Source organism: Triplophysa dalaica, chromosome 11, assembly GCF_015846415.1.
Source record: "Triplophysa dalaica isolate WHDGS20190420 chromosome 11, ASM1584641v1, whole genome shotgun sequence".
NCBI lineage: Eukaryota > Metazoa > Chordata > Actinopteri > Cypriniformes > Nemacheilidae > Triplophysa > Triplophysa dalaica.
Genome location: NC_079552.1, coordinates 10,498,746 through 10,742,538, shown reverse-complemented (window position 1 = coordinate 10,742,538; position 243,793 = coordinate 10,498,746). Strand labels below are relative to the sequence as shown.

Below are 243,793 nucleotides of genomic sequence, written 5' to 3'. Positions count from 1 at the left end.
TAAGGGATGTTTTGGAGCAATATGGGTGGGGCTCCACCTGCTGCCACCTGTTAATGCCCAAGCTCTATATAAGCATCAGTCATCCTTAGAGCAAAGCAGAAGCCTCAATATCTGAGTTCACGGAGTCACCCTATATCTGGATTTAGTTTGGTCACCACAAGGACGACACGAAGAACACTGGGTCTCTTTAAGTCACCGCTCTTGTGCCTGGAGATATATTTGCCACTGATAATCTTTCTGTGTTAGGTGGACCTTTGGAGTCATGAAGCCCCGCAGACCAAGCTGTGCAGATTCAGGTTCGGAGTCTGACTCCAGGGACCCTGAGAAGTTCGAGAGCGTGGTGCGGAGAAGGATGGCGGCCAACGCTCGTGAGAGGAAGAGGATGCAGGGCTTGAACACTGCATTCGACAGGCTACGTAAAGTGGTCCCACAATGGGGTCAGGACAACAAACTCTCTAAATATGAAACTCTGCAGATGGCCCTGAGCTACATTATGGCCCTAAATCGGATCCTGACTGACGCCAGCAGACACGCAGCTCCTCAGAAAGATTGGCTGAATGTACAGCTTGATAGCCTGCATCCAGAGGACTATTCTTGCTTTATGCAGTATAACTCATCCATTGAGAATGACTGCATGCATTCCACATTTCCCTACCACTATGAAAGCCTTTAAGTTCCTTTTTTTGCTATCTCCTTTCATGCAATGGTGTGTTAACTTGTTTCATTTATACAAGATTGAGTAAATACATTTGTATTATTATGTAAAATATCAAATTGATTGTTTTAAAGGACAAGAGCATGTATAGCGTAATACGATGAGTTGTTTTCATTTTTACAAAAATGTTTTTAAATGCATTTAGCAACTGATGACTTGATAAACTCGAATGTCTCTCGTGTGAATCTGTAGATCAGATGTGATTGTTTTTTAAATGCTTGCTGTCATTTCTTTGGAGAAAACTGTGTATTGGTCTGCAATAACAACAACATACTGACACTAAAATTGCTGTTTTTTTTTGTTGCAATAAAATGCAATGAAAAACAAGATGGAAGGCAAATATTAGTATTCCTAAGATTTTAAGAAGAATAATTGTCATAATATTGTCATTGATCAAAATAAACATACATTTTTTGTACTGTAGTTAATATATTTTAAACTTTTATTCGTCTGATTTAAATGGATTTTAAACCGTCTTATGTATTGTATTTTGCACATGTCGATAAGTAAAAAAATAAACATTGAATCCATAGACCTTGTGTCAATTCAACTTTTTTTAATGTAACTCAATAATTGTTGAAAGCCATTTAAGTTTTTGTTTTCTCCATATATCCCAAAAATGTAAAGAAACTTTGAATCTGAACTGCTAAATATTAATCTTCTAAATATTAAACGTATGCACAAACTAAAATCATCTACTTTTATTAGAATCCTACAGAATATAAATAAAATATCTTGTGTCATGTGACCTTTACAGAGATAAACACATTGCAGTGAAACCCTCTGTGTCCCAAGATAAGACACCTCAAAACAAACGTCTCTTTTGTAGCTCTATAAATAATGTTTAAAGGATTGATGTCACCATTCATTGTGCATCCAAAGTGCTGTTTACACCGTTACAAGTGGAAAGAGAATTACAAGTACACGAAATGACAATTACAATTTTATTTTTTATGAATCCATTTATTTTGACTCATATCTAAGTAAACAGATCACACTGTGTTCAAGGTCTGTCTGGACAGCAAACAAAAGAAGAGTTTGGTTCTAAACTGAGTAAACTCATAATTCAAAAATTATATTTATATTATATAATGTTTTTATTGTGTTTGTTAGCTGTATTTTTTATTATCATGGTTTAAATCAAAACAAACCAACTGCAGTTTGACTGATATTAATTGGAATAAACAATAAAGAAACATGATTTTGGAAAAAATCTAATTTAAGAACCAAACTCTTCAGTGTTAGTATGTAGTATGACTTTCCAGACAGTGTCACAAACTTGACAAGGACTCTCCTCCTAACCACTCCTAATCTAGAGGAGATTAAACTCTTTGCTGTCTAATGACTGTGTCTAATATGTGTATTCAGTGGCAATGAGGCGTGAACAGCCAGCGCTCATTTTAAAGCGTGTACATGAAGCTAGATACATCCATCTTAATCCATTTAGTTTAACTGTCATTGTGTCATGATCACTATATTAATCCAAGTGAAAACATCTTCCTGAATCTTGTTTTTTCAATCAAATTCAATGTGTTTAAAGGCATATGTTTTATCATCACTGAAAATGACTTTATTAAAGGTATTACTCGCTGATCTCTTAGCATGTTAAAAAAATGTGACGGAAAATAACATAAAGTCTGTATTGTCAATGACGCAATTCCTGAACATCTCAGTTACCTTAATGGAAGGATTGTGTTTTTAATGGATCGTTGAACAAAAGATTGCCCCCTCCTTCCACAAATCCGCTCCCTTGCTCTCTTTGAGTGAAAAGGTATAAATGCATGTGCTGTGTGTCCCGAGTCAAAAGCTTCACTAAAACGTTTCGTGTTGAAGTTCGCTAAATACTCCTCAGGATCATGCAGCATTTACACAACCGTAAAGAGAATCAACTAAGCAGCGGAATGGCATGTGAGCTGAGTAATTATGGAAAAGGAGCTTGGGTGAATCAGGCCTATAGTGGCTCTCCTCCACCTGTCAATCGTAACATCAGCACCGTCTACAACCCTCAACCCATGTTTCACAGCTCTTTGGAGAACATGAACCACATGAATATGCCTAACCCTTATTCGGCCGTTGATAAGGTCCAAACCTACCCCGCTAAGGAGAAGTCTGGATGCTGCTCAGCCTTCTTCAAAGGTGAGAGAAAATGATATGATTATAGTAGATGCTCCATTGACATACATGATGAAATGTTTAGGATCATTTGGGAATTCTTTACATATATCCACATTTTAAAATAACAATAAACTCATTAAAACCATGGAATATCACACCTGTTACTGTGAGAATTGTGACTTAAAGCATCCAGAATAAATTTATGTTATATTTCAGCATTTTCAGAGTAGTCACACTTTGACTAGAATTTGCAAAATCGTACTGTTGCCATTTTATCATCCTGCTTCTTGAGGTTTCAACCCTTAAATTGAATGAATTTCCATCCGCTGGACTCGTATTGGTTGCTTTTATTCATCACTTGGTCCAAGTAATTACTTTCTTTGTTATAAAAGTCTAGTTCTCTAATCAAACTAATTGAAATGTTGGCACAATTATATTTTTGTTAACAAAAGTAATTTCAAACACTGAAACATACACTCTCAGTTTAAAAGCGTTTTAACTCAATTCGTTTTTTTTATAAATGATTTTCATTGTTGCAAAGCAGCTATACATACATCATTATAAAAATAAAAAATAATACTAGGGGGAAGAGAATACGGTATTAAGATATATGGTATTATTGCAATTAATGGTATGATCTATGTAATATACACTGATGTCAGTGTCCGAAGTTATAAATTATTCAATCCAAGTATATTTAATTTAGGTATAATTATTTTTTTATCTAAAATTACAATATACCAGAACAATTTACAATAATTCCAAAACGTGCAGAAAGAATATATTTGTTAAAATATGTTAACGTGCATGTGTGTTGTTAAATGTAAGTTGTTTATGTTTATGGATAAACTAAATCAGCAGTCTCCCAGTGAGTAAGCCAGTGGTAAGGAACCAAAACGCCACTATAGATGTATATGTGTGTAAAAGTGGAGAAAAAAACCTTGGGAGAGGCCAAACTCAACAAGAAGAGCAATTTCTCATCTGGCATATTAAAAAGCACTGCTGCAACTAAAGAGAATAATCAATGAAAATTGTGAGATTCATTCGAAATGGTTCACAGGGCTGGTTAGCGAAAAGATGAAACAACTAGTGAGCATAGAAAAAAATATATATTTAGGTCTGTCCAATGTTATTCTGGGTCTGAATGGCTGTTTTTACTACATATTATTTGATTTCTATTTGCTAGGATTATGGGGAACAGCAGCTCTGACAAAAGACTCGAAGAACAATCCTGAGGTCATGGTCAAAGCAAATCTCAAAGAATTGTTGGTGTACATATTTTTCCTTTTGGATTTATGTCTGCGTAAGTATCACTTATATAAAATATTTTAAATACACATATTTAGCTATTTTCTCAGATTTCTTTTTTTGAAAAGTCTAAGGAAGAATTAAACACAGAACTCTATATGAAAAATTAGAGTGGTATAGATGCGGATAGCTAGATTTCATTTTGTGGTAATAATATATCTTCAAACATAAGCATGCGTGATCGTGAAATTGTTCAAATGTCTTTAACTTGTAGCTCTTTTGTTAGTGATTTGTACTGTCGACTATTGCCCTGCCCTCCCCTACATTGTGCTCTATAATAATGAGAGATGTGTATCAGACTTAGTGGTTATTATAAAATGTGTACTGTTCCGCTGTGTTAAAACCCAGCATTGTCCAGGGGAAAATTAGAGCTGAAAGAAAAACAGTCTGGACCCTGCTGTCTTTTACTGATAAGAGCTCAGGTCAGGCAATTGAGGCTTTGTCTCCTCTGAATTCTATTGTTTAAGGGGGGTATTTGTATATCTCAAACAAACCACCCTCCTCTCATCCATGCCTGTGGCTTTCATGACGTGAGCACTGCTAATGGATGAAACTTAAATGAATTAATGGCCTTTATGTGTGTTACTTATGGATGAATGGTAAAGCACGTCTGAGCAAAGATCAATAAGTGATGTTATTGTTAACCCATCACAACCGTTTTCTCACACAGTGACTTATGGGATGACCAGCAGCTCTGCTTTCTATTACACAAAAGCTATGACCGACCTGTTTGTGCAGAACCCGGGCAACAGCATCAGCTTTTCCTCTATCGGCAGCATGAATGATGTGTGGACGGTGAGTTTCCACAATTACATCTTTTCTAATACAAATAAATGTCAGATTCACCACGACATCCCTCTAATCCCCAATTTTATCTTTAATTTTGCAGTACATGGAATTCAACTTACTTGACAGCCTGTACTGGAATACATATTACAACAACGTGCCCTTTGTGAATGAAAATCAGTCCTTGATATACTATGAGAACATGCTGTTAGGAGTCCCGCGCATTCGCCAGATCAAAGTGAAAAAAAACTCATGTAAGGTGCACGAAGACTTTAGGAGGGAAATCACAGAGTGTTTTGATGTGTACAAAGAAGAAAAAGAGGATGATAGCTTGTTTGGATCGGTCAACCATACGGCGTAAGTGACATCATACAAAGCTATCAATTCATTCCTTCTGCTAGGCTACATCACAAGATTTTTTTTTATAAACAGATAAAAAAATTAAAATTAGACCTAAATGTCTTTTTAAATATTATGTATTTCTATTAAATAGAATAAAATATATATAAAGTTTATTTAAACAAATATGTTATATAATGTAATGTACTGTTCTTCAGTTGGCAGTACCACACTGAAAAGGAGCTCAAAGGGTCAAGTCACTGGGGATTGCTGAGCACATACAGCGGATCAGGATTTTATCAAGACCTGGCAAAAACCAAAATTGAGAGCATTGATATCATAGCAGAACTAAAAGAAAATCTGTGGCTTGATCGAGGAACTCGAGCTCTGTTCATTGACTTCTCTACATACAATGCCAATGTCAACCTCTTCAGCGTCATAAGGTACTTGTCCTAAACCAGCATCGTAAATATATATAATCTGCACACTTTATTTTTTTACCTTGAGCTGTTCATCATACGATTTGCCCTTTTTCCTCAGATTGGTGGTTGAGTTTCCAGCTACTGGTGGAGCGATAACATCCTATCAGATTCGTACAGTACGGCTGATCCGCTACGTTAACACCTGGGATTATTTTGTCATGGGTTGTGAGATAGTCTTCTGCGTCTTCATACTCTACTACATCATGGAGGAAATTCTGGAAATACGAGTTAACAAAGCATCCCATTTCAAAAATATCTGGAACATTGTAGATTGGGTGGTGATACTGGTAAGAGGAAAAACTAAAAATGAGTCATTGATCAAATATACAATCATAATATTTTTTCCTTTGCATATATTTTCTGATCGAAATAAATGCTGCTCTCACTGTTTAGTTTATGAACTGATGATGAATTAAAGGCATAGACTCATATCACTGTGTGTGTTTTACAGCTTTCACTAGTTGCCATAATTTTCAGTATATTCCGGACCATAAAAGTGGATAAATTACTTTCAAAGATCCTGGAACAGCCAAACATCTACGCTGATTTTGAATTTCTTGCATTTTGGCAAACCCAATACAACAACATGAATGCAGTCAATTTGTTCTTTGCCTGGGTTAAGGTATTTATTGAGGAGTATATCAGAAGAAAACATTAAAAGACGGAATCTCAAATCTTTAACTGAATAGATCAGTATTGATATTATGTTTTCATCTATGCAGATATTCAAATACATCAGCTTCAATAAGACAATGTCCCAGCTGACATCCACCCTGTCACGTTGTGCTTTAGACATCTTTGGGTTTGCCATCATGTTCTTCATTGTGTTCTTTGCCTACGCTCAGCTGGGATACCTGCTCTTTGGAATGGAAGTAGAAACCTTCAGTACATTTAACAAGTGCATGTAAGAATTATTTTTTGGGTATGCATATTTGGTATGTGATTCTTGTACTATTAGGACTATAAAAATCATAATGTTGAGGTCATTTTATTTCCTCTCTTTTAAGTTTCACTCAGTTTCGAATCATCCTGGGAGATTTTGATTATGATGCCATTGACAGGGCAAACAGAGTACTCGGACCAATATACTTTTTCTCCTATGTGTTCTTTGTGTTCTTTGTTTTAATGGTAAGTCAACAATTTGTGTACTAATTGATTTGTGTAAAGCTTAAGTGTTAATATATGAGTAAACACTCTGAATTGGATTTAACAGAACATGTTCCTGGCCATTATTAATGACACATACTCGGAGGTGAAGTCAGAGCTCAGTTCCCAAAAAGATGAATTCCAGATCTCTGATCTCATCAAGCAGGTATGTGATGGTTCTGCAGCCATCACAAAAATAATATTGATTCGATCATGAAAAAAAGGTGAAACTAATAACATGTAGGGTTTCATTTTAGAGCTACGAAAAGACAATCATGAAACTGAAACTTAAAAAGGAAAAGATCTCTGATGTTCAGAAAGCACTGGATTCTGGCTCCAGTGAGCTGACGTTTCAAGATTTCAGGGATGCTTTGAAAGGGTTAGTCAAAATACATATATTTTTCTTAGATCACATACATTAATTCTATGATGGTGCACAATGAGCTCATGTATTCTGGTTGTGTTTCCCACTCATCAGAATGGGCCATAGTGATCAAGAGATCACAGATGCTTTCTCCAAGTTCGACCAGGATGGGAACCAGACTTTGGACAAGCTGGAACAGGAGAAAATGAAACAAGAGCTGGATGAAAAAAGGGTGCGTTCCATTCTTCGAATTGGGATATGAATTTTGTTTGGCAAGGATATGTTTTCTAATGGATGTCCATTGTGAAATGAATACTAATAGGAACGTTTAAGATGGCAGACAAAGATTAAAATCTTGATTTAATGTTGTATTAGGACTCACTTAATGCGGAGCTTCGAAATCTTGGAAACGGTATGTCAGCAGATGACCATGGAGAGACTAAAGATTTTCAAAGGTTTGTGTACAAAAACGCATCTTTTTTTCGAAACAATCCCGAACTATAAAAACAATGATTATATCCCAGTTTAAGGGATAGTTCACCCAAAAGAATAATACCTCTGCCATGATTTACACACCTTTGGGTTTTTCCAAATCTGTATAAACTTATTTGGAAGAATGATTATAACCAAACAGTTCTTGGAGATATTTTGAGAAATGTTGGACAGCAAACAGTTCTGGGGCATTTTTGACTAGCATAATCATTTTCCCCACTATGGTAGTCAATGGTGCCCAAGAACTGTTTGGCATTCGTCCAAATATATTTCTCTGTGTTCATCAGAATAAAGGAATTTATACAGGTTCGGAATTACTAGAAGTGAGTTATTCATCACAGAATTTTAATTTTTGGGTGAACTGTCCCTTTAATGCCTATTGCTCAAACGGTAACTTTGGTTTTCCATACCAGGCTTGCCCAAAAGGTTACTCATCTTGAAAATGCTGTGGCTCTTATAATGTCTAAAGTCAATGGAATCACGGAGAAAATGGAAAGCAGGGACAAGATGGATAGGCACATGAACAGAGACGATGTAAATGTTTTTTTATATATATTTTATGTCAAAGGGATGGACAATACATGCTACACTTTCCAGAAATATATTTAATACATGATTCACATATTATATGACAGGAATCAAGACCAGCTTCAGGAGGGAATATTCAGGTAAGCCTGACAAGAACACAAGAACAAGCACCACCAACCTGGTCGCCAGCTGTTCCAATGGGCATGCCGAGAAACCACTTATATCCAGACGGAGGATGGCAAGCCACCAGCGAGAACAGCAGCTCCTCACGTCACTGATTCACCAAGACATGAGTTTTAAAACAGGTTAACACGGAAGGCTTAATCTAAGCCTGATCTGGGATAGACACAGAATGTGGGAGTTGAGAAAAGGTATTATTTTAGAATAGATGTAGTACCTCATGTTACCAGTGGACACAGAAATGTACTAATCTCTATTCTGTATCTAATTGCAGTTAAAGTTGCACTTGTTCTTTAAAACTTCACAGGGGGTCAAAGGGTGATGATGGTCTGATTATGTTCCACATTTTGTCTTTGCACAGTGTATATTGATGTATCGAGGCGTGTTAACATTCCCTTGAGATACTATTGACGGCTATTTTTCTCACCCTCCTCTCTGTTTAGAAGAAGCTTTTATAATGTCTGCTATTTATTGGGAAAATTGACTCCTAGCATAAATAAGCTTAAATCAATCTGAGGTCATTTATCTCTGTTGATATTTAATCATATGACAAACTTCCAGAGTTGGTACTAATATCCCCACCATTATTTATTCACAAGATAAAATTTAGTAAGGATAGTTTTGACGAATTGCTATGAAAATAACAGTAAAATAAGATTAAAATGTATATTTTTAGGTACGTCTTAAATGATTAAATGTGAATGTTGTATTTTATTGTGTAAAACATACCCATGTATATCCACACTGCAATAGGTTATACAATTATTAATCTTAGGACACCATGTGTATTTCAGAAGAATATTTCTTTTCCTGTTTAAGAATATAGTCCAATAAATCTTTAAAAGTGGCAAAACAAATGTTTTCCTTGGTCTCTTCATTATGTTAAATGTAGGTTTAAAAAGAAACTGCATCAAAATGTTTCTTGTTCAATGGTTCATTTATTGAGACTCATATAGACTAAAAAGAAAACTGTTGCTAAGTTGTATTCAAACATTTCAGCCTTTTACATTCAATACTTTGAGCAACCTCAATATTATGGTTTAAAACATGCAATTCCTTACTGTCCCCAGAAAACAAAAAAAACTTTTCTCTGGCTACTCTAAAATGGCACCCATATTAAAACAGCAAAGGGACAAAATTTACAGTAGGCTCTTAAATCGATGATGCACCTCTCTATAGGGTTTCTGAGTGTTGAACTGAAATTTGTGTGTGATCGAGCAACAATTAAGGCTTGCTTGTAAGTTCACTGAATCTGTTCGGCACGTCAGCCACACATCAAACTTTTGTCCAACATATGCTGCATTCCTTCTGCAACATTCTTTCAAGTAGAAAGCATGCTTGAAACCCTTATTATAGGCCAAATTATCAAAAGATATTTACAGGTTTGGCCATCTTGACCCTTTCTACATGGGGAACTGTGTCTGTAAATTGGAGTAAAAAGATACATATACACACAGTATCAAAGAGCTCTAGAATTTTGAGGAGAATGGCTCGCTAATGTGGATTAAATATACACCACGGTACATAGAAATTCATTTACACATCAACATGTACAAGACACAGGTCCAGTGAACCCCCAAAAAGTGCCTTTACTTACATGTGTTTGCCAACTCAGAATGTTAAGGTATTCGTTCTGTTTATTTGTACAAAATTTTAAGTCCTTACTGTTATGAACAGGCAAACGCAAGATCTATTCAGGAAGGGGAAATTAAAGAGATGACTTTGTTCAAAAAGAAACAAAACAATATATTTAGATCATTTACACCATGGGATTCTTGCAATGTAGATGTGAAGTTTGTGAATCTCAGATTATGGGGAAAATCTGCAGTTTTCTTCAAGATATGCAGTAAAAATGGATGGGATGCAATATATCTCTTCCAATTCCATTAGAACAGGAAAAACTTGTCAATGAAATTACATTTTCATCGAAGGTGGTCATCCCATTTTTCTCATTAATTTAAAGTGTCTTTACATTAAAGTGAATCCTGCTTTAGATCCAATGCTTGTCGGGAAAAAGACAATGTGCTCCTGTAAGTCTTTACAACCTGCTCTCATAGGTAGGGTAGATAAACAAGAGAATGAAGGGCACATCACTGTGTCTGGTAACCAGCCATGCCAAAATTAGCCTGGTTCATCACTGGGCCAGGTTGAGCCTGAGAAGGTTGTGTCCCAAATCCACCCATCCAGGCAGGGGACTGTGACTGACTGGTGTAGAAAAAGGAAGTGGTAAATACATTTTTAAGTTCATACTTGAGTCTCAAAACAAATCCTTATCATTTGACTTCTTTAAAAAACTAAAACTTACTCTACACCAAATGCTTGTTGATTCCACGTCTGTCCATAGTAGGATGGTACTTGCCAGCCATTTGTCATATACTGACCATATTGTTGAGGGTTACCATACATTTGATTCCAGTGCCCCCACTGTCCATATTCCATCTGAAAATACAGACAGTTATGCTTTACCTAATGAATAACGCATACTAGCCAGGCCACACAGCTAAAACAATCAGTTTGGATTCATTCAAATGCAAACAATGACATGTATGAATAGCTAATCCAATGTAACAGATGTAAATGACTGAAAAAAGCCTTTACCGGTTGGACAGTTTTGGCCATGTCAGGTGCCTCTTTGCCCCAATAGCACTTCACAACATGACCCTCAATGGTAGTCCCATTCACTGACACAATAGCATGGGCGGCACTTTCATGAGAGGAGAACCTGACAGATAACATGAACGGGAGGAAAATTTAAAAACACAGTAATCATGTGCCGGTAATTAAACCTAGATTTCGCTGTAATAATTTAACAACAAAAATAACAAGACTGTGAGGTCAACTGATTTTATAGCCTATGTTGCCCCCTGTTGGAAAATCAATGAAACAACATTATGTTTCTCAGTAGAAAATGTTGAACCCTTGTTGAATATTAGTTGACATCATATTTTAATGGTCATCCTGCCCAGCAACCAAAAGCAGACCGTTTTAAATATTACTAACAAAACATCCAATGAAACACTTGCCATTAAAATTCAAGAGCAGACCATTGGGAATGATACCTGATAAAAGAATATCCCTTCTCTGGGAAAACTCTAATCTCCATGATCTGTCCAAAAGGAGAAAACGTCTGTCGCATGAGGTGTTCTGTTTGGTGGAAAAATGGTGTAAGTAATAAAAAAATGACCAGACAGTCAGTGAGAAAAGGAGGTTCAAAGGGAAAGCAAAGACTTACCCGAAAGACCCATCTGAATCCCCCCACAGTACACAGTGCAGTTCTGAGGACTCGACTGGTTCACCACCTCATCAAATCTGAGCTGCTTGGAGTTGTCTGAAATGTCACCCAATAACAGTCATTTTAATTCAGCTCAAATCATCCATTAACCAGCTCATTCTTCACACAACAGCAAAAAGTTTCTTTAGGTATTCGTTTACATCTATATTTAGTGCTCTCTACTTCCACTCCAAAACTGTTGTCAATATCAGGTGCAAACATAATATAAACAACAAGAATAAAACATGCTTACTGTCTTGCACACTTTTGGGAGCAGGTGGTTTCCGTGTTGCCCAGTTAGTCCGGATTTGTCGTCCACCAAGCCACTGACCCCCCATGTGTACAATGGCATTCTCAGCATCCTAAAAAGAAAATAAATTATAGAAAACAAACTACTAACTTCTCATCTGTGTAATGAAGAACGTCCTACGTCATCTTTACCTATTTTTTTTAAACCTATTTAAATATTTCAATACCTATAATAGTTTATTTATATAAATAAATTACAACTAGAGTAATTTAAATCTTACGTTTAGAAAGTCTGACTCATTTCAGCATGTTCACTCTCTGTAACGCTAAAGCTATGATATTAATTGAAGTAAACAGAAATAGAATAACCTTCACTCTGTGTTCCTGTACTGGAGCCTTACCAGTTTGTTATAGAAGGACACAAATCCATACCCCTTTGATTTCCCTGTTGTCATATCCTTCACCACTCGTGCATCCCTGAAAGAGAAATGTAACAACAGTATTGTCAGTTCAACTGAAGGCTTGCTACAGGACCCATAACAGAAAGGAACCACACACACACACACACACTGTACTGTGAGACACTGTTACGATGCCCTAAGAAATGCTAGCTATTCATTACACTAACAACTTCGGCATATTTTATTTTTTATTTATATACTTTACAAACAAAAGAAAGTAAAAAATAACACAAAAGAATAAACAAATCAATAAAGTCATGCAACCTATATTAATTCATGTATATTAAAAGCTCCTGCAAAGATTTCAATCTCCTGTGAAACAACATACTAATCCAATGTTCATCCTATTTGCTAGGTCTTAGTCTCTCATGTCATCCATTTCATTACCATGCAATCCTAATGTGAGCTTTCGCCTCTAATTCTACTCATAAGCGTACACAGAAATATGAAAAGAGAAAAAAGGAATTAAACGGCATACATGGCCTGTTAACAGATTTCTTTATTTTTCCTGGTCAATTCTTTACCACCAATATGGAGTTTGGGAAGCTGCAAATTTCGAAAAATTGACATTTTCAGAATTTAAGGAGAATCAAACTATCAACACAACTAGGAAAACCATCATGAACATTTTTTACATGTAAATATTTATGCATCATTTGAGGATTGTTTAATGTCTACGCTACGTCAGTGTTATTAGGAAAATATTGCATTATACAAATATGAAAAGCAAAGAGTAAATAGAAAGAAAATCTACATCTGAGTTTCCAGAGTGCACAGTTCCTTGCTGTTAGCCTTCAAGCTCCTGTCCAATCCTATGAGCATTTCTGTAAAATAACCAGAGCTCTATTAACTGACACTCAGAGCCGAAGGAGAAGCTTCTCAGAGTAGCAGTGCATATATTTATGTTGTCAACTAAAAATGTAACTCCTTTAGTAAATCAAAACTACTTACCCATTTCTGAATAGCAGTGGTGGAATAATTTAAAAGACACTTTAACACAGATCGATCCGAGGAATCAATAGTGACTATGCTGCCCTGTGCTTGCCGAGGATACTGATCTTGTGACGTTGCGAATTTAATCAAATTGATTTGCTATGACAGCCTGTTCTCAAAGACAACTGCTGTAGTGAAAACCAACAACTTGGAAGGCTACAACTTCTTCAAAGAAGAGGTGAAGAGAAGGATATGAAGACTAATATCACATTTTGGTGGAATTTTCATTAGTCCCAGAAATGGAGTTTGGCACCATGTAAACACACACAATCATCCAACATTATTCAGACGAAAGGAAACAATAAAGGTGCTACTTCTAGAAACTTACGAGATTTTCCCAAAGGGTGCGAATGCAGCTCTGATGTCATCTGTCGTGATCTCTGGGCTCAGATCTCCCACAAAAACGTGAAAGTGATCTGCAAATACAATGGAGGAAACTTTTTTTAAGAAAACAATTAAAACTAGGGCTGTCAAAGGATTAATCGCGTTTAACCACATGCAGAATCAAAGTTTGTGTTCACATTATATATGTCTATGTACTGCACATACGAATTATGTGTTTATAAAAACATACACATACATGCATATATGAGAAAAAATATCTGTTTAACATGTTTATTTAAGTGCTGTCAATTGATAAAAAAAAATAACTAACTATTCATACACAACATTTATGTTTTTAAATATACTTTTACATTCTAATCATTTCTTTAACAACATTATTTTATGAATGAACGTCAACATCTAATAATGTTGGCTTTGCAGCTAATGTCTTTATTATTATTTATTTTTCTACTAATCAAACCCATAATAATAAGTGAGCCCTTCCTACCCATCTAACAGGAAGGAAATATACAGAAAATAAATTAAGTTCTCAAACACTTTACAGTCTTTACTGTGTAATACATGAAATACAAAAGAAACCTCAATAAAGCTACAAAATCCCATTGATTTCTTCTTTGCTTTGTTCTTTTATTAACATCACAGACAGGACTCACAGCAGCACGTTTAAGAATGCGGCCCCTTCAAGAGCTGCCTAAGCAGGTCTAATGCGCTTCCTATTTTTACAACTCTCTGCATTCATTAAAGACTTTATTTAACTCATTCAAGACTGTTCTTGTGAAAATACTACACAAAATGTGCTTTCTTGCGTAATCCTGTGTGTTTCTTTTTCATTCAAGCAGGAAAGAGAAGTTAATACTGGTGCGCCGTTTGACAGATTCTAAATCAGCCTTTAGCCAGTGTGTACACCTGACGGGACCGCTGTCGCCTTCGTTGAGCTGGGTTCCACGTCAATCTATACTGGAAGTGTCAATACAACCATTTAAAATCGAACCTATAAAGTTAAAAGCCATTATATGAATAAGAGCTTGATTATTTAACGTAACGCTGGAAAATGATTACAGAAAAAAACAGATGTTGCGCTAAATATTTTTATAAAATAATCTGAAAAAAAGTGTAATCACATGCGTGAATGATTTAACGTTGACAGCTCTAATATTAATATATATATAAATGAATAAGCATTTATATATTTTTTTAATTGGTATATATAAATAAATACATGTTAATATTTCCTAAATATGTGTGTTTATAAATACAAAATTCATATGCACAGTACGCAGACATATATTATGTAAACCCCAACTTTTATTTTGGATGTGATTAATCGCATCCCTAATTAAAACCAACACTAAGCCTAAAGTACTTACTGGATGTGTCTTTCTTCTGACTGCTAGGAGTGGTTGCCCAATTAACCTTGACCTCCTGTCAATCAAAATATATTTTATATTGCTATATGAGGCTGTGCAATTTGAAATGTAGGGAACCCAAATCTTGGTGTACTTGTCTAACCTTTCCCAAAATCTTCCGTCCGTTCATGGCGGCTAAAGCTGCTGCAGCATCTCTGTGCTCAAAGAATTCCACAAAGCAATATGGATCATTGCTTGTTTGCTGCAAAACAGAAAATCCAATAGAAGAGTTCACCTTCCTGCTGCTATCGGATTGCTGAGAAGAAAGCCCAGGAAAATATATTATTGCAAACACATGAGTTTTCAAGAAAATGAGTGTGTGTCCAAAATATTAATATTATTAGATCAATTGGCAGGTGTTTATACAAAACCCATTGAAACTCAGAACATGCTTTACATATTTCTGTGAAGAAAAATTGCACGTTTACCTCTGTAATCATCTTACAGCTTTTACATGGCCCGATCTGAGTGAATAACTGAAGAATTAAGTTCTCTGTTACATCTCTTGAAAGATTCCCCACGTAGCTGAAAATGCAGATAAACACATTTGAACACAATTCAAATATACAGTCCCTAAATTAGGTATCCTATTATAAGAATATAAACATTCCGACACGCAGATCCAAATCCCTATTAGTTTATATATGGACACCCATAGACCGACCATGCAGAAATCTGGAATGACAGTTCTGAGTGACCTCGAGACACGAACACAACAAACGCGTCCCATCACAACTAAACAAGCCTAACTAAAGTGTAGAGTAAATCCGGAATATGAATATTACATTTATGGAGAAGATACATATATCTGACAGGGTAGCACCAAACACAAACCTCCAACTTCTAGAAAAACATGCTCGTGCTGTAACGTTAGATAACAGGCCTTAACCAACAAGACTGACACCTTCGTTCATACAAGCGCTTGATCCTCATAATAATGCGAATTTAAGAATTAAGCATTAACACTCCTGCTCAGCTAAAACAATAACTTATTTATTATGATATTTTATTATACCTTGCATTTATCTGATTTCATGACTTAGCAGCTAACGTTAGCTTAGCAAAGGCATGCTAACAAAAAGTATTTTTCGCACGCTCCCCGGACAAATAATTCATGTTTATAACATACATGTTTTAACAAGGGCGATAAAATACCCCTAACAAAAATACACCGTGGTTACTAAATACAAACATTATTAATAACTTTGTTCGGACTTCGTTTTGAAGCTAGCTTGTAACGTTAGCTTGAAGTGTGCAAGTTGTGCTAAATAATAAGCGGCTAATTTATACATTGAGCACTGACAGGGTTTTGTTTTGAGCTACTTACAGGGTTTTTGGGTGGCTCTCGTCTTCCATTCTAGGATCCCAGAGGGGGTGTTAACAAAACTTGTTTTCGGTATATCTGATGTGGGTTTATTTTTGGGATGAACAATACAGGTCAGGACTGGTGTTACTTTCAGTCTTGTATAGAAAATGGCCGAACCCGGCTTGTGAGGAATACAGTCACTGCGCATGCGCGAAAGCGCGCCGCTTTGGAGGGCGAGGGATCAGATTTAGGCGCGTTGAGATGATATTGAGAATTGACATGGGTTAGGAGAGGTTAAAAAAACTCACCTCGCAGGTGTTGAGGGCAGGTGAATACATAATGTATTAACCTGATGAGGTAATCTTTCATTTCAAGGGTTATTGTTTTTCTTTTCATCAAAATGGCTTTTTAATTCTGCTTTTAGATTTTTGGGGATAAATGTTCCACAATCAATTTGGAAAGTTCCTTTGACTAAGCACAGACACGTGTAGTACATTGATTATTATATAAACTGTATTTATAATGTATACTAGTCGCAATTAAATGTAAATGAAATATACATGTATGGATCATAATTTAGGCCAAAATTGGGGAAATGTGAGACTGAGCCATACAAGGCTGGAATGCATCAATACTGTCTGTCTGTGAGATTTACAATAGAAGTGCAACAAGTGGGTTAGATCCATAAACCAGAGGGGGCGGGTCTCTGTCTGGACGGGTCAAGGGGTAATTTTTGGTCACTCACGTGGGCATAACAGTTAACCCCAACTAGAAGTTTCTCGTCAGTCTTCAGAGGGACCTTGCTGCTTCGAGAAACCCATCCCCATTCAAAGTACGTCATCAAACGGATCCTTTAAAGCGTCTGTAGGCGCTGTAATGGCTCAATATTCAGGACCGAAGCAATATCAGAGTATGAAAACACCGTCACCAGTCGAAATGATGGCAACAAACGACCCTCTACCACCCGGGTGGGAGATCAAAATCGACCCGCAGACAGGGTGGCCGTTTTTCGTGGATCACAACAATCGCACAACGACGTGGAACGATCCGAGGCATGACACGAAAAAGGTAAGACCGAATCGAGATCCTGATTTTGCTTTTGCTTTGGAAGTTGCGCTATCAAGTCTTGTCGTTTGCGCATTCCTGCGTTTCAGACGATTTTATAACGACGGTCTTTATGCGGCTCGCTTAATAGATGACTTTGTGTTGTGGCATTTACAAGGCTGTTTGATCAATTTGTAGGGTGCGTAGGCAACGAACCTACTCAAAATGTATAAATCCTACTTCTTCAGACGTTGACTGTCTATGGCAGTGCGACCACGCACTTGATTTTCGATTTAGCTCGTGCGTAAACCGCGGTCACCTCCGCTGAAACACCGCTTCGCGCTTATTCTAACGGGCTGACGGAATATGCATCCAGCCTAAACATATTTGTGTCATGATCTCAGCTCGGGCGATTAGTGCGTGACGCACTGCAGTCATACGTGATGCCATTGAGTGTTAGAAGGACTCCACAATGTTTATTTAAAGCCTCGGGAGCTACGCAGACTGCGCTTGTTCTTCACATCGATGGAAGTCCGCGTCCCTAAAAGTTTCCCTTACATGGGATTTGATCAAGATCCACCCACTCGCGGATTGTGTCATTCCCAATAAATGGGTTTGGATGTTGAAACAAAAATGTTACAAAGTCTGACTGCAATAAAAGTGTCAAAGGTTCTAGTAGAACGAATGTGGGGGGGGACACAAGGGTCTGCCAGTTGGCATCTTTCATTAGATAGATCAACACTTGTCCGAAGTTAGTGTCACCAAGAATTTGCTGGAAAGACACAGCTGCCAGGGAGATAAACTAGGCGCAACTATTGGCGTCCATGTCAAAAATGGCAAAGGGCGTAGGGTCATTTAGCTACACTAACCATTATACACTCCTTGAGAATATACATATTTTATTGCATTTGCTAAAACGCATAACGAATAACTGTATATATCTTGTGTCTAGTGAAATAAAATACATGTTTTATTGCATTTGTTAAAATGCATAACCTATAACTGTATCTCTTGTGTCCAATTAAAAAAATTACCAATATCTTTTTTGTTTAAATTCTTTTCAATGCGTCTGCCAAATTAATAAATGTTAATGTAAACTGTATACGTAGCACGTGATAACATTGTAATACCTACATCATAACATGGTGAAATTCTGACTAAAGCCTGTTTAACATCAATATAGGTGCTTCATATTGAAATATTGAGGAATTCATCTAGTTGGATGTTTATTTTGTCTGTGCACCTATGATTTTAGATTGATGAGTAAGGGAGATATCCCTCCCCCTCACCAGAATATTTTAAGACACCGTGTCAACAGCACATGGACCAATTGAAAAATGCTGGTGTGCCTGCCTGTGACACACACCTAGAGTGAGTCATAGCATTAGAATTGATAGCATATATAGGGTTTACCCTGTAAGACAATACAAACGTCTAACAGTTGCTACACGCACAGTTTTTGCCCACTCATGTTCCATGTTTGATGCCGTGTCACTGAGACGATGAACTGACCTCCACATTTCATACAGATGAGGAGCAATGTTATAGCTGAATTCTGTTTTATTATGTATTGTTATATAATATTACTGCCTACAATATGCTTTCATTTAAAAGTCATTTAATTGTTTGTTTACCCACATAATAAGTGAGATTGCTTTGCAAATAGATTTACAAGGGGTGGATTCACATGTGACTGAGGTGGTAAAAGTCTACAACTTGACAGTGATGTGAGGCTAATAGGAAGAATGTCACAAATGTAGTAAATCATATTACTCTTTGATGCATTTCAAAATATTATTTCATGCTATTTGTAATGACGTGATTTGGGAAGCCTATTCAGTCAACCAGATGCTTTCCTAAATGTGTTTCCTACTGCAAAGCCTTTTGGCACATAGCTTCTAAATACCTTAGCAGAACAGGACCTTTGAACTCACCACATCAACAAGAGGCCAATGTTTAACAGGGTGTATGTATGATATATCTGTATATCAATCCTTCTCAACCCTTTCCCGAAGCAGGACCTATACAATACACATTTAGGATCATTTAGGGGTTGGAATTTGCTTCTTTTACACCTGATTCAACTTAAAAGCTCATTTGTAGGGGCTGCAAAACCTGAATGGTTCTCCGGGTTATGAATTACTTCTAAATATGAAAGTCATATTTATGCAAAGTGTACAATTTGTATTGCCTTTTTAATTGCTTTTCGAATGTAGTTAAATATAGAATAACTGACGCATGCTGAAGCAACATGGTGCTTAATATTTTTCAGTGGATGATTATACAGCTTAATTATAGGAGTTATTTTATTTCAAGTTCAGATACAGTTAGATCTGGTATGTTTACTGATTTCATGTTTTTTTTCTCCAGATTTTTTCAAATGGCCCCTGCATGACCTCAGAGCCTCCTCATGACATGAACAAAGCCTTTATTCAAGATATGAGGCAGCCAACACTACGCCAGGGTTACATCTCCATACCAATCTCCCATGAAAGCATTGAACCCAGGCTGTACCAATATCCGAGTTTCTCTTACATCAATCCAGCAGTGCAGCAAACTTTGAGACAAGATGGACGCACACCTTCCCCAACTCCAGCGTCGCACTGTCGACCTAGATCTCCGGTGCATGCCCCATCAGAGACGTGTTTGTCCTGCTCACCAGCCTCACATGGACCTGAGGTAAGACCATTACAGTCTCTATAAGATGATGGATTTATTTCTTAAGGTTTACAATTATTATTGTGTTCAATGTTGCAATAAAGAATTGCTGATTCTCATAATAGTGTGTTTTACTATTGTGGTATTTCTAAAGTTTACGATCATTACTTTTTATTTCAGGTTACTCAACCACAGGAGACATACCAACGAAACAGTGGCCTTCATCAACAGCCCCGACCCAGCAATACAAGCCTGCGAGCAGGCTATATTACCATTCCGGTAATCCACGAAGGTTTCTCCCAATCCCCCATTTGCCAAAATTCTTATCCCACGAGAGAAAAAATCCCAATCTACCGCGAGCAAGTGCCAATTCAAATTCAGCAGAATCGCACAGTAAGCCCCAGCCCAGTGCCTAGAAGGGCTCTGTCTCCTGTCAGGTCTCAGATCATGGGAGAGAGACCACAGGTACGTGTGTTCGAGAACTCCAAAAACTTAATTTATTACTAATTTGTCTCTAATATTTTACCTCATTTTGTCATATTAAACTAAAATTAATATGTTTACCAGATCCAGCAACACATTGGACCTATAGGCATACCACCTAAAACTGAGGTTGAAGAAATAGTGAGAGAACCTACAGTTGAGATGCCTATTCAGAGAGAGGGCCATTTTCAGCAGCCCACACATCAGCCGGTACTAGAACAACAACAACAACCTACACAAACACCTCAGCCGAAAGCACAACACCCAGTACAGCAGCCACCGCAGGTATCAGAGACCTCCAATATTACCATACAAGTTCCTTCAACACCAGAACTCCACGAACCGTTCGGCCCTCAGACACCCGAAGAGGTTCCGCCTCTACCAGCACAACCCGAGCAGAATCTGGAACAAGATCTGAGCCACCCAGGACTAGTCAAAGTGCATCACATATTGGATCGTGTGGAGAAACTATCGCAGGAGGTGAAGTGTTTCGATGGAAAGAAGAATGATAAACGTTATATGATGCTGGAGGAGATGTTGACTAAAGAACTGCTGGCTCTGGACTCGGTAGACCCTGAAGGTCGCGTAGATGTGCGCCAGGGTCGGAGGGATGGCGTCCGCAGAGTTCAGACCATTCTTGAAGAACTGGAGATGGTTGGGGAGCACTCCGACGGGTTGGCTGGTGACATCTACCATGAGAATAATTACTCATTTCAGAAAGGAGAGCCAAGTATGAACGATCAGGAAAACACATAATTGCACATATAAGGAACAAATCTGATAAGGACACTCGTCAAATCCCATTTCTTGTTTTCACTTGGGCAATTATTATTAGTTGCATGCACAAATAATTGAAGTTTTTGTTGGCGGTTGTCTAACATGTGATTTGTTTACAGAGTGCAATCATGTGTGCTGTTATGTGATGCTGCTGTTATTGAATTTCACCATGCCAGTGTCTTGTAGCATAGACATAGTGGTAACACATTTTATTGAAAACATATTTGAGGCCTTGAAACAGACGGAAGTATTTTAACCTTCGAAAATGTATATTTTGTACCACATAGAATGAATAATGCTTTTGATTACTCCCAGAGAACACATGTTGTTTCTGAAGTAGAGAGCAATTTTTAAAAAGTAATCTGATTAGATTTTTCACATGTTGGTTAAGGTCAATTTTACATGAGTCTGAATAGTCTCATTTTGGTTTTGAAATATCAGAAGGCCTTTGTGTTTTATATAATATGAATGCCTTGTTTAGATACTATAAACATTTGAACATCAGGATAATAATATATTGTTAAGAGTGAGCTTTGCTGACAGAATTGCCTGTAACGGTTTGGACGCTTGTCAGTATTTGTTTAATGATGCAAATAATGCTATATTTTTATTCTATTTTTCTGTGCCAAATTCTTTCTAAATATCCAATATTAAGAAGTCATCTATAAAAGTGTAGAATTTTAAAGAAATTAACATTTAACTTAAAATGATCTCCGAATGTTTTCGCATTATGCGAGGTTCAGTCCAAAGTGGTGTTTTTTTAACTGAATAGTAACATTAACAATCCGGATCTATTTCTGTTGTTCCCTTGACCAAAGCAACTTTACAGCCAACTTGCTCCAGAGGGGCTAGCAATTTGTGTATTAAAAGTTACTTTGTACAATGCAGTTTAAAATATTTCAAACCGAGTGCTGTCTGCCTCACACGATTGTTGTGAGGCTTTATTGCGATAACCTGTTACAGGTTTTGATGTAGTACCAATACATCAAAACCAGTTGCAGAGTATGTTTTGTGAAATTGTATGCAATGTTCAGTGTTCACAGCTTGGTTATTTGCAGTTTAAATGTAGACACATGGTCTCCCATTACTGCAAATAAAATATAATAATAAATGCTGTTGAAATTAAGTTGCATGATTTATAATTTACAACCTTTGTTTGGAAAAAATGTAAACTAGGTGTGTATTCAGTGCTCAGGATGACTTTTGTTAGGAACATGGAGTGACACATTGATATGTAGGAACAAGTATGTTCATATTCTATGCATTACGTAATACTTACAATATAGTTATAGGATGTGGTTTTTATATCATGCTCCCTAAGAGTGGTCAGTGTAGATGATAAACATCAATTAATAAATCTATGTTGGTTTTAAATGGAAAAATTTGTATATACATTAAATATACACATAAAAATGGAGAGTTACATAGTTAGTTTCACTAAGAAGTTGAAGTCTATAGCAGCTTTAACCAATAAATGTGGCCAGTAGAGCACATTTCACCCAAAATTCTGTTATCTACTCACCATCGAGTTGTTCCAAATCTGTATACATTTCAATTTTATAATGAACACAGAGAGAGATATTTGGAAGCATGCCTGTAACCAAACAGTTCTTGGCCACCATTGACTACAATTGAAGTAAAAATGACATCCTCCTTTGTGTTCAACAGAATAAAGAAATGTATACAGATTTAAAACAACTTGAGCTTGAGGGATGACAGGATTTTTATTTTCGGATGAACTGTTCCTTAAGGGATGAGTCAAAGCTGCAAAGACATTTTAGATCATACCTACTGAACATTAAAAACAGAACCATGCAAGCACCTCATAATCATTTAATAGAGATTTTAACTACATTTTAGACATACAATTGTATTTTTTATATAATAGAAGAAAAAAAACATTTAGGAAGCCATTGGAAGGCTCATAATACAAATGTAATAAACTAGCATGACACAATACTTACAAAACAAGCAGTGCAGTTGGGGCATCTCAAACGCACATGAACTACTGTTGTATGTTGGTGGGTGTGTGACGTAGAAGGTCACGTGTTTGTGTATAACCGGAGGAAATTGTTACAGTCAGTGCTACTCCCCTCAGTTGAAAATATTAGAGCGACCCGGCACATTTCCTAACATTATCGCCCTCGTTGCCCTGACATCGCCGGCGTTTAAATGCGCCGAGAGCTCCTTTTCGATGGTCGGTCGGTGCTTGACACGATGCCGACCTTTATCAGATTATTATGAACCATTACACAGGTACAGAGCTAGCAGGTTAGCTGGTTGAAAGAACACCCAGGCTGGCGTTTATTGTGACTGCGAGTAAGACGCGCTGCTTCATCATTTCCTCGTTTCGCGGAGCGGGAACAAATCCAGACCTGCCGTGTCTGGACGCGCTTATGTTTCGGTATTTTAATGAAGATGGAGCTTTTTCAAGCTAAGGATCATTTTATTCTCCAGAGCGGAGATAACGCGCTGTGGTGCAGCAGGAAGGATGGATCTATGACCGTGAGACCGGGTAATGCTTTTATATTTCAATCCCATCACTTTGTTACGCTGTACATGTGTTACATTTGCACTGGCAACATTGTTGCCAGACGTGAAGTTCCTGGGCACGACGCAGGATCAAAAGAAGTGATATGTTCTCCTTCTCCCACAGGGGGAATGAGAGATGTCTGTAAATATTAGGAAGTTTTAAGATTTCATTTAAAATAGCTTTGTTTACAAGCATCTGTCTGGTGTTTTCCTTAACCTACTTTCAGTGTAGCGGTGCGTGGATGACATGCGTGTCAGTGAAAACCTCATAGGATGTTTGTGCAGGATGTCGTGACAAATCATTTTATGTACAATACTTGATATTGATATGCAGATGAGGGATCAAATATATTTTGTAACCAATGACGTTTAAATGTCATCTGAGAATGATCATTTTGCAACCCATTTTATCTGGTTTTAAGTGTTTCCACGTTATCCACTAGCTATACAAGAGAATAACAACAACAATAACAATAATAATTTGTATCATCTATCAGAAAGAATGTCATCTTACTAATAAATAAGCCTATTTCTAAATATGCTGCACAATGCTAATACTCTTAAACATCTCGCAAGAAAACACCCAAATAGCTAATGGTGATGGTTAAAAGTCAGGGTCAGTCATGTGACTGTGGATGTAGAGAAAGTGTATTTGGTCAAGACACAGCAGAGGTAAATAATGTGTTGTTCTCTGCCCAGCCACTAAATGCAATAAGGTACTTGGTACAGACACGCCTGTTTAACCTCAGGCAATGTTGACCCTTTTCTGTACCTTGAGTGAATCGTCTTTATTCTCATTACAGGAAACACTTTATTGTTTATTCTTGAGGGTTTAATATACCTTTGTTTTAAAGCTTACCATGATCCACAATCAACTGTCTCACAGCTTTGTTGACTTTCTCTCGATCACGTCACTCTTTTGTTCATCTTTTTTTCTAGTCGTACCACACCTTTCAATGTATACCCATCCAAAGCCCTGCCCCGAGACTTCCTCTTCAGTCAAATGAGGGCTTCTAAAACTAGATGGACAGTTACAGTACATTTGTTTCTGTTTGACTATAAAGAAGACTGCTGCCTTGTGAGCGAGTTCTAGTTTGTTAACCTGTGTGCAGCCACGCTGATCGGTTTAGGTTGCAGTGCTGTTCCATTATTTAACTGGAAAAGGGTTCCTTTCCGCTGTATGCATGATGCATACTGTAGATGCCGTCTCAGTCGTTTTTAAAGAAATACTAACAAAATGTTTAATACTCCATTTGGCAGCATGTCAGGGTCAGGTTGGACCACTGTAGTACTTAATATTTGACTTGCTATCTGCTGATTTTCTTTATCTAAAACACTATGCAATACCTTCATTGCAGGGACAGGCCCTTGGAGCTGTTTGGTTGAAGTGCATTAAGGTCATATTCTCCAGGATTGTGTGTGAGGAGGTGTAACTAACCCAACCTGAAATCAAACCTGCAACCCTAAGAAATGGATTTAAATTCATATGATGGACAGTTCTGTTACTTTCTATTAGGAACTGAAATGTGTTTTGACAACACCACATAATGTTGTGAATCTTAATTATCACTTCATAACACCTGATATCAGAACACATCTAGCTACCAAGACAACAAGGTAACTCCAGACTATAGAAAGTCACATAGAAACAGACCATATATAGAGTCTCTGGGATTATAGATGTTCAACTTTACAGTATGTGAGGTGTTGGGATATATCATTTTCCAAACCGGTTATGATATTAATATCCTGGAAACATTACAGGCAAATCACGCAGAAGTGATCAGTGCTAAGATAAAAAACTACAGTGCATTACTAAAACTGACCTTTTATGTGTGCCTTGGGTATAGATGTCAAGGCAATACATAACTGTTTATATGATAGAATGTTTGTATCTTTTGTTTATGAAAACATAAAGAGTGTAAAAATGTGTTGAATTTTATTTTATTTTATTTTCTCTTCTCTATTTGTAATTTCAGCAACTGACCTGCTACATGCCTGGAACCCTGTCTGTTTGGGCCTTGTGGAGGGAGTTATTGGAAAAATACAGCTTCATGCTGGTAGGTCTAGTAAATTGAATCAATAAAGGATGAGAATTTATAATAAATTACTTTATAATAAATTCATAAATTATGATAAATAAAATTTCTTCGCTGTAAATAAACATGTAAAGGGTGCAATCTAAGAATAGTTTGTTTTCAGTTCTTTTTTGCCAAAATTCAGCTTTTAGCTGAAGAAGCTCCCATAGGTTCATAATGATTAACATAATGAGCTCCAGCACCAGAAATATCAGCTTTGTTTTCTATTATTTTGGAATTGCTAAGTGAATTTCAGTGCTTCGTTTTCCATCTCCAGTTGTCGCCAGTCAACGCATTTGAACGTTATACAGTAGCATTTCAAAGAGTATATTGCATGAAATACACGGTGATACATGACATAGCCCAGTATTTTTGAACAGCTGGTGTAGTACCTGAAGTACCGATACAGTTTTAGCAGATTAAATTAGTCTTGATATGTACAGTGTTAAAGTATGTTCTCCGTTTCCAGTTTAATATACAGAGACAACTGTGTGTAGTCTATTCATAGGTTGACTTCCAGTCGCCTATTGCACAAAGCGAGATGAACAAACTCTGGGTTGCAGAGTAAGTTTTGGGGTTGACAAAACCAGAAAAACCCTACCTGGTTTAGATCAGGTTCAGCTGTTGCACAACACTTGGTATAAACATTCTCTGTCAACTCATGGTTGATCCGGCGTTGCGGGAAACAGCCAATCACACGGAACACAGAAAGCATCATCAGTTTAATTGACTTCTCACAAGATACAAGGGGAGTGACTTAACTGCATCACATATATGTCACTTTGCTCAGAGCTGATTGGTCCAGTTTTGGTTTGCGATCTCTAATAAAAAAACTCACTTTTGTCAATTGTCTGTTTTTTATTATTTACAATTGGTCATAAATGATCAAACGAAAAGGGATTGTTTGCATAGATGAGAAGTTATGGCGCACATCTAACTTTCATTTCATGGTTCAGTTTCTGATTTGAGAAGTGAGCCTCTGTGGTTTGTTAACAGATATACTTGATGGCATATAATGTATTATGGTGTAAGTCTCGTTTCCTTTTTCAATGTGAGATACATGTGACAGGCATCTTTTGATGTACAGTGATGTTCGACTTCGTGAAACTAACAACTAATATAAATGAGCCTTATCATGATTATTGTGAAATTCATACATGTATGTTATACTGCTAAACTTGATATTTCTGTACCATTTGTACAAGTTGTACAAGGCGGGTCTCATGATATCCTATTCACCCGAATGTTTTAGAGTTGCCTGCGGCAAGAAGCACTTTATCTGTTTATCTAATTTGAGAATGGCTGCATAGCGTCACGCTGTAAAAGTCTTTGAGGTCATTGTTATTTCAATATTTGTCATGAGACTGAACCATGCTGTTTAGAGCAGGAAAGTGTGAGATGTGCTTGGAACTTGAAACACATCTTTATCTTTTTGGGCAGATCTCCCCCTGGGCCTGATTCTGATTCGCCAGAAAGCGCTGGTGGGCCTGTTGCCAGGAGACCACAAAGTGTACAAGATCACGAAGATAGTAGTCATTCCACTCTCTGAGGACGAACCACAAGATCTGGAATTAGAGGTAAATATTGACTGGTGTAAATATATTTTATTCATTAGAAAATAATCCTGTGGAAGGTGGAATTGTAATACCTTCTTTAAATGTACTTCATTACTTTATTTTTGCAGTATAGAATGAAACGGGATAGTTTATGCATCACATTTCATGCAATAGAAATTTCTCTAACTTTGCAACAGTTATTTCTTGTCACTGTTTATGTTGGTAGAGATTGTTTAATGCATGATAGATTTTACTGGACTGTCTTCCCAAGTTCCCACTGCTTGTTAGTGTGCCCAGTTGACACCTAAGCCCATGGCAATACACTAGAAATATTTAAGCCCTCTTGTGTAAATGGTTGATGTGCAATTAGTGGAAGAGTAGTGGTGTGTTTCTAAGGGGTTCCAGAGGAAGCGTGATGTTTCTAAGGAATCAGACTCTCAGGAGAGCCTCTTGGATTGAAAGGAAAAGTTAAAGCATGTAAGTGAATCAGTCAGAGGTGTTTAAGAGCTACTGTACTCTATACTTCTGGCGTGATATCTCTAGTTGTAAATCTCCGAAGTTTTTCCCTGTATTGGATATAGCAGCTTTCCTGAGTATTGATTCTAGTTGTTATTTTTGTTTAATGGGCACATAAATCTGCACTGACATTAACAGGACGGTGTCTTAGTTTCTCTTTAATTGAAACCATTATTGGGCTGCATTTGTATGATGGGCTTACACAGGGAAGCATAGATGTTCATGTAAATGGATGTTAATTTGTCACCTTCGAGTCTGAGCAGATAGTAGCAGAATTTTTTTTTTTTCATTAAAACCACATTTTTAGATGTATTGTGGCCATACCAGATCAGTGTCTGTTAAATTTCAACCACATCAAACCTAAGAAGTGACATAAAGTCAGCCAACAGCAAATGTGAAAGACTGACAAAATGACAAGACACATGAAAACTGAAGTCAAAGTTCACCCAAAAAAATATTTTTGAACTTAAATACGTGTAATAATATTTTTTCCTTTTTTTTGTTATTTCTCCAGTTTTTATTTTCTGCAAACAGAATCAATATGTTTATTGTAAATATTCTTAATAGTTCACAGAATGAACCAAAAATAATAATTTTACCTAAATACAATGTCACTATCAAAAGCTGTATTTTTCCTTTGCTGTATTTTTCAGTTTTGCTCATAATGACAAGACTGTCAGCAACATTGTTGCTTAATTCAAGCAGAATTTTACTATAATTTTTTTTTTTTACATTTGTTTTATTTTCAATTCTCTTTATCTCATGATCTTTTAGCTCTGTAAAAAACACCATTTTGGAATCAACAAACCAGAGAAAATCACCCAGTCACCGGATGAGTCCAAGTTCCTGCTGAAGACACTGAATCAGATCAAATCAAATGTTGCCGTTCCCATCAAGAAAAAGGTTGGATTTGAAATACTGATTATTGATTATCATTTTAAAAGACACAGTTCTACCAAAATAACTATTCTGTCATCGATTACTCGTCATCATGTTATTTCAAACCTGTATGACCTTCTTCCTTGGAAATCAAAGATGTTAATCACAATGACAGCTACGGCCAATATTTAGTTTCATAGAATATTTTTTATACAATGAAAGTAAATGCTGACTGAGACTCATTCTGCTCTCCTTTTGTGTATAACAGGTGTGGGTCAACGTGGGGGTTAACATGAGTTATTTTGGGTTATCTTTTGGGTGAAATATCTTTACTGTCTTTAACTTTACTGTTGTTCTCCTGCCTTACAGGTCAAAGAGAATAAAGAGAAGGAACGCCTGGAGAAGAGGCTGCTTGATGAGCTCTATAAGATATTCATGGACTCGGATTCATTCTACTATAGTCTGACCTATGACCTTACCAATACAGTCCAGCGACAGGGAGCGTCGGGCAAGTCAGAGCAACCCCTCTGGAAAAGGGTGAGAGGTCTTCAGAGCTCTTTTTTGTTTGTTTAAGTGATTGTTTTGGTGTTTGGTTGACTTAACAGTCAGTTTATTTATATTTAAAGACTTTTTGAACGTCCGTTGAGTGATAGTCTTTTGTGAAGTTAATTGTCTTGTAGATCTAACTTCAGAACGACATTTTGTTGGTGACTATTTTGAATGCAAATAATTGTTTAGTTCCTGTCACATGGTATTGCCCTTCCTGTTGTAGGTATTATCACAATATCATGGTATTTTTATATTCACTTTAAATTCTTTCATTTGGATGACATTATGTGACCATTTTTAATTGTGGTTATCACACTCTCGCAGGAAACTGTAAGGTAAGAGGAGTGATGTGTTTTTTTACTCTCCTGCCCCCATCCCACACATACAGGATGCAAAGATACATTTATAACCATTTCTCCTTTCTGCATAAACCATACTGTTTTGACACATCAGGTCAGTGTATGGTTCCAAACAATAAGGTACTTACAAACATGAATTAGCTTAGACGTAGTTATTCCAACACAGTGAGCAGTTGTTTGAAGATAGAAGAGAAAGAGAGGCAGGCACAGAGCACTGAAACGGTTCTTAAGCTCTTTTACCAAATTGTTGTGCAAAGTTTGGTTTGTGACGTGCCTCATTGAATAAGTCTCATATCATCCGACAGACTCAGAATACTATTAATTTTTTGCATGATGGTTGTTAATTGTCTTTCAGGTAGATGATCGATTCTTCTGGAACAAGCACATGGTCAAAGATCTCATCGACTTGCAGGTTCAAAACTAGTCATGTGGATTTTAAGTAGTCAATGTCTGTAAATATATTTAAATGTTGATTGAATGTCTGTTATTTTACAGGTGCCTCAGGTGGACCTGTGGTTGATTCCGATCATCCAAGGCTTTGTGCAGGTAGAAGAGCTGGTGGTGAACTACAATGAAAGCTCTGATGAAGAGAAAAGCAGCCCAGATACGCCTCTGCATGAACCCACCTGTGTGGATGACATTCACCCGCGCTTTACCGTGGCCCTTATCTCCAGACGAAGCCGTCACCGTGCAGGTACAAAACACATTATAGACAATATGTGAGCCTGGACAACAAAACCAGTCTTAAGTAGCACAGGAACATTTTTGGTCATTTCCAAAAATACAAGGTAATTTTCTTTTATGCAAAAAATCATTAGGATATTAAGTAAAGATCATGTTCCATGAAGATATTTCTTACTGTAAATGTACAAAACTCTATTTTTGTAAGTGGATGGGCTACTGCAGTGCCCTTTAGATTATCAACTTAAAAGGCGATTTTCTCAATATTTCGCTTTTAATGCACCCTCGTATTCCAGCTTTGTAAACAGATGTTGTTCCGCCAGATAGTCTCCTATCCTAACAAACAATATATCAATACAAAGCCTATTTCTTCAGCTTTCAGATGATGTAAAATCTAAATTTTGAAAAATTGTACCTTAAAACTGGTTTTGTCGTCAATGTTCACCTATAGTAAATGCATTTAACATGCCTTTAGAAAGTGTTCAGCTTATACGGTAATGAGGTTTTGTGGTTTCCATCATAGGAATGCGATACAAGAGGAGGGGGGTGGACACAGACGGACATGTGGCCAATTATGTAGAGACAGAGCAGCTAATCCATGTGCACAGTCATACGCTGTCATTTGTACAGACACGAGGCTCTGTTCCTGTGTTCTGGAGCCAAGCAGGATATCGCTATAACCCCAGACCGCGGATAGAGAAAGGTAGGCCATATCTGTGTAATCGATTCTCTCAAGAGAGGTGAGAGGTGCTTCAGTTTATAGAAAAGCTGACAAGTGTGTTTAACCCTTTATTGTTACTGTAATTCTGTGATCCACCTGCAGCTGTGTCTGCTACATGAAAAAATCTCACAGCTTTGTTTGTCTTTGCAGGCGAGAAGGAAACCATGACTTATTTTGCCTCTCACTTTGACCGGCAACTGGAGATCTACAAAAAACTGGTACATTTGATTGAAATATAGTAATATTATTATTATTGTGAAATTGTGTAAACTATGTTAACTTCAACATTTCTTTTGACAGTGATTCAACGCTTATTTTGTCCCTTCAGGTCATCATTAACTTAGTCGACCAAAATGGACGTGAGAAGTTGATCGGTGATACGTTTCTTAAACAAGTGCTTCTGTACAACAACCCCAACCTAACATACGTTTCATTTGATTTCCATGAACACTGGTAAGAACAAAGGAGAACATCCGGCCTTTGTCATACCACACACAATTTACTATTCAATTTTGTCAAGGGATTGTAGACCCTATCAGAAGAAAAAAATAACACACACTTTCTCCTTTTGTTTTTTTTTCAGTCGAGGGATGAAGTTTGAGAATGTTCAGACTCTCACCGATGCTATCTCTGACATCATCACTGACATGAGATGGGGCTGGTGAGTCCCACAAAATAGTGGTTTCAAGATGTGAAACATGATTTTCTAAAGAACACTCAAATCAACAACTTTTGTTTTGATTTATGGCTGTGATGATGTATATCGATTCACACTCATTATACCATTCTAGGTCAATTCTGCGGTCTATGCAAAGCTCTTCCCTGAACAACAGCTCTTTGATCTATAGGAAGTACTGCTCGATCTAAAATATGAGATTGATTCGTTTAGAACGTGCATTTGAAAAAACAACACTCGTCAAACATCATCATTATAAATATACTTAATTATCATGCAAATACCTGAAAAGGTTTGATAAACAGCGATAGAAAATGACCATTGGCATTTCCTAGAACATTGGGTGCGTCCTAAATCGCGCACGTATGCACTATTCTACGTCATTTTGTAGTCCAAATAGTGTGAGTAGTGCGTTCACATTGAAAATTCTTTAAAAAGAAGTGCACCTTAAGTACCTGGATGATGCACTTTTTCAACCGAAAATATGAAGTGTGGAACTGTGGACACTTCATGCACTCAACGGTCACAGATTCGCTTATGTTGCCGAAGGGAGGCGTGGCTATTAGATGCTTCTCCTGCAAAACTCTCATGCAGAGTGATAACACTTCAATCTGATGATGACGAAAGTATTGCTGGGCAAAACAGATGAAAACTACATTAAATGTACAATGCTACACAAATTTATTTTTATTCACACGACATCGTGCGATTGACGTCATTTGCGCTCGTTTGGAAAACCGATACACTTCCGGTTTGTATAAGATGGTTTAGTATCCATTTATGAAGATTCTACTCCACTGAAATTCAGACAATAGATGGTTGAGTGCATAGTTTCAGTACATAGGATATATTATGTCATTTAGGAATCACATACTGTGACAGTGCATATTGAAAATGAATAAGTACATACCTTTAGGCTGTTAAAACAGTATGTTCTATATAGTATTTGGTGGAGTAGAAGGAATTCCTTTCGGACATACTGCATCCGCCATGTTTTATGGTAATGTGACCCATATGCTCTTTGACCTATGATGTTTTAACAACGACCTATACGTGAGCGTTGGTAAAAACATAATTTAGTCACTAGATATTAATTTAATGAAAACAGACATACGAAATTTGATCATTGCTCAGCTTCTGTGGCATCATGGGATAGACAAGTGTCCATCCGATCCACACTCACGAATCTCAGCGCAAGTAGTAACTTATCTGTATCTTATCTTACTGTTTTTTGCATACTGAGGTTTCGGACATACTATTCATAACTCATTTTCGCCTTCTATATTGTATGGAAGTAGCCGATTTCGGATGCAGCAACAGCTTAATTGTGTAAATTGTGTCCCAGCCCTAAAACTTTTACTGCAAGTTTTATCAAATTTTGTTAACGTAAACAATTTTAACTGTCAATCCCATAGCATGTTTTGCAAAAAAAGCAAAGCCATGGTGCCTATGCAAGTTTTATTGATCATACATGTATACACATGGAACACTTTTTTTTAAATGCGGAAAATTACAGGTTTCGGCAATGAGAATGAAAAACATGTGAGCCTAGACACTATGAAAATATAAAGTAATCTATTAGCCTGGTAGTCATTTGGAAGGTACTGGCAGGACTTTTTATTCACATAAAATCTAACTTAATGTAAATATCTTGGTGCGTGTGTGTAAACAGTCGGAGAATGAGAATATAAGTGATGGACACTTCTTTTTTCCACTATTTCTTTATTTTTTATTATACATGAATATTCTGTCAATGATTTTTTTGTCTTTTTTTTATTTTAATTTAATAACAAAATATAATGCACTCAATAATGTTTATTATAATATTTTTTCTTCTGTTAGCGAATTACATATTTTATAATTTCAAATCTTTACTGCCATGATGTTTTGATGGTTTCGTGAGAATGACCCATTTGCCCTTTAGACTTAAATCTGTGATAACCATCAGATCTATTGTGTTACTATTCTTCCCTTTTTCTTTTGTACTAGCAGACTTATTAAAATCCATCTTTTTTCTATAAAGGGTGGACCAAGCAGGAGTCATCTGCCAACAGGAGGGCATCTTCCGGGTTAACTGCATGGATTGCCTGGACAGAACTAACGTGGTACAGGCTGCAATCGCCCGTGCTGTCATGGAACAGCAGGTATGCATACTCACTTCTGAGCTTGGAACCGCACGGATAAACTTGTACATAATGAAAGCGTATCTGTGAGGATATACTCTGGATATACTCTGGAGTGTGGGCTAAGTGCTTTAAGAACAAAAATAAATAACAATGTAGTTTCTAGGAGCACACGTTCCCATAGCACAGACTTGCATTATGATCATTCATTAACATCCAGTCTTTTATCTCTTTGGTCCCAGCTCAAGAAACTGGGTGTAATGCCACCTGAGCAGCCGCTGCCCCTCAAGTGTTACAGGATCTATCAGATGATGTGGGCCAACAATGGAGACACCATTAGCCGTCAGTACGCTGGCACAGCTGCCCTGAAGGTAAACTGACAGGACGCCTGCCAAAGATCTTATGCTGTTCTTTCACTGCCTGCCAAGTGCATATAATATTTAGCCTGCGGTTAAATCAGACATCTCGTAACCTCTCCCCTTTATGGCAAAAAATTTAAAAGTCTGTATAATTTATTTTATTTGTTTATATAAACGCTGTCAATGGTTTGTGAATTTGTTAACATGTAATGTGCCGGTTTGACAGTTTGTGTGGGTTGTAGGTTTGTGTAGCTCTGTTGTTTTGCAAACACTAAACTTAGATCTACAGCAAAGAAATGATAATATTCCCTATATTATTCGGCGATGATCAAGTTCTCACATACAAATAAGTGTAAATGATTTTTGGTAAATATTCTGGGTTCGATTGATAAACACATGGTCTGCTTTTTAAAAATCCTTGTAATTTATATACTTGCGAACCAAGCCCTATGAAAAGTGAAGCCCAGTGAAAACAGTCACTGTTGATGTTTTCTGACCACCCGGTTTGCATGTGGGCTGAGCTCTAGAGTCGATCTAATGTGTGTTGATATGTCACGTAGGGAGATTTCACACGGACAGGAGAGCGAAAGTTAGCGGGTGTGATGAAGGATGGTGTGAACTCAGCTAATCGGTACTATTTGAACCGCTTCAGAGACGCCTACCGGCAGGCCGTCATCGGTGAGAGTGTCTTATCAGTCTGTATCATGTATTATATGTGACCCTGGAAAACAAAATGGAAATTTTTACATCATATGAAAGCTGAATAAATAAGCTTGCCATTGATTTGTGGTTTGTTAGGATAGGACTTTAGAATCTGAGGGTTCAAAAAATCTAAATATTGAGACAATCGCCTTGTGAGGTTGTTAATCGGAGGTAGGACATTTACAAAATATCTTCATGGAACAAAATCTAAATTTAGTATCCTAATGATTTTTATAAAAGAAAAATCTTGAATTTTGACACATACAATGTATTTTCGGCTATTACTTAAAATGTTCCATTGCTACTTAAGACTGGTTCTGTGGTCCAGGGTCACATATGTATATGCATATATAAGAAAATAATGCTATTGCCCCAGGTCAGTGCCTCATATTTCATGTGTTTCCAGACCTCATGATGGGCCTTCCAGTAACAGAAGACCTGTATTCCATCTTCAGCAAAGAGAAGGAACATGAGGAGAAAGAAAAGGAGAGTCAAAGAGGAGCTCAGGAGCAGGTCAGCTTCCTGCTGCAAACATACATGCAGCTGCTGTTGCCTGATGATGAGAAGTTTCATGGCGGTTGGGCCCTGATTGACTGCGATCCAAGGTTAGAGCAATATAATATAATACGTAATATATTATATTAATATTTCTATTAATGTTGTCATATGATTTTGATATTATAAATTATCTAAGTGAATAACATTATCAATATCATTTTTTAAAACATTTTAGGTGATGATAAAATTGGATATAAGATTTTTATACATTTTTGCATTTTATTTTATTTTATTTAAAAAAAGTCTGTGTATGAAATTAATTTTTAAGCTTAATTAAAAAAAGTAAATTCTTAGTGTACTCTTCCTTCTACAGTATTTTGTCATTGATTCAGAGGTACTTATGTTTTTTGTATGATTATGTTATAACTGTTTGGGTGAAGTCGTCATATTTCCTCAAATCTTAGAGCGTTTGTTGGTGGTAGGTTATGGTGTTGAGTTATGGATGTCTAAACCTTACTGGTTGGGCTGGATTTTTCTGAGGTTGATTTAAGCCTGAGGTTTACTGTGATCATAATATGAGAAGCTCACCTTAGCATTTCACACATGCTAAAACAGTCCGTATGTGTGAAATTCATCTTAGTGCGCCAATATTTTTTTTTTATAAGACCAGGGTTTTGGTGGTATTGTTTATGAGCAAAGCCTCTGTTTTTAGATAATGACCTTTCGCTTGGCTGTTTTTTTTCCAGTCTCATAGATGCCACGCATAAAGACGTTGACGTTCTTCTGCTGCTGTCCAACTGTGCTTATTATGTAGCTTAGTAAGTTTGTGTTCTCTCAGTGTTTATACAAAATGAGTAATCATGCCCTGGCAATGATTTAACACTACTCCACCTTCTGTTGCTGTTCAGCTACGATGAGGAAGCAGACAAAGTCAACCAGTACCAGAGACTCAACTTAGAAGGTCTTGAAAAGATTGAAATTGGTAAGACCTTATAGCGAGCTGAAATCGCATCCTTTTAAAAAAATACTGTTATACTTTGGATTGACACCATGATGGTTGTTTCCAATGCTTTTTTTGCTTTTTAGGTCCAGAACCAACACTGTTTGGTAAACCTAAATACTGCTGCATGCGTCTGCATTATATGAACGGTGAGATAAGCGGTTACTTCCACACACTGAGAGCTGTCACACGGAATCCAGAGGATGATGGGAAAGGTAGGATCCGTTGTTTATATAGCATGATTTCTAGTGGCACTATTTAAATTCATGGTTCACCCAAAAAAAAAAATTTGTCATCGTTTATTCACATTCTCTTCATTTTAAACCGGTATTACTTTTTTTCCCCGCTCAAAACACAGAAGAAGATATTTTAAGGAGATATATTAACCACACAACATTTACTTCTATTGTGTGTACACAAAACCAATGCAAGTCAATGGGTACCGCAGTCGTTAGGTTATCAACATTCTCCAAAATATCTTCTTTTGGGTTCCGAGGGGAGTAATTCTGTGATTGACATTTTAGGTTAAGCTGGTAAAAGATATAACTCGGCTCTGCGTATGCTCTTGCTTGAAGAGTTTTGTGATAAATAATGGTTTATTTCCTCCGCACACGTTGGATTGTTTGCATTTCAGACACACTCCAGTGCATAGCTGAAATGCTTCGTATTACAAAGCAAGCAATGGGACTCGATGTCCAGGTTGTTGAAAAAAAACTAGAGAGGTAAGAAGATTTGGGGGATTGTTATATAATTTCAAAGATCAAATTGTACTAGGTGCTTGGTTGGTAAAACCTGTGTTGTTTTATCTTAGGAGGCACAGCAAACCTCATGAGGATATTATGGGAATTCAAGGCAAAGCTGTGGATCAAGTCCTCGGATCTGGTTTGGCTCAGGGCAAAAGTTTCCTCATGAACAAGTTCTCAACACTAAACCAGAAAGTGAAGCAAACAAAGACTAACGTTAACATTGGAAACTTCAAGCCGTTGGGAAGACTAGGGACCTTTTCAAAGCCGGAGGTCAAGGTGAACTTCTTGAAGCCCACCTTGCATGTGAACCTTTGGAAATCTGACAGCAGTTTGGAGACCTCTGACGTCAAAGTGGGTTCTGGAGCCCGTATTGATGCGCATTCTGTAGAAATGTCCTCAGATTCGGATTCATACAACTCGGACGAGCAGCCATGCACAGGCTCTCGGGAGAACGTAGACTATGTGCTTCCTAGCTGTGGAATCGTAGCATCTGCTCCACGCCTTTCCAGTCGCTCGCAGTCTATCAGCAGTGTTGAGATCGCGGTACCCTCAATCATCCGAGTCACAGGCTGTGATAGCAAAACTGCAGATACCTTGTCGGTTGGCCTGTATGACTCTCCTGGTGCGGCCTCTGAAGCAGAGGAGGCCATTCTGATTGACTTTGGGACACCCATCGATGCCTACTGCCACCAGTTTGTCCAGGATGCCAAGACCAAACCAATAGAGGTGTTTGTGGACGTGGCCCAACCACCCAAACCACAGGAACCTCAAGGCACCAAAGCTCCAGCTCCAGCTGCAAAACTCGGTTCTTCGCTTTCCCAACAGCAGCTCCATCGTCCTTCTCAGCTTGAGGTGGATCCTTCAATATCCGGAGGAAATCTTCTGACAGTCCAGCCTTCAGGTTCTGCAACGTCATGCGGGTCACAAAAGAGTCTTGAAGGCAATACAGGAGCCTCCCCAGCAGATGCTAATGGGAGCCGTGTCGTGTCACCCTTCGCTAAGATCAGGAGCTCTATGGTTCAGGTGGCTAGTTTGACCCAGGCCGGACTTACCCAAGGCATTAATTTTGCTGTGGCGAAAGTACAGAAAAGCCCAGAGCCGGAAGCTGTCAACGAGACTCAAGAAAATGAATTGCGAGCGATGTTTACACAGTGCCAGACCAGGATCATTCAGATATAGCTATGTGCTTTCAACCTCATGTATTTTAGTGTTAATAGAACGTGACTTCCAGTAACAATGGGTAGCGTAAACTCACACAAATTCTCACCAACTAATGTCACATTCCCCCCATTTAACCAAACCAAAGTTTACAGCCAGTGTTGAGTAGAATGTAGTACATCTAAGATTAACCCGACTGAGTCATATCCTAAGCATCTATATAACGCTGGTTTGCATGTAAAGAAATAGATAACCGAGGTAGATAAAGGACAAAATTTTATTGCATGTCGAGACCCAGGATGTGTAACCCCCCACTTGTGCAGTACACTTCCTTAATTCACTGGCTGTTTTAGCTCAAACGTTTCTTAATAGTAACCAGGTTTGAATATCAGTGGGCAGCTTAATATCACGCATTAGAAAACTGGACACTAACATATTATATGGATATCTTCAATGTGGTGTTTGTCATAAAAATAGGTCCAGAGTAGTTGTGTAGATGGTCAGATTATATTATTCAAACTGTAAGTATTATATGTAAGTACTGTAGCAACTCTCTAAATGTTTATAGACAGAGAATTATATTTACATGCTCTTAGGGTTATAATCATGGCTAAAGATGTCACAGGCTTTTTTTTAGGTCTCTTGATGCAATCGTGCAATTTATAGGTGAACTGTCAAGTGAAACAGATATTTATTTCATTGAGATTATAAAGTTTATGTCTTAATTTTACCTTCCTTAATTTTTATTCGTATGCGGTGGAATAATGTAACAGTTGCTATCTTTAGATGCTCTGCTCTTTCCGAAGAGTAAAAACCGTATGAAAGGAGACAGGTTTCAAATACTGGTTCAAACCTAAATATATTTGGTGTTTAAAGATAAAGTAAATCTGGCAAAGCAGAAATCACAGTTTGTTAACAGTTTCTAATGTTCCCTTGTTTAGCAAACTTATTTTGCAGTCTTAAATGGCAAGAGCAAGCCTTACTAAATATATTAAACGCAGGTTTTTGACAAGTCTACCTTTAAAATAATTTTATTTTAAGTCAGGTTACTTATGTTTTGTCTGCAGCATAGATAATATGTTTCTATACTCTGTTTGGATAATGTTAAGTCTCTTTGGCCTGAATGCCATTCCGTTTAGATTTAGAAAAGTGATAAGGATCATCTTTAAAACTGCTTTAGTGTATTTTCTTGATGCAGAAAGAACATCAAGCGTTGCTGGAGGATGTCCGGGGAATCCTATTCTAAGCCTGAAGTAGATAGTTCACCCAAAAATGTATTATATACACATCCTCATGTCATTTCAAACCTACACTCGAAGATATTTTGAAGGATGTTGGTAAACAAACATGGGACCCCATTGACTTTCATCGTGTAGACACAAAATCACTGAGACCTTTTTCAAATCATTTGTGTTTCGGAGATAGAGAGTCGTACAGGTTTTAAACAACATAAGGGTGAATAAATGATGACCAAATTGAATATTTGGGTAAACTATTCCTTTAATGAGCAATTGAGGATTAGTTGTGTGGCCTGTGAGGCTCTTGGGTATGAAAAAATCATATTAGCCTTAATGGCTGGCAGATCAGTTCTGCGGACCACAGTTTTGCAAAGATTCATCTTTATTCTCTCACATTGCGCCACAGTGCTGTAGAAACGCATACATGTTCAGACATTCCTGGAGCTGGTACGTCATTTTAATAACCTGAGCTTTAATAAATGATTGCTGTTATTCAATAGCGATAACACGTGCAAGATTTGGTAGGAACTGGATTTGGTTTTATTTTTTTAACTGTAACATGGCATGCACTGAACTGTTCTTTGCTTTGAACTTGACATTTTTTGGGCAGAGGTTTATGCTAAGGTCATGGTTTATCAGTACGTTAAGACATTCCTCTTGTTTTGGTTGTGTATATTTTTATTTCTATGCGCCAAGAGTTGCACTGTTCCTGTTCTTTAAATGTCTAAGTGTAGTCATTTGTCACAAAGTGCTTTTGAATCCACCCTGTTTTTTTCCACATTTGTAAGTTAACTGACATGTCTCGTGTTATATCGTTTGTTCAACGGTCTTTAATTTTGAATGTGTCCGTGACATTCACATCATTGTTTCCAGCCTTGGAACCTAACCTTTATTTCAAAATAGAGTATTTATTAAAAAAATCCACAACCCTCTTCCCCAGTATTTTCCTGTTAAACATTAACAATTGTGTAAACTGCTGTATTTTAAAATGTTTTGGGATGTGTGGGAGGCTTTTTAATTAAATAAAACAATGTCATTTTAAATAACCCCTGAACATTAGTTATCATATGATGAGATTACACAATGTTATTTTGCGATTAGTTATTACAATATTACCAAATTTTCCAAGATACTACAGTAAGATATGAAGTTATTTATTTTCCAATGATAATCATGTCCTGGTTCCCTCTTCTTACAGTGACGATAGATTCCTTTCAGACAAGACCGCTTTAATACCCTACAAATATGTTGCGATACATTTTCAGCATTCAGACCCATTGTGAGAGATTTGTGGCTCATAAGCAGGCCATGGAATGCAAGACTGAGAGATGGTTTTGCACTTACAAGACATTCCACATTAGTACGAGAGTATGGGCCTGTGCCATCTTTAAACCTATTAAATGTGTTTGTTCAAAGATTTCAAAGTCATGAAAATGATTGGTAATGTATCTGGAAGAATGACAAAAGAAACTCCTGATGTTACAGACATATACAGGCTTACAACATGAAGATCTCTAGATTTTATTTTCTGTAATACCCTTGTGCCAGAAGTGCAAATATTTGCATTAAGGCAGTTATACTTTGTCATACATCTGCATGTGCTTATAAATGTTAATATACAATGACTCAAAAAAGTTATCAAAAATGAAATCAAACATCAAAAACAACTTACCCAAGGTTTTACAGCATATTTAAAATGAAGTAAAAAACTGTACAAACCCAATGCCATATGAAAACACGTTTAACGTTTTCCCAAAATATAAACAAGGAATTCTTGAAGTATTTGTAAATAGCAACATATCTTAAGGCTCATTTCCATTCACACGTTTCTGCTCTTGTTTTCTGGTTATTCTCAAGGCCTCTAGCTGCTTGGCTTTCATCCAGCCATCTCTGGAAAGAGTGTTCTGCCCATGACTCAGTGAAAGCAACCTGAAAGTGTAAATTAAAACTATTTCAGACCAAATTTGTTTGGTTATAAAATAAATTACACAACAGGATTATACAATTGGTTGTAAAATGGCAAGCTGAAACCTACCTTGCAACGACCAGCAATATATGCAGGTCTTCTGCAGACATACTCTGAGGGTTATCTTTACGCATTTCTACAAAGTCTTCTTCTACTGCCTACAGACAAAAAAATTATGACAATTTATTTCTATATCACACTTGTACACTGTTTACACATGGAAAGACAAACAGCAACAAATGTGTATCTGACCTTCGTGATCTCATCTGAGATGCTGTAATTGAGGGTGCGGGCCACGCTCAGGTAGATTCGGTACTTGTTGAACTGAGAAGGAAGCTGTGCTACATGTATTGCACTCAGATACTCTTCAAGGATCGGTGGATTCAGAGTGGGCTGCAGATGGACCAGACAGTCAGACTGAGAAAAAAAAGAGTGTTACAGGTCTCTTTAGGAAACAGCAATTGTGCTTTTGATCTTTTAGTTCTCGTTTATAGAAATGTCATGAAACTATTCCTCAATAAATCTACAGAGTTGCCTTTTCAAAGTTTATAACACTATAAAGTACAGTGCAGTCATTAAATAAATGGCCTGTCCGGGCCACTCCCTCTAATGTCCTTGTGGAGGAACTGCAGCCATGACAACAAAAGAGCTGAAGCACAGAAATAGCACAGGACATTCCACAGGCTGTTAGATTCACAGCAAAGCCACAATTAGAGTCCAGCCACGGCTGACGACAACCCTGTGGGACTGTGATGGAAATATTATGCCGTCTTCACAACTGCCCGATGGAAACAACTCCCATCCTCATGCCAGTCTCCTGAGAGTAGCATTTGACCCTAGTTGTTTTAAGTGGCTATGAAGGCCACTGCCTTGATTCTTAATATTTGCAATATTTAATTGAACAATACAACAAGTTACAGAGACTCAGGCCTAATGTCCATACCGGGAGAAGGGATCGGCCCTCGGATGTGATAAGCACGTTAATATTGCAGGGGAATTCCATCTGATGGTAGTTGAAGTCGTAATCAACCTTCTGCCAAGAGATAAGGTTTCCCAATGCAGTAATGTTCCGCACACCTACATCGAGAACAAAGAGACAAAGCTTTGAATACTACATTTAAGATACAAATGTAATGCATTGAATAAAACTTAGCAATGAATTCTCAATCAGTCTTCGCATTAAAAATGTCCATCCTCAAAAGATACTATACATAAAGTCCCAGGTTACAATCGACCACTTCCTGTCAGATGTTAAATTTACATTCACATGTGTGTCTCAGTCACTATACTCTTCTGCAATAAAATGAGTCCTCTCACCTGTGGTGTCCAGTTGGCCCTGTTCCAGCTGGGTCTCATCCAGAAACAGAGATGTGTTATTGGCCAGCTGAAGAATTCCACTCACCAGACGATTAGCTGTATAGTCTTTCTTGGGCACCATGCGTTGGTTGTTCATATTATGCAGGCTCATAGACAGACGGAATGACTAGCAAGAAACGGTATAGTAAATACTTACTTGGTATTTCATAACCACAATATTACAATATTTACTAGAAGACTTACAGATGGCACTAGATACTGGATGACCTTGTAGAGATGCTCTGTGTATGGAGAGTTCTGAGGACAGCCACTGAAATTAAGGGTAAATTTTCCTAGAGGAAGTACATCGCGTCTGCTATACCTACAACAAAGAAGAGATGCAAATCTTACGCTGTGTGATCTAAAGAGCTGCAGGGTGTAAAGGTTTAAGTTTCACGCTTTAACAGGACAACTAGGAAGAAACAACAAAGCACATTTACAAAGTGATACACAAGGCAAGTACACTAGAAAACATTGTTTTTGCACAGAAGCACTTCAGACATGAAACTGATTCAGAGGTGAAAAAAGCTACTTACACATTAGAGATGAGATGGAGAATGAGGTACTCTGCAGCGAGTGAATCTCCCAGAAGGAGATGAGTGAGGTAAGTCAGCAGCTCTGCTCTGACTGCGGGAAGTTCCCCGAGAAAACTGCTTATATCTGAGGACAGCATACATATACATGGTAAGAGCGTGTTGCGGCTGGGCACAAACTACAACAATTAAATGCATGAGCGCCGTCTTACAATCTGCCTTCTTCTCTGCGGCACCAGAGGGCAGTAATGGGTTGTTGTGAACTAGAGGTTGGGCATACAGCATGTGGAGTCGTGGTACAAGTGATGCTGGTGGGCTGTGGACTCTCTGCTCCTCTATAGTCTCCATGCTGTCTGTGGGGTCTATCAGTGAAGATGCCTCCCTGCGTGTACGACAGATATTACCTTATTACACTGAAAATAAAATAAATAAATAAAAACTCCAAAAATGATTGACGTCTACCTCTCATCTGCAATCACACTTAATGCAGGGTCCACAGAAAGGATGCCAAAAACTTCTAACATATCATTCAGTTTGAAATTATCCCAGTCTTCATACACCTGCCAATTACAGAGATTACACATGTGATATGGCTGTCTAAGTGTAGGAACCATTTAAAGCTGTAAACTACCATGTTATTGCAAGTAAATTACAGTTTAAACATGTCTTCAAGACGACTTAATTATACTCCAAAAAGCTTGTATTAAAAATTATATCGATGAAACACAGAAAAAGCTAACAAACTTTAAGAGTGAGCTTAGAAATATGTGTTTCAAGAGTTTTAGTGGAATTATTTGCGATTCATGCCTGTTAACTAAGCATTCATCTAGTGTACTACTAAATAAATGTAGCACACTACTGAATAAAAATGTTGATGACTCATCTTGATCTTTTTGTCCAATAGGAAAAAAGTAAACACAACTGCACTCATGAACTTCATTGGCTCTTTAAAATGAAGGAAGATTTAAGAGTTAAACCTTAACAAGGCAGGCTGGGCCCTTTTCCCCAGGCAAAGGGAAGTTCAGATCCAGACTGGAAGTATGGTGCGAAGGGGAAGAGTTCTGACTGGGTGCTTCTGTCTCCTGTCGCTTTGACTCTGAGTTGCGATGAGAACTTGCAGAGCCTTGTGCTCCTGCTCAAAGACAAATTGTAAATTGAACATGAGCCATAACAGACATAATATATGTCTATATACTCAGATTGCACAGAAAAAAACTGTTTACATTTGCCATTCATAACTAAAACTGCATTAGAAAATCAATTTCCCTGCCCAACCTTGACTGAGATGTTTCATCTGTTGTGGCTGTGTGTCCATATCATCGTCTTCCTCATAGCTGCGCTTATGCCGGTTGGGGGCATAAGAAGTGGAGGGCACGTCACGTGCTTGACTGGTGCCTGCATAACTGTTTCTGATCTGTTAAAGAACTTGAAGCATTCTGTTTAAGCAAAAAATGGAAATTGACAGTGATAAAATGAGCACAAGCTTAAAAACAAAAGATTCAAAGATTGCAAACATGATGAAGATCTATGTAAAGGATATTTCCTTGACCCACTGAGATTCTCCTGGGATTGGGACACAATAAAAAGTCTGTCTCTCTGATGTCAATGAGTTTTTCGAGTTAAAGTCCACCTGTTGATGTAAAAGTTCATTTGATGTTTATTCAGCCATGGCTTTCAACATCACTATTATGTCATCTCAACAAAAAAAGAATTTCATTCAGTTTGTAGTTTGTAAATGCATGTTGCAAATGATCGCTTACCCCACAATCTGTAACATCTTTGTACTTTCCACATTTCACCACCTGTAAGGGAAATAGAAATGATATAAACAGGCACTTGGTCTTAAATACAACTGCCAGTTCATTGTGTTGCAAACTGATAGAGAGAAAATAGATTTGTACCATACAGAAGTTGGAACAACTTACTTTGGTGTTTGACGTAGGATCATTTATCTCATACACTCCCATAAAATATTCTGGATCGAACATATCCTGGACCATGCATCGAAATTTCACTAAGCTATTAGGCTTCAGGTAATGCAGAGGAACATCATTCAAAGATGGAACCTAAATAACCAAACAGAAGAAAGTTGATATGAGCTGTAAACACCCAGTTTCATAATTTTTGACTTTTTATTACAATGAAGTTTGGCTTGTAATGTTTATAAAACAATATAAAGCTAGACGTTGCTCGGGACAGGTGTGTGTGCCAGAGCTACTGATTAACTGCCTGTATTATCTGTCAAAACAAACCTCTACCGTAAACATGCGCTAATTCATCTACTACTTCCGGGTATAGAGCATAAAATAAGTTGCTTGTGCATATGTCGATATCATAACAAGACTAATAAAAAGATTTGAGCAACTACCCAGGTGTGAGTGTCGTTTAATTTCAGTTTCTCTTTGAAATAGTCCACCACCTTCTTCTCCCAGTCTGGACTGGAGTTACTCTGGGCTGAAGAGACATTAAGCACATTGGAAACAGTAGTTTATACATCATACTAAGTAACATCGTTGACAAATGTCGTGGTTATAAACAGAAAGTTGTATGAAAATAATGTCCTTTAACTTGAAAACTGAGCTATAAGTTTCACGAACAAGCGTAAAAAGTCATGCTGGTCACATGCTCTGTTAACTAGTCCACATACTACATGAAAAAGAAGAATTTTTAACCATTGCGTCTTACCAAACAGTCCATCAACAACACCCAGCGGGTTATTAATCCAATCGTCAACTGTAGGCATCGCTGCAAGATTAATAAACAAACAAAAGTTAAAACTAATGTGCCTTTGACAAGCACGTTCCGTAGACAGAACCCCACAATACACCGTGGCGGGAAAATTGCGTCATGAAAAACTACCACGTGACCCCGGCGCCTTTGCGTAGGCTGGATAGCTGCTTACCGATGTATGCAGATTTTTAAATTAAAATAAAAGCAACGGCGACAATCCCTTATGCCAAATAGTTTGACTATATTTGTGTATTTTTACACGAAAAATCAATATATAACGCAGGAATACTGTAAACATATTACATTGTTTCAGACAGCAAACAATGTATTAATCGGTCGCATCTTTTCTCGAAACAACGTACAAACACTGAGGTCTCAACGACAAACAAATCAGTTAATGTTCTTATGAAGTAAGTGATTTTAAATCATAGCAGTCACTTGAAATGTCTTTCACGTATTTCTTTTTTACATTTAGGGTCACAATCGTTTCGATAAAGAACAAATCTATCGAATTACGCAATCGTTTAACTTTTCTCGATAGATTACTTTTGCCTGAGTACGTCAACATTGTGGTGACGCACGTCTCATAAACCTCTATATCATCTGCCTTGCTTTAGACTAGATCGCCGTACGGACAATTCAGACAGTCAATGAAGTGAAGATTTGTGAAATTCAGAGCATCCCGTTATCCGTACCGTGACGAACCCGGAAGCGGTGTAAAGCTGTTCCGACCGGGAGTACAAGCTACGTGTAATATCTAATCGAAAATGGCTGATAGGAAACCCAATAACAACCCCAATAGCAGCGCAAATCTGCTATTTTCAGACGCCCCGGAGTTTAACTTCAGCCTGCCTTTCATTCCTGTCAGTCAGGCCACTGGTCCTGCGGTTTTATCGGGAGGTGAGATTATAAATCTGTTTCAGTGGCTACTGCTGTTAGCCTGTCTCTGGTTCCAGAGATCTTTGTTTTTAAGCAGCTGTATTATACTCATCTTATTACTTTATTGTGAAATAATGTGAACGTAGATACAGTCGTGTTATCAATGTACGTTGTTCGACATGACAAACTGATAGTAACTGATTATTTGATAGCAACTCAAAAGAGAGAGAGGGACATTCTAATGGTTTTCATTTCAATTACCATTTAATTGGTTCCTAACACATTACCAGTAGAGACCCAAATAAGACCAGTATAGTTTACGTTAAAACAAGTACAATTCCCATTATAACTATTATTCTGTGCCGTTTTAAAGATGATGTCAGCGAAGTTGGAGAAGAAGACAGTTTCCTCGGTCAGACGTCATCTGCTGCTCTTCAGCCATCCACGTTCAATTACTTCTCTAGCCACACCGCCAGCAGTGACCCGTTTGCCTCCATCGGGCAACACCCATGCCCGCCTCCAGCGCCCACTGCCGTCCCGTCAACAACAGGGCCGTCTCCTGCGTCCGTTTCTGCTAGTTTGCCTATAAACCCACCTATATCTCACATGAACCCCGCTCAACAGTACGGCAGTGTTATTAGTCAAACCTCTATGGGCACATACACCCCCCCACATAGCACACCAACTCCTCCACCTCCACAGAGCACCCAGCTGCCCTACAATCCATACCGTCACACCCCTGCCAGTAGCAAAGCAAATCCCTACATCATGGCTCCTGAATTACAGCAGCAGACCCCTTGCCACACACCCCAGAATCTAAACCCCTACTCTCAGGCAACACATGCTCCTTCATTTCAGACTCCACCAACAGCGTTCTCGAAGGTTTGTTGTCTTTTTCCTCTCTTATGTGTTGGTTTCGCTGGAAATGTGTTTATATCTGATGTTGTAATGCTGTTTTCCAGGCTCCCCCAACACAGCTTCCACCTCCCCCTGCAGCTAACAGCTTAGCTGGACCTGTTGTCCCTGCCAACGCTATGATGCCATATACATATAATGTTTATGAACCTGTTCAACCTCACTGGTTTTACTGCAAACAAGTGGAATCGAAAATGGTCTGGCTTCCATTTAGTATTCTGGATTCCATTAAGCTGGAAGATACTTTCAACTCAGGTAAAGTTGGAAAGATTTTTAAAGACGATAACTGGAATAATTGTTTTTTGGTGCTGTCAATATTTTCATATTATAGTTTTTTTGGCTTTGATATATAAAACCTGTGGTTCACTTTAGGATACCTATGGGACTTCAGTCATTATAACCTAATTTGTTTACGAAGAACTGTGTAAATGTGTTTTTTATGTATGCTAACAATGACTGACATCCATTGTGTAATGTATTTCTTCAGTTCAACCAGATCCAGAGAATGTGATCTTGTGTACGGATGGAGGCCGATATGATGTGCAGCTTTACGATCGCACACGGACATCAGTGTACTGGGAGGAAGAGCCCACAGAGGTCCGTCGGTGTACTTGGTTCTATAAAGGAGACGCAGACAGTCGCTTCGTCCCCTATTCGGAAGAATTTAGTGACAAGCTGGAGGTTTGTGTTCTTCTACCACAATTCATCCACAACCACAAAATTGTATGTTGTGTCTTTTTTACACCGTTTTTCAGCTAAGCTTGATTGATCAAGTCATTATGGTTATTTATTAATTGGATAATAGATATTGATTTATTTGATTTGATACAGAAGTTCGGGTGTATTTTTGTTGCATTTAACAGGCAGAATATAAGAAAGCTGTTACTACTAATCAGTGGCATCGCAGACTGGAATTCCCATCTGGAGAAACCATCGTAATGCACAATCCGAAGGTACGACATCTTCAAATGAAGAGTTTGGTTTCAAAATGAGGACTCCATCATTAAACTTTTTCAAAAATCATGTTTTTTCTTATTGTGCATTCCAATTAATATCAATCAAACTGCAGTTGGCTTGTTTTGATTTAAGCCGCAATAACTCAAAAATACAGCTAACTAACACAATAAATTATAACATAATAAAAAACAAGATTTTTGAACAATTTAACAGAGTTCTCTGATTTTGGAAAAACTCTTCAAATGCTTTCAAGAAACCTATGGACTTAATGATGCTGCATGTGAATGGTACACACTTTGTTCCTTCTTGCCTAAATCGGATTGGTTCCTTCTCAGGTGATTGTTCAGTTTCAGCCTTCAGCGATGCCTGACGAGTGGGGTACAACACAAGACGGTCAGACTCGACCTCGAGTGGTCAAGAGGGGTGTGGACGATGATCACGATGAAGTTCCTGATGGTAAGAATTTAGACCTCGTACATCATTTGAATGATCTGTGGCTGTTTTATTTGAACATCTATTAATACAGCTATTTGTCATTTGCACGTTTTCTTTTGGGAGTGCTTACCGTGGCTAAAGAATATTGTCCTTTTCCTCCCTAGGGGAGATGCCTCCGGTGGATCATCTGGTGTTTATGGTGCATGGCATCGGGCCTGTCTGTGATCTGAGGTTTAGGAGCATAGTGGAGTGTGGTACGTTACTCAAGCTAATAAACGCACAACTTAAAGGTTCAGTGTATGAAGTTGAGTGGCATCTAGCGGTGAGATGGCAAATTGGAAACAGGGCTCAACCAATTCCCCCTCCCTTTTCGAAGCACTACGGTGGCTGACACAGGACTAGGGTGTTGTCACCTTTTCTCTTAACATATTAAACATATTTACGTAACATATTTACGAAACATATTTACGAAACGCGCTCTGTAGAGCAGTTTGTCCATTTAGGGCTACTGTAGAAACAACATGGGGAATTCCATGTAAGGGAAATCGCGGTGTATGTAGATAGAAATTGCTCATTCTTAGGTAATAAAAACATTACACTTCATGATGTTAGGTCTTTATACACCTCTGAAGACACAGTTATGTGTATTATGTTGCATTTGTGAAAATAGATCCTCCAAAAAATTAAATGCCTTAAAATATAAAAACGCTAATGCAGACAAAGCTTTCATTTGGAGCCGTTTTCTTTCTGTTAATAAAGCTTGGACACAATGTATATTGCTAATGAAATTGCTTGTTTGCGTTCACAGTGGATGACTTCCGCAGCGTGTCTTTGAGGTTGTTGCAGAGTCATTTTAAGCGGGCACGAGATGATCATGCCATTAGCCGTGTGGAGTTTCTGCCCGTGCACTGGCACACTGCTCTGCATGGTGACGCTACAGGAGTTGACAGGTAACATTCATAACACACAGACTCATTCCAGTGTTGGTGTCAATACGGTACAATACTTCACAAAAATGATAACACCTTGTTTTAAAAATGGTTAAATTCTTTCATTTAGGCGAATAAAGAAGATTACCCTGCCCAGCACCGGTCGCCTACGTCACTTCACTAACGAAACGCTATTAGATGTGCTCTTCTATAACAGCCCTACCTACTGCCAGACTATTATGGACACGGTGGCTTTTGAGATCAACCGCCTCCATGCACTATTCATGCAGAGAAACCCAGACTTTAAAGGGAAGGTGTCTTTGGGCGGACACAGTTTAGGTGAGAATCCTGTCTTTTTGTGTATTGTACTTTAGCACTGATAGATTAATACATGATTAAGATGTTTTAATTGATAACCGTCTAATCCATAGGCTCTTTGATACTTTTTGATTTGCTGTCAAATCAGAAGATTGGTTCATCTTTATCAGGTCCAATAACCAATGGGAACGCTCAGCCTAATGAGAAGCAGGTATCAGAACTTTGAGATGCTTCACATAACATGAACTACTAGGTTAAAAATGTAACCTGTTCTGACTGGGATCGTTAGATATTGACGTAAAAACATGTTTGTTTTTAATTGTCAGGTGAATCCTGTCATACAGATTAATGAAGTGACTCCTGTAGCAGCTGTTGAAGAGGAAGAAGAAGAAGAGATTGGTGACCTGTCATCTGTTTTGGAGACGTTGGGCTTGTCTGAATACCTGAGCATCTTTGAAAACGAAAAGATTGATGTTGAGTCTCTAGTAAGAGCATTTTTTTTTAATTTGCTTTATTTTACTTTCATTATAAAAGCATCCCAGCACTCTTATTTCTCCATTCGTCTTTGCAGCTCATGTGCACGATCGATGATCTGAAGGAAATGGGTATTCCTCTGGGACCGCGTAAAAAACTGGCCAAGTTTGTCAAGGAGAAGTCGGCCAAACAGGCAAATATTCCGTTCGCTTTATATTGCAGATGGTAGTAAGGCTTTTTATCCTCCAGTGTTTTTAAAGCATGTTTGTTACTCATCAGGCGCAACGGCAGGCTGCGAAGGAGAAAACTGTAGCGAAAGAAGAACCTAAAGAGACACCAGCTCCCCTTCAAACAGAGCCCACACCAGATCCTGCCAATAGCAAACTGCCAGTGGGAAGACGCATGTCCTCCATCCATGTCAATTACAATTATTTTGAAATAGGCACTGGACAGGTGAGTGTCACGTCAAACCCCATTTTACATTTTGTGTTGAGACTAATTGTTTGAATCTTGTCGAGTCCGGATGGGATGCAGTAGAATATATGGTTGTGCTCTGTGATGTTGAATAATATAATGTTCTCCTTAAGGTGTCGGTGATGTATCATGCTTTGGACTTTGAACCAGTGAGTTTCTTTGCTCTTGGCTCTCCCATCGGAATGTTTCTTACAGTACGTGGCGTGGAGAAAATCGAGGAATCCTACCAACTTCCAACCTGCAAAGGGTTCTTCAACATTTATCATCCAGTATGTGGTGTTTTAAGTTATCCACTGCTTTTGATCTGTTTACCAAAGATCGAATCTTGCAAGTTAAGAAAGAATAATAAATAATTTAGGCAATTTTTTAATACAGAGTATTTAGCTAAATATCGTCATGCATAGAAAGTTATTAATGTATGCTTTTTGATGCTATTCTAAGTTGGATCCAGTTGCGTACAGGATCGAGCCCATGATCTTACCAGACATTGAACTGGACCCAGTTCTGATCCCTCATCATAAAGGGAGAAAGAGACTTCATCTCGGTATGTATTTGAGAATATTGGTGTGTTTTATGCATGTGTCGCAGTGTCGGATGCACTAAACTAAGACCCTTTAAACTAAAGCATTAATGTGAATGAAATCCATAGTAATTTAAAACTGAGATGCAAGTATTCTTCTAAGAGACACTTTTTTTTTTTTTAGTTTCGTGGCTCAGATTTTTTAAGAATGCATGTCTTGTGTCCAGAATTGAAGGAGAGTTTGTCCAGGATGGGCTCTGACCTTAAGCATGGCTTCATCAGCTCCTTGAGGTCCGCTTGGCAGACACTGAATGAATTCGCTCGTGCGCACACATCTTCCACTCAGCTGCATGAGCAACTCGCCATGGTGGCCAGTCAAATCAAAGCCGAGGAGGAGAAAGAAGGGGAAGGTGAGTCTGAAGATTGAGCAATATCCACAATGCACATCCTATTTCAGTTTCATTCTCACTGTGCACACTACACATTAAACTATTAAACTAAGTCAAGATCTGAACTGAGATGATTGTTTGTTGTAGCATTTAAGATCATCGAGAGTCTTGAGCCTCTAAAGGAAGACGAGCCACAAGTCAAAGTGGGCCTGCTGAACGGAGGAAACCGCATTGACTACGTCCTGCAGGAGAAACCCATCGAGAGCTTCAACGAATACCTGTTTGCACTCCAGAGTCACCTGTGTTACTGGTATGTGGAATAAAGCTGATTTCCATAAGAATACTGTTAAAATTATACTGGTAACCTTCTTTTCTTAAACCCAGAATCTTTTTCTTTGTTTAGGGAATCTGAAGATACAGCTCTGCTCATTCTCAAGGAGATTTATAAGACCATGAACATACACCCTGATCAGCCGGTGAATTGATGACATAATGGATCATTAAATCAAAGTCATCAGAACTCATATTACTTTGGAAAATCTACATTTTAAACAGTTATGAAGGGGACTGTCCTGACAATTAAACTTTTCGTACTTTTGCTTTATTGGTTTCCTTTTCTCATAGTCTGTTGTAAAATACACTTGTATTATTCCATATGTCTTAAATTAAGAAATGAGAGTCAAATGGTGGATTTCAATGCCACCTCAACGGTTTGAAATGACATTTTTATAGTTTAAATTATAGAGCTGCAAAAGTTTGAGTGCACATGTGAACGGAATAAAATGTGAATCAACCTATTTACAGAAACTTTACGATTTAGTGTATGGAGTAGAAAACTATATATTACTTTTCATTTATAAAAATGTCATAATAAACTTGTTTATTTAGATGTTTTGATCGATTCAGTAGTCTTATAAGATCATAGTTATGTCACCTGCTTGTTTGACATTTAACAGGATACATTTTGTGCACATAGTAGAATCTTTGTATCCATTGCGGAGGATCAACTATGGTTCATCATGTGAAGTGTGCTTGAATTTTTCCGATCCATCATGAAGACAATCATGTATGTACATTTATAATGCAGAATGTTTGGATAAAGAGTACAACGTCCAAAATAGCTGATTGTGTTCATTTTATTTGTTAAAAATATTAGGATTAAACAACTGCAACATCCTGGTCAGTTTGGGGCTCTACAGCTGATAGCCACAGTTGTTTGTGTTTATCTACCAATGTTAACAGAACCTAACAGTATCCTCATTGGACTCTAAAGAGGCACATTCAGTCAGAAAAACGTGTTCTTTTGGGTTGCAAAGTGTTTTTCTTAAAATATTCAATCTCTGTATGCTGCAGATTTAAACATTCCAGAGGCTAAAGTATCTGTTGTTGAGTGCCTGCACTAATAACCCCTGAATCATATTGAATGAATACTATGGTACCAAGCAGCAAAAAAAAAAGAGACATGCAGAAAGATTTTTATCAGGCTCATGCCATCTCAAACTGCACAAAGGTTTTGGGAAAAAATAAACAAAAAAGGGTATGTACTGTTCCAACAGAGACACTTGCAAACAATCTGTATTCCTGAAGTTTGTAAGTTCAACCACATTCATCTGTGAATGATTGTCCCTTTAAACATCTTAAGCATTTGCATTAGATCCCTTTTTCACATGTCTTCTTACATTGTACCTGTAATATCAAATGTAATGTATGGCTTTATCAATTAATTGTAGTAAAAAGTGTAACTTTTATAATATTTTCTCTATGTTGCATCTATGATTAAAAAAACAACTCTGCCTTTTTAATCATTTTCAGCACTTTGTTTCCTAAAGAACATTATTTACATACACAATCAATGCAGAAGAACACCTAAACTGGCTTTAAACCAAAGTACATAAAAAGATGTAAACGGTTTACACAGTACCAATCAGTTTGCCGCAGTCCATTTGCCGCAGTCTTCTTTGGTGTTATAGGGTCATCTGTAATCCACAGATTTACCTCAGTCCAAAGAACAAAGCACAACCAAAATGTGGAAATGTGACTTTTTCTGCATCGTAGTTATCAAGCAAAACAAATTGTGCTCCTTGACTCATTCTGCTGGTCTGCTCTGAGTTTTATAAGCCTGCTTGCGAAGGTGATTCTCGATCTCCTCCCTAAACACGAGCATGCCCAGATGAGAGTGTGACGCCTCATTCATGGCTTTGGATTGGATGCACATGCGGTACTGTTCTGGGGTCAGCTCATCAGCACATAGCTTTTCATGCCAAAGGTGGAAAAGGCCGGACACAGGAGTGCGTATCACAATCAGCTCACTCCGTAGGTACTTCCTGTATAAGTGGACGTCTTCTACGCCCCATCCTTTCACTTCTAGATCAAACCCTCCTAGAATAAAGATATTTTCTTAATATAAAACCCTGGAGCACAGACAATTTAAATAAATAACATCATTGTCTGTCAGTATGAACAATAATACATTAGTACAGTGTATATTTTTATATAAATTGGTTGCCTTTAATCATTATTATTCCTCACCCTTCATGTATGTCAATGGGAATTTCAATATCTAACCAATAAAATGTATCATAAAGTGATTGTCAACTTTGGCAACACAGTATTTAATCATTTAAAAAGTAGAATATTTTCCTTTTCATAAAAAGGCAAATTTGGACATCCAAGGTTTTGGAAGGACGGCAATGATATATCACTTTCAACGTAAAACCTTGATAGCAATCTTTAACTTACCAATGCTTAGAAAGTCTGAGCGATATTGACACGTCATACCAAATCCAAAATCCCTCCAGAATCCAGCATCTTTTTTATGAATCTATAAAGAACAAGCAGTTGTATTATTTCCCATGTCCCTAAAGACTTGAATGAATCATAAAAACCTGACCTTACATACCAGCTGATGTTCAATGGGCGGCGGCAACTCAAGATTTCCATAAACTATCGCTGGATTATATAAACTGAACACCACCGGATAGAAAACTCTCTTTCCTTTAATGACGAAAACAAAAATGAAATTTACTAAGACAAGTCATGCATCATCAAGTAACAGTAGAACACATAAACAGTATTTACCAGAAGTATAAACAAATTAACAATATAGACATAAAATGTTTTTGACGCAACAGACCTGGAGCTGTATTGAGACGACAGGTACTAAGAAATTCCAGTGTGAAGTAAATGTCAACATCACAGAAAAACATCAAGACATCACCGCTCTTCTCCCACGCGTGAGCTCCGATGTCTAGACCACGCCCACGGGAAAACTCCTCATCCACAGGGATCAAAGTGTAGTTACTGAAGTTTTCCTCACTGAAATAGATTTAAAGGGAGAGTTCACTCAAAATTTAAATTCTGTCATGAATTACTCGGTCTACTCACTATTCTTATTTTAAATGAACTATCCCTTTAATCGCAATGAACACCAGAGTTTGCCAGAAAATTGTGCAATATACAGTTGGGCTCAAGTTTACACAACCCTTGCAGAATCTGGAAAAAGCTGAAACTTGAAAAAAACGATTTTTTAGGAATTTTATTTTTTATTTTTAGTCCTGCCCTGAGAAAGTTATTTCACAAAAAGAATAAAGAATTTCTATAAATAGCCCAGGGAAAAGTTCTTAAAACTGTCATTGTTTTTTTTAGGTAACAGTATATGTTTAGTCATTGTTGTTTAAGGGTAAAAAAAAACTTCATTTTGAAAAATCCTCTTTTTCCCCCAAAAAGTTTCAGCTTTATCCAGATTCTACAGGGGGTGTGTAAACTTTTGAGCAAAACTGTATATACAAAGCTAGGTATAGCCAGGATTTTGTTTAATACATCTATGACAAGGTTGGAATGAGGTTGAGTAATTGAGAATTTTACTTTCAGAGAATGATTAATTTAAAGCCACATTATATAATAAGTTAACAGCATTTTGCTTATCAAACCTGGACATTTTCCGTAAAGATTCCTTCACCTCCTGCAATCCCTCTCGCCCGAAGTACACCACTGTGAGATGTACCCGTCTGTCCTGCTGTATACAAACTTCCCTGCAGACAGAAAACAGAACTTGAGTGCCAAACAACATACCACATACAAATAACTTTTCACTTCTTAAATTGTACAAACCAAAACAATCCAAAAAATATGTGTTGCACACAAATGGAGAACTGTACTGAAAGTGTCCTTGTAAAACAGTCTGGCTATGCTGCCGTCTATACATAGAAGTTAAACTACGGGTTGTGCTGCATGCATGAGAACAAAGAAACATAGACATTCCAAGGCAGAATCCCAAAACATTGCCAGCACGCTCTGAAAACTTTACCCTGCATACTTTCTGATTTACCAGAGTGACCTTCTCACCTGAAGTTGAGCAAGAACTGAACAAAAGCCTCAGTCCGGCCTGACAGCGGCACTATGATGTTAATAACAGTGCTGGCGATATCTACAGCTGTGCTTCTCACTTTCATCAGGGGCCCAAACGGACGGAAAAGGGTGACGTGACGGTACTCGTGAGAATTCTCTTTAGCGAAGTAGAGCTCATACAGAGTGCCTTTGTCCCTCTCTGTTCTGTAGAGACCTGCCAAGAATAGCAAGTACACAAGAGAGCAGCTGGAGTCAATGTGCAAAGTTTACACCATCTTTTCTATCCTCACCTCATATACAAACCAGAAGTGTTGAGCGCACACAACGTTGACATTGCGCCACGTTCGTGTCAATGACCTATAGTGCACAAAGTAAAGGATGCAACTAACCCTCAAAAAAATGGCTTTCGGTGAATGTATGCCTGTGCATGGGGATGTTTTCCCCCTGGCCGTCTTCTTCCTCCGGGTTATTAATAATATCCAACCCCGCCTCTATCACCTCCACCAGCTCGTCCCGGCGGTCCTTCCGCACAGGCTTCTCCTCCGGATGACGCGTCAGGCCCATCTCAAGTTGGTAGACCTTAGTAGTCGTGAAGCCCTCAAAGGGTACGAGGGCATACTCGCTCGGCAACCTGGCACCCGTGTTCACCTCCGCCTTGTCGATCTGTGAATGCAGGTACTCCAAGAGGTCACCAGGCTCTTGGTCTCTGCCATCAATGAGACTCTGTGCCCCCACGCTCTCCTTTTTTTCTAGAAGCACTCTCAGTTTGTCGCTCATCTCTTGAAGTTCTTGCTTCAGCTGTGAAATTTGCCTTTTAAGGCTGGAAGCTCGACTGTGGTGGCGCTCTTCCTGCTCCTGCAAAAGGGCCTGGTAATATTCCTTTCCATAAGGCTCTCCTCCCAGGCCAGGCAGTACCGGACTCACATCCGCAGGTGGGGTGCACTCCAGCAGGTAGGCAAAAAGCAGCAATACCAAGAGCAGGAATATTCCTAGGAGTAGCCAGCGCGCCCGCCCCTGCAGAGGAAGCCCTCGTCTGGGCATATCTGAGAGGCAGGGGTGCTTTTAATGGCCACACATTTGCAATCCCAACCTGTCGAGGTGTAACTTTTAGGAGGGATGAGATCTTTCACACAAGTGATGCGCAAACTGAGAGAGCAGGAGCGTCACATTTCTCTTCTGATCGGGTTCTTCATACGTTACAATATTTCAGGTTGCTCAGATTTCTCAGGAACGCCAAAATAAAGTTGACAACCTGCCATCATATCTGCATGATGGTCTTCCTTTCAAAAGATCAAATCATATTAAATAACGTTAGTCAATAAGTTAACAGTAACGTTACATACATTTATTTTAAGTCATATTTGACCAATATGATAATGTGCAAATATGTCGACAGTTTTAAGAGAAACAGACAATTGCATTCATTTAGATTAGTTACTGTCTGTTTGTTGGTAAATAAAAACGAGAGCTTTTAAACTGAACGAGACCCACATTTTGCTGTAAAGACAACGTCAAACTGTTCTTGCAAATTGTTAGCAAGATAAAACATGACGGTTCAGGATTATTTAGCGGAATAAATCACACGCAACAATGTGTAACACTTACCTTGACAGTTGTGATAAGGTGTGGCTTTATTAAGTGTTTTTTTATGCGACCGTTACATAGTGTGCCGAGCATAACAAACGTGTGAACCGAGCGCCACGGGGCAATGAAAGAGGAAGCACAATACAAACACATGTTATGACCAATTCAACCGTGGAACTTCAAAATAAAAGCATTCAGCCACAAGGGATTTTGATGCAAAGGATTATGGGAACTGAAAATCCTCTGTCTAGATTTAACCGAGATTATTTTAGTTTACTCAAATTAAAATTTTGACAACGTTTCTGTTCATTGAAATCAAACAAAATACTGGCCTTAAATTATTGGAAAATCTGAACTAATCGAAAAATTGTAATGTTGTCAAACGCATAACAATTATAATAATAAACAAAACCTAAAATACAAAATTAATTTATCTTAAATATCAACATTAAAAATGAACAAATAAATTATTAAACGACAAAAGCATTTAACAGAATTGCTAAAATCTCAAAATAAAAGCTCATTTAAAATATTAATAAAAATAGAACTAGAATAGAATATATTCACAGCAAAAATATGGTCCCAACTTAAATGGAATACGTTTGATGATTGAACATAAAAATAATTCAATTAAGTAAATTGGACAAAAAGCAAGAATCCTGTTTTTAGAAATATTTATGGCTCATTTACAGAAAATATGAACTATTGCCTTTAATAAATGATATGGTGCAATATCGTGATATTGTATACAGAAAAAGACATCAGTGTTTTCTTTATCAGTTTTCAAAATGGTGAATTTAAACTGTTATGAAAGCCACTTTAGCTATTGTAATAAAATACTTATTATGAAAGGTGGAGGGGAGGGTAGCGTGCTGGGCTATTAAAACAAAAAAATACAAGTAGTTTAAAAACTACCTAACTAGTTTACTCAGTGTGTAAAGTACCTCAATGAAAAATGTAAACTAGTACAGTAACATTACATGATACCAAATATGTAGACTAGATTACTACTATCAAAGATGACTGTTACACTGTTATATTAATTTTGTGGAAAACACGTTTTACTCATCATTGCTCTTTTACAAAATGAGCATGCTTTAAACACACAGAAATGAAACGTGGACATCATCTAACAGTTTTATTTATTGTAACATAATGTTTTAACAACATAATGAGGGATCACACTCAGCTGTATGCATTGACATTGTTGCACAAATAATGCTTTTACAAGGAATGAAAATGTAATCACCACGTGACATTAAATTAAACACATCCATACTCGGTGTTGCCAATTTTCATATCTTGAAGTTACTGCAAAATGAATCATTTATGACTAAAAAAATATAAAGTAAACCTATCCTGACACATGATCCAGAAGAAATAAAGTGGCCAAATAAACACATTGGCAAACATCTACAGTAAGTGATTGTAAAGAAGCTCCCTTTAATTCCTGGTTGGGACCAAGGTCGTCTTGGTCTTGCATTTGTAACTGGTGTTCCACGACAGAAGCGGCACAGGCACTTTAAACATGGACATGAAACTGTACAAAGTCATGCAATGAAACAACATGGCCGAACTGGCCTTGTGGTAACAATTACCTATGAGCTGCTTGAAGCGTGTTCTATGCAATTCCAGACAATTTGAATTCCATTCCACCCCTCACAAGAAGTTTTACAGCAAAAAAAGGGAACCTACTTTATCATCATATAAGATATATACAGTCATATATAAATATACACATCTTCCCCCATGTCTTTTTCACCATTGACTTTGGGCTGCATCTTTAACTATCAAGCGTGTCCGTAATTTTTGCGGGAGAATGCAAAGCCATCCAGTTTGCATAAACACTATCATTGGCATATCTTGTAAAGACAGGGTTAGTGGCATCAAGTCTGTTGAGCTGTACCGGGCTCTTCTCTGGCCAGTTCGGGTATGACATGCCTAAAAACGAAAACATATCATTTTTTCTGAACTGAGGAAGCATTCAGGTGAGTCCAGACAGTAAGGCTCTCAAACAAAACTCAGCATGTTTCCAACAGAAGTTATAAAAACCGATGAGTTAATACTCCACAAAAACATTTGAGGAAGTGGCTAAATCTTAAAGAGGGTGGGACAAATTTGAGTCCTCCCCTTTCCTTTGCCCCCATTCTTCCCCCTTTTGCCCCCATCCCGACGACAGCTTGAATAAAGATGAAATCATTCCTTGTTCCTGGTATTTTCTTGGAATTCTTTGTTTGTCATTCATGTATTGTGGTACCTGATTCTTTGGCATTCAATGTATATGGTTTTTAAATAAAACTGGAAAAAATCAATGCTTTTCTATGTGTTTGTCTACTCCCATAAATAAGCAACATCAAGGAGTCTATGCATAGCTACTGCCTTACTGTTGGCCATTTTATTGCTTGGTAATTCTACAATTATTGACATTTGCAAAATTTTGGGAAGTTAACAAAGTTTTGCATATTTTGTATGTCAGAAAAGAGTTTAATTCAAAAGCCTTACTGCTCCTTTACAGCACTGACTCCATCTACTTTAAACACTAATTTTCTGTAATATGTTCAGGATATTACAAAGGGAGTACAGGGAGAAGACATTCAAAGTAAATGGGACCTGTTTCAAATGTAAACCAAAGCACTGCAAAGCAATAGACAATCCACAAATGATGTAAATCCTAAAAAACATCTTAAAATATATTTTCTTCATTGAACAAAATACATATTAAGGTGTATATAAAATGGAGTTTTTAATCAGTGGTAATAGTTCTTAAACAATAATGCCTTTGAAATTAAGGTTTCAAGAGTACATCGGAAGCAGGTCCAAACTAAACATCTGATCCCTAAATCCCGACACTACAGCACTAACCAAATCATCAAGCGGTATTTGTGAATCATTGGCTACCATGCCATTAGCACAATCACAGCACTTTTTATGGAAGCCAAAACACAAAGTGAATTTGTTTCCTGTATTAGAATCGAGTAAATGCATGGGAAATTCTACCATAGAGCTTGTTTTCAATCCAAGTGGAGGGAAGGGTTCGAGGGAGAGGGGTGTTACTACAGTCCACTAAGGGGGTGTCCTCTTCAGAGAGGGAGTCGTCATACAGCAGTGCATCCGCTGGCGTGGAGGCCGCGAGATCCAGATAGTCCTGATGACGTGGAAACACACAGTTATGAAAACAATAGCGTTGGAAGTGTGTTCAGTCTCATTTCGTATTCTGAAAATGTGACAATTTAAACGGGAAGAGACAGAACAGTGTTCAGGTGTAAGTCATGGTATCCTTGTCATACATATGTTTAGCACCAATGTATATACATAAAAAAAAGTAAATTTGAATAAAAAACATGAAAATAAATTTAAATGTAAGTTATAAAAATGTTAACTTAATTTTGTAAAAAACTTGGCAAACTTTCCAATTTTGCCATGTTTTTCTAATGTTGGAACTAAATATTGTCACTTACCTTTCTTCTTCATCATTACCATAAAACATAAATGAATCAAAACAACGTATATGAAACAATTAGAAACAAAACAAATAGAGTTGACTATTCGAAAATAAAACAACAAGGCTCTAAAATAGCAAGTTTAAAGGAAAAAATAAAATAAAATCGGTCATCAACTACCTCGAGTTGTTACAAATCTGTATACATTTCTGTCAATCTCATATTTACTGCCAAATACTATGGGGGTCAATAGGGGATGAGATCTGTATGGCTACTGACATTCTTCCAAATATCTTTCTTTGTGTTTAGGAGAACAAAGAAATTATACAGATTTGGAACAACTCAAGGGTGAGTAAATGAAGACAGAAATTTCATTTTTGGGTGAACTATCCTCTTAAACATGTGTCCTCAAGCATTTTCTAAGTCTATCAACATTGTACAAAGTATATATCAGAAGCTTTTACTTTTATTTAAATGTTAAACAGATGTGTTACAAACCATGGGTGTACTTGTGTCTGTGTGATTGTATTTATTGTTTTCTTACTCGGCTTTTCACCATCATCTTCTCAAGTTCTTTGCTTATGTCTGAGAAGGTGGAACGCTTCTCTGGCTCTTGTTTCCAACAACGAAGCATCAGATTGTACCTGCATTACACAACACAGCACTAATCACCATATCTGTATGTGTCAGTTGTAAAAACAAATAAATAATAGAATTTAATGTGCAAAAAATGTGTGTATAAAACATAAAAGTAGTGACTATTAATTACAATTAATTAGTGGAGTTCTACAAGAGATCTACAGTTATTCTACTGATGGTGTGTAAAGTGTTGTTTAATATCAGTGTTAAACGTACATTTCATCTGTGCAGTTCTCTGGTTTCTCCATCCTGTAGCCTGTCTTGAGAAGGTTGAAAAGGCGTTCTGGGGCAATGCCAGGGTAGGGGTTTCCACCCAGCGTCACAATTTCCCATAAGAGTACACCAAAAGACCAGCTGATAGGAAAAAGCGAGATTATACAGCTAAGCTGTAATGGAAGAAGTGTAGTATGTAATTCTTCAAATACGTGTCTCTTTGACTTACACATCACTTTGTGTGGTGTAGATGTGATCAAACAAAGACTCAATAGCCATCCATTTGACCGGAATTCGACCCTGCAAATTAAGAGCACAAATATAATGAGCAAACAACTGCATATTACGCTTAATCATGTTTTGGAAAAAATATGCCATCCAAGATGGTTTTCTAGGACTGATGAGAAATTGATAAATATCTTATCACCTTGCTTCTCTTCACATATGAATCTTCCTCATAGACGTCTCGGGACAAACCAAAATCCGAAATTTTCATCTTCCTACCTTCAGCCACCAGCACATTCCTGGCAGCAAGATCTCTGTGTACAAGCTAAAACACATAAATTATAAATGTTTAAATCTGAGTTCTTTTTCTTATCTCCTCAATATGTGAAAAACATTTGTGGTAGATATTCCCTATATACTACTGATATACCTTCATTTCAGCCAGGTATTGCATTCCTCTGGAGATCTGCCATGCGAAGGAGATGAGGTCACCCATGGTTAGAGCTCTCTCGTCTGGATTTTCCAAGTAGCTTGAGTTACGGTTGCCGTCATTACTCATGTAGCTTGGCCCAACTTTCCGACTCTCTCTTAGGAAGTTGCGCAGTGAGCCATACTTGGCATATTCAACAATTAAGTATAATGGACCTGAACAGATAACTTTGGTAAGCATACAGGGGAAGGAGAATCAAATCACACTGCATTCAAAACTAAAATAACATAATGTCTTACCATCCTGGCTGCAAGCTCCATACATTTTTATCACATGAGGATGATTAACCTGCTTGAGCAAAGTGAACTCTGACAGAAGATCTCGAAGCTCACTGTGAGAGGCATTCTCTGTTGTGAAAATAAAACAATGAATGCTTGGCAAATCATTACACACCATTTTGGGCAGATCCTCTCAACATTCTTTGAAAATGTATTTTAATCTTCGAATTTTACACTGAGTTACCTTTTAACATTTTTGCAGCAACTGTAGTGTATCCAGCTTTTCCTTTGAGACGGAATGCCGTGGCCTTCACAACCTTCCCAAACTCTCCCTCTCCCAGAGTTTTCCCCAGCACTAAGTTCTTCCTTGGGAACTCCCACTTCGGATCTTCCTGATAACAGAAAATAGAAAAATGAATATGGAAGAGATGAATGATCATGACATTAGATCTAGTACAGTAACTCATAGTTAGTCCCTCACACAAACTTACTGGTATTTTGAAGGTGTCAATGGCTACTTGATTCTCCATGGAGTCTAGAGATGCTCGCCGAACATTGTTGGCTGAGTAACTGATCGGGTAGGACTGAGCCGGCCGACGGAAAGTCATCTCAGCTGAGGCGATGGGAGGCTTGGGTGTGCTCTTGTGATAAAGGTGAAAGAGGTACGAAGACAGAAGGATGGAAACAACAAAGGAGAGAAGAATGCCGGCTGCAATGACAGTCTTACACGTGTCACTACAGAGAAAAGGCTCTGGAAAAAAGACAAAATCAAAGTGAGCGAATGAAAAACAAAGTACAGTTTGGTTTGGCGTGACAGTTTGAAAGTTAATCAGACATATACTTCTTAAGCGAAACATCCAAAAACCCTCGCTTACCCTCTGTTTCATCTTTTTCACAGAAGCACTTTTCTGCAAAACAGTAGCAGGTCCCATATCCCGCTTTGATGCCAAACAGGCCCTTCTCATGACCCCCGATTATGGGGTGACCTGAAAAAAACAGAAGCAACAAATGTTTTCTTATTAATATTTCATAGTTCTTGTACAATGTTATATTTATTAAAGGGATAGTTCACCCAAAAATGAATATTCTGTCATCATTTACTCACCCTCAGATTGTTTCAAACCTGTCTACATGTCTTTGTTCTGCGGAACACAAAGGAAGATATTTGTAAGAATGTCAGTAACCAAACAGATCTCATTCCCCATGTCCTGCCATAGTAGGAAAAATAAATACTATGGGAGTCAAAGTGGGATGAGATCTATTTGATTACTGAAATTCTTACAAATATCTTCAAAGAAGATCAAAGAAATATATACCGGTTTGGAACAATCTCAGGGCGAGTAAATGATGACAGCATTTTCATTTTTGGGTGACCTGTCCCTTTAAAACGTTAAAACACAAACTGTCTCTTACTGGTGCAATCCTGAGGACATATGGAGATATCTTTGCTTTCAATGGCATCACAGTAACCATCGGGACATGTGCGTAGGTCAGGCGAACACGTGGAATATTTTTCTGAGATTCCTGCAAAGGTTACACAATATAACAGCATGACTTAATGACATTAAAAGTTAACAGGCAAAAATGTGGAAACAGTTCTAAAGTAATTTGGTAAGTGCAGTGTATTTGATTCCACGTCCTTTTAGATTTCATCACAAAAACATTAGAGTAATGAGAAGCCAAGAGAATTGTGGGTAACCTTTATCGCTGCCTTGTCTCCACTGGCATCTCCCTGTGGGGGCTCCCAGGCCCCGAGACGACTCGCAATCCCCTCGCTGTCTCCTCTCTGCACAAGCCAAAATCTTCTGCTCACCCCCGCTCATAGGATCAGCTGCATGGCACAGACAAATACAAGTTTAAGACGCAACACATAAATCAAAATTGCATTTACTTTTTTAACATAGAAAAACATAATTTAAAACATAGAATAAAACAAATAAAAAAATTCTAACAATATCTGCTTTTGGTAGACAGATTATTTGAGAGTGCATAAATAATGACCTGTCCTAAATTACATTTTTGGGTGAACCATCCCTTTAAGGGAAATTGCTTTAAGTAAACAATTTTCTGGTAATGTGGTTGAACTTACCTTCACCCTGAAAGATGATGAGGAGCTGAGTCCTGGTCTGCAGCTGGTGCTGCTGTTCCTGGGCAGTAACCACGTACTGTAGCTCTTGGCATTCAGCTCTGAGTAATGCCTCAGTGTCGTTCACGTAGAGGACACCAGACATCTCATTCTGGCTCTGTGAGATGCTAACTGCAGTGTAGCATGACTGAGCATCAGCGGAGATGTTCTTGTCTGCTATCTCCAACTGATATTCAACATCAATACCCTTAAACATCAGACAATTGTCCACACAGACTTTCCCAATCTAACAGATAAACACAAAAAAGAGGATTTGTTACAGATAAGTTGAAATGCTTGCTGTGATCTCCAATTTCATTTAACATTTTATATGGACATTTAATAGCACATGGAATACATCTCAAAATCATATAATATAATATGCAGCCAATTTATTTTAAGGGATAGTCCACCAAAAAAGAAACATTCTGTCATTACTCACCCTTTTGTCATTTCAAACCTGTATGACTTTCTTTCTTCCGCAAAACACAAAACAAGATATTTTGATGAATGTTGTTAACTGGCCCCCATTCACTTGCATTGGTTTTGTGTGCATACAATAGAAGTGAATGGGAGACATTGCTGTTTGCTTCAAAATATCTTTTGTGTTCTGCAGAAGAAAGTCATACATGTTTTAACTGACAAGAGGGTGAGGAAATGATGACAGAAATTCAATTTTTGGGTGAACTATCACTTTAAACTACTAACCTTAGGAATTAATTCAGCATGAAATGCACATTAAAGGGATACTTCATCCAAAAAATGAACATTCTGTCATAATTTACTCACATTCAAGTTGTTCCCAATCTAAATTTCTTTGTCCTGATGAACACAGTAAAAGACATTTGGAAGAATGCTAATAACCAATAAGATCTTGCCCCCATTGAATCCCATAGTAGGATAAATTACTTTATACTTTTTTTGTTCTGTTGCACACAAAAGAAGACATTTTGAAGAATGTAGGACAGCAAACAGTTCAAGGGCACTTTTGACTACCATTGTTTTTTTTCATACTTCGGGAGTCAATGGGGGGGCAAAATCTGTCCGGTTATAAGCATTCTTCGAAATATCTTTCGCTGTGTTCATCAGAACAAAGAAATTGATACAGATTTGGAACAACTCGAAGGTGAGTAAATGATGACAGAATATTAATTTTTGGGTGAAGTATCCCTTTAATGTACATGTCATGCTCTTTCTTCAGTGGAACACAAAAGAAGATATTATATATTATATTGAGAAATGTTTTAGTGGTTTTGTGTTCATACAATGGAGGTCAATGGGGCCCCAAAGGTGTTCCCCCAACGTTCTTCCAAACAAATTGTATTCGACATAAGAAAGAAAGTCAGGTTTGGAATGTGAGGGTTAGTACATGATGAAACTATTCTGGGCGACCTTTCCCTTTACCTGCAAATGCCATTTATACCAAAACTAATAATTAAAATTGTAAACAACATAATTAAGCACCTGAGCGTATGTTGTCGATTTCCGTGACAAACCGAAGACGAAGGTGATATTGGTAAAGCGAATAGGAACAGGCAGGATAGTAACATTGAAATGTAAAAGAACAGTTCCCTCTGGGCCTGGGAAAGTGGTGTCATTGACGAGATAATCCAACTGAAACGATCGAGTCTCTGTGACAGACACGTTCTGAATGAGCTTCAGCTCTGAGGGCAGACAACAGAACACATTCAGGACATAAGATAAAAACACTCAATTATTCAAACGCAGTGTTGATTTTTTTGTGTTTGACACTCACTGTAATCATGAACTGTCCCGCGTACATTACCAAACACAGCCTTTTCCTCCCTAAATTTGGGTTCTATTGTGAAAGTGGTTTTGATCCAGGAGTCATTATTCAATAAGGTCCCAACAAATTTATTTTGACTTTGGTCGCTGGGATAGACTGGAGTCGTGTCTCGGTCGTAAACAGATAGAGATCCACAGATAGTGCCCTGTTGAAAGAAAACACAGTACAGCTTTGGGTATATGATTCAATGAACATTAAATGATTACATTTACATCTACTACATTTAACGAATAAAATATTATGGAGATGCACCTCACTACGGTTGAACTCTATTATGACTTCTTCCGTATCTGTTCCATTCAGGTAAGGTGGATTATCGTCTTCATCATAAATGTTGACATGCAGAGGATCAAACAGCGTGTCCACCATCTCTTCTGTTTGTATTGTACACACTATAAGCAATTGGTACACTTCTTTCTCTTCGCGGTCTACAGGTGCTGTAACCACCAGCTCTGAAGTGGACCCATCAACTGCAAACGGCACTGGCGAGTCTATGTTGAGCAATAAAAGAAAACACATCATCATTTTTTGGGGGGAAAAGATGTAAAACCCACACTTGTATACTGTACCACTTACATTTAACGCTAACACAACCACCCTTTATAAAATTGCACTGTAAAAAATCTGTATAAAAGCATAATTTCTTTAAAACATATTAAGCATATTGCTAAAGATATGAAGACTTTGATTATACCTGCTTTCACTGCATAACTGATGGTGTAGTTGGGACAAACATTCATGCGCGTGAAGCGCCGGAGTTGCCGCAGGGCTCCTGGCATACGGTTCTCTCTGATGTGTGGGTTTGAATCCCTGTCTGGGAAGCACAATTTCTCTGGCTTCACCTGACCACAGGGGGGCGCCGTGGCATTGATGAATGTCAGGCTGACCTCTACTTTGGGTAGCAGATTACACATTGTTCTTTTTACAGGCATTGAAGAGGCTGTGACCTTCAGTGCAAGCTTCTTCAATGCCACGGCGGAGCTGGTGTCTGGAGGACAGTTAGACATGTTTTGTAATGCGTCCTTTATCAAGGATGTAATTTATCATAGCATTTCACTGCCAAGACATAAATGTTAATTGAATATAGTAATAGAAAAGTAGGTTTTCAGAAAGAAAACAAAGCAATTGTTCAGTGTATTAACAATTATAATGCACGCTTCACACAAACTAAATGGCACGTTAATATTGTAACCTTTTGGTGATGTGGTCCATGTGTCCAATATCTCAACTGCATTTATTAATTTGAGTATGAAGTGCATCTAAAAATGTTAAACTCACATAGGCTGCTGAAGTCACTCCACTCTAGTGTTTTGTTCATTAAAAGCACTCCAGAAGTCTCATCCATATGAAACCATGATGCATAAGCAGGGGGTCTCTGTGGATTTCTCCAGCACAGTGAGAAATATGGTTTCTCTGCGGGGGTCTCTTGCATGGAATGGATCTGAAGCACCGGTGTTCCCTGTTGCTGTCCCACGTAGATGCTCTCCGAGTACTCGCTTTGAGGGAAATAAAGTCCAAGTGATCCTGTCAAAAACACACATGAAATGTCAGGCACTGTGTGTATTGAGATTAGTCATTCCAGTTTGATTCCAGCCATTGTTACATTTTTGGCTGTTTTTAAGTACTTCTTTGTCTTCCTTGACAGCCGTCAACAAAAGAAAAATGGGAGCAATTTAATCAAATACCATAAATTATTTAGCGTTTATAACTTTAAATACTACCAAACTTTACTTTTATATTATCAATGTAATCTTTAACTTTTTTGGTTAAAATAAACAAAAATCTATAATTGATCAAGTTCACAATGGTAAGATCATAATAACGATCTATACATGGGCCTGTTGGGTCAGATTTTACCAAACTGATCTCAAAGGAATTTGTTAATATGTTATATATGATTTTGTACATTGTGAAACGACAAAAATGAACGATTACAAGAAAAAAGCAACACTTTAACCTAATGTCACTGGCGCGAAAGCAATTTGTACTAAAATGTACGAATGAGATCATACAAATTCACACAAATAGATCAAAATTAGCCACCCCGTAAAATAGTTACGGTTTTGCAGTGAGAATATGTTGGATTTGGAAGGGAATGTAAATATATTTTTTTTAAGTTTCAATTCATGTTTAATCATTACATTTTTTGAAGTACTTTGGGCTTTGACTCAGGTTTGAGTATCGGCCTTTGGTACTGAATGACTTTCTCTGATCCCACTGCCGTCTATAAATATAGGCCTAACTAAAAAAAAAAAGGAAATATTTTAAACAGAAATGTTGACAGAGAGGCAAAAGTTACAGATTGCGGCTTTAAAATGCTGTACATCTAACATTTATTAACAGAAAAATGTAAAAAAGGTATATAAAATTATACATGTAAACCCTATATGATTCATTTTAATATAATTAAATATACATGTTCACAGAACCTATGCATGACAAGTGCCCAGGGTCAGGAAAGACTGGCTTTATATGATACATTTAATTTATGTTAATATTCATTTGTATACTATAGTTTAACGTCTGGCACTCAAGATACCTTAAATCATTTCCTATAAACTACATCAAACCCTCCCATAACAGTCTAACTTTTGTCTCAAAACTGTCATAAAAGAGTTACGTCCACAGACGTGGTCAGGCTACACACTGAATTCATTAAACACATCCGCTTTTCTATTGCGTAGTCCACGCTTCACTGTCATCGAACAAATGAAACAGCATCTCATATGACATTGACACTGGTCTTTTAATGAATTTTTCACATGGTCAATATGATGCGGTCTCCGATTCTCCTTGGGTTCACCTTGGGAAGTTTAATTACAGAGGATAACATAATCCTGCCTAGAAATGAATCATTACCTGCAGGATGAGTGTGGATGGAGATGGGGGAGGGGTAATCTATAAAACACTGTAAGATCCCCATGAGTTTTACCAGTAAATGGAGATGCAAGTGTTCGGCCTGTAATTATATCTCTCCTGTGTTCCTGTCCGACGACGGTGGGCGGCCACTTAGGAACGTACTAATGTCATTAGCAGACAGCAAAACTAGATTTTCTATTTCTGTTGCTGCAGTTGAAGCGTTGTCTCTGGTTTCAGACATTGATTTAATTTAGCTGTGCTGGGATGACAGGACACCGGATTGATGGATACAATGTGGCCAACCTTCCTAAAGGATGGAGATACACTCAGGAACACTACAAACCTTTTTATTAAAAGCCTTGTCAAGGCACAAAGAAAACACAAAACTAATTTGTGTTCCATCGAGAGGTCGCTGGTCACGTTCAGTTTTATGCATGAGTGGGGAGAATGAAACAAAACGAAAAACCAGGTGAACTAGCCCACAAGAATCTAAATCGTAGTATTGTGGCTTTTAATCATGAATTGCTTTTCTGTATGCTGGTTTTCTTCTTAATGGTCCAGTGTGTCACTTTTTGGAGTATCTATTGACAGAAATACAATATAATATACATAACTATATCTTGAGGTGTATAAAGACCTTACATAATGAAGTGTTTTGTTTTTATTCCCTTTGAATGAGCTATTTCTATCTACATACACCCCGGGTCCTCTTACATCGAATTCACCGTGTTGGAATTCAACATGTAGCCCTAAATGGACAAAGTGCTCTAAAGAGCGCGTTTCATAAATACATTATCTTCTTTGGTAAAGAAGCGAAAACGTGACAACATGTTTGTCCTCTGTCAGTTGCCATTGTGGTTCGCAAGGGATGGGTGGACTGAGCTGTTTTCATTGCAGTTAGCAACCTCACCACTAGACGCCGCTAAAATCTCCACATTGCTTCTTAAAAGTTGATACAAACTTTTAGCACATTTATACTGAACTTTTTATACTGTTTATTTCTTTTTCTGAAAAACACATGAAAAATATGGAATCATGTTGCATTTATGAGCAGATCTAAGGTTTTGTTCATAAAAGTGCTTTCTAAAATGATAATGCAAATCCACCTGTCTCTGAATATTTTCTACTCAAATTCTTTAAATATAAAATACATTAACACAAAAAGAACATTTCTCTTTAAACTAATTTATAAGAGCCAATCTACACAGTGGACTTGAATGGCATTATATCTGATTCTGACCAGCATTTGTTGCGATCACATTGTATTTCACAGGTATTTCCATCAAGTCAACAGTAAAGCCTAGTGGACCTGGTTCATAAACCATGAACCATTGGAGAGCTGACAGCATTAATCTTTAGCTGTTGCTGATACTGTGTTGAACATGGCACTGGATTTGGTCTGACGTTCATTCATCATGCAGTGTCAGTATATCAGTGAGGTGCGCTGTGACACTCTGAGGGTCACAACAGCATGAGATGAGCAGCCAGACACAGAGACATTTACTTTCATTTGTACTTAAACACATGTATGGAAAGGCTCTTGGACAATTCCCAGACCAAAAACATTTTGCATTGTCAGTCCATTGTAAAACTACAGGACTGACAGTTTGGATAAAGAGAATACAGCAAGAAATACCATACATCCACACTGTGTAAAGTGAGTTAAGTGTTAAGTGGCCAAAAACCAATGCTTCCACTGTCTAATTATGTACACAAGCATCCCAAAAGCATGAATGAATTGGTTTAACAACACTGTTCAGACAATAATTTCAAAGTATTGATCAGTCTGTCTCCTTAATTATTCACATAAATGTTGTGCAATCCAATTTAATGAAGCAGAAACGCTAAATTAACCGTCAAGACTGAATTTTAAAAACAAACTTCACATACAATTGCATAATATAATTCCTCCTGTAATCGATAATTTAATGCTCTGAAAATCCTGTCTCATCATCAGAATGACATTTAAAGGGATAGTTCACCAAAAAATGAAACTTCGGTCATCACTGAGCACGTTCACATAGACATCAGTAATACAATTATTTGCCTTATTCTGAGTAAAATAATATTAGGATTAAGGTGTTTACTTGAGTTACCTTTCATGTTCCTGTTTCACATGTAACACTACATAGTTTGATTATTGGCATACGTCATTACGTCCCTAAGCGACGCCATTCGACGTTCCCTCCATAATTTCGTGTATCAACAAACAGTTCGTCTTCGCCATGGTACCACATACAGTTTTTGGTTTTTCATTTATTTTCTAGAATTGTTGGCATCTTTCTTGTGTCCTGTTCGGACCAAAAATGTGCTTTCTTGCTTGAAGCCATGTTGTTTACCATAAAACTGAAGGGCTGTCCACTGCCGTGCATGTGTAACCTGTCACAAAGTGCCGCGAAAGTTCCTACGCACCGGTAATACTGCGATTAAACTGTGTATATGTCTACACCGCACTTCGATAATGTGAAGATAATACTAAAATAGGAGTACTGCTCACGTCTTAATTTGATTTGTGTTTACTACGATTATGAGTTTAGAAGGATTAAGATTAAGGTCAAAAACCTCTGTTTACATGGTCCATTCTTAATCAGAGCATTGTCTGAAACATGTTAATATCGGATTATTGTTGTCCATGTAAACGTGGTCATTTAGTCACTCTCAGATTGTTTCAACTTCCATTGTTCCAGCTCCACCCTGTATAAATTTCTTCGTTCTGCTGAACACAATTTTTTTTGGAAGAATGTCAGTAACCAAACAGATCTCATGGCCCATTGACTGCCATAGTAGAGAAAATAAATACTATGGGAGTCAGTGGGGATGAGATCTGTCATTGACATTCTTCTAAATATTTTTATTTTTGTTCAGCAGAACAAAGAAACTTTTACATGGTTGAGGGTGTGTAAATGATGACATCATTTTCTTTTTGCGTGAAACACTTTTCTTCATGTGACAATAATTTCTTCATGCTGAAAATAGCTTGAATGTTCCTCTCGATTCATTTAGCATACACATAACCATGAATATGCTAGTTAGTCTGTGTGGCATGATTGGTTTGCGACGTATTAAACGGGTGGTTTTAAAATGCATTTTTGATAATGTCTTAAGTAAACATCAGTTTCAAGCAATGCTATTGATGAAAGTTTTTTCTCAAAGTATATTTAAAACACCACATAGACATATAAACAACATTTAAAATTAAATTATTTTAAGACACGGTGACTTAAAGGTAAAATACTTTTCATTCCATTTTCTATGCCATCTAAATATGCAGTCACTTAATTTAAATGAAAAGTGTTGATGAAAAGACTAAAAAGGACATTTGATCATTACAACCACATTGGAACAACTCAACCAATGGAGTGAATTTGGGGCGGGACTATCCTACTGGTTAACCAATTGAACACGAAGCAATAGTTTGAGAAACCTGTCTGAAAACGTACTTACATCGTAACATTATTTTTTACTTCTATGACCAATACTTTACTTTTAATCAGTGTATTAGCGGAACTGGCAGAGGTAAAAAAAAATCTTCAGTGAATGATAAGTTCTGAGTTTTTGCGGATGGCAGCTGCAAACTATGGCCTACCCAACTGATCTGAATCTATTCAAATTCAATTTATTTCCAGGCCGGAAGCCAACAGAAAGCAGTTTATATCAAGCTAATTAACTCTGAGAATCAAAAGCAGCATACAGGCATGCGGCAGGAATGGCTTTGTGACATTAAGAATCAAGTTTGACGTGAGGTTTTGTATGACTGTCCGCTAAACGCAGGTGACGGCAGTCGTGAGAGGATGTTTGGAGTTATGGGTGATCACTTGATCAGATTGGGCTCACTGCTCTGACCTCTCACAGCCACATCGTGGATCATGACTGTAAACACTATGATGCAATCTGACATATTGATTTTGGCTCACAAGCGAATTGACTTTGAACCAAACACACACACACGGGACAAAAAGTCTTACGCAAAATAATCATGGGTTATATTAATTCTGAATTAGCCAGTTTCGCAGACAGGGATTTGTTTAAACCAGGACTAGGCCTTAGTTAAATTAGGAGGTTTAAGCAGTTTTTACAAGCATTCCTTACAAAAAGCTTTATTGTCGTGGATATTAAGACAAGAAAAGGGCACTTATGGTTTTTAAAATATGTCACTGCAAGATAAATTCAGTTTGACAGCTCTAAGATTTACTTTGGTCTTAAACCTTGTCCGAGAAGTGGCCCTAAAGTGTCCAGACTAGTCTAAATCACCATTAGTATGAGGTTTGCATGTTTTGCAGCAGAAACTCTTAGCAAGTGAATAGGTTAATGGGGGCACGACCTCTGGATCGGACTGCAGCACGACGACAGGAACTCAATTAGCTCAACATGCACACCGCCGCAGAAATGTACCATCTATGAGATCATGGAAGCTTTGAGAGCGCCTGGGTCTTTCTTGCCATTCCCTTGAACTCAGCAGAAGGCGGAAACAATCTCAGCGCAATCCCCTTCCATAATCCAGTTACTACTCAAAGAGCCCTATTCATGACATGCTGTATGTAAACACAGAGACGTGTCTGTTGCACATACTAACCGTTCTCATGCTTCTACAGGACCGCAGCTAAAACATCTGTAAATCACCATTATCTTGTAATCGTTATAATGTTTAGGCTGACAAGTATTTTGAATCCTTTAATCGATATTTTTGGAAATGTTTATGGCTTTGTTGGCATCATTTCGCAATTCATGCTGATTTCAGATCAAACTTGGCCTATGCCCTCTCAGTCAAGGTCAACGTGAGAAGTATCTGGATCCAATGATGACCAAATCAAGAAGTAGCCGTTCAATCAATAGCTTTATTAATCAACAGCCGAGCACATTTCAGCCAATAAAAGTAAGTCAGTGTATAAATTACTCTCTAAACTATTATTATAGGAGGAAAAAGGTATACATGTCTTTGTTCTGTTGAACACAAAATAAGATATTTTGAAGAATGTCGGAAAGCAACAGTTACGACCTTTTTGACGACCAGTGTAATTTTTCCTACTATGGTAGTAAATGGTGGCCATGAACGGTTCGGTTACAAGCAGTTTTCCAGATATGTGTTCATCAGAACAAAGAAATTTATACAGATTTGTAACATCTCGAGGGTGAATAAACGATGACAGAATTTTATTTTTGAGTGAGCTGTCCCTTTAATTCAACTAAAATATGAGCCCAGTCTTTTTGAACTTGAATTGCATTCATTTGTACGGTATCTCTGCATTGTCAAAGACCTTTCAAAATCCTTGCTATGGATGCGAAAAACGCAGAAAATCGAACACAGTCCGAATTTGATATGACGGTCGAAAATATCAGAGGCGGTGTGTAAATGTGGTTGACAACGTGGGGTCGTATTTATTTTTTTATGTCCAAAGATTTCAGATGCAAATTTCGGATTCTATGTGCATTGGGCTTTATGGATCAGTGGTTAAAGTGGCAGCATCCTAAATGTGTGGTTATGATTTATCAGAATTGATCAATCAAAAATTAATTCTTTATCTGATTTTTTTGTTTTGTTTTGTTTTAATGTCAATATGTAAAACAGACAATACAAATCAAGAAAACTGTGCCAATAATTCTGAACTAATTGTTTTTTCCCCTCAAATTAAGATCCAGAGACTACGGATGTAGCACAAGAAAACTAAACATACTTAATTACAAAGCAAAATGATAAAGACTCCATTGCTATAATACAGTAATGACAATCATTACTCTGTGACCACAACGATTTAATTAACTAAAAGGCTGCCAATTATGCTATAATTCAATACAGGACTATTATTATTGATTATTATGGTTAAATTCACCTCATTCGGCTCTTGATGTGCATTGCATGAGTCACTTTTCTCATAACAAACAGTCTAACATTGAAAACGTATCACACATTTTAGAATAAGTATCTTGACTGAGTTTGTGTAATAGAAAAAACGCATACAATTAAACATTTTACCTAAAGGGCATGTTTTCCAAATAATCCTGGAGAGTTCTGGGAAGAATAGCTTGCCTTTAGAATAATGAAAAATCTAATTGTGCCCAATAATTATTGCACAGAACTTTTTCTAACTTCATTTTAGTTTCCAATTTTCTGATTAGATCACATTAGCGAGCTGTAATCAAACAGCCATGGCTCGGGTCGTATTAGAAATTGGCCTGGGTATATAGTATGCACAAAAATGACATGCCTAATACTATAATATAATCGATCGTCATAATCAGAAATGTAATTCACTATCCCATCAATGTGAGCATGGAATGGACATCAGTCATTAGGAAATCTAATTTAACATCTCCTGTGGGATAAGCCAGTATGTTTGAAATCTCTTCCGGGATTGATTGGGACATTTAGGCTCATAAATAAGAGACCCTTGATCAACATGTTTTCTTTGAAGCTATCATTACCATAAGCAATTACCAACATTATTCACTTAATGTTATAATATAAGCTTGAGACAGAGACAACAACAATACAGATTAGAAACACAGGATAAAAAACAATATGAAAGCCATTCCTGTCTCCTTCTCTTATGAGCTTTACTGAGTTTAATGCTTTGAGTTGATGCTTGAAATGGGCCAGTGGTTGAATTTACATGGACTAGTGAGTTGGAGGTGAACTCATCAAGAGTTGGCATTTCCTAAATGCTAAGTCTTGCATTTTAAGAATGCAATGCAAAACCACCCATGTGGGACAATGGATGGATTTAAATCCATTTGGTTTACGAATGATAAACCCCACTGACTCATTTAGGAAATGAACAACTCTTGTACACAAACATCACAGCCAGTCAAGGTTTTGACACCCTTCCCCCTCCTTACAAATTTCATAGGACTGAAAGAGGTAGTTAAATCCTAACTAAGCCATTGTGTTCGTTTCTCATTGTTGTAAATGATCAGTCAAACACAACATGCATCAATGACCACTACAAAATAACATGTAAAGACCCATGTAGAAATCGAGATCCAAACGCCCTCAGGACACAATTTCAATCAATGTCTTCTTGTCCTTCCACCAAAGCAAATTAGATTCCACTCATGCATAGGACGGAAATGTGACCCATAACTAACTAAAGGACATGCGGCAGGACAACGAAGGGGACAGTAGATGCGCACTAAACAATGCACATGGTCCAGGTGCACTGAATCATTGTAATAACAAACAAACACTTGAATTAGGGATGTCGATATATCAGGTTTTGACATCACAGTTATCGTGACCAAAATCATTTTTCGATATCGATTTTGTCATAATAGCTATTTACATTTATTTGTTGTAAGTAAGCTGTCATTTAAGACAAAAGTTTTAATAAAATATATATATATATATATATATTTGGCAGTCTGGAAAAAGATTTCCTTTACCCTGTCATAATGCATACAGTAATTGTTATTAACGTATCATCTTCAGCGATAAAAGTCAGTGTTTTACCAAATCATATTTAAAGCAATGATGCTGTGGTGGCTTTCCTGAGTAACTAAACACAAACTATATTGTATATGGTTATAAATAGAGCTGTCAAACGATTAATCATGATTAATCACAACCAGAAAAAAACATTTTGTGTTAACATATTATTTCATATTAACACAAACAGATACAAGCATACATTTAGGAAAAACACAATATGACTAATTAATTAATAAACATTTATATATAATTTAAATGATAGGTAAACATAAATAAATACATGTAAATATGTCATAAATATATTTACATGTAGGCTTTGTGTTTTTAAATAAAACAATTATATTTAGTACGACATATATTATTTAAACACAAACTTTTATTCTGGATGCAATTAATTGCAATTAATAGTTTGACAGCCCTAGTTAATGAATCCAAAAATAAAGTACTTTAATGTATTAAATGAGATTTATCATGCTGACTGCATCAAAAGCAGTGGCAGTTTATAAAAATGATCGTGCTAATGCAGAATGGAGTAGGTGAGGGGTCATTCTTTGGCGGTTTGAACTTTATTCACCAATGTTACTTCCCATCAGATGGGAAATCTCCTGTGGCCTGATCAAGAGAAAAGACCTCTTGGGTGAGGGTCAAAAGCCACTGCACTCCGACAGATAAAGTAACAGGGTCAAATCTATGTATCCACAAATCAATGCCTCACACCCACGATACATGACATCCTCTCTTGACTTACTTTATGCGTACAGCAACCATGACGGAAAGGTATAGGCAGCAGCTTGACCATTGGGGTCAAAGGATTTATTTGGTTATCAATTGCGTGTACTCTCATTCATTAAAGTAGCTTATTGCTTTGTAAGCTAGCTTTTTTGTGATATTAATTGTAATATTTTAAAGTTTTTTTAGTATAGTTTATTAATTTCATATTAATTAATAAACATTTATGATTCCTTAAAATAATCATTTGTAAAACAATACTGGTAAAATACAATTAAAATGAATTTATCATTTAGTACACTCTATGTTGATTCTGATCCTATCTGTATAAAACATACTGTAAATGTGATCCTAAACATTTATGGTGAGACAGTAAACACTAGGGCTGGTGTTATATCTGTGTAAAATGGGATTTTACTGATGACTAGTTCAAGGGCAGACAACTGTACAACACAACCAAACCAACCGTTGTGTAAAGGTCAAACCATCAGCAAGCATTGAGACACCACAGACACAAGACAACATCTTTCCCCAGTATGGACAAAACCCATTGCTTTTGTCGTCATCCATTTCATAGGTCGGCTTGTCATAAAATAGATGTGATCCATTTCGCAGGAGGCGCTGACAACCATTCTTTGTCTTTAATGAGGGGTTTTAAGCCTCATCTGTTATCAGAACTGTGTACTCTATTATTTTACTGGCAGTATTTACTTTCGGAAGACAAACACATTGTGTTTGCCCACAGCTAAGCACACCTGCTGCACACCTGCCCTCTGACCACCTCTTGGCACTAAGCTTTTGTTTTCCCTCAAGGCAAAGAATCATGGTGCTTCCGCGTCGTCTCTTACAAAGGTTAAAACAAGGGTCATTCAAAACTAATCATATTGTTCTTTAGCACCTGCTGATATTTACATGTTGGTTTCACAAATTCTTCAAGTTTTAGCAGAGAATCATCAATTAAAATTAAATTTATTGTGTGTTATCAGCAATGAAAAATACAAAAGACAAAGGATGAGTCACTGTCCCCAGAGAAATGTGGAGGGGGGAAATTTAATATATTAAAAGAAACAAACACACCCATATACGCACACACCTATATTATATATTGGTATATATATTAACACATTTAAAGTAAGAAAAATGTATAAAATAAAATAAATTAAGATGAGATGAGATTAAAACAAGCAAAAAATAAAAAACACAACATTTTAACTTGATTTTAACACGTTACTCTTTTTATTATTGTATAATTCATCATCCATTTAAAAAAAAAATATATTCTATTTATTATGGCAATACCAGACAACACACTCTGTATTCTTTATTATTATTCTATAACTTATATATAAGTTTAAAATTCACCCTACATGACATCAAGAACAACAGACTTTGTTGCATATTAAGAATTACGAGCAATCTCCTTTTAACAGAGTTTAATAATACTGCTGATACCATATTATTAGTAAATTTAGCATTTTGCATTACTTACTCTATCCTGCGCTGTATACATTCTTGTGGCTATTATTCAATATGGTAAACGTCTGTACTTTTGGACAATTGAATTTTGATCTTCACATCAGTTTTAAATGTTTTGTTTTTATTAATTTGTCTTCATTTACTATCAAACTTAACATTAGCACTCACAGTTATTGCAATTAAGTAAGCAGTGATTTGGCTAAAAATGAAATGCATTCACACTCTGCCAAATGTTTTCCGGATGACCAGAATAGCTGTAAAACCTTTGCTATGTTCCACTTTTGTCTGTATTCAAGCGGTTGCGATGTGACCATTCCTTTATGCACTAGCCACACACAGAGATTAAGAATCTATTCAGCATGAGTATAAATTAGAATTTAACTCTAGTTATTTTGAGAGAGGTGTGTTAGTACAGTTGGACAGAGGAGTTTTAAATGGGATTACAATATAATGATGTATAGAGACATGCATATTACTGGCAGGGACCATGTGGCACATTATAGTTGCGAGTATTTTGGCTTCAGAACCAGACTGTCCCTATGAAACTGTCTGCTGAATCTCGCCAGCAACATTTAGTAGTCTGCGCATGTGATGATCCCCTTTGGGTAGTCTAGGACGGATAAAAAAGTGATGTTGCATACACTAACATTTGATACAAAAGGGAAATTTACATTAGATTATATATTCTGTCAATGTCCTAACAATTGCAAATCAAGTAGAAATTAAGACATTTTGAGACAAATGCTGCACGTTTTGCAAACTATAAATTTGTCAGTTTTATTGTGAAAGAACTGTGAAGTACATTGTTTTGCTTTTCACCACCCAAACAAAATCGATCTCATCCAAAATTTCCAGAAAGTAAAACTGACTCATCTTATGTATTGGCTGCGTCTACGTCGTCAAACACATTTGACCAAATAAAACAACCCAAAATAACCCACATGAACGAGAAAACGAAACAAATCATAAAACTTAATTTTGCAGGATTTCGGGTCTCTCTTTAATTAAATGTCTCAAGTTTTATGATTCTCATATTCCAATATATAAACCATTCTTTGAGTCATAAAATGATTGACATTCACAAAGAGTGCTCATGTTATGATACGAGTGCTCAGACCATGGCACCGTTTCAAAACCTAACTAGCTGCCTACCAAGACAACATGTGTTTTCATCAGAGGGGCGTTCCGAGTCAGAAATTAAAATCTGAATTAACCATCAATGGTGCACGCGCATATGATGCTCGAAAATGTTCCCTAGCTAGGTAACTCGCATGATTTTGAGATACAGCACTTGTGTTGTCCACTGGTTACTAAAGGATGCACATTAAATAAGTGATTATCATCAATAACTTACAGTATAACGTTCAAGATTATAACATTCACACTATTTTAGCCCTATACTACAGTTAATTTACAAAAAAACAGAAAACAATCGACACCTCGCGCAAGGTGAAGTCTCTTACAATGAGAACAAAACTCTTACCTTCAGATAGGACAAGCAGGAGCACGACGATATCTCCCCAAGCGATTCCGCGTATTGTACCCATACTTGTCAATCATAAGTGTAACTTCAGAACGTAAATGCGAAATGAACGCCGTGATCTCCAAATCTCCGTTGAAAATGTGTCAAAATTCAACTTTAGAAATGTTACAATTCGCGCGCGAAGCAGCCGCAAAAGTCCTTAACCTGAGTATCCCATTGACGGTTCGCTGACTGCAGCGCAGGCTGCTGGACCATCAGCGCACACACGCGCGCGCACTCACGCACGCAAACTGAGCGCAGCGCAGCAGGGGGAGGTTCACATCACATCCAGCCAATTTCCTCAGATCTTGAATCACATCAGCTGCTGTCCAACAAGCTAAAGAGTCTAGATGAATTAAACCAGATTCCAAGAGAAATACCCTCAAAGGCATTCAAAGACTTCTGAAATTAAGCATGGTTTTACTATAGTAAAAGTGTGTAGTAACTAGTTTTCCGTTTGTATAACTCGATTTTCTACAATAACAATGGGTAGACAATGGTTAGTGCAACAGAACTATGGTTAAATAAGTAAACTATAATTTGGGGATTTATCTGCTTTTTCATTGGGGGATAAGTTGTTGGTTAGAGATAAACTCAGGATTTTTTACTTTCATGCATTTTACTATGAAGGCTTGATAGTTCTTTTTGTGAAATTACAGTTGTTTTACACATTTTTCATTATGCAGGGCATACATGTAAATCATAAAAAACTCAAACAGGCCTATTTCAAAAAGTAATGGTTATAGTTGTCGTCTAATAGATACATTTGCAGACATTTGTGCTATATACTGAATGAAAAAACACATTTATAGACAAATCCTGTATGAGAACATGAATAGATCCGCTGAAGGGTCATTAAGGTGCAAGCCTAACAACAAGATTCACAAACTGTTCACAATAAAACACCGTAAATAAATTAAAATAAATACAAGTGCCAGAGCTTTCCATCACGTCGGACGGTTTTTTAATCAAAATCTCTTCGAAAGATCTGATATCCTCTCTAAACAAACAAAACAAAGATCAAGTACAGGTACAAAGACAGACAAAAAGATAGACATGACAATTTTGGATCAGAATCCTTGGGTATTTGAAAATAGTAAATACTGACAACAATTCGGTCACAGACATTTAATTTGGAGACTTTGGCTCAATTACCATCTATAAATGTCAGACGGTGCATTCAGATAAGCATTTTTCTTCATCAGTAATCAAGCGTTTTAGTACAGGGGCCAAGGCTTAACAAGGTTGCTCCGAGTTCAAAATGGTGTGGGCCTGTTTTGGCCCTGATGTCTGCTGGCAGTCTGTGAGCCAGTGTTTAGCTGTGCTGGGGTGCTGTTGGACCAGCTGATGGCTTAGCTTTTTGTGAAGAGGGGTAAGCATGATGCATTACTCTGCCTCTAGGGCAGCCCACCAGAGCATCACAGGGCAATCACTCCAATCAACGTCTGCTTTGATGGATGCCAAACGCAACAATAGTGGAGACTTTAAATAAAGCATGCATAAGATAAAGAGCCCAAGAGCCTTTGGTTTATAGCTGTTGTATCAAAATTCAAAGCAATTATTTGAGCGGTTTATCATTCATAAAAACATCTAAAAGTGGAGTATGTATATAGTATTAATCTACAGGGAAATAAAGATGGTGGTCAATCATGTTTGGAACAATATACAATTGGGGTCAAGACTACACAAACTACTCATGACCTGTAATCTGACTACGCAGACTACAGGTCATGAGAATACAAAAAACACAGAGGTATTGTTTCAAGCACCGCTTTTTTGTGGATAATAGCGTGTGTGGTGTCGCATAAATATTCTTTTATTTTGCATATTAGCCACAGGATGGTTTTGTTTACATAGCTGCATGTAGGTACATAACCAAAGACATGATGCGTATTAACAAAGCTCAGGTTACTTAAAACCAAGCACACAGTGGTATTTTCAGACATATGGTCAGTGTAAATCAATATAGGCAAGCCAATGTAGAATCATGATATATTCCACCATCTCATTTTCTTTTTTGCTGTGGTTACTTTAAAATATTGTGTTCAGATAAAAGCTTCAGCCCATTCTATGAAGTAAATAAGATCACAATATTTACTGTCAGATACTGTCAAACAGATTCTCCCTAGTAGACAACAGGAAACTACAATATTATTTACAGGCTGTTTGTTGTGTTCTCAGTAGTATTTTGCTATTACAGATGTGCATCTATACACCCTTCATTAAATAATAATCATGATAAGTAGTTGATAAAAAACTTATTGATTCAAAAAGTGCTTACTGTTGAAGTTGAAACTTTATCTGTAATAAAGCCCATACTCCCGCTGGGACATAGTTTAGCGCACTAGTCATTAGTCAATTCCCAAAATCAGTTGACCAGTTTGCTTCACTCATAGACCCTGCTTAGTACAAATTGGTAATATGATCTTCTCACAATGAAATGCCTTCTCATTAACTAACAGAGAGAAAGGGCTCAGTGGAGTTCTATACAGGTTCAAATGTTTAAGCCCCTTCACTACAATATAAATATCCCTATAGAACGCTTTAGTGCTAAATAAAGACAAAAATTTAACTATGAATTTAGACTACACATGATCGTTTTCGCTTCTGTACTGTGGAAGATAAAAGCAGACGTTGTGCTCATGGCACAATCCAACGTGTTTGTGTTTACAGCCACATGCAGTTTATCAACAGCAGTCGATATGAGCATTTCTCAGAACTCTTAGAAAGAGAGATTCAATCTTTGCATCCTGACAGATTTCATCTTTTGAACACTTAGTGCCAGAGTGGGATTCGGTGATGGTGTAAGAAATGGGCCTACTGCTTGAAGTGATAGTTCACCCAAAAATGAAAATTTTGCAATCATTTTCTCACCCTCTTGTAATTTCAAACATGTCTGACTTTCTTTCTTGCGCAGAACACAAAAGAAGATATTTCGAAAGAAAGTTAGTAACTGAACAGCGACATTTCCTATTCACTTCTATTGTATGGACACGAAACCATTCCGTCGCTGATTGGTTAACGACATTCTTCAAAATATCTTCTTTTGTGTTCTGTGCAAGAAAGAAAGTCAGACAGGTTTGAAATGACAAAGGGTAAATGAGTAAATGATGACAGAATTTACATTTTTGGGTGAACTGGAGGCTTCTGGTCTAGAAAGGAAACTTTTTAGAGTTTTCCGTCCTACGAATATGACTTGACATATTAACATTGGTATTTTGCAATACTGGCAAATTTTGTCTACATGCATGTGAGCTGGCAGTGTAATGTCCATGATTTCGCTTGAGTGCGGCAAGAAAAGAGCCAGTCCTCAGTGAGCCGTACAGCTTGACCCCTATTAAAGGGCTGTCAGTTGAAAAGCAGATGGTACCCACTCTGTGTCTCACAGCACTGGGGGGGTGGCCATGGCAACCGATACATAATGGCTACCCCTCAAGTGGTGGAATTGCTTGTTCTAATTTGTTAAGTACCACTTCAGCGAATTTGATTTAATCACTACATTCAGGTCTTAACACAACTGACATCAAATAAAACATTGCAGGTGTCCATGGAAGACAGTAAATCTGATCCCTGGTCTCAGCTCATAAGCCTATTAACTAATTGAACATGGGAATACACCAATTTCAATATGAGAGATACTAAAATCTCACAAAACACTGAAAGTGTCAATGGTTTTCATGATCAAAGATTCTTTTGTTAAATTAATCAAAACACTTTTACTAACAAAGATTAAACAGATTATTCCTTAAAGGGACAGTTCACCCAAAAATGAAAATTCTTTCATCATTGAAGAGCTCACACTCATTTCTTCCTTGCGCAGAACTCAAAGGAAGATATTTTGAAGAACGTTGGTTCCCGAACCCCGACGGTACTCATTGACTTGCATTGGTTTTGTGTCCATACAATATAAGTGAATGAGTGCCGCTGTTGTTTTATACCAACATTCTCCAAAATATCTTCCTTTGTGTTCGCGCAAAGAAAGAAAGTCACACAGGTTTGACAATAGGATGAGCAAACGATGACATCATGTTAGGGTGAATTATCACTTTAATAACATAATATTATCCTTAATTTGGATTAGTTTAACTCCGATGGCTGTGGCTGTTAAGGTGGCCTGTGGCTAACATTTTACGAGGGATCTAATGGCATCAGATTTTGAGAAAGAATCTCTTGCGGTACAGCAGGTAAGCAATGAAGACCCAGAGTGAAGTACCCCACAGGTTTTGGAAGAGCTTCTCCCAGTGGCTGTCATGAAAACGCATCTCCCAGCTAAAGGGGAAGTAGAAGCCCAGTAGAGAATGACCAACGTAAACGAAAATGGAATTCATCCCTGTAGAAAGACAAAACAAGACAATTTTATGATCGGAAAGGCTGGTTGAATTTAAAATGAAATATGTTAAATGTGTCTGCCATCTCATACCAGGATAAATGAAAGGTTGCCCTCCCCACCACTTCTTTATGTCCATGACAAAGTACATCACACCTAGCAACACAAAGGACATGAAGCCCATGCAGGTCACATATGACAGAGACCTGTAGAAAGAGATTCTGTTTCAGGATCTGAAACAATCTGAACAAACACAGGTAGCTCTGTAATTTCGAGAATTAGAATATTATTTCTATTTTCAAATAAAACCACCACATAAACCTCCAATCAAAACGCATTTATCCACAATAAGCCTTGAAGATGGGGCTCCACTTCTAGTGTTGTAAATCGTTTCCAGAGTTTGAAAGATTAACACACAAATCTGCCGCCGGCAACAACCCCATCTCCATAAATCCCTTAGAGGTGCACTGCATTATTGAAAAACTTTGTGTCTAACACTTCTTGTAACAGTGACGACGACACAATGCACAACAGAAAACTAAATAATGGATGGAGACAGTGTAGTTTCTGTGCTTACAGTCGGCCAATAAGAAACATAAGCATCCAAAGTGTATCTTTGGCACCTGCTCAGCACAACCTTGTCAATAAGTCACGTCCCTCTCTGTTCCTAAGTGCCAGGATGCCCGATGGAATTTTATCTAATGTAAAATGGCTGCATCCCAGAGCATCGTTTATGTCAGCTGAAGTCAAGCCAAAAAAGACTCTTGGCTGGAAGTTAATTACTTTTAGGGATAAAGACAGACATACTCTGGGGCTCAATAAGCTGCGCATGATGAACTGCCCATGTGATTCAAACAGGTACTGTAGGTGCCTGTATCAGGACAGGGGGGTTAAAGGGACAGTTCACCCAAAAATGTAAGGTTTTTAATTCAAAACCTGTATATGATTGTTTCATTTCCACAACACAAAATCATATATTTTGAGAAATGCCTGTGATTTTGTGCACCGTATAAGGGAAGTCAATGGGGACCCAATGCTGTTGTTCTTCAATTCTATTTTGTGTTTTGTAGGGTGAAATGATGAAAGAATCTTGGAAGAAAGGGCCGGCAGACACAAAACAAGCCGTAATGTATGATCTTACCGATTTTGTAAAAAGAGATTTAGTACAAATATCTTATACCTTTTTGTTTAAGGTGTTTCACGAAATGTACTGGAAAATATAAATAATGTAGATATTGCAAGAAAACAAAAGCATAGACAATTATGACCTTTTGAAACTGTGTTAACTTGTTAAGCTTACAACCGTGTTAATGCTTGTGTTGTAAATTTATGATCACGTCAATAATTTTTCGGAGGTGTTAGGTGACAAATAATTTAATGTGGGCTGATCTGAAGACGTGAGGCTGACCTCATCCTCTTCAATTTTACAACAGGCTGATGAGATAAGACAGAATTTGGCAAGATATACAGTAGGGAAAATAAAACTCCTCACTCCCTCTTGGCTGTAAAGAAGAGTGATCTAGTTGGACGCATCACCCGCCGCGTCTCACTTTTCTGCCAGTGGGGGTGATTATTTACAGGGCGTTTTGTCGTTAGAGGTAACTAAACGCGTGTTTTAGCAGCCACTGATTTGTGTCTGCTGGAGTCTCATCCCTTTTTTTGTGGATGAAGAAGTGGTTGGATTTAGAGGGTCAGGAAGCACTTACCAAAGGTTTTTATTGACAGGTATAAATCCTTCGTCTCTTGTGCACTTAGAAAGGATGGCTGCAGAGATTCCCTGAGGGTCAGAATAAAACAGATTTCAAATCAATGCAGACCTGTAAAGCACTATCAGACAACACAAATGCAGCACAACCATAAAGAATCAAGCAGATTAGCTGATGTTCCCGGGAGGTGAGTCCCTCGATTTAACATACATACAACACCGTTCCATTTCCTCAAGTCTGCCCCTAAAAGCTCTCAGTCTCCTCATGTTTAACATTTCTGCATTTTAAAAACTGCTTTATATTCTTCACACAAATCCTGAATGACACCATTGACAAAGGAGGCAGAATTATTTAATCATTCAAAGAAATATTTGCTTTGGTGAAGGAGGACAGTTCGGTATCCAAACCCGCTTGTTAGGAGGATATTCATCATTTGTATAGATGACAGAATCAATGGTGTGGAAATGGCTCTAGATTGAGTCTCCAGGCTATGCAGGCAGGATGTGGGACAATCACCGTTATGTGGGGCAATCGCTCAATTTCAATCTCAAACTGCGGAGCGGTGATCGTTGAACTTTAATTAACTCGAGGCCCTTGTTTAATAATATGCCGAAACAAACAACTTCAAATCATTTCACGATCTGACAAAAGATTCGCGCAAACAGTAATAATAGACCCCCGAATGCATCGATTAATAACAATAAATGGGGAGCATGGTAACTTTTGTTTAAACAGGATGTAATGTGGGTCAAGAGCACATTAACCACACAAGAGGCTGCTCAAGACGTGCTGTTTAAAACATTCGCAAACCTCAATGCTCTCCAGAGATGTCAATGATAATTGATTGTGTGCTTGTCTTATGAGATTCGTAAGGTTTATTATGAACAAGTAGTCCTTAAACTGTCTTGTTGTTTGTTTGAATCATAACTCTGTGGTCTTCATTTATTTAAATCTTTTTTTGTAGATTGGCATTGAAACTTTGTGAGGAGATGTATGAAACAGAGACAAGCTTGTTTTTAAGGGGAAAGTTCACCCAAAAATGAAAATACTGTCATCATTTACTCACCCTATTGTAATTTCAAACCTGTATGTCTTTCTTTCTTCAACAGAACACAAAAAGAAGATATTTGGAAGAATGTTTTTCTTTTATGTTAATGTTAACTGGCCATTTCACTTGCATTGGTTTAGCGTCCATACAATTGAAGTAAAGTGAGGGCCAGTGCTGTTCAGTTACCAACTTTCTTCAAAAAATTTTTTTGTGTGTTTTTTATTTTGGGTGAACTATCACTTTACAGTTCCTCCACTTTCAATTCACAGCAGACAACAAGAAACTGCAACTGAGCATTACATTTTCTAAACTTGATAACCTATCTGAAAAAATTAAAAAGGACATTGGATTGAAATATTTTGCATTTGCTAAATTATACACAAAACCCTCTGTGTTTCACATCAGAGGCTGAGACAATGTAAACTGTGCTGGCATAATTTTTTGCTGTTGGCTAGTTTATTTTATCATGCTGCGCCTCTAGGTAAAATGAAATAAATCTCTGTTCATTTATTTCAGCACCTCGAGCAGAGTGCTTCCATAATACTGGCCAATATGATTCAACATAGAGCTATAATGGCCCGATTTGTCATAGAACTTGGGAATAATGAAATTTAAAATACTGGGATCAGGCAAACGCATTCTGTGGGTCTATGTTGACAACAAAAGCTCTTTCTCTCACTATATCTCACTGTTTCTTGATTAGGCTATATTCCTAAAAAGTATAAAAAGAACCAGCAGACTTATTTCAAATTATCATTATCAAATAAATAAGTGAATTCAATCGTAGGGTTCTCAAATCCACATTCTACACATCTTTCTATGTTTGGACAAATTGATAATCCCACCCCAATCTCTCATTGATAAACCAATGTTGGTCTGACAAGCTGGTCAAAGGCTCGAAACAAACAGAATTGGATAGCTACCAGGAGATCACACTTTTTGTATCTTTAAGCAGAAACATCTTTAAAAAAAACAATAATGTACTGAAGTGTTAGAACAACTTGTCAAAAGAAAGAGATTGTTTAAGAATGAAAACTTTCAGGACATTACTTAAGTTTTCGGTGCTTAAGCATGTGTTTGTCAGATAGTGAATTGGAGTTATATAAATACTTCAAACAGCATGTCTTTTAACTTTTCTGCCCTAATGTAAAAAAACATTAGACATACAGTACGCTTTGCGAAGACAAAACATTCTTGCTCGTTGAAGGCATTTAATATAACCAGCAGTGCAAGAATGAAAGAAAGCAAGCAAAGCCATTGCTGAGAAATGCGGGCCATGTGCCCCAGTCACCCACAGCTTTATGTCCCGAGTTAGCCAGACAAAACTCCTCCATCAGCACCTGTTGTCTCCAGAGAGATCATTCCGGCAGCTCTGCCACCAGAACTCCAAAACAAAACCCTGCAGCAAGGTCTTTCACAGAAGAGAATCTGCAACTCCTTTTTCTTCAAGCCCCTCTGAACAGCATATGCTGTATCGTGCAAAAGCATTCTTCCGTAACAACCTTGAAAAATGGCTAAACGTTTCGGTTGAGATTAAACGTGCCATTTAACTTGAGCCTGCTTAAAGTGGCATGGGTATGAAAACAGGCGAAAGCCAACACAGACATGAGAATGAGGGTTAATTCCTCCTAATGCATGGTACAAATCAACTGATTTTCTGTAAAGGGTAAGACGACAGTAAATGAAGTCTGTTACTTTCTTTGTCCCCGTAGCTTAAAAAAAACTGGAAAACATTTCTAGTAGCACATGGTCATTTCCCTTGAGATATGGGTTTAACATCCTTATGCACTTCCCACCCGGCCCAGCTTCTGCTGCCTTTGTCTGTGGGACCACCCAAATGGAGCACTTACCCCGCAAATCTGCCAGCCTTTCACTATCATCGTATCAATCTAAAATCTAATTATTTCTTTGTTTCAAGAGTGCAATTCTCAGCGTTGACCTAACACAAGGTAATCTACAGGCAAATTGCAGGTCATAGATTAATTTAAGTGTCTCCGCCATGTCTACTAAAGCATAATAATTATTACTATTTTTCATTTGTTTGCCTCTTAAATGTATTTTAAAAGAAAATTGGTTACAAAAAATGATGCATTAGATAGGCACATTGCAGAGTATGAGATGCTGCTATACATAGTTTTAGCCCAAGTGTATTGTTTTGGAAAAGGAGCAATGTGGAGATTTTAGCGGCATCTAGCGGGTTTGGTTGCGAATTGTAACCAAGAGCTCACTCCACCCCAGCCTTTCGAAGAACTACAGCGGCTTTCACGGAACAAAGATGTCGTTGCGTTTTCGCTTCTTTGGCGAAGGATATAGCGCATTTACGAAACGCGCTCTGTAGAGCAGTTTGTCCATTTAGGGCTACTGTAGAAACAACATGGGGAATTCCATGTAAGGGGAACCGCGGTGTGTGTAGATAGTAGTAGCTCATTTTGAGGTAATACAAACATAACGCTTCATTATGTAAGGTCTTTATACACCTCTGAAGATATAGTTATATATTGCATTACTGTCAATAGATCCTCAAGAAAATGGCACACTGGACCTTTAAGTTTTGTCACTGTGGGTTTATAAGCACTAAGTAAAAGGATGGAGCATTTGTTTTGTGGCATATTAAAACGGAGAACCAGTTGAAATTAAAAAGCAATTCTAGAAGTACAACCCCACATTGTAAAACCACTAGACGTCCATGAGCTGAACAAGCAGTGCGGTTCGATCCCAAGAGGGTTCTGATACTAATCTCTGCCTTGGAATTCATTCACTGCATATATACACATATCATATGACGTCTACCTATTTCATTAACTGTCTGCAACTACAAGCCATATAACACTTGTACAGACAGGGCGTTGTCGTGTGTTTATTGCTGCTAAAATCTGAACCATACAAGTGTGCACGTACCAGGATGAGGGCCCACGCTAAGAAACGTGTCAGGATGCTGCGATTCCTTTCGCGAAAAAACAGAAGAATCTTTCCAGCCTAAGAACACAAAGACAAGGATTATTTCTTGGCTTGGTCTAAATATTTAATAAACTGTCAACAAGATTATACACATAGGCATTCGCAATAGGTCATTCGGGTCATGTTCCTCAAAGTAATCTAAAATAATTAATATCAAATAGACTGGCGGATTATAACACTTGTAAATCATAGTAATATCATGTGGAATTGGCAGAGAGAGAGAGAGGATGTAAGGGGTGACTGTGTCCCTGACAAAGAGCTCAAGTTTCACTGTTCCCCGCACGGCTGTGAAGTTGGCCGCGCTCACTGATGAATTTGGTGATGACGAATGCCCCTCAGCCGAGGACGCTGGAGCGGACGAACACAGACCGAGAGGCTGACACCTGCCGTGTTCTCTAAGACATGCTGATTGACGGGCTCGGCGCTAACTGTTTTTTTCCCTCCGCCCACTGGGATTTCAGCAATGCGGCAGAGTTTGCATGGCAAGTTCTCACCGGTCACCGGGGCATTGTCACAATCAAAGGGTGAGAAATTTCTCAGACGTTTGCCAGAGACGCACACATCTGTCGACAACAATAGGAACTACTGACAAAAAAACAGATGTCTGTCGGAGAAAATCGCCAATTTCATCTCAATATTGTAGTCTTGTCATTGCTACATTATTGTTGAACTAAATTGAAGTTAATCAATGTGTCAAGGGGAAATAATCTGAAAATATCTAGGCTGGGATTAGACAAGGGTTTTGGTCCACTTGGGTTTACATTTTTCAATGCATCACTCCTGAAGAGTTGACTTCGGTGCATTCCCTGCATTGATTAAAATGTGTTTTGGTTGTTTTTGTTGCTGTTGGTTACAAAATTTGACATCACATATTAATAATTCTCTCATCTGACTGAAAAAGCAGAGTTCCGAGAGTAAAACAGCAATGGATCATTTTACTCTGTGTAGCACTCTTTTCATTTGCGTTTGTGGTGTTTTAGAGACAAACTGTCAGTTTGTTCTGCTCAGCATCATGCAACAGTTGATTCCACTTTGGCTGCTCTTGGAAGCAAAAATGAAACAAAATAACTGACCATATTGCATTAATATTCTCAATACTACAGGTCGACTCAAGTTTTGTACTTTTCATAAATAAAGTTTGCTGCATCCAGATAAGTGTCAGTAGAAGCCTAAGGTTTCTGGCGCAAGTGAAAATTTCAAAGTGCTTTTTTAACATTTGTTCATAGAAACTATATCACTCAAGGAAGAGTGCTGTTGTGTTACATTTACAGCCAATGAAAACAATTAAGAGACCATTTCCAAATTATTTTCCTTTTTCTGATTTTACATTTATAGGTATGCGTTTAGGTAAAATGGTAATTTTTGTTTCATTCTGTGAACCACAAACAATATTTCTACCAAAGTTCAAACAAAAAGATTGTTTCTATTTGCATTTGTTTGCAAAAATGGAGAAACAGGTGAAAATAACGAAAAAGATGCTCTGACCTCAGACATCAAATACTGCAAAGAAATCAAGTTCATATCCACTTTTGGGAAATACCACATTAATATGTGTAAATGTATTTAGAAAAAGTTCAAAAGTTAATATTTTATGTGATAACCTTGATTTTTATCACAGTTTTCATGCGTTTTGTCATGGTGTCAGTCTTTCACATTGCTGTTGGATGACTTTCACTCCTGAACCACGACATATCTAGAAATGCTGAATAAATAAACATTTGCCATGGTCTCTTATTTATTTTTAAATTCAGTGCTGATATTTAAAACAATAGCACTCTTCGTCGCATTTTATTTCTTGAATATTCACTGCATCCCACCTGCATCCCAAAGAAACCCATGACTATGGAATTAATTGTACCCAGAACACCCTCTGGGTCGAAGGGCTGTGTTGTATGATACAAGACCTGTACAAACAGAAAAAAAACAGGCACAGTAACTAAGACAAAATCTGGAACATATCTGTATTTAATATTTGCTAATTCTACTCAAACATGTTTGAAACAACACAAGGTATAATAAATTACAGCAGAACTGTCATTTTTCAGTATATAATTCTCACCTTGCAGCTTGGATGCCAGTAGATTTTGTCCCCTAACAACCACCTGTCAATATATGCAGCGGCTCCTCCAGTGCAGTTGGAATACAGACCATCATCTCCAATACCACCAGCTCCCAAATATCCACTAGCAAAGGTAAGAAGCAATGTTTACCTCATCACTCAACTAAAAAACTACATGTCATTCTTACTCCTGAACAATTTCAAACATATCTTAAGAGTCGTGCTAGGTTTTTCATTAAGGTAATAGGATTTAGAGGTCGCCATCTAAATGCTGTATTGTGTCCTGCAAGTCAAGGACGATAACTGTGAGGTCACAATGTTTTTAATTCAGGCAGAGTTATCGGCAGCCTGCATGTGAGCATCAATGTCATAAAGGGTCAGACACAGACTGACAGAGTTATAAATGGAAGGACGAGCGGATGCGGAGGAGAAAAACAACACGAAAAGGAGAGAAAGGAAGATGGATCCTTTCTTCCTGCCTCCCTTTGGTACACATGACAGACTGAGATTGGCTAATTATCCCCTCTGAAACGGCCGCCAAACACTCATAAATCATAGATCTCATAAGAGCTGCACGGGTTTGTACGACTTGCGCGCTCACAAACACATCGGCACACAAATGGGCAGCACTGCAGTGCCTGTATATATATATGCCGTTTATGATGTAAATGTACATTAGTGCTATCCCACATCATATATTCTCAGATGTCGTATGTCACCATCTGATTGAATTAGCTTGATGTATGTATGACATTATTATTATGCTTATAAAGGGATGAACTGCATTTAAATCAGGCTTGACAGACATATTACACCTTAATTATTTAAAGCGCAGGATTTATACACTGTATTATTCTGTTTGTAGTGTTTAATACGATAGTTAATCTTCTTTACAAATGTGTTTGGTCAGAAGCTGTCGCTTATATGAACTCACGTGGGGCAGTTTGGAACAGGCAAGAAGAATGTGATACAGAGCCACACGATCTCCAGCAAGGCAATGAAGAGCCATTCTGGCCAGTACAAAACCACATCCTGAACAGGGTTCCACCAGTGATGCTGAGGGCAACATACACAAATCAGACAGAGATTGTCATCAGCATTACTGAAAGTTTACATCAGTACACAAGATATTTATCGTGTTGGCATCTATATAGCGCTTTATTGTGCGTTAATGTACACCCAAAGCGCTTCAGAATCATATGAGGGGGGTCTCTCCTCTACCACCACCATTGAGCTGCATCCACCTGGATGATGCTACGACAGCCACAGTACAAAGGCGCCAGTGCGCTCACCACACACCAACTATCGGTGGAGAGGAGAAAGAGAGAGAGAGACAATTCAGAGGGTTGGGATTATTAGGAGGCCATGATTGACAAGGGTGGAGGGACTCTGGCAAGGACACCAGGGTTACACCCCTACTCTTTACGAGAAGTGCCATGGCTTAATGCAGGGTGTTGTCTGCATTTTTTATATTATAAGATATAGACTTATTCTGTTCAAAATGTATATTCAAAGTTGTAGAAGTGTAGTCATTAACAATTTAATTATATGTTCATATCATTAAAAAATGTTAGTTTTAACCCTCCTGTTGTGTAAATTTAATATAACCACAAAAAGCTTATGATTCTCATAGAGAATTCTCCATTCTTTCAAAAATGTAACAAAAAATCTTACACCATTCAAGCTCCAGTCCTAAAAGCCATGAGAAAAGAATATATATAAACAACTGAAAACAAAACTATTATTTTAATTTATCTATCATCATGAAGAGTAAAATAATTTTCTTGTCAGGAAACTGATGTCAAAGTTGCTTTGGGGCCAATTCTGCAAATTCTCACGAAAAACATGAAAAACGCAGTTTTATGTGACAAAACTGTAATTTTACTGTATTTTTGAACTGTATAAGAAATATTGCAAATTTACAAGAAAAACATGGTATTTTACCTGAAAGAAAACTGTTTTTGAGATTGGACGGCAGAATTTCATTTTTTACGAGAATTTATTTACAGTGTAACAAAAGGGCGAATAAACGTAAACATAAATATGCCCATTTACAAAAAAAATTATATAAACACTAAAAAGACATTTCTGAATTCAGATTGCACGTAACCGTAACCTCTTCCAACTAATTATTAATCATGAACCATTGTCTTATTGTGGATCTCTGAGAGAAATATGAGCCATCGGTTTTCACTCACCACATTCAAAGGGATCTCTCTGTGGGGAGAGAAGGTTTGCATCAGTGCCAGGACAAAATATGTGAAACCCAAACGCTGGAGGACTCCGGGTATCCGTAACCAGGACCAGGATACTAACACATGCACACACACAAACATATGAGAATAACATTAAACTATCAAGCTAAAATATAGATGTGGTACAGTATATCAGAGGCTGTGATCAGTTTAACACTACAAAGTTACAAAGAGTTACATTTAATAAGAGCCAACAAGCTGTTAGTCTTATCCATAAGGGATCCACTCTACAACATATTAGAGAGCAGTTAGAGGATGAGTCTGTTCACCCTGAATGCATTCTGCTGGTATTTTATTAGTAGGCCTACTGATGTCTTTATCCGTTGCTACACAACTCACTCTCCCGGCAATGTAGCCGAGTTGGTATACATGACAACTTCTGAATATTGTGTTGTTTATCCCATCGCTCGGGTGTAAAGAGCAGATTTATGTTCATGCAATAATAATACAGGCTAATGGTGGCTATGCTGACACATACACAGGTTGAGGTGAGAAGCCTTTCACAACGGGACAGTAGAGGTGTGATCAACCCTGCCAGAGAGTAATCATGCTTATCTGATGAGGTGCTGGCGCGGAGGGTGATGTGAGTGAAGGATATAGAGCGCAAGATTGATGGTAATCTGCACATTAGTTAATTGAAAACCTCTTTGTGGCACGTACAGAGGGCCATGAGAAACAATATAATACTGATCATCGATCCAACAAATCAAATAAAAAGCGGAAACACTCCACCTTTGCGCATGGAGACAGGAAGTGGTTTGGTGACTAATGCTATCTGTCAATGCTATCTGTTAATTCAATCCCATATGTACATGTACTGAAGTCAATCCGCTCAGAACTGTATCCATATAGCAGAATGAAGAAGAGAAAGAGAATGAAGAAAATTTGCATTACAAAATTAGAATTCGAATGTTAAATGTTTCTTGTTAACGTGTTTATTATTAAATTATTATTATTGTTTCGTATTAATTACTACAAAAAATATTGCTTCAGTCCTTCTGAACCCTTGTATCTGCATATTTTGTGATTTTTATTTATTTCTAAATCATTGTTATTAATAACATATGTTAATCACTGGGTTTCGCAAATATCTAACTTTTACAACACAGAATAAAAAAAATCAATTGCTTGAAAAACAGAGAATTTGGACATACTAACACGGATAAGAACATAGCATAAAAATGATACAGAACATTAGGAAACACTAAATCTGCATAATGAGAATTAGTTGTAGGGTAATTTGGGGATAATGGGTTATTCATGCCTCATTTATACAGAATACTGTCAAATATGATAGTCATATCAGGTTCTTTTTTCACAATAACAATTAAGATATGAGAGAAATTTTCACTATTTGGGTTGTCGTGTTATTGCATTTGAATGCAGGCATATGTAAAGCGGTTTACAAACATCATTCCTAGTGATTCACAGGCTGATATCAGTAGAGGTATCAGATAGGGCGAGAGTAAATTTCGCCGTTTATGGCAAAAGCTGTAATTACATTACAGGAAGTTCCATAAAATCCACTGCCCAGCTGGCATGATGAAACCCTATCTGTGGTAATTGACCATTAAAGCCAAGCTTGTTTTTGCTCTATGCACCTCTGTTGAAAATCCCCAGATATGATGATTGCCCCTGGAAAGTATCACAATATTTTTGTTAACTCAGTTATACGTCCATTCAACCAGACAGGTTACAGTGCTTTGGCTAATGCATGAGCACTCCTCCCTGAACGGCTCTTCATGCACTCCATCCTTAACCCTGACAGCGCTGATGTGCTCTTGTAAGACACTGGATTGCAAAATTTCTGCTTTCGTTTATTCATCATTAATGGAGGCTAACTGACTTAATTTGTAAAGGGGCATTTTGATGACTATATTTTTGTATCATCGGCTAGAACGTTATTATTCGTGCCCAGAAGCAAACTGCAATTCTGATTAGATTTCTGGTTGCTTATTTTGCTATCAAAATTATTTGTACAATACTTACATAAACCATCTCTCGGGCTGTAGTTTATGAAGCAGAATCCAATGAGAATCAGGACTATTGTTCTCCAGGATAACTTGCGAAGGAGCTGTAGCCTTGGAACACCTTTCTTACGCATCGAGCTGAAGGCTAGCACTACAGAAGTACCTATCATAAACACAAACCTTGCCAAAGGATTAAAGACAGTATTACCGCACTTCATACAGTACTGTATATTACACACATTGTGTAATTTGACTGTTTTCATCACACCACTCATAATAAGCATCTCATTATAGGGGGTTTAGGGACATATTTGCACTGAAGGCATGACTGGTTAATGCGAACTTTAATGCATTTCTGTATTATTGATTTTTGCATGCCAAAGATGAGCAGAGGGGCTGGTGGTTTACTGTATCAGTGTGAATGCAGAATCTTTAACATGCTAATATATGTTTTCTTTTAACGTCATACAATAAATAAACCTAAACTGAAACAAGCATAAGGTTAATGCTGCATTGAAAAACTCTGCATTTAATCTATCACGCACAACATTTTTAAGCATGTCAGTGGATTTTTACAAGCTTTATGAATACTTTCAACGGGAGAAAGATTAATAGGCAATGCATCAGAGCGATGCTGGGCTGAAAAGTCTTAAATCTGAATCATTTTGATGGGAGACCCAAACTGTTGGACTGAAGTCCCACTCTCTTTCCATATTAATCTAAAAAATGGAAAGTAATAATTCTCCATCGATTCATTAAGTACGTGTTGGCGACTCACCAAGGCATCACAAGATCGGCTACTGTGAGACCTGTATCACACATGGAATAAAAAGACATACACACGTGAACACATCTGGTTCATGCATTGCCGGATTTGTTTGATTGACAGGTAGAAAATGCATTTCCGTATTCTCTGTCAGATGCAGAGAAATTAATTCATGCATTCATGACATCAAGACTAGATTACTGTAATGCACTTCTAGGTGGTTGCCCTGCGGGCCTATTACAAAAACTGCAACTGGTTCAAAACGCGGCAGCTCGAGTTCTTACACGTACAAAAAAGTATGAGCATATAACCCCGGTTCTGTCAACCTTGCACTGGTTACCTATAAAGCATCGCATTAACTTTAAGATCTTGCTTATTACCTATAAAGCCCTACATGGTCTAGCGCCGCAGTATTTGAATGAACTTCTATTGTATTACAGACCACCACGTACATTACGCTCTAAGGGGTCCTGTCAGTTGGTAATACCTAGAATTTCAAAATCAAGTGCAGGTGGTAGATCCTTTTCTTATCTAGCGCCTAAACTTTGGAATATTCTTCCCTGCACGGTCCGGGAGGCAGACACACTCTGTCAGTTTAAATCTAGACTAAAGACTCATCTTTTTAATCTTGCATACACTACACCTCCATAATATTAATCCTCAGAGGATTTAGGCTGCATTATTTAGATCAACCGGAACCAGGAACACATCCAACAACAAATGATGTACTTGTTGCATCAAAGAGTGCAGAACAGTACTCTACTCTCAGCCAGTCTTGTCTCTTTGTTCCAAGGTTACCGCAGGATGCAGTTCATGCCCAGACCTGATGGCAGAGCTGAGAATGGGAAGCGGTGACCTGACAAGTGCTGAGAGGATAGAGCTGGATAAAGGACGCGACAACTTTGTTTTTTTCTACAACATTTCAAATGCTATTAGATTGTTAATGATAATCTTTAATTTTTATATTTTTATTAAGCCTTGTTGTGCAAGCACTGATGAGCTTGTGCAGAGGCAGCAGCTTTTGCCAGAGGGGAACTGGAATCCCCTGGTTGGGCCTGGGTTCCCCTGAGGTTTTTTTTCTCGATGGGAGTTTTGGGTTCCTCACCACCGTTTGCATATTGTTTTGCACTATCTGCCTGGCCGGGGGGGCTGCTTTAGAATTCATACTTGTATTAAATGTGTCTCATGTACAGCTGCTTTGTAACAATGAAAATTGTAAAAAGCGCTATATAAATAAAGTTGAGTTGAGTTGAGTTGAGTTATTGACAAAAAACACTCGTAACCATACCTAACTGTAAACAAATGATGTCATTCTGTAACTGATCATAAAAGATTGCATGTCCTTAAAAACCCTGTTCTCCTCATTATTTTTCGATTTTCAGACGGCAAATGATTTATAAATGCTCATACCGCCATGACAGAGCAGGCCTCACGGTAATATTAAAATCCATCTGCTTTCCCTTATGATCAATACAATTCTGCTGATATGATGAAGAGGCCATTATGAGCCTTAAATTGAGTTCATCTGTAAATACTCCAGGAGATGTGCAATGCGAAAGCCGAACATTAAATGTAACATACAAGTCTTCTGATCTAATGTTCGTCCAAAAGATAAACTCTAGATCTAACGTACTAAATTAATACTGAATGAAGCATCTCTTTTATAAAGCAGTTAAGCATGATGTCAGGAGAGTTAATGAGATCTATTTCAGCTGACTTTGCATGTTGTTAAATGTGCTCTGTGTAATTTTTTGGAGGATCTATTGACAGAAACGCAATATAATATGCATAACTATATATTGAAGCGTTGTGTTTTTATTATCTTAGAATGAGCTTTTTCTGTCTATATACACTGCGATTCCCTAACATGGAATATCCCATGTTGTTTCGACAGTAGCCCTCAAATGACAAACTGCTCTATAGTGCGTGTTTCATCAATACGTTATCTCCTTTGGCAAAGAATCTTAAACATGACGACATCTTAGTTTTGTGTCAGGAAAGGGTGCTTCGTAAGGAGGGGTGAAGTGAGCCATTGGTTGCAATTCACAACCTCAACACTAGATGGCACTTAATCTAACAAACTTGATGTTGAACTAGCAACATTTATACAAAAAGTAATGGTGTATTGTTTTTTGTCTTGCTATATGCAGTAATGTATGAGCATTAACTTTACCATTCCATGGTGCATGTTCGAAAAACCAGTATCCACCTCCTCCATAGTTCACAAACACCATGACTGTCAGAGAGAATCTGTAAACACACATGCAAGCGAATGTTCCAATTTCTGATGGATATTAAACAGAAAGCTAAATTATTTTGTACCTTGGCAGATCACATCCCAAATTAAACCCATTAATTCTTAATGTCGCTAATGAGAAGAATTTAAGTGAGGCAAAGCCAGTTGGAAAAAAGCTGCTAGAAATCATGCAAATGTTCTTTTCCTCCTTAGACTGGACGAAATTCTGCTGAAATATCCTTACAATTTATAACTTCATCCACAACAACAAACACAATGATAAGCTATCTTTGAAATCCCCTTTGCTACATCATAACAAGAACAGTCATCATTCAAAAGTGCGATCGGGGTGGTGTATCTGCATTACAGATCATAAGGCTAGAGGGTGTGGCATGTGTTTTATATATCAGTGAAGAAATGCAATGCAAGGTATTGCAACCTAAGCATAATGAATCACTCAGGAAATGAACGGTTGTCCTCTGAATCGCCTCACCCAAAAGTGCTGACTAAAGCCCTCTGCTGTAATTTATTGTAGACGTGTAATTTAGCGCAAGCAAGCCAAGCTGCAACTTATTGTGCATGATGGAACACTACATTGAATTAGCTACAGCAGGAAAAGCTGCTTTACTGCAAGTCAGAAAATGCATGTTTGCACTATGCGGCATCAATATACTCATGGACGCTAAAAGATTTTTGTGATCAGACTCTAAGACACCATCAGCTATTAAACTGACAACACTAGATCATGGTGTTGAAGTGCGTTTTCTTTGGTAAGCATCGGCCTGCATGTACACAGCGCACAGAGAGAACAAAGCGACTGCCCAGAATAGACCTTGAGATAAACTTCACTGTATCTAAAATGGCTATCGCTAATTTGTCCTCACCAAATTCAATTAGGAGATCAGAACAGAGACCATTACTGCTCCTTTTAGGCCTAACCTGCTGATACAAGATTTTAATCACATGCCATACTCTAAAGAGCACTATTAAAGCACATCTTTGTCCATCTCTCTCTCTCACACACACTCTAAAACACACTATGTGACTGCATCCATTAGTATCCATAGTTACAAAGACAAAGGTTAAGTCATTTTCAAGATAAAACTAAGACAGAATGTTCGCAGTTTAGCAAGTTATAGCTTATCGTGTTAATTAAGAAACTTTTAGTGTTTGGAAGGCTTTGAGATGCTATTTAAAAAAAAACATGAGTAAGAGTAAGAGTATTTCATTGCGTCAAGCTTCTCTCTTAAACATTATAAAAAAGTAAAAGAAAATAAAACATTAGGCGTTTGTGTGCTGACGCTCATTAGCTATTGATGTTAACAAGTAAAATATGTACTTTGGCAGTAGCTCCAAGTGTATATTTGTCATTGTCATTTTAGTCCAGCAGTGCTTTGTAATGCCTGAGTGGGCACATTTGTGATTTGTTACCACTGCAATTTGCACCATAAAAAGGCTGAGATATCAAATAAAGTGCAGATCAAATATTAGTACGACAAATCATTAAAATAATTGTGATTTCAAACTTATTGGCGAGGTGGAATAACAGGTCTGTATATTAGTAGATGATTAAATTCCATCCACAATATAGTTATATATAACTGAGTGGTTTACAGGGTATACATTTTATCGCTACTTGCACTCTCAAAATGCTGGTTTATTTTCAACCTAGCGTTGGCTCAAAAAGGGACAAACCCAGCCGTTGGGATAAATTAACTTACAAAATCTTTATACAGCATCTAACCCAACAATGGATTATAACAACCCATTTTGGTTTGAAACAACCCAGCACAGGTTAATTTATCACCCTATGGTAGACTTCATCTTTTTTTTACCTAATTCTGGGTTGAAATTATGGCAACATCTGCTGCAGGTGGTTTGTGCCACACAATCTTGCTGAAAATTGCCATCAGCAGGTCAACATGTGTCTCCCAATACAAATCTGTGCCTTTTGAATTAGTCTCATAGGAAGGTTTGCTCATGTCTTGTGCGAAGGTGTACATAGTTTACATCCAAACGCAGTTGCAGCTTTAACCACTGGGGGAAGTTAATTCAGAAAGCTGAGACTGTTCAATCTGCTTTTGCCATTCAATCATCGGAATTGAAATAGCAGTATGATGGAAAAATGATTAACAATAAAGATTTAAACATGTTAGCTATTCATAAAAAAAAATGTACATCATGGTGTAGAAGTGTGTGTTCTCTTTGTTAAAGAAAAGACCATAGCTCCTACCATAGCTCACTAATAAAAAAAACAACTTCAATTTGTAATCACAAATATAGGCAAACTGGCTGCAGCCTCTCAGATGCTGAGATTAAAAACCAAATCCTTTTAAAAAAATTAAAATGCAAACAAATCTAAAGTTGTACTATTCATCAAGTTGATGGGATCTGACGAATTGTGGGCGCTGTTTTTCTGCCATAGCCGCAACAATTTCACCAGGGTGGTGGGTAGATGACAGATGCTCTTGTCGTCAATGAAAAGTTTTGGCTTACTGCTGGACAGGCCATGTTTCATGCTACAGAAAAGAAAATGCAACAATATAGGCTTTCTGTGGGCTGACACACTAACAAAGAGCCGAAGACATCCTCTAAAATTACAAAACACGTCGCATGCAAACCGCATAGCATTTGTTATATTTATGCATTTTGTCAGACGCATTTATCCTAAAGGACTTCCAGTTAAATTAAGGTTCTGTACATTCGATCAATTACTGTTTTCTCTGGGAATCAGACCCATGACCTCTGTGTTGCTGCTAGCCCCATCTGTAGCTCGCTATTATCATGAATCCTTTGAAATATCTGACATTAGCTGTGATGTCACTCTGCATCTACATCTTATTGTAAATAACACTATTAAAGGGGACAAAAGCTGAAACAAAAAACAAGTTCCCGCCGCACTGATAAAACCATTAGATTTAACAGGAAAATGGATGACTTTGTGTCCAAGACCAAACGCTGTGCAGTTCAACATCTGTTTTTATAAGCACTTTGGAATGTGACTTTCTTTGCAAATGGGAACATTAAACTGTGAATTAGGCTCAATGTTTAAATAAATTCAGATAACCCTAACATGATGATGGGTCATTCTCAAAACCATAAAAGCTCTGTTATTGTCACTGACATTGATAGTACAAATTGCCCTGGTGATTGCAATCTGAAAAGGCACTTTCGCAACACACACGGATTGTCCATTACACAAATCTTGATCTGGGAAGCCATATCCTCCACAGCTCAAGATCTACAGCCTGCTGAATATGTGCTGATATGCTCCCTGTATTATTACATCAATTACTGGACAAGTGTGAGGTCAAAGCCACACCAGCTTCCTGTTTCGCGACAGGCGTGCTCTGTGTTTGCCCCAGAGCCACCATCAAGTCCTGCTGGGCTTCCAGATTAAATCACATCACCCTTTCTCAACAGCAACCCACTGCCCCCCACCACAGAGGCGAAATATATTAGAGATGATGCCTGGAGGAACCTCAAAAACAATGGCTCAAGTGAGCGCATGTCCAGCCGGTGAACCCTCAGAATCTCCTCAGTCACATAACTCACGAATGAAATGAATGATGGAGTTGGGCCAAGGACAATTAATGAGTAAAAAATACATTAGGATTGAAAAAAATCAACGGCTTCAAGTTTTCAATCCTGATCAATGAAAGCCAGTTTTGGCACATACCCTCGAAATGTGTCTAATGACTTCAGTCTTGTTGATTTTGATTTGTTTTGTTCCACGCCAAGTTCATTAGCGGTCTCCTCCTGAAATAAACAAAAGTGATCAATTCAGTATGGCCATTTTCAGACAATATTAAATACAAAGTCATTCAGGGTGCCAACACTTTTCGACCGATCGGTATCAAATTTGATTTGAGTTGAGAAAAGCACTGAATAAGGTATTTTTTAGTAAAAGAGATTTCACCAACAAAGGCTAACTTCAAGCTAATGTAATATTTTAGAACAAAGCACAACTACAAAACTTTGAAATGACTATAAAATCACTTTAATGGCTTTTCCATGAGTCAACATTTTATTACTATCAATAAATTCTCCAGGCATGGAAATCCCAATTTTAAAATCCCCTGATGTTTCAAGGACTATGGGAACACTTCCCATGGCAGCTGGCAAGGTTTTTATCTGTCTTTATATCTTATTCATAAAATGTTAGTCTTCATCAGCTATGACATGTTTGTAATATATCAAATTATGGCAAAATCGTTCTATTTAGATCAATAACCAAGTAGACAACAACATCCACCTGGTGCACTGCAGAAAAACACTGCATTTGATCAAAAAATATGGTGTAAGATGAATTTATTTTAATACAGAATTATTTAACAGATTGCTGTTTATAATTGATATCAAGCAAATCTGGGAAATCTCACTTTAATTTTAATATTTGATTATTAGTGTTAGCCTGTAAACTGACTTGCACATGTTTGGTAAGCATGGACTCGCTCATTTCCAAAAGATGTTCTCATTTCCCATATGGTCGTGTGATGGCAGTGAGATCCATCACTGAGAAATTAGCATTACTCTCTTCCTGTTCTGGCTCGCCAAACAACCCTATGATAGGCCACAGACCAAGCTAATCAAACTAGAGCTTCAGACCGGGAAATCAAACTAGATCTCAGGAAAATTAAACTATATCCTGTCCAAGGCTCCAAGCTTATTTCTATCAACTGTCTGCATATTAAATGTGATCATTCGGGAAACTGAGATTTATTGTTATATACTAACATAAAACAAATGCAAAATGTTAAATGCATAACATGTTTATAAACTCTAAAAAATGTTGGGTTATTATAAGCCATCATTGGATAAAAAATGGACAAACCTAACTGTTAGTTATAAATTAACCTATGATGGGCTATTTCAACCCAAAATGGTGGGTTGTTTTAACCCATTGTTGGTTAAAATATAACTATATTCTAGGTTAATTGTTGGGTTTATCCATATATTTTTTTTGATTCTACTATAACTGCATGTGATGTGGTTCTCACGCTTTCCATGGAGTATTGGGGCCCGTGACAGCAGACAAGATCCTTTAGCCTTTGTGTACATTTACATCTGTGGAGTAAAACATTTGGTGTCATAAAGGCTATGCCATTAAAAGCAGAATTGATGCAACAATCAATCAAATCAAAAGAGTAAAAAGGTCATACTTTACCTCCTAATAAAAGGCAAAGAGGCCCAAACGATAACAGCAAGACCCAGAAGCAAAAATGCCACCAACAAAGCTAAGAAATGGAAATATACGAACAATGATTATATACACAAATTCACCAGTTTTATTACAATAGGAAAACATGGAGGATTGAGTTTCAAAGAATGTTTTCTGTCTTTTGCAAAAGTTCAAATAACAATTAGTCAGTAAATTCTTGGGAAAACCAATAACAAGAATGCTCATTTTGTTACTTTTTCTTGGCTTCCTCACGGAGCACACTCTGTCACCCATGCTGTGCCACAAGGGAGCTCTCAAGAAGCCAGCAGTGTCCTTTTATGTAATCTGAAACCAGTCTATAGGCGTAAAATCAATCTATGAAACCCTAGCCTTGGGTCTCCAATAAGGCCAGGCACTGAGGCAATATTTTCCCAGTGTATGATGGAATGGATCGTGTTGACTGCCAGAGGCCATCATCCATGATACTGATTGGTTTAAGGAAGGTGTACAACAGGATCAAGCCATCAAAGCATTTCGAAGCTATAAAACTGAAAATCGATGGAAGGGACATAAGAGACATTTAACAGGTTTTGTTTTTTAAATAAGCCTAAATTATACTAGGCATAAAATTTTATTCAATATTTCATAGATTTCCACATTGTTACATGATGCTTACATAATTGTGACAGTCTGTCAAGACCCAGCTAAGGTCATTTTTGTAATTTACTGTTTTCTACATAAAATTATGTTAGATAATATTAAAACATTATGTGACAATATAACCTTGAAATCTTTAATATGGGCTGTGTCAAATATAGAAATTATAGTTAAATTACTGGTTGAAATGAAACTTTGATGCACACAGAAAAAGTAATTAATCCCTGGTTACATATTCAATAGTGTAATTAGATTACTGTACAAATTACTCTCTCCAAAAAGTATTTTTTTACTTATTGCTAAATTACTTTCTATATCCGACATCAACCTTGATTTGAATTTTTTCAAGGATAGACATAAAAAGCGACTTATTTAATTCATTCAAATAAATTATAAATAACTACATTACATACAATTATTCTTATTAACTGACCAAAATGTACAAATGTGAGAAGGATACATTAGATTAGAGCATCCATTTTAAAGTTAGACTAATAATTTGATTGCGTTTCCATTGTTGAATATATATCACAGTTCTATAAATTCTATTACATCACAGGAAACAAATTAAATTGCAGAAAAAAATGAGAATAATCCTTTACTTTACTTTTTCAAGGGAAGATAAATTAAATTACAGTTACTAAATACTTAGTAACTAGTTACACTCAACACTGGATGCACGTTATCTCAGAAATAGATTTTGGTTTTCACAGACTAGGTCACAATTTTGTAAACCCTTAACTGGTAAGCCATTATTTATCATCTTTCACAATTAAAACTCCCCTCTCACATTTAAAATTTCACACCGCAGGTAGTATCATGTTTAATCGACTGGACATGTTGCACACGGTGATCTCTTTTGGAACAGGAGGCTTTTGCGGAAAAACAAACACACAAAGGACCATTTGATCAAAGTCTGATGACACGAGGGGAAACAGTGAAACTGTGATGAAACTATAGTGATGACTGAGTCGAGGAGCCTGAGCAAACTGGCCCTGAGAGAAATAAACACTGCATGTGTGTTCAACACGGCACACTTCAGACTACATTGTTTGTCATGTTCATCATGTTTCAAATGTACTTCAGCTTAAGAGCTAAAAGAGGTTTTTTGATGTAGAGAGTAATTGTATGAAATCTTAAATCAGGCTTTAAAGGGATAGTTAAGTTCCTCCAAAAATAAAAATTGAAAAACCAATGCAAGTGAATGGGTACCACCAATATTCAGCTACCAACATTCTTCAAAATAGCTTCTTTTGTGTTCTGCAGGCGCGAGAAAGGTATACTGGTTTGAAATGACGAGGGGATGAAAAAACGATTGGAGAATTTTCATTTTTGGGTGAACTATGCCTTTAATAAAAAGCTACGCAAAACAAGTTCGGTGTAGAAATGCTGCAATTTATTTATCTGCGATGAAAAGTGTTTACTGCTTTTCAATGTCTAGCAATAAAATGAAATATCCCTTTAAAGTTAATGACAGCTGAATGTTTAGAAGAATCACAGAGTCAAGGCTGAGCTGAGTGTTTGTACATTTCAGACCCAGGCTCAAAATATAATTTTTGAACATATATGTTCACTAGCCTGATCACTCTAGATAACATCCATGAATTCATTTGAAAACACACGTTTCTCCGCTCATCAGTTCTTGATCTAAACACCAGGACCATCACTTAAGTCAAGAGAGCCTTTTGTAGCTTGACTGTAATCACCAGTCAGTCCAGCTAATGGAAGCTCATCATATAGCCGAGAGTTTAGTCATACTGGCCATATATCTGACCGATAATGGCTACTTGCCCTTAAAGGTCTGATCTTCAACATAATCTGCACTATTGCAAAGTAGACTGCACATTATGGAGTGTGGTGCTTTCAAAACCCCATTATGCTTTAATCCTTCACACTCCTCTAATGTATTTCCCACAATGCCCCCCTCCCGGAGCATCGTCCAAAACAAACATTGTAGAAAAGCTTTTCTTTGAACTTGTTTTTACTAGCAACGGCCAGTTCATTTGATCAATAGTCTGTATCTGAATCCTGGGAAATGGGAGAAATGCTTTCATGCAGAATGTTGAAACACAAGACAATAATAATTATTTATTTTTAATTGTACTGTACTTACGCAGGTAGGCATTGTGTGGACTCTTGTCCACAGTGAGAGAACAGGTTACATCATTTAACAAGCCCGACTGCCTCATCCGGAGGGAATAATGGCCAGCTTCCTCAAATGTCTGACTCAGACTGGGGAGAAGAAATAATGTCATCAACAGGTAATAAAACATTGATCCATCCATCATATCCTTTTAGTCACGGTGATGATTGTTTCATTAAAAAAAAGGGTAGCTCTTTCTTTGCACATTACCACTAACCCACATTTATTGGAAGTATGAATATTTTGTTGTATACTGCATATATATATATATATATATATATATATATTTACCTTAATTAATCGTAATGTACTATAATCTAATACCTATAAAAGCCAGCAGAAACAACAGTAGTATATGACACCTTGTTTCCACACTGCCTCTATTCTAAAAATAAGACATTTAAGAGGCTAAAGGGGGACATCTAGGGGTCCAAAGTGTAAAGTGCAACTTCTAATCCCACACCACCTTTTCATCCCCAAAATATGCATTATCAGCATTTATTGATTCTCCTGGGAATGACATAGTGCCCAGCACGTTCTTTGGGGTAGTGGCGAATCGATAATGGCTCAGTCTGGAAAGAGACCATGCTATCGATTCTAAAAGACCAGACCAAGCCTTATGGGGGTGGGGTATAGGAGGTAGAATACACTGGCTTGCCATTTGATATCAGATACCACCCTGATTTAAAAATCGAATATCTCTACCTTGATGACTGTTCGAAATCAGGATTGGTTGTAAATATGCCTACCGTTTTATTTTTTTAACATCCCAGCTGGTGTTTGTGAATGAAACTCGAGCTTTGATGTCCTAATGGTCTTTTTCATCATTGTTTTACAGTCAGCTTGTTAACCCCAAAAAGCAGTGCGATCAATGCACGGTGAGGTATTCTCCAAAGGGCAGCACTAAAGCTAGATCACACTTAAACACACACGGCCATAAATAGTCTGCAAATGCAATCGTTCCCTATAAGGGCCATATATCTAGTACATACAATGTTCTTGTGTGCCGGCTTTATAATATTTACGGTTTCTGAAAAAAACACCTTCATATATTATTATTTGCTATCACCGAAAATGTTTGTTTATAGTCCATATGTATTTTTTCTGTTTATAAATTTAGAATGACACACCAGTTTAGCATTTTAACAGGTCGTGGTATAATTCAAAGTGTGCCTAACCTGCACAGAGTGCCGTTTCCATCCACAGGTGAGATTCTTAATGTCAATTGAAATGGAGCGCGTACCACAACAGATACATTCTGTTGTCCATTCCTAACTATCGCAAGTTGCTGATAAAGACACTACATTAAAAAAAATGTTAAATATAAACACATGGAACAGCAGGGAATACAGGTTTACACAGCAGTCTATACACCACAAAACACAGGTTTTGTCTCTCTCTCTTTGTGCAGCAATGTTAGTACTTTGACACTCATTTCATGAACAATATAATACATTTGAAGAATACCTTATAACAGTAATCTGATGTGTAGAGAACACTGATACTGTACTGTAGTTCACTGTGAAATGTTAGCAATGCTTCGTCCATTTTCAGCTTGTGAACTAGAAAACAAGACAGGAGCATGCACTGCATTATTCTACTTAGCCAGGGTTTACCTTGATAACAGCTCTTGTCTTACCTGCATCATGAAGGCTTTCACACAACACTGCTGAGGAAAGAGTCAGAAAGTATACATACAGTACATTGATCATCTTCATTTTAAATCCTGACCTTCTGTTGATCTGCCACTGTTATTTTTTCTTAATGTCCAATTGAAAATAAAGAAAGCTCAAAGATCAGTGTACACGTGATTTCTGTGATCTTTGAGATAGTTGGACAGTTTTATTGGTGCGCATGTTAAAATACAGATTTATCTGATAAAGAGCATAAAAATGCCATGCAAATGATAGTTTATTTAAAGTCCAAATCCACACACTTACCTATATTTTATGACGAAAATATTACCAAAATAAGAACATTTTTGTACTGTTTTTAAAGATTTTGTTTTGGACGTTGTCTTCAGTTAAAATAATGTGCCTTTGCCATGTACCTTAAGACAGTCAGGTATAAGTAGAGACAGTCAGGTATAAGTAGGAATATTCATTTTAGACATAATGTTTAAAATGCGAATAAATTTTCTGGTGGTTTACAATTTGCCTAAAAAGGTTTGATTTGGATTACCTCTGCCAAGCGTATTTTTGCTCCGGCATTTGTCGGGGCAGCCGCTCATTGAACTTTATCATGAATAATTGATAGTTACTGCTGACGTTGTTTGGTAGCCTATCACAAGCGTCCAATCACACACTTAATTAATATTCATGAGATTCACCTTTACCGTAGTAGGATTTGTCGGAAGCTACAGGTTGAAATCCAGCTGCTGTCTGCACTGGGGTATTGAGTCCGAGCGCTGCACGCACAAACCTCCGACATGGTAAGACCCATGCAAAACGTCTTCATATTTATGGTTTATAAGCTACTTTTGTATCACTTTTAAACAACATGACCGTACATTGTTGCCATCGATTCTTTCTAAATGGTATTGCAATGGACTGAACAGCAATTGTGATGAGTTGCCCATTAACGTAACACGATTTGGACACAATCGAGAACGTGCCTTGTGCAGATTAATGTTCCGCCGTAAACACTGTGGGTATAACGTTAGTTATATTAAACAATGAAGGTGTTTGTTTACACTAGAATATAAAGCTTTCGCGATTTTTAGGGCTCCGTGCAGCAGCACGAGTTCAGCAGATTAGACCGTTGCTAAGAGACCTGTTGATGTCAGCCAGATTTGTCATGATGATTTATATCTGTTAGCACAGGAACTCTGACGCAATTGACTGTTGCTTCAGTCCGAGACAATATTGTCTGCTTAGTACAATAAAAAATGCTGACACACATTTACTTTTCAACGAAACACACAACGGAATTCAACATGTGTAACAAAAGTACTTTTGACCGCTTATTTTCATGTCACTGACCTTAAATAATAATTATTTGCATGGCTTTGAATCTTTCACAGATCTGTATGTGTAACTCGTGATGTTTAGTGAGGGCTTAAAGGGGAAGGCTTAAGTTGCTGTGGAATTTCATAGCTTGTACTACCACAGTAATGGGGTGGAAGCTCTTTAAAATGGAAATGCAAGTCATCATTGTTTCCATATGGGGTTCACAGCAGCCAATCACGGTGCTTATTTCTGATACATCCCACCAGTAATGGATGCTTTTGTGTGGGTGTTTGTAAAACTGTACATATACGAATTACAAACAATGATTAAGTGAAACTATAAGAGCTATTTCAGTTGTATAAAATGTGTGGTTCCGTCACGGGAAAACCATGAAGTCTTAATTTCATTAAACTGTTTTAAATACTCAGGATGGAAAGATTCAGACTCTTACCATGGAGGAGAGGGAGCACCTCCTGCCCATCCTCAGGAATGCTCAATGGGTGGAGGTGGTGGGGAGAGATGCCATTTACAAGGAATTCACCTTTAAAGACTTCAACCAGGTAATAACATCTTCTCAATTGCTAAATGATCATTTAATTTTATGAACTTCATTTAATTTACAACGGGTTGTATCATATTACCTGAATTCCATTTAGGCTTTTGGGTTCATGTCCAGAGTAGCTCTGCAGGCTGAGAAAATGGATCATCACCCTGAATGGTTTAATGTGTATAATAAGGTAAATGAAGATTTTCCCGTTAGAATACAATAGATTATTTTTTCACAGTGATCCTGTAATGCATTATAAAGTAAATAACTTTTCAATTGTTGTACATTGATTTAAACAAGGTCCTGTCTGCCTGTTTCCTCTCTCTGCTAGGTCCAGATCACTCTTAGCACTCATGAATGTGGAGGGCTCTCACAGCGTGACATCACACTTGCTACCTTCATAGATCAGGTCTCAGTCCTATGAGGGATCCCAGAGACTTCTCTGCACCCTGTACAACTGGACCAAACACACTAATTTGTGTATCACCGTTACGCATGACATCAGCCTGTTACAATCAATTCTTACCTGATAAGCAGTCACATGATCCTTTGAATCATTCCAAACTAATGGTATACAAACACTTTAAATTGCCAGAACCTAAGGAGACCAATGAAACACTATTGTGTGACTATGTTTTATCGCTTAGTCTTTTTTTAACTATAGATTGTGCCTTTTTTGTTGCTTTGGAAAAGGTTTTATGATCAAATTATGATCTAGCAGACTCATTGTCTCAAAAATGAAATGTATTAAACTCAGTATTTGCAAACACTGACATTTTGATATTGATGTATTATCTAACACAATACTTGCCTCCTAAATCCTATACAATAAGCTTAAGGAAGAAACAATATTATCTAGGAAATTCAATTTTTAAAGGTCCAGTGTGTCATTTATTGGATCTTTTAACAGAAACGCAATATAGTATACACAACTATGTCTTCGGAGGTGTATAAAGACCTTACATAATGAAACATTGTGTTTTTATTACCTCAGAATTAGCTATTTCTATCTACATACACTGCGGGTCCCTTTGCAAGGAATTCACCATATTGCTTCTACAGTAGCCCCCTAAGGTACAAACTGCTCTACAAAGCATGTTTCGTATGTTATGTCCTTTGTCAAAGCAGCAAAGACGTTATGACACCTCAGTTCTGTGTCAGCCACCGTAGTGCTTCGAAAGGGAGGGGTGGAATGAGCCATTGGTTGCAATTCGCAATCTCACTAAACGTCATACACTGGACCTTTAATGCCTTACAGGGATAGTTCACCTCTAAAATGAAAAGTCTTTAATCATTTACTCATACTCATTTTATTCAAAACCTGTATGACTTTCTACTGAACACAAAAGAAAATATTTTGAAGAACATCGGTAACTAAACAACACTCACCAATTGACTTCCAATTGTATGGACATAAAACCAGGCACATTTCTCAAAATATCTTCTTTCGTGTTAAACGGAAAAAAGGCATTGACTTGTTTTAACAACATGAGGGTTAACTATCCCTTTAATCTCACTTTACACTGCCAAAATTCACTCCAAAGCTAGATGGATGTAGATAATTTGCATACTGTTTTTTAAGCCAACCTTTATTTATTCACAGAGGACCAACAAAACATCACAGGACATAGTTGAAAAAGATTGAATGATGTGGTAAAGGCCTAGTCCCTGAAGCTGAAGTAGCTGTTAACCTAATAGCAGACACCCTGACTGTCTCTGAAAGGCATTTAGGTGAATGCTCTTAGTTTTGTGCTTTATACAACCATAACCATAGAGGCTATGCACTGCTCTAAAACTTCAAGGTGCCTCAGTTTTAGTAGTTACAGTTATTACAAAATTATTGCATGATCATATTAAAATGTTTCCATGTAGGCCATTGGGTCAAGTGTCTGATAACACATCCACATTTATGCTTTTTAGTCTAAGGCATGGTACAGTTGCTGAAACTACATTTTACTGCAGTGCTATCATGTCAAAAACAACCTACCCTGCTCCACTAAAGCCTTCATAAAGATGTTAAAATGTAAATATAACACAAATTTAAATAATCCACTGCAAAAAAACAATGACATTGAAATAGTAGGCATTGCATTAGTGATTTAAAATATAGAAACACACACAGTGGTCACAAATATAAAGAGGATTGCTACTGGGATTACACTGCTTACAAGATCCGGTGGGATGTTTACATGGTACCATGTCATCGCCTGCTCATATCACAGACTCTCCCTTCATACAAAAATTATTTTCCCTTCTTCTTCCAGAGCGATCATCAGGTGATCTGAACTGGAACTAAGAACCCAAACACAAAGATACCGTACAAATACACAAACACAAAATGAGACTGATGATCATGGAAAGCTGGATCTTTGACTTCCATTATCAGTGCGTTCCATCAGTTGAACCATTTTTGCTTAAATGACATTGACTGAGGATCAGAAAGTCAGAAAGGAACAAGATAGGGGAAGCAATCAATTATAAAATGTATAATTGTTTGAACTAGACCTGAGGTAGATAGGATGAAATATGATCGAATTGATGGAAAAATTGTTATGTGTAAAACCAGGAAATGCAGGGAAACTGAACACACTGCAGCAAATGGTTGATGTATTTGTTGTGCCCTGATATCACTTGCCTCAGGTAAATTAAAACGAGTAAGATTCTTTCTAATGTAAGACAGCTGTTTGAGACTGGGCTCTTCAATCAGAATTCTGGGGAATTCATTTTTTTATTTTAACTAAAATATTTGCACTACAGGTTCCCCTGAGCAGTACAGCTATCCTGAAAATGGTCTTAAGTTGATTATTATCTGGATTTTCTCCAAATCTACAGTGCTTGTGAAGAAAGTATATAGGTTAGCAATAGCTTGAATAAAAATGACCAGTCTTTGTCAGAATATTATGCGTCGGTACCCTGAGAGTTAGGCAGAAAATATTTTAAAGTTGAAATTGGGAGTGTGATCAAATGGGTGGATCTGTCATAAAATTTTGCAATTTAGATAATTAAACTTTAGTATACATTTTAATGTACTCAGTGGTCACCCAACTTGGACCCAGAACCTTCTCAGACCCACAAAGACACTTGTGCAGCAGCCTCTAGTCTTCAGTGCTAAACACGATACTGTCGGTCCTCGGTCACAAATGCCAGAACATGTCACGTGATTATGGCTTATACCTGTTAGTTGTACTGTAAATAAACAGAATGAAAGACAAACAAGTAAATGAATGATTAGATGATTGTGGTGAGCATCCCTTCAGCCAGCTAAGGGTGGAAACCCTGAAAGTCAATCTCAGTGCACTACAGAGTTGCCATTCATGTGGTTCTTGTGGTTTTTGTGCTGCTTGTTTTTGATCTTGGGCACCTCAGTGCTATAGAGGCAGTCCAAAAAGCCTTGTGACACTTCAGTCACCATCGATCGGTCAGGGATGGACTGGGCCATGCCATAGATGGCTCCCTAGAACATGAAATCCAGAGTTAACAAGAGGTTTTTTCATTACTGTAGGTGAGATTATACACACAAAACTAGACTGAGGTGGAGTAGACTGGTGTGCCATAAGTTGAATTTGCATATTAATTTTAATAATTTGCAATATGTTATCAAACATTTAAACCCTGAGAGGACAAATATAAAACATTATTTTCTGCCACATGCATTATATACATGGTATAAAACCTGGTACAAGGTATATAACAGTGTAAAACCTACCATTCCTGTGGTCTTCTCTTCTGGATTTTTCATGATAATGGCTACTTCTTTCTTCACATCATTGATGAATTGCTCAGCCACACCATGCTGTGTGTGTAGCATTGTGACACAAATATGGATGCTGAGAGAAAACAACCAAAAAAAGCAATAATTTAAGAAAGAATTCTTGAAAATTGTAAAGTTTTTAACTATTACATCAATGTACATTCAGTATACTAATGCGTTTCACTACTAAATTCGATTCTTTATTTAACTTTGATGTTTGCAGTGCAGCATACTCATTGGAATGGTTATTTTAGTTAACTACAATTAAACTTTGAAAACGATTCTGTTGATTAAAAAATCAAATATCGGCCTAAAATGATTGGAAAAGCTAAAACTAAACTAAAAATTCACACGTTGCCTCAAAAATAAACTGAAATACATTTAAAGCATTAAAATTATAATAAGCAAAAACAAAACAAAAAAATAATAATAATAATAAGATGACAAAAGCATTTAACAAAATTGCAAAAAATTTAACTAAAATTAACAATCTAAGAATAAAAGCTAATTTAAGATATTAATAAAACTAAAAACAAAACTATAATGACTCTGCTCCTTGGGACCAACAGGGGGGTCCACTCATTGAACTGATGTCTCTGTATCCCTGGCTCTGAGATATTATTAGGTTGTGTATAATTTCTCAGTGACAAACTATCAAAAACCAACAGAAATTGCAAAAAATATACAAACATTATAATAAATAATGCATATTTTAACACACCTAGATGGGAACTGCAGAGTGTTGAGATTCCAGCCCCTTGATGTCAGTGCATTTGATAAACGGAAGATATCAAAGACATGAGAGCCCAGTGCCACCACAGACACTTCTGGATCCCCAAACACAAACACTCCCTCTATTTTGCGTACTCTGTGGGGAGATTGGGTTTTTAGACAATGTTCAATAAAATTTCCATTCTATTTGATCATGCAAATTCTGTCTGCCATGCAAATATATTTGCCAGTTTTATAAGCATCTTTTTCTGCATTCTAAGCAACACATTTTTTGTCTCCCCTTTACAATTGCAAACTGGATTATAAATGACAAAATCTTACCCTGTTTTGATTTTTTGTGCCGTCTCAATTACTTTTTTGGTAGCCTCGACATATCTGTTCTCTCCCATGTGCATCATAGTAGCCCAACAGGCAGCAATGATGCCTCCTGGGCGAGAGCCGGCCATTGACGGAGATGCATAAATTCCTCCCTGCCAATCGGGTGCTACAAAATACTGGTAGTGGCGATATTTCTTGTCACTGTACAGAATCACTGATGAGCCTTTAGGGGCGTAACCATACTGTGGAGACAGAGATAGTGCTTCAAAGAATTGCATTACATTGACATTCAGCATTGTGGTTAAGTTAAGATCAATTCCAACAAAAAAAAAAATAGATAATTAAATAATAACTGTCCAAAATCTAAACAAATATTCTCACCTTATGTGTATCAGCTGAGATACTAGTCACACCTTTGACCCGGAAATCAAAAGGAGCGAGTTTGAAACCAGCCTTCTCCATAAAAACTATCAGAAACCCACCCAAGCAGGCATCCACATGAAATGGGATGTTGTAGTTTAGTGCCAGCTACAGAAGCAAAATAAACACAATCATAAAACATTTTTAAACAATTTAGCCAACATGAAAGATTATATAGGATACTCATCTGAATTAACAAATTTTACCTTCGCCACTTCTTCTATAGGATCCATGATTCCATGTGGGAAATTGGGAGCTGAACACACCAGCATTGCTGTGTTTTTGGTGATGGCCCTCTTCATGGCCTGTGAACAAATACAATGCAATAAATGTCAACCTTGTGAAACTTTGCAAATGTTAGAAACGTTAAAGGAAACAGAAATGCTGCCGTTTACTGTGTGCAAAACAAGGCTACAGTACCTTCACATCAACTTTCATTGTCTTCTTGTCCAGAGGTATGTGAATAAGCTTCATCCCAAAGTAGTGTGCTGCTTTGTCAAATGCAGCATGGACACTGATTGGTGCAATGCTACAGCATAAACAAACAAAAAAGTGAATGTGTATATCTGCCAATTGTGAACAGACCATTTATACACTGCTCAAAAAAATGAAAGGTCCAGTCAGTGAAATCTAGCGGCAAGGTTGCAAATTGCAACCAACCACTCACTCCACCCCCCCTTTCGAAACACTACGACGGCTGACAGAACATGGCGAATTATATGTAAGGGGACCCACGGTGTATATAGATAGAAATAGCTCAGTCTAAGGTAATAAAAACATAACGCTTCATTGTGTAGGGTCTTTACACCTCTGAAGACATAGTTATGTATGTTATATAGCATTCCTGTTAATAGATCCTCCAAAAAATTACACACTGGACCTTTAAGGGAACACCTAAATCACACAATATTAGATCTCAATTTACTTATATACTTTGCATAATGTTGAGAGAACAGAATAATGTGACAATGCTCAATGAAAGCCAAAATCACAAATGCATTCATGGCCGGGTATTTACAGTAAAATCTTTTTTTTTTTACTTTACCCTATACAAAAAGAATGCATTATGTCAAAAAGGCTGGAATGTTAGATAGTACATACATCTCTGGGTGTTTGATTCCACGTTCATAGGCCATGTCTCTGTATGCCTTGCATGCCATGAGGATGCTTTCAGTTCCACCCGAAGTAACCTTTTCATGACAAAGACAAATACACCATCTTGTTTAGTTTGAATAAACCTAAAAACAAATAGTGACTTCACGTGCTAAAACCCATTACAGTTAACAAAACTGTTAACAGCAACAGTGAATAGATCAATAAAGAAGGACTGACTGTGCCGCAGGAGTCTGGCCCCCCATTAAAGAGGGCACACGATATCCGCACCACTTCTGCCTCCATTTTCCTAACCCCGGGAAATATATCTGGATGGAGGGGATTGGACCAGGCAAATTCACCATATACCTGCAGATCAGAGAAACACAATATGTTATCTCCTTGTTCTGTGAAGCTTTGCTGGTGGCAAGACAGAAGGCATTTGATACAAAAGCAAACAACAGCTGATTCATCTATAATGCAGTGACAAGATCGAAATTTTTAGATATACCTTCACCAGAAGGTCTGTGAGCTTCTCATCTCCCCAGTAGACTGCACCTGACACCTTCCCTTTTGCCCAGTTTACCTCACCTGGAATCAGAGGTATAAACAAAGATTAATGAGCCCAGAACAGCTTTGATGCAAAAACTGTGGGACTAAGTAAGCTTTAACTTAAAAACCACAGGACTGATATCCTGGTAAATGCAATTGCTTGCCAAAAAAACTGTTACCACACTTAAAGGCAAAGCTTGTCTGAGCAAACATCTGGCTGATTCTTTAAGGGTTGCTATTAATCCCTAAAGCCTTTTGGCTCTTCATCATTACCGAAGATGAAAGTTGAGACTGATTTGAGGTGACTCACTCAATGTCTCATATTCTCTGATCTTCTCCAGGAGCTGTTGTTGGGCAAGGCCCTTTGCTGGAAGAAGTTTGGTGTAGCTCATGCCTTCCTTCAGCGTGCAAACACTCACGGACATGTCATCAAGTGCTTTGTTAAGCTGACTCTGAATCTGATGGAGAAAAAAGATTCATTGTAAAAACCTCTCAATAACACATCAGAAGTGAAGAGAAAGAGAAATTGCTAAAAATGCTATTTGCAATGCATCCCAATCTAAAGTCCAAACTGGAATCAAAATGTTTTGCATGATAGGGATAGTTCAATTCTGTAATCGTTTCACACTGTTGTCATTTTAAACCTGTGTGATTTTCTTTCTTCTGTAGAACACAAAATAAGATGTTTTGAAAATGTTGGTGACCATAAACCGTCAAACACAATCTCACAGCAAAACTTTACTATTTTATGATGTGGCTAATTTTGGCAAATTCGTATGATCTCTTCATACATTTAAGTGCGAATTGCCTTCACGCCAGTGACATTGGGGTTAGGGGTAGTCTAGTAATGGTACGTTTTTGTAAGATTCACAATGTAAAAACTCATACGAAAAAGCCACCTTGTAAAATAGTTGCGAATTCCTTTTGGATCAGGAACTGCATTCACTTCTATTGTAAGGATGCAAAACCAAGGCAAGTTTACCAACGTTTTCTGTTACCAACATCTTTCAAGATATCTTCTTGAAAAATGTCATACAGTAAGTAAGTCATACAGGTTTAAAATGACAAGAGGGCGTGTAAATAACGAGAGAATTTTTGAAGGTGAACTATCTCTTTTACAATCACCAAGAAATGGAAGTTGCGTTTGACGTGACGGATATCCGAGTGAAACGGCTTCTGAAATTGGAAAAAAGAGGGCAGGGCTTTATTTTGCCTTTCATTCTTTGATTGGTTTGTTGTAAGTTGGGCCTGGAGGGGAGGGCTAAAATGCCCGGCCATTGGACAGCAAGTATAGTAACACCTCTTTTTTTGTTGCAGATATCATGTGGTGAAGAGTTGGTTTTTTAGAGGGGGAGAGAAGCTTAATATTTTTTATTAAAGATTACCATTTCAAATTAATTTTTGAAAAAATAATGGTTTACAGACTGTGCACGTATAAATCATTTATAATAATCACTGCAACACTGTTGTAAAATACTTCAAATTTTCCTGTTTGGTTTCATGGTGACTTTAAGGTTTAAGAATGAGAGCAAACCCAGTAATTATCACAAGGTAATAGTGTAAAAGTGTGTCAAAGGTTTCATTTCTCTTTCAGCATGACTGTGGTTATTTACTCAACCACTTTCTGAGTCAGAAACACATGACTGGAAACTTAAGAAGATAGGGAACTAGACAACAACTAGATGCTTACTGATGCTCTGACGAACGGGATTTTTTTGATGATTTTAAAGAACTGCTTCTTCACTCTTGATGCCAGGCCTAGAAAACATGAAACAATGTGTAAACTGTGGTGAAAACCCATCATTAAGTTGCCTGAAAAGTCCAGCCTGCTTGCTACTTCAATTTTAATTTTTTATGTAAAAGGTTAAAGAAATGTGAGAAATCTTAGCCCAATTTCACAGACAGGGCTTCATTTAAACCAGGATTATGTCTTGGTTAATTTAGGAAACTTTTATAAAAACGTCTCAGACGAAAAAAGTCTCGGACAAGCTTTAAGTCTTGTATGTCAATTCAATGGGCATTAATATAAATTAAACTTTGGTATATGAGAGACCTCAAATAAATGCTTGTTCTTCCTCCGTTTCTGGAAAACCCCTTTTTATTTAACGATGACTCAACCACAACACAAAACATTGTGTTAACTTTAATTTATGAAGTTTAGAAGTCCCACAGATTGTGTTATTGTTACAGTGGCCTTGGAGTTCTGCGACTTTGTTTTAAGACTTCCTGCCTGATGAATAGCAGAGATTGATGATATAACAGTATCACAATTAGCTTGTAACATAGTAATGTGTCCCAACATTGTTGTTTTAATTCACAGTTAAAAAGGGATTTTTTTTCAAGGTTTGCTGGAAAAACCTTTCCTCGAACCCAAAAAAAACTGGCATTTTATTTATACACCAGATAAAATTAAAATACATCATCTATAGCTCCTCGTCAGTTCAAATGCATCTTGTATGTAATATTGTGTGATCAATAGCATGTGACTTACTCTCCTGCTGGAAAAGAAAGCCCTTTAGCCACACTGCACCAAGTGTAGACAGCAAAGTGACTACGATGATCTGCCATGGCTCCAGAGCAGCACACTGGGAGTTCACATAACGTCGAGCTTCCTCTGCATACAGCAGTAGCATCTCCTTATACACCTCCAAGGCACTCTGCATGAGAAAAATAGAAATGCTGCAATCTTTATTTGTTTACACAGTCAGATTATTAGCAACAAAAATCAATTTCTAGTTTCAGTAATACGAAAAAGGAATCATGGGAAAGGCAAAAACTAAGAACAAACAACATATATGCGGTACAATCATGAAGCAAAAGCAAAGTAATGATTAACAAGAATTCTTTCTATTTAAATTCCTCAGGTTTTTTATCGTTTGACAGTTAAATAAACTAGAACAATGCCATATTACAATAAATACTCACTATAGTAAATTGAGTCATTGTTTCAGGAGCTCGGGTTTACTAATGGCACTTAAGTAAACAGCTACAAGTAACTGGCAGAGCTTAGTAGATACTTTCACCCTATGAAATACTGTCCCCCCTGGCCACGCCTTTCTCATTGTTGTGATCAAAACCAAACGTAGCCATCACACCTAAAAATAGGTTAGAAAGAATATGGATGCTACAAATTCTCCCTTATGCCAAGACATCTGGTTTAAGTGGTTCTAATACATGATTATATATGTCTATATTTTTAAATGGTCAGTTGATGTTGTTTATAAGGTTTAGAAAAACTGGTGGACGTGTTTTTACAATCAATTTTTACAGCACAGTGTGTTCCTCTTTGATAACGGCGCAGATTGTGTTCCAGCATTGCTATGACAGCACACAGAAAAGATGAAGGTCCACTGAACAAAGTCTTAGCTGACCATAATAATCATGTGCATTTTATCTCCCAGTAATCTTTTCAATTGATGCTGAATGAGCTTCACATAAGACAAGCAGATAAGATGCTGGACAAAATACAGAATATTAAAACATCTGACAAACCTTACGCTTCTTAACTTCTTGTATATTCTGAAATAGTGCTTTGAAAATAAAGAGTTAAAGTGGTAATTCAACCAAAAATTCTGTCATCATTTACTCACCCTCTTGTCATTTCAAACCTGTATGACTATCTTTCTTCTTCAGAACACAAGAGACAATATTTTGAAGAATCCCCCCATTCACTTGTTTTTGTGTCTATACAATAGAAGTTAATGGGGGCCAGTGCTGTTCGGTTACCAACTTTCTTCAAATATCTTGCTTTGAAGAAGGACATACTGGTTTGAAATGACAAGAGTGTGAGTAAATGATGACAATCAATACATATTTTCATCAAGTCTTTTTTTTTTTATTCACTACAAGAATTGATTGTACACTACTTGAGACAATTTTCAGTCAAGGACATAACAAATAGATCTGACATTGTCCTTCCAAGCTGAACAACACCCCTTAAATATAGTTCTAAGTCCATGACAAGCTCCCCGACAGGTTTAGCAGGGTTTGACAAGGGAAATGAGAGGGGCAGGTAAACAGGTCATGTGAGTGAGCAAGTGAAACTTTGACCAGGATTGATGTGCATCGCACATTCAGGATCCCCCCCAAAAAAAGTGTGAAATGGGGAAACTCAACTACAGTGGATCAAGATCATTAAAGACAGCACCCCTATCAGTATTCTTGCGTAACAAGACCTGCGGACAGCTCATTTCAACGCACGTTCTGTCGTAAAACAGAGACTATGTTATGCTATCTTCTAAATAGGGCAAAAGGCAGATACAGTACAGACACATTGCAAAATAATAAATAGATTGTGCAAATGCAATGTTGTAATCTACAAAGGGTAACAAGAAGAGATACGTTGACAGGTTGTGCTAAAATTATCTGTGGATGCTTATTAAAAAAATGTTTGAAAAGGAGTGGTGAGTCGTGACATCCAAGAACTTGCTTTCATCTACAAGCGCACTGCATAGAAGCACAACCTCCTTACCCAGGCTTTGCTTGTCCTTTTTTGGAGTCAAAAGAGCTCATGTTTCTAACGGAAACGTTCTGCCGTCCAAAGAAGAAATGGGCAGAAAGTTCTACGCTGTTAAAACACTCAGCCTACATTTCACACACTCTAGGCTCAATGTCTTTAAAAGAGAACAGTTTGCCCTCAGAATTTAAAAAGCTGTAGATTAAGCATTTTTACATATTCCTGTATTTATTCACGCATTAAACTTCTAAGTGCATGACATGAGCATCAGACCAAGATCTAAGATGCTGTTTGACAGCAGATCTAACACCATTCTATAGACCACTGTGTTAAGAATAGCACTTCCTCTGTGCTTAAGTCTGTCACAGGAGGTCCCGATGAACACACAGAGAGAGAGAGAGAGAGAGAGAGAGAGAGAGAGAGAGAGAGAGAGAGAGTAAGAGAGAGAGAGACAATGAAACGTTATATAAAATATTTTCCTTTCTGTGCCTGGTCGTTAAACACATACATTACAGAAGATTAAAAGTATAGAAACAGTTTACATTAACCCTGCAACCGTTTATAATATGAGACTAAGACTGCACGATCGGTCTATGTTAGAATTGTGATGATTCATAGCAAGGTCGTACACAAAATTATTCAAATAATACAAGACATTATCATAATCAGCTGGGTGTTTGGACCATTATCAAATCTGTGCGTAAAATCGGAATTGTCCAATCAGATTTAAACACTTCATAACAGATGTTGAATATTCATTTATTATTACAAAACCCACAAAAGGGCTTTCTTATATAAAACAGCACCATCACAACGAGATCTGTTACACTGTAACACGGCGGCTGCTATATGTAAATAAAGTAATGTCGACTTACGTCACAGAGTAACAAAACACACACAAGACGCGTCAAAGCTTTCAACATACACTCATTTTATTCTCGTAGCATAGCGACTGAAAGAGAGTGTTTTTAAAGGAAAGATTATTTATAAATGGCATCATGCTCACCCAGTAGTCCATTTTGTTTGCGAATGTTACACTGTGTTTACAGACGACGATTCTTCAGCTGCTCGCGTAGAAACAGGGAATCAACTTTGAGAGATCTTTGTTTAGCTTGTTTTGGAGAGCGAATGCCCCGTTGCAGGACACAACCAGAGGCTCAGCTCTGGATCAGGAAGTGCCGTGTGTGAAAGGGAACGCGATTTGCTTTCACGCGTTAACACTCGTCTGCAGATCGTTACACACGAGTAGTGTCCCTCATTGCAGGGATCAGTCAAGCTCACATGATGTTAGGATCTGTGAAAAGTGCTGCGTACTGACGTTTCGCAGATTCGTCAAACAACACGGTCATAACATCTCAACTGAATTAAAGATAGCCTACCTTCGGAGGGCACTTAGAAAGGTGAATAATAATGGACACTATGATATATAAGGTATATCTGAACGATAGCATCATCAACCCCCGCTCACTCGAACCAAGGTCAAAAGGGACTATTATACAATGGAATTCGTTGTATTGTCTTATTTAAAGTGCACTACGCAGTCATCCATTCTGAATCTAGTATTCACGATTGAAATTGTTACACAATTGAGTTTACAAATGTAATACTGAACCAATTTTTTTAATTTAAAATGTGACTAAAAGTTGCAAAGCAATAAAAACGCAAAATTATAAGATCTACACAAACAATAGTTGTGTATATTTTATATTTAAAAGTTGTGAATATTGTTTTCCTTTCAGACATGCTCAACAAAAATAAATAGAAATGTAAATGGCAAAAACTGGTGTAAACTGGTGTTTGCGTGTAACTAAACCCACAGGCATTGCTTAACGCAGCCGTTTGGTGGCGCAATTCATCCGCTTCTAAATGTAAACAGATGCATGTGATGCTGGTACTCATTTATACGCCGAATTGTGTGCTTTTTTATTTCTTTCAATTACACAGCTCTGTTTAGAGGGGTTCTGGAGAGAGAGAGAGAGAGAGAGAGAGAGAGAGAGAGAGAGAGAGAGAGAGAGAGAGAGAGAGAGAGAGACTTTAAGCACCACATAACACACAATCACTACATAATACCCCACACAAATCATATTGCGGTGTGTTCTGGAGATATTAAAGGGAAGAAAAAAGAAAGAGGAAAGAAAGAAAAAGGAACAGTAGAGCACCATTTACACACAATTTAAACTCCAATTCAAGCAAGTTGAAAAAATCAATGCTCCACTCTTATTCTGGATTCCACCAAAGCAGTCAATGACCTAACATCATTCACGTCTCACCGTTCAGCGGCCAATCTGCAAGACTTCCAAATGGCTAGTTTGGCTTGGTGTCTGTGTGAATTAGAATACTTGCATCCATAGTCAAAAAGTGTCTTGTTAAATCAAAACCCAAATCCCTGAGTAACCTTCCAAGCAATGTAAATATATGATCCAACCTAAACATGCAGATAAAGAGAGAGAGAGAGAGAGAGAGAGAGAGAGAGAAAGAGAGAGAGAGAGAGAGAGAGAGAGAGAGAGACTATCTTACAAGTGCACCGGCACACAACAAACAATGCATAAAGGACAGAATCAGGGAAATATCGACTAATCCTAAAGATAGAGAAAAGGGCAATCAAGTTCTGGAAACATCTAAAACACAGTGACCCTAACTCATATCATTATAAAGCCCCGAAACACCATGAGATGAGCAAAGAAATGAATCCTCTATGTCAGCTGTTCCAGAGCTTCAGTCCTGATGTTTCAGTCCTAACATCTACTGGTTCTCTCAACCACAAGAGTACTGACAAAATCACACTCAACCAAATTTCACGACAAATGAAGCAAAACTATATCACTCACTGGGAAACCCAAACAAAACAACTAAGAAAAAAGATCTGTTATTTGGCCCTAAAGAGAGAATACAGTATGGCAGACTATCTGTACAGAATATCAGATACAAATTTAAGAGTCACGTTGACAAGATACAGACTCAGTGGACATAAACTCACTATAGAGACAGGTAGACTCAGACAAACATGGCTGCCACAGGACCAGAGACATGTGTCCACAACAAATTTGAGCTGGAACTCTACTTCCTAACAGTATGCACAAAATTCACAGATATACAGACAATGTTTTATTGAAAAATCAAGTCCATACACCAGACGTTTTAAAGTCAAAAAGTCTGAAAGACACTGCTGTGTCTGTTAGGAGAACACAAGAATTGCTGTGTTATAGCTGCACAATAAATGTGTCCAGTATATCTACATAACATTAAATTATTGTCCCTTTATTCTGTTACTTAAATGCATATTTTGCTTTTGAAAATCTTTGTTTAAACTAGACTCTATTTCTGTTTTCATATTTTTATTATAAACCACTTTAAGTAGCAATACATACATCACACTTTATTTTATTTTATTTTATTTTATTACTATAATTATCTTTCTCTTCGTTTGTTTACATACTTGCACTATTTGTATGCAGCCTACCAGCAAATGCTTTGGCAATATGAATGTACATTTTGTCATAGCATTAAAGCACACTTAAATTGAAATTGAGCGAGAGAGAGAGAGAGAGAGAGAGAGAGACATTGGTCCATATTCATAAGAAACATAGACAGTTAGATAAAATGAGTATCCCCTTAGGAAATATGGAACATTTTACTAGAATTCTATCCTTTGAAGTCACACCGGAGGACATCCATTTACGGATCCATTTAGAAATATGGATGTACAAAATATTGCCTATTTACTAAAACAGGGACTTGTAAAATTTTCGCTGGGGGGTTTGTTAACATTTTTGTGCTCTTCTCTCTCCATTTTCCTGAACCATGCCTATGACCACCACATCATGACAATTCTAAGATTTGCCTCAAAAGTGTAAAAAATCTAAAAACAATGCAGATTTTAAAACAGTAAGGACAAATTAATCCATTTACATGCATTTTAAATATTGGCAATAGAGGTGTAAAGAGCAAAAATCACTCCAGAACAAGTTACAAGTCACCAATTCCAAAGTATTTTACTCATACTGAACGTAGGCTCAAAGAGGCACTTGTCCTCAACACTTAAGACACATGTCATTGAAAAACTAGAAACAGTTGATTCGTGAGGAGAGCAACTGCATTTAATTTCTTAAATCATAATAAGACTGAACACCTCAATATTGCAACAAATCAAGGCCGACACCATAACCTACCTCTATTACAAACACCCAAGTCTTATTTAAGCTCAAGTGCTTATAAGTAAACCAAACTCCTTCAAAAAGGCCTCATCAATATAACTGATAAATAAAATAATGTTAAGTCAAATTAAAAAGTCAAAGCCTTTTTGCCATGGACATGCTGATTTGGCCTCATTGCCAGCTGCAGTCATGTCCTTATTTTAGATATAAACTGCCAGCAATTGACATCTACCTGATACTGCACTCGTATTCACATAAAGAAGCCATGTTGACCAGTTTTAGTAAATTAGGTCAAATTCCACAAGATTATAGTACCTTCAATGTCCTGTAAATGGCAACATTAATTATTCTGTTGCAAAACTAAACTGCTGTAAAAAAAGATAGGTGCCTTGCAAAATGTAATAATTGCATTAGTCATTACGAATGTAGTGGAGTAAAGAGTACATACTGTTCAAAAATGTGGTCAAGAAGATAGTAAAAGTTGCTAATATATTTAATAATTACAAAGTAGCCAAAAATATACTTAAGTACAGTAAATAATTACATTTATTTTAATACTTTACATAACTGCATTACTTATATTCAAATGCAATGTCCTATCAACAGACTAAAGACTAAAACCACTACTGGGCTGACAAAGTGCCTAACGATAACATTATGTAAATGTACACCATATTTCTTGGAAACTGCATAACATTACCATAATATCAAAGGCATACGTAATTTTACAATGTGACTTTCCATTAAAATTTGTTTATCATTACAGAAATCGGTTACTTATTACTTTTTGCTTTCCGTAGCAAATGTAAAGTTGTAGCAACGGTGAGATAAATTCGATTGAAATGCGTGTGCGCCATTGAGTAAGGGCACTATGTGGAGAAAAGATAACTTGAACCGACGCATTCACAGCACCAAAGCTTAATTATTGAGAGTGACCCCCGATTGCCCAAACCAAATGGAGTTGTACCAAGAAGCTCTTGGCTATTCAGTTATAATTGGTGTATTCGGTTCATAACAAGCATATGCGTTTTAGCACAATGGGTGGACTCTAAAAGGGACCTCAACAGCACATTAAAACTGCATTACTTCTTCCAAGAAGTGTACTTAAGATCTTTCTGGTCTCGATGCGCATACCGTTCCAAAAGCGCACACGTCTCCAAAGGTGCACGTTTTACCGCACAAAAGAGTTGACATTGTTTGAGCTTTAACAAGAGGTGTACATATGGCATCCGGGTTGTAATTAAATGTTTTTAAGTTGTTGTTTTTTCTTCACGGCGAAGTTTCCTTTTCTTCTTTATGTGCAGCCTTTCCGTGTCTGAACAAGAGAGAAGAATTAAATAGCCTTTCTGCCAGTTTGGAACAAATGGATGGCAAAAGCTGGTCAGCGAGTTTTAGTCCTTGATTGCCTTCTTCAGATGTCCTTCAAACAAAGGCTATGGATGAAAATAAAGCCCCACCTGGTACTTCTGTTTGCTAAAATAATAAGAAATAGATTTCGTTTAATAAATAATTACCACAGATTGTAAAGTGCAGCAGTTGAAGAAGTATCAATCAAGAGAGCCAGGGCAGGTATCACCTGCTCTTCAGTAAATCGCATTTATTGTTAAATATCGTTAAATAATGTTCTTTGCGATATCTATGATTTCCACAGCAACAGGTCGCCTGTGTTTGCCCATACTTTGCATAACAAGCAAGATATTACATGGCACTGATAAAAATCGGGAGACAAATCTGAAAGTCCTAAACCCACACCTGTCCCATGATATCCGAATATGGATCTGGCATCAAAAGTTATTTGTAAAGCGGTATTATTTGGTTTACTTTGGATTATTTAAAGGCCTTTATAACAGCACGACAACATACCCTATCTCCTTGGCTTATTTGTCCACTTTATTGAAAGCATATGGTTATCACATGCCCTACAAAATACATATTTAGTTAGACTGGCGATGAGTGCTTTTGTGGACACTTGGGGACCATGGTAAATATTTTTCGCCCATATAGCAGTGCTTGTAGTCTCTCCAATAAATTAAGATTTATCAAGACTTGGTGCCAAGTGTAATCTCATGTTATCCGACCGTGGAGAAAAGATCTTTTGTTCGCAACTGTGATTGTTCATGGTGCGCACCTGATGTTCTTAATAAGTGACTCCATTTGGAGACACCAGTGCGCACGCATTTTGTTTTCTTTGCACAAATTTCGAATCATAATATTCCAAGTTTTTAAAGTACTGGGGCAACGACTGTATTTGGTACTGTCCATTGACCTAAATTATTTTTCACTTTTTTGACAAATAAATGCTATATTCTTAGCTTTTGTGCACCGAAGCACAAATTACGCACACTATTATCACTTAAAGGCGCACAACGGTAACCATATTAAACAGGATATTATTTACAGTTTCAGGTTTGAGATTAATAATAATTTATTTTTAAAAGCAAATAAATGTATGTAATCTTTATGAACTATACGTTCATAATAATTTACATGGCAAGTAAATTTACGCAGAGAATGGGTACCACGAAAAGACAGATGGGTCTATTGCGCTCTATTATTAAGCCAATATTCATGGTGCAAATGACTGTTCATGTGAAGTTTCTTTCCATATTTATTATGGTGATGTTGTTGGTTTAAGACATATTACGCTTTTAAGCGTAAGCATCTTTATGCCAATAGCGCAATTTATTGTTTCTGTTTATTTCTTTATTCCAAAAGTTTAACTGTACTGGGTTCATTATACTTTTTACACACAAATATAGAAAATCTCAAGTGAAATTTTGTATCTTATTTTAAAGTCATCTGTCTGTTTTTTTAAATTCGGAAACCTGGAGGTACGTTCGGAAAGATTCCTGATTGGCCACTTGACTTCATTTGTTTGTCCTAGAGCGCAGACAGGATAAGAGGGACATAAATGACGAAGGTGCGCATCACCCTCTATTGTCCCTTTGATTTATATATTGAGGGAATAAGAGACTGGTGGATAGGACACACAGTGCTTGTAGACTTACCGAACCTTGGTTTCCCTGAGCCAGACTGAAAAAGGTAAGGTAAAGGTAATATTTTTCTTTGAGAAAAAAGTTATAATTTGACATGTGTTTTAGTTATTCAGTGGAGTTGAAATATGTTGTTCATTGATTGTAATATTTGTATGTACAGATGACTCCCAAATCCGCGTGGGCAACAGAAAGAAGGAATGGGACCTTTAAATCTAACTGCAGTTCCACATCAGATCTCGCGCAAGGATACTCAGACATGTCAACGAAGGAATACGCATCTACGTTTATTAATGAAAACACAAGAAAGAAAAGCCAAAAGCACAAGATACCAGGTAAAGCAAAAAGCAAACAACGTGGCAATCGCAGAATGAATGCAAACGACAGAGAAAGGCATCGCATGCATAAGCTGAACTCTGCTCTGGACACCCTGAGAAGCGTCCTTCCATCTTTCACCGATGACGCGAAACTGACAAAAATTGAGACTTTACGATTCGCTCACAATTATATTTGGGCATTGTCAGAAACGTTAAGAATTGCAGATGATGTTCGATATATTTCAACTCACGGTAAAGATCAGGAGAACCTTATGGTGCCAAGTGGTTGCTTGGATATGCGCCATGGTACACCAGGCGGTGGCGTGTCCAAATGGCACGCCGCAATCTCACCATCAAATTGGCAAGAAACACAAGGCTACACGGATTTTTTACTGGAGGAATTTAACAGCAACTTTCAGCAGAATTTAACATTTCGTTTTGCTGAGGAAAGTCTGATGTGCGAATAGCAAATTCTTTTTCTTCCCACAAAGAGAACTTGGCAGCCTTGTGTTATGGCCTTGGTGCGTCTATAACTTCTGCACGTTCTCACGTTTATTTTGCTTCCAGTTCTTTTATAATTATATTTTAGACACAGATTTGTATACTTTATTGAGCTTTATCGGACAATACTTGTAAATATTGTTTCTTCTCCCTGTCATTTTAATATAATCAAATAAATAAAAATATTTTTGTATCTGGTGTCAGAAGAGTGCTTCAATGTTACATCTGTTATTTTTATTAAAATATGTTTTTTTTCAAATGTGTTTTACATGGCTTTTTACCAGCTGTGCTGTAACTGCCCACATTGGCTATTATAATTATAATGTATCCACATAATTAACATTTGTGACCCTGGACAACAAAACCAGTCTTATGGGTCAATTTTTCAAAATCTATATTTTTACATCATTTGAAAGCTGAATAATTAAGCTTTCTTTTGATGTATGGGTTGTTAGGATATGATACTATCTGGTGGAGATATAACTGTTTAAATATCTGGAATCTGAGGGTGCAAAGGAATCAAATATTGAGAAAATTGCCTTTGAAGTTGGTAATAAGAGGCACAATCACTGGTCATCCACTCACAAAAATAAAGTTTTGTTATATTTACGGTAGGAAATTTACAAAATATCTTCATGGAACATGATCTTTACTTAATATCCTAATGATTTTGGGCATAAAAAGAATGACCCATACAATGTATTTTTGGCTTTTACTAAAAATGTTCCCCTGCTACTTAAGACTGGTTTTGTGATCCATGGTCACATTTAATTTATCTGTTTAATGGCTGTTTAGTTTAATTCTTTTTAATGTTAAGATACTTCTTTACAGAAATTCCATACACCTTTTTTAGTGATTTTATTTTAAAGAATCATTAAAAAAAACAGATGGGATGTAAACGTTAAAGGTTCTATGGAACCATACAGCCTGACAAAGAACCATATAAGAACCTTTATTTTTAAGTGTGCAATGCAGTTATTTAAAAAACACAATGAATGCCTAAGATCTTTAAGGAAAGAATAAGAAAAAACGAATTTCACAATAGATATGCAACATTTTATTTCTCAAGCCAGGCTGAAAGAGTTATTGTTATAAAAATATAGGCAATACAAAAAAACAATAGGCCTATACATGCCTGGAAGGATTTTTAAGTACTGGTGAGCATGAGGAATACAACCGTAACTGCTAATACATACATTCAATAATAAATCTATGAGAAACTTAAACTGCAAATGCAGAAAGTGGTTTTAAGATACCCTCGCACCAATAATATAAGTCCTTTATAGCTTGGAATGACTAAGATATTGGAATGTATAAACAATAAGACTTCATCTGCATAGACTCTACATTCACAGGTGGTGCAAGATCATTTCCCGATTATTGTTGCCATATACATCAATGCATTACCTGTGTATGTAAGAGTTATACACATGAATCTGGCCAAAAGCAGCTTCAGTCAAAGACTATCTGCATAACGTGTTACAGATTTCCTATTTCCCCACATGAGGGAATGTGCAGTTTCAAAGTGTCATTGGAAACACATTCTACTTTGGAAAGACAGTAACAACATCGTAACCATCTGGAGGAGTGACGCGTTCACGAGCATGTTTCTCACAGTAAATCTTGTCCTCGACAAAAAAGTGTCCTTTTTGTTTCAGGTTGATCCCACAGTCTGTGCAGACGTAGCACTCTGGGTGACGAAATCGGTCTCGAACTTTGACCATCATTCCCCTTCATACCCAAAATAAGAATAAAGCAATTAGAAAAGAAAATATGATTGTGAAAAACATGTACTATAATGATGAAACATTTGCAAGAGAGCAAATGCTCAAGAGTTGGGAGACTCTGGAATGGAGAGTTCCAAAATGTTCCACTAGATGGCAGCATTGGCTTAACACTTTATCATTTACTAACCATCATGTTGTTCATATACTAACCCTTTATGACTTTCTTTCTTATGCAGAACACAAAAAGGTATTTTGAAGAATGTTGGTGACCTAACAAAATCGGCCCCGACTAACTTCCACTGTATGGACACAAAACCACTTTTCTTCTTTTGCAATTCACAGAAGAAAAAGTCGTACAGTATTTTAATTTGTTGGTGAACTTCAAGATTGTACATTATAGATTCAATTATTATTACACCAAGGTCAGGTCTGTGGGGGTTGGCTAAGGAGAGCATTGCCCCTCCAGGTTTTTCTTGGACCACTCCAAAAATATTCAGCTGACAATTAAAATAATTAGAAATAAAAAACTTATCATAAAATACTTATTTGTATGATCTATTAAACATTGATCTGTCAATTGAATCGTAAAATGTGAAAATGATGCATGCATTAAATTATGATTATATATCTGCCCAACCAGAATATTTGAGTGCCAGCCTAGTACCGGGCCTGTGTAACATGCTTTCTTATAAAACATCACTTATAAAGATAAAGGATTAAACCTTTATATGAAACTTACACAATCCCCGATCCGCATTTGTCACAAACTGACAGTTTTTCAGCTTTTCCTACAGAAGCTCCAATTTTTGTAGTAGGGGGTTTCACACTCCTGAAGCCAGAGGGTTTCTCTGAATCATCTGACACAGAAAAACAAAGACTCATTTAATGCTGAGGCCAAACCATCTGATGCCATTAATAATAAATAAATAAATAAATAAATAAGGAATTAAAGCTACAGTAGAACAAAATGTGCTTCATAAACAGTGGAGTCACACAATAATAAAAACTCAAAAGTTTGCAATGGCCTATTTGGCATCAAGTGTAAATAATCTCAACCCATCTTCTATTAAAGTTGAAAACCTGTCTTTTGCCAACAGGTGGATTCATTTCAGGTAGTTTCTTTGCAAAACATTGACCCATTTGCTCGAACAGTATGCAGGGTGTAAATACTATTATACCAGTTTCGAGGATCTCTTGCAGAACTTTAAAAGAGGCAGACTGGCGAGGCGGCTCTGGGGAGTCCTGATTCTCCTGAAGCATTTTGTAAACCTCAGATTCTGCAGGTAATGGAGGCTTAGGCTGGCCAGGTCTAGAAGCATCTGAACTATACAAGAAGACAACCAAAGTACATTAAAGTATATGAGTAACAAAGTATGTTATTCCAAAAATTCTGTTGTCTGGCTGGCAGCATAGCATACTTACTTCCTACTTTGTTCACTGGAGGTGACAGAGGTCTTGACATCATCTACAGTATTGTTGAAGCTTTTGATGTTCTCATTGGAGTACAGGCCAGCAGGGTTATTGTACTGGTTGGTGACCACCCTTGGACTGCCAGTGTTGAATGGCAGGGCACTCCTATTATGAGCCGAGCCTATATGTTTCACCTCCTACAGATAAGAAGAAAGGTCAGTTAATCTGAGGAACATTTAACGCAGATGCATTCCTATGTCAAAAACTTTAAACAGGGCCTTCGATTAAATCTCAATTGCAATCAAAATTACAGTTTTAGGAGGCAACATCAGAAGGAGATTCCATAACATTACATTGTTTTATAAGGCATGTATTGTATATCTATTTAGACCACAGACGTGATCTGAAAATCAATCATTTTGTTTAAAGCTGTAGATATTTGAACCAAACAATCTCAACAAATGCCATAAAGCTTAAAAAAAACAAAGTGTTGCCACACCATGCAGAAATTGTGAAACTTTCCACTGTTAACAACATGTCGTTTTATGTACTCTCTTCATTGTAAACACTCCTCTGCTTGAGTCAGGAAACTTTCATGATGCCAAACATGTAGTCAAACTCCACACACTTCCTATGATCATTCGCATTTGACCCTAAATTTCCAACTTAACCAGCAGGATGTGGATATTGCGTCATGGCTCTGGCTGATAAACCACTGCATGGTCACCATAGACAAGGCTTGTTAGGACATAAACAATGACTTCATTTTGGCAGCCTATAATGCCGAGCCTTTATTTGACTAGCAGTAATGTAAAAGGTCCTGTTATATATGACAGACTCATGCTCTACACAAGGCTTTAAAGCTGAATGAAAATGACACCATCTAAAACGCACCTGGGATTCTGTGTTGGCCAGATTCATCTTGTATGGATTGGTCTTTCCTTCTTCAGTGACCAGGGGGGACCACGTTTTTGCATCTGATCTACAAAAAGCAGAAAAAAAGGGTTTGCCCATGGAATCATTAAATGATTCAAGGAAAATGTATATATTTGGCTTTCTGTGACCTATTTAAGATTGGAGATGCAAACTCTGCTCATCAGGTTTTTCTAAAAATGACAGTCTTTCAAACCGATAATAAGAATAAACTAAACGGTAACATTTTGCATGTATTTTAATAATATCTAACATATTTTGCATGGCATCCTTATCCAGCAAAACATTGACATGGAGTTATATTATAATGCCTTAAAAAAAAAAACATCCCCAAATTCCTAATGTCTACATACAGTAATGGCAACTCCATGTACAGCTCAAAAATAATTTTTTGCTTTCCATTTGCTGTGGATATTTCATCATCTAATGGTTTTCTGGATAGTCTCCATACAGTCACATAATTGACACTTTATAATCTAATAAAGCACTTTACGCCAGAGTAATGTCATACCGGTCAAGAGAAAGCACCATTTCCTCGATGCAGCCCTTGATTTTATTCTGAGCTTCCAGGTGAGTCATGCCATCTGTGGACTCTCCATCTATGGACAGAATCATGTCCCCAATGCATAGATTGGCCTGTGCTGCTTTACTTCCTGGGGTCACCTGATAAAGTTAATACATTGTTAGGATTGTCAATAAATCAGCATCATCCTAACAGAACAACAGGAAAGAGGTATTTTTGTCATGTGATCTGAAAAGGATCGAAACAATCTGATCAAAATAATCAATCATTGTTTCTTTAAAATGAAGCAACAAATAAGAAAATGAACTTTAAGAAAAGGTGTTGTGGCTTTAACAGTCCGCTGAAAGTTGTTGGGTAAGCTTTCACTTTATAAAGTAATAATAATATAACCATTTAATAAAGTGTGCCCTGTAAAAGGGAACAGAAGGTCAAGACAGTAAAGACACGCACCTTGTTGCATTTGAACGTAAAAGTTACGTAATAGATCTACGCGCACGTATAAGGCGTATAACATGCACGTTAAATATGCCACGAATTCTTCTAACGCTTTAAAGTGAATCCTCAGGGAATCGCACATCAAATAATTGGATAAGTAAGAAAAAATAAAAACACCCAGAACTCGCTGTGTTTTGTGCGCAAACTGTCACAGCCTTTGTCAGCATTTGTTTCATGACGCTTTTAATCGAGGTGCTCGTTGCAAAATTGTTTCACACTCTTGACAACATGTGCTTTGAGACCGGATGCTGCAACAGTGACACCTTTGAGGTCATGTGAAAGAATATCGGCTTTGTAGGTATGCCTGACCTATTTTTGAAGTATATATATTTAAAATCGATCAAAATCTTAACAGAGCCCAAATAAGTTTCTTACCCTCGAGATAGTCAGAGGTTGGTCGAAGTCTTTACCTCCGACCAGACGGAATCCCCACGGGCCAGGACCTTGTAAAACAACACGTAAAGGCATTATACGTCCAAACGGTTCGTATGCTTAATCCTGAACGTGTACACTTTAAACTGCGGTATAAAAAGTCTTTAGTTTCGTGTAACTGTAGCGGGATAGGGCGTTTACTTTGTAGCGACGGTACCTGGGCGGAGCTTCCTCATATGTGAGCGAATAATCTCAGGTCTCTCCGCTGATAACAGTTTATTTCCTATGTTTGTTCAGGGGTGGACCGTTACGTCATCTTCTATTGAAGTTTACCATGTATGGAAGAGCCAAATCCTGGGATTTGGAAAATGCCACTCCCAAATTCAGTGGAATTTTTGGCAGGAGTGGGCCATTCGCTCAGCGCGCAACATGCTTTCTTGGACCATGGATCGCATTCTTAACATTCCTAAAATTGGAAAAAGACTGAAAATATCAGCAAAACACAGTATTAACCTGAAAACTGTTTAATGTATGAAAAACATGCTTGGGCAAAACAATGTAAGGTGATGGAAACAATGTAGCACTACAATACATCATAAAACAGGTTTTCCATATTAAAAGATACATACGCTTAGACATACACAAAGGCATCTTTCTTTTTCAGACTTAACTGCTTTACTAAAGTAGGGCTTATCAGCATTTTTACACAGTTTTACAGACTGGCTGTTTTTGTAGTCAGACATTTTAGAAATAGGCCTACTTTCCTCTTAGATCCTTAATAAAGATTGTATTTATTTCTTTACATTTTACATGCAGTTACATGTTTTAAACCTTAAAGTAAACTCTCCTGATAGCAATGTCCCCCCAGAGTCAACACAAACTTTTAGCATCATGGTTCTATTTCCTATCTAAAAAAGCCTCCCTGACTGCACTTTCAAAAAGGTGTGGTTGTTTCAACCCATGGTTGGGTGAAATATGGACATTTTATAGGTTTAAATTAAAGCAACTGATGATTTGGTTCATATTTGACCAAACGAGCGTTTCTCCTTTTGTAGCAAACGGGGATGCCCTGTGAACAGTAGAGTGTCTCTAGTTGAACTCCAATGTAACCTATATTCAAGAGTTTATTGTCAGGACACTGTTACACTCTACAATGAAATTCTTACCCTGTGAATCCTCTAGCAGTCTAGAACATGAAAATGATGACAAAACCAGACACAGTACAAAGTTACAAATTTATGACTGTGCTAGTGCAAGTGTGTGCATGTTAAGTGTGAATGGGGTGACAACAAAAATTTACAAAACAAACTGTTGATACTTTTTTTGTATTAATATTTATATTATAAAACAGCAATAGAGAGATTTATTTTCAACCACTCATGTGCGCTTTATTTATCAACTACCCACACACTGCCTGTATAAATATATAAAGTGTATTTAGTTTAAACATGTAAGCAAACAATATATACAGTATATACAGAGTGTAGGCTATGTTGTCTGGACTCAGATGGAGGGGGGGAATACTTTATTCAACAAGAGACAAGGCCTATTCTACTGGGAGCAGAACACGGGTTCGCAGCAGGGATGGGAGGTGGAAGGGAGGCAGCGGCTGGTCTCCGATGGTCACGGGTTGTCCGGGGAGAGACAATCCTTGGGGAGGGAAACATTCCTAAAAATTGGAATAAGACAGAAAATAAGTTTCACAGTATTAACCTGAAAACTGTTTAATGTATGAAAAACATGCTTGGGCAAAACAATGTAAGATAATGGAAACAATGTAGAACTACAATACATCATAAAAAAGGGAAACTCAACCCGTTTCAGACAACCCTGACAGTACCCCCCCCCCCTGGGGAAAAGCCTGGGGAACCAGGACTGGGATGGGGAAGAGAGCGAAATGGAAAAATGAAACAGAGGGCTTTCTGGCTCTAATAGGATTCTTTTGATATATTTAATTCACTGTAAACAATTTTTTTTACAGTTTTAATAAAAATGCTCGGAAATTGCTCTCCTTAAATCAAAGTACATCCCTATGAATTAATGCAGCCTCTTCACATGGTCATCTATAAAAGCACACATAACATTTTAGTCACTGAGATGGTTTCTGTGTGATCAAAATCTTTGCCATGAATGACTGTTTAAATGATGTATGAGTTACGCGCACTTTAAAAAAGGGGAGGAGATGGAAAGAAACTCCTGAGATGGCACAGGAACATCTGTAAGACGTGTGCTAAAGATCTGGAGATCTGATAAACATCTGCTGTTTTAAAACACCTGATAAACATAGAAAGAGCCGTTTTAAATACATTATAAATCATAAACATCTTACTGACATCTTCTAGATGTCTATATGACATCTGACAGTAGACGTCTCCGAGACGTATTGCAGATGAACAAACTATCAAAAAATAAAAGTAAGTTATGGTTACTGACTCTGAGTATAAGTTACTTCACTTTTAGAAACGGGCTTGAGTTACCCGCTTACTAGGGTTTGACATACCTCACATTCTTAAACGGAAAACCCAGAGTTTCCCTCATTTCAGGGTTAATATAATCAGAGTTTTCACTAAACCTTCTTCCTGAAAGTAAGGCCCCAGGCAGAAAACAAAGACACGCTAGACAGAGCTACAAAACTATAATTTAAACATATACAGTAGTACTAAATTTGGATTCTGACACAATATATTGTGTAAACAACATTAAAGTGTGTAAATTATTTTCAAGGTGCTGTTAATCAAGCTAGAAAATTCAAAATTAAGGACGTAAAAATGATTGAATCTTGTAAGTCTGTCAACATATATGAAACCGATAGGGGGCGTCACCTGCATAATTTACCAATATTTAGTGATGTGAATGTAACATGTCATATACTACTCATAACCAATAGAGGTCGCACTAAATCCTTTTGCACACTTTTCATTCGTGCTTTCTTGTTTTCGTTTCCACCTACTTTTTTCCGTGATGATGACAGCGCTGTGAACATCTGGGCCATGATGTTTGCGTTTGCCGCGAGTAAAAGCCTTATTTGTTTGTATGTTTGTTTATTTCCAAGAGATTGTAACTCGTTAAAACTGATACACACTGTTGTTCTTATTTACAAAGCCAAAATAACGAGATAAGCAGCCAGTGAAATAACAATTTCTAAGTACCCCGGGCTTTTTAAAGTCACTCCACGTATTCTCATGGAGTTCCTCTTTTACTTTTCTCTCTGGTGAAAGCAGAAGTAGAGCATGCGACCTGAAACTGTACCGGCCCCTGTACGTGAAACTACGTCTGTTTAAAATTTGGTCAGCCACAGAGCCACCCTGCCATAGTTCACCCCAACCCTTCATAGATGTGTCACAAGCGTAGATAGAAAGGTGTCTTGTGACGTCAATTCACACATTCCCCCTCCGCCCCACTCCCCGCCCTCAGAGTATGCCGCAGTGACCAGCGCTGCAACGTCAATACGTGCTTTATATGGATGCTACTTAAAGTTTAGATGGTGGACGTGCACTTCATCTGACATTAATGAAGGACAACAATTAATTTATAAAAATGAATAGCCTAAATATGGTATTAACGACTACAGCGATTGAAAAGAGTGTGTTGAAGTCCGTCATGATAGTTTTCGACAAACTTAAAATGAGCTTCAACGATCCTTTTTCATGTTTATAACAATTATTATTATCTTTTTGGACTAAAACAGATGCTTTAATTACTTTGATAAGGGTTAAAGTAAAATGCTCCAATAAACGTTCCACTGTTAAAAAGATGGTTCACCCAAAAATGAAAATTCTGTCACCTTCAGATGGTTCCGTATGCATTGCTTTGATCTGACAAAGGGAGATATCTGGAAGAATATCAGTAACTAAACAGATCCAATCCCCCATTGACTTCCATAGCCTACTAATTTTTCCTATTTGGTGATGAGATTTGTTGTTTGGTTACTGACCGTCTTCCAAATATCTTCATTTGTATTCCGCAGAACAAAGAAAAGTATACAGGTTTGAAACAACCCAAGGGTGAGTTAAGGATCACAGAATTTTCATTTTTGGGTGAACGATCCCTTTAAGGTTTGGCTATAATTTGTGTTAATTTGTCTCCTACGTGCCTGACAATATTGGCTATAGCTCTCTGGTCCTTCTATTCCTATTATTTTGCACTATTTTGGTTGCACTTATGTAATAAATCATGTTGCAACAAAAGTTATGCTTTTTAACTACTTAATAATTAACTTATTGTGGTGATGTTCCGTATCTCAACTAGTAGGGCACTGCGATATGGCAAGACAAAGGTTTGTTCAATCCCAGGGAACACACATACCGATAACACAAATACAGACTAAAATGCGCTGTAAGTTGTTTTTGATAAAAGGATCTGCCAAGTGTCTGTGAGAGCAAATATTTTTTGAAGTTTGTGTGGAAATGGTACACTGAGTGCACGGAAATACAAATGCAAATGTGTGTTTGGAATCATAAGTTGTCAAATGTATGTTCAATAATTCATATCATCTCAGATGTAGTCCTTCAGTTGATCATCAGGTAGAAAAAGTGCTTGCACACAAAGTCCCTATGTGGGTCCTTCTGTAGAGTTAGGGATTTTCCCTGACTAGAGGATTCTGAGATTTATTTCACACGAGGTAAGCATTTCAGTCAAACATGCAATATATAATTAGACAGACCTTCAGGACAGTTACACATGTTTTTCCCCAAAACAAAATTGTTTAATGAATACCTTTGACTGTAGTCGGTAACCTAGTCTCTGTGTAGTGCTTGGTAACAATGTTATTCTCAAGTCGTTCACATTCATATGACTACTAAATAACACTGGACAACTCCATCCGGTTGCCACTTTGCACTTTGTCATTCTTAAGATTTAAGCCGTCTTTGTTGTCTTTCTACATGGCCAAGAAATCACTACATCTCTCACTGACACCAGCTCTAGTAAGGACTGGCACTGAAGCTTTCGTTGATTCATTGCCTCACCATTCATTCAACAATAAGGCTGAAATATTTTTTGCAGACACCGTATTATTAGACTGTAATTTGATCTTTCTTCAACTTCCTCATTCTCCCGGGGAGAGCAGACCATAAGAGAAGGCAGCTATGTGAGGCGTGTCATTCATTTCCCATCATGCAAAGTGCTTTGAGTGTGTGATGGAGGACAGGGGTGGAGCTTGACTGGAACTGAGAAGTTTGGCTGTTTTGCCCTGGCTCTGTTCCAGGGCAGAAAGCATTGACTGAACATGTATCATTCTAACTAATTCAGACACAGAAATAACAAAAAACTTGGGAATCTCTATGGTCTCCAGCTCAGTGTTGAGTTTGGTTAAGATAATGATGATGTGATATTAGTTTAAATGCCCTGGCCTGGAGCCAACAGAGAAATTTTAAATGGGTCATACACAGAAGCTCACAGGGTCCCACTCATAGCTTGCTGGAAAATATGTAGAACTATGCAGTTAAAATAATGTGGTTTCTAACAACATTTCATCAATGGGGAGGCAATACACCAGCAGCCTCATTTTTTAATGTTTTTGATTGACAGTATGATTAACCAACACTAATTATGTTTTTAAGCTATCTGTGGTTATTATACGTTTTATCAGTTCCAGGGAAGAAAAACAAACGTCATTATTTTATTCTATGGTTAAATTCTGAGTATTTCCATCCAGATCTGTGAGATTATTACCTCATGACCGGTAGTTAGGACAACACCTGCTTTTGATGTGATGAAAGAAAGCCATTCATTATCCTGCAACCTTTGCCCCCTTTAATAAAAAACAACTTGACTGAGAGGTTAACAAAATCCCAAGATCTCACAGACCCACTTTAATATAATTCTCGTGTTGTCCTTACCTAAGATGTCATTTATTTTCTGTTTAGATACTACATTGTGGTTTGCTACGGGAAAACCACAATTTTAAACAGCATCTCTTCCAGATAAAACCATATGAAGTCTGCGTTATAGTGTGTCCTGTATTCACAGTTATTGACGTATGGGGAAACTAAACCCTTGTACACAGGCAGTTAACCACATTTCAATGCATTGTCAGAATTTAAAATAAGATGTGCAGTTTCCTAAAATGGTCTTTTACTGAGTCTTGGGGCCCTATCGTACACTCGGCGCAAGGCAAGAGAAAGTGTTCTTGCTAGTTTCACTAGTTTCAGCACGACGCACGCTTACGGCGTGCTGGTCTAAAAAAGACGTGTTTTCAGGCGCATGTTGGCGCGTTCCTATTTTGAGGAACTGAAAATAGACTGCGCCATAGACCAACTCAAACCTGGTCTAAAGTCAATGGCGCAATATTTTTGGTTTAAGAGCGCGTTAGGAGAAAATGCGCCTCTAGACGGGTCCACAGCGCTTTCACTTCAATTATTACACAGAGGGAAGCGCACAAACATGCCAAATATAAAAAAATAAGTACAATGTAAAATATTATTATTGTGTACATAAAGATAAAAATAAGGTTTGTCCTGTAGCTGTTCTGCTTGCGCGCTTTCACCTCACGCACGAGCAGATGCGTGTCCTCTCTGGAGAAGGGTCCAGTCTTTGCTCTTGAAAACTCCGTCGTGTAAATAGCGAATCCGCCATGGCGCGAGCGAAACTGGCTCTTAAAGGGAATGAGAGATGAGACTCTGATTGGTTTATTGCACGTCACGCCCTCAAAACACCCATTACTCATTAAGAGAATCGGGAAGACCCGTTTCGACAATTCGACCGGGCGCGCCGTTCCCGTCGTTAAAGTAGCAAAAGTTTGGGAAACGCCTCGAGTGCACCTGCGCCGCGCGCTTTAGACCATGCGCTTAGACCGTTAAAATAGGGCCCTAAAATACTGTTAGAGCTTAAAACATGAAAACACTATGAATGCTTATGGTTGATATGTCACGCAAACCTATAACGTTTTTTTTAATGTGAAAGTATGCAATAGCCTAGAATTAGACTTTTCAAGATGTCCTGTATGACACTTTAACTAGATTATTGAAGATACTTAACTAAATGATTGGTAATTATTTTTGCTGGGGGTTTCACATGTTAAGTTTTATACTGACTACTTATTAGGGCACTACACAATTTCAGGAATTGATTGTTACGATATAAAGAAAAGATAAAAAACAGAATACATTTTATATGTACAAACGAAGAATATAAAAGAATATTAATAGTTTAATGATTTATTTGCAAGGTCAAAGTTCCACTTGAATCAGTTTGTATAGTAAATGTGCATAATATTGAAAAATATAGAAGTGATGCTGTCATCACAATTTTGTAATCACAGTCCTGACATGGCATCAAAAAAGAAACTAAAAGGAAAAGAATAATAGCCTATTTCCAAATTGTGGCAAGTTGACCAGGGAGCAAAGAAATTCCAATATTTCTAAAATGATTGAGTAACTCCACATCACAACAACGTGCATTATATACAGACTGTTGTGAAACTGACCAAACGCAACGGCTGCTTCAAAGATTTTCTTTCACATTGTTAGGTGCAAATGGTAATTTCATCCTCTTTGCACTAACAGTGTGTAAGAGAACTGATGTGCAAGTTTTAAAAATAGGGAAACGGGACACAGTACTCTAGATTTTTATAAATTAACTGAATGGTGACAAAAACACAAAGAAATATGTACACCCAAATTAAATTTATTAGTTTATTCATCTGATATTTGGAATGTGAAACAGATTTTGTTTACATCTATTAACAGAATGAAGGAAACCTAAAGGTTTCACCTACAGCAATTTTTCTTTTTTATAAATCATCACGGAAAAAATACATCAAAAAACACAAAATCCATGTTCAGTAGTATAAATTTAAATTGTAAAAAAATACAAAAATATTACCACAAAAAAAAGGCTATAGTAGTTGATAGTCAGAACAAGTGTATGTTGAATAGAATAAAACAACAGAACAAAACATTGGTATTCGTTTTAAAAGACATGTCTGAGATACCAACAAAAACTTAGTATGCACTTGTTTAAACAGTGCGTTTGAGAACCTTGGATAAGAAGCATGTTTAAAATGACATAGCCATTACCCAGGGGAAAAACCCTGCAAGTTCCCACTTTGAGGAACACAACTAAATTGATATTCTTGAGAGTCTGTGGATAAATCTTCCCAAACTTCTCAAATCATCAAAACTTCTTACAGTATAACAATCTCATTCCAGGAAAACAATCCATGTGATCTTCAGAAACTACATTCAGTAATCATGAATCAGAGCCTACATTTAATAATAAAACATGTTCTCGGTTCACAATGCATCTCAACTTATTGAAAATGTACGCCCTTTTTCCAATAATATTGAAGAGCTGCGGATTTTACTATTCAGTACTGCCAGTTCACATCAAGATGGCTGTCCTGCCCAATGCCACTGGTTGGGTACAGTACCTGTGTGCCCCTCTGACTTGAAACGCCTGTCTCCATTTGCCTCATGGCCTCCTGAGTGCTTCCATTGGTGTTGGGGCAGTTCAGCAGTGCGGTGAAGGACTGTGTACAGTCAGAGGACAGGGTGCAGGTAGGGCCCATCATAGCCATTGTGCTAGTTTCCTGTTTCAACTGGTGGCTATGTTGATTATTGCTCATTAAATTTTGTAGGAACTCATCATCCAAGCTATCTGTATACGTGTAGCCCACTCCCAACGACCCACCTGCGCCTGTTGCCCCGTTCTGTGTGCTTTGAGATGGTTGGAATCCATACGTATTGAACCAAGACGGGGTTCCTTCCATTCCTTGCAGAGCCATTTCTCGTCTCTGAGGAGGCTGTTGGGTTTGTTGGAGCTGCTGGTTGTGTTGGCTCTGCTGGTCCTGTCGAGGCTGGCTGACTGCTTGTCCGTTGGACTGAAAGAACTCCATATCCACATCCAAAGAGGTCAAAAGAGGGAGGCTGCTGTCACCTTCCCCTGTGCTGGGAACATTAGGACTTGGGTTTACCTGCTGTAGGCCAACTCCGTTGCTGGGTCCGGCGGTGGTTAAGACTTGGCTGGACCATGCTTGGCCGAGTGTACCTTGAGCTGGGGTTTCTGACAAAGGTGGCATCATGGGACGGGACTGAGTGACTTTGTTATAATAGCTTGTTGGAGTTTGTCGCGGCACGGCGTGGTTGGGCAGACGATAATAATTTGGTGGCTCTGTAAAAGATTATGATGATAAATGTATGCTTTGTCATACAATAATAATAGGTATATATATATATATAAACACGTGTAACCAATCTGTTATTATATAATCTGTTTTAGGACGGGCACCAGGTCTCTTACCGGTTTTGATTCTTTGATGCATTATGTTGGCTGAAGGTACTGCTTTCGGTCTGTTTATCGAGCTTATGGCTCCATGGGAGAAGCTGGGGAAGGATTTCATCAGACTTTCAATTGTACGCTTCTTCTTCTGACATCCATAGGGATCTGCAATAACAAGTATAGACACTTTAATCCGAAGCGATTTATAATAGAAAGCAACATTTAAGTGCCTACAATAAGCTAACTACACAAAACTAGTAATAATAGTATGGAAGCAGAAGAGTTTCTTTTTAAATAAAAAAAATATTATGATTATGTCATATATTATATACTACACATATTACTATATATATATATATATATAAGTATATATAGTAATAGAAGTACCCGTTGCATGGAAGGAACTATATTTTTACCTGTGTCATCAGGCAGGTATCTGAACTCCATGGGCTCACTGACCTCCTGGTCTGTTGGACGGCGCAGCTGCATGCGGACTGTGACGGGAGCCGTGATGCTGGTGTCAAAGTAGGGAGGAGACTTGAACACTATGGCAACTTGCCTGTGTACATCTGCCTGAGAGAAGGAACCTTTGGCCTCCCAAGTTGGAGTGAAGAACCTCACTTCAATGTCATCTAAAGAAGATTGTGGGTGATGTGATGGTATGAGAAATTAATGATGAAAAGTTTTAAACAACGACAAAAACTGTTGATGGAAAAATGGATGGATGAATAAAAAACATACATACATAAGGATATGAAATAATAAAAAAGAAATATTATGTTACAGATATCTACTTCAGCCAAGCCACAATTCCCAAAAAATAAAAGATGCAGTAAGTTTCTTCCTTTCAATACCATACATTTAACAATAAATGTATCCAATTAGAAAAGCCCTCTGTGGCTGGAATTGGATTATGAAAGCACCTTTGTGTGTTCTATGGATTTATAACAATCCTTTACCTTTCTGCACTTTATCACAGAGAAGGAAGATCTCATCTCCTCCCTTTACACTGCCACTGTTCTTATTCACCCGGCAGATTCTCAGCTCGGCTGTGTTTGGAGCTCCTGTAAAGATCGATAATCAAAGATAAGAAGACATAAGAATATACAAAGACAAACCTTGAAACAACACAGACATGCACTACACTCATCCGTAGAGAGTAATCTTCCACACTCATATTCTTTATCTGTGTTAGGTTATCTCTAACACGTTCACACTTTAAACGTTAAAATCTTGGCTTGAAACAGCAGCTGAAGCGGTCATGATTTAGGGAGTGGCTGTTTATGGTTCCTCTTTTTTGATGTTTGTTAGTCAGATTTTTGTGTCTGACCATATTAACACAGGAAGCTAATAACATGAACTACCTAAAAATATTTTAGGTTAAAGATACTTTCGTACACTTCTCTAGAGCATCCGCCAGCCCATTTTAAAGTAAACCTAGCATTTTAATGAGAACTTGAAAGACCTGCATAACAGCTTCTAGGGCTCATGAAAAACGTTTAACAGCAAATGAAAGCGTTTTAACCCTTTAAAAGCTCTGCATTTCTGCTTGCGTTTACACCATCAACACGTGAGGAAGTGTTGAAACGGCTCGTGCTCACTTCCTGTAGCCTGTGATGTGGCTTACTGACAGCTCTGACACCTAAGCAGAGCGCAGAGCGAAAATGAAGACATTATTACAGCTAGATCTTCATGCTTTAGAAAAAGGCATAATGGTCAAATGCCAAATTCACCAAAACTTCAGACAGATTCTTAGGTTCATGAGTGTTTTCTAAAAGTCATTCTGTGACTCTTAAAATTCTGTGCCACTAGTAAACTCTGTTACTAGTTCTACCAGTTTTACTCATGCAATTGGTTAACCCAATGTTACAACCCATCTGAGCTGCTGAAACTAACAAATTGCAAATTTGAAATTAAAGCCTCATTTACTCACACGTGTCATTCTAAACCTATTTGACTTTTGCAGAACACAAAAGAAGGTACATTGGCCTCCATTGACTTTCATTGTGCAGACACTAGACCACTGAGACATTTCTCAAAATTCCTTTTGTGTTCCATTGAAAAACAGTCATACACAGTATTCGGATGACATGAGGGTGAATAAAGGATAAAAGTTTTTGAGTGAGGTCTTCCTTTAATGATATTATGGCAACTTACTGTTGTCATAGATGGGGTTGGAGACAATGGGAGGCAGTGCGGTGTTGTACAGCCCGGTCTCATCTTGTAGGTAAACTTGGAAACACAGACGCACCACGTTGAGGTCGTACTCCTCAGTCTGCAGCAGCTGTTCCCGGGGAACTATAAACAAAGCATGCATGTTAAATACTGTTGTTTCAAGCCTTTAAAGTATTGCAGAAATAACAGCAGCAAACCCAGAGTGGGTTTGGAATAATCCAATCCAAATCCAATGTGTGAACAATCCAATTTTCATATTTGGGTGTATAGAGCTTTTAATCCTGATTATTATTTTTGTCTCAAACTAGTCAACTAGGACAGACAGGCATTCATGTGAATGAGGTAAAGGTCAAAGAGAAGAAAACTAAATAGAAAATCAAATCACAAAATATGATATTATTGCAGATGCAGATGTGATGGGTTCAAAACACATGTTTCTGGGACAGAAAATGGCAGCTGACAGGTCATGTACATGCTGCCATTGAGATGAATAAGAACGCAAACAGATAACCACGTATCACAGACCTCCTCGGTTCACTGCAACCCTTTCTGACACCTTAAAACAACTCAGAAAACAGAACGCAAAGTGTAAAGATTATCGCACGTTCAACTCGGCAGAAGATATGCCACAGACACATCAGCCTACAGGTCGTAGTCGCCTACACTGCTTTTTGTGAAGACATTTCTCAGCGTGCACACCTCCACCCACTCACTCTGTCTCTTCTCACCCTGCGGCAATCCCGCCTAAGGCTGTGATGAGCTTTCGGCGCACTGCGTCACAGCAGGTGGAAATATCGCAGCGGGTTTGAGCGAGATAGCTTGAGTGACAGAGCATGAGCTGATGACAGTGCACTGATGGGGTGGGTGTCCTGACGTGCAGAGTATCTTCTGCCCAGACCGCAAGCCCAGAAGAAGGAGAGAGGAGGACAGACAGAAGGTGAACGTAGAGGAGCGTGTTGGACAGATGTAAATGTAAATGTAAAAAGATCTACAGAGGGAGGAGAGGAGTGGGTGTGGAAGATAGTGAGAGGTGGAGTGTGAGAAAGGCAACGGCGAGAAGCGATGTGGTCGAGGCTATTTGCGTATGTGTGTGTGCGCGGTTCCGTGTCTATCAAAGTCAGAGAGCAAGAGGAACCAGTGGACAGCAGCAGTTGCAGGTGGGTGGTGATTTAGGTTAGCGTGGGCCGGTGGAAGGTAAAGCAGAGGGGGAGTGAGAGAGAGAAATGGGGGCAACCAGGTAAAAATTCTCCATTTTGTGAGCACCATTGCCAACGCTGATGTCTTGGCACTTCAACCCACCGTGTGTGACATCTCACAAGCACTGAACCGAACACCTACGTGCCAAGCAACACCATCACGGCAAATTTGACATTCTCGCACATGCCACATGTGTCAACCATGTACTTTTCATACATACGTGACGAGATAAACATGGCGAATTACACCAGAGGGTTCTGTCATTTATTTTTTTCAAGTTACTTACTGTGTATATTGTGTACTGAATATGTCACCGTGTGGGATAACATCAGCGCTAATGAGGTCATCGCTGGCAACATCGAACTTCAAACAAAATATGAAAACCAATCTCGCTACCACTGCCGCCAAGACAAATACATAGTTAGTCTCTTTGGGGACTGTGCGTGTTAGGCAGTCAAAGGGCGAGCTCTTTATTTGGTTATGACAGCAGAAGTGAAAGCAGTCCCCTGAGCAGCCAATCACCACAGAGACTAGCAAAATAAGCATGAGGAAGCAAACTCAGAACAGCGCCGAGACTTCACAATCTGACATTCATCACATTCATCAACCATATTGTGTGTCTAGCAACACTTTCATAAGTACTCTAATATCAACAGAGCAGGCTATGATATAGCTGCATAATTATACTGCTTCTGAGTGAATACGCTGTATAAATTCATAGCCTTGTTTTAAATTGTGAGCTTTTGAATTTGTATTTAGCTTGGTTTAAATATACAACAACGTGACGCCTGCTTTGAACGAATCAACCGCAACCGCATCAAATTAAAAGGATTCGGTCATCATTTACTCAACCTGCCTCTTGTCATTTCAAACGTGTATAACATTCTTTCTTCTGTAGAACGTAAAAGACGGAAGCGGAAATATGCAGATAAACTGTATAGGTAACATTATATACCCATCAAGATACGTGTTAAATGTGTCGATAATAGTAGGTGGCAAATAAATCAACTCTCAACACCACTCTGTGCTAACCAATAAACATTAGATTGCATTAGTAAGAATTCCTGTTTGACCAGTCTGAGTATTCTAATGTTGAACTTACTTTTGCTGTTAAAGCTACTATCTGTAAAAAACATATAGCTTATAGTTCCTCTTGACATTAATAGTAGCAAGAAAAGCCCTTCCTCCCTGTCTGAATAAATTCCCCATGATCATATGAATCACAATACAATAGCAGTTATGAAACTTCTTTAGTAAATAAAGAGAAGTGATTCTTTTCTCCAATTCTAATCGCACTGTCAGATGATAGTTCATGTATTAAAGTATTGAAGACCCGAGAGAGTTTGTGATTTTTACAGCGTGATGTGTCTGATAAGGAAAGTGAAGTGAAAGAAAACTTGATTAGTAAGAATGACAATGACCAAAGATAAGCGAAAAGAGGGTTGGTGAGTCTCTGACCTTTGAAAGGGTTGATGCCCCGGCCAATCCTCTGCATTATGGCATCCCTCACTTCTCTCCTCCGCACACACTGGATGCCCAGGTTTTGGAAACTGGAGAAAAATCAATAAAACGATCTGTTAAAAGATTTTATGCCCAGATTTGTTTAGCTCATGTTTTCTCCTTGTTGAACAATGACCCCTGAGACTAACAGGAAGACCCAACCATACTGACATACTGTTTAAAACTGAGGGCAAGCTGGAGCTCTAAGGCTCTCTTTTTGCATAGAGGGGAATCCCCTGATACTGTGAAACAACATGCTTCTTGAAAAAAGAAGAATGGACGGCCCTTCGGAAGAGAACTGTGGTGTGTGTGTGTGGGTTGGAGTAATACGGAAAGCAGATTGGAATGGCTTTGATGTGGGCCACAGAGATGTTTCATTTTAGTTTAATTTAAATGGTAACAGAACAAATGAGATGACAGCTAATATATAGTCTTACCTCTACGCTTGCATTCTGTACGTGCATTCAAGTTATTTTTATTAAAGCAACAACTTACGCAATGGCCCGACGTTCAGGTCCAAACTCTGCTTCATAATAACCCTCCTTGCAGTCTTTACCCACCAGGTCATGAGGATGTGGTTTGTTTGGTTCGCTTTTGGTCACCAAGGAAACACGCACTTTTCCTTTCCCGGTAAAATTCAGAATCTGATAGGAAAAGAAGAGCTACTTTCTCAGCAAGTATGTTTCAGAAAAATCCGTATGGAAATGCTCGATGACACCTGTATGCTATTTCTTCAAGGACAATAAAGACTGTTACTGTACCTGAATGCTGGGATATGTTCTGTTATTGTCAGAGCTTTTTTCTCCCGGGATGCTGCCTGCTGAACGACCCTCGCATTTGTACCTGAATCGCATGCCTCTCTGTTTTGGCTGCTCAAAGATCTGAACGCAGGGTTCTCCCACTGCACAGAGACAACACGACGTCAGTATCAGAGATTTTAATTCCACGTAAACTGTTAAACATTCACAATATCAGAAGCATGTTCAAATATTTTTTAAAGATAGAAGATTCATAAAAACAAAAGAGAGGGCATCATGTGCACGAAACACCTGCATCTTTCTTGTACAGAACCTGACCATAACCTGACCACAAACAATGCAGCCTGCTGGTAAATCATTTCCCGCTCTCTGCACCTGTCAGCTCAGATCTTTAACAAGCTCACCCAGGTGTCCTTATTCCAATAACATACAGAATAACCACCACTTCTTCAAACACCTGCACACACAGCTGCACTTGTCATGCAATATCTATGGTCATCTTAACACAACTGCGTATGAGGTTGACACAGACCAGTGACATATATGCATGCATTCTTACACTATAAAAAAACACAAGAAGATGAGCAATTGAATGCACTACAACTAATGCTCAATCCAATTCTCCCGAGATATGCCCATGAATGCATTAAATGTCACTCACTACAAGAGATGTGTCACTTACAGGAAGTCACATCTTATCTACCACTACAACATCTATGCTAGATACATGACACACTAAACAAAAGAGGAAGTATCGTAAAGAAATCTAAACATCGACAAATGCAACGTGTGACGTATGAATTCTCTAATTGATTGAGTTTATGATTCACCCCAAGCTCAACTATAAACATGTTACAGAGACAGGAAAGACAAGAAATGCATTACACTGTTTAGACATGCCATGTACTTACTCAGGTGGGGGTCCCTGTGCATCGAGAGCTGCTGATGCGCTATGAAGGAAACATTGAGATATTTTATTATTAATCCACGTTTTTAAGGAACAAGCGTTCACATGAAACCTGAAGCTGAAAGCTTTTAAAAGTTCCTCATTTTTATTTCCTGGTGTTGTTTTGTACATCGTGGAATGGCAGCTAATGCAATCGACATATACAGAACACTCTTAATGTGAGAAATACATTGTTTTCAGATGACGATATATCATTTCAACATCAAACTTCTTGTTTACAGCTTTGATGTCCTATATTACATGTAGGCGGTGGCTGAGAAATGAGACTGTAGACAAACTCGAGACAACAAAAATGACAAACTACCGTCGAAACCAATTATTAATATATACAGATAACGCTTATATTAATAAGTCTTCATACACAATGCCCTCGTTGGATTAATTTAACAATATGAATACCATATAAAAATCTGGATATTAGTTGATGACAATTTAATATTCCATCTCTCCTAAAAAAATAGATCGAGAAAAAGACAAACAGTAAATAAGGCTACAGGTACTCACCATGCATATCTGCGAGCGCCCTCCTTCTCTTGCGTGTACTGAATGTGTTTGAGATCTAATGTGCTGAACAGATACAGTGTCACTTCTACACACACACAGAAGGGTTTAGACGGGCTTCTGGGAATTCCCCACTATATACGTCTCACCACCCACAAACACGCCCATCTACGTCACAGCCAACCAGACGAGGAATGCGCGGAGTTAAATTCAAATTCACATTTGGCAGATTTATAAAAGAAAACGAAAATGTCATGACACCTTAAATAACTGCAGACAACGCGTACAATGGTTGTTCGTGAAGTATAGATACTTAAGTGAAAAAATGTAAAGACATTTGGCGTTTTAAGGTCATATTAAACCGCTTGACACATGACATGTATGCTTTATTCAATTATATCCAATATGTAAGGGTTAATGATTTTTTTTAAAACATTTACTAAACCGTGTCACGTCAGAATTCTAAGCGAGATTGGTTGACAAGTCATTCATTCTACTCTTTGAAATGGATGCCGCTTTATTTACTAAAGTCTACAACAGTTAAATTCATGTTAAGGGTAATCCCCCCGCGCGCAGCGGGAATCTCCCACAAATAAGGAAGTTTATATCCAACAACATAGAAATAAACCTTGTTTAATCCACCAATTTTAATATAATTTGCTCATTACCTATGTTATATCTTAAAACAACAATGACCGGCGAGTTTTAAAGTGTCCCATGTGTGAATAGCGGTCATCACGTCAGGAGTATTTGCATTTTTATGATAGTATGTGACAGGGATTGACCATGGGAGGTGACGTCATTGCGTGTGCAATTCTTGACATGGCAAATTCACTTGATAAAAAGGACAAGAGAAAACTTTGGGGTTTTGTGAATTTTATGTTCTTAAATGTAAAGGCAGTTTACATTACATACAAAAATATCATTTCAAATACAACTTTTGCCCTACCCCACCCCCCCGCCAAAAAAGAAAAAAAATCAAAGACAAAAAAGACAAGCAGATTTTCTGAAGGTGACAAGGAAGATCCAATTCTGACCAATATAACTGATATCTAGAAGAAAGAAACCCAGCTGCTAGGTCTGTGATATAAAATTATAATGGTCCAAATAAATAAAAAGTTAAGAAAACCCATATGAACAGTAAACCTATTTTTTTGTTGTTTTTTTAAATCCACAGATACTCTGTACACCCCATAGGGCAGGAGGCTTGCAACACGAAAAGAAAATGCAAATAGGAAAATCATGAAAAAACAGGCAGTTCTCATTTAATTTCGGATCTTGAAGTTCAGGAGACTCTGCCATTCAGACCTCCATGGGAGGTGCAGGGGTGATGCCCTAGACGCAGGGAACTACAGTCATGCACATGCACACAATAAACCAACATTCACTCAGGAGTCATTTAGCAAATATTGAATCCATAGAAAAAAGAACTTGCATCAAACTACCTTGAGACAGAGGCCCAACAACCATCCTCGATCCCAGTACTAATACTGTTCTTTTTCTCTGAGCCATGGAGTGGCAGTAGAGATGATTGTGAATAGGTAACTGGGTTACGGTTTTTAGTTTCTAATGCTGGTCATTCATTCATACATACATACGCACGCACGCACACCCCAAACAAAAGGTCCTCCCAGAAACTGTACCAGAACCAATACAATGATTACAAAAGGTTTTGCAGGGAACAGCTTCTACAAACAATGAAGAATCTAATTTAAAGCGACAAACAGGACAATTTTTTTTAACATTTTTTTGTTATTAAAATCTACATTAAGGTGGCATAGAAAGATTAACAATGATTTTTAAGTTATATACAAACTACATCTACTGTACAATTTGTTTCAAAAGCTCAAACGGATGTTTACCAAGCAAGCATTCTGAGACAGTAAGGCATTAAAATAAGAACCTCTATCAATCCATATGCCAAGACTACACACTGATACCTTTGTAACAAGCAGGAAGACCAGCCAACCATCAGTAGCAGTTTAAAAGCAGCACTGCTGTTACAAGGGTGGTCCCACATTTTTAGGGACAACCTGTGCAGGGATATTAGAAAACATAGGAAAACATTTAAAGGGAAACCATGAGTGGCAACAATCAAGGTTACCTCAAGACAACTCACTGTTATCGATTTAATGTGAGCCTGATAGAGTTTTTAATCACACGGAGGTTGCTTGTGGGAACTGGGGATGATGCATCTGGAAGTTCATTACTTGGTAGCCTCTGAGATCAAAAACAATAGGTTGTTTAAAAACATTTCAATTAGGATCAAATATTATAATACTGACTGCATGGCATTTACCTGTGTTCTTGATGTATCAATTGTAGGTATTGGCATAGGGTTTGTAGCCGCAAGACCCTCCTGTAGCAAAAAAGCAATTTACTTTTTGAAAAAACAATATTGCTTGAATTCTTACCATGTTGATCTTACAGCAGTTTCAGTGAAATGGTCTAAATGTGGTCAGCACCTGAGGCAAACAAAACAAGCAAGCAAGAGTAAGAAAAATAACCCTTACCTCCGTCAGCCCCTCTTCTAGATCCAAGCCATTGCCAGTTACAGGGTATGGTTCCTTAAATGCAGAGTCATCAGGGACCCCCTAAAACAAAGTTAAGAAAAGCACAATCAAAGGATAGTTTGTCTGTAAAATTATTGTTGATAATTTATAACCCCCCAATGTTTCAACCTTATATGGCTCGTCATTGAAAATCTCACCTCCTCTGTATCTTTGAGTCTTTTCGGTGGCTCCTCCAGTGATGGAGAGTGAGGTCTCTTTGGTGCAGCTCCATTAAGGCTGTTGGGCAGTTCAGTAGGAGTGGGAGAGATCAACCGTGGCATTACATTACGGCCCACCACTGTGGGTATGGTACTGCCAGCTGGGGGTTCTGAGACTGGAGTGGCAGTGGGCTCTGAAATGGAACCACTGGTTGAATTAAGCTGCAACTTGTAAGCTACTGATAAACTTTCTGTATGTTTTCTATTCAGGATCAAAAGACATCAAAATGCAGAAGTACTTACTGGAGCCAATGACTGGGATGGACATTCCCTGTTCTGATGTTGGAGATGATTCGGATGGTGGGGAGCCTTCCATAAATACACTGACTGGTAGCTTTGGAGGACTGGTATTACTTGGAAACAATGGAGATAAATATATTTAAAAGAAAAATTTGACCAGAGAATTTAATAAATTAAGGAACTTTAACATACATGAATCTCTAACTTAACAGCTCATATTAACATATTTTTGAATTAAAGTGAAGAGAGCATAAATTGTGCTTAACCACAAAAACATCTAACGCAACCTGTGTGAAATGAGTGACATTTTAAACACCATTGCTAAAAACAAAAATGTTATGCTCTTTCCACTGCTGTTTCAACCTCTAGTGAAAGGGCAATTTTGTACCCCTCTCAGCTTAGCAACACTACCTGTCTTCAGGCGTAGATACTGGTTGGCATGGTTTGCTGACTGGTGTTGGCGAGCTGAACGGAGTGCCTGTGTCTGTGGAGCTGTCCAGATGACTGCCATCCAGGGAGCAGCGCTTTGACCCACCACCATTTGAACTCCGGTTAATATCTCCCAAACTCTGCTGAAAGGATAAGACAGTTAATAAATGCTCTGCGCATTGCCATAAACACCACTGTGTATGGGAGTGTAGTTATACCTTTTTCTTCCTCTGCACAAGTTCAGGAGGCAGGTAATGGTGCAACTGTTTCTTTTTCACATGTGTGGCCTCAATGGTCATACCCTCTTTCAGCATGTTGATGTTGCTAGCCTGCCTATAAACTAAAATGAAACATTGTGGTCCGATGTCAACATAATGCCAGCTTTCAAAGCGAACCGAACTACTTATGGTGAAAAACAATACCAGGCCAAGGAGCTTACCAGTGTCAGTGAAAGACTGGATGTCATAGGTCAAGTCAATATTCACACAGTCAGAGTTGTCCAGTTTTTTAAAGTTGATTCCAATAAACCACATGGACACAAATTCATTTCTGTAAAACAGTGAGGAAATTTATATAAAGTAGGTCTTTGGGTCAATCAAGCAATAATAATTTTAGTATTCCAAATCTGACAGGAGTATACCATCAGCGATATACCAAATAATACTGGCAATACTTTACCCTTTTGCAAATTTTAGGTCAACGTAAAATCTATTTTTTTTTTCAAAGCAGCAAGAATAACCACCAAAGACTTTTTGAAGCCAGAGGTGTGCCTTATACGAGGGCAACGACACATAATTTTATATTCACGTTTGAAAAGAAATAATCAATTTATGAAGCATTTCAATTTGTTATCTAAATGAATTAGGTTAAGCAGAATGGCATTATTAAGTTGTTATTCGAGAAAACATTTTGAACCCTAGCTGAAAACATACTGATAGTATGACATTTAAATCATTACTGAAACAGCTACTCATACTATGATACTAATATATTTACTACTTACTCGTTGGGGTTCTCTTTTGACCCAGGAAAAGACTGTGGGTTCACATGGGCAAGCGTGATGTACTCATTGCGCTCCAAATTTCCAACCAACACTCTTATCTTTGATTCCACCAGTCCAATCCTGTAAAAATGTAAATTTTAAATATGTTTTTCGCAGAAAAAAGCTTTCAACAACATTACTGACATAAACATTACAACCAGGACCATGTGGGTTTAGAGCCATTTTCACAAACATACCCTTAAGCCTATATTCTTTCTCTGCTCTTACCATTCTAGGTGGTTTTCCTCAGTGGATGCACTGGCAGTGAGGACGATGTAATGCCTGCCACCAACAAAACACAATTCATGTTCAACATTCACTAGAATGCAACTTCAATTTGATACTGTGAAAATACACTTACTTGTACTTCTGGAAAAAGTTGGGAGGTTCAAACAACTTGGACCAATCAGCTTTACCCAGTAGAATTTCATCCGTAACCATGAGACCTTAAAATTGTGAAATCATAGGCAACACATAAGTGATAAGCCAATTATAAAAAAAAACCTCCAGCATTAATCTTAGGTGCACTATACCATTCTTGAACTCTTCGCTCATGATGGTGCGTGTGGATGTGGACACGTTGTATGTGGAGTTTTGTTGTGGATACGCTGGAGTGATGATTGGCATCAGATGGTACCTGTCTGATGGATTCACCTGAGTATACAATAACCGAGGATTTAGTGCTGTGGTTGCCAACCTTTTCAGTCCAAAATTATTTTGTATATACTAAAAAGACATTTGTTATAAACAAAAATAATTGCTGTGATGTTTGTCTTATGAGATTATACTTTTATATGAAACTGAAAAAGAAAGTAATCCTTAAGAACTACTATTGCTTTTTCGATTTGAACATAGCATAAAAACACTAACCCGTGGGTCCCAGACTGGTAGATTCAAGTTACTGTCCTCAGGTTGTTTTAAAAGCACAGGATTTGGCCATTCCCTGATTAAAACAAAAACAAATATGCTTTAGAAACAAAGAAAATTACAGAAACACCACAGTATTGGGCAGGGAGACGATTTCAATCACAAAGATTCACTTCCATGACATGAACCTAAAGCTGCCTGTGACCTCACCATTTAGAGAAAACCAGAAAGAATTTGTGGACTAGCGTGGCAGCAACAGCATTGGGGTACAGCTGACATGTCCGGGCCACTAGCATAGCCCAGGAAACTCCACCCAGAAAGCCTAGCATGTTGGAATAGATTCCACGGCCTAAAAGTGTAGAAATAGTTGTAAACTACATAAATTCATGTATTCTTATATTAAGAGAATGAGTAGATGAAAATCTCACAACAGAAAATTTCATGACTAAGCATGCATGTTTATGTGGATGACTAAATCTTGAATCTGACTACTATTATTTCCCTTTGCTAGAGACAAGCTTTAAATCATACTTACGTTTGGCCCACAATTTAACTGCTCTCAAAGTTAATCTGAAATTCTCTTTATTAGGCACCAAATACAGGATTTCATCAGTAACACGACAACCTGTAAAAACAATAATGAAAGAATATAAAACAACTACACATTAAAAATCAAAGACTACAGTAAAAATCAAATGATGTTACCGTTTAGACTGCGAATGCATCTGATGTCCAGGTTTCTGAGAAGTGAATCTCCTCTTAGGTCCAGATTATCAGGTATGGACTGGAAAGCAAGCCTTGCAAACAGCAGGTCAATCTGGGTAGAACAAAAAGAAAGGACTGAGCAAAAGAATACCAAGCGATTTCCATATCTCAGACTCTGCACCAAACGCTTTACCTCAATGCCGTCAAACTTGAATTTGATCACTGGTACAAATGCATCCTCCACAGCCTGAAATGGAAATGTACAGATTCACACCATTGTCAAAACAAAGTGACACATGTATGTGATGAGGTATTTACCCGTAGATCCTTAATTTCATCGTGTCTTTTTAGTTTTTCAAAGAAAGATGAAAAAAAGTCACTGCGTTCAACATGTCGTGGGGCCACACACAAAGCATCTATATCAGCACCTGAAGAAAAGAGAGACTTTGATACGCAAAGGGATTGATATGCACATTTTGCTCTGTGGATAAAACAGATAGAAGATAAAAAGGGGGTGCCTGATCTTTAAAACTCTTTCTACTGTTGGAAATAACAAAAGCCACAAAATAACTGAATTTACCTTTCGTGTGCACTCCCAACCTATATGAGCCAAAAGTAAAGATTTTGCCACCAACATTCGCCACTGCTGACTGTGGAAGATTCTGCGTGAAAAAAGTATTGATTGAGAAAAACAATGCAATACGTAACAGTTGATCCAACCAGGAGAGCTTAGATTGGGGAATACATCTTACCTTCGTTTCACTGATCTCTGCAATCCACTCTTTAACAAAAGAATTCAGCTTCCCAAGAACTGCAAGCCTACAAAAAGAAGACCATCAATTTGTACACCGACAATTCAGTTCTAAAGGTTTGAATCTGACTTCAACCATTTATTCATGGAAATCTTCAAAAAAACATGCAACTACACCCCATATGGTTACACTTATGAAAAACTTCACAGGAACATTTCACTTATGCCCATTTAGAGAACACTCCATAGATGTAGCTATTTAATGTGACTAGAGTCTATCTATCTAAAACCAAACAATTTTGCATTCAACAAGCATGGAAATTGAGTACTTGTTGACATTCATGACAAATATTACAGAAATTTCCACCAGACATTATGTAGCAGGTAAACTATGCAATAGTCGTCAGACAGGTCAACCTTGTTAAAAGAGAAATAGAGATCTTTAAATCGGTTAATATTTAAAAAGGCATGTATAAAAACAATAAATAACGTGTATTCGTTTTTTCATGATGTTTACCGTTTCAAAACATGCACATTTCACACATTAATGGACAAGTAAGCAGGGAGCACATGCAACTTTTTAAAGAGACATAAATCTTGTGTTAATCATCATCAACGAGACCTTGAACAGTCAGTGAGACACAAAACGTTTCGAAATTTTAATAAAGTTATTAGAACATTAGTGGGGGAGATTACAATAATTTTGTTTAAGAGAAGATTTACAAGGTCACTGTGGAAAACCAAGATTACATCGTAGTAACTTCTAGATCTCAGTGAAGCAGCTGTACTGAGGGAGACCAAAGTGTTGCTACAAGCCACTAAAGTCACGCAGCATATAGTTCTACAATGGCAACAAATAAAATCAAGTGAACCTGCGGAGCACAAAAGTCACTTAGTGAAACACAAAGATATGCCGATTTCCAATTCCAACTTTGTAAAGTTTCTTCAGAGATCCATGTTATTATTTAAACAGATAGTAGTAGTAGCATAAAGAAGGTAAATATGGTGGCTGCAGTGCATAAACCACACCAGCTCTAGCCGAAAACCATTGAGGAATTAAAAACATTATAGAAGACAAAGCCCTCTGCCCACCTGTGATTAAGCTCATTTTCACCCTCAAACACTCCAAAGGGTTTCATAGCCTCAGTGAGCTTCTGAGTGTAGATATGGTCTATCTCTCTGGGAAAGGCTAGACTGATAGAAGATGTGATGCCATAATGTTTCCGAGGCTGCTGCCCGCCAAGCGTACTACTTCCAGTCCTGCGAATAAAGAGCAGCTCAAACAGGTCATTTACTGCCATAGTTTATTCAAGAATGCGCACTAAACATAAGGATTTAACAGAAGAAAGCACTTAGCTAAAAGCTTTATTAAGCTGCCACCATTCTGCAGCAAAGATGATGAAACATTATGGATCATTAGATTTAACGTTAAGCATAAAGGTTAAACTGCGTAGAAAACACCTAAACGTGTCTCAGAACGTCTAGGTGTCGTTTTCTTGTGTCAGGCTGTCGAAATAAACCAGGCAAATACTTGTTTGTAGAGGTTAAAAATTGAAATGCGGTGCATTAACATAAAAGTAAACAAGCACAGAAACACGCTGGTCGCATCCACCAGCATAAACCACTTTTGTGTAAACAAAGACACGACCTTTTTCATAATACCACTAAACTGCATTGTTTCAACGAGTAAAACTAAACGCACGTATTTAATAATTGTGGATGTTTGCAAATATTTCGCTTTCAGTAAAAAGAAAGAATTATTTCGCTTTTTGTGACTGTTTTATTCCGTTAGCTCAACAAACTGACTAACTAGCCTAGCATCGCATTCCCCTGCATAACTACTCTGTTCAACCTGCTAATGTCAGCATAGGTATACAAAACTTACGTTGACATCTCTTTCATGACCTTGCGTAGTTATTTCCAAAAAAAATCCAGAACGAACACGCAAAAAAAACATGTAAACCCAGCCAGCAGCAGCCCCTACTCAATTTATAACAATAGTTGCTGCTTCAATATGGCGCCCACCGGAGAGGCATTTCCCGACATGCTCAGCGCCTTGACGCCAGAAAATAAATGTTTTTCAAACGTTATCTCAGTTGAACTAATGCAATCAGAACAGCTTGTACAAAACGGCCAAAATGGTCATAATTTTGCATTCTTCAAGAAAAGGAAGAATTGGTGTTTTTTACGCCTCGTAACATTAACGGGACTCTTTACATGTTAGGTCGTAACTTAAGTCTGTCACACCTTCAAATCCAGTAAATCTTTCTCCGAGTGGATTGGGTCTGTTTTTGTTTTTAATTGTATAGGTCACCTCTGATTAAAGGATTGGCTACAGAAACTATATAAACAATTCCGCTGTTGTGGAAAATGTGAGGTTGACCTTATGTGACAACTTGCCCCAATGAATGAGGTAAGTTGTGTCATTTCTTCAATATGAGTTTAGAGTTTTTATTTCATCCACTACTGCGCATACTAGCCTAGTTGTAACTTGGCAAGAGGGTTATAAGCAAGTCACGGATAGCATACCAAAGTTTACTTTGACATTTTATGGGTGATGAATATTCGCTAGTTTGATTTTATGGCTTTGTTTGCATTTGGCAGACGCTTTTATCTATAGCGACTGACATTGCATTATACTATACATTTGATGTATTGTGGGTGTTATCCTAAGATCGAACCCATGACCTTGGCCTTGCTAACGCCATGCTCTAACCAATGAGCAACAGGAAAGGCAATTGAGTTGTATTCTGTCTTCCGATCAGATTTAGACTCCCCTGCTTCTGATTGATTGATACGGTGGAAGTCTCACTTAGATCATCGGCCAATCACATACTTTTGGGGCTATTTTTGATGACCAATGAAAATATACATTAAAACATAAAAGCTTATGATAGGCTATACGACAACAGTACCATCTAGTGGCTAGATAGTGGGTTTTTTTTTACTGTTGTGCTTGCTGCTCAGAAACAAAGCCTGGCACACACCCTAAAACAGATATTTATAATGAGCTGTAGAGTATAAAATGTGACGAAAATAATAGTTTGTATTATTGATAGTTTGTTTGGTCCAGACCATTTGACGAGGCGTCTGGTGAACAATGAACTGTATGTTTTGTTAACTAACAAATCATTTTTGTGTCCTTGAATAATAATTTGTCCACAGCACCACCTAGTGGTTCATTTCTAGTGGCTTCACCTGTGATTTCTTCAAAAACGAAATTCCCATAATGATTTGCAGTTTTTTATTTTGTAACAAACTTATGTCTAATGTGTAAATGAGTAAACAGCTAGGCTTTTATTAAATGGTGTACCTATAAGCCTATGTTTGGCACCACAATAGGTTAATATCTGGCTTTACTTTATGATAGGGGCGTATGATTTCCTCATTAAGGCTGTTACTGTTTCGTGCACCAAAATAGAAAAAATGTGTTGTGCATTAACGAAGTTTATATAGCAAGGTTACAATATTATATTAAGGTATTGACAACATGTTAATAAAAGTGGAGTATCATTTTGTCATTGTCATTTTGTAGATTTCATAAGAATAGTTTGCGAGATGTTACTGCTAATTGCTCGTGGAGTCAACAATTATGAGTCCTCATCTTGATTATAGAAAATATGTTTATAATGAATCTTCTATAGTGAAAACGATACCTTGATACCTACAATTTCACCCTGCGAGAAGAAATGTAGGCTACCTTTCTTTAACTTCGGCCCCCAGCCTCCAACGTCTTGTTTTCTCCACAGCAATTTTTTATACAGTATCTTCTTTTCCAGTGTGGCAGGTATGTGTAAACTTTCAATTTTTTACAGGCTACTTTTATTCGGACAAAATTAAGATGAAGAATAAGCCAAGACATCATTTTGAAATCACGACTTTTAATATTTTAACAACATCTTTCAAATTTCACATAACATATTTCCACAGTTTAATCACAATTTGAAAAATAATACCAATTTTATTTCAATTTTAGGTGGACGGAACTGCATTTACCAAGAGGTAAAAACGTGAAGAAAGCCAAGAGGTTAGTCAAAAAAAAAACATCGTTACCCAAGCATCAGGAATCTTTTTAATGAAAATGAGTTTGTGTAAGCTGGAAAGATGACAACAGTACTTTATGAAAACAGGAAAACTGAACCGCATCAGAAAATGATTTTCTTTCCATATTGACTGTCGAAGTCCTGGACAATTTATAACAACATTAGTCTTTTATGTTTTAAAGAACCAAAAAGATATTTTGTTTTCACACAAATCGCCACAATCTCCAGCGTCGTTATGTTAGGATTTTAACTTTCTGGAATACACAGTCTGGTGAATCGTTTCGTTCTTTTACATTTTCTTGCATTTGATTCATTTATTTGCAACAGAAAAAATGACTGAGAGTCTTTTAAACTCAGAATTATGTTGCTAAGAAATGTAGTAATCAGAATCAGTCTGGAAATAAATCAAGGAAAGTTCTTCTCTGCAGCCGGGCATACAGTTATGGTGAGCAGGACTGAGCTTAAAAATGACCTTTTGTCCTTGTTTCCTGGGACTTACAATTACAAAATATTGAAACGTATTCATATACAAACTTCGTGTTTCTGTGGGAACCATTTAGTTGTCGGGTTGCCGCTGTCCATGGTTCTGAAGCAACGATGACCAGAATGGCTCACTATGATGCATTCTGAAATAAATATTCTCAATTTACCAGATTTATGCTGGATGGAAAGATATAATTGACGCTCAAACCAAATTCTGTTTATGACTTACCAATATTAGAGGGCATAGTGCATAACAGTTCTGAATTGTAATGAGGTTTAAAGAGTGTCTTGAGACGAATTCCGTTTCAGGATAACGGCCATTTAGAACATAAAAATAATCATTTAGATAATCCACTGCTCTAAACAGCTTTCAATTTTTTTAATTCTTTACTTTTTGCTTTTATACAAATAACACCAACGAGAAAAGAGCTTTCCACAGTTATTATACGAAAGTGAGTTAGTGCCATTTGGGTTTCATATTCTCTTAATACATATACTGATGATTATCGTCACCTCTTTAATAACAACCTTAAAATAATAATAATTCATTAATAATGATATTAAAGATTATAATAATAATAATTTAAAGCAAACCATCACTTCCTTTCCCCCACATGTCACGCTGCAGAGCGTTTTCTGTAATCGTATGTAAGGCTATAAAGAGCATTTGAAATAAATAAATTCAAAAATAAATAGATTTAGGCAAAAAGCATTTTTTATTCTTATAAAATACCCATATAAAATTTATGAAAATAGAATCTCCACATCTTCGTGATTTGCGTTTTTAAAACACTAACCTTTAGCCCTGTAATATAAGGCATTGTGAATACTTTTTTTGTCTAGCAGTTAAGTTTAATTTAATGGTACTGTACTGTATTGTCATTGTACTGTATCAGGTCATCTCTTTTATGTGGGTTTAATTCAGTAATGACTATAGAGACGCCGCTCGTTTTCTAGTTTTGAGCACTAGAGGGAGCCTGGACCACAACAAATACGGATTTTGCCGATATCCTCTATATGCCAAAGTCCGCGTTTTCGAGTCCACCAGAACCTTTAAATAATGATTTAAAACTATCTCCCGCTTTTACTTTGTTGCACAGCTTTTTTTGGTTGCACAATATAATTGCTTGTTACATGCTATAAATGACTTTTTAGCATAACTCATTTAACGAATTTGACCACATACTGTTTACATGTAAAACCCATTTGCCAAAATAAATAATTAGTAAAAATACTGTACGGGCATGTGACGCTAATGAAATGTATAAGGAATGAGATCAGCTAAGCACCCATTTTTTTAAATCATTTTTCGCAATCCATGAACAAGAAACTAGAACGAAAACTTTAGGTCAACAGATAAACGACTGACGTATATCTTTCATCATCGGTTCACATAATATTACCAAATATTACAATGGATCTAATACACAGACTCAGATAAACCGTCCTGTCAAAAACATTTTTGTTACAGTAACACAAATAACAACGACACGTAATATTTAAAATGTATTTTTTTTCGTCTTTTATGCTAGATGAAAAGCAACAACAACATTTATTTGTCTAAGGACATGTGAACAGCTCTTACAGGTTATCTGGTTTTCTCATCCTTCACCCTCTCTGCTCTTTTCCAATGTTTAACACACTCACACATCGTTGCTTTTTGAAGAAGATCCAGTACTCACGTTTATAATTTCGCCCACGGAGATGTAATCCCTTTGATTATATTTAATACCTGCCAAACCCCAGATGGCATGCCCACCCATCGCTCTGTGTGATAATGCCACATTGTGAAATCTAGCCATTAATATTAATTTTCAGTCTGCGAATGTGTCTGAACTGCTGAAGCTTAAAATTCCTTAAAAAAGGCCAGGCTTGACTTACCAGGGATTTTAAGACCATTCCATGTCATTTCGCCTTTCGCCGTCCTTTGAGGTAAAACTGATATTCAGTGGGATATGTAGACTTCAAAGTCACCCATAATCGAAACGACAAGGCCCATATAGATTTTCATTATACGGTCTGTATGTTTTCTGTCAAATTACAGGCAAATTCGTCTTTGCAAAATTGGCCAAGTGAAGTAATGATGCCTCCTATGAAGTTTCTCGGTCCTTTCTCTGTAGTGTTCTTTGTATAGACCTATTGCAAGTAATTTGGCCAGTTAAGACAGAACTGCCTAATTTCGATACAAATCATCACGTTTGTGACATTTTGCATGGTTAATTGGTCAAAAGCTGTACAAATCCCAGAGTACTGAATAAGAGGATGATATACCATCACCGTATCAGAAATGTATATATTACATTTAATCAGACGTATACTAGCAAGAAAAGAACGATTTATTTATAAGGTAACTTTTCACCTTATTTTCCTGTATTTTGCCTAATAGTTTTTAGTTTCTTTCTAAACTACTTATATCTTTTTTTCACAATGGATTACATTTTACTTGGCCATTGGTTGAATTCTTTATTGTGCATTCTTTAATCGTTATCCAGAAGAAAGCATTAATAGTTCTCTATGTTCTGAAAATGAGTTTGTTTAACCACCGTACCGAATAACAGAAACAAAACCATGAGGTAGTGTTATGTAGCCTGAATGCGCTTTTTTTTATCTATAGACTATTAAGGCACTAAATAATTTGTCAAAAAAACAAGCTTTCATGAATTATCCCACATAATTACACGTAATTACTTTAGTGTATTTTACGGTAAAACACGAATTTGTCGCGTTATTGAGAAAAAAACAATCGCACTTTTTGGAAACAAGCCTCTTTACATTTAAGCAACGATAAGCTGAAACACAGTAGAACTCTCTTTCAGCCACACATTGTGGTTTTATTTACGAAGTGTTAATATTGCGCATTGTATACCATAAATGCCAATAAAACACCTCTTTCAAAATGACATCAATGCAGGACAACAGTTGTAGAAAAACGGATCTGCTGATGAATTGCCAGAGCTAGTGGGAAAATGAGAGGAGTGAAGCATGAACAGGGAGATGGGCGTTGATTTATCGCATAAGACCTCGGTCATTTCCATATATTAAAATGCGCCCAAGGGGCCAGGCAGTCAATTTCCTTGAGCCACTACCCGTGGAAGGCATGCGCATCACCAAAAGAAATTTAACAGTCTACATTTTAAACCATCTCTCTGACAGATGGCACGATATTTCTTTCTGGTTGTCTAAATAGTTAAAATCTACATATCATTTTAATAAAAACGTAGAACCGCTGTTCGCAGTGTTGTATAGATTTGGTAAAGGATGTTTCGAGGTTTTTGTGTCATTCACAGGGCCTCGCGCATCGAGCCGTAACGTTATTTTAAGCACGAGTCTGTCATCGCGCTCTCTCTCACTCTCATTTTCAACCTCTAGCTCTATCTGTCACTTTCTCACACACAAAAACATTTTTTTTCCTCTGAGAAAGACCGACTGAAGCGTGCCTGACCGTGCATTAGAAATATGGATATTGCAATACATTTAACGTCTGGCTGAGTTATGATGGGATCAGTCGCATTGCCATTCACGTATTGCGCTTCTGTTTGTAAGCGGGTTTTGTTGCTGCCTGATAGCTTCCTTCAGAAGGTGCGAGCGCTCGATTTGCTCTGATCAATGTCCTGCCCTGAGGAGCATGGACAGACTTTCAAGAAAGTCAAAATAACAAACGAAAAAAATCGGTCTACAAGTCAATGGCCCGAGGGAGCATGGTTCGTGCCCTGTTATATAAAAATGCTTGAATATCCGCAAACGTCCCCAGCGCATCCAGTGCGCCATAAGCACATCCTACGATACACACTGCCCATTAACACAGAACTATTTTTCTTTACAAGCGTGAGCGCTGATCAATGTGTTGGGATTTGCAACTATAATAAGTCGTTAAGTCAAATAACAGTTCCCTCACATTTCGGTAACATCAGCATCTGATATATTTACAGCTGGGAATATTTCCCTATTGTTTTATAAAGGCAGGTGCTGAATTATCAAAGTTTTTATTGTATGTTTTTTGTCAAACGCGCAACTTTATTTCGTCAAAGATATTGTTAGACGCATGTGAATATTTTAAATAACACAATTATGCAACGTGAAAATACAGAATTTCTCCATGAAGCTTTAAAACAGAGCAATATCCCCTACAAGATCTCTGTCCATCACAATGCGAGATCGCAGAACGTCACTGACAGGGTTCCACACGCCTAAAAGTGCTATGAAATGTTGCTAGCTCATAGCAATTTCCTTTGTGCATAAAGACATCTACGTTACATTAACATGAAACCAAAGGCTTTAAAAGCACTACATTTGAGATCGATACGTTTTAATTATATGTACTTGTTGACAGTAATAACCCGAAAGCATAAGCGTTTAGTTTTGCATACGGTCGAATCCATTGACATTCCCAGATTAGGCAAAATTGACCTTTTGCCCAGTGAAAACTGACTCACAAGCGTAAAGAGTTGACACCTCGCGCTGAAAAACGCGAACCAACACATCGATCAGTCTTGGTCCAGAAATAAAGATGTCAGCTTAGCCTGTAAAACATTTTCACTCACTCACGGGTCACGTATTAACTCCAGCGTTCGACTTCAGTTCCGATCGGTTTCTTAAGGATTCCCCCTATGAATTGCGCCTTTCCCTGCAGACTGTCACTTCTTCACGCAGCCTCTGCTTTGAGTCTCTGGAGCAGTCGCTTAGTATAGTCGTACTTCAACTAGTTTGCAGGGGTGTCTCTCTCTTCCTCCCACCTCATGCCTGGAACTATGCTTGTCATCGGGTTTTGTTATACGCTTGATGTCTCTTTACGTGCCGCAATTAAGAATGCATCGTTGCTGTTTACAGCAGCATCTTTATATTTCTAAATCCACGAGATGGTTTACAGGCACCCCCTCCTCTTCCAGTCGCTATTCTCTATAATCTGAACACATCTGAAACTTATTACCCCGTCCCCTTTCTAGTGGGCTGCTCCCACAATCTATTCGTCAGTGTGGTGTTATATTTTTAAAATTACTCTCTTGTAGTATTTAAGTCCCACCTACATCACTCGTAAATAGTGTGAGCTAGTATCCTGTTTTCTATGATGTCCCTCATGCACTGTTTGTTAGTTTCTTTGGGCTTCTGGCGGAATGTGCCATCGCGCCCTTCTGATCAGCGCACGCGGCGGTTGAACCCACATGCCCTAGCGCGGAACCTGTCTGTCCTGTTCATGCAACCCGATCGTTTCTCGCTTACAATCAGCCTTTGCACAGCGTGTAGTACCTCTTACTGTTTGACCAGGACAATGACTGTGTTTCAACCACTGTGTCTTCTCCAGAAGTCCCGATCAATGTCCACTACGAAACCTTATATGTGAGGTTTCTCTACCCCTCCCTTTGTATATGTAGCATGTCCGGCCCCCTTGAATCTCCTGTCCATTGGCTTTTCGTGGTCTGCTTTCCTACGTCCACCCCCAGCACACACGCCGCACCGCACATTGCTTTCATTAAACATCTCTCTCTCTCTCCCTCCCTCTGCCTCTCTCTCTCAGACTCTCTCTCTCCCCTTCTCTCTCTCTCGCCTCTTGTCCGGCCCCCTGATCTTTCTGTCCATTGGCTTCTTCGGGTCTATTTTTCATGTCCAGCCCCTAATGAGTGTCCATTGGTTTTGTTATTTCCACTCCCTCCTCCCACTCCACGGCTTTGCCCTGCCCATGTTCTGTATGTCTGTGTCCATCCATCTCCTGACGTTCAAGTTCGCAGGGACGTCACGTCCGCACTTGAACTTGCAGCTCAGGGGGGCTTTTGCCATTTTTTCATCTCTCTCTCTCTTTTCAAAAAAGCCATGACGGCTATCCCACAATCCATCTTCCCTGCGCCATCTTTGTATTATTTCTAATTTATTTTGGATGTCAAAGGCATTGATGAAGATATTTTCTCTGGAGTCTCCCTTCTAACCCGGCTCTCCCGATGTGAACCGAGCTGAAAGCCACCACCAACCACCATGTCTCGCCGCAAGCAAGGCAAACCCCAGCACTTAAGCAAGCGGGATTTTTCGCGTAAGTAAAGAAAAATATTTTGTACCATTCCCTTTACCTGTTTTGCAGTCCGTTCTGTAATATTGAGTTAAGGGGAAAGAGCGGTGAAGAGGAGCGTACTCAGTCAAGACACACCGGACACTGGACAGCGCAGATCGTGGTCAAGTGGACTTTAGCGAAGAGAGCGTTCCCATCTATGAAATACCTTTACGCGCACCGTCCTCCGCTGAAATGGCAGAAAAGTTTGCTTTCCATTGCTATACTTTCCGTGCAATTTGGAGAAGTTCATTCCGACTCTTTAGGCGCGTATGTCGTGCCCTCGCCGATTTGACCACTTTAGAGCAAACGTTCAGATATACCGGACTGTCGTGGGTATGTGTATGCATGCTCCAGCTCAGTTATTTAGACGAAAATCTCGTGGAATGTCCCGTAACGCTGCATGTCTATGATTCTGGGCAGGATTTCCCCCCTCTCGCACTATTTTTGGAAGATTTTCAAAGAGTGGAAGTGAATTTTGATTGGGAAAAATCTCGTGTCCGACTGTTTACAAGCGCCGCGTGCGCGTACAACCCACTGCCAGCAAACAGAGAGTGATAGTCGCCTGTCTGAGACTAACATTGCACAGAAAACCGTGTACAGATAAAACATGTTTGATACATTTGATTTTTAAAGCTAAGCTTTTCTTAGGTTTGATGCTAAACGTGGTTCTGATCTACACGCACGGGCGTGCGTTAAGACGCGCAAGGACAATATTTAAAGCCGCGTTATTTAACATTTCGAGTGCAAAGCAAAAAAAGGATCAATTCTATTTCATTTAGGCCTGATTTTAACTTAAATGCTGATGACAAAGGTAAGGTAAAACTGTTTCGAGATAACTGCATCGAGAAATTTATTCATTTTTATAGTCATGTGTAGGCTATATTTTCTAAGTATTGTATCAGTGATATGTATACATATGTTTTACTCTTAATGTCTCGTGGAAGGTTGTGGGGAAGTGCCTTTTTGTACATAAAATCGGATTAATTTTTTTCTGGATCGGAAATGTTTGCACGAGCACGATGAAACGAAAACATTACAGATCATCACCTTTTAGATGATAACCTTTTACTATCAAAGATGCCAAGCTCTAAAAGTATTTGAATACGTTTATTAGATAAACATGTTTGACATAAATCCTGCGTTGTTGTTACATTGTATCGTATCGCGTAACATTATTGGGTTTCCACACACATGCTCTCGGCGCGGGTTACACCGTGTGTTCACTTCTGTAGGTGTCAGAATTATGCCGCTAGGGGGCAGACTACGATCATAAACTGGACATGAACCCGATCAGTTTCACCGCTATCTTTATCTATATTTGACCATATGTTAGCAAGAACGAAGCGTATTGTATATGAACTCGTAACTGTTTTTACCATGCCTTTTTTGACCCGACATCAAATGCTGAATTTTATACCGTGTGTTTTGTAAACTGCATTTTCGCTCAAGTAAGTCCTTGAAAAATTAACAAAGAAGGTTCAAGCAATATAAATGTCGATCTTGATAAACTTTGCCATCTAATTCATAATTATAAGGGGGCAGTTGTTTTAATAGAGAGAGAGAGAGAGTCATGCGAACGAATGGGTTGTTTGTACAAATCGATCCACTTTATATTCTGTAAAAGCACCGTATTTTTTTTAACACAAGGATAGACTATTCAGAGCAGATCCATTTAAATAATATTATCATATTTCTCAGTTTTAAGCAGTTTTTTATATTAGACTCCCAAATATATTCTCAAAAACAATTTTAAATGTAATGACATTTTCAATGCGCTGAGTGTAGAGGAATTTTACTCTGTTATTTTCAGTTTTTAGTTTTTGACCACGTTTCTCCGACCCAACTTAATTTGATCTTGAGTATTTTCCTGGAATATCATATATTATTTAGCAACATAATGATCGAATTTTTCTTATACAAGGTCAGTTGTGTGAAGTTTCCTCAATGTAATTTCAAAATGCATAAGTGCAAATCTTTGGATTGTAGATAAAATAATTATATGTAAAACTAACTCGAGCGTTAAAAACTGCGTAAAGTGTTTTGTATGACGTCAGACTAAAATACCTGTTATTTATATTTTGCCATCATAATAAGTAGACTAGTCGTTTGCTATTATTATAAAATAAAAAATATTGCATATTGATTTCATCAGGGTTAATTGTAATCGAGCATATTAGATAAGTAGTACATTATCAATCATTATGAAGCGATGATTTTTAGAGGAACGCACAAATATCAAAATAACAATCTCTCTATTTAAAGGATTGAAACCTAAAAATAAGTTTGAGTTACTTTATATCGGTTAGGCTCTCTTCTCTTTATTTGCATGGCAAGAAACTCGACAATACAACGTTATATAAAATATCTCTTCTCAGACAACAGTATTTATATATTATACGTTATCTTTTTATGGGATTACGGGAGCAATCGTGTTGAATATTTCTTAATGTGCACGCCTGGGATCTGCCCCTCAATATCTGCCCCAGACTGGGCTGAAGTAAATTTAACCGCGGTGCTCCCAACACCTTTCTTCTTATCAAAATCTGTACCAATCATCACCCACTAAAATTAAAATCTATTTTTTGATTCTCTGTGGTTTTAGGTTCATTAAACCATGAAATTGGCAGCTTATAAAGAAGGTCAAGATGCTTAACCATTCTAAAGCTAACGTAGCAGCGCAGAAGATTTCACTAAACAATCGTTACAAAAATACATTACACACATCTGGAGAAACGAGTGTGTCAACCTCAAGTTTATCACGAGGGAAAACGAATAGTCGATATTATTTGAGGCATTGCTGTAGCTCTTATCAGGCTGGTAACAGTGTTGCCTTTGCTGGATATCTCGAGTTCCGAATCTACACGTGTTGACCACGCAGTCTTCTCATGATCCAGATGTGTGTATGGTCGAGTGAAACAAAGAGTCAGACTGTCACACAGATTCTTAAGATTTTAACAATGATGTTGCTTTTACTGGTATTCTGGGATATAATACTAAATCAATTCATTTAACAGTTACAGCAATTTTATGTACAAATTGTTCTTAAAAGTTTTTAAGGTTAGTTTTCAGGTAATTACCTTCATGAAACAAAAATATTTAATAATCCCCAAGGCATTAAATATAGGTGAGATGTTGATGTGCAATACCCAATTCACAAGCTCTTTAACATAGCAGAGAAAGAGTGTGTGAAACGATGCATTTTTTTGTCCCCTGATGTGTGCTTACTCGGTTTTGTTATGTTCATTACGGCACCCAGTCTCTAATAAACCCTCTGCTTTTCCATCCCTCTGTGTCACATATGGATTCTTCCCGCGTGCAGCCGAGCCCCTCTCAGCCGTGGTCTCGGAGGACAGACAGGAACAGCGCGGGCTGGTACAGGTATCTCCGGAGGGAGACCAGGATCTGCTCACCTGTGGCCAGTGTCAGATGAACTTCCCTTTGGGAGACATCCTTATTTTCATTGAGCACAAAAGGAAGCAGTGCAATGGCACTTTGTGCATGGACAAAGCGGTGGATAAGCCCCCCTCGCCCTCGCGTGGTGAGCTGAGGAGAGCCTCCAACCCTGTGGAGGTGGGCGTCCAGGTCACGCCAGAGGACGATGACTGCTTATCGACGTCTTCTCGAGGAATCTGCCCGAAACAGGAAAACAATACAGGTAACCTCATCCCGAGAGCATTTTGGTGTTTTCATGATAGCAAAGCTGTGTGAACGTGTGTGTGTGAGCAAAGAATGTTTGTGATGCGCTATGTGTGGGCCACATATCGTAGACACATGTCCTTTCTCTGTGGGGCGTCTCGTTCGCAGCTCTGGCGACGTATCAGAGTGCTGAATATTTAAAAGCTGTGTAGCAGGAAGGGGAAGAGGGTATATTCAATTAAACCTCAGAATGAGACGATGTTATGAAGACCAAATGAGGAACCGACTCTGTAAGAGTATAAAGATAAAAACGTTTAGTATCTGATTTATTATCTTGAGATCATCGCTGCCTAGAATCAGTTCGGATGTCATTCACACTGACTCTTGAGGATTTGGATAATTAAGCTCAGATTTTAACCATAGACCATGCATTCCCACCGCTGTCTGTATGCTCCGGTTTAACACATTTGCGCTTTTTTTAATTCCTTTAAGATTTGAGTCTTGAGAGGGGGTAGGAATCGCTCCATTTTATCACGAGAGTAGTTTTTCCTTACAGGGGGCCAAATGTCAAAGTGCCACCGACTCACTTATAGTTGCAGTTTACTGGCCAATCTAGAAAGCAAAGGGTGTGTTCTTCATGGCACAGAGAGCTGCTAATCTCTACAGCGAGCAAAGGAGTGAGAGGGGGACATTTTGGCAGTAGAGGGGCGGTTTGAGGAGCCCTTGCTGTGACAGGAGAGGCCGTTTCTCTCGATGTGTGTCCACAGACTCATGGGAAATGCCTCTCTGTGCTGCACAACCTCTCTCATGTGGTCTCGACAGATGTATCTTGATTTCGCTGTGGGTTAACACACAGCCACATCTTATCCGTATAACTGCACGCCTGCACATTTTCACTTTCTGTCGGGAAAAGGAAAGGAAATAGAAGGCCGTGCAGTTATTTTGGTGCACCAGGGAACAATAACACGACGCTAATTATTTGTTTAAGTTTTGCGGATGTGCATTTTAATTATGGCTAGTTTGTAGCGGTTGACGATCTGTATACTAAATTAAACGTGTATAATAAGAAGTACAGTCATAGGAGCAAAGAAGCAACAACAAACAAGATAGTCAATAATTTCTGCCGTAAACAACTTGAAAAAATCTTTTGGACTCATGTGCTCAAATGTGAGTCATAAATCTAGTCTTTCTCTAGAGCAGATTGAATTGTTTCAAGTTTTTGGTGCGATTACCGCTTTGGCATTATGTGTCCATGTGTGTCTTGAGCTGGTGATTTGGTGTGACTGGTTTATTTAATGTAGAAAAATGTGAGAGTGAGACTTTCCAGTCTGTTTTCATGCGTACATTTGACCATTGTCTGGTCTGCCTCAAAGATCGGGTTCCAGGAAGTGTCTGGGTCCGGTTAGCTCCATCAAAAGTCATTTGGACTTGACCCTTGCTCTGGGCAAATTTTTGGCTGTTGAGTTCAAGTATCAAGTTGTTTTCCAAGAGCTCTCACTAGTGTAGATAATGGACATTTTGAGACTTTTTTTGTTTGTGCCTATGTATATAATGGAACCAAGGGGTGTGCTGTGGACCATATTGCTGTGGTGTACTGGAGTTAAATTTGATCAGATGTGAAGGCTGAATGGGGTCATTTGCGTCTGCTTACCCTCTTTGTTTTAAGCATGTTGGTGCAGTTTCAGCACAAATTATACAACCTTTATGCGAGCCGGCTATCACGTCTCTTGTTTCTGTCAGCCGCTAAACTGGGTTATTAAACTCATTTACATCATAATGTATCAGGGTTCAGCTGATAGCGTTGGGTCACTGGGATTATGTGTGCTTGTTTTTTATTAGTTTATTCTAAGATTTTTTTTACATAGATTTTTTTCTCAGCGTATTACCAAATTCGCTGTCTTTAGACAGGCAGGAGAAATGTATAAGCCTATTAAAGATTATTTCAGACATAACATCTTCAAGGTTAGTTATGACTGTGCCTTACAATGACTATGTAAACTAGAATACTTGGTGAATGTGTGTATGTGGGTTAGAGGTGGACTAGAACATCAAAGCTGCACTTGATGTTGTGATAGAAATGTAAAAGTTAAATGATAAACTTGAATAAAATGATGATAATTATCATTCTTTGGTTTTTAATAGCATGATGTAGTTCAGGCACCCAAATAAGAGAGTTTATATTTGTGATGTAACTACATCACATACATCAGCATGGCGTGATGAAACGCTGCAGTTGCCAGAGAGGCAACACACATTTGTTTATGTGTGCTTGGCTGTGCACTATCCCAGATCGCTCTGTATCTTTTCATTTCCCCTCTCTTTCACGCAGTGATTCGATTCAGGCAGTTCTACTTTTACATACCCTTTATTTATTTTTTAATCCATAAATGAGATTTTTAATCCTCAGTGGCAAAAAAATTAGACAGGTTGTCACAAAAGCATGTAGTACTTCACTGTTGATATGTCTTGTTGAATTAGCGTCGTTCCTAAAGCTTTAAGCTTTGAATATTCTCTGTCGCCAGAATCTGTTTCTCGTCCTTGAATGCACAATGTCTGACGAAATGTAAAATTATGCAAAGTAACATCCTATGATCTTCTGTTTTGCAGCGTGTCGTTCAATAACATGTTGATGTAACAGATTGAATTTGCTTTGGCTCATGATATGGGGCCATTTGGAGCACTGAACTTTTTTTACCAAGCGCTTTTCAAGTCTCTGTCTTTTGCCACGGCAGCGCTTCAGAAATTATGACTGCTCTCCAATAAATCGGCAGATTAGATCGGACTAACACTGCTGCCATGCAGAACGGACCTCAATACAGATAATTGTTTTTTAAATGGCCTTTGCTGGGTGGGTTTTAATGCCTGTAACGCTCTCTCTAGCGTTCATTTTGTCATTCTCGCCCTCTCTGCTATGCATATGGCTGTAGCCGTCAATGTAAATCAGGGGCATCCAATTAATATTGAATCAATTACACTGTGTGCGATTGTGAGGCGTGTGAGCCGTCTGCAATTTTCAGCCAAAATGTGACCTAAATGAGTGGCTTTACAAAGACCCCAGCAATTTAATCCTTTTTCTTATTGTTTTTTTCTTCCTTCTTTTTAAATCACATATTATCTGAAGCTTGACGATCTGTCACGATCAAAATTATCATCAGAGCGCCTTTCTGGAGTTCATCGGTGAGGGAGAGAGTGTCTCGACTCTGATCGTTTTTTAAAAGGTTCGACTCTAATTCTTCAGTAATGCGAGAAGCTGACGTCTGTCATGAGAGGCGACGTTACTACAAAGTCTGTCCTCTGTTTTTTTTTTCAGGCTGCATGGAATACGCGTGCGCGCATTCGTCTACTAGTGTGTTGGTGACGGCTGTAATAGACTTTGGGTTATCAACGTTTTTCTTGTGAGGCACACAAGGAAATATGTATGTGTGCAGTTCTGAGGTCTGTGTACTAGCCTAATATGACCCTCAGAGTCTTTTTTTACCATCAGGAAAATGAATTATCAGGAAGCGACAAAGACATGTCTAACCCGAGCAGAGATGGCGCCCTGGAAGGAGCTCTTTATGAATATGTATTTGTATGAGGAGGGGGGTTTCGCGTCTAATTTTCAAAAGGTTTTATTTTCTTTCTCTGGCTGTATTTTTTCACACACCAGGGCTTCACACACGACCTGTCCCCTCTTTTGAATAACACACAGCTACTGCACACAACCGTATGCCTGCGTGTGTACACATCGTCTGTACCTGTGTGCGTACCAGCTTGTGACTGATCTTGAAAAAAATTGCAATATCGAGCATGTGTGTGTGTATGTATGAGAAAGAGAGCTTTCCGGGGGATGAGGTGTAATAATAGTGCAGAATGATGTTTAATTCTCTTGGAGCGTTTTGCTGCATGTGGCGATGTGTCTCGCAGCATCCCTCACAGAAACGTTGTGATATTCTGCATCCTCGGGCTTGATTTGCATGATATAGTCGGCTCTGTGCTGTGGGGGTGGACAGCTCCCTTTCATTCGCCATTCTCCTCTAATGGGCTATAGCACACACTTTTGTTGGATTGGGAATTTTGTGTTGCCTGGGAAAAAAGAAAGCCTTCGCTTTTCATTCCAAAAACAAAAAAAAACAAGATAACACACTTGAGTCAGGACATATTTTTTTAGGTTGTGTAGTATTTTTTTATATTTGTTTACAGTGGATATATTTGAAAGATTCATGCATTGCACATATGTGAATATTTACGTCTGTAAACCGTAAAAATCACAGGCGATTAAACGTTTTACCTGTTTTTGCAGCAGAGCCAGCATGCGGGGAAACAAAGGTATTTAGCAGCCAGACGGGCACTGCCTGGCACGATGCCACCCGCTCCGTCTCAGTTCTTCCACCCCCGCACCCCTTCATACACTCTTAGCACCCAGTGACGCTCTCATCCCCCCCAAACACATCTCCCTCCCTTCTGCAGACAATGGCATCCTCCATCACAAGACGAGAAATACCCATCTCTCTCCTGTCCGTCTGTTCTCCATAATTCCTGATCACGCATCTTTTTCATGACAGCCTTGCGCTATATAAAAACACCAAGAAAGGATGTTGGTGTCTGAGGATAAATACGCAGTGTCTAATGTTTGATTTTGAGTCGGTGAGCGGTGCGGTTATGCCTCACGAGATGTCTCATCATCTCTGGTCGGATCTCCTTGTTTTATTTGTGAGAACGTGTGTGTGTTTGTACGTGGGTGGACGTATATAGACCCACTGGGTCCTGTCATATCGCAGCTCTCAAATTGTGTCAAATGTTTTAGAGAACATGTCCATAAAAATGTTTATGTACTACAAAGCATATTTATAAATCTCGGTGGATTACTGACCGGGCTTCTATAAACCAGAGTGGAGCGGTGCTGAATTACTGGCTGCATCTGTGTGTGTTGCTGACAGAGGACCGTGCATTTGTTTGTGGTTTTCTGCAGCCGTACATGTGAGGTGTGTGTGTACATGAAAGGGTTTGTGAGTTGGCAGTGTTACTGCAGGACATCCCTCTGCGGTCAATGCCAAAGAGAAGTTGGCAGGGCTGGAGGCATCGGGTGGGCTTCAGGAGGGGTGTCCTCTACTACTCTGTTTTCCTTTACTACACACACACGCACATTTTGATATAGCAGCTACTGGCTGTCAAACATGCAATGGCCCTTTACTGCTTTTAGTTTGTTTTGGTAAACTGTTTTTCTCCTGCAAGCATCATGCCAAGTGGATATTTAATACACCTTTGCAAAGAAAAAAATGTGTCTTCGATAATAAAGTGTCACGATTATTAAAGGTAATAAAAAGCAACTCATTTAATTTAAATGGAAAATACCTAGTTCACCAAATGAGCCAAAGCCATCACGGATGCAAGATGCCCATGTCCTCTCAGTTTTTTCTCTATCTCTCCTGGTATCACCGGGCGCACACAAATCCACTATGAGGTCACCTTGACCAGCAATGCCCCTGCACCAGCCGGGTCGCTCAATACGATCAATTCATCTGGGCTCTAATGGTTACAGATGGCAGGACTCAAGTCTCTACAGACACCTTCAGTTCAGTTTTTTTCTTTCTTCTCCCTTCCCCTGTTTTTTTCCTTTCCTTCTATCGTTGTGTCTCTCTTCGGGGATCCTCTGCCCAATGCACTCAGATTTTTTCCACAAAGGTGGAGTCAGGATACTTGCTTTTACTGATCCTGGTATTTAAAATAACATAAAAAAACTAAACAAAACAGTGTTAAGCAGAGACGGGCCGTTTCTTGCAGAAATATCAATGAAGCCAGCAGGCGGTGGATCTCTGTAAAAATCTTTCACTCATAGCAAGACAGGGTTTCACTGGAGGCCCATGTTAGATCCTCAAAAGCATGCGTGCTACGTCTGGATCTGCCGTCCGTATCTCCCTCTCCGTGTTTGTGTGTGATTTGGGTGGCTGCCTGATCTGCTCATGTTGGTATTGGGCGTCTGCCTAGTTTTAGTGGGCTGTAGTGTTTGCGGATGTGTGTGCGGGTGTGCGCGCACGTGTGTTTGTGGTTAAACTCTGCAGCGGTGACGGAATGCGTGCGCGGCGCGTGACGAGTGAAGGATCTTTCAAAGAAAGAGAGACAGAGATTACAACAGTAGATAACAGAGAGGAAGTTTATATTGAATTTTATTTTGGTTAGAATTTCACAGACTCTCCCTGGTGGCAAATTAGCGCCAGATATTCAACGTTAAAATAATATGTATTGAATTAGATAAACAGATATATTGTTGGTTTTATTTAATTGATTAATCTTTTTTTCATCTTTATTGCTGTACAGATGACTGTTGAGAGTTTGTTTTTTCATGCAAGTGCACGCGTGTGCTTTATATAGATACTGTATGAATGTTCAGAAAAGTCCTGTCAAATCCGTGAGGGTGAGTGGTAGCTGGGCTCTGTGTCTGTATTTACTGCATTGGAGACCCTTGTGGGTCACAACCCCTCACCCAGAGCAGGACGGCCTGTCACAATCTCTCCCCTCCTTCCTACCAATAAGTTAATTGCTTTATTTTTAGATTTGAGTGGGATGAAGCGATCCAGAGCCCAGCTGCAATCCACACAAACACAACCTACCTGTGAGCACAGACACACAAATAACCATCGTTTTTTTTTTTACGTGTAATATAAACACGCCAGCCTTTGAGAAACACTATCGCTTAACAATAACATTAAATTGATAGAGACATCAAATTGTGTTACTTTTGTTTCTTGTAGAGTGACTAAATTCCATAAGCATTTATTAGAAAACCTTGTGTTGTCAGTTAAATTGAGAAGAATTGGGTTTGTTTCTCAGAGATATGGCTCCTGGCAGGCGTTGAATGGATATAATTTTACCGTGCTCTGTAGTTCTGTTTTGATTCTTTGTTTTCTTTGTTTTATTTTCAAACTTCCGTTACTCAGAATTAACTTACTGATAAAAACGATGCTATTGCTTTGATTTGATTAAATTACTTTAATTGTAAGTATAATGTTAGAACGGATACAAACGTAATGAAGCGATTTTGCCAAATTATATCTGCGCTATAGCTGGTTATTTCTGTAAAGCTACTTCTGGCATCCCTCAGACGTCTACCACAATTATTGAATTGAGTCATTATCACTAAAAACACGCAGTGTGTACTTCTAAAGCAGTTTTTCTTTATGAATTTACACTGACCTCAATGAAAGACGAAGGAGATTAAGAAGATCTCTGTGTTGAGTAAAGCTGAGAGCAAGCCTTGTTAAGCAGCCATTATTGTGTTGATTGGTCTCTAAGATCACACCTAGACCCTCAGTAGCCTCTGTCCGGCCCACGGGGCCATCTGAGCTCACAAACACATGCAGACTGAGCTTTACTTGTTAACTAAACTTGTGGAAAATGGTGCAACATCTACTCGTAAAAACACACGCACACACACAAAGCCTCTACTTCCTGACTGAATCTTACTGATAATTTGCTCAGGCTCATTTGAATTTTAAGCACTTCTTTAATCTTCAAAGCCTAAATTGCTTTATGAATATGCATGGTGTGGGCAGACTTTAGTTCATTACCTAGTTGTAAATTCTAATGACCATTAGGTCTTCTCAGTAATTGCCAATTGTTTTGCATTTTTGATTGGCCTATTACCATACGCATTCTGAACACATCAGCACGGCCTGTCAGACCTTCTGCAGGGAGCTGCGTATGAGAAAGCGCGCGTGTGTGTAGTGTGCGTGCTCGCACAGGGGAGGGGGTCTCGCGTAAAAAAAGCAAAGGTATAAATTGCATTCGCGCTTCGCTTGTTCAATCCGGATTTTGAGGGAGAAATGGAGGATGTAAATGAAAGCAGCGTTTTGTATGTGAAGATTGAAAGTTCACCAGGAGATTTGACATATTTAATTTACTTGATGACTCCGCACACCCTCATTAATGCACTTTGCATACAGCAGCGCACTTAATCACTGCTGATCAGACCCGGCTCAGCCCGCCGCTGTAACACGCTGCAGAGATAGCAGGAGAGAGAATCATCTAACCACTCAAATTACGCACACACGCTGAATGACTGTGCCTTCTGCATGTGATTTTTTTTTTTTTTTTCTCGGAGTGGTACATGTGTGCAGCTCAGCGACGGTATTTTTTATGTTCCAAACCCTCGTAACCCCCTTCCCCACAAGGAAGCAGATGTTGAACACCTACCCCCAAACACACACACTCTTGCTGGGATTCAAATGCTAGTGCCATTTTCGGAGTGATTTGTCTTACTAAGTGAGGCTCTCTGTTAACATGCTGAGGGAAATTAATTAAATCTTTCAGCGCATTGCGTGTGTCCCTCCTCATGTGGACATGTGGCTTTAACCGTTCCAGATCTCAAACATGCGCTCGTACAGTCGGACCCATATGGAAATACGCACGTAGACACGCGCACGCGGACATTTCGACTTGTATCGCCGGATGCATTTCCCAAAAGAGTGGTACTGTCATGTGTACTGTAATTGAGTGAGAGGGGGCTTGCAATGTCAATCAACTAAATTAATGTAGATATTATTAATGTGCTAGATAAAATAAAAATAAATAAAATAATAATAATCAATACATAGGAACTAAAAATACAAAAGATAAAACGAAAAGAATTATGGGACATGCTTTCTCGTTATTCTTCATATTTTGTATTTTTTTTCTTTCCCGTCTTTCGCCAAAAGTGCTTTAAGGGAGCTGAAATCTACATTGCGATGAAAAAGAATTCTTAATCGGGAAGAAAAGTAAGTTACGTACAGAGCAGAGCTGTCTTAGAAAGGACGCGCTGGTTTGGGGAGAGGAGGGAGGGGTTGGAGGGGGTGTGAGCAGGAGAATGGGGGCCGGGGGACTTGACAGGCACTGTTTCCTCAGGACTTCTTTAGCCCTACCCTGGCTGTGAGCACGCTTCAAAGTTGTTAATATTCAGCTGGGAAACCGTATCCAGAACACAAATAAATTATTAAGTGCATGAACTTTTTAGGCAGTAAGATGAACTGATGGGGCACATCTGTGAGATCCAGGGTCTTTTTTATTTGTGTGTGTGTGTAGTGTGGTGTAGTATGGGTTTCTTTGCATGCGCCTGTGTGTTTGTGTGTATTCGCAGAGTGGATCTGCCCTTTCCGACTTCCCAGCCTCTGGTCTCCGGCCAAGGGCATGCATAATTGATTCCACATGCGCTATCATTTTCTTGATGTAATTGCCTTAGTAAGAAATGATGAAATCTAATGGATAATTTATCGTCTCAAAATGGGTAAAGAACGAACGAAACGGCGGAGGATGTTTAGGGGGTTCGGCTAGAGGAACAGTGGGGGGGTTGTCTATTTGACTCTGTCCCATCTCTGCCGGGCGGCGTGTCTGATCTATGTAATATGGACTGATTAGCTTCTTTCTTTCGTTCTTTCTTTCTTTCTTTCTTTCTTTCTTTTCTTTCTTTGCACCTGTTGTTTAGACATCATCATTTACGAATCATGTTGGTTGTTTGATTGAGTTGTCTTTCCTCTGGACTGCTTCGGACTGTTGTTTGCAGAATGCATTTGCGTGGTGTTTGTGTGTAAGTGTGAGATGAGATCCTGGCAAAGGCTCTGGACTGTTTGTTTCACAGTGGGGGTTGTGAACCGTGTCTGTTTGTGCTCTGAACAGGAACCTATCCCTGATGGGTGCTGCTGTCTCTAGCCTGTTGCCTGAGCTCAAACAACACACACACACGCAAACACATGCATGCATAAACACGCAGCGGGGCTTTACCTGCTCGTGTTGTTTCTGCCTTAAAGGGATAGTTCACACAAAATTGAAACCGCTGTCCATTAAGTCCATTTAATTACGTCCATTTAATCTCATGACTTTCCCTGCATATTCTTTCTTCTTGGAGGAAAACAAAAGGACATATGTCCAAGTTATTCCTTCCATATAGAAGAGTGAATGGGGACCAGAGACGTTGTCGTCACCATTCACTCTCATTGTAGGAAAAAGATCAGCATCAGATCAGCATCAGAAAGTGATTTGAGTTTGACATAAAGATGAGTAAATGATGACAGCACATTTTAATGTGAATTATCTTTTTAAACCTTGTATTAGTTATCGGCCGAAACCATTCTAATGTGTTGTCAACTGTTTCAGTGCACATCATTAGTCAACGTCTCTCTTTTGTGAGGAGGTTCTTATGGCTAAAGCTTCATATTTATCAACTGTCTCAAAAACCCAGAAGGATGATAAATGTAATACCTGACGGAGGAGAAGAATATATAATGCTGTCTTTGATTGCGAGACAAAAAGTTAAATAACCCTCTCTTTCAAAAAGCCTGCAAGCTATAACAATACTCTTTAAAGTCCATTTAAAAAAAATCTGCTCTCTCTCTCTCTCTCTCTCTCTCTCTTTCTCTCTCTTAAACTTATTTCCCCCTTTCTTGAGTTTCATTCTCTATGTTGCATGTCATTCCAGGGAAAATCCAGAAGCCGTATGTGTCTCGACACGTCTGAGGCTAATGCTAACCATTCTTTTTATCTCTTTTGTCCCCTGCTCTTTCCCGCACACACACGTTCTCGTTCTTAGTCTCTAATTCTGTATCCCAGACACTGCCACCAACATATATTTAGACTATATATAATTTTTCATGGAATTAGAAGTAAAATATTGATCGAAGTGGTATGTACAAACAAATAATGATATAGCTTTTCTGCAGAACTAACTTTACTCTTATGAGACTTTTTGCAATTCCTTTGAAATAACGGTTTGCAAGGAAATAGTTAAACAACTCAGACCCCCTAAAATTTGTATATGCAAATTTGTATAATTTATTCCAAATAAATGCCACTTGGATTGATGTGTTTTATGTAATGCAAATACATTTGCAGAAAACGTCTTGGGGCCACTGTATGTTATAATACAGGACCGAGGGATTCAGGTCGGGTAAGGATCGGTCACGCACATCTGTGCCTGCGAGGGGGCATTGGAACGGTGGTGGCAGAACAGAGGGAGCAGCTACACAAAGACAAAATTGTCCGGTGGGTCCATTAGCCTCCTTGGACTCGGTGTGGTCAAACTGGCTGAGCCAGACAGGATGATAGATTGCTTTGTCAGAGTCCCAGGGTGAGCCCTAAACCTGAAGTACTTTGTTTATCTCCAACAAAAAGGGAAAGGCTTTAGAATAATCTATGTCTATTTCTTTTCGGAGAAAGAGAGGACGGCAAGGGTTTGAGGGGCTGAGGGGGATGCTGGTTGAAGGGGGAGTGGTGGGGCCCTATGGTGGTTGTCCATTAACAGATGAACTTGGCCCAGGTCCAGCTGTTTGATGAGACAGTGTCATAGCCCGCACTCACTCCAGCCTTTACAATCTCTCTCTTTCCCTCTCTCTCTCTCTTTCTCTCTCTCTCTCTGGTTGCCTTTTTTACTGTCACTCATTTTATTCCTGTTTTCTTCCTCCCTCTCTCTATCTCTTTCACTCACACTCTCACACACACACACACACACTTTACCTGCTGACTTTACCTCAAATGTTTCCAGGTTCCTTTCGCTAAAGGCGAAAACAACGCTTCGTTTATCTCCACCATCTGTACCTCCCCACGTCAGAACCAGTTTAGACTGGTTAGCTGGCCCTGTAGCCTGGGATCCGTCATCTTGCTTTAGCTTGGAGGGCTTTCGAGAGCAAAAACGAAACAGCACAAGAAAATGAAAGCGCTATTCTGTAACGCTCCTGACCGAGGGTCATTGCTGGCAATTTTAAGAAAACAGGGTGGTTAAATTAACACGAAAAAGTGCTATCAGGTCCCACAAACTATCTTTGTGGAAATCATATTTCACCCGGAAATGTGTTTCAGTGGTGTATTTGTGATCATTAGGTCCATTAAGCGAGACGGGAGCTAAGCTGAAGCTATGGCAGGGCATGAAACGGACACAGAGGGTCCTTGGCTTGTTGTGTTTAGGCGGACAGGGTCACATGTTGAGCGAGCCATAGCAAGGGCATGTCCTCAGTGGAGTCTATCACTGTCCACCCAGATGCGTTGGGACCGCCTGCTTGATCTCCACTCCCTAAGCAGTTTTCTGAACCTCTGGACCCCTGATGTATGACCCTCTTACCCTCGGCCAACAGAGGACACCATTGATTTTTCCCTCTTTTCTGAGGGATGGCCAGTGAACCCTGGGCCAGCCGTGACCCAAGGACAGTGATTCATTGGTCGACACTATGCTTTATAACTCAGTGCCCTGTAGGACTGTGGTTCCTGGCATAGATTTGAATCGCCGTTCTATTATTGATTTTCTTTATGTTCGGTTGTCCTTTAGTACACACACACCTCTTGGTCATTTCTTTTAGCCCTGTAGATTTAATTACTTTTTTTTGTTAAACATCTCCAAATATCCTACAATGGTGTGGTTTGGTGAAGAGGGAGGGAAGTCTTTCTAGTACACAGAGCTATAAAAGTGTTTCTTCTTATCAGAGACACACCCACCTCCCCACCTTGTGCTAGCTGCCGTATCAAAGGTGAGCTTGGACATGGGGAACAGAGGTCAGTACTGGTGTAATCTGCTGTTAATCAGCTGTGCCACACAAGCGCACTGTTGAGTTTTCATGTTTTATGGTGTTTTTCCAGAGACGTAATGACTTTACTGTATATGCTATCCCCTTACCCACATCATATCCCTGAACACAAACCTACATTTTGCTTGGATCTTACACAACTTTGTCAGTCATCCATATCTCACTTCTGGCCATCAACTCTCAATCACATTTTGGCTGAGGGTGTGAGTTGTGTTTTGTAAAAAGTGCTCATCTGTGCCACGCGTTTGTGGCATGGTAGAGTTTTATGCTTTGAATGCTTTGACATATTCGATTAGACTTTTCCAGAACCGAACAAAATCTTTTTGTGATTATTAACTTTAGTCTGTGTGAGTATGACTGTGTACACTTTGCTGTCAGTCTTATACAATGCAACGTAGTCTATTTTTGACTTCTTATTTTTGCCCATTGGCAAGCTTGTTTTCTTGTTTTAAGCATTAACCTGACTATATTTTCTTAGATTTATGCTTATGCATGTTTTAGAAAAGTTTTTTTCCCTGTGTTTCTGCACTGCATTCTACAAGTCACCAGATGGTTAAGACGTAATTTAAAGTATTAAGATTTATTAATTTTATTAACCTGAACCATTTTTGTGTAGAATGATTCCTTGTTGACTTTCATGTTTTCTCTCAAATGTGAGTTTCCCGTTGGGCAGTCACATTTATTTTGTATGTATGTGAGTGAGTGAGTGTGTGTGTGGCTGACCTGAATACTCTGTTTAGAAGTTCTCCAAGCAGTCTTTAGGGAACCGGTTTTGTGTCTCTGCAGCTTTTACCCTGAAGACACAGGAAACGCCCAGCAAATGTGAAAAGACATGGTCAAATGGTGGCTGCTTATGTGCATGCTCTCATAAAGTCTCACATGTGAACATATAGCTGCGGACAAAAAATTAAGAGGCTAATTACAAATTATTTTCAGTTTTTCTATTACACTATTTACATGTGTTTAGGTAAGAAGGTTCGTCACTCTGTCAGTCTTCACTACTGATGTTTAATTTTGTGGAAAATCAGCATTCACATACTGCGATGACCCATTAACACGCACTTGTTTGGCATCCTGAACTCGTTTTGGTGGCAGATACGCAGGTCACGGAGTATGTGCCATGTGACACAGCTGGCATTTCAGAGTGTTTTCATGTTGGTGCTCATCTACAGTATGTGTGTATAACCCAGGTCAGAGAACAGAACCTGAGATGTAACCACCGGACAGATACAGCTTGGTCTGGGTCAGACTGATGGGTCGGCCGTACATAGAAACGCTAGTGGTGGATATAGAAGGACAGGCTCAACATAGACAACATGGAATTCATTACACCCTGTCCACCATCTAGGCTGGCTTGGATTTCTAAGGATAGATGTAATCGCGTGTATTAAATGGCACAGAGCAAACTCGATACTATATCACACAAATTTGGCTAATACACAATTTGTGGCAACTCGTAGCCACACAAAGTCCAGTAAACTTCAAGCATGAGTCCGACTCATAATGTGCTAAGCGTTACACTCCCTACACAAACAGGAACCTTGAAAACAAAAGTCTCTTGATGCCAACTGAAACAATAATCTCCTCTACTTCCTCCTCAGGCTATTCAACCATCTCTTTCCCACCACACTTCACCTTCATCAGGTTATCCCTCTCTTTTAAAGGCAAAGTTCACCCAAAACATAAGTTCGATGATCATTTACTCACCCTCATGTCGTTGTTTGCCTTTATTCTGTAGCTTTGTGTGAGAAACAGCAAATGAATGCCAGTATTGACTGTTAATCTTTCCCTCCAGTGACTTGAGAACAGTTGCGACCAGATCTTTGAGTCAGTGAGTTGAATTCAGATCAGTCAGATTTTTGACTGATTTGTGACCCGTGCAAGAAAGTCAAATGTTTTGACAAGAACAACATGAGAGTGAATAAATCGTTTTCATATTTGGGTGAACTATTCCTTTTTAATGAATGCAGAGGGTGTCCAGCCCTCAGAGAATCACAGGAATATTTGAACCAAGCATCTTGGCCATGATCTTAGATTTCTTCTGTAGACGTCAGCGGGGAGCAGGCTAATAGGGTTGTTGGTGTAAGAGTTTGATGTATGGATTATGTTTACCGTGGCATATTTTGTTTGCGTGCGGGGGCCGCATGATTGGGCCGTGTGATGAATGGACATGCCCTCCAGATTCACATCAGCACCTGCGCACCCTTCCGTTCCTCTATCCCGAACACCGCAGCCAAAACTGCCCCACGCACCCCTGATGCGCATCCATTTATGGCTCTAAAATTGGCTTGAATTAAAATCAAGTGCAGAAAAGGCTGCATTTTTTTTCTAAATGTGTTTACACAAACGTTTACCGTCAATGCCATGAAAGGATATTTTTGTGTTTATCTTGGATACAGGTTCAGCCGCTGTTCAGCCCTGTTTAGTTATGCAAACGTGATATCTGTGTTCACAGGACACATAGTATATGGGATGTTTGCTTTTGGGCTGTGTGGAGTCTTGTTAAAGTGCCTTTTATTAACAGTTTGCCTGGACAAGAGCTCTTTGGCATTGAGGCGGCACTGAGAGTGTGTGTGCATGTGAGAAAGCCAGAGCAGTTTTCCACAGCCATTACTCCTGCAGAAGGGCCATCAAAAGCCACATCAGGGCTTTTAATGGGCCCCGGTCCACAACTGATAGCTTTAACGTGTCCAACAAAACGCAGAAATATCCAGACACCTTTATGCACGTAATCCATTAGGATAGAAGAGCGCAGAACGCATAGCGAAATATACAGCTGTAAAATGTAGGTGGGTTTTTTTCGGATTCCAAAACGTGGTGGAGTTTTTGGCGAGGGCTGCGCAGGCTTCGCTGTTTGCATAAGAGCAGAGGCTGGTGGCGTCTGTGTGGGGTGGAGAGGTGAGTGTGTGAGTTTGATCTGCTCCATTGTCTTCGCTCTTCACACGGGGCTCTCCAGTGAGAAGTAATCAATAGCAGCAGTGGCTGACTCGCTGCCTTTGTCTGCGTCTCTCTGCAGCTGCTGAGAGACAGTTTTGACATCTCGGCATGCCGCGGGCAAACTCTTACCCTCTCTCTCTCTCTTTTGCGTACACACTCACGCACACACATCATGCCAGCCTGGCTGCTCTTTGTTCCCTTGCTTTACTGCTCTGCCTTTCCGGCACACGGAGGGGCCTGTGTAGGAGTGTTGCTCTTTCTCTCTCTCTCTCCCTCTATTTCACTGCCTCTCTCGCCCTCTTTTTTTAAACATTCCATTTTTATAACTCGGCACTGTTAAACGCATTACACCGATTCCGTAAGCCGTGCTGTTCTGCTCTGGAGAGCTGACGCTGCGAACTCTGACCTCTGCCAGACTTTATAGCCTTTTAACAAAAAGTTGTTAATGCCTTTGATAAGTTGCGGGTCGGCTGCATGTGCGAGGGAGCGTGCGTGGATGGCCGTGGGGGAGGAGACTGTTTGTGACCTCACTGCTTGAGCTCGGGCTGATCGGTAGCGAGAGAGTCGCTGGCTCTTCAGTTATTTTTAACAGTACTGTAGTTCTTGCGCAGGATGGGGGAGCTGTAGTGTAATTGAGCTCTAAAAATGCAGTTTCACTTTGATGTGATGAGACCGGTGAGGAATTTTGTCCAGAAGGATGTATGAAGATGAGTATGATGGCAACAGAGAGACTCTTTAATGTCCTGGATGGGTGATTGACAACTAGATATGAAGCAAAAAACATACATTGTGAAGCTGTAATTGACAGTGTGCAGTTCAGCCAAAATTGAAAATTCTGTCTTCATTTACTCACCCTTAAGTTGAATTTCTTTGTTCTGCTTAACAGAGACAATGATATTTGGAAGAATGCTTGTAACCAAACAGTTATTGGACCCTATTGACTACCATAGTAGGAAAAATTGCTCTATAAACTTTTGTTTTGTAAAACACATAAGACTATATTTTGAAGAATGTCGGAAAGCAAACAGTTCTTTCTACTTTTTTTCCTACTATGGTAGTCAATGGGTCCAAGAACGGTTTGGTTATAAGCATTATTTCAAATATCTTTCTCTGGGTTCAGAACAAAGAAATTTACAAAGTTTGTAACAACTTGGGGGTAAGTAAATGATGACAGAATATGAAATTTGGGTGAACCGTCCCTTTAAATGCAAGTCATATAGATGAAACTTTCTAATGTCGTCATAAAATTGGGGCATGTTTTTATTAAAAAAAAGAATGATATAACTTACACACACAGCCCATTTTTTCATATGTTAATATTGTACCCTGCACATGAACAGAGACGGAAAGAACTGTAAACGGATGTTGTACACGTTTGATTCATGATGACCACTGGAATTTCTCCCATGTTTTGTCTTGCTGTTTTCCTATCACAGTCCTTATGACCAAACACAGATTCCTTTTTGCTTGACCAGGCAATTCTGTGCGAGACCGGTTAGCAGAATTCTCAGGTGACCCATTTGCCCTGCAGACCAAAGCACCATGTAACACTCTTCATCTGTCTTCCATCCCGTTGTTTCTTTATTTATTTACCTTGAACACGGAAATGAAAAGCTCTCTGACACGAAGTCCTTCCAGGCCTAAATGTAGGTGTATGTGAACCTGAAAGACAGAGTGTAAGTGCAGGGTGATCTGGGTCTGCTGAGGTGAGCTCTACATTCATCTGATCTATAATATGATCCGCATCACTGTTGACCTTCAGAATGAAGTGACCAGGATCTGACCAGGACAGCAGTCTGGCCAGTGAGTCGCTCCATTGGCTCTTTAACAGGAACGCACATAGCACAGTTCAAGATTGATTTTCTGTGTGCGTTCGTAAGCGTGTGTGTTTATTTAAAAGCGGAAACCGGTGACCGCAGGAGCTGCCGTATCTCTACACGGATGCCCAGCTGTTTATCGGCTCAGCGCTGTATGCATAATTTAAATGGGGACCTTAGCCACACAAATTAGAGATGGGCCTCCGTTATCATTCATAATTCTCATCCAATGGCCGCTAATAACAGCCCTCTCCCTCCTTCGACCACTCTGGCGGCATAATGGACCTAACAGCCTTAACCAAATTACCTCCAATACGTATATGCCACAAGGCTAATAAAGGCAAATAAATGTATCACAGGCTGGGTAACCCAGTGCCTCCTAATGCACATAAATCCAGGTTGGCTGGCTCTCATTACCCTGTGTGTGTAGCAGAGGCCTCTATCATGTCCTGCTCCCCCAGTGACCACTAGCTGCCAAGTCCGGGAGGCAAGCTGCCAGTAATCAGCGCACGATTCCCCTCCCTCATCGAGCGGGCCGCCACTGTCATAGCTTAGTCTGAATAGCGATGGTCTCTACTGAGATGATGAGAGTGGTTTGTTAGTCTAACTGGCCACCCCTCTTCTACCCTTCTTACCACCCTAAACTTACTACATCTGATCTTGACTTGCTGAGCACACGTGTGGGACAGTCGTATGTTTGTACGAGTATTGGGGGTTATATCTGCACTCTGCCTTTTTTATAACACTCCGTGTAGATTTGATACTCGTGGACACTGTTTAGTGTGACAATGTGTGTGTGATTGCTGGAGAACATCTGGACATGACAAGAATGCAGAAGTGAAAATTGCCCCTCTATTCACTCCCCTTTGACTTTATCAGTGTTTGTGAGAGACCTTCTCCTTTCTCTCTTTCTCTCTCTCTCTCTCTCTCTCTCTCTCTCTCTCTGTCTTTCTTTTTCCTGTTTATTAACCTATATGTGGCTTAACACATGTTGTCCAGACAGCTTCACCTTTCCACACCTGAGAAAAGAAAACGGGTAGTAAGAAACAAAACCGAGAGTGAAGCGCCCCGTTGAACCGGAACGCTTTCTGTAATGTCGTCGCCTCAACTTCTTGCTGTAAATCAGGTTATTTTTCCGTCGAAGGGTGTTTCCTGCCCTCTATAAATACATTCTCTCATGTGTGTTTGAGAGAAAGCACGCAATATGATGTGTCCGTTGGGCTTTTGGCTCTTAAACACACACACACGGTGGTTTTCATGTGCCGCTCTATCGCTAAGAACTCAGTCACGACCTGCCAGGCCCTGTCTCAGATTCCCACGGAGGGCGTGTTGAGACCTTGTGTAATGACACAGTACCATAGAAGCCGCTCAACCTGTCCCCCTTCTCCTCCTCCGATTTCCCCTTTCTTCCATGCGCTAATCTTCTGCTTGGACCCGGTCACAGTTTGACGGACTTCAGACCACAGTGCCAAGTCTTTATTCAGCCATATGGTTGAAAAGGGGACATTTTTATATCACCTATAAATCCTCCCGTCTCGCCCTTTCTTTTCTCTCTCGCACCCCTCCCTCATTCTGTGCCTTCTCACTGTCTGCCTTTACCTCCTTGCCTCCAACTTGGCCCCAGACTTTCAGACAAAAGCGTGAAGAACCATTGTTGCACGAGAAAGCGGGTCATTGGTGGGTTAAGGATTAGATAATATGGGCGGAGTTTAAGGGGGCGGGTTCAAGCGGGTTATGGCGACCTGTGAGAGGATCCCGTCCGACAGGGGACCTGGGACCGTCCGCTCCCCTGTTTCTCAGGCACCCGGTCGTCTCTCTACGGTTACACAAAATGTCCGCCACGGCTCCCCCGTTGCCAGGGTCTATTATTAGTAAGTGTCAGTCAGTTATCTGAGAGTAGTGCTTTTAGCTGCCATTTAAGTGGCTGACACTCAGGTTTTGCAGCAGATTAAATGAAATTTTAGGCGCAGTTTGGCTTGGCTGCGAGCGGACAAAGGAGGCAGCTGTTGTTGGAAATGTAATCTGCCACCAGCGGGAAAAGGGTGCCATAGCTGACGCTGCCCACCAATCTATCTGCCGCCTTATTCCCAACAGAGCCAAAATGTTAAAAATGTCACTTCCTCCATCTTCACCTATAGCACGTTTGTGTTCCTTTCAAGAACCATTTTTTTGCCCTCCCAGAATTGGACAAACTGTGAGCTACGCTGCACACCCTGATGATGACTGATGGTGTCAAAACATTTTATATTTTTCTCATTTCAACTAAACAGTTGCATGTACCCATATATTTGCTCAGTGTCTTCTATAGATTTACACCCTCAGATGTGGAGGTTACAGAAAGCTTGATGTGTTTATGAATGTGTGTGTGCAGCATGGCGGGTCAGGGGGGATTTCCTGGTATGCTTTCTACCGTGACTCCTATAATGTCACAGTGCCCTGCCCAGCACTGCTTATCAGGTGACATGGCAAAGTTTTTTGAGCCTTTGTTTTTTTAGAGGTCATTTCTCTCTTCCTGTCTTTGGGCGCTATGTGTATTTTATACTGTACTTTTTTATTAAGGGGCTACATTTTCTAAATATTTATTTTTTCTGAGCAGTTAAAATGATGCTAAAATACTAATATTGTAAAATATTTAACAATATTGTAAAATAGTTAACTTAAATCAGTGTATTGAAAAAATAAAAATACCAATAAGTATACATATAAATTCTACTGCAAAAGTAGCTGTAAAGAGTGCATCCTATTATTAAATAATAATTGCTCTATAAATACATGTTAAATAATTGGCTTGTTTTATATATAAAGAATCTAATCTGGTCTTTATATTAGATACAAATGTTCCAATCTGGTCTTTACTTTTAAAACAGATTAAAATTGTTTCATCTAATATAAAGACCAGATTGTAACTTTTGAATCTAATATAAAGACCAGATTAGAAATCTCTATTAGATCTAATATCTAATACAATCTAATCTAGAGAAACATTTTCTAATCCGTCTATAATCTTAGTAGTGTTAATATGTAAAACTTTAAATTTTGTATGTTTTTAATTGTTAGATAACTTTTTTGCCCCAATTTTCTGGCACACTTCCAGTGACATTTGTGCCCCAGGCCCTGGCTTATGTCTTAAAAGTACCCCAGCATGTTCGTGCGCGTGATCATCACAGGAGTCTTAAGTTTGCTAGGGGCAGCTCTCTCATTCTCATCATCGCCCTGGCCTGCTCCGGCCAAAACACAACACGTGAAAAGTGACAGTTGTAAACGAGCGCGGAAAGCAGAGGAGGCCTTAACTGTGAACAGCATCAATTTTAGTCCACCCGCTTCCTCGCGCCGCTGCGGGGCAGAAAGTATTGATGTCAGCCGCTGTTTGAAGCCGCTCTGCGCTAAGTGCTCAGTTCTGTTACTGCAATCTGATTGTCTGTTTTTAATGAAATGGATTAGTTCCACTTGTCCACCGTGAAACAACATCATTTTACTCCGTTCGAACTGGCTTCCAAAACCAGTCTGATACTGCACAGAGTTGCGGTATTTACAAATAAAGACCTAGTTTGTAGCACAGCCTGAATATACATTATCTGTTTGGCTGGTAGCCATAAAGGGCAGAAACAGCTCGTTGCTCTACTTATGTTCCCTTATATAACTTGTGTTCTGTAATGCAGCGCCGGGTCGAGGACCGGGCTCAGGAGTGCAAGGTTGGGGTCAAAAATTAGAAGCTGAAACGAGATCACTTGCACATAGTGAAATCTCGCCTACACATACTCTGAACGAGAAACCCACCGTCCTTTATTCATCTCAACTACTGGAAAAACCCTGTAGTAAAGGGCTTTTGCTCAGACGGGTTTGGTGAGATGATTTTCTACAAACGGTTAACACACTGCATCATAATAAATGTCAGCGGCACGCACCTCTGTTTTCTCAAGGTGGTTTTTCGAAAATGCTTTGGGTAGATGTGTAGAGTATTTTTTTGCGCAGTCCAGGCTTTTGAGATAAGCATCGGAGATATGTTCCATCACCCCGAGAGACCTTACAGACAGTTCCCCCCTCACTTCCTTGTACCCTGCTTCACGCCACCCCTATGAGATCTCTGATCTATAGGACCCCGGACACATTTTTGGCAGAGCGTGCAGGTAATGTTCCAGCATGCTTTGAGTTGTGGCTCTTTTCCGTGTTAAAACCTGATTTATTGACTTTTGCCGTTGAAAAGGGCTTGGAGGTACAGCTACAGTAATTAAGATTTTTATATTGGTTGTGTAAGACTCCTGGGCAGGAACCGGTCACATTTTTGCAGATGAATTGTTGGTTTTCTTCATGAGAAATCCCGCACGCTGAGCTTAAACTTTTGCTTTGTGTCCAACTTAAACTGCTAACTCCCTCTCCATGCGAAAAAATGGACGAGGATGAAACAAATGGTAATATGCTCCTTTCTGGAGAGAGCTAGGGCTCGGACCGTGGCCGTACTCGCTGGTTGTTAAAGGCACTCTTTCCAGCCCCAGTGCTGAGCTGTCAGCGGTAACGTACGATGGGATGATATGGATTAGAACACTTGTATTGAATTATCTGTGGGACTGGGACTAAATGTGTGTAGAAGCTCTGCCATGAAGAATTAGACTGAGCTCCAAAAGCCACAGACCTGCATGCACAGCATCCATCTTACCGCCCTGTTATTGATGGTAAATGTTATACTGTAGTATTAACGTCTTCTTTCCACGCCATACTAATGTCGGTGTTTCCCTGACTCTTAACCCTTGATACACACATGGGGAGAGGCGGCGGAGAAATATTTGCAGCGTTTTTAGGGCGCATTTTGATGCGTGGTTGTAAATCTTATATGTAAGAAACGTCTGATCATCTTTTTATGCGTATTTAAACGAATTTTGGAGCTACTTTTTTTCAAGCAGTTGTGAAATGTCAAGCAGGCGTTTTCCGACAAGGATATATTTTTACGAACATTCAGAGTAATTAGCATAAATCAATATACAAACACATGAAAGAACCACAAAGCTTGGCTATATTCTCAACGCTCATAGTTTTGTGTTGGTTATGTGCATTTAAATGTTATGTTACACTTCAGGCTAGATCTAGTTGTTTAGGTAGAGTTATGAATGCATGCAAATACTATAAATAATTTCCTCACCATTGGCCCCCAATGACTTCTATTTTAGGGACACAAAAGTAATGCAAGTCATCGGGGACCAATGGTTTACGTTTACCAACATTCTTCAAAATATCTTCTTGTGTTCTGCAGAAGAAAATAAGTCATACAGATTTGAGATGACAAAGAGTATGACTAAATAATGACAGGATTTATTTTGTGAATTATTCCTTTAGGTTATCATTCAAGATCAGATCTGCCATAAAATTGAATCTGTGGATTAAGCCTTGTAGTACACATGTGGTCTCTTACATATAAGACACATGGAGTAGGCCCTTTAGTGTCACTATAACCTTAAGGTCCCTCTCTCGCTCTTTCTTTCTCTCTATTCTCTCTCTCTCCGCTAATGGCCGTGGCTTGCTAAAGGGAGCAGTAGAAGGGTCAGCCTGAATTTTTTATCCTGATAAAGTGCAGGGCCGCAGAGTGGCTTTGAGTCATGCGCTCTGTCCCACATGAATAAAGCACACACGCTCACACAAGCACACACAGACAAGTGCTCATCCATTCACTCCTGCATCACTGATCTGCCTTATCAGTATATTGATGCATGGCTCAAATTGTTTTATGACCGCGCATGGAAGCGGTTTATTTCCTGCTTTTAAACTTTGAAGTCTTTCTCGTCATTTTCACACCCAACCCTTGTCCCACTTCTGCTTTCTTACTTTACACACCTTTATGGACTTACAGTCACGTCTACCCTATGTTACTGTATATCTGGCAATATAACGTGTGCACGTACACACTGCTAATGAGCCAGAGCAGCAGATTTCAAGCCCAAAGTTTCAAGTTCAAGACCAAGGCACTTTCTTCTTTATTGTTTTTTTATTACTGTAGAGAAATACATTGCTACATTGTTTGAGAAGGGTCAAAAGCAAGTGTTACTGGGCACATGCATTTGGCAAATTGATATTTTAACTGCACAGAAACCAACCGCTGCTCTGATCTCCATATTCACTGGTTAATTATGGTCTATACAACAGTTTTGCTTTAATATCTTAAAGCCTTTTGTCTATTCGTTGATCTGTTTTGGATTTGTACATTGTTTGTATTTGAGGGAGTACGAGAGACATCTTTCATTCTTTTTTAATTGTGAAAGAGACCTGCAGACCTCACAGGACTCTCTCTCTCTTTCGGCTCTCCAGTTATAACTCTGTTTATGTGCTGCAGCTCAAAGGGAAAAGCGCTTTGCCATTAGATCTGGCAGAGATTTAATATCATTTCTCTTATGGCATATTTATGAGAAGCTTAAAAACTAACATGTAATTTGCCTATATATGCTCCAGCATTATACTATAACCCAGGACGGCAAACGCTCGTCTCATCTCAGAGGAGAGAGAATAAGCAGACCAGGTGTGTACGAGTGGTTGAGATGAGGGCAGGCCTGCAGGGCGACTGCGCATTCACCAAGCGGCCATGCGCCAGTCAAGAGGAATATCACAGCACTGCCATGGCAGCTCTCGAAACAGTGGTGTGTTTGTGTGTGTCCCTGTGTCCTCGCTGCGCTAGATAGACGTGCTGAGAGCTCTCTCTTAAAGGCATGGATGTCACATGTTCTCCAAAGACCCAACGGACATGTCATACAGCTGGAGGCGCAAGTCAGGAGGGTGGTGTGATGTATCAGGGCAGATGAAGTTCTTGAGGGTTTGGCGTTCTTTCTCTAAGACACGTAGACAGTGGAATCTATTTTTATATTTTTTTGATAAAGCGCTTTGACTAGCAGTCACAGAGTACTCGGACATCACCATATTATAACTGTGAACCATGAACAGTGTGTGTTTAGCAGTACACTCATGTGATGTGTCAGATGCATCTCTGATATTAGACACTATAATTCCTATGCCAAATTGAAGGCATGTATGTTATGGCTACACGGAGAGGTTTTGAGCGAACCGGGGGCTAGCTGTAGGGTGAGTCACCGAGTTTCTTTTGGAATGAGATAGGGAGTGTTTGTTGGCTTTGACACGGTTGCTGGGTTTCGCTCTCTCTGGCCTTGGCTGACATTACCTCTGGTTCCTGCCCCGGCACATCCAGCTTGTTCGTCCCCCCCCCCCCCCTTACCCACAGGCCCTACGGAAAGCAGAGCAACAAAGAAACCCAGATAGTGAACACTAAGGTAGTTCTGTGAGTGCGGAGTGAGGAGCGCAAAGAAAAGAAACTGTTGGGAGAGACGTGAAAAACAGGAATTTTGAAACCCGAAATGACTTCAATGAAAAAGTTCTGTCATCGGAAGTTATTTATGAGATGGCACCAGAGGCTGTTTTCCAGGAGGGTGGCATCTTGCCGTAGCCTGTTTAGCAGCGATAGGCCGATTTCTATTAGCATCCCCGTCCTACCGGTATCTGAGGCCGGCTGAATTTATGTGAATAGCAATTTAATCTCCTGGTTTTAATGGGATATAAAAACACTTCCCGCACAACTGTCCTCTAATAGGTCTTAAAAGTTGTTTGTTGGTGTTGAAATGGGGGTAATTAGTGGACCCATAGCTTTGGGAGAGGGCGTCGGTGGTTGGGCCATGGCTCTGCCGCGCGACCGTCCGAGCTTTTGGGCCTGGCTAAAAGGCGCTGGCCACTCCTCAAAGGGAAGCATTTGGAGGGCTTGTGACCACTGCGCTCAGGGGGGTGGATGGGAAATGAATGGCACAGCACTTAAGAGTATCTCTGATGGCAACATTAGCCACATTAGAAGGCTCTCAAAATGCCCTAATGGAGCACTCACAGTTAAGCACGCACACACCACTAAAAAAAGGATCGCAAATAGTTTTCAGGAACTTTTTAATGTGTGATTTATATATTTCTGTAATTTGCCAGCTGCCATATCCCTTCCCTCTTAAGTAAGATAAAAACCAAACCAGGACGGGCGGTAATTTCTCTGGACAAGAGAGTGATGATAAAAGAGAGCATCTTCAACACGTCCCAGTCGTCTTAGATGGCTAGTCTTTGAATCAATTACAGTGAAAAGACTCAATATATATGCTATGCAGAAGTTTACACAACATCAGCTTGAAAACATTTTGATTTGAAGGCAAGTGTCTGAATGTTTGAAATGAGAAAAATATAATTGGACTAATTTAAATGTTTACATTAACATTATTTAAAAAGAAATGTCTTCGAAATGGACCAAATAACGAAGGAAAAGCCCAAATAAAGAATAGATATTTATATAACTTTATGCAAATGGCAGCCACGTTTTAAATGAAAATTCACTCAAAAATAAAACTTATTTCATCATTTACTCACCCTCTTGTCATTGCAGTTGGACTTTTTTTCCTCTGCAGAACTCAAAAGAAGATATTTTGAACAAAGTTGTTAACCGGGACCCATTGACTTGCATTGGTTTTGTGTCTATACAATGGAAGCGGATTGGTCTTAAATATCTTTTGTGTTCTGAAAGAAAGTCATACAGTTTTGAAATTACAAAAGGCTGATAAAATGATGACAGAATTTGGTGAACTATCACCTTAAAGATGCTAACATTCTGAATTATTTGGATATTTCAGTCAATCATAATTTGCATACTTCCATTATAGTTTTGAGTTGTTCAATATTTTTGTAAATTGTGCAAGTTAGGAGTAAGTGACCCTAACCTTTTGAACAGTAGTCTATATGGCTCTGTTGTACAATGTAATGTTGTCTCCCCTTTTCTTTGCCTCTTTGCTTCAGATACAGCGCACAAGGAGCTACTATGGTCTTCTTTTAAAGGTGGTGTCTGTGTGTATGTGTTTTGGGGGTGTTTGTTTGGCGCTAGTGGCGGGGCCTCTGTGTTTGTGTAAATGTCAGAGGCTGTGTCGTTATTGACTGCTCTGTAACGGCTATGTGCCTCTGTGTTCTCCTACACAACTAGCCCCAGGCGGCCTGCTGCTGCAATACTGCCTTTCTTCTGACGTTCATCAAACTGTTACTTCTCTCTCTCTCTCTCTCTCTCTCTCTCTCTCTCTCTTACGCTGTCTTTCCCGTTTTCTCCCTCTCAACCCCTGCCAACCCCTCTCTCACTTTCTCGCTCTCTGAATGTGTTCTTTTTTTGGGCAGTGCCCAGTAGATGTGCGGTTGTCCACTCTGAATAATTTAGAGAATTTTTTGTCCTCTTCTCAGAGACGAGCCTGCGCCGTGAGGCAAAGTGAGTGATCTATCTGTTTGGGTGTCTCTCCTCCCTTTTTATTTTCGCCATGCTTCACTTACACAAACGCTCTTCTGGCCGCGTTCGAAAACAGCTGCACATGTGTTTTGTTTTTATAGGACACCCTTTATATTGCAGTTATTGTTACGGTTCATGTCAGTGTTTATTTACAGAAGTGCGTACGGTCTAATGCGCTACATGTGTGTGATTATTCTGTAGGGCTGCTATATAATTAGAAGTTATTGTTATTACTATGATAATTAAATTGTGGCATTATAAGGCGTAACATTTTTTTTCCAGTTGTTCTGTTAAAAGTTATTTTAAGACAGGCTGCATTTATTTATAATCGACAGTGATGAGATTACTCCGCTATAGATAAGATTATTATCTTCTGTTAGCATTGCAGATATCTCCCTTCGGATCTCAAGAGTTTACCCATGTGGGACTACTTATAAAAACATAAACACACACACAAATGTCTCACACCTCTTTCTGCATGTGTGTCAGCCATGGAGGCTCATCGGCTCCAGTAGGCTGTTAGAGGCAGTTATGGGAATAAACTTTTTTATGGCTTTCTCACCCCCCATCAAAATCATTGAGAGCCTTTTACTGTTGACGTGGCAGCGGTTATATATCTGTGTTAAAAATGTCCTTTTATTGATTGTTGCTCTCGGTTGAATATATTGAAGACACTTTTCTAATACAGAAGAAAAGAGTGTGTGAGAGAGGAACATAGGGAGAAAATACTGGCAGAGAGATGAAGTGGAAACCCTCTAGTGGTCTCTGTGTTTTCCAGTCAGCTTGGTTTGAATGGCCATGCACATCATTTTCCAATTAATGTCTATGTTCTAGTCGAGTCTTTAATTAAATTAAGATAAAGAAGTCTGTTTTTATGTATCTAATACTACCAATAACATGTTTGGACATGCACAGATAGAAATTCATCTTTATGGTGGACATTATGAAAAATATTTGACCCTGACTTTTCCTTCTTCTCGTCGCCTGTCCGAATCGACGTCGATGAGGTAGAAAGCACCTTTTTGCTCCGGCAGGGGTCTGTGCGTTCATAAAAGAGGGTCAGCTTTTCTTCGGTTTCCCTCCAGAAGCGTGTCTTCTCTTGTGACTGCAGGGCAAGAAACGGCTCACTGAGCTACAGGTTTAACTTTTCCTTTTTCTCTCTTATTCTCTCATCAGCCTCTCCCCCCACCCCCCTTCCTGAACCCCTGAGGTTGAGTCAGTGCAGACCTGCAGCTAGATAGTAGAAAAGAAAATATGTTTCCAAGGTACTCCAGACCGGGAAAAACAAACACCTGAACAGCCCCCTGATGCTGATGGTCAAATGAACGAGAGGAAAAGAAAGAGAGAGATAAACACATGAACATGCTACCTTCTTGCTCCCTATTTGTACAATGTTTTCCTAAAGGCCCTGTTTTAAGGGATGATAGGGGCTTGTGATGTAGAGGCTGTTGTATTCTTTGGAAGCAGCGTGCGTATCTGATGTGGCGAGCCGATCCCAGAATGCGTTGCGACAAGCTAAGGAAAAAATATTCTATGATTATTAATTTGTTTAATGTATTTATGAAATATTACATTCATAGATACATTTAAAAAAATCAAATATATATATATATATAAAATTAGTATACAATATACATATAAAAGTATGTATTTAAATATAAATGTCAGCAGCTACGTATTTCTTATTTGCCTGTCATAACATTTTTACAGTCTATACAGTACCAATATGCAAAGTTAGAATATATGTTTGTCTTGTATGTTTGTGTATCTTTCCGCGGACGTGTGACCAGCTTTATGGCACACAGCACTATAAGGCTGATGAGTGATCGTCTCTGGCCGACAGCTGCTCACGACTGCCATGGCCTACGTGTTCCTGCACATCCGCACTCTGTCTGCATACATCTGTGCGTCTGTATTCACTGGGTGTTTGCATGCAGGTGACCACTGACCTATTGCGTGTGAAGCATTAGGGAAAAAACACCCCTCTGAATTCCTTTCAACTTCCTCCATGACATGCTAACGCTAGAGTCTATGCATGCATGCATGTATGTTTTTCATTTGGTATGATAAACTTGTCGTCGGGATGAGAAAATTAGATACATCCTAAAAAAACTAAAGGCTCGTCCATACTGTACTTTTTATATAAATATTACAGTTCATTGACATAAAGGGAGGTATGTGAATAATTAATGAAGAACAAACGAACAGACTTCCAGCTGTTCAGCCTCCGTAGGACACGCTATTCATGAACGTTCGAATGTTCTATAAGAAAATATATTCAAATTGAAAAAGCACAAAAAGCCCTAATGGAAATATGAATTGCCCGAGTCGAATACGACGGGGGACAGAAAGGGCGAAAACGCTGAGCGAAGTGCAATTATGTGAAAGCAAATGTTATGGAGCCTCGGAACTGGCTTTGGTCCTCTAATTAAAATGGCTGAAAATGTTTTGACAGTGTCTGAAGCCATGCCCCGGGCCCCAGCTCTGCGCGGCTCCAATTTCTCTTCCTTACAGATGCAGCGATACATTTATGCAGAACGTGCTGTGAATATCTCACTCACACCCCCCCACTCCAATTCATTGCCTCGTTCTCTGGCTCTGAGAGAGACAATGAAGAAGAGAGGTCTCCGTGATCTTCGCTTCATAGGCTGTAGCTGAAGCCCAGGCTGTGTGTAGCATTGTTCCTTGTGCTCCCCCTGCTCTGTTACAGGAATAATCTGTGTGTTTGCAACCCTGATCCCTGGCTTTGTAGAACGATTTAAATGAGTGGTAAGGATTATTTAATCTGGGATACTGTATATAATGTATCAAATTTATTATAGCAGATATATTCAAATCTATTGGGGCTATTGGATGAAGGAAGTCTCAGAAATAGCAAGCGTATATTTATGAGATTTTGTTTAGGATTTTAAAAAATCTTTGCGGACAACTCCTTTGAAAATCTATTTGATAATCATTTTAATAATATTGACTTTTCTGCTGTTATGATTTTGGGCAGAAAGCCTGTGTTTCTCCGTCCCTCCACAGGCATAAATGAATCTCAGTTTAATTAATTGATGGATTTGGAGCAGTGTAGTTTGCACAATGATTAATTAGGCTATTTATGACAGTGAATGCCACTCTTCCTGTAGCTCTACGCTGGCTTTTCCTTTCCTCCACATGTACAGTTTGTGTCCGTGTGTGTGCTGTTTCTTTGAGTTTTTTTCCTCTTAAAAAAAGGAAAAGAGCAAAGCACACAACCCTCATATGCTGTAATTTGTGCTCTCTATAATTTTGACATTTTGGTTTTGGGTTAAGAGTAGTCTACAGTTGCCATCATCAGTACTGAGGTTCTCCCCTCACGAGAGATAGAGAAAGAGAGAGAGAGATGCGCTTACGGTTTTATGCTCCGACGGTTATATAAAGGTTTGGCCATTTAATTACAATCATAAACACAGTTTAAGAGGCTCTGACTGTATTATTAAAATTATGTTTACGAGGTTATGTGGGAATTCATTTTTAAACAATCAAATCCAGTGTGTTACGGAAGCCATCAAACGGTGATTCACACACACTCACAGACCCAGAGAGCATAAATGGTTAGACCGACTTTGTTTTTGCTCATTGTTCATGGATGTCTCTGACATGACATGTGTACTCCATCCATCTAAAGAATGAAATAGTTCAATCAAAAATGAAAGTTGTATCATCATATTCTCACCTTTATGGCTCTCTTTATTCTGCAGAACACAAAGGAATATATTTTGAAGAATGTTGGTAACCAAACAACATTGGTACCCATTCACTTCTATTGTATGGACCAATGCAAGTGGATGGGTACCGCCGTGGTTCGGTTACTTCTTTTATGTTCTGCAGAAGAAAGAAAGTCATACGGGTTTTATATGACACTTACATTCATGTCCACATACTGTATTAGGTTCACTGTGTCTTGCATGCTAAATTGATACATAATTGATACATTTTGATATAAAAGGAGATTAGACTTATTTTAAATGTGTATATTCAAGCAAAAACATTTTCTTCAGAGTGTGTTTGGAAATATACAATATATGCATATTGTTTAGTGTATGTGTTTGTGTAGGCCCATCATCACTGCCAAGGGCTGCAAAGAATGCAATGTGCATCACAGTAGGGAAGCTAAACTCGCTTGCACACAATAATACAAAATTCTCTCACAAACCTTTTTTATTCAGACTGAATATGACATGCACGCATGCGTCTCATTTCTGCTCACACACACTAATATACATTTACACATTCAGTATAAAGTCCTGATTGGCCTCCTCCCCAAAACAATAACGCTTTCATATCACAGTTCTATAAAAGCACTCTGGGGTAATTGTGTTTTGTCTTCATTCTTGTGTAGCAGATTGTATAGCAGCGCCTAATGACACACTGAGAGGATTGTGAAATTAGTCTCATTGTTGCCCTTAAATACTGAAATCAACTTCATGTATTCAGCAATAACAGAATACGCGCTCATGTTACGCTCGGCTCCTCTGAAGCAGGAGCGCCGCAGAATGTAGCAGAAAAGATCATTTGAATGGCTTAAGAAGGAAATGTATGCCACTTTCTGGAGTTATCATTAGCTGGGCAGGCCCTGTTTACCCGTGCATATTTCTGATTGGGGGACACATTTCTCTTGGCTGTAATAATGATAAGCAGAGGGGAGTCAGGTGTGTGGATATCTCTGGCGCTCTTAATTGTGCTCGCTGTCCGGCAGCAGGAGGGCAACATGACGGCGAATGTCGCAGCGAGTTGATGCAGGGATTATTCGCATTATGTGGAAATGCAAATTTCCAGCATTTCATTCATTTGGAGGATGTATTTTCTGCCCAGAGCGATTGACCTATTATAACTCTCCCACAAATAGTTTTAAATGTTTTTCATGCAAATTTTACTGCATACATTTTTTTTTCATGTTTTATGTGCATTTATGTGCAATGTAATTTCAAAAATCATTTCTAGCCGATGTGTCATATAATATTGTCAGTTTTTCTGTTCTGAGGAGCAATATACTGATGACTCTTCATGCACTATACAGACTTTTTGACCAATCAAATGCTGTACACTAGAAAATAAAGCCCCGGAAGTAATCTGTGCTTGAATTAACAAGATCTTCTGGGGTCTTTAATAAATTCTGAATGGGACTTTACTTGTGCCACTTATTGTCTGCTCTGGTCGCAACGCTCAAACTGCCATAGTGTCAACGAACCCACTCTGTGTGAAATTTGCCCCAATTTTTTGCTCACTTTCCATCTGAATACAGAATAAAAAAACTTGCCTGTTTCTTATCAAGGTCCAGGAAAGCAAAAGGTTAATAAAAGTGAGCGTCTGATTTTTGCCAGCCTATCCAGGTTAATTACAGACATGCTTCAGCCCAGGAGCACTAGCCCCAGTTATCGAAATATCTCTCTTTTAAGTGAGTCTACCCCCACCCCCTTTTCTGTCTGTTTGAAAAATGGGCTCAGTGGAACATTACGCTACATTGTTTACATATAAGCGTGCATTTTTTTGGCAGGAGGAGAGCCATGCATAATGTTTGGGTTTAGAGTGGACACAGTGTCAGACGGTCTTTTTCAGGATTTTTATGGCACTTTTTCTGTCCAGCTTTGTCGGTGAACAAGTGTTGGTCAAACAGGCCTTTGTTTGTGGCCAGTCACTCGGCACACCACAAAGAGTCTGGAACCGGACAAAGAGCCGAGTGTGTTAGAGCTGTGCTGGCCCGATCCAGCCAGACTGCTTCGAGGAATACTGATACCAAGCATGACCTGAGAACACATTCACAAGTATTAAAACTCAAACACATATTGCCACAAACACACATTAGATGATTTGGACAATATTGAACATTTGTATCATAGTTTTTCCATCTTTATTATCTCTTGATGAACTCTATGACAAATTTGGTTTGACGTGCTCCATTCCAAATAATACTGTAATAATTACTTTAAGCAGCATTTTAAAATATATTTAGATATTTTTTTATTCAGGTCTTTTACATTCATATACATTTTTAACTCAAAATCTTTATAAGTTCAATGCACGTTATGCAGCAACTATACATATATACACTTATATATGTCATGCATAACATTGATTGATGGAATGCATTTTTATATTTTGAATGTGTACATGAATTATACCGTATGCGTAATTCCAATAATGAAAATGTCATTGGAAAATTAGAATGTCATGTATTTGAGACTTGAGCAGGTGCAGAGGTGAAGGGACAACTCAAATGCAAATACATGCGGAGGCTCTTGAAAGCATAAGCTGCTGATAAAATTCAAAAATGATATTACATGGCATTGTCCTTTCTCCCCCTGCATCCACTAATCCTGTTACTGCATTGTTGCATTACCTCAATTACCATTATCTCTGAGAGCTGTTGAATCTTAACACAATCGTCAAGGACAAAACAAAAGGATCCGCAGTCTCAGCTATTGACGGCAGTGAAGCTGTCGAGATGGAACGCTGTGAGTGCAGCTCGCAAAATGCCAGCAACTGTCCAAATGACCTGCACTTTCGCATGTAGGAGTTTTGAATCAGTGCAAGTGTTTTGGTATCCAGTGCTCTTGTTTGGCGTGGACACCGTGTGTGTACGTGATGGGGGGGGTTTAGTGGTGGGAGGAAAATGAACAATGGAAGAATCTGCATGTTGGGGATATTGGGCTGCCCGAGCTGTTTTAGTCTGGCGTTCATCTTGGTCTGCCAGCGCCATCGATCCAGACGGCACTCATAGAAATGCACCCCGATCTCAAAACAAAGCCAACTGTAGACATTACTCCAAATTTACGCACTCTCAAATATATGTCAGTCATCCATGTGTGACAGTCATACAACACACACTTACACACACGACGGTATATCAAGATAGTGACTCATTGGCGCATGCACATTTGTATTCACAACATTGTCCATTGACCTCTACTGTATACTGAGCTAATGATATTTTATATCATATGACCTGACCCCTCCTACACAAACCATGCTGTATTTTAGCATTTTTATCGAGATGTTTATTAAATCCGTTATGCAAGGACATGTTCTTGCAATGCGCCAAATGTCAAGTTTTTTTGCGTGCCCATTTGTCCTCATAATGTTACACACACATACATTGGTAAAATCTATAACCTACTTGTTGGTATTTGGAAAGACTGATGTTAGTTACACAACCACATTTCCAAATAAAAACCATTTTATCATCAGTTAAATACGGCTACGTAAATGTGCATGTGTGTGTATGTGCAGTTTAGAAATACATGACTCCTGACCTGTACTATGACAGATTTGATCCTGCGCCAAAGGTGAACAGTAGGAAAACATTCTGCGCTCCAGACAAGCAAATTTGCAATAGTCATAACTTGACACTTTTTGGTTATTTTTACACTGTAAATCTATCTGTTTGGTGTGGTACAGCTTTCCTGAGTGAGATGCAGAACTCAGCAGGAGAGGCACGGGTTGAGGGGTGGAGGGGGTCGCAACATATTTCCTTCCTTAGAGTTTTAGGTTTCACATGGGCACCACTCACACTCAGCGCTGTGTAATACAGACTCACTTTTTGTCAAGATCATTTAGTGCGGCTTTATCTAACTGCAGTTGAATGTGTGTGAGTGTATGTGTGTGTGTGACGATTTAGATGGATAAGTCGGTCCTGCGAGGATGTGGTTGGCAGTTTGGGGGGGTTGAATAGAAAGACGGGGTGTTCTTGTTTTCCCGTGGCTCTGTGCTGTAACATCGCTCTGACATTTCCCTGTGTAAAAACTGCCAGCAATGCGCCGAGCACTCGCATCCGTCTGTAAGCAGCCGAGCCGCTGCCAGCTCCCGCGGACCAGTCCAACAACTGTCACCAGCAGTCCCTGCTTCATAAGACACGGCTCGCCAGCTTGTCCGAACTGACCCGCTTTTTGCTGCAAATTGGAGAGCTTTCTAATTAACTGAGGAATTGGTAAAATTAGAACACAGCCGCTTTTTGATTTTAAGTGTTCCAAGTGTTGAGGCAGATTATATAAGATTTAACCAATTTAGCCGGACTTAGCTGTAGGGCCTGTGTGATGCAGAATAGCTCTCACTCCATTAATGTTACACATATTTAACAGTTGTGAACCCACGCCTGCTTTTACAGTTCGTCTCAAATGATCAGCTCTTAAATTCTCCACTCAAAAAGACAGTCAATGACACGAAGAATACTCTTTTAAGTCTCTTGAGAAAATTTAAATTAAACCAAAGGAGGGGGGAGCTAATTTCTTTGGCAGGCTGTTGCTTTTAATTCCTCCTAGTAAAATCTTCGGTGTCTAATAGCAGATTATTGGAGCACCTGTCGGTGGCTTGCAGATTCCCATCATCAGAACAGATTGTGACAGTTTTGTCAGAAGAGGAACCTGGATGCCTGCGTGCCAAGCACAATGCCCGCATTGCGCGCGCCGGTGTCTTCGAGAGGCATGCCAGTCAATAATACCGCCGGCTGCACGAGGCTATCAATTATTGCTGCAATTATTTGTCTAGTTGGATATTTAAAATGTCATGTGAAAAGATGATTACATATTTCGCTGAGCGTTGCCATGTGTAATGAAATGAAGCAGGGCCTTGTTAAACATGGCGATGTGGTAACCTGTCCTTCATAGATCCCTGTGGCTGGTGAGAACAGAACCAGACCTTCTCACATTGAAAGAAAATGCTAATTCTGTTTAAAAAAGCACCTGACCTTATTTTGGCAGTTTGCTTATAAGAGAGTTAGGTGTTTTCGAGAGCAGACAAATTAAAACTCTCTCAACTTCGACAACAAGAGGATGGCCATTACAGTTTTAGCTGTGTGACAGAGCGAAAAAAACCTTTGCATGATAATACAAAAACGTATACTAGGTCAACCCCTCTGCAGGTGGCGACAATTAAATGTAATTTCTGCAGATTGTAATGATCCATAATTTCGCTGGCCTTTGCATCAACTCTCGATATAAAGTAGTGTGCAGTCTTGATTTGGTGTAGAGCTTTCAGCTGTTGGTCATGAGTGAGACTGTCAGGAGGTGGTCGTGGGTGGCAGGGCCACAGAGCAGCAATGTGCTGTTATTTTCTCTGTTCACACCAGCCGTCACATCTCTCTTTTCCTGTGTCTTTCAGCTCCAAACCGGTGTGTGATATAGTCACCAGTGCTCTCTTGATCTGGGCTCTTGGTATTTTTTTTAAATGTTTTCCAGTCCATTTCAATGCCATAAATTTTTATTTTATTGACAGTCATTTTTAGGCTGTTATTTTTGTATTATTGGTTAAACAAAACCAATAAAAAAATCTTGTAAAAGTACCCTTGGGTAGAAATTTACTGTTTAAATGACTTCTTTTATATATGTTTTACTATTTATAGTATAATATTTAGGTAAAATTATATTTTCTAAAGTCTATTCGCATTTATTTGCAGTAAAGGAAAACTGGAGAAACAGGTCAACACATCTGTATTTTTTTCAGACCTCAAATACTGCAAAGAAAACAAGTTGATATTCACTTTTAAGCAATACAACAATAGCATTTGTACATTTATTTAGGAAAAGGGAAAATATATATATATATATATATATATATATAATCAAAATTGTCATGTGTCTTGTCACGATGTCAGTCTTTCACAATGCTGTTGGATGACTTTGTCACTCCTGAGGTTTGATTTTGTTGAAATTCAACAGTCACTGGACTGAAACGACCACAATAGGCCTACATCTAGAAATGCTGATTAAACGAAAAATTGAAATGGTCTCTGAATTTCCCAACAGCTATATATTTGAATATTATTTACTTAGATATATTATTTTATGCTTGTTTCATCCTAAATCTCATTCATTTGATCTCTCTAGTCTCCATCCAGTATAGTGGGTGTGTTCGTTTGCCATGTTAGGAAAGCGCCAAGGCAGAGACAAAATGATAATGGCACAAAAGGGTGCAGAGATGTCCGGAGGTGGCTGTCTGCCCGCCACGGAGCCTTCCAGAACCACCCCCATTTGTGTGCATTAACAGGATTATCCCAGAAACCCACAGCGGCTCTGGTCTGCCTTCCCTCCTCCGAGCAGCACTGAAGCCTTGCCTTGTTACATGCTTTGCTGGCTATTGAAGACTTCAGAAAAAGCCCCTCTGAGGAAAACAAACGAGATGAAAGAGTCCACGCAGCTCCGTTCACCACCTCTTTCTGTCTTTCTTCACGCTATCTCTCTCTCATTCCGTTTTTCGATGTCTCTCTTTCCCCCTCTTCTCTCGGGATGCTTGTAAACAGTGCATGATAGCAGTTTAGAGACCTCTGCCTCGTAGGGGGAGTTAAATCCATCTCTCCTGTCCATTTTCGCTGTTTGTTGTTGTGGCTGTGGATGAGGGCTCTTTTCCTGACCGCTTGACCTTGCGTTTTTAGGAGCGTAGGTAGATGTCTGTACCTTGCGAAAAACGGTGTTGCATGTAACATCCCTTTTAGTGCTGGTAATTTTCTAAGTTCAAACAGTCACTCATTACCTCATGAAAATATCCATTTCATTGCCATTTGTGAGTTAATCGCGTGTTTTTTTAACTATGGACACCCTGAACCTGCTTGTTTACCTGTTGATGGTGCAAATGCCATTTGCAGCACTTTATATTTTTTTTAAAGAATTTATTCAGTGTAATTATCAAAAAAGGCTCTGTAGCTTTTGACAGCTTTCCATCTGGATGCCCCACCTAAAACATTTAGACATTTGTGCATGTTTAAGAGCAAGGTATATGCTATTATGAAGTTTCTGTTTTATTTTTTTATCCTTTTTTTAAGCAAATTGTCTTGTACAAAATTTGGGCTTTGTGGCTTTTAGTTCATATCTGTTTCGATTTTGGTGTAATTTTTTTTCTTCACAAATGACTGATAAGCAGGAACTCAAAGGCAAATCAGGTTCAGGTTATATTGCTCAGATAAATACAAGGTGTGAAATGAAAAAAAAAAAAAAACATAAGCAAATAAGGTGAAATAGGTTAGGGGTGTCATTAGTTTCTAGATGAACTTGTGAATGGTTTTAAGAAGAATTCTTCTCATAGATTCACATAATAATTGTTTTTTGCATGTATAATATTTTTTAGTATCAGTAGAGCATCGGCCCCATCAAAACTATATTAATGTGTAAGACTTTGGTAAAGAAAATTTAATATTGAAAAGCTTGTTTCTAGCCTCTTCTAATATCTCCGAACATTATGTGAGAAATCATAGGTGTCATTGAAAGGTTATTATTGTTTAAAATGTTCCTTTGCTGTGACAATTGTATGTATTCTTCCCTATTTGCGTTCTAAAGAACACATTCGTTCTTTTTAGTTTTTTATATAGCTATATAGGACCTATTACTGTAGTCTTTCCAAATTTGTTTGTACTTCCTGTTCATCTGTTTTTGTACATGGATGAAAGCGTTCAGCTTGAGAGAGCACTTTTGTTTGCTTTAACGGCCCTGCTGACAACTGGTGCAAGAACAATCGGCTGAGCAGTGTGTAGTCCAAAGCAAGTCTTTGGGCATTTAAGTTCCCCACCCATTGCAAAGACCTGAGTTAAACCTTAACATAGTCCTTTTCTGCTGGAAGTATCATTGCTTTGTCTGGGTGTCGTGAAAAGATCTGGTCCACTGGGCTCTGGCCTGCGATGCTGTTAGGGAGCATGTTTATAATAAGGGATGTGTTTACTGTTATGTGATACTTTCTTTAGACTGCAGAGTGGCTACAGCTGATGGGAGACTGTTAGTACATGGGGCCACACAGGCCCGAGGTCTAGTCTGGTGATGAGAGAGGTTCATAAATACTTAAGCCCCAATCTGCAGTGTTTATTTAGATCTTAAATGCACCAAGCCACAGCAGTTGGGAATGAGTGGAAACACATATATACATGGAGTAGCCTCTGACATCCGTTTTAGCAATCTAATCATTTGTTTTTGAAGACAATGGAAGTGCTCACTCTTAAATTGTCCTTTGTTTTTGCAGGTAAAGATGAGCCCAGCAGCTACACGTGCACCACCTGTAAGCAGCCGTTCAGCAGTGCCTGGTTCCTGCTGCAACACGCCCAGAACACTCATGGCTTCCGCATCTACCTTGAGAGCGAGCGCGGAAGTCCACTCACGCCCCGCATCGTAGCCCCTTCGGGAATGGGTGCAGATTGCTCATCTCAGCCCCCCCTGCATGGCATCCATCTCCCCGAAGTAAGCCCCTTCAACCTGCTGCGGATACCCAATTCCGCACGTGATGGACCCCCTCTGCGGGAGGGGCGTTTTCCCCCAACGCCACCTCTCTTTAGCCCTCCGCCTCGCCATCACTTAGACCCTCATCGCATGGATCACCTGAGCCCGGAGGACCTGGCCTTGGCCACCCACCACCCGAGTGCCTTTGACAGGGTGCTGCGCCTCAACCCCATGCCCCTGGATCCCCCAGCCATGGACTTCTCTCGTAGGCTGAGGGAACTAGCTGGAAACACCTCAGGGTCAACTCCTCCTCTCTCACCCAACCGACCCAGCCCTATGCAACGGCTACTCCAACCATTCCAATCGGGAAACAAGCCACCCTTTCTATCCACGCCCCCCCTGACGTCCATGCAGTCCCCTTCTGGCTCCCAATCCACTCCGACCCCTCTCAAGCAGCAGTCCAACACACCTCTGAAATCCAAGTCTTGTGAATTCTGTGGGAAGACCTTCAAATTCCAGAGTAATCTGATCGTTCATCGACGCAGTCACACGGGCGAGAAACCCTACAAGTGCCACCTGTGCGACCACGCCTGTACACAGGCCAGCAAGTTAAAACGCCACATGAAGACACATGTGAACAAGTCATCGCCCATGACGGTCAAATCCGATGATGGCTTGTCTACAGCCAGCTCCCCTGAGCCAGGAACCAGCGATGTTGTGGGGAGTGCCAGTAATGCCCTCAAGTCAGTGGTAGCCAAATTTAAGAGTGAAAATAATCGTCTGATTCGAGAGAATGGTGAGGAGGAGGAGGAAGAAGAGGAGGAGGAAGAGGAGGAAGAAGAGGAGGAAGAGGAAGAGGAAGAAGTAGAAGGAGAGGAGGAGGAGCTGGAGAGAGATAGAAGTCGAAACAACTACCACTTTAGCCTCAACTTAGAAGCCGCGAGGCACCACGAGAATAACGGCGGGCGCGAGGGCGACATACCACGATCGCTGCCTGAGGTTATGCAGGGCATGGGCCTGGCTGCCAGCATGCAGCACTACAGTGAAGCTTTCCATCAACACAAGCGAGGAGCCCTAAACTCAGACAATAATGCACATAGGGACATATGTGATGAGGACTCAGCCCTGGAATCAGACAGAGTGGACGAGGGCTGTGTCTCTGCTATCAACGGTCGAGGCTCATCCCCCAGCGAGTCCGCCTCCGTGGGTTTGTCTAAGAAGCTACTGCTGGGCAGCCCAAGCTCACTTAGTCCCTTCTCCAAACGAATCAAGCTGGAGAAGGACTTTGACCTCTCCACCCCTACAATCCCCAACACTGAGAATGTCTATTCCCAGTGGTTGGCTGGCTATGCTGCCTCTCGGCAGCTTAAAGACCCCTTTCTGAATTTTGGGGATTCCAGACAATCGCCTTTCGCCTCTTCTTCAGAGCACTCCTCAGAGAACGGAAGCCTACGCTTCTCCACACCACCAGGGGATCTGGATGGCGGCGTCTCGGGCCGCAGCGGGACTGGCAGTGGCGGCAGCACGCCACACCTCGGGGGTCATGGTCGGCCCAGCTCGAAAGATGGCCGACGCAGTGATACCTGCGAGTATTGTGGCAAAATTTTCAAAAACTGCAGCAACCTGACAGTGCACCGACGCAGCCACACGGGCGAAAGGCCTTATAAGTGTGATCTCTGCAATTATGCCTGTGCCCAGAGCAGCAAGCTAACACGGCACATGAAAACGCACGGGCAAGTGGGCAAGGACGTTTACAAATGTGAAATCTGTAAGATGCCTTTTAGCGTGTACAGCACCCTCGAGAAACACATGAAAAAATGGCACAGTGACCGCTCATTGAACAATGAAATTAAAACTGAGTAGTGGTGGAGGCTCACTTGCCTGTTAACAGTCAATAACACCTTACCCCACCCTCATCCTTGTAGATTTCCCTATTTCGCTAGTCCAGTGGTGGCTAAGACGGCGTGCTTGGCACCACCAGCACACCCTTTTCATTTACCGTTGAATGCATGATCTGTATCGGGGCAATACTATTGCATTGACGCAAACTTGGAGCCTTTCTCTTGTGCAATAATAATTTACATATTGTGTACTTTTCCTTTTTTTTTCCATTTTCGAAAATTTGACAGCATGCATATGTTTTGGCTAATTTTAAAAATAAATTGTCCCTGGTTGGTTAGTTGTTTAGTAAATGTGTTGCTGTATTATCGTTCATTACTTTACAAATGTTTTTCTTATTTTTCCTTTTTTTCCTTTTAAGATCTAAGAAAAAGAAAAGAAAAACAACCATGCTGCATACATTCTGTAATACATATCATGTACAGTTTTGTGTTGTAACATGGAGGACTACAGTATATTGCTTAACCTTCTTTGGACGGGCTCGGTATCGCACTTAAACTAATCTTTCAAAAAGATGTTCTGTCCACACAGGGTTAAAATGTTAATTGGCCCCTAATATGGCATAAAAGTAATGACAGCCTTTGAATTTCTTAAGAAAGGATCAATAACACATTAAGAATTGAATTTGTACTATCATTTGGTAAGACAAACAAAAAGAGTGCCTTGGATATCTTGAAATTGCATTGGTTAATCTCTGCTGTAATTCTGGAGTCTCAGCTAGATATTTGAAAAGGGTCGATGTGATCTTTAAAAGGTTCTTGCATCAAGTACCTGACAGCTCAACTACGACTTTAGAGAGACATAGTAATAATGGAAAGCTAAAGGGAATTTCTAGTTAATCATCATTAGGTACCTATGTGAAATGTATCCAGTTGTGGTTCATGTCCTGTGCTTGGCACATGGAGTGTATGGCGTGGCATTCAGCCTTGTTTACTGTTTGAAGGTACTGTACGTAATGGTACTTGTTTTCAATCCACAATCATTTGAATTTTCGGTGTTTGTTCAAGTCTTATCTTCAGTAGCACGTTTTTTGATGACCTAACATCCATTGCGAAGGAATACCTGAGGCCATTTAGACCGAACAAATGCAATGTACATTTGAGTATTGGTTATTAAGAAAACATTCAAATATTTGCAGCTGTCAGTGATGATTAACTATGAATTGCCTACGGGTCTGAGTCAAAATCGCATTTCTTTATTGTTGCCCGTGTTTGAGCTCCCTGTAAAGACAAAATGAACCTGAATTACTGAGCGAGAGGGAAAACCATCATTTTTGTTCTTTTATTTGATATAAGTTTCACACATAGTGTGGTATATGTTGACATTCAAGGAGACTCTTGTTGCATTATGACATTAATGACTTGTTTAGACAATGTTTTGGGCGTTTAGATGGCTCACGCCTCTCTGCCCTATTTTGTTTTTGACACAATAATTGGAGGTATTGCGGTTGAGTATAAATTAAGATTGTTTGCCTGTTGGACAACAAAGTGCACTGTTAAAGTTTCCCAGTTTACAGGAGTTCTTAAGAGGGAAAACTTCCTAAAGAAATGAACGTGGTGTCATTATTTAATGTAAAAAAGCCAACTCGTCCTCACGCCTCTCAATGAAAAAGCCCAACTCCAATATAATATCCACGTGTCAGCACAAACAGTGCTTGACCGTATACGGACAATTGAAACTTGCTGCTTTCACTGCAAGAACTTTTTTTTGTACAAATCTTTTTTTAAGTATGAAAATAAAACTTTTTAAAAAAGTAACATTTTATCATCTTAGGGGAAACTGTATTTAAGTTTGTTGTTTCTCTTTATCTCTTTGTCTTGTTGGCGTTCAAGACTTGATCACAATATATATATAAAATGGGAAAAAATCTGTGATTTTTTTTCTTTTGTTTTTGTTGTTGTTGTTTCATCTTGGCTCTTCACAGCTCTTCAGGTCAAACTTGCATTGGGGAAAGGTTTAAGATTATATATAAAATATATAATAGAGAAACTTAAATATAGGAAAATGCACATCATGTCAGTTCCTATGCTAAAACACATTTATGGTCTACTTTCTTCTGTATTTCTAGAATGGTATTTGAATTAAATGTTCACCTAGTGTAGGTACTACAGTATTTATATTGAGGCTTGTATTTTTAACTGTTGCTTGTTCTCTCAAAAGGTACAATTGTACCTTTTTTGGTAGTGGAAAAAAACAACAAGCTGCCACAGTATATTTTTTTAATTTGGCAGGATAATATAGTGCGAATTATTTGTATGTTTAAAAAAAGAAAATGGAAAAAATCAAATGAAAAAATTAAAGTTTGTGGCATTGTACAAAGGAAGCCATTCAATGGTTTCCCCGCTGAGTCTTTTGAGAATGTCCACACTAGCTAAAACAGGTGGTTGTACATATCTTTTTCTGTTATTCTTTTTTAAAATCTCTGCTGCCATTCTGTATGCAGTACAGCAAGCTGATGTTGGGTTGTTCTGTAGTGTGCTTCTGTCTCTTCACATGTCTCACCTGAATACATTCCAGCATCTTAAAAAAGCAAACTTCATATGCAGTACGATACCAGTAAACAAACAAACAAAATCATTCAAATAAATGAATTCAAACGATCAATGTTTTGCAGGTGTTTTGTTTTCATTGCCAAATATTAAATGGTGCTTTATATTTCGATTGGGACGACTTTCATATGCAAAGCATATTTAAAAATGAAATGGAACTAAAGGTGCAGCCCACTTAAGTTCATACTCTTTTGTAAATGGCAATGCGGAATATTTTGTTATCAGCCTTTTCTATTCCTGTTATGAGAGCTGTTTGTTGTAACTTGAACTTGAACTTTATCTTTTTCAATGGGAGTCACTATTTATTATTGCTTAAATACTCTGTTCAAAACAGAGACATAGAATGGATCCATTTTTGTTCGTTTGTTTTCATTTTATTTCTCCTTTTTTTTTTAAAAGAAAGAAAAGAGTGACCAAAGGTCATTGACAGACTTGCTTTTTTGTTGTTTTTGGTTCAGGTCTATGTTAGGTTTTATTGGAGAAACCACTGTCTGTGTTTTTTGGCAGTTGTCTACATTATCCTGTTCACCAACCAATTTTGTCCCTTTATTGAAAACAGTTAATAAAAAAATTAAAGTATATACTTCCGTGTTGTTGCAAGAATTTCTGTTTTTGTGTTTGATTTCTACAACGCACGGTAGAGGAATGTTTGCCACACACACACGCATACATGTCTGGTTTATTATCTGCACGCACACACTTAAGTAAGGAAAGGGAATACAGAGCTGTGATGGTGTTTAACTCTCAATTGGTTGAACTCCACTGGGTGTAAGCGTGTCAAATAATTAGGACGGCCGTCTTGAGCAGCTCTGCAGTCGTGCCATCTCTAAGTCCCTGTTGTGTGTGTGGATCTGCAGTGATACATTTAGCTTCTGGGTGTATTAGGGCCCTTGGTCTGCTTTGTAGATCTTTGTGACCTAGTGACTTGAGTGTTATCTTACCTGCAATAGGTCAAAGCAGCTTTGCAATTTTAACACACACACACAACATGCTCGCTGTACAACCAAGATCACACCTCCGTTATTTCTTTTACCTACCATTTTTAAGTATACCTACATGATGATCTGTATTTTACATTATTTATGCAAACAAAAAGACCAATAAGTTTTATATGGCAATACAACGAGGATTTAACAAAAACCCCCATAACCATATTCTGGTTTGTTTCTTGTGATGCACACATTAATTTTCCCTTTTGTCTAAAATCCAAACTACCAACACAGGCCAAGATGTACATTTACATTTACACTTACATTTAGGCATTTGGCAGACGCTTTTACCAAAAGCAACTTACATTGCTTTATACTATACATTTTACATAGGTAATTGCAATCCCCTGGGCTCGAACCCACAACCTTGCTCTTACCACTGAGCTACAGGAACGCTATGATTCTGAAAGATGTGATTCTTTACCATCACTCTTAGAACACAAGAAAGAAATGAACACTTGTATTTAGAAAAGCCTATTGTGTTTTGGCAGGTGGGAAAGACAGAAAAACTCAAAGTCCACCCTCACCAATCATTGCTATTTCATTCATCAGTCTCTTGAAGAAAGCATGTCATTCTGCTCAAACAATACTACACTCCAGACAAAAAAATACAACAAATCAGCGACTTTTCTCTACACCTGATAAACGAACACTCGTAAACCCGTGAACTACGCCTGCAGGGCCCCTCGGGTTTGCAGAGACTGTATTGCTGTGGTTATGTGAGGGACTTAATGCGCTTGTTGAAAATATAATCAGGCTTTACACTGCAAAAGAAATCATTTTCTTAATCAGTATTTTGTTCTGTTCAGGTATCTAAATGGCTTTTAAACAAGAAACATTTACATGAGAAGAGACGTAGTGAAGTGTTAGGCTGTTTTGAGAAAATATGTGTTGAATCGAGCTTATTTTTCCAACCACATTGGCAAATTTGCTTTCTTGTTTAAAGGGACGGTTCACCCAGAAATAAAAATGCTTGTTCCATTTCTGTATTAAATGTCTTTGTCCTGATCAACGCAGAAAAATGTATTTGGAAGTATGGTTGTTACCAAACAGTTCTTGGCCACCCCTGACTACCATAGTAGGAACATTTACAATGGTAATGAAATGTGTCCCTGAACAGTTTGCTTTCCCACAATCTTCAAAATATCTTCTTTTGTGTTCAACAATTGTTAAGAAGCATTCTTCCAAATATCTTTGTGTTCATCACTATAAAGAAATGTACACAGATTTGGAACACCTTATGGGTGAGTAAATGATGACAGAATTGAAAAAAAGTAGCTTTTTAAGTATATTCAGATGCTTTTTATATAAGTATTTAAAATATTCTGATTTGTTTTTTTACAAGGTACACCCTATCCTCACAAATCCCTCTTGCTTTTTTCCTTTTCTCACAGTTTTCCACGTTCACAATTCTCCGGTGACTTGGAAAATGTGAGTCTCTAAACACTGATGTGCGTGGTTTGTTTTACTTTTGTGTCTGTGTGGATTGGTCTCCTGATCAAAGTTTCTTGTGTTTATGAACGACTGGCAGGCATTTTCCTCTGGGCTGTTCAGGATGGGGGTTGCCAAAGTGGACCGCACCGCTGTCTAAACAGAGGTTGACTTGGTTATTTAAACGTTACAGGTTGTCAACTTTCTCTGCAATTTAAGACTTTGTGGTACAGACTGTACACAAATGCCTTGTCGCCAGCACCATCTGTGTGTTGAACTAACCTTGCATCATTTCCTATACTCCAGTTTGGCTTTGCTCTATTAATTGTGTGGTGTGGGGGTGAATGGACACAAAGTAAGTGCACCTTAATGGACAATGACCAGCTCGAGCCCACTCTTTAAGTACAGCACATTATTTCCACCCGCCAAATGTAAACTACTCTCACGACTCTTACTAAACAACCGCATATGTCCATCACACACCCTTTAAAAACAGACTTGACCTCCAGACAATTTCAACCATCACGGTGTCAAAAATTGCAAAAGATTACAGATGAGGGCTTACCCTTAGTCAAATGGGTGTGGTGAGGAGATTAGTGCTTTTCTTCTGTGACATCATCACAGACTTACCGTGGCATTGAGCTCAACCTTTGACCCCGACAGTCGTACCCAAGGGTCCATGGGGTCAAAAGGTCAAGTGTTATTTTATCCTCATACCAGTATAATGCAGCCAACACTTTGCCTCTCTCTCTTTCTCAACGGCAGGCTGACAGGTTTCGGGAGTCATTAGAAATGGACACCTGCTTGCCGAATGGGGGTCGAGCAATGCCACAAGAACTTGTATCCTGACTCCAATCTCATTAAAGGTGGAATCAGTCTTCTCATTGTTGTTTTTCCCCCTCAAGCACAGGACAACAGACAGATAGTTAGAAGCAACCATGTGTGTTCTATGATTAGATTTGTGAGGGATAATTAATCACAAATGGTGCAAGGGAGAAAAACACACACGCACACACGAACAGCAGCAGCCGCAGCAGCATCATTTGAATATGTTAGTGCTTTAATAAGCTAACTGATTGATCCCAGGTGAACACTTTGTTGTGGAGATTGCAATGCCCTTTAGGTTTGGATAAACAGTGCTCGCAGCCCACACTGAGCCCTGTTTGGAGATAACAGCCTGTTTGAATGAGGTGCGTTGAATTCCGGGGACGTACGTCAAACGAACAGCTCCTAAGTGTGGTCTTCACTTGCTGTGCTTTTTGTCCTCACTAGTGGTGTGAGACCTCGGAGAGATGTGTCATTTTTGGAACGTACTGTATATACAGTCGTAATACCTCCTGGGTGCATTAATGAGCAGTTATAGATTCATATTGAAAGATGAATGGGAAATGACTTATATTAAATTGTCGCCAAGTCTGAGTCATATAACACTTTTAGGTTAATGCTGACTAAAGCACTCAGAATACTTTAACACGTATACACCCACAAGAGAGACAAATTATATGCTTAAAATTAATCTATTAAGTCTATTAAGTTATTTCTCATAGGTACAATGACATCAAGAGGAAATCAAACAAAAAAGTGAATCTCAGATTTTTCTAAAATGACCCCAGTAATATCTACAGACAGGTCTTAGAAGAAATTTCAACAAACAACAAATATACCAAAGTTTGAATCAATACATTTCAATAAGGACTGTCAAATGATTCATCGCGATTAATTGCATCCAGAATAAAAGTTTGTGTTTACACAATATACTGCATGTCTGTGTGCTGTGCATATTAATGTTATATTATTTATAAACACACACATACAGTACATGCATATATTTGATACAAAAATAATAATGAATAAACATTTAAATATCATTTCATATATATATATACATGTATATGTATGTTTTTGTGTTTATAGAAACCAAATTAATATGCACAGTAAGGACATATAGCCTACTTCATTACATGTGTATCATGTAAACAAAACTTCTATTCCGGATGCGATTAATCGCATTTAATCATTTAACAGCCCAACTTTCAATATGCACCCAGTAATGAAGCTACACTTTGTTAGTCATATGCATATTATAAAGCAATCTCTAAGCAGTAGCATGTTCTGTGATCTCATCAATGTGTAAAGTTTAGTGACTTCTCTGAGTCCTGCACGGCAACACCGGTGTGAATGTGTCACAGTCATAAATCTCTCAGTGTCTTCCCCTGACTCGTGTCCTCTTGTAGCACTCTGGGGCATGTTGGACTAATGGCTGGCCTTGTTCTCACCCTGGCTGTTTGCTGAGCTGGGAAGGCTGAAGTCTATAGATAGACAAGAGACTTGGAATGCAAGGTGTGGACAACCAAGATAAAGTTAAGACTGTGTAGAGTGAAGGGCAGGACATGTGTGTGTGTGTGTGTGTGTAGTCTAGAGTTTAAAGGTCATAGAGTCAAGTCCGTTCCTTAAGGTACACCATTTTGCTGCGTATGTGTGGGCTGTTGTTGTATGTGTGTTAACTAGAGAATAATCTGTTTTCAAGTAACACTTTTACACACACACATACATGCACACATCTGAGCACATACGTGTTTGTTTATTGTACTTCTTCTAATAAACTGGTGAGCTGTCTACAGAAGAGTGAAACATCCTCTCGTCCAGGTCATCAGAGGGAGGCTTTAATCCCAGCACTACCTGATGGTTAGTGAGGTGGTGTGTCCAAGCAGACTGAAGCTAATCTGCTGGAAAAAACCTGTCCGTGCTGGCTGTTAACACGTCTCGTCCCTGCTCAACTCTGGGAGCTGTGCGGGGTGACCTAGGTTAATTGCAGCTGCAGAGATGAACAGCCCGGGTCACCTTCGCTACCAAAGAGACGGGAAAAAAATTAGGTAATCATAGAGGACAGCTGAAGTTGAACTACAGAGATTTTTCAGGACAGTTCCTGGTCGAGAGCTTTTTTTAGATGGGAGAAGATAACAAGACAGGTGTGAGGAAGGTATTATTTGTACCTGGTTATAACACCCTTCTAGTGTTATCTGATCACAAGAGGACAGTGCTAAATACAGGTGTAAATAGCATCCGAAACCTTATTGCCACATCACAATTGTAGGTTAAAAGCTAATGTGTGCTGAACAAAAAGGATCACCTATCACCCTCCAATTATTGTTAATGAATCAAACAAGTAAAAGAATGAAAAGTGTATTATTTTTAATGTGTGTAACTTACACTCTTAAAAATGTTACAAAAGGTTCTTCACAGCGATGCCAAATAAGAACCTTTTCTGGTTCCTGAAAGACCTTTTCACTCAAACCATTGCTTTCTTTTTTTATAGAGGTTTTTACAAGGTCTGGCCCAAAGTTATATTCTGGCTTGTGTTTGTTTATCAGTCTGGCTATTGGCTATGACAATTTATTTCAGATTTATATTTTTTTGTAAATAAATTGTATTAAACTAAATTAAAACTACTTAACAGTTATTGATTCTTTGCGGAGGTCTACCAGAATGTTATGCCCGCCAAAACTGCTCAGAATCTAAAGAAATTGCCCAACCACAAAGAATGTTTTGTGAACAGAGGTTCTGAGGATGTTTAAGGTTATTTAGAATAATTCATCGTCATATTAAGGCAAAAATGGCATTGTGAGGCACATTTTTTAAATACAACTCAAAACTTAAAGGTCCAGTGTATGGAATTTAAAGGCGTCTAACTGCGAAGTTGCAAATTGCAACCTACAGCTAACTCCCCACTCCCTTTCGAAACACTACGGTGGCTGACACAGAAATAAGATGTTGTGAAGGAGATAACTTATTTACGAAACATGACAGAAACTGAAGAAACAGTTTGACTGTAGAAACAACATGGTGAAGTCCATGCACGGGGACCTGCACTGTATATACTATTGATAGAAATTGCTCATTCTAAGGTAATAAAAACATAACTCTTCATTATGTAAGGCCTTTTGTACCTCTGAAGACATAGTTAGTATGTTTAATATATTGCATTTCTGTCAATAGATGAAAAATTACACATTTGGACCTTTAAATACACCATTAAGTTAACTTTAACCAAAACCAAAGAAGCTACTCTCGACTAAATGTTAAATTAAAATACAAATAAAAAGTAAGGTTGAATGTAACTAATGATAGTTTTTACTTTAATATATTTCAAGTATAAACAATAAACCGTCTCACCCTACTATTTGTGATTAGAGGTGGATGTTAGTACATCAGGTATAAACAGGGCCAGAAAGGAACAGTGTGGCCAGTAGACAGGGAATGCCGACTGTGTTTTGTCTAAAGTGTTCCCACTGTTTAGAGTTAAAGTGACCCCAGTGCACTTTGTGGAATGGTTAAGACTGTTTTGATGCCCACGCTCCTTTGTTTCCCCTGAGACGCCGCATACAGACATGGACAAGCACACAGAGCAATACGCCAGGATCACACCGTGAACATTTTTCATGCACTGTAAGGGATTCCAAAAGGGCACTCCATCTTCATTTCGCAACTTCATGGTCTCTCTGGTATGTTCTCCATGCAGTGTCCCCCTTTCTATCGTTCTCTAAGCACAGTTCTCTCGTCTTAAAGCAGCCGGGGTGAGAGGTCAGCATGGCAAGGCTGCAGATTAAGTTTCACATGACTGAGCATCTTTGTTGGGGCGGTCCACTCCAAAGGAAGTGTCTTGCATATCTGGATCCAAGAGAAGGATCTTGAAACTCCTCCCCCTTTGTCCGGCCTTGAGATTGGCCACCATTGCAGCACGCCTCCTCTCAGCCTCACCGAACATGTTTGCTCGTCTGAGGGGGTGTTTTGAACTCTGGGTGCTACACAATCTGGTTGATCTTCAATGTCTCAGACCCTTTCATGGACTACAATACGTCTGGCCTGACACAAGCTGCTGAATGGCAGGGGAGACCCTGTGAAGGTTGTACTTGAGTTTGAAATCACGCTCAACCGATCAGACAAAATACAATGAAAAATGCTAATTAAATAATTTTGATCATTTTGATATTCTTAAAATGCTTTCAGAGTTTTAATGTTTCTTCTCTGAATGAACAACATATTTAATCCCAAAGTGTAAAAGCGGACTGTGGTGTCTTTGGTTTATGAAGTGAGAGGATGAGGTTTGTTCTTCATCTCCTGTGTGAGGGATTTTCTGTTTACACACCACACTGTGACTATTGGGCCATCAGGGCCGAATTAATTTCACCAATCAATATTTTCTTCCTCAACATTTTCATTTCCTGTCTCTGTTTGAACCCCCATTAGTTGTAGTGTCCTTTGTGTGTGTGTGTGTGGTTGAAATGCGGTGACATGTCCAAGGTCAGGCAGCCAGTAGCCAACTAGAGATCTTGTTCTGACAGGTGAGAGATATTTATTTCACTGAAGAACCTTCTCTATGCCCCTCATTCCACATACACACCAAAAGCAAACTAAGACACAATGTGTGTTGAACCCTTACAGGCTCTGGTCTGAAGCATCTTCTTTTTAAACCTTTCTTAACTTGTGTATCCATTTTTGTACCTGTACTTTTCTGGGTCCTGTATCTGTGTATAAGTGAAAATTTGTGTACTTTTTATGTGTGTGTAATCTCGCTGACCTCTGTACTCTGGTGTTTGGAGTAACTGATGTTATCAGTGGGCTTGTCTTCTCAGCTCAGAGAGGAATGCTGTGGATGGCCACAGGTACCCATTACTTATCATGCCGAATGATTCGGGTCAGCTCGGTCAACATTCCGGAACTCTCTGAGACAAGACCATTTTGGAAAAGGGGAAAATCACCTTCTTAATCTGTCTCGCCCTCGCAATGGGCATTCATTCATGAGAAACTGGATTTGTCATGAACTAATGGAGGTTTATGACTAGCAGATTTGAGTTGTTCATTTTTTGATTTTCATGCTCTGCTCCTACAGGACCCACTAATGTATGCCTCTTACACACTCAGCAAGTGACATAAGAGCGGTGGAACCTGCACAGTTGCCCAGCTCAGCACTTGTCGCTTTTGGGGGCTTGTTAATGTAAGGTAAGCCTGTGGGTCTTCTGCTCCCAGTTTTTAACCTTTTTTGAGGAGTCCACGACTTACATATTCTAATTATATTCAGCATATGTGACATTTTTTTCTTTCATTCTCTCTCACACATTATCAAGCAGACTCTGTTATTGAGACTAGCCCCAGATTCTGTTCCTCTGAGATGAGCTGTACTACTTGAAAGTGCCCACACAAACCCTGATCCTTTTGACACTGGTGAGCCTTCTTTCCCCTGTAACAAATGAATGTGTATCGATTGCTCAGCTTTATGTAAATGGTTAAGACTTTGAATTAAGAATTACAAAATTAAGCAATTATTTCTGAGTTTTATTACACGGCACTCTGGAATTCTTGTGACCTTGAACATTCCAAGGTCTGATATTCCCAGATAACAACCGCTCAAAACTAATAACACGTGGTAATCTGGATGCTGTAAATCATTTTGACAGGAACAGTTTAATAATACACAAAAATTAAATGTAAATAAAAATATGCATTTTAATAACGGATATGACATCATATTTACACGTTGCAAAACAAAATTGTGTTGCAGTCTCTTACCTTAAAACTGAGAATAAGCAAGTTTCTGCATTCATCAAAGGTCCATTGTCAAATTTTTTAGAGGATCTATTGACAGAAATGCAATATAATATACATAACTATGTGTTCAGAGGTGTATAAAGACCTTACATCATGAAGCGTTATGTTTTATTATCTCAGAATGAACTATTTCTATACATTGCGGGTCTCCTTGCATTGAATTTGCCATTTTGTATCTACAGTAGCCCTAAACAGACAAACTGCTCTACAGAACGTGTTTCATAAATACGTCATCTCCTTCGGGAAAGAAGCGAAAAACGTGACGACATCATAATCCATATACAGCCATAGTCCTTCGAAAGGACGGGGAGGGGTGGGTTGATTGCCATTTACAACCTCACAGCTAGATGCCGCTAATATTAACCAATGGTCCTTTAAAAATGAGCTAAGAAAATATATGAAATCAATATTTCATGTTCAATAACTTACTTATGAGGTAAGTAGCCTGGTAATAAGCTGGAAAATGTACATTACTTACTATTATGCAAAACGCTTAAAATGTGTATACTTTCCCAGCAGATATTTCACAAAATGAAATTTGTCAAAACAATATATTCAGAATGTCAGATTTAAGCAGGAAATGTCTAAAGGTAAATGTGACAACATATGTGGTTTCTATTGCAATGACACGTGAACTTGCAAGGAACTGACTTCATACGGCCACTAAAGATTGCCTTTCAAATGAATGCCTCAAAAATGATATTAGATCTGAGAGAAGCATAATTTGTCTGAAAATGCTATCTTATGCAATTCATATATTTATTTAATTAGTTGTCTGAGTGTTAATGTTGATGTAAAGACTGATAAAAGCGCGCCCATAACTCATGTGTGTGTGTGTGTGCTGCACTACTACGTCTTTCTAAATGCTCTTATGTCTCTGCCTGGCCTTTATGGACACTTAAAGGTTAACCTGAACACGAGAGACAGGCTCCTCTCTTACGTTTTTTGTTTGTGAAACAGTGGAAAATGCCCGAAGGCTTGTGTGTAGCCTACATGTGCGAAATATTAGTTCTCCTCCTCTTCCCGCAGGCACACTTTGTACCTGAGTCAGCCCCGATCGGCCCTCCTTCCGCTTATCTCTTCCGCTTTTTCCCAGAAGCTCCAGTGTGCTCCACACCCTCTGCCCGCTGGCATTGGTCACATGCTTGACCTGTTCAACTGGCCTGGACCACACCCTGTCCTACATACCTGCTCTTCACCTGCACTCTAGTGAGTGACACTCTTAAGAACACACATACACACCTACACACACAGACGTTTAGCTTTGTGCAAGCCACTGCAGGAATCTAGAGTGTGAGAGAGCAGGCAGCTCAGCCCAGTGGCCGTTTATTTACTCTGCCGTGTGCGTGAAGGCATAGCTGATGATCAGCTTTTCTGTCATTAGAGCTCATCGGTGTTGCTGTTAAACCTTCCTTCGCCAGATTAAAAAGCGCGGCAGGCCCTTTAATGTTCATGAACTTGCACACTGGAAACAATTACCTAAAAATAACAAAATTACCATAACCCGAGCCCCACTCTGCCAAGGCAAAGGGCAAATAATTAGTGTGAGAAAGTGTGTTTTCATTGTGTAAACCACACATGCTGTCGGTCCAAATTGCCAGTGTCTGTATCTCATCTGGTCATTCAATAAACAGCAACTTTTTTTCTTTTTTCCATAGTTCTTTTTTTCAGTTTCAAATTTTCCACTATCGTTCACCATTTAATCCTGTTTCAAAAGCTCATTAGACTGGTGTGGTAATGAACGTTTAATGAGAACACTTTAAGCCTAAAGCAAACCTGATTTTGTTTATTTTCATCCCCTTTCTTGATTTTAAACATTCTTGGGAATGTGCAAAGCGAAAGGGGATGATAGTTAAACCCTCACAAAAAAGGCACCTCACCTGGGAAGTTCCACCATCTCAATGTAATAGAGAATCCAGGCCTCATTGAAGGGAAAATTCACCCAAAAATGGTGTGTAACTGTCCTCAATTACTCACCTATGAGTTGTTCTAAATCTGTATAAATGTCTTTGTTCCGATGAACACGTGAAAGATATTTGAAAGAATATTTATAACCAAACAGTTCTTGGACCACATTAAATACCATAGTAGGAAAAATGACTTTATATATTTTTTGTTCCGATAAACACAAACAAAGATATTTTGAAGAATGTCAGCAAATGGTTCTGGGGAACTTTTGACTATAATTGTCATTATTCCTACTATGGTAGTCAATGCGGTCCAAGAACAGGTTTGGAACAACTAGAGAGTGAGTTATTCATTACAAAATTTTCATTTTTGGGTGAACTGTCCCTTTAACACAACAGCAGAATAATCCTGTCATTTCTGTTTTCGATCACATATTTTTTTCACTTCATGCATTATACTCGAGCATTTTAAAAACAAATTTGATATATTTTGTAATTTTTTATAATATTTTCATTATTAATGATTAATAATTAAATTATTAATATTATGGGATTGTTTTCACTTTTTCTTCAAAATGTTTTCAGTTGTAACAACCTAAACAAATGTAATGTGGCCCAAACTAAGGTTCTGGTGGACCTCCGCAAAGAGTCAATAGCTGTCGAGTAGTTTTAATGTAATTTAATACAATTATTATACAATAAATTATTAATATAAAGTAATATAAATATAAATATGAAAAAACATATTATATCACCTGCTTATATAACATTATATGTTTGTCATATTATAGCCAAACACAGACTTGAAGTTAACTTTAGCCCAGTTGTGTGCGTCCAATGAAACAATCTATATGACATTTTGTCTAGGTACGCTTTTATGTAAGGTCTAAGATGTGTACAAAAATAATATATATATATTTTTTAAAAGTTGTCATTGATGCCTTCAATATTCATTGATGCCCCTTCAAATAGACTGTGTTTTATTCGTCCTAAGCTTTATTTAAACAGTACAACTTAAGTAACACATAGTTAGTAAGTACAATTATCAATCCCACTGACTCTTTCAATGTAGCCACTGACAGCCGCCCACTCACAGGTGTGGCAGTCACATGACCCTGAAGACCATACTCCTTTGAGAGCACCTGTCTCACAGAGGCCGTAGTGGTGTGGCTGATGCCTGAGGATAACGGCGTGATTGACGGGGTTGTGCGGAGTGAAGGGTGGAGGGGGTCAGGGGCAGCGATGGGGTCCTGGCAGACTGACGCTGGCTCTCTGTGTCCTCCGGGCTCAGGGATTGAATGTCAGTTTCTCTAATAACGGGTTATAGTGAAAAGGTCAGCTCCAGTCATCTGACCATGAGAATGAAGAGTGAGGGAGCGAAAGAGAGAGAGAGAGGGAAAAAGAGAGATGAACGCTATGCCAGGGGCGGAAATTGATTGTCTGGCAGGGGGAAAGGAAATGAAGGGAAAAAGAAAAATGGAAGGCTGGTAAGCAAAGGAGAGCGTGTGTGTGTGTGTGTGAGAGAGAGAGAGAGAGAGAGAGAGGGGTGGAGGACATTGAGGTGTCATGGCCAAGCTCAGATATGCATGCCTACTTTTTAAATTACCATCAGCTCTTTATTACTCTCTCATCTCTCTGTACCCTGTCTCTGACATCCACAGCACCTGAGAAAAGACTTCCCACTCGCACGCCATCGCCACTAAATCTCTGCAAAATAAAAGTAAGAACATCCAGTGAATACGAAATAAGCAGTGGCCTCCGCCAGCATGCAGCAGAGCTCACTGGTGTTTGAAAATGTAGGCCTCTAATGTTTGACATTGGGGCAGTTGTATATAGCTTCTCTGAAACAAAAAATATCGGAAACATTAGCTTCATTTGCATCCATTTGTGATCATTGAAAGACTTTTGGACAACATCTCAGTGGAACTGTATTACAGAATCACGTTCAATCCAACTGTACAATACTATTTCAAACATTGAACTTAATGTTCATACCATTCGTAAAACCTACGATGAGTATCTGTAACATGACCCCCACGGATACTTTTTGCTCACGGCATCTATCCTCCCATGGATGTTCCCTCAGCTGCAAAAGAGTAAACATGGCAGGTCTTTTAGAAGCACCGCTCTGCTCTCTAGTTACAGCCACCAGCAATGACCCACAGGGAGGGTCAAGTGCTCTGCCCAAGGTCACGGCGCGAGGGCAGAGGTGTGACGTGACTAGTAGCTAGAGGGAGGAGATGGACGACCTCCAGGGACCTGTTCCATTTTGAGCCACACAAACCGAGAACACCCCTAATGGATGAGCTGGATGCCTACGCTGGTTGCTGGATGCAAATATATAAGGAATTCTCATGAGAGCAGTTCCCTGAGAAAGAACGACCATACCACCTACATACAGACTTCTGGTGTCATCCTTCTAAAGTTACACAAGATCTATAGCGTTCAGGCTTTATATTTAATGATCCATCAGCATGCGTATTTTCCCTTTATTTGTTTTGTACCTTACCATTTTTCTCCCTCTTTAGACATTTTTATGTATGGTAGCTATAACAGAAATCTGTGTTTAATAACGTGTAGAGTAGAAACTGGTAGCTCTGAATTGTGTCCTCTTTCCACCTTCACTAAAAAATGGCTCATTCACTGACAAGTACTTTAGCTAATTTTATCTGGCATAAAAAAAAGAAAAGATAAACGAGAAACAGCCGAGAGAAATAGAGAAAAGTATAAGGACTGAAAAATGGCTCGGTAGCAGAAACCCTACCTCTCCACACATACGCACACACACAGACATGTTAATAACAGGATATTAAAGGGGTGAAATAATTAAGCTAACAAGTGAGCGAGCCTGGCAAAGCTGTCTCCTAAGGTCCGATATCGATACATTAGCTTAGACAAGCGCAATGCATTTTGCATGGGGCCCTGGGAAAATGATTGATCAAGGCATAATAGCCGGCCCCACTCCTCTTCCACCATTAGCCGGGTCAAGCTGGCAGGCCATTTTGTCTGGGCATAGGTCAGAGCCATGCTATAATAGCTCTGCTGCCATTACCACTGCACCCGTGTGAAAAACTGCCATTAATTAGCATTACACAGCTTCATGCGCACTACTTATTCAGCCCCTATTGACTACGGAACGGCCAGAGCTCTGGCCTTCTCTCTCAGTGCCAAATGCAGGCACACAGCCATCTTCTCATTTGGACAGATAGAAAGAGATGTGGCGAATTAAGGAGAGAAAGAGCGAACGAGAGAGAGACCCAGGGTCTGACTGGCTGCCCGTACGCTACTCCCGTTGGTTTCACTGGCTAATTGAATTGGCTTGTCAACAAAGCCGTTGTCATTCAGTAAGTGAATTTGTTGTATTATTGCGCATCACAGCTGCTGCAAATTGTCTGCTATTTCCTGGAGGCAAAGACAGCCCTTGCCCTGTCACAAAAAGCACGAGATACCAAAAAATAAACCAAACAAAAAACGAATGAAAGTAAAAACGCTAAATGACATAAACAAACAGAAACAACGGGGTTGCACAGACAGTGAGCGAGCCGAGGGAGACCGACGAAGCGGGCAGGTGTAATTGAGGCTCTGTTGTTTCAGCTGGAGCTCCGCACCCGCACAATGGCTGTGGCCCCTGGCACTGCTAGCAGGCCTGTCCATACCCCTACGCATTCAAAGAGCCAGCTTTATCTTATTCAGTCTGCACACACGTAAACGCATTTGAAAAACACTCGCCCAGTGAGGTGGACACATGTCTGTAGCTCAGTTTCAGAACACAGTGAGCCACACAGGCTCCAGAAACAGTGTTTTAATGCATCGCAGGCATGCTCCTGACACACGCACTGTTCTGAAAGTTAGCAAACTAATTATGATGCCTCCTTAGATGTTAGTTTTGACCGAATTGAGGCGGGAACACATGCATTTTATACAGAGAAGGCAATTCCAGAATGCATTGAGATAAACGATTTTGTCATATTTATAGTTTTTAGTTGTTTATTATTGATAAATATTGATGAAGAATTGAAGAGTTCATAAAAAAAGGAAAACAAATTGTGCATTCCAATGAATATTAAAATATTGTTATTTTGATTAAGTAACTATAACAAAAAAAAACATCTGACTAACACAATAAAAATGTTGTTTTTGTAAGTATACTCTTTAATTGTAAAAAGTTAAGAAACTCATTTTGAAACAGAAGGTGTTTGCCTATTTCTTAAACGGATAGTTGAACCAAGAAAGAAAATTCTGTCATGAATTACTCATTCTCAGTTGTTCCAAACATGTATACATTTCTTTGTTTGGTTGAACATACTGTTTAGCTTGTTGATACAATTTTTATGTGCTCAACTTGTAAGTCGCTTTGGATAAAAGCATCTGCCAAATGAGTTAATGTAGAAAGGTATTTGGACGAATGCTTGTCACCAAACAGTTCTCGGACCACATTGACTACCATAGCAGGAAAAATTACAACGGTAGTCAAAAGTGCTCAAGAACTGTTTGCAGTCCAACATTCTTCAACAGAACAAAAAAATAGACAGTAGTTTTTCCTACTATGGTAGTCAATGGGGTCCAAGAACTGCATTCTTCCAAATATCTTTTTCTGTGCTCACCACAACAAGGAAATACAGATTCGAAACAACTCAAATGTGAGTAAATGATGACAGATGACATTATTTTGGGTGAACTATTCCTTTAATCTAAGCTCTTAAACAAGGTGTGAGTACAGAGTTCACATGGTGAATTTAGGATTTTACAGGTTCACCTGCAGTGCCCTGTAAAACCACCAAGGCCTGACTGACATGGGTCCTCCCCCAGCACACTCATCCCATCCTCTCCTTCCCCACAGAGAGCTTCCAAGTCGGGCACGTGTGCACATGACCCTGTGCTCATGTGTTTGCACTTGTTCCAGACTAACCAACAGGCCAAGCAGGTGATCTTGCACTTTGTGGGAAATGGTTCGACCTGATTTCTGAAGTGGTTGATGTCCTCAGGACAATATATTATGTTGACCTAAGGACAACATTTTTATAAATAAAACCTAAACAAACACGAAACCCCAACCCTTACCAAAACGTACCCCTAAAATCAGAGGGAAGAACAATGGTCTAGAAGCACCTAATTCTGGTACGAAGATTAAACTTAAAATAAACTGTAAACTTATTTCTGAAATCTGATTGGGAAAAGCAGTATTTGTTTGAAGTTTTATTAACATCATTTCACTGAACTATAATATTTTTAGTACTTTATACACCTCAGGATTTGTGGGCTTGTTTTACACCTCTGAGTTTGGTCAGGTAGTGTGTATGTGTATGTGGTGGAGGTGTCAGTGATTATGTGCTCTGCTCAGCAGTTCACTCTGCCATGGTCACTTCCAGGTGATCTGCTTTATAAAGGCTTGCAGGGGCCACGACCCGATTACCGGTCACTCACATACTAAGCTGCTGAGGCCGGCCACATGACACTTATTTCTATCTCCCCATCCTCCTCTTCCCCCCGACCCAATCTCTTTCATCCCCTCCCCACATTTTTAGCCAGAGTACCCTTGCTCTGGCCTGACAAGGTTATGCCACTGTGCTGTGAGTATCTATTGATTTCCAGCATCAAAGATCCCTGCAGCCAGAGATGGCTTTGCTGCCTCAGATAACACTCTGTCTTTCTTCTTTAACTCCCTCTCTGTTGCACACACACACACACACACACCAACATGTCACAGTTGTCACAGCTCTCTGTCTTTAACTTTTCAGGATCCGTGATGTGTCATCCAGGGTTGAGTTTGATTATTTTGGACTTACAAACTGGAAACTGATCACCCTGGGGTCAAGAAACCAATTTTTTTATTCTTCTTCTTTTTTTCATAATGTTTTGAAGGATAATCAAAATAAATTACATTTTGTTCATAATTAAAATTAGACCTATTATTTTGTAAAATTCCATTGCACTGGTCCAGAGTGTGTCTAAAGTGTCCAATATACATATGTGTTTTAAAATGACAGAAATTAAGAAATACATATTTGCACATCAGCAAAACTTTATCGAAATCTCTTTCAATGTAATATAAATTATCCTCACAATTAGAGTAACAACATCTGGAGAGATCAAAAAGTGGCATCCAATAAAAAGGTACACAAAAATCTTCCAAAAAAAGTGGCTCCGTCCCTGTTTGGATATCACAAAGGGGACAGTGCATCCAAATTTAGATTTAGAAATTATTCATAAGATTTTAAGTCATGGCATCATTCGCTTTAAGGAGGGAAAATGAGATTTTATTATGCGGTTGCTTATGAGCGACTCCCACCCCAGTCGGAGGAATGAATGGCTTAATGCCAAGGCCAATTGAGAGACACTGTTGAGAGCCAGGGGGTAGATTTTCATAAATTATTCATCATTATACAAAATAATCCTTAGCAGGATTGGGATGGGGCTGAAGCGACGGTTGGGACTGGAAGCTGTTTTCTTTTTTGGTTGGGGGGTGAGGATTAAACATAAATGTGTCTTTAAACTGTCTTCGCCGAACGCTTAACTGTCTGTGGCTGTAATATAATGGTCATGGTGGCCGTAGATGTTAGGTGGAGGAGCGCAATGAGCCAGCTGATTTGAACGTTTTCTTTCAGATGAGGGACAGAGGGCGAGATGCCCACCCCCCTGCTGAAGCCCCACATTCAGACACTGAGCCCGAGAGACCAGACACTTCATCACGACCTGGGGTGAGACCCAGACACACCCCGCTATACAATCACATGGACACAGACAGTAAGACACACACCCTCACACGCAATCGGGCACACTCAGACACGCTACACGCATAAAATACGAACATACCTCACATGAACAGAACATTTACTGTATGTACTGTATATGCATAAACATAAAGACTAACGGTATAAACATTAAATTAAAAAAAATTCGAAAGAAAAATGCACTTCACTTCTATAAAGGGATTTATGAATAAAAAGAAAATTGTACCATAGGTCACACCTTTTATGTAATTTGTGTTCCACAGAACCAATTAAGTCACATGTCATATCCCACCTGTATGTCGCTTTGGATAGAAGCATCTGCTGAATGACTAAATGTAGATGTAAATGTAATACGTGTTTAAATAAATTCAAATAAAGATTTTTTAAGCCATGCCTCTTCTCTAGTCCAATGTTTCAGTGCGGAATCCTTAAGAATGTGATAAAACCCTTCTCTGTATCTCAAGGACACAAACAAAAAGCTACCTTTATTAACACTGCAATTTAATTCAATTTGAAGCCATCTGCTACTGCCAGCATACAAACCCACACAGAGGACCATCACCCATTCCCCGATGAATCCTCAAGTGAGAACATCCATAAGTTGTATCTCGGGCGTACTGTATACGTTATCAGTCCTTTTTAAAGAAGCACTAGAAAATTTTGAATGTTTGCGAAAGGACCTCTTTCAGCCAGCATGATCTATTTCAAATAAAAGCATGGTAGGGACAGCAGCGCAATATAAAAATGCTGGTGATCAGTAATCTTTTCAACAGGAGAAGCAAAACTCCCCATGAAGACAATCAACTTTTGAGAAAATTTTTCAAGAAGCTATATCGTATAACGTTTACAATCCTGTTACCATCTTCATACTTTTTATGACATATGAAATCTTGCCCTATGCTTTATCTGCAACGGCGGGTTTATCGAAACCAGATGCGTCCTCATGTGAAAGAAGTCATCCAGCTTCTAAGTCAGTTTGAATACCCCTCCGCTCAAATATCTGTTAGCGCTCATCTCCATACGAGACCTTCACATCTGGCTCTGAAGTACGGAAACATGTTTGTCATAAAAAAAGCAAGAACAATGTTCGCTGATGGGGAATTTAGAGTTGGAGACAGTAGGCGGCTTTTAGTCTTGAATCGGAGTGATAATTCTCCCCTGTCACCCATTGCACAGGGTTGTAATTACTGTCCCTCTTCTGTGAAAGGCCCTGGACTGATCAGTCTCCCCCCGTCGGCTCACCTCGTCTCTGTAACTGTGAACAAATGGCCTGAGAGAATCCAGAGCTCCTGTGGCCTGCTAAAGGGCCCTTGATTTATGAAATTACTGCAAACATGATTGAGGTAGTGGTGATGATTATTGTAATAATAGAGGCACTTGATGAAAAAGAGTCAGCGCTAAACTAGGCATACCTAATGAGGACTCACAGATTGGGGGATGCTTGTGTGAAAAGTGTTTTACATGAGAATGAGTCTCTCTCTCTCGTTCTCTCTCTCGTTCTCTCTCTCTCTCTCTGGCTGTAAGAAATATGGAAGTAGTTCGGATGGGGAGGACGAAATAAACTGTGGGAACTATGGGCCTTTCTGAAATTAAATTTGCCGGCAAATTTTACTGTCGCATCCTTAACCACATTTAGCACACATTTTCGCTCTAAAATCTTAACTTTTGTGTAATGAAAAGACAAAACTTGTGTCAAAAAGTTTTAATAATGAATAGTACCCATTATGTTCACATTAGCGTGAATGTGAAGTAAACAATAAATCTCCAAAATAAAACTCCTCCAAAACTTGATCTCCAAAGCCTGTCTGCACCCCCTCCAGTCCAGGCTGGCTTGACCCAGCGGAGAGGCTGCGTGTTAAGAGCTATTGAATAATAGTGACCTTTAATAAAGAAGGGGATCCCCAGACTTCTTTCCCAGACACGCAGTGACCTTTCAAACCAGACGAGGGCCAAGAAAGGAGGGGGCAGGGGGCAGGGTTCACAGGGGATGGGGGTTCTCCAAGGTTTCAGTCTGTGGACTTTGAACCAGCTAGTCCCTGCTGTCCTGCTGTATGTTTCACTCTGCCAGGGATCCCCCCCTAACCCCTCCTTCTGCCCACTTTTTTATTGTGTTTGGGGAGTGTTCTGCATGCTGAGGCCTGAGCTGCCGGGCCTGAACCCTTGCTAATCAATTTCTATGTGAAGACGAGTTCTGAGGCTGCGGAAAAAAAGAAACCCGGCCTGCGCTCTCTGACATCACCGCATTTGACGTCACTTTAGACCACGCTGAAGGATTACAACCAACAAAAATACAGACGATTAAGCGAAACAGTGGCGGATCTGAACCCCTCTTTGTTTCAACGCTGCCCCTGCCCATGCAAAATAAACAAGGGGAGAAAGACATTGCAGGCAACACCTGACACTGAATGCTAAGCTGTCACTCCGCCCCAGCCATTCATTTCAAAAATGCTGAAGTGGGTTGCCATGTCCCTTTGTTATCTTCCTCTCTCAGACAAAACAGCCCCGTACACTGTACACTGGCCCTTAATGAATACCTATTGTCCAAACACTTCAGCTAGCTCAAACAGCCCTTTAAGATGCCCATGAAAAACGGGGCTGGAGATAAAGCCTCGGGTCTGCGTGACATTCCCTTCTAGAAAAGAGGTAAGCTCCTTCAGACTACGCAGACACTGAAGGTCATGTGAAGGATCTCGCATGATTTTCTCTCCCTGCATATCAGCGCAGGAGAACAATGGCATGCATATGAGGGCCATGTAGAAAGTCCATGTCAGCTCAGCAATGCTTTATTTATTTACTGTTATTTACATTTTTGCTATTTGTGTCTTTTCATTTATGTCTCAGATATTACATTGCATCAGTGCCATTCAGAATAATCTTTGCTTTTGTTTTGCATTTAATGCATATTGTTTTGCATGGTAAAGTGCAATGAATGTAGTTTTTAGCATTGACTATCATTCACTTTCTTTGTATGTCCTGCCGAACATCTCTTTGGAAATTCGAGAGATCCATTCCTGTAAATGACTGAAAACAGTTGTGGTCTATAGATATCAGATTGCTTTATTTCACACGGTGTGCTTGAGATTCCGCAAATCAACCTTAGTCAACTAGTACAGTGTGTACAAGCGTGTGTCCCACTAAGCAAACAATAGCTGACATATCTAAATGTCGTCATAGAACCGTACATTTCTCTTTCTCTTTCTCTTATCTCCTCTCAGCTTTTTCTGAGGTTTGTGACCTACCGTCAGTCCAAGGACGTTTCTCCACCCCCACGCACAGTTTTATTTAAAAAAATCAAAGCATATCGACTACAAAAAAATAATAACAGTAACTTTTATCTTCTCTCGGGGCCTGTCTGGTAATGGGGGTAAATCTGGCCCAGTATCTTCGCAGACAACCGCAGCTCGTCTAATTGCTTGCAGCATGACAATTGAAATGGAGAGAGGAGAAAATCTCAGGCTGTATTGATCATATATTGGCCTCTATTTCATCAAGCATCCCGCCTCTCCCTCCCGCACCAATTTATACCCTTGATTCAAGTTGCTGTGTCTGAGTGCACTTGTGTGTCAGAATGTGTGAGTGTGATGAGTGTGTGCGTGGCTCTGTTTGATCCTTGATCAATATCTGTCCCCTTGTGAGCCCCTGTCTGGCCGGGTTCCTCCCGCTCCTCAGGAGTCTAATGAGTGGCCATGGTAGGACAAAGTGTTCAGCAAACAACCAGACCCCGGTGCTTCGCTTACAAGAGAGAGAGAGAGAGAGAGAGAGAGAGAGAGAGAGAGAGAGAGAGAGAGAGAGAGAGAGAGAGAGAGAGAGAAAGAGAGAGAGAGAGAGAGAGAGAAAGAGAGAGAGAGAGAGAGAGAGAGAAAGAAGGGGGCGACCTTTGACCCCTTAAAGATGAATCTTTAATCAATCCCATCCCATATATACCATATACATGTACACTGCTACATGATATGTAAAGCCCGAGCAGCTGTTCTCGCTATATGGGAGCTATTGCTTTATTGTCTTTATAGCTGCGAGATTGACAGCGTGTGACATCAGTTGAGGAGTTAATGAGGGATAGTTTAAAGGCAACTTTTCTTTCTTTTTTTTTGCCACTGACTCATTAAAGCTGGCCTTTTCTTTAACCATTGTCTTCATGCTTCTTTTTTAACATTCTCTGTGCCCTGGTTTGACTTCATAGTGTATCTCCTAAGCTGCTGGATTATCTTTATACCGCACCCCCTCTCTCACTCATTCTTTTACTCTTTCATTTTGTCGGTGAGATTCAGAAATACATTCCTAATCAGATGTCAGGAAAAAAGGAGAGAGAAAGATGGAAAGTCAAAGAATGACTAATTGTAGCGAGGGATTTGTCCTGATCTGTGCTCGGCCCGGTGTACTTACAGCTCAGCCAACTTGCCCTTCATTTCCATGCCTTTATCTGAGGGTCCAAAGCTGTTTCTGGAACATTCTGCTCTTCTTTCACTGTTCTTGCTGATTCTACAGCTTGCTATTGTCACCTGCACAGCTTGGTCCAAGAGAGTTGGTTTAAAGGCGACTCAAATCTGAAAAATATTTCATAATTTTCTCACCCTTATGTCAAACCTGTATGACTTTCTTTCTTCAGCAGAACACTTGTTTTGAAGAGCATTGGTATCCAAACAACATTTCTCTAAATATCTTATTTTCTGTTCCACTGAAGAAGGAGACATATACAGGTTCTGAATGACATGAGGATGAATGAATTAAGACTTTTTTTTTGACTTACTATTTCTTTAATTATATTATGTCTGGTTTTCAAAAATGCTCAAAAAGTGTTAAAAACTGCCCTTTAAGTTCACACAGAAATACAAATTCTGTCTCACCCTCAATTTGTTTAAAACCTGTATACATTTTCATTGTATGAAAAATGACTCAGAACAAAGAAATGTATAAACCCTATTGTGATATTCAATGGTGGTCAAGGTTTGGTCGCAAGCTTTCTTTCAAATATCTTTCTGTGCGTTCATCGTAGCAAATAAATTCAACCAGATTTTAAAGAACTTGAGGATGACTAAATAATAACAGAATTTTCATTTTTGGGTGAACTGTTCCTTCAAAAGTAGTCAGAACTTATGTCGGAACACAGAAAAAAAATCTTCCCATAGATATTTCCCAACAGTTTTTCACTGTGACTACATTATCGGTGTCAATAAAAAAAAGTGTTTGGTTATGAGAAGCAGGTACGTTGGTTACGAGAACCAGATACGTATACCTTGAGACAGATAGCAAGCTTTTTCATGAGAGCACTTTCCTTACCAAAGTGCTTTATGTTTTTTAAGGAAATCAAAGGTAATTAGCACAACAGAGATAAAAAGCAATTTGCATGCATTGTGCTAAACGAAAATACGTAAAGAAGGTTGACAAGAGTGCCTTTACAAGGAGGCTAAACGAACAATTCATAGGAAGGTCTGGTCATTCTTCAGCTATGCGGTGGGGAGAGAGAGGTCGGCCGGTCTACTCAGATAAGGCAGTTCGTAGTAATCTAAAAGGGTTAGCGGTTTGTTGCTCCTTTCCTCTTTTTTCATCATTTCCTTCAGTGTAGTTACTCAAGAGGCCATGGTCAGCCATGACATGCCGATAAGGAAATAAGGTGCCCGAGAAAACGTGTGTTGAGAGGCCTTGGGGAGTGCAGTCTGTGAGGAGAGAAGGGAGTAATATAAACAAAGCAGAGCCCTGCTTTCTGTTAAACAGATTAATTGCAGTGGTGACACCTTTGCCATTGACAGGCATCAACAGGGAACTTGTCTTTGACATGGTCTCATTGTGGGGAGGAGCAGGACGCGTGTTAGTTCATTGCCGAGTCCCGTCTCACTGCGGTGGGAGCAGATGCTGCTCATTGGCAAGCTTTCAAGCCCTTTTATGAATGTTAAAACTCACATATCAAAAGAGCCTCGCGACAGCTTGACAAGTCTAACAAAGGTCCCAGATATTAAAAATTAATATACATTCATTATTGCCCACAGTTGATTCAAAGTCATGGTTGAATGCATGAAGATTTTGCACGGGGTTTCGCTCAAACTATTGGGACTTTTCCCATGTAGGGTGAAAGCAACACTTTCAAAAGAAGGTTCTGAATAAAATATACAACAATAACAATTTTTAACAATTATCTTTCCAAATTATGTAAATAGTTTTCATTTTTATACAGAGTAAGTTTTTTAACTCTTAAAGGTCCAGTGTATGACATGTTGCATCAAGCGGTGAGGTTGCGGATTGCAACCAATGGCTCACTCCACAACACCCTTCCGAAGCACTACGGTGGCTGACACAGGACTTAGATGTTGTAAAGTTTCGCTTCTTTGCCAAGGAGATAATGTATATATGAAAGACGCTCTGTAGAGCAGTTGGTCTATTTAGGGCTACTTTCGAAACAACATGGCGAATTCAATGTAAGTTGCCCCTCAGTGTATGTAGATAGAAATAGCTCATTCTGAGGTAATAAAAACTAAATGCTTCTTTATAAACCGCTAAAGACATGGTTATGTATATAATATTGCATTTCTGTCAATAGATCCATCAAAAAATTACACATTGGACATTTAAAGAGACCAAAAATAAACATTCCGTCATTTGCACTTCGTTCCAAGCCGGTATGAGAGGTAAATTGTTATTGGTGATTATGTGGTCACAGCATTTTTTTAAAACATACGTATACATCTGTTGCTCTCTTTTCGCTACGTATTTCCATAAAATACTCTGAAAACATTGAGTTTCACTCAATGCTGGATGTTTTCAAAACAAACCTCCTTAGGACAGCTAGGATAAAAATTATTAATAAAACAACCATCCTCATACAAAGAATGACATATAGCTTCAAGAGTTCCTTTTTTCAAGCCCAAAACTTTTCAGCAGCCTCTTAAAACACTTTCCCCTCATTAAATGCTATGCAGTCTAGTCGCTGCATGCAGTGTTTATTTTCATTTTCGGCCTTAGAGAGAGTAAGGAGTCTGCGCTAACTCCAAGCTGGGGGGATGGTGTGGTCACAACCATAAGAAAAGAGAGAGACGTGTGGAGGCCTTTAGCCAAGAGGTTTTGTGTTTGATGGAACCACTGGCCCATGTTTCCTTCCTTCCCTTTGCATTGGTCGTACTGGCTCTTCTGCTCTATCTAGCCCTGCTGCCAGCATGTCCTCTGGGGCCAGTTTCGTTTAAGCTGTCCTTTCACCAGTTGGCTGAGCACGGTGGTCCGTGCAGACCATTCTAGTTCCTGATTCTCAGAAAAGAGAACACCTGTGTTACAAAAAATGTCTCAAAATAAACCTCGGGCCCACCAGCTAAACACACATTCGGTATCAAATGCAAAACAGTTCCTGATCTATGCGGCGGTTTCCGCCTAGAAAGTGAAGGTCATGTTTTATGAGAAATGCGTGGCCTTAATGTCCTCGGCTAGAGCTTTGAAATGTCTCATTTGACATTGACGTATTTCATGCTTTGTCTGTTAGTCAACCTTTAGATAAGGTCTTAAAGCCAACAGTTTAAAATCCAACCATTTAGACTGTGGAGGTAGAATCAAATTATATCACTTTCCTCATATAAACCTTAGCATTTAAAATGCACAATTGAAGATTTCAGTAATAACAAGATGCACATATTAGATTCTTTGATGTATGGCTTCAGGTGCCAAGAACAAGTGTATGTTGCCTCGTGGCCTTCATGATATGTCACAGGGGTTGGTGGCAGGGGTCTCTAAGCTCATATGTTCCTATAAGCACTTGCAGGCTGAATCTTATCTGTTCTTATCGCTCCTCAGACCGTCCCCAGAACACTACGCCTGCTCCACCAGCTCCTTATCTGGCCCACCACCACACTGTCAGCCCCTGACCGCATTGACACAGCACGGCATGGGTGTGTATTTTGTATGTATACGCTGTTGACACACAAGTAACTGCAGGACGATAAGGTACGGAATGCAGAACTACATATCTCTACCATTCGAACTGACCCCCAGCTTACACATACAGAAACTGGTCATAACAGAAGAAACTGAAGTCTGGTTCATTATTTTAAGAGACTATGGATTGCAATGTTCTCTTTTGATGCAGGTTATGAACTGTGGGGAAGACTGTGAATCAGTGAAAGTTTTCTGATTTCAAGAGTGGAAATCAGATTTATGTTGATATTTGCTGGTAATGTGTGTTTATATGTGACCCTTGACAACAAAACTCATTAGTAGCATGGGTTTATTTGTGGCAATAGCCAAGAACGTTTTTTATGGGTCAACATTATACTTTTTTCGTTTATGCTAAAAATCGTTAGGATATCAAGTAAAGATCATGTTAAAAAAAATATGTGAGTGGATGCAGAAAA

General features: G+C 38.7%; 17 protein-coding genes across 28 annotated transcripts; 8 read left to right on the top strand and 9 right to left on the bottom strand.

Annotated features, from left to right (window-relative positions):
* Positions 1-262: 262 nt before the first annotated feature.
* On the top strand, positions 263-673 carry atoh7 (atonal bHLH transcription factor 7). Its single transcript, XM_056761432.1, has one exon. The coding sequence runs from the start codon at positions 263-265 to the stop codon at positions 671-673; it is 411 nt and encodes a 136-aa protein (XP_056617410.1).
* Positions 674-2,559: 1,886 nt separating this feature from the next.
* On the top strand, positions 2,560-9,294 carry pkd2l1 (polycystic kidney disease 2-like 1). The gene is made up of 15 exons (XM_056760202.1): positions 2,560-2,851; positions 4,017-4,133; positions 4,809-4,933; positions 5,028-5,281; positions 5,482-5,706; positions 5,804-6,032; positions 6,197-6,367; positions 6,468-6,649; positions 6,753-6,873; positions 6,959-7,057; positions 7,149-7,270; positions 7,370-7,487; positions 7,631-7,710; positions 8,161-8,281; positions 8,383-9,294. The coding sequence occupies exons 1-15, from the start codon at positions 2,572-2,574 to the stop codon at positions 8,551-8,553; spliced, it is 2,415 nt and encodes an 804-aa protein (XP_056616180.1). The 5' UTR covers positions 2,560-2,571; the 3' UTR covers positions 8,554-9,294.
* Positions 9,295-9,373: 79 nt separating this feature from the next.
* On the bottom strand, positions 9,374-16,684 carry tial1 (TIA1 cytotoxic granule-associated RNA binding protein-like 1). The gene is made up of 12 exons (XM_056760204.1): positions 16,508-16,684; positions 15,609-15,705; positions 15,284-15,436; positions 15,142-15,196; positions 13,758-13,845; positions 12,377-12,452; positions 11,980-12,088; positions 11,688-11,783; positions 11,515-11,599; positions 11,054-11,177; positions 10,761-10,894; positions 9,374-10,660 (listed from the first exon to the last, which is right to left on the bottom strand). Exons 1-12 carry the CDS (start codon positions 16,534-16,536, stop codon positions 10,546-10,548), a joined length of 1,161 nt encoding a protein of 386 aa, XP_056616182.1. The 5' UTR covers positions 16,537-16,684; the 3' UTR covers positions 9,374-10,545.
* A 161-nt stretch (positions 16,685-16,845) lies between these two features.
* Positions 16,846-22,574, top strand: bag3 (BCL2 associated athanogene 3). The gene is made up of 4 exons (XM_056760203.1): positions 16,846-17,554; positions 19,901-20,209; positions 20,369-20,653; positions 20,756-22,574. The coding sequence occupies exons 1-4, from the start codon at positions 17,363-17,365 to the stop codon at positions 21,425-21,427; spliced, it is 1,458 nt and encodes a 485-aa protein (XP_056616181.1). The 5' UTR covers positions 16,846-17,362; the 3' UTR covers positions 21,428-22,574.
* A 930-nt stretch (positions 22,575-23,504) lies between these two features.
* inpp5f (inositol polyphosphate-5-phosphatase F) lies at positions 23,505-40,865 on the top strand. Its single transcript, XM_056759994.1, has 20 exons — positions 23,505-23,963; positions 25,960-26,040; positions 27,499-27,635; positions 28,905-29,033; positions 29,379-29,546; positions 30,273-30,329; positions 30,413-30,611; positions 31,122-31,301; positions 31,470-31,537; positions 31,648-31,772; positions 31,903-31,980; positions 34,019-34,139; positions 34,361-34,489; positions 35,038-35,155; positions 35,586-35,784; positions 36,424-36,495; positions 36,586-36,659; positions 36,764-36,892; positions 37,312-37,399; positions 37,489-40,865. The coding sequence occupies exons 1-20, from the start codon at positions 23,861-23,863 to the stop codon at positions 38,600-38,602; spliced, it is 3,369 nt and encodes a 1,122-aa protein (XP_056615972.1). The 5' UTR covers positions 23,505-23,860; the 3' UTR covers positions 38,603-40,865.
* Positions 40,866-41,324: 459 nt separating this feature from the next.
* On the bottom strand, positions 41,325-46,541 carry mcmbp (minichromosome maintenance complex binding protein). Its single transcript, XM_056759996.1, has 16 exons — positions 46,360-46,541; positions 46,043-46,128; positions 45,600-45,740; positions 45,435-45,476; positions 45,215-45,304; positions 44,950-45,079; positions 44,652-44,806; positions 44,137-44,234; positions 43,887-44,056; positions 43,678-43,801; positions 43,346-43,463; positions 43,103-43,268; positions 42,729-42,862; positions 42,038-42,202; positions 41,855-41,943; positions 41,325-41,748 (listed from the first exon to the last, which is right to left on the bottom strand). The coding sequence occupies exons 1-16, from the start codon at positions 46,415-46,417 to the stop codon at positions 41,622-41,624; spliced, it is 1,893 nt and encodes a 630-aa protein (XP_056615974.1). The 5' UTR covers positions 46,418-46,541; the 3' UTR covers positions 41,325-41,621.
* Positions 46,542-46,674: 133 nt separating this feature from the next.
* sec23ip (SEC23 interacting protein) lies at positions 46,675-53,491 on the top strand. The gene is made up of 19 exons (XM_056759995.1): positions 46,675-46,814; positions 47,022-47,304; positions 47,657-48,165; positions 48,246-48,453; positions 48,686-48,879; positions 49,062-49,151; positions 49,491-49,611; positions 49,755-49,844; positions 50,399-50,540; positions 50,650-50,858; positions 50,951-51,048; positions 51,164-51,322; positions 51,409-51,504; positions 51,591-51,764; positions 51,899-52,054; positions 52,227-52,329; positions 52,533-52,715; positions 52,842-53,004; positions 53,098-53,491. The coding sequence occupies exons 2-19, from the start codon at positions 47,172-47,174 to the stop codon at positions 53,177-53,179; spliced, it is 2,910 nt and encodes a 969-aa protein (XP_056615973.1). The 5' UTR covers positions 46,675-46,814; positions 47,022-47,171; the 3' UTR covers positions 53,180-53,491.
* A 323-nt stretch (positions 53,492-53,814) lies between these two features.
* Positions 53,815-58,776, bottom strand: csgalnact2 (chondroitin sulfate N-acetylgalactosaminyltransferase 2). The gene is made up of 8 exons (XM_056759997.1): positions 58,647-58,776; positions 57,431-58,321; positions 57,039-57,255; positions 56,624-56,725; positions 55,828-56,009; positions 55,594-55,688; positions 55,434-55,515; positions 53,815-55,073 (listed from the first exon to the last, which is right to left on the bottom strand). The coding sequence occupies exons 2-8, from the start codon at positions 58,080-58,082 to the stop codon at positions 54,781-54,783; spliced, it is 1,623 nt and encodes a 540-aa protein (XP_056615975.1). The 5' UTR covers positions 58,083-58,321; positions 58,647-58,776; the 3' UTR covers positions 53,815-54,780.
* A 972-nt stretch (positions 58,777-59,748) lies between these two features.
* Positions 59,749-82,019, bottom strand: ret (ret proto-oncogene receptor tyrosine kinase). The gene is made up of 20 exons (XM_056760948.1): positions 81,753-82,019; positions 69,061-69,306; positions 68,477-68,770; positions 68,035-68,273; positions 67,732-67,927; positions 67,440-67,639; positions 65,940-66,222; positions 65,550-65,681; positions 65,264-65,374; positions 64,726-64,836; positions 64,342-64,601; positions 64,095-64,242; positions 63,872-63,979; positions 63,573-63,787; positions 63,345-63,467; positions 63,147-63,217; positions 62,921-63,058; positions 62,610-62,709; positions 61,623-61,770; positions 59,749-60,566 (listed from the first exon to the last, which is right to left on the bottom strand). Exons 1-20 carry the CDS (start codon positions 81,814-81,816, stop codon positions 60,409-60,411), a joined length of 3,345 nt encoding a protein of 1,114 aa, XP_056616926.1. The 5' UTR covers positions 81,817-82,019; the 3' UTR covers positions 59,749-60,408.
* Positions 82,020-82,723: 704 nt separating this feature from the next.
* On the bottom strand, positions 82,724-111,215 carry si:dkey-192p21.6 (uncharacterized protein LOC565246 homolog). 6 transcript variants are annotated; one of them, XM_056760338.1, is made up of 19 exons: positions 111,018-111,215; positions 110,717-110,746; positions 110,545-110,639; positions 110,256-110,377; positions 109,048-109,166; positions 106,284-106,353; positions 106,117-106,183; positions 104,796-104,875; positions 101,054-101,130; positions 98,893-98,923; positions 98,134-98,294; positions 96,088-96,200; positions 94,824-94,945; positions 93,890-94,013; positions 93,648-93,734; positions 91,771-91,848; positions 87,825-87,895; positions 86,212-86,324; positions 82,724-86,121 (listed from the first exon to the last, which is right to left on the bottom strand). In XM_056760338.1, the coding sequence occupies exons 3-19, from the start codon at positions 110,623-110,625 to the stop codon at positions 85,940-85,942; spliced, it is 1,698 nt and encodes a 565-aa protein (XP_056616316.1). In that variant the 5' UTR covers positions 110,626-110,639; positions 110,717-110,746; positions 111,018-111,215; the 3' UTR covers positions 82,724-85,939. The 6 variants fall into 6 exon arrangements, with proteins under 6 accessions (XP_056616316.1, XP_056616317.1, XP_056616315.1 ...); XM_056760339.1 differs by lacking the exon at positions 110,717-110,746; XM_056760337.1 differs by lacking the exon at positions 111,018-111,215 and having other exon boundaries at positions 110,717-110,992.
* Positions 111,216-111,395: 180 nt separating this feature from the next.
* pcbd1 (pterin-4 alpha-carbinolamine dehydratase/dimerization cofactor of hepatocyte nuclear factor 1 alpha) lies at positions 111,396-113,347 on the top strand. The gene is made up of 4 exons (XM_056761280.1): positions 111,396-111,508; positions 112,454-112,585; positions 112,682-112,762; positions 112,904-113,347. The coding sequence occupies exons 1-4, from the start codon at positions 111,506-111,508 to the stop codon at positions 112,994-112,996; spliced, it is 309 nt and encodes a 102-aa protein (XP_056617258.1). The 5' UTR covers positions 111,396-111,505; the 3' UTR covers positions 112,997-113,347.
* Positions 113,348-114,143: 796 nt separating this feature from the next.
* sgpl1 (sphingosine-1-phosphate lyase 1) lies at positions 114,144-125,118 on the bottom strand. The gene is made up of 14 exons (XM_056761279.1): positions 124,900-125,118; positions 121,929-122,094; positions 121,128-121,195; positions 119,748-119,895; positions 119,397-119,476; positions 119,126-119,254; positions 118,895-118,983; positions 118,214-118,322; positions 118,000-118,098; positions 117,755-117,901; positions 117,377-117,615; positions 117,045-117,191; positions 116,279-116,399; positions 114,144-116,026 (listed from the first exon to the last, which is right to left on the bottom strand). The coding sequence occupies exons 1-14, from the start codon at positions 124,909-124,911 to the stop codon at positions 115,862-115,864; spliced, it is 1,719 nt and encodes a 572-aa protein (XP_056617257.1). The 5' UTR covers positions 124,912-125,118; the 3' UTR covers positions 114,144-115,861.
* A 5,841-nt stretch (positions 125,119-130,959) lies between these two features.
* On the top strand, positions 130,960-132,028 carry neurog3 (neurogenin 3). 2 transcript variants are annotated; one of them, XM_056761325.1, is made up of 2 exons: positions 130,960-131,089; positions 131,204-132,028. In XM_056761325.1, the coding sequence occupies exon 2, from the start codon at positions 131,204-131,206 to the stop codon at positions 131,822-131,824; it is 621 nt and encodes a 206-aa protein (XP_056617303.1). In that variant the 5' UTR covers positions 130,960-131,089; the 3' UTR covers positions 131,825-132,028. The 2 variants fall into 2 exon arrangements, with proteins under 2 accessions (XP_056617303.1, XP_056617304.1); XM_056761326.1 differs by having other exon boundaries at positions 131,060-131,094.
* An 864-nt stretch (positions 132,029-132,892) lies between these two features.
* Positions 132,893-137,555, bottom strand: pdlim1 (PDZ and LIM domain 1 (elfin)). The gene is made up of 7 exons (XM_056761512.1): positions 137,322-137,555; positions 136,440-136,591; positions 135,890-135,977; positions 135,008-135,192; positions 134,764-134,909; positions 134,325-134,442; positions 132,893-133,589 (listed from the first exon to the last, which is right to left on the bottom strand). The coding sequence occupies exons 1-7, from the start codon at positions 137,412-137,414 to the stop codon at positions 133,403-133,405; spliced, it is 969 nt and encodes a 322-aa protein (XP_056617490.1). The 5' UTR covers positions 137,415-137,555; the 3' UTR covers positions 132,893-133,402.
* Positions 137,556-144,938: 7,383 nt separating this feature from the next.
* rel (v-rel avian reticuloendotheliosis viral oncogene homolog) lies at positions 144,939-153,754 on the bottom strand. Its single transcript, XM_056760969.1, has 10 exons — positions 153,639-153,754; positions 153,079-153,117; positions 152,171-152,310; positions 151,905-152,053; positions 151,368-151,459; positions 148,695-148,835; positions 147,497-147,601; positions 146,954-147,169; positions 146,559-146,702; positions 144,939-146,429 (listed from the first exon to the last, which is right to left on the bottom strand). Exons 1-10 carry the CDS (start codon positions 153,643-153,645, stop codon positions 145,627-145,629), a joined length of 1,836 nt encoding a protein of 611 aa, XP_056616947.1. The 5' UTR covers positions 153,646-153,754; the 3' UTR covers positions 144,939-145,626.
* Positions 153,755-154,494: 740 nt separating this feature from the next.
* On the bottom strand, positions 154,495-162,485 carry papolg (poly(A) polymerase gamma). Of its 3 annotated transcripts, XM_056760967.1 has the most exons (23): positions 162,325-162,485; positions 161,532-161,699; positions 160,441-160,507; positions 160,269-160,350; positions 160,007-160,116; positions 159,882-159,935; positions 159,689-159,800; positions 159,519-159,608; positions 159,194-159,332; positions 158,987-159,059; positions 158,650-158,770; positions 158,478-158,562; positions 158,345-158,398; positions 158,078-158,197; positions 157,514-157,623; positions 157,293-157,414; positions 157,057-157,217; positions 156,649-156,758; positions 156,346-156,539; positions 156,149-156,229; positions 155,935-155,994; positions 155,755-155,855; positions 154,495-155,668 (listed from the first exon to the last, which is right to left on the bottom strand). In XM_056760967.1, exons 1-22 carry the CDS (start codon positions 162,339-162,341, stop codon positions 155,757-155,759), a joined length of 2,229 nt encoding a protein of 742 aa, XP_056616945.1. In that variant the 5' UTR covers positions 162,342-162,485; the 3' UTR covers positions 154,495-155,668; positions 155,755-155,756. The 3 variants fall into 3 exon arrangements, with proteins under 3 accessions (XP_056616945.1, XP_056616944.1, XP_056616946.1); XM_056760966.1 differs by having other exon boundaries at positions 154,495-155,855; XM_056760968.1 differs by having other exon boundaries at positions 154,495-155,855; positions 157,057-157,214.
* Positions 162,486-162,615: 130 nt separating this feature from the next.
* Positions 162,616-218,383, top strand: bcl11aa (BCL11 transcription factor A a). 4 transcript variants are annotated; one of them, XM_056760965.1, is made up of 4 exons: positions 162,616-162,852; positions 164,416-164,466; positions 174,322-174,657; positions 213,161-218,383. In XM_056760965.1, exons 3-4 carry the CDS (start codon positions 174,429-174,431, stop codon positions 215,215-215,217), a joined length of 2,286 nt encoding a protein of 761 aa, XP_056616943.1. In that variant the 5' UTR covers positions 162,616-162,852; positions 164,416-164,466; positions 174,322-174,428; the 3' UTR covers positions 215,218-218,383. The 4 variants fall into 4 exon arrangements, with proteins under 4 accessions (XP_056616943.1, XP_056616942.1, XP_056616941.1 ...); XM_056760964.1 differs by having other exon boundaries at positions 162,616-164,226; XM_056760963.1 differs by having other exon boundaries at positions 162,616-164,466.
* The last annotated feature ends 25,410 nt before the right edge of the window (positions 218,384-243,793 follow it).

Excerpts from the sequence above, each read along its gene's own strand:
- bag3 (XM_056760203.1), top strand. The coding sequence starts at position 17,363 with ATGGCTCAATATTCAGGACCGAAGCAATATCAGAGTATGAAAACACCG. Across the intron at positions 17,555-19,900 it reads CGAGGCATGACACGAAAAAG|ATTTTTTCAAATGGCCCCTG; the intron begins GTAAGACCGAAT and ends TTTTTTCTCCAG. Across the intron at positions 20,654-20,755 it reads TCATGGGAGAGAGACCACAG|ATCCAGCAACACATTGGACC; the intron begins GTACGTGTGTTC and ends TATGTTTACCAG.
- mcmbp (XM_056759996.1), bottom strand. The coding sequence starts at position 46,417 with ATGCCTACAGTTGACGATTGGATTAATAACCCGCTGGGTGTTGTTGAT. Across the intron at positions 45,080-45,214 it reads AATCTCAGTGGGTCAAGGAA|AGTTATGCAGGCACCAGTCA; the intron begins ATATCCTTTACA and ends CAGATCAGAAAC. Across the intron at positions 44,807-44,949 it reads GATGAAACATCTCAGTCAAG|GAGCACAAGGCTCTGCAAGT; the intron begins GTTGGGCAGGGA and ends GTCTTTGAGCAG.
- bcl11aa (XM_056760962.1), top strand. The coding sequence starts at position 170,930 with ATGTCTCGCCGCAAGCAAGGCAAACCCCAGCACTTAAGCAAGCGGGAT. Across the intron at positions 170,985-174,321 it reads AAGCAAGCGGGATTTTTCGC|CCGAGCCCCTCTCAGCCGTG; the intron begins GTAAGTAAAGAA and ends TCCCGCGTGCAG. Across the intron at positions 174,658-213,160 it reads GAAACAGGAAAACAATACAG|GTAAAGATGAGCCCAGCAGC; the intron begins GTAACCTCATCC and ends TTGTTTTTGCAG.
- csgalnact2 (XM_056759997.1), bottom strand. The coding sequence starts at position 58,082 with ATGCCCAGACGAGGGCTTCCTCTGCAGGGGCGGGCGCGCTGGCTACTC. Across the intron at positions 57,256-57,430 it reads CGAAAGCCATTTTTTTGAGG|GTCTCTACAGAACAGAGAGG; the intron begins GTTAGTTGCATC and ends TATTCTTGGCAG. Across the intron at positions 55,074-55,433 it reads CTCAGACTTTCTAAGCATTG|GAGGGTTTGATCTAGAAGTG; the intron begins GTAAGTTAAAGA and ends TCTTTATTCTAG.
- pdlim1 (XM_056761512.1), bottom strand. The coding sequence starts at position 137,414 with ATGCCTTTACGTGTTGTTTTACAAGGTCCTGGCCCGTGGGGATTCCGT. Across the intron at positions 135,978-136,439 it reads ATGGTGCTTTCTCTTGACCG|ATCAGATGCAAAAACGTGGT; the intron begins GTATGACATTAC and ends TGCTTTTTGTAG. Across the intron at positions 135,193-135,889 it reads TGGCCAACACAGAATCCCAG|GAGGTGAAACATATAGGCTC; the intron begins GTGCGTTTTAGA and ends TCTTATCTGTAG.
- neurog3 (XM_056761325.1), top strand. The coding sequence starts at position 131,204 with ATGACTCCCAAATCCGCGTGGGCAACAGAAAGAAGGAATGGGACCTTT.
- pkd2l1 (XM_056760202.1), top strand. The coding sequence starts at position 2,572 with ATGCAGCATTTACACAACCGTAAAGAGAATCAACTAAGCAGCGGAATG. Across the intron at positions 7,058-7,148 it reads TCTCTGATCTCATCAAGCAG|AGCTACGAAAAGACAATCAT; the intron begins GTATGTGATGGT and ends GTTTCATTTTAG. Across the intron at positions 7,711-8,160 it reads GAGACTAAAGATTTTCAAAG|GCTTGCCCAAAAGGTTACTC; the intron begins GTTTGTGTACAA and ends TTTCCATACCAG.
- tial1 (XM_056760204.1), bottom strand. The coding sequence starts at position 16,536 with ATGGAAGACGAGAGCCACCCAAAAACCCT. Across the intron at positions 13,846-15,141 it reads TCAGAAGAAAGACACATCCA|ATCACTTTCACGTTTTTGTG; the intron begins GTAAGTACTTTA and ends TTGTATTTGCAG. Across the intron at positions 10,661-10,760 it reads CAACAAGCATTTGGTGTAGA|TCAGTCACAGTCCCCTGCCT; the intron begins GTAAGTTTTAGT and ends TTTCTACACCAG.
- ret (XM_056760948.1), bottom strand. The coding sequence starts at position 81,816 with ATGGGTACAATACGCGGAATCGCTTGGGGAGATATCGTCGTGCTCCTG. Across the intron at positions 63,980-64,094 it reads TGCTGCAAAAATGTTAAAAG|AGAATGCCTCTCACAGTGAG; the intron begins GTAACTCAGTGT and ends TTTTCACAACAG. Across the intron at positions 63,059-63,146 it reads TACACCACACAAAGTGATGT|CTGGTCTTTTGGTGTACTCT; the intron begins GTAAGTCAAAGA and ends TTTTCCTATCAG.
- inpp5f (XM_056759994.1), top strand. The coding sequence starts at position 23,861 with ATGAAGATGGAGCTTTTTCAAGCTAAGGATCATTTTATTCTCCAGAGC. Across the intron at positions 23,964-25,959 it reads ATCTATGACCGTGAGACCGG|CAACTGACCTGCTACATGCC; the intron begins GTAATGCTTTTA and ends TTGTAATTTCAG. Across the intron at positions 31,538-31,647 it reads TGGAGATCTACAAAAAACTG|GTCATCATTAACTTAGTCGA; the intron begins GTACATTTGATT and ends TTGTCCCTTCAG.
- si:dkey-192p21.6 (XM_056760337.1), bottom strand. The coding sequence starts at position 110,795 with ATGAAGATGATCAATGTACTGTATGTATACTTTCTGACTCTTTCCTCA. Across the intron at positions 106,354-109,047 it reads TCCACACAATGCCTACCTGC|CTTTGTTGGTGGCATTTTTG; the intron begins GTAAGTACAGTA and ends TCCATTTCTTAG. Across the intron at positions 86,122-86,211 it reads GCAACCTTTCATTTATCCTG|GGATGAATTCCATTTTCGTT; the intron begins GTATGAGATGGC and ends GTCTTTCTACAG.
- rel (XM_056760969.1), bottom strand. Across the intron at positions 147,170-147,496 it reads CTGTGATAAAGTGCAGAAAG|ATGACATTGAAGTGAGGTTC; the intron begins GTAAAGGATTGT and ends AATCTTCTTTAG. Across the intron at positions 146,430-146,558 it reads GCATCAAAGAATCAAAACCG|AGCCACCAAATTATTATCGT; the intron begins GTAAGAGACCTG and ends AATCTTTTACAG.
- sec23ip (XM_056759995.1), top strand. The coding sequence starts at position 47,172 with ATGGCTGATAGGAAACCCAATAACAACCCCAATAGCAGCGCAAATCTG. Across the intron at positions 48,166-48,245 it reads CACCAACAGCGTTCTCGAAG|GCTCCCCCAACACAGCTTCC; the intron begins GTTTGTTGTCTT and ends GCTGTTTTCCAG. Across the intron at positions 51,765-51,898 it reads TTGAAATAGGCACTGGACAG|GTGTCGGTGATGTATCATGC; the intron begins GTGAGTGTCACG and ends GTTCTCCTTAAG.
- papolg (XM_056760966.1), bottom strand. Across the intron at positions 159,060-159,193 it reads TTTCTGGTTTTCTCTAAATG|GGAATGGCCAAATCCTGTGC; the intron begins GTGAGGTCACAG and ends TGTTTTAATCAG. Across the intron at positions 158,771-158,986 it reads TACCAGTCTGGGACCCACGG|GTGAATCCATCAGACAGGTA; the intron begins GTTAGTGTTTTT and ends TTGTATACTCAG.
- pcbd1 (XM_056761280.1), top strand. Across the intron at positions 112,586-112,681 it reads CCTTTAAAGACTTCAACCAG|GCTTTTGGGTTCATGTCCAG; the intron begins GTAATAACATCT and ends AATTCCATTTAG. Across the intron at positions 112,763-112,903 it reads GGTTTAATGTGTATAATAAG|GTCCAGATCACTCTTAGCAC; the intron begins GTAAATGAAGAT and ends TCTCTCTGCTAG.
- sgpl1 (XM_056761279.1), bottom strand. Across the intron at positions 119,896-121,127 it reads TCCCGTTCGTCAGAGCATCA|ATTCAGAGTCAGCTTAACAA; the intron begins GTAAGCATCTAG and ends TTTCTCCATCAG. Across the intron at positions 117,616-117,754 it reads TCTCAGCTGATACACATAAG|TATGGTTACGCCCCTAAAGG; the intron begins GTGAGAATATTT and ends CTGTCTCCACAG.
- atoh7 (XM_056761432.1), top strand. The coding sequence starts at position 263 with ATGAAGCCCCGCAGACCAAGCTGTGCAGATTCAGGTTCGGAGTCTGAC.